This window comes from Furipterus horrens, unplaced genomic scaffold (genome assembly GCF_987537825.1).
Source record: "Furipterus horrens unplaced genomic scaffold, mFurHor1.1.pri manual_scaffold_2, whole genome shotgun sequence".
In the NCBI taxonomy this organism is placed as follows: domain Eukaryota; kingdom Metazoa; phylum Chordata; class Mammalia; order Chiroptera; family Furipteridae; genus Furipterus; species Furipterus horrens.
Window position 1 is genome coordinate 70,752,842 of NW_028327172.1, and position 288,358 is coordinate 71,041,199.

A 288,358-nucleotide genomic window follows, 5' to 3' on the forward strand; every position below is an offset into this window, starting at 1 on the left:
CATTGTTATGAATATATCACACTTTATCTGTTCATCAGCTGACAGCATTTGGGTATGTTTCGGCCTTTTTCCATTATGAGTAATTGTTATAAACATTCATGTACAATCTATGTGGGATTATATGGTTCTATTTTTCTTGGGTAGATACCTAGGAGTGAAATTACTCGGTCATATGGTAACTTGATGCTCAGTATTTTGAGAAACTGCTACATTGTTTTTCCAAAGTGCCTACAGCATTTTAAATTTCCATCAGCAATGTATGAGGATTCCTATTTCTCCACATCCTCACCAACATGTTATTGCCTTTCTTTTTTTAAAATAGCATTTTTAGTTGGTGTGAAGTTGGATCTTGTGGCTTTTAATGACTAATGATGTTCAGCATTTTTTCTATGCCTATTGGCCATTCATGTATCATTTTTGGAGAAATTCCTATTGAAATTCTTTGCTCATTTTTTTCAATTATTTGTCTCATTGAGCTGAAAGACGTCATTATGTGTCCTAGTTGTAAGTCCCTTGTTGAATATATGATTTTCAAATATTTTCTCCCAGCCAATGGTTATATTTTCACTTTCTTATGTCTTTAGAAGTGCACAACTTCTGAAATTTAGTGAGATACAATGTATCAATTTTCTTCATTGCTTCTGCTTTTGGTGTTGTATCTAAGAAATTGCCTAGTTTAAGGTAATGTCATGGTTTTAGCTCACATTTTAGGTCTGATAAATTCTGACTTAATTTCTGAGTCCGGTAGGATATAGGGATCCAAATTCATTTTTTTGTTTGTGGGTATCCACTGTTCCAGCAACATCTGTTGAAAGACTATTCTTCCACTGTTGAGTTGAAACCTTTGATGAAATCAATTGACAGTAAATGTAAGGGTTTACTTTGAACTCTCAATTCTATTCCATCGAACTGTCTAGCTGTTCTTATACCAATATCTGATTATTATAGCTTTGTAGTAAATTTTGAAATAGTAAAGTGTGAGTCCTCCAAATCTTTTGTTCTTTTTCAAGATTGTTTGACTATTCTGGGTTCTTTGTGTTCATATATCAATTTTAGGATCAACTTTTAATTGATCCTAAATTGTGGGAAAAGTCAGCAGGAATTATAACAGGGATCTCACTGAATTCACAGTTCAATTTTGAGAATATTGACATCTTCACAGTATTAAATCTTCCGATGCATGAATATGTAGTCTTTCCATTTATTTATCTCTTCTTTAACAATGTTCCATGGTTTCCAGTGTAGAAATCTTTCACTTCTTTTGTTAAATTTATTCCTAGGCATTTGATTGTTTTTGATGCTATTGTAAATAGAATTGTCTTATTTCATTTTTAGAGTCTTCATTGCTCGTGTATAGAAATCAATTGGTTTTTGTATACTGATCTTGTATCCTGCAATCTTGTTGGACTCGTTTATTAGTTCTAGTATTTTTTAGTGTTTTTTTCTCCATAAGATCATGTCATCTGTCAATAAAGATAATATTATTTCTTCCTTTCCTATTTGGATGCCTCTCATTTCTTTTTCTTGTTTAACTGCACTGACTAGAATCTCCGGTACGATATTGAATATAAGAAGTGATAACAGATATCTGAAGGTCTTATTCCTGCCTCAAGTACTTTTAAAAAGAAGAAATACTTCATATGAAGTAGAAGTCCCTTTCAGATCCAAACCCTAAATCTTAACTTCTTGTTTTCCCAGCCCCATAAGCAACAACTATCACGAATTTGATGCATTTTCTGTGGATAGCTTTTCATTTTTGTGTGTCGTGTATCCACTAATAATATGGAGTACTGTTTTGTGTATCAGCTATTTTTTATTCTATATAAATGATTTTATGCCAAATATGCTAATTTTTTGCAATTCTTAAACTCAACATTTTCAGAATATATTCATATATACATACATACATACATACAATCTATTATAATAATGTATTTATTAGTGCATTTCTCTATTGGTGGCCATTTAGATTATTTCCAGTTTTTAAAATTATAAACAATGCTGCATTAAAAAGCTTTTACATGTGTTGTAATTATATGTGGGAAATTATCTGGGGTAGATTTTTTGAAGTGTTATTTTTAGGTGACATAAAAATATGTTGTATTTTATTAGGCAATATCAAGTTGTTTTACCTAGTAATTTTTCCTCATTAATACACTAACAAACTAGAAAAGTTTTCTCCATACCCCTAGAAACATTTGATGTCAAAGTTTTAGTTATTGGTGATATGGTGGGCAGAAAAATTTATCTCCTATTTACTGGTGAGGTGACTTTTTTTTTTTTTGAGGAAACATGTATTTTATTGATTTATTGCCCTTTTGGGGGTTTCAGTTTTGTGAATTAACAGTTATATCCTTTACTCATTTTTCCAGCTAGATTGTTTTTTTTTTAATTATTTATTTATTTATTTCGTTTTGTTTATTTATTTTTAGAGAGAGGGGAAAGGAGAACGAGAGGCAGAGAAACATCACTGTGTGGTTGCCTCTCACTCGCGCCCCGAATTGGGGACCTGACATGTAACCCAGTCATGTGCCCTGACTGGGAATCGAACCAGTGACACTTGGTTCGCAGGTGCTTTTCTTTATCTACTGACTGATAGAAGTTCTTTAAATGTTTGGGATACTAATTCTATATCTACTGTATTGCTGTAAATATCTTAACCCAGCCTACCACCTCCATTTAATTTTATGGTGTCATTTTTAGGTATTTTGAAAAATTAAACATAATCAAACCTATTAGTCTTTTCCATTATACTTTGTTCCCTTATGTCTGGTTTTATTAATCCACTCTTCCTTGAAATCAAAGATTTTACTTTCTTTTAATTGCTTTAATTTCTTTAGTTTTCATCTTTGTTGCACACATTTAGAACACTGTGTCACTGTTGTTGAGAGGTAATGATCTATATTGTTGGTGGGTTTTTTTTGGTAGAAATCCAATTGTCTACCACCATTTTCTCCACTGAGTTGGAATCTTCCAAGCCTCCTAATCCAAGTTCCAATGTAAGCATAGATTTCCTCCCAAACTCTTCAAAGTACATTGATTTATTTGTCCATTTCTATGTTGAAACTATACTGCTTTAATTACTATAGCTTTACACTTAGTATTGATAATTCATAAGGCAAGTCCCATGTCCTTAGTTCATCTTTTTCAAAATTAATTTGGCTAGATTAATAGTTAAACTTCAGTATTCAGAATATATTTGTCAAGTTCTATAAAAACCCTATTGGTTTACATTGAAATTGCATGAAGTTAAAGAAAAATTTGGGGTGGACATAGCTCCCATATTAAGCATTGTCAACCATTAATTGGTCTTTCATTTATTCAAGTCTTGTATGTTGAAACTTAAAACAAAGTTTCAGAATTTTATCATAAAGATAATGTATTTATTTCCTTAGATATAGTTTTAGGAACTTTATAATTTTTTGAGTGCTATGTGAATAGGCACGTTTTTCTATTATTTTTTATTATTTATTGATCCTCTATGTCTTTTCAAACTTTGTATCTCTTGTTATTAGTTCTACCAGCTTGACCATTAATTCTAGAGTTTTCTATGTAGATAACCAAAATTTTGGGGAAAAAAATACAAAAATTATATTTATTCCAGTACTTGTAGCTCTTATTCTTTTATTTATTTATTTTTTTGAGCTGGGCAGGAATGGAAGTCTTATATATAATTAAATGCAATCTCCAGTAAAATGTTACTGAGCTTTTCTAAACTTTAATACTATTACATCCTATCATTTATCACCTAATCTGAGATATTTTGAGAATGATAGGGATTCCAGGAAGACAGGCATAAACCAGGACCCTACTAATTGAGCAAGCAGTTAAAAAACAATATTGAATATTTGAGCAATGCAAAAAAAAAAAAACATTGACCTAATGAGCACATATTAAACCTCATAGTCCCAAACTGCAGAATATAATTTTTTCAAGTACTACAGAAATGCTACAAAATTGGCTGTAAAACTATGGCCATAAAACAAGTTTTAACAGATGTCAAAAGGCTAAAAGCAAGCATAACATGTCTTTTCAACCTAATAATAATAATAAAGGGAAATTAATATTAAAAATATAACTAGAAAACTCCCAATTTTTTTAAAAAGGAAAAACACATTTCTAAATAAACTTTCAATCATAAAGAAAGAAAAATAAAAATTAGAAGATACTTTAAACTAGATCAGAGTAAATATTCTATGTTTTAAATCCTGTAGGATGCTGTTAAACAGTGAGTTGCAGGCTTAATAGCTAAGAAATGAAAGGCTGAAAAATTATATGAGTTAAGCATCCATCTCAAGAATTTAGGAAAAAAGTACAGCAAAGAAAGTAAAAGAAAGAAAATAATAAAAATAATACCAGAAATTGAAGAAACAGAAAACCAATATAAAATAGAGAGGAAGAATAAAAGTAAAAGTTGGTGTTTTGAAAACTCTAAAAACTGACAAACCCTCTGATGCAAATGGTAAAGACCAAATTAGAAGGCACAAGTAACCAATGCCAGGAAAGATAAGAGTTCACAACTATAGATGCTGCAGACATAAAAACTAAAATATGGTATAAACAACTTTAAGCCAATATATTTTAAAATTTAGATGAAATAAATTCTCAGGAAAACATAATTGCAAAATTGACATAAGAAGAAAAAGAATGAGTATATCTATAACTGTCAAAGAAACTGAAGTAGTCAAAACTCTTTTCACAAAGAAAACTCTAGGCCCAGATGGCTACACCAGCAAATTTAAACCTAATCTTAGACAAATTTTCCCAGGGAACAAAAAGAAAATATATTTCCCACATATTTAATGCTACAAAGTTTATGATACATCTCCAAAAAGAACACTATGAAAAAGGAAAGTAATAGGACAATCTCATTTATGAACATGGATGAAAAGTCTTAAATAGAATTTAGGCAAAGTGATTTCTGCATTATAATTATCATGATTAAGATGAGTTTATTCCAGAAATTAAAGGTCAGGTGAGAGTTAAACAAATAAATTAATATATCACACATTGACAGACTAAAGAGTATCTCATTAGATGAAGAAAAGTGTTTGATAAAATTCACCATCCACTTAGCAAACTAAAAATTGTAGGAATATTTTAAATTGAATAAAGTGCATCTATCCAAAACTTTCAGTAAACATCATACTTAATAGTGAAAAGGTAAAAGCTTTCCCTTTCAAATAAAAAGCAAAACAAAACAAAAAACAAGAATGCCTGTGATCACCTCTTTTATTCAAAATTGTCCTGGAAGTTATATGCAACATCTGAAGGCAAAGCAAAAAAGGGAGAAGGGAAAAAACACTGGAAAGGAAGAGACAAAGCTGTTACTATTCATAGGTATGATTGTATGTGTGAAATTTCAAAAGATCTATGAATAAACTATTTTAATTAATAAGAGGGTTTAGCAAGGTATCTGAATTTAAAATAGCAATATATAAAAACAATTATATTTATATGTATCAGCAAAAAAACAAACCGTGTAGTAGCATTAAAAATTAAGTAGCACCTAAAGCTAAAGTTCTTTGAAGACAACAATTTATATTGAGCGGCAATTAAGGAAGACTAAATAAATGGAATGACATAACATCAATAAATTTGAGTCAATATTATAGAAATGTCAATTAAAAAAAAGTAGACCTATATATTCAACATTATCCCAATAAAAATCTCAAAAGTATTTTTGTAGCACATGACACTTTAAATTTTATACTGAAGTGTAAAGGGCCAAGAATAGCAAAGTATTCATAAAAGAAAGACAAGGTAAGAAGACTTGCTTTACCATATTTCAGGACCCACCCCCCCCCCATTACACTGTGTGCAAAAATGAATTCCTGGTGGAACTGTGAAAGGCATATCTATAAAATCTTCAGAAGATAATACCTGAGAATATCAACATAACCTCAAAGTAAGGAAAAACTTCTTAATCAAGAAATCCCATGTATTAAGCAAAAAGGGCAAGACTGAAAAATTGAACTTCTCTAATAGTAAAGATTTTTGGATATCAAGATATACCAAAAACAGAAGCCAAGAAGTAGAAAATTATGTGTGTAGCGCAAATAAGACAGAGAACTGACGCCCAAAGAATTAAGAACTCAGAGAGACCAATAAGAAAAAGACAATTTAATGAAAAGGCTTAAACAGACACCTCACAGAAGAAGTCCAAATGGACAATAAACATATGAAAGGTTATTAGTAATCAAGGAAATGTAAATTAAGACCTCAATGAGACATCACTATATACCCACCAGATGAGCTAAAATTGAAAAGTTGGACAATATCAAATGTGGTAAGATTATGAAATCAGGAGAACTCTTATCCTGCTGATAGGATATATATGTGAAATGCATTCAATACACATATTTACCTCTGCACATTTACAAGAATGTTCATAGTGGCATTATCTGGAATACCCCCCCCATACTGGAAACATGCTTATTAAAGTAAATTATACTGTGTATTTTTACACAATGAAATTCTATACAGTATACTACAGCTACACATAGAGAGAAAAAATCAAAACACAAAAAGTATGCATATATGATTCATTAAAAAAATTTATATAAAGTTCAAAGATTGGCAAGACTAAACATTATTATTTAGAAATGGTTACATAGGCATTTATTGAAATTTATTGGATGACTTTATGTCTTACTATAAATGTTCTATATTGAAAAGAATGTACATTGTCTTGTTTTGGTTGAAGGATTTTATAAACATATATAAGTACAATAGATAAATATATATGTATATATAAATGCAATAAGAATACATATCTATGCATACAATTCATCAATGTTAAGTTGTTGATCTATTAATCTGAGAGAAGTTTGTGTTAAAAAATCCCCACCAGGCCCTGGCTGCTGTGGCTCAGTGGACTGAGTGTCTGCCTGCGAGATAAGTGTTGCTGGTTCGATTCCCAGTCAGGGCACATAACTAGGTTGCACATCAGGTCCCCAGTTAGGGGCGTGAGTGAGAGGCAACCACACAGTGATGTTTCTCTCCCTTTCTCCTTTCCCCTCTCTCTAAATAAATAAACAAACAGAAACAAACAAACAAAAAATTCCCACCAGTCCAGGCTGTTGTGACGCAGTGGATTGAGTGCCAGCCTCCAAACCAAAAGCTCGCTGGTTCAATTCCCAGTCAGGGCACATTCCTGGGTTGTAAGCCAGGTCCCCAGTTGTGGGGGGGGTGAGAGGCAACCACACATTGATGTTTCTCTCCCTCTCTTTCTCCCTCCCTCTCCTCTATCAAAAAATAAATAAATAAAATCTTTTTAAAAAATTCCCACCATAATTGCAGATTTGTGTTTTTCCTTTTAATTATTTTTGCTTCATATTTTTCCAGACTATGTGGTTACGTAATTGCATACGTGTTTATTATAGTAATATTTTCCTAGTGGATCTTTCTTTGTGATACAATGAGTAGCCCTTATTAATGTTCTTATTAATGCTACTCTATCTAAAGAACACTTTTGATAATTGCTACATAAAGATTTTTGTTGTTGTTTAGAATTTGCCTAGAGTATCTTTTTCTATCCCTCTATCTTCTATATTTTAGTTGTTTAGTTTTAACTTTCTTAATGTTTATTTTTAATCATCTTAGTAATAATGAACTGGCTAGTTAGTGAGGTAGCCATGCCCTTATATTAGGTAAGAGACAGTTAGATTTTAACAGTAGCCAGTAATCTAGCCTGAACAATCACCAAATTTCATTTTGAGGCTATCTCCAGGAAATCATCTCTCTGGGCCCCAGAATGTTTAAATTTAAAATCAGCGCTTTGTTAGTAGAAAGCAAAGTGCTTTATTTTTCTATTCTTTTCACTTGTCAAAACAGATTAAAGCTCCATCTTTTTCTGTTAGAAAACTGGTCACTTTCAGATTAAAATTTTTTTTATTAATTTTTTATTTTATTTATTTATATTTTTTATCCATGTGTTCAGAACAAAACCATACAGACCAAAAGCCAAGTGGGGACAAAGGAGTTACTTTGTCCCTGGCTGACACGAGACAAATACCACCAAATCAGATGCCACTCTACCCATGTCAGGGATACAGGTTAAACATTTAAAACTGATGCGATTATTTACATTTCCTTATTTTTAAGTGTGATCTATGACTTGTGACCAAGGGTTTCTTCCTCCATTTTTTTAGTAAGAGCCTCAAAAAAACATTTTCACACAAAATTTTCACAATTTGTTGACTGGTAACTTTGTAAATGAAGTAATTCAGAATTAGGGGAAGTGATTCAACTGGAAGAGGAGGGAGATTGGATTAAATTGGAGTTATGACTGGATCGGGGGTGGGACTCATTGAATTAGAATCTTGAGAGACTTATAGAGCCTGATCATTACATGATTTTTCATTTAGAGATACTTTCCTTAAAAAAAAATCATTCTTCTGAGTCTCTGTTTATCTTTATTTCAAATCTAAACTTCAGACTAGCAGAATGTATATTATTTTTTTCTCCTTTAAAACAAAAAGATTAAGGCAATACTTTTTAGATCAAGATGTGATTTTTTTTTTTATGTCAAAAATTCATTTACCCATTCATTCATTTATTCAGTTATTCACTCATTTGGAAAACGTCTATGGGTGTCAGGCATTGTTTTAGACGCATGGCCTATGTGACTGGGCAAACCAAGATCCCTGCTCTTGCAGAATTTATATTCTGCATAGGCTAGGTAGAGAAATTAATAATAAACATAACTAAACTGTATACGATCATGGAAAATTATATGCGCTACATAAAAAAGAGAAGAAGAACAGGATAAGGGAGATAAGGACGGCAGAATGTTATAGGACAAAGTGGAAGGAGGATTGCAACTTTAAATACAGCTGCCATGGTTGATTTACCTCCTTTGAACAAAGACTTGAGTAATACAGGCAAGAGGTTCTTGGCCGAGAAATAGCTAATGCAAGGGCCCTAAGGCAGGACCTATACTCAAATAGCATTAGGAAAGCTTGTGACCCGGAGGGGTTGGATCAAGAGAGGTCAAGTAGGTTAAGGAGAGCCTTGTAGGTCACTGTGAACACTTATAACTTTTGCTGTGTGACTGGAACCCCTTTTCTCTCAACCCTATCTAACTGTACTATTAATTTTTAAAAATTGTTGCCAAGCTCATGCTACAATATGACAACTGTTAGGTTACTTTCATTTTCTCAGTGGGGAGGTTGAATGTCTTTCATGTTTGTTGTCCATTGGGAATTGCTTTTTCTGAATGGCTTATTTATATTCATCCCCTCAATTTTTTATTAGGCTGTTTGTATTTTTTATATTATGTGTATTAGCAGTAATAGTGATAGTTGTAACCCTTTATATGTTAGAGACATTACAGAATTTACCTGCCCTTCTGGCATTTATCTTTTGACTTTGTTTTTGGCATCATATGCTGTAAAATTAAATTTTTACATAGATGAATTTTGAAAATGACTTCTTTTATAGCTCTTAGGTGCTCTGCCTCCATCAAAAGTTCTTTACAAACCCTAGTTTGTATAAGCAGACTTAAATTTTCTTAAGATTTCTTTAGTTATTTGTTTTCCTTTTGGGTGTTTAATTCAACTGAATGTAGCTTTGAAGCTAGAATTCCTACATTACAACCTGTTATAAGAATAAATTGTTTTGCTGTCACAGTTATTATATAAAACATCCTTTTCACATTGAATTAAAATATTATCTTGCATATTAAAATGAAGGAGCAATTTCAAGGTTATGATATACTACACCATATCCAAAAGCTGGAAAGAATGATCTGAAAAGGATAGATTAATAAATTATGAGAAATAGGAAATATAGCAGGATGCCAGTGGGACCCAGAAGGATTGGGGCCCAGAGAACAAAGGAAAGGGTTTGGGTCATCCACTTGACTGACACATGTTAAGTTGAGGATATGGGTCTAGTCAAAGGCAGTCGGGTAGATCTGATGGACAGCAGATGAGGAGTCCCTGTTTAAGAACTTTTATTTTCCCAGAGAAGTCAGAATATCATCTGCTCCTGGGAAAGAGCCTGAGGAAAGGAAAGAGAGTGGAAGAGCCATGTAGATCTGAAGAGAGAGAGGAATGTGGGAAATCTTATTATAGCAGAGTAGGAAAATGAACAGTTAGGAGAGTAGAAGAGGACTGGGAGGAAGAATTAAGATTCCAACTAGATTTTCACAGCAATTGGTTTAAAATGAGAATTCTTCAGAGATTATATATGATAGAGTACATTTTAAATGTTAAACTTACTTTTCTTTTTCTAATACTTCCAAACCATTTAAGTCAACGGCTTTATAGTTTCATTTTCTTATTAGTTTTTCAAAATCATAAGTAAAAAAATGCTTAGTTTCTTTTTCTTACTAATACTTTCAGACCACTTAAGTCAAAGCTTTAAATTTTGTGGACTGATTGTATTGTATCTTGACGTTAATGAAATTACAGGAGTGGTTATTTAACTGCGGTTGATGATAAAAAAGATTAGGTGGTAGGCTAGTAGTTAAATGAACCAGGGTGATTGGCCCAGGGCAGTTGGAACATAAAGACCAAGGGTATTTTCTCTAATTGTGTCATCACCTTGCCATTGTTACTTCATCCCTCCACTTCATAGTGCATCAGTCATTCATTCATTCAACAAATACTTACTCAGCACCTATTATGTGCCAGGCACTGTTCTATATGCAGAGGATACACCAGTGAACAAGGCACACAAGGTTCTTGCTTTCCTGGAACTTATGTTCTAATATAGGAAGATAGACAATAATAATAAAAATAATATTAATTATAATAATAGCTAATATTTAACAAGTACTATTTAGTTTCTGAGACAGTTTTAAGCACTTTACAAGTATTAATTCACTAATCCTTATAATAACATTATGAAGTATGACTAGAATTATTACCATTTTACACACGAGGAAACTGAGGGCACAGAAAGGGAAAATAGTTTGCCTAGGTTACACAGCAAGGAAAGGGCATAACTGGAATTTAAAATCAAGCCAGTCAGGCTTTATCTCTCTCTTAATGACTTTTCTACATTGCCTCTCAGACTAGAAACAGGGCAATAAACAAATGATGATTAGAATACACCAGATGGGTTTAGTGCTATGGTATATGTGTGTTGGAGGATTTGGGATGCAAATTTAGATGCCAGGGAAAACCTCACTGAGGAAGTGACATTTGGACTGAGATCTGAGGGATGGTTATAGTTAGTCTGGGGCACAGGTGGCAGAGAAAAGCTAGTTTGTGACACAGAAATGCCATCTGGCTGTGGCTAGAACTTAACGTGTAAGTGAGTGACTGATCAGAAGTGAAGTCAGGGAGACAGGGAGACAGGCAGCCCAGGCCTGGCCTGATGGGTCCTCAGGTCCCATCAAGAAATGTAATTTTTATTCTAACTGCAGTGAATTTTCATGCAGGAGATAACACTACTTGATTCATAATTTTAAAAGATCACTCTCACTGCTCTCTGCAAAACTGAATGTAGAACAACAGAGGAAGCAGAAAGCTCCATCAGGAAGTAGTTACAATCCAGGTGGAAAACAATAGTGGCTTGGACTAGGGTAGTGACAGTGGAATAAAATTCAGGGTATATTTGTTAAGTTGAATTGGCAAGACTTGCAAAGGAACTGGATGTGAAGAGCGAATGAAAAGGAATTTAAGTAGAAACCTTGGGATTTGGGTTTAGGTAGCTAGTATGAGGGTAGTGTCCTTTACTGAGATGTGCAAGAGGAGGCGGGAAATACCTTCAGTAAGAAAAACATCAATATTTACATCTTGAACTTTATGGAGGAAGGGGCTTTTCCTACTTTTTTTCCATTTAAGTTTCAAAGAAAGAGTTCTGGGAAAAAAGCATTTTAATGTTCAATTAGATGAGCTCTTTACTTTAGAAACTTGAGGGAGGTGAATTTTCATTTAACAAGTAAGTTACTGAGCATCTACTCTGGCCAAGGGCTCTGTGAGGAGGTAGCAAGAAAAACTAGGCAAACAAGATCCCTGTTCCGACTGTTTTGGGGGGTGGGAGGGGTCGGGGAGGGACTGACGATTAATTTTTTCCTGTTCGTAGTCTTATTAAAACTTCACCTATGCACGAGTAGCCATCTTATAACTGCACCTCGTGCTCCTGGCAGTTGGGCCCACCGTTCTAAACGCTCGGTGTCAATTAGTAAATGAATGAATCTCTAATAGTGACATCTCCCCTCCCGCTACAACTTATTTTAAATAATAATTTTAACAAACAATACGAATACAACCTTTGCTTTGAAGACTAATATTTTTGCAGGAATGGTACCTTTATAAAGATCGTGGTTGCCCCCGTATATATTTGTTCTTTCTTCATATCCAATTAAATGAAAATACTAGTTTTTCCGTTGCCCAACTCTCTAGGTTTGTTGGGTCTAGCTCAGCAGAAATGAAGCCGGAGCCGTTGGATTTAAACAGTTTGGTGTAATCCTTTGCTACGCTTTCTCTCGCTAGCCGGGGACGTGGTGGCGGCTACCGGGGCTTTCCGTCCACGCAGTACCGGAATGAAGGAGTCTGGGAGGGGGTCGGGGAAGGAAAAGACGGAAGAGACATTAAGTAATTGGCTCTTGAGGGTATAAAATGATGTTTAGGATCAGCTCGAAGGCACCGATTTCAAACGCCCGCCCCCTGGGCCACTTCGGCTCCACCCCTCGCTGCCGTCACACCGACTTCTCCCTTGGCCTCTGCGGATTGGTCGCTGCCTCCGCCCCCAAAGTGCGGCGAAAGTGCTTGGCGTTTGCTTCCGGGTCTTGGGCTTTGGCCCCGCGTGCAGAGGATTCTGGGAAGCCACAGTCGTTATGGTGTCTGTGATCTCCGGAGGCTGCTGAATCGGACCTCGGCCAACGTGAGCTGCGGGAGAATAGCAGTTTGTCTTTCTTATCCGAGTGGGATGGGAAAGGGCGGTTGAGATCTGAGTTGCCGGCGGAGGAGGTACCAGAGCGGCGGGCGGGCGGGTGGCGGAGTCCAGCGCCTGCGGGCGCGTCTCGAGTCCCGGGCGCCGCGGAGAGCGCAGCGCCGAGGCAGCATTGCAGACTGCGTTGAGCAGAGCCGGTCCTCCTCACCCCTCCCCGGTCGGCAGGGCGAAGAGGCAGGGTTCCCGGTGACACCTCGAAGGCGAACTGCCAGGAGACGGGAATGATAATTATCCTGGGTTGTGTGAGAGGCAGCGGCGCCCCCAGCGGCAGGAAATTCTCTTTTTTCCCCTCTGGACACATCCCTTTCCCTTTTTTGAAAATCTAGACTCATGCTAGTTCCCCCAACATTCCCTGCACACTTGATTTTCGTACGCTTCACGGGGTTTTAGTAGCCACTGTTGCTGAGAGAGGCTATTTTGGCTGTCCATATCCAGAAGTAAAATAAGGAACGGTCTCTGATTTCCTCAGCGCCCTTTCGGGACAAAGTTCCGGTCTTTTTGAGCATTCCTTAAATTGTGACCTACAAAAGATAGGGTTTTTATTATGCTGGCTGCTGTAAGGGAAAGGTGGGTCATCAAAAGGTTGGAGAATTTTGCCCAGATAACTTACGGACTTTTAGCACATTTTAATCCAGGTCATTCAGTAATTGTGATTAGAATATCTTTTTTTTGTGATTTTTAAATGTTCTTTTTGTAGTTTTTTTAATCTCGTGTGAGGTTTAGATAAAGTGTAAACTGTAGAGAGTAGTGGAGTTTTAAAACTCAGTCATGGCAATACTGTTATTTTACAAGAGCTTCGCCATGTCTAATAATTCTATGAGGAATATCCCCATTCCGCAAATGACAAAAACTTAAGCTGATTGACTTACCCGAGGCCACAGAGCCAGAAGGACAACGGGAGCACAAACTCAGGTCTTGATGACTGAATAGGAGTCACCTAAGAAGCCATGTTCCTTGTACACCCTGAGCCTCATTCTTGACAACTTTTGTTTGAGATTAATTAAGTAGATTTGAGGGAATGAGTTGTGGAAATTACTTCACAAGGATGGATATTAATTACTGCATTAAGAAATGATAACTTGTCGTATGGGAAATAATTTGATACTATTTTTCTTTAAAGCATAAAAGATGACAACAGCAGCTCGGCCAACATTTGAGCCTGCGAGAGGTGGGCGAGGAAAAGGAGAAGGTGATTTGAGCCAGCTCTCAAAGCAGTATTCTAGTAGAGACCTGCCTTCTCATACAAAGATAAAATATAGGTAATAAAGACTTCCACTTTTTATTGTTCACAAAACAAGACCAAATCTGTTACACGACATGGTCATGAGATAGTAGCATGTTTTGGGTTATATCACGTAAGTTACTTATTTTTATATGAGTAGAATGGTACAGAATACCTAACAATAAAATTATACTCTATGATTGTGAAAAGCTACCCGGTATTTCTTATGTAGAAATTCCTGTTAATCAAGAATATCTGTAGATGGGAAAATAATACATTATTTCAGAAAGATAAAGCACTGTCAGTACTAATCAATATGAGAATAAAAGGGTTATTGTAATGTGCCCTGAGTTGACCTACTAACAAAAAGTAAAGACATTTTAATTGATCTGTAGCATTATTATGAGAATATATGTGATTTATTTTGGGATTCTTGAAATATTGGAAATATCACGAGGATGCCCGTTAGTACGCCACAGATTAGGGTAATAATCTTGTCCAGTTCCTCCTTTTGTACTTCAGGGATTCAATGACAAAGTTGCTTTTTGTGAGGTGTCCTCCATTGCTACAGCTGTGTGTTTTGTTACGAAACATTTTTGCCCTGGTTTGTCTCTCCTTTAGACAGGCCACTCAGGATGCCCCTGAAGAGGTTCGGAACCGTGACTTCAGAAGAGAGTTGGAGGAGAGAGAGAGAGCTGCTGCAAGGGAGAAAAATAGAGATCGTCCGACTCGAGGTACTGATACTACCCCAGATGTTTGTCTCATAAAATTGTTGACAATAGTTTTTCTTTCACTTGGTAATGAGAACAGATTACTGGTTTTTTTTTTGTTTGTTATTTGCTTTTAAATAAAGTCATGAGATGCAACACTTTGCTAAATGATATGATTAGGTTTGAGATGATAATAAGGTTGATTTCAGTTCCATCTTTTTATGGTTCTATATTAAAAGGAACAAAACAAGCTGGGGAAAGTTAGCAGTCATTCTTTCAGTTTTGATCAAGGAGTTTTTGACTATTACAAGAGCCAAACTCATCAAGGCCCCATGGTTTCTCTATGAAGTTCTCCCATTTTTGTCACCGGCTATTGGAAGGCATCTGGGGGCATATATTTCCAGCTTATATAACTATTCTCTAAATTTCCTGAGAGAGACTACAGTTCTCATGTTAAAATCAATACTTTCATTAATTTATTTAACAAATATCTATTACCAAGAGCTTATTTGCCAGGCACTGTGGTTTTGATCCCTGCTGTCATGATAGTTATAATCTAAGTTCTTTGTGCTCAGAGTTCCCTAAGATGTTATAAGAAATGCAGTATTTGTTTCAATAAGCCAAGTAAAGTTTGTTTTTCCCCAGAACATACAACCTCCTCTTCAGTGTCAAAGAAGCCGCGATTAGACCAGATTCCCGCTGCCAACCTTGATGCAGATGATCCTCTAACAGATGTATGTTTTGTTTCCTCCTTTTATCTCCATAGTAATTTATATTATGTTTTCTGAAATAATTTATTTTTTTGGCTTTAAGAAGTGCCCTTTATTTATTTTTACTTAACCATTATTCAAATGTTAAACTTTGTAGTTGATTTTATTAATTAAAACATTTTTAAAATCTATTTTTAGAGAGGGGAAGGGAGGAAGAAAGAGAGGGAATCTTTGATGTGAGAGAGAAACATCAATGCGTTGCCTTTCATATGTACCCCAGTTGGAGACAACTAGCAGCCCAGGCATGTGTCCTGACCAGGAATTGTACTGGCGATTTTTCACTTTGTGGGATAACGCCCAACCAACTGAGCCACTCTGGTCAGGACAAACTTTATAGTTGATTTTAAAACAAAAAGTGTTGCTATGTGGTTAATCAAACTTGAAGAACAAGTTTGATCTCTGGAAAACCAAATAAGGAAGTGATCTATTAAAGAATATGCTTCCCTAAGAAGTAGTTCCCTATATTAAACCATAGAGATTGGGCTCCCATGTTATAGACCTCCAGAAGGCACTCTTCAGACTGGGCCCTATCGATAGCAGCTCCTAGAGTTGAACGCAGTGGCCTTTCCACATATCAGTGATGCTCCAGATGTGCAGTGCACTTAAAGACTCCCTCTGTGCTTAGGGAGGGAGGTGATCTAAGTGGATCTAGGTGGTTTTTAAGGATTAGTGCTTTAGCTAACATTAAAATTTAATGGGACCCACAGTGTATAATTAATTTGCCATTTTCTACATACAGTGAAAAAATCTGAGTGACTTTTGTGAGTACCATCTAATTAAGCCCATATATCAGCAATTCTAGAGTGGACAGATTGAGTTAAATAATTCAGTAATTAAGTATGAGGAACTCAGGGACACTAATGATTATTCACTTGAAATTGGTTTCTCCTGAGAATTTAGCAACCTCTTTGTACTTTTGATTATCTTTACCTCCTAGTGTAAAGTTGTTGTGAGCTGTATAAAACTATTTTTGATTCTCAGGGTGATACACTAGGTACATATGGACTGTGCATCAGTATAAAGTGTTCCCATTCTAGTTTAAGAAATATTTTGGTATCTAAATTGCCTTTTGACACTGTAAATTTGAAAGGTACTTTGTTATACTATTTGTTGTTATAATCTCTAAAACACATCAGAGGTTGACATTTTAGTAAGTATTCATAAGCTTCCTTGTGGGTGTTTTTTTGTTGTTGTTGTTGATTTTAATCATATATCGGTGTGTTTTATCTTTTACACTAGAAAAGTTAATTCTGCTTCAAAGATCTAATAAGTGGAATTTTTATGGGGAAAAAGTGAATAATATGAATTTTCTCTCCCAATCTCTTGGGTCATCATATTCTTTTTTAGGAGGAAGATGAAGATGAAGATTTTGAAGAAGAGAGTGATGATGATGACACTGCAGCTCTTCTCGCAGAATTGGAAAAAATTAAAAAAGAAAGAGCTGAAGAGCAAGCCAGGAAGGTAAAACCAAAGTGTTAAATATTTACATCTTCTTACATAAACTAAGGTGGGAATATTTTTATTTTAGTAATATCTTATATTAGAAATCATCCTTGCTATGTCTAGATATTATAGTACCTGTAGACCTATAAATCTGAATTTTGTGACATTTTAAGTCTCTTGGTTATGTTAGAAATGCTTTCCAAATAGTTCAGACATGCTTAATAATACTCATCAGATTGCTCTTTATTGTTTGTTTGCTCAGCACACATTTAGTTAATGTCTGATAAGTATCAGAAGAATGAAAAATGATTACGATCTATAGTCATGGCTTACCAAGAACTCACTGATGGAATGAGGCCACATATGAACACATCTTCGTTTCTCCTGTTGTCTCCTATCTCAGTCTTCTCCCCAGGCACGTGTTGAAGCAGCCTGGAAATAGATATAACCCAGGGCAATTTGCCTAACTTCTCTGAATCCCCACAGTCTCTCAATTTACACAGTAGAAGAAAAGAATACCTAACTCAAAGATCCATAGTAATAAAAATAAGAGATGAAACTGAGGAGCAGGTCAAAAGCATTAAGAGTTTGTAAACAAGTGCCAAAGGAGATCGGACTCTTGTTCTGAAGGATATAAAAAGCTAGTCAATTTCAACAGGAGCTTGGTAAGATTGGATATGCATTTTTGAAAGATTACTCGGGCAGAAGTATTGTGGGTACATTGGGAAGAACTGATGTAGGAAGCTGTTCCAGTAGTCCTCACATGCAATTATGAGTGTTACGCATAGTAGAAGTTGGAATTGAAAGAAGTTAACAGATGCTGATAGAGCAATCAAGGAGGTAGAATTGACAAGGTAAAGTGACTGATCAGATGTGTCAGTAAAAATGACCCCCATTTTCTGGGTAGATATTGGTGCCACACACTAACACAGGGAATACAAAGGATGGGCATGTTTAAGTGGAGAGAAAAGAGATGATGAGTTCTATTTGGAACATGTTAAATTTGATGCATTGTGAGATGTTCAGGTCAAGATATCTGCCTCCACTTTCAACCAGAACCCAGCAGCTTTTTTATGGTATCTGTGTAAGATTTCATTTGAGCTGAGGATTGTTGTTTTAAAAAGGGGGCAGGGGTGCTTAGAGAAAAGACTGGTGTAGGTTAATTTAATACTTGGAATCTAGAGAGGTAGAGTTCATGTGGGTCAAAAAAGGGTCAGGGAAGAATTCAAAAAAGGGGTCAAATTTGGGATAGGCTTTGAAGACTGCTAGAAATCAGATTGGAAGAAGAAAAACATTTTAATATTCAGTTCTTATCAAAGTTTGGGATAGGCCAGCATAACTCCTATAATAGCTTATAATTTTTATATCTAATTGTAGAAATCAAAAATTTACAAACATTCTTAATATCACTTGCACTCCACTAGAGGGCAGTTGTTCTAGTCCAAATATTGTACTTCTGGTTTATCTAGCAGTTGTAAATGCATAAAAAGATGAGCAATTTAAATGCATTGGTTAACCTTTAAGGAGAATAAACATTTTAGACAGAAGATCTTGTAATTTTGTGAAGTTCATCTAATCTGTATAAAAATGTGTTGGTGTTTTTTGGGGTTGAATGAGTTTTAGTTTTTTTGTCCCTGTTTCTCGGGCGTTCTAGTGATTGATGTTTTTTATTTTTTATTTAAAAAGTTTTTTAAAGTATATTTTATTGGTTATGTTCTTACATTTGTCCCAATTTTTTTTCCCCTTTGCTCCCCTCTGCCCAGTACCCCCTTCCCTTCTAGCAATCCCACCCCTCCACCCCCCTTAGTTCATGTCCATGGGTCATGCATATAAGTTCTTTGGCTTCACCTTTCCCTATATTATTCTTAACTTCCCCCTGTCTATTTTGTACCAAACAATTATGCTTCCTAATCCCTGCACCATTTCCCCATTTCTCCCGCTTCTCCCACCCAGCTGATAACCCTCCAAATGATCCCCATACACTATGATTCTGTTCCTATTCTGGTTTGCTTAGTTGGATTTTGTTTTTATTTTTTAGATTCAGTTGTTGATAGTTGTGAGTTTGTTGTCATTTTAATGTTAATAGTTTTGATCTTTTTTTTCCCTTTAATAAGTCCCTTTAATATTTCATACAATAATGGCTTGGTGATGATGAACTCCTTTAGCTTTATTTTGTCTGGGAAGCACTTTATCTGCCCTTCCATGCTAAATGATAGCTTTGCTGGACAGAGTGATTTTCGTTGTTGATTGATTTTTGAGTGTCCCAAAATAACATTTCAAACAATTCTGCTTATGTCAGGGGCTGGGAAACTTCTTGTAAAGGACCGGATGGTAAATGTTTTAGGTTTATGGGCCACACAGCCCTTGTCACAACTATTCAGCTCTGCTTGTTGTATAGCACGAGCAGCCACAGACAGTACATAAATGAATAAACATAACTATATTCCAATAAAATGTTATTTACAAAACGAGGTGGTTTGGATTTGACACATAGGCTATACAGCCTTTAGCCTGTGTTCATAAAGCATAATATACCTGGCTCTTGAATATGGAAAGAGTTGGCACCTTTTTCCAGAGCTGTGTGGCAACCAACCAATAAGTCTAAAGGAAATATATTCAAAACATAGAATGGCCAGGACATTATTACATCACATGCATCATTATAAGTTTGGATACATTGTATACTTGAGCTCCTATTGTTCTAGCATCTCAGAGAGATGTCTAAATTTCAGCATCAATATTTGTTTAAAAAATAAATATATAGTTTTTAGAAAGCTATCTGGTGGATATTCCTGATTTTGTTAAAGGTCTGAGCAATGGCCTGAAATATTTTTCCCCCTGAAAAATGAATTTTCTCACCTTCCAGTTATTTGGTCTCATGAAGAAGAAAAAAAAGAAACCCAGTGTTTATATTTGGATGTTAAAATAAAGTATCATTAACCTGTATTGAAAATCAGGCTATTTTTCCAAGTGGTTTAACATAGATTTATTTTAAATGGACTTCCAGAAATTCTGTTTTTCCTTGATCTATTAAGTCATTAATTTCTATCATCCCCATCATACAGAATAATGGGATTTACCTTTGGTTTAAGATAGCATGAAATCAGGTAGATCTGGAAGCCATTGTTAAGGATTTTAGACATTTTATATTCCTAATTCTAAGAAACTGAGGGGGATTTGAATTTAAAGAGGTTATTGCTAAAATAAAAGTAAGGAAGGACATGCTTATAACAGATAAAGGTTTGAGAAGTACAAAAATAGAAAGTAACAGTAAATAAGAAGAAAATGGGTAAACCTTCAGTAACTTTATAGCGAGACATGTTAACAATATAATTTTGATATTTTGTCTTTATTTTAGGAGTTACTTCTTGGCTAATAATAACTTGTCATCAAGCCTAGAGATGCAAGTTTATGTTATTAGTAATTTAAAATAAAAAGTATTTATAATTCTAGTCAGTTATATATAGCCCTTTAAAAAAAGAAGGGCTATATGTGCCTGATGTTTAATATGTGCTTAAATTATTAGAATGTTTATTGGTTGTTTTCTTAAAGCAATTTTGTGTGTACTTCAAGAAAGAAAATAGATTTAAGTATGTGTCTGAAGAATTTTGGAGTCAGTAGAGACTAATGGGTGTATAATGGCATGCATGAAATACTCATAAAAATTTCAAATTATTTTATTTTTATAAGTGAGACTTTTCTGGCATGTTTTGAAAACAAATAAAAATACAACACTACCTTAATGCTTGCCCCTAACAGTCTTAAAATATGAGTTGTGTGAGAAGATTGGCCCTGGAGTTACCATAAGAAAATATGCATCTTCCCCTATTATTGACAGGAACAAGAACAGAAAGCTGAAGAAGAAAGGATTCGAATGGAAAACATTCTGAGTGGAAACCCTCTCCTTAATCTCACTGGCCCATCCCAGCCTCAGACCAACTTCAAAGTTAAAAGAAGGTACTATACAGACTATACAGTAATGAGTTGGAAATATATACACACAGATTATGAGTTTTATAGCAAATTGTATTATGTGAACCTTCTAAAATCCCACTTTGCACTGATACTCTTCTGTGTCATTTTTTGGAATAATGGAAGGAGGAGAATGTAAGAAACTATTTTCAGTAGATACTTAAGTAACCAGCTGTGCACCCGATATTGTTCTAAGCATTAGAGGCAGAGTGGTGTACGGAGCCTTTGACCCACAAAGTTTATATATTAGGTATATGTGTCAAGGGTCCCCAAGACCACATTTCACATTCAGAGACTCACTAGAAAGACTCAGGAGTTTGCAGATAGTTATATTCATGACAAACATAGTCAAGTTCCACAGCCAGATTGTAAGGGGAAGGTGCACCAGAGGAATCCAGGTGCACGCTTCCTTATGGCCTGTCCCTTCCATGGGGTGTCACACAGAGCACATCCTTTCCTGTCGCAGTGAAAATACAGTGTTGTGTGCAGTGTTTCTGCCCAGGGAGGCCCATTAGAGAGAGACTCGGTGCCTACAGTTTTTATTGGGGACTGGTCTTATAGGTAACATCTGCCTAGCACATAATAAAGTTCAGGCTCCCAGAAGGGAAACAGGTGTTCAGCGTAAACCACATTATTTGTATAAACAGTCTAGGCAGTGACAGAAGATTCCTGGAGTCAAAGTTTCCAAATGCCAGCCTAGGGCCACCCTTGCAAGTGGACCTTTCTAAGGATAGCAGCTCTAGGCCTGGCGTGTTAACTCTTCTGTACAGTGTGTGTTTGGAGGATGTGAAGTAGAAAGAGAAAAGGGGAGAGAATATAAACAATAAATACGGAATATAATAGTTCAGATAGTGACACTTAGGTAAATAAAACAGAACAGTTTATAGAAAGTGCTGAGTGGGAGAAAGGTTGGTGGTTATTTTGTATAAGGAGGTCAAGGAACCCTGTAGGCTTTACTTTTAGACCCTGTCTGTGATTTCTCCTCACCTCCACTGCTGCCATTTCCAGTCTGGAGCAACAGAGGGCCCCACACTGGTCGCTGGCATACATGCCCCTCTCTCCATCCCCGCCCCCAGTTTTTCTGTAACATAGCAGTGCTGTCCTTTTAAAATGAAAGATCAGAGTCTTCCTGTGTTAAGCCAACTCATTCATAGTAAACACTTGACTCCTTACAATGACAACAGCATGCTCAAGGAAAGGAATTGCCTGGCAGGTGACCGAGACTAGACTCAAAGGTACAATAACCTGAGCAGTTAAAGGATGGAGATGGGGAAGAACATAAACAAAGGTTGGAGTGGGCAGGTTGACAGATATAAAACATGTTAAGTTCAGAATGTTGTGTAAATCTATGTGGAAATGTTTCCTAGGAAGATTGATAAGTAGTTCTGGAGTTAATCCAGGCTAGAGATAATGAATTTATGAACTGTCAATTTACAGAAGTTTTCTAAAGCCATTAAGACTAGAGGAGGTTACCTAGAGAATGAGTACCGCTAGAGGGAGAAGTCAGAGGACTGCGCCTAGAATAATGTTTAGAGACTAGATAGGTGCCCAGTACGTGCTAGGTGCTCAATACATATTAATTGAATGAATTTTGAATGAAAAAACTTAGGCTAAGAAGGAGCAGCCAGTAGCCACGTGGAACAGCAGTGTTGGTGTTGAGAAGGAGGGGCTAAAAGCCTTCCGGGAGTGCATTGACAGAGTGGCTAGAGAAAAAAACTACATTGATTATATTCCTATTAAGCTATATCATTTGTTCTGCCTTGCTTGGATGCAGATGGAATTTTTTGGAGATTGGAACATGTCTTAGTATGCAGGTCACATTTGACCCAGTTCTGCTCAGCTTTTCCCTTACCTGCCTCCTGCACCATGATGATTTACTAACACTTTTCCAAAGATGCCAATGTTCTTAGCTTCGTTTTCACATGCAGTTTCTTCTGGCATGCATACATGTGTACACAAACACATTACATGGGTTTTTGTTTTATATGTATTTGTGAAAGTATATATTACATAATGGGTCTGTGTTTTATATGCGAGATATTTTGAAATTACATTCTTGATTTTCTGTAAAACATGCATTTTATAGTCCGTCCATTGGTGTTCTTTTTTAATGCTTGTGCATAATGAAACCCAACCAGAAGAATCCAGCCACAGTCTTGCCCTAAGCTCTTCAGCTGCTGTTTCTTCATGGTTAATGCAGATGTGTGCCAGTATGTGAGCCTTAATTGTTATATGCCAGTACTTTCTTCTTCTGTTGTCCTAAAATGTAAATGCTACAGCGGATGATTCCTAAATGTTAACTGATGAAAAAGGAGATAAAAGCCTTAAAACCACATAATCTGAATTTCAGTAAATTGGTCAGTTATCATCTAGAGTTGTCTGTATTATTTAGGGTGGTACCAGGTACTGCCTCTTTGTCATAGACCTGAAAACATTGAATATTTATGCAACTAAAATTTATGTATTTCTGCTTTCTGAGTTAATCAAAGCCTCTGGTACTGGGGAAGTAATAGGAACATTTCATATGTTCTAAATAAGCATTGCCCTTTCTGCTGTTACAGTGCAAAATTATAACCTATTCAGAATTACTTTATTCTTTTGGGTGTAATTGCTGCCTCTTTATATACATACAGTTCACACAGTGTTGTCCCTGATATAGGCATTTTAAGAAAATTCTATTTTCTTTATTTTTCCTTCAGGTGGGATGATGATGTTGTTTTCAAGAACTGTGCAAAAGGAGTAGATGATCAGAAGAAAGACAAAAGATTTGTCAATGATACGCTGCGATCTGAATTTCACAAAAAGTTTATGGAGAAATATATTAAATAGTACAGTTTTATGTGCTTAAAGACTATGAAATGTAAATAAACATTCTGACTTTATTTTGGTTAGGTTTTTTTTTCCCCCCAGTTTACATTGTGAATAGGCTTCCTTAATTTTAAGTTCCAAAACATCTTTTCCTTGATCAATACCTTATTTGATCAGGACTTGGGAATTGGTTTAACCCAGTTGCCAGTCTCTGAATGTTTCCATTCATGTTTCCTTTTTAATGTGAGAGAATCTTCTTGTAATAAATTTTTTTCATAATCGAAATAACCAAATTGCATCCTCCACTTTTTTGTTGAATTGTATGCAGCTTATAAAACACTGCATATTTTCTTTTGTGTGTGTATTATATTTCTTTGTGCATTAACCTTTTCTCGTTTCTCTTAACATTGATTGAAGGTCAGTTAATTCCTGATATCTTCTCTGTTTTTTAAAAGTATGATGAAAGATGAAAGGGATTCCTTTGTGGACCACATGATGCTATGAAAATGTGTCATCAACCAAGAAGCACCCCGATTGTGTGTCCGAGGGAGCATGGGGTGTCATACCTTTGCAGAAGCTCCTTTCTTGGCCTGAGACGAGCTCCTGAAGCATGCCCGAGAAGCCTGTGGCACTCACTGTTCTTCTGGATACTCAGCCGCCAGGTTTCTCTGGAATGAGAGTTTGCACAGTGACACACATTAGATGCGAAGACTAAGAAAGTTTTAAAATCAAACATGCATGAAATAAAACCTTTGGAAATTGGCTTTTGCTTATTTATTTGTTATCTTGGAAGGATGTGTATGTGGGAAGTGGGAGCGTCTCTACATAGCTGGGAAATGAAGTTTTCCTAAACCTGGGCTGTGATTTTAAGGATGTCACTTTGATAGAAAGTGTAGGACATCCCCGACTGGTGTGCCTTAGTGGGTTGGGTGTCGTCCTGTGAACCTAAAGGTCACAGGTTCGATTCCTAGTCAGGATACATGCCTGGGTTCTAGACCAGGTCTCTGGGACTTTCTCCCTTCCCCTTTCTTTAAAATAAATAAAATCTTTTAAAGTTTGGGACCAAAAATTGAACTTTTTACAGGTATAGATAGAGACCTTATCCACTAGTCCAGCATTTTCCCAGTGGAAGCTTGGACACAGGATGCGTGTAGCCTGAGTCAGGGGTAGCTCTGGACTCCACATTCATGCTCTGCATTTTATTTCCCAACTGAGCTATTGACCTAAAATTTGAATACTTTGACTAGTTTTTTTTTTTTAAAGCCTTTAGTAATATTAAAACATTTTTTATCTCTAAATTTACAGTTTATAAGGTGTCTTTACACCTTTAATTTTCTTCATAGCAATATTTAATAGAAAGTTCCAGATTATTCCAAGTTAAGAAAAATGTAATTCAGGCCAAGTGACTGGATCAAGGTTAATACATGATGGAACATGAATGAGTGCCTTAAAACTACGTGAAAAATGTGCTTACATTTGTGACATTAGATTTCCAAAACGGGTCTGATTTGGGTATACCATTACTCCAAGATCCACCCCAGATTCTCTACTTGAGCTTGACAGGTTCAGGAAGAATCAGAGTAAGGCTAATGGTGAGTTCTGCCTTTCCCTGACATTTTCCAGTGTAAAACGGTATTGTATAACCAGGCCGATCCAGGACACAAATGGTAAGGGTTGCAGCTCTCAGATTTATGGAGCAGGTAGCAGACTTAGCTAAAATGCCTTGCTTCCTTGCTGCCAAACTTGGCGTTGACTAGATTGAGGAATGTGTCCAATCCCTTCAAGGCTGAGGCAGGCCTTTGAAGCCAAGTGGACCTGACATGATGCCCATCAGCTCTGTCACTTCGGGCTTTACTGAAACATCAAGTGCGCTTGCACAGCAGTCATGGAATTTACACTGATTCCTGTAAGGATGGCACTTTTTTCCATGTTTCATAGACAAGGAAATGGAAGTTTGCAAGAAAATTTGAAAAAACAGAGTCAAAAATCCTTATAGGAATAGGGCCAGATTCAATCCTGGAACTGCCTTGATTCTAAAGCCCATGCTCTTAACTAGTGTGCTTTACTGCCTCTTTCTGCTCATTAGCCTTCTGATTTTTCTCACCTATGACACCTTAGTAATGACAATTGCAAGGAAGTTTGGTGGGAATTAATATGTAAGTGTGACAGGCACAGAGATTTCCCACATATTCTTTTTCCGCCTGCCTGTACTAGCAGAGCAGGGGCTGGATGAAAGTTTGAAAGCCTGCTTTGTTCTATCATAAAGGTCTGGTTTTGAATTCAGGTTCCCTAGCCCCTCAGCTGGGGTTGGGCAATAGGTATGGCCGGACAGGGATGCTTTTGCTTGGTTGCTAAGATGAGAAACCCAGTAACAGAAACTCAGTGAAACAGAGGTTTAGCTTAAGATACTTGAAGGCACCTCTGTCCAGTTCTTACTCTGCTTCTCACTCTTCATCTGTCCCACTTCTGCAAGACTAGATTTCTGCACCATAAAACTATAGGCCACTCATTCATGCTCCTGGCTTCCCTGGAAGGGAGACTGATAGCTCCACTGGCCCATAGAATGTCTGTGTTCTGAGGCAAAGCTGGTCCAGGGAGCAGCGACCGGGAACCAGGTAACATAGCACAGATGTGGGCAAGGGCAGGGAGATGTTTACAGTACAGTCTCTAGAACTGACAGCTTGAGATGCTCAGCTATTCACATGGTTGGCAAAAGCTGGAAACATCCCAGCTGCCACAGCAATCTTAGGGGAGTGCCTGAAGCTCCTGCCAGGATCTGGCACCATGCTGGGGACATTACAAGGGCTGCCCTCTGTGTTCCCCCCTGCCCCGTGCAGGCTGGGCACAGACACAGGGTCAGGTAGTCACCCAGGCACAGGAGGAAAAGCAGAGGCCTGAGAGCCTGACCAAGAGCAGGGCCTGCTGGGCCAGTTTCCTGCTGGACCCTGGAAGCACCAGCACCAGGGAGCACGGTGGTGCTTGTCGTGTCTTTGAGACACTTTAGAAATAGTTCTAATTGGATTGAACTATCCCTGGGAGGAAAGGGTGGAACAAGTGAAAGAGAGAGGAGGAGAGCTGGAGCTTCTGAGGGCTGGGATATTAGCTCCCATCCCTTCTTCTCTGGGCCAAGGTTTGCGGAACGTGGAAGACAAAGGACCAGCCTTGGAGTCACCTTGCAGTAAATGCTAAGTGTTATTTAATTGTGGTGGTGGCTGGCGTTGGGATGTAGCATTCACACCTTTCTCTAAATCACTCCCGGATGCCACGCATCCTAGCTCCAAGAGTCTACACAGAAGCTTTCTTAGGTGATTTTCATTTCCACTTTTTAAAATACCCTGTTCTTTCCTGGCCTAGTCCTCAGAGGCACTTGAGGAGGAGGAAGCGGAGAAGGAGGAAGAAATCAGTCATGTTCACACTTCTGAGAGAGGCATCTGCCAATTTTTCTCTCCAGGGTGATCTTTGCATCTCACCACATTTTCAAACAGTCTCCCTATTGAGAAAACGGAGAGAAATGGGTCCTAACAGCCCCGGACTGATTGGCAGAGGTTTCCTGGGAGCTCAGCCATCTCTGTGTGAGCTTGAGTCTGAAGACGGCGGAAAGGGGATGGAGTCTCAAATCACCTTTGGACTTTTCCATGGGGAAGGGAAAGGGTTCTAATGCCATCCTAGGATTTTCTCAACACCCACATCCTCTAATTCTTGGCCCCAGCGGCCTATTTCCAGAAAGTGTGTTAACAAACACTGGGAGTTGAGTCACCCTCTTGAAGTATCTAATTCAAAGAAGCCCCAAGGGAAGAAAAAGTTGCCGGTGAGGAGATGAGCTGGGATAACAGAAGTGGTGAGGCTCCCAGAGCATCAGAGTCAGTTGCCATAAGCATCAGGCCCTACAGACCCCGCAGTTCCTAACCAGGCCCCTGCCCCCTCCTCCTGCCATCCCTGGAGGAGCCACTAACATTCTCATTCATGAGAGCTATAGAAAATGTATGTCACAGTCATAAACCTAACAAGAAATGTGCAGGGCCTCTTTGAGGAAAACTCTAATACTCTACTGTAGGGCATTAATACAGGCTTTTTTTTTTTTTTTTAAGATTTTATTTAGTCATTTTTAGAGAGAGGAGAAGGGAGGGAGAAAGAGAGGGAGAGAAACATCAATGTGCAATAGATACATCCATCAGTTACCTCTCGCAAATGCCCGGCTGGGGACCTGGCCCACAACCCAGGCATGTGCCCTGTGACTGGGAATCGAACCAGCAACCTTTGGGTTTGCAGGCTGGCACTCAATCCACATCAGCCAGGGCTACATAGGTTTTAATAAATGTGAAGAAACACTTATTCCTGGATGGGAAGAATCAATCAAATAAAGATACCAGTTTTCCACTCAAAAGAAATTATTATGAAATTCCAGGTGCTGGGATTTTAAAAAATTGATGTTTTGACCAAATCATTTTAAAACTTTCTGTTAAAATAAATCTGGAGGAACATAAAAAAATCTGTCAAAGAAAAATAATAAGAAGGGTTTTCCCCACCAATTTTAAAATGGATTATAAATATACTGAGGGTGGGCAAAAAGTAGGTTTACAGTTGTGAGTGACATTCTTTTGAGTCAATAAAGCTCTTGTAATAATTATAACCTGTGTGTCTTTTTCCATATGCACAACTGTAAACCTACTTTTTCCCATCCTCGTATAAAAGAGATGAAATGAGGGATCATAATAAAAAGTCTAGAGACAAATGCAAATACATAAGATAACTTTGTACATAAGAAAAATTTCAAAACGGAAAAGAAACAAGAAAAAGGGAAATCAATGGGGAGGGGATGAACTATTCAGAAAATGGTGTCAGGAAAACTTACTAACCATTTGGTAGAAAATAAATTGGTACTGTCAAGGACAAGTGCAGGGTAAGTCAGATTCAGCCCATAAAGAAACTAAAGAAGCAAGCCCTTCTTAGACTCAACTAGTTCAGTATTTACATGAGAAAGGAAGTAACCAAGGGTGCTAGCTCACTGTGGTCCCTGTGCAGGGCAACCCGGAAACAAAAGGGACCACCAGGTGGCACTAATGACAGGACACCCTGGTGCAGAGAAGCTAATGTCATGTCATGTTGCCGCTAAGTTTCATAGTTTACAGCTGTACCCTAAAAGAGATAAGGGAGAAAGCTTCAAACTTTATCACAACCAGGTGGTCATGGGAAGCTGTCTCTGACAGCCGGGGAATAACCTTGTAGCCGCTCCTCACAAGCCTCCCACGTTCCCACATTTCAGGAGGATCCCAAGGCATCTGCCATGACTCAGATCAGCTGCGTTCAAGTCCTGCTCAAGAGACTATGGAGATACATTTGATTTTTTTCTCTTTTTATATAGTATATATTTTATTAGTTTGTTCTAACACATTTTCGTATTACAAAGGCTATTTAGTACAAGAATCTTTCAATATTTGAATCATCTGAAATAACACAGAACTGTACGTAAACAAACAAACAAACCTCATTGGGATAACAAAAAAAGACAAGTTAAATGACAAGCCCAGAGCTACCTTACAGCTGCCTCACCAGTTCTCCAGACAAATTTCATGTGGTTTAAAGATTTAAAGGAAAGAATAAATGTACTAGATAAAAATATAAATGTGTTTAATACTGAGCTGAAATGGTCTTTCTGAGCATGATATCAAGAGCAGGAAATAAAAGAACAAACATGAATTGATTATATAAAAAGATTTTTGTAGATCAAAGCATTTAAAACATCTTGCTTAGACAGTCTTTATTTTCTTAGAGATTCTGATTTTTTTCTTTTTTAATGTCTTCATTTATCTTAATTTTTAAAATGATTTTATTACATGAGATAAGCAATCAAGTTCTCTCTTTTCTAGAACATTCCAGATGGAACAGTGGTTCCAGCATGAGTGTAATTATAGGACTGCTTTTAATGCTTTCCCACATATGTTACCTCACATTCATCCTTCCCTAGGAAGTTACTTTAGGATGCATTCCATTAAAAGAAAGGAGCATACCAAGAAGGGGAAAGACATGGGCCACTAAAAATATGGGATTCTGTCAGAGCCCCTGTATGTCTACATCTAGCTTTAGTCCATCCCCCTCCCCCAACTTAATTGATAGTTTTCCTGAGTATGGTTTTAAAATAACTTTTTCATAGAATTTAAACGCTTTGATCCATTTTTTCTAAACCTAGTATTGCTCTTGAAAACTCTAACATCAATTCCCTTTATATTTCTCTGTATATATCCTACTATGTTGGTTTTAATCTCTGCAATCTTTTGATATGTTATTTATCTCTTTTTTCTGTTCTAAAAGTTTATAATGATGTACCTAGCTGTTATTACCAGTTATTAGGTTTGATTCTCAATGAGTCCTTTGCTGATTCATGGCCTTTGGTTCTAGTAAACAAATTCTCATTTCTTTGAAAATTTCTCCCCTCTATTCCTCTGTTCTTTCTATCCAGAACTCTAATTATGTGGTATATTAATCATCTATCTTTTTTTTTCCTATCAATATTTTGGTCTCTGTCTTTTTGTTCTGCTTTCTTAGGCATTTTCTACCCTTTCTACTCTCATATTGCAATTCTTTTGCTGATTTTTTTTTTTGTGTGTGTGTGTGTGTGTGTTTAATTTTGACAATCAAATTTTAAAATTTCAAGATCTTCTCTTTATTCTCTAAACCTCTCTCCTAGTATCTTAGTTGTTCTCAACCTTGGCTGCACATTAGAACCAACTGAGACCGTTTAAAAACCCTGATGCTCAGTCCACACCCCAACCAGTTAAATCAGAATCTTTGGGGATAAAGCCTAGGCATCCATACTTTTTAAAGCTCTCTAGTTGATACCAATCTTTACCCTAGTTTGAGAACCACTGCATTATTCCCTCCCTGTTTTAGACCTATAATACTTTTCCTTTAATATTATATTAATATTGAATATTTCATGTTATTTAAAGTGTGATAGAGGATAGATAGATAGACTATTTCCTTAAACATAATTCCTGCTCTATTTATAGCTGATATAATTCTCAGTCTACAGACTCTAGTATGCAAAAAAATAAGTATTTTTTGTTTTACCATATTCAATTTAATTTCTATTTCCAGTCCTATTTTCTCAGATAGAAGAAACTTAATCTTAGTCGGTTCAATTTTATTTCAGTTCTGGGTTTAGATATGTAATATCTTTTGAATCTCTTTTAGGTTACTTATCAGGGAGAAGAGAGAAATGTGCTTAGTCGTTATTTTTAAACCAGGGCACCTCTTGAATAAATTACTGGATGTCAAAATGAAGCGGGGCCATCAACATTTTGTTTTTCCTCTTAGCTTTCTTTATACTAAGAAAGAGGTGTCATTGGTTCAGACACAACACATGCATTCTGTCTCTTATTTTAAAATGTGAATTTGTGCCTTTGTCTTATCCAACCAGTAGACTGCATTTTTCCTCTAGAAATTCAGAACTGCATGCTATGTGTTTCAGGTTCCCAGCACTAGACAGTGCACATAGCAGTCATTTTGTCTATATTGAATTCTACGTGTTTTTGTCTATATATCAGGGCAGGTGTTCATGGATTAGTCTGGGTTCAAAGTAGTTGTAATGAAATGTTTTCACAGTTAAGCACACATGCATACTTGCTCTCTCTGTCTCTCTGTCTCACATGCACACACATACATACCCACACACATGTCTTTCTCAGCCTGTTCCTAATCGCAGTGCATGAAGCCTTTACCATCCCAGTTGCTTCTCTGTGATCTGGGAGGTTGCATGCTGTCACAGCTGCACTACCTGCTCCCTGAGAAAGGGATCTGGGAAGCGACTCCCCAGGTCCCAGGGCAAATGATGAGGTTGTCCTTGGGGAGGTTGTCCTTGGGAATGTAGGAAACCCAACTCAGCCCTCTGCCTTTCTCGCCTGGTAGTCAAGCAGCTCTGGTATTTAGAGCATATTTTAGGAACAGTAAGGATAAGGTGCCCTATCATGTTAGGAAACTGTTTAGGTTTTGAGGATATTTTTAATCTTCAAGCTGATTTATGGGTTAAAGCGCAGCATAGCTTGGCCAGAGCCAGACTAATTACTTCTTGTGTGGGAATTCTAGATTCACAGAGAAGCACAAAAGTCTTGGGAGATCTACGGTTCTGACCTTGGGAGAATGTTCCAATGTTAGGAAAATATTTTATTGCTACCGTGTTAAGGGATCTAAGTGATTCAGTCCCAAAAGTTCAAGTCTTGAGTTTAGTGATTCTCTGACTGTGGATTAAGTTTTCATATCCACAGGGGTATTTTTATATGTTATAGTTCATTTGAAAGTGCTATAAAAGTTATTTTCTGATAGTTTTAGATAGCTAGGGTGATAGGATCCCTCCTCTCTGTCCCAGGGTCAACTTTGTGGCCACCCATAGGGCAGAGTAAACTAGGGTTTCTCCAGGAGAGCAACCATCTGCATGTGGATCCCCCTCTAGCCTAGTGGTCCACTGTGAAATCAAGGTCAACACCCATCAGCTGATAAGCTTGCCCCTTTCAACCTTCCCTGCTTACCTTTCCCACATTTCCAAAACAGAATACACGTTGTCCCTCACGAGAATTTTTTAAATTTAATATATAATTTTATTGATGCATTATTTATTCTTCATCTTTAATAATTATTGTGTGAAAGCCTCACCATAAGTCACTTGATACATACTGCTCACCACTGTCCTTATTTAAATTGCTTTTGACTCGCTTTGCCTCTGTTTTTTAAATTTTGGATATATATTTAATTTTACATAAATAAATGTAATTATATCTCATGTACTATGTGTGCACTTAAAAAAATTATTTAAAAACCCAGTATTGCCCTGGCTGATGTTGCTCAGTGGACTGAGCACCAGCCTGAGAGCCAAAGGGTCGCCAGTTTTATTCCCAGTCAGGGCACATGCTTGGGTTGCAGGCCAGGTCCCTGGTTGGGGGCGTGCAAGAGGCAACCACACATTGATGTTTGTCTCCTCCCTCCCTTCCCCTCTCTAAAAATAAAAATCTTAAAAAAAAAAAAAAAAAAAAGAGACCCATCATTTCTCTTTTACTTGGCTTCTTGCTTTCTGTTTTCTCTCTTCTACCTCCTCCTCATTAGCACCCACCAGGTAACCCATATGTATCACCCATATTTTTCTCTTATTTCTCACACACACACACAAACATGCACACATTTGCTTGTTTTACATATATGAGGTCATATGACATAATTCTGTGACTATTATTGTTATTCAACAGAAGATTATAGAAATGTTTCCAAGGTAACTGGTTCTAATTTATTCTTTTTAATGGCTATGTGCAAGACTCAGTGATGTTCTGGAACCATCCGGTATTTAATAATTACTTCTTGCAAGGGCTACTTAGTAAATAGTCAGAAATTTGGTAAGCTAGTTATAAATCACAAGTAGCCTGAAATCATCTATGTTGGAAGAATTTACACCATGGACACTGTCAAACACTACAGATCAGGACATTTATGTTTTCAGAGAGCTAGCGCACCACTGGTGAACGATGACACCATTCTATACAAACAGTCACCTTTTGGCTGGCTGTTCATTTTATACCTCTTTTCCATTTCTTTTCTGAGTCCCCTCTCCTCCTTTCCCCATGAGTTGTAACAAACACAGAATATTTGAGCAGTGCTGTACTGAAGAGGTTTGGGCAGTTCCCCAACGTCATTCTGAGTCCAGGCTGGGCAGGATAACATCATGGGCAGGGGGAGGGCACCCAGTATCAGACTCCCACTGTGGTTACCTTTTTGTTCCCTCGCTGCCTCCATTTTTGAGAATGCCCTTTGTGGACACTCTCTATGGGGTTCTCTCATGGACTCAACCAGTCATGCTTCCTTCCAGTTCCTCTGTTTAAACCCTTCCCACCTGTTGCCCTTTTCCGCTCCTTCACCCTTAACATTCTGAGGAAGACCCACACAGAATAACGAAGTCACAGTCCCCTGGTTTGAAAACTCTGCACCTTGGGGGACTGTGGATGGTGTGGAGGTTGGGCAGCAATGGGTGAACTTCGCTCCTCTGGGTTAGGCTCTTTCAGTAAGCAGGGCACATCCTAATGTCGCTGAGCCCCATGACTGCATCTCCAGCCCTCTTCTAGCTGCAGAGCTTCTGCCCTTCCTTCCAGCTGTCCATTGAGCATCTCCACGCATGGGCCGCCGGCACCTCACACTCACCAAACATCTCCAAACTAGAACTCGCCCTCTCTCCATCTCTGCTTTTTACCAACACACCGACTTGGGACCGTGCCATGACTTCGTTGATATGTACCCTGAGAACAGCAAATTCTTGGGGATTTAAAGGATATTATACATTTATTATAAAAAGCCTAGGTGTTCAGCGATGTTGGTTCCCTTACCTTCTGTCCCTCTTGATTCCTTTTTTTCCTTCCTTTTCTTTTCCTGAGGGAGAAAATTCTCAGTTTAAGAAAAGGTAAAATCCATAGACTTGCCAAAGAAAATTTGCTTGCACTTGAAGGCAGAACATGTTCTTTAGACAGAGAAGCCAGGCATGAGAGTCTCAAAAGGAAAGTGATACGCAGAATTGATACGTTTTACCACTTCTTTATTGCCCAAGACTCACATGAGAGGCAGGATGAGGTGGGTGATGACAAGGGAGCAAACTGGATTCATCTTGGCTTTCTTGTCACCATACATAGGGGCCACAGTCCAGGGCCTACTGGAACTGATTACGTATCGAGGACCCTGGCCAGGCTTAGCAAGAGGGAGTTGTTTCACTGAGGCCAAATAAATCAGAAGAAAAACAAAGTTTCTCTTGAGTTCTTGTTTTAATTCCACTTGAAAATTACCAAAGGCTACAGACACATCCATCAGCCCCAGAAGAACATTACTGCATCCACCCTCCCATTATCTCCTGAGCCGTGTTATTGAAAAAAAAAAAGCTCATAAAACATATGAAGACAGAACATAATTATTTAATATGCTGTCAGAAGCCTGAGAGCACCAAAGCAGTTTACCAGGAAAAGGAAGAATTGCTCATGTGGAGAAGTCCGTGGTTCTGAGGCAGAAAAGAGGGGAGTGGGGGGAATGGAGGAAATACAGTTATGATGAGTTTTGATTATAATAGTCAGTGCTTTCAGAAGGTGGATCTGAAACATGCACTTTAAAACGAAGCACCTACTGTGTGCAAGACCTTGTTCTAAATATGGAGATCCAAAGGTATAAGTCGTCTAACACAGTGCTAGTCTTCTGACACAGCTGTCTCCCTGTCTGGAGTCAGACAGAGGTGGGTTTGAATCATAGCTGCACCGCTTACTTGACTTTGGTCCAGTCATTCATCTCCTGGAGCCTCTGTCTGGAGATCAGCAGAATGGGGATTATGATTCCATTTTGTAAGAATAAGACAAAACATGTGGAAAGCTCTTTGCATAATGCCTGATACATAATAAAAGACCAATAAACCTTAGTTTTTCTCCTGCCCCACCTACCTTCTCCCATTCTCATATCAATAAGCTGCCTATTTTCTTCTCTGCTGTGTTCCCGGTGCCTAGAGGGGGCACACTGGCACACGACGTCGGCGTGGGGCAGAGGGTGTGAGGTGTCAAAGTGCGAAAGCTGCGCTTTAGGAGAAATAAATGAACATGTTCAAAAGAGAACGTTCAAAGGAGAACAAGAAGAAACAAGAATGGTGAATGGGAACTGTTGAAGGAACTTCACGTTTAGCGCAGAAGAGGAAAGATTCAGGCTTGGAGGGGTCTGAGGCCGGTACTCATCTGGTTAGGAGGCTGTTGTGTGTACAGGGAAGGAGCTTTGATGGGTTTGACCCTAGACAGCGACTTCAGCTTCTGCCTGCAGAGCCTTGTGGTGCAGAGAGGCGCCCCCTGGCGGCGGTCAGGGCGAGAGTGACGGCTGAATGTTTGCCCCTGGAGTTGGGGGTGATGGGACTTAAGAACCGCATGCTAGCAAGAGGGAGAGACGACATCTACCAACTTTCAACACTGAAGGCTTTGATTCTGAGAATTCTGCGCTTTTATAAACAGTCAGCGACTAAGAAGGTCAATGGTTGTCACTTGTGACCATTTCAAACTTAACTTGGAATTTCCTCACTTCCTAAATAATGGCGCATACTTTGTTGTTCAAGTGTTCGTCTGCCTGTGAGTTCTCAAATATTCCAGCTCTCTCCCTGTGTCTTGTCTTCAGTCACATTGTTCCTTCTTCCTCGACTGCCATCTTCTCGTTACAAGCCAATCTTTCCCAAGTATGCCCATTCCTCGTGATTCAGCTTCAATCTATCACGACACTTCCCAGGTCCCCACTTGTGCAATCAGCCATTCCCCTTCTACAGTGCTTTCTTGTTAGGTTCATTAGAGAACTCAGGGGTATAACTCTCTCCCCCTGGATTAGGAGCTTCTGGCCTGTCATAGAAGCTTAGTGCTATTTATTCTCACTTCCTCGCACCCTCAAAAAAAAAAAATAGGGCTCAATATTTAATTTTTTGAAAGATTTTATTTATTTTTAGAGAAACATCAATGTATGGGTGCCTCTTGCACGCCCCCAACTGGAGATCTGGCCCACAACCCAGACATGTGCCCTGACTGGGAATCGAACTGGTGACCCTTTGGTTCACAGGCTGGTGCTCAGTCCACTAAGCTCCACCAGCTAGGGCTTGATATTTAATTTTTAACTGTTTGAATAGCACAAGCAACTACACATTATTCTCTCCCCTATAAAAACAAAGAAAACAAGCAAGCAAAATTGAAAGTCCCATTTACAATCATTTTCTCTTTCTCTACCATGTTTTTCTCTTCAGATGGGTCCATGAGAAAAAGAGCTGTGCAGCTATTTCTCACATTCTGATTGGCTGTGGGGCAATGCTTCATTCAGTCTCAGGACTTTAATATCACTTTTACTCCTTTGTTTGCTACAACCCCAACAGATCTCTAGTGGTGAGGACATCCTTTTTGTTTTGGGGTTCAAGTTCTAGCCCTCACAAACACTAATAGGATGACCTTCTGCAAGGTCATACATCTCAGGAATGTGGCCCAGGTTTCCTTGGCTGTCCCATGAGGTGGATGACAGCTTGCCCTCAGGATGATGTGGGAATCCAATAAAATGCAAATTTCTTTACAAGTGTTAGTGGCTAATATCATTAGTATTTGGTGCAGTAATACCTTCTTTGCTACCTTCTTTGTCAAGCCATTAATTCCATAGCAGTAGCTTCAAGAAGGGCAGGATGCTGCCTAACCCGCAGCACTCAGTAGAGCTAAATGTGAACTCTCAAGGGAACACGGAGGTTGCTTTGTATTTCTACAAAGAACATTTCCTCTCCTGGGGTTTCTTGCTCTGAAAAAGAGAGGCCTGTGTCCTGGAAAGCCAGGGCATCATTTAAACACCCTCTTTCATCTACTTTAGTCTCTGGAAAAAAGGAGTTGTCAGTTTCCCACTGCTAAAGCATGAAAGGAGATAGAGATAATGTTCCATGAAACCCCCCTCCATTCTACTTCTCTCAGTTCAGAGAAACAGGGCCTGAGAGGCAGCAGAATTGATATGATTATGAGTCATATCAAGGGAGAGAGACTGCAAGAACTGATTGCCCCAGAATCCCATCGCTTTCCTTACCTGACTTTTCCATGAAACTCGATTTGCTGTTCTCAGCTGAGGCCAAATGTTTAGTGGTGACTTAAGCTAGTCTGGAAATTTGAGCCCACAGCACAACAATATCTTTACTTAAAGTGATCAGTGCCTTGGTTTATCATTCAGATTAATGTAATGGAAGGACCATTGGTTGAGATATTGTCTCTGCCTCTTGGGGCTGGATGAGCCTGGAAAATGTGGCTTTTGCTATGCTATCATTTAAAACAATGGGGTAATAATGAGACCATGGTTGATTGTCTTTTCTTCACATTCCCTTTGAGTGCAAATTTAGTGAATATTTGGAGATCATCTCCCCTTATATCACTTCCAGGCACCTGTCCTGATTTGTTCCCTCCATTTTCTAAGGAGAAGCTTAAACCTGCCCTTGCCAGGTGATTGGAAGAGCACATGGATTTAACCCTTATAGCAACATGTAACTGTTACACCTCAGGTTCTACAAAAGGCTAACACGATGGACTCTTTCACGTTTCAGTCACTGTAATAGCCTGATTTATGAGCAATCATGTTTGTGGAGAGATGAATGAGAACACCTAGTTCCTTCATTCATCTGTGTGTTTTGAGTTTTATCATTAGATCAGCTAGACCATGCAATAGCTATGCTCTTGGACCAATGAATTTGACCCTCATGAGTCGGCTGCTGTTCTCCAGAGCATCATGAGAGGCAGCCCCAGGTGGTAGTTGCTTATAGCTTTTCTAGGGTATTATTTAGGATGTCCCCCGCACCTCATTACAATGGGGCTCCCCAATGAGAAGCTGGGGGAGGATTCTTCATGGCACTGGGTCCTGGCAGCTGGAGAAGCAGTGTATCTTCTGGAGGAACTGGATTGGTTTTGCCTCGCAGACTTGGTGAGTCCTATAAAGGCCAGGAGCTCCTCTGGGCCTGGTCTCTAGGAAGTTCTGAGGCAGATCTGTGCAGAATCCTCGTATTTTGCCTGTCTCCGTATTTCCTTTGCTAGTCACTCTGTAGTGCTCTTTCTCTTTTGCCTGAATTCCTTCCACCCTTATTTTTTTCTTTTGTCAATATATATGTTTGTAAGCACCACACAACCTTTCTAGAAAAAAGAGGGAATTATAAATATATTTTCAAAAACTATAGGATGTCTTGAATGATTTCCTAACAGTTTCTTGTACGTAATTTAATCTTCTTAAGTACAGTATAGTCAAAACCAGAGGAGGTTTCTATGGACTAAACGTGTTTGCCCCCAGAAGTCATACGTTGAAGACCTAACGCACAATGCAATGGTATTAGGAAGGAGGAGGAGGACTTTGGAAGGTAGGCAGATCATGAGAGCAGAGCTTAATAATAGGATTAATGCCCTCATAAGAAAAGACAGGGGAGAGATGACCTCTCAGCCACGTGAGGAGACAGCCAGAAGGTGGCCATTGCAAACCAGGAAGAGAGTTCCGACCAAACACCAAATCTGCTGGCACCTTCATCTCAGACTTCCCAGCTTCCAGAACTGTGAGAAGTAAATGTTTTTTAAGCCTCCTGGTTTATAGTATTTTGTTACAGCAGCCTGACCAGATTAATATTGAGTATAACTTTTTTTCACTTCTTTTATGCTTTCATTGTGTCAGTTTGGGTGCCAAGACAGAATTAGACATGGTGGCGGGGAGGAACATGTGCAGAGGACAAATGGGTGAGGGAGCAAGAGTAAGTCGGTGGGGCCTTTGGTCCCTCAAGTAGACCTGAAACCTGTGAAAGACGAGGTGGAGCAGGGAGCACTGGGTAAGAGGAGCGTCCAACGGCCTGAATTCTGGGAGAGTCTCAGCCAGGCCAGCTGGGAGCCCAGGGCCAAGCTTCCCACCAGAGGCATGTGCATTGCTCAGGGGTGGCCAGGCTGCCCTGCCTAGTCATCGGCCATTTGGCCGGTGGTGGGGGCGGGGATAGTGCAGCTTCAGCATGAATGCGGAGGCTGTGCCCCAAGTCCCCTTCTCACAGCAGTTTCTCTTGAAGGGAGATCTGAGTGGCACACCTCAGTGGCTGTGACATCCCCAGCACCTGGCTAACCATAGACCAGGTACTCAATATACTGCAACCCAGAAACATAGGCAGTCCCCGTTTCAAACCTTCCAGTTTCTCTTCATCATCAAAACTCAGCTGTTTTGCATGCTGTTCCCTTAAGATTCTGTGTCCCATTTTCTTAGGACCTTAATGCCCCCTCCAAGAAATGATTGTCACAGGAGAGTGGCTGAGAGTGTAGGTTCTGAGGCCACAATGCCTGGGGCCACCACCTGAAGCCACCACCTGCTAGCTGTGGGAAGTGGGACAAAGTACTGAACTTTGTGCCTCAGTTTTCTCATTTACAGAATGATGACAATAATAATTGCTATCTGGTGGGGTTATAAAAATGGCTGCATGTGAAGCACTTAGAACAAAGCTTTGGAAATAAGTTCTCAGACAATATCAATTAACAATTGTTATTGTCTGAATGTGTCCCTCTACAAGACCAAACATTAAGAGCAGAGAAGGTACAGGCATAAAAGTAATTATATAAAGGGTCAAAAATCATGTTAATTTTAGTAGAGGAGTGGATAAAGTGCTAAGAGAGTAGAGAAGAGGGGGAAATTGCTTCCAGACGAGCATCAAAGAAGACATTCTGGAAAATAGATCCTTCACCTAGTTTGTCAGTGTTGATTTACAATTTCAGTTCCTGTATTGAACTCTAACCACCGAGGTGAGGGTATTAGGAGGTGGGGCCTTTGGGAGGCCATTAGGTCGTGAAGGCAGAGCTCTCATGAATGGGATTAGGGCTGTTATAACAGAGACCCTAAAACACTCCCTTCCTTCCACCATGTAAAGATATAAGAAGTCTGCAGCCCTGAAGAGGCCCTCACCCGGACATGCTGGTACCCTGATCTTGGACTTTTAGCTTCTAGAACTATGAAAAATAAATTTCTAATGTTTATAAACTACCCACTCTATGGTATTTTGATAGACCAGCATGAACAGACTTGGACAATTAATTACAAATTAATACATTCTCAGTCTAAATTAATATTAATATGATGTGTCACCCATTAACAGGTTTGCCTTTGAGGTTGTGCATTTCAATTTATCCTACTTGAAAACTTCTAGCAGGCATTTCAGTCTGGCAGGAGGCTTTAAGGAACACTTCGTATCATTTCATGCAGGCTGGTCGCTATCTATTGTCTGGTTTTGGAATCAGACACAAAGTTGTTAGCTTCAAACCTAGTACATAGCAAAAATTCAAAATGGGAGGGTGATATCAGCATCGTGGTGATATGAGAAGACTCTTTTGTCCCTTTCCTTAAATTTATAACAAGTCAGACAACTACAACTCAACAAAGGATCTCCAGCTCAAAACACCAATAGGACCGAGAGATCAACACATTGAAATGGTAGCTGTTTCCACCTTGAGTGTTGTTAAACATGGTCTCTGCCTTAATATTTTTTCTTTCCATTTTTCATTTACTCAACATTTGTTGAGCATCTATGGGTGTCAGGCACTGTGGTAAATGCCAGGGATTCAAAGATTAATCAGACACAGTTCTTGCCCTCCACAAGACCAAACACTAAGAGCAGAGAAGGTACAGGCACAAAAGTAACTATATGAAGGGTAGAAAATAGTGATAATTTATTAGAGAATAGAGTGCTAAGAGAGCAGAGAAGAGGGAAAATTGCTTTCAGACAGGCACCTGGTTTGCAAATGTGAAGGTCTAGACCCATGGGACCTGGGAATGTACAGAGGAGCCCTTTGGAAAGGAAAGCATGTTTGGCGTTATATTTATCATCTGCTATTAGGTAAACTATGTGTGTTTTCAGGGAAATGTTGCTTTATAGGAACCAGCTGCCTCTCAAATTGTTTTATAAACATAATCAGAAATAATAACAATGATCGCTTCAGGCCTGTCATCTGTTTCTTTTAAGCATTTCATAAATAATACTCATCTCTGAATGCTTTTCTGGGATTCATGGGGGAATGCATCGGGGCCTGTTCTTTCTTTTGTTGCAGACCACTATCAGAATAATTGCATGAGGAGCAGGAACCCCATTACAGACCGTGACTCCATCCCTTCCTTGGAGGGAATTGCCACGTGTCTCCTGCTCAGCCTGAATGCCCTTCAAATTGTGTCACTCTTTTGATTTGTTCATATTCTGCCCTCACAACCTCCACATCATGTGTGTCCTCCATTAGGCTTCTCCTAAAAGGAATGCAACCTGCGGCTCATGTCGCTTTTGTTTCTGTTCCTCAAGCTCCTCTGGGAGAGAGCCATGGCTGAGGTGTCAAGTAAGATGGGCTGGTCCTTGGTCTTCTGTCAATTGTCCCTATTTGTGGAACAGTAGAAGACTCGGTTTCCTTTCCCCTGTTCACCTTTTATTACTGGGGGAGTTATGGGATGAGCCCGGTGACCTCTGGTTCTCTGATCTGATTCTAGCAGTCCTGGTTCTAACGTAGGAAAATTCAGGGAAGAAGCACTGCCATGTGATGCAAGAGAGGGCACTAGGCTCCTGGTATTGTGGACTGGCAGCCTTGGGGAGGGATTAGTTGGGGGAAGGGGAAAGCAGGGGGAATAAGAGTTCAGTTTTGGAAAGTTTCAGATCCCTTTTAAATCATCCCTGTAAAGATGTAGAGTAGGCAGTTAAATATCTACATATGGAATTCTGAAGAAACGTTAAGGTTAATGATATAATAGACACAAATAGAGAGAAATTTGGGGATCTTCTGGATATAGTTGTTATTTAAATCCAGGGGGCTAGATAATGTCACCAAGAAAGTGAACGTTTATAGAGAAGAGAAAAAGAGCCCTAGGACCTTCTGAAGTTTAGAAGTCAAGGAGAAGATGAGGACCCAGAAAAGAAGATAAGAAGCAGTCACTGAGTCAGGACAAATGCAGGAGAATTTGAAGTCACAGGGGCCATTATTTCGAGGATGAAAAATTATCAAATCGGCCAACTGGCTGGTAGGTCAAGTGAGGGGGAACTGAGAACTGACTGCTGGATTTAGCAACATGGAAGTTATGTGTGACTTTGACAAGAGCAACTTCAGGCAAGTTTGCTCTGGCTTCTGGGCCCGTGTTCCAGCCGCTGGGCCATCCTGGGCACTGCTTTCCCTTCCTGGACCCCACCTTCAGCTTTTCTATGCAGCAATGTCCTTGAAATCCTTTGCCGCTGCCTCGATCTCTGTCTCCAGGCATTACAGATATTCTTAACATTTTGGGGTCAGGGGCTCTTTGAGCAACCTATATAGATACCTGTTCTTTCTCCACATACATATACAATAATGTATTATAATCTGGGGGTTCACAGACTTTTTAATCCCTGATCTGAGGATAAGAAAGCATTACTCCAGGCTCACGTAATGAGGTTCCTTCAGCTCTGGGAACACAAATGTCTGACAATCCTTGTTTGCCCTTTTGAGACCCAAATGCCTCCTCAGGTCTTTGTTCAAATCAAAGACAATTAGAGCTAAGAGTAAATACTGTTTTTACAACAAGCCCTCAGGGAGGCAAATTTAGGACAAATGGAAGCAGACTTGGTAACTGATTCAACATTTGTTAAATGGAATGATTTCACCTGTATTCATACCTTCATAGCTCAACCTTAGATATGATCTCTTGTGCTAGTTAGCATAGATGGATAGACTAGGGGCAGCCAAACCTTCTGTGTCAGGGATCATGAGCTCAACATCTATGGGGACCAAGCACATAGTGAAATAGGTTCAAATGCCTGGAAAACACCCAAATGATATGGTTTGTAGTGAACAGGTTAAGTGGTGAGGACATATTTGGTTTTAAAAGAACAGCTGATATTCTGCTCTTGCAAATGTTGAGGTGCAAGAATGTCAGCTCACATTGCTAGAACTTTGGAGTTTTTTTTTGATAATCTGCAATCCAGATTCTCATGCAGGCTAAATAAAATACATAAGCAGCAGCCAGCATATACGGTCTATAGCGTACCAGCTTATGACCCCACAGCCAGGTCAAGTCAGAAAGAGGACTAAAGTATGTTTATAGATAATTTTGATACAGAGTCTGCTTCTTTTTTTAAAAAAGATATTTTATTTATTTTTAGAGAGCGGGGAAGGGAGGGAGAAAGAGAGGGAGAGAAACATCAATGTGTGGTTGTTTCTCACATGCCCCCAACTGGGGACCTGGCCCGAAACCCAGGCATGTGTCCTGACTGGGAATCAAACTGGCGACCCTTTGGTTTGCAGGCCGGTGCTCAATCCACTGAGCCAGGGCTAGGGTCTACTTCTTTCTGTACATCATGACAGACTATTTCCCCAAAATTACCAAAGTATTTCCAGTCCCGCATATTTTCTAGAACCTCATTATCTGTATCAAGTGAACCTGGATGCTGGGCTGGCCTTTGTAGCTGGCTTGACAAACAGACAGGATGCTATGAGACTTGTAAGACCAATCAAACAAAATGACATGTTTTCTACCTGGTTTTCTCTCTCTCTCGGGAGGCTCACCCTGGGAACCCAGACCCATGCTGTGAGGAAGCCTAAATGAGCCCAGCAGCCATCACAGAGAGATACTCCTATGGAGATGAAATGAGGGTGGTCAGTCAATATCAACCACCCTACTTGTACAAGAACAAATCTTTAAATGAGTTTAAGCCCTGAACCTCTGAGTCATCTGGCTGAGGCCATCAGAGAGCAAAGACAAGCTGTCCCTGCTATGCCTTGCCCAAATTCCTGACCCACCGACTCTGTGATCATAATAAACAGTTGCTTTCTGTCCCTAAGCTGGAGTGACTTATTATGCAGCCAGTAAATAAATTTCTGTTTACAAATATGGAAGTTCTTCAGCAAGTCCATCTGTGGAATACACCCTTTGGAAGCATCTTCTCTCTCTGGAGTATTTTCAAATTATGATTTTCTTTGGCTGATGCACCTATGACTCTGCATTCCAGGCTTTTTCAAGGTTGCAGCTTTCATTTTGGTTGTTCTTCAGGTGAGCACAGTTGTCCTTTGGCAAACTTCAACTCCTCTCCACTTTCCTAGGCATCTCATACATCATGCCCCGAAGTCACACCTGATTCCCAGCGCCTCTGTCTAGGCATCAAAGCTACATTTGCATTCTTGAAATTTTTCACTCTAAGAAAAATTGCAGTTTTCTTTAAGCAGACTTGAGTCTCAAACTCCAAACACTGTTTTTCTTGTTGGAGAGGCTTCCTCCACCTTGTCCATCAGGGTCATGGCTCAAGCAGTAGTACATCCACTAGCAGAGTCAATGTAACCACATTTTTCCCCAGACAAAATTGGAGGCCCTGCGCCCATAGCAGACATCTGGTTTAGCACAAACCAGTGGCAGAATCAGGACGGTAAAAAGCTTGGAATCTGCAGTCAGACAGATCTAGGCATGAATTTTGCTTTGCCATTTCATTGAGAGCTGTGAACTGTGGACAAGTTTGCCCCTACATCTATAAAGTAGGGATAATAATGCCTGTCTCTTGGTGTTGTTGGGGAGTAAGTGCTTACCCCTATGTCTGAAACATAGGTAGAGCCTGGCAGCGAAAGTTATTACTGGTACAACTACCGCCATCACCTCTACCAGGATCAGCACCACCACTAACAAAAACAACACCACCTCCGTCACCTGCAGCATCAGTCACCAATGCCACCGCCTCTACCACCACTGCCTCTGCTGCCACACTACATTGAATTTACTCATTCATTTGGCTCACCTGTATAGGGAGCATTTGGCTCAGCTACTCTAGGAAAGATGACTTTGTGTCTTTGTATCCACAGTGCCCTCCCATTGTGCTCTGAAAGTAGTAGACAAGTATTTTATGAAACAAGTCAATGAATGGACATGCATAACAAGATTTTGAAATCCCCTTTAGCTCTATATAATTTTACAGAAAGAATTTGGGACCTAACATAATTTGAGTTCCTACTATGTGAAAGATGCTAAGCAGGCACTTTCTATATACCACATGCCATCTTTATTCTCACCTCCAACCCCCAGTAATCCCCCTCTCTGCGAACCCCTCTTCTCATTCACCAGCTCGCTTTTGGCGCTCACCTTCAGCTGAGCAAAGTTACCACTCACTACTCAGTGTCACTCTTCCTTGAGTTCTTAAGTTTATCAGAGTTCTTGATACCTCAGGAATGATTTGTGCTGAGCTTAGATTGTTATTCCTCTAAACTAGCGGTTCTCAAAGTATATTCTGAGAACCAAACAGAGATGCAAATTCTGTGTCTCCCACTTCAGACCTAATGATCCAGAAACTGGGCCGGGTCATTGTGTGTATTAACAAGCCCACTAGGAGATTCTGATGCTCATTCAAGTTTGAGAACCATTGATGTAGAGCACCTGGAAGTAGGTAGTGATTGTTCCACAGACATGATGAGTGGGAAGTTCTCAACCTTAACCACTGTAGTGAGGCTGTGAGGCTATTTGGTACTGCTAAAATAAAGCATTGATAAGTAATAAGGAATCGGCAGGGGAGAGGGCATCACGGTGAGGAGAGGCAGAGAAGGGCGGGGCTCGAGACAAGAGTAAACCTCCCAAGCAGCCCTCAGCTCAGAAGTGGTTATTCTTCTGGCAAGCATCAGGGAGGCTTGAAAATTGTTCCCACTCCTCAGCAGCACTGATTTCTGGAAGTTTTATGTGGCAACTTACACCACCAGGAGGATAGAACAGGGCTGACTGAGGGGCGAGGAGCCGGGGGCGCCCTGCTCACTCCCAGGGTAGCCCCTGAGTTACTTGGAAAAGCCACATACTTCCTTGCAGCTGTGATTCTGTAGACATTGACGGAGCCATCCCTCACATCTTAGCCGTGAGCAAGAGCAAAGCCACTAAGCTGTCAGCAACAGATGGAACACGGAAAACAGCAAGGTGGCTCAGTGGAATCGGCGCTCTTGCCTGCAGGGGGCGCCATCACACAGGGTATAGGAACCCTGGTCACTCTAGGAAGCCAAGGCCAGGATCAAATTCCAGGATGCTCTCACAGGACTGCAATGCCCAGGTCAGTGGGGTGAGCCGGACGGCCAAGGCCACAGATGAGTCAAGTCCCCAAGAAGCAGGCGCTGAGAAGGAGACAACACTGGAATGATTATGGGCACTTGGGTTAACTTAGATGACTTCTCTTGGACAGCCTTCCTTTTAGGGAGGGTGTTTGGGGGAACATTTATAGTTTGTGATTATGTATATAGATGCAACACACACATTGTATAGAAAAGTATTATGGTTCTTGTTCCTAAGAGAGTTCAGTCACTCTCATCAAGTCACTTCGTTGCGTTTAGAAGATGTACCACAATAACATGCCATGATGTTATTTTCCTCTCTACCTCTGCTCTTTCTGAAATGCCTTTTCCTCTCTGAGCGGTTGCCTCCTCCTGGAAGTCTTCTCTTAGGCGCGTGCCTCTTTCTTCCCTTTGTTCCTGCTGCATGAATTTCTGCACTGTGTTGAATTGCTGGCAGACTTGCTGCCCTCTCTAGATATGAACCCTTGAGTACAGACTCCAGGCATTCAACTAACACCAGCCCAGTGCTACTACAGAACAGATGTTCAAGAAATCTTGGTGGAATGATGGAATCAATCATTGTGGGAAGGGAGGGGCATCTCACCTGGGTGAGCTCAGCATGGCAGCTCAGTTGGACATCACACCTGCTGGGGGCGGGGCACCCTTCACATCCCCAGTGGTCTCCTGGTTCTCTTCCCCTCTTGCTCTGAGAGAGCAGCTTGGGAGACAGGAAGGCACAAATTCCAGAGCCCAGGGAGGTGCAGTATCTGGTGGGTAATAAACTTTACTGCTAACACCACAAGAGAAGCAGAATTGAAGTAGGTCTCACTGGTACCCGGACTCAGAATATCAGCTCTCATTGGTTGCAAGTGTGCCACTGCCCAGTTGCTTTTTCTTGTGGCTCATTGGGGCCATGGCTCACTGCTCGGATTCTTAGAAGGAAGGGTGTTGAGGGGAAAATCAGCTTCATTCAACTAATATGACCAGGTTGTTTCCCTTTTGCCCTTCATTTCACATGAGAGTTTCCCTTCATAGGACAGATGTGTGTCTGACCTAAGACAGGACACTTTCTCTTTCAGCCATATACACATTAAGGACCTTGCTATGCATTTAAAAATGAATAAGTGACTACAATTGTTTTTTTTCCCCCCAAAGTTGGCAGTTTTAACACTTAGTAAAATGTTCTCTACGAAGTCCAAGTAATTGTGAAGTTTGGATGAAAGAAGACAAGTCTCCCATCCACACTTCACTCCCCAGCCTGGAAGGGCGAGGGCAGTTAAGGTCTAGTTACAGACTGAACGTTTGGGTCACCAGAACTCATATGTTGAATTTCTCTCTCTCTCTCTCTCTCTCTCTCTCTCTCTCTCTCTCTCTCTCTCTCTCTCTCTCTCTCTCTCTCTCTCTCATGTCCCAAGTGCATACACCGCCAATAGGCCATGTGAGGACACAGTAAGCGGGCCTTCTGCAAGCTAGGAGGATGGCCCTCACCAGGAACTAAACTGGCCAGCACCTTGATCTTGGCCTTCCCAGCGTCCAGAACTGTAAGGAAAGATATTTCTGTTGTTGAAGCCACCAGACTGTGGTATCCTGTTGTGGCAGCCTGAGTTGAGACAAGACAAAGATGGGAGTGAAACAGAGGGCTGGAGCCAGGGCCCAGCTCAGCAGCTGCCTTCCTCCTGGCCTGTGTAGAACCAGGCCTGGGTTTTCTTAGCAGCAGGAGGGACTGGTCACTATGGCAACAGCACTGCAGGCTCAGGCTGAGGCCTGGGTGCCAACTCCCCCAACCCAGCATGTGCTGCTGCTCCCTGGCTGTTCACATCAAGCTCAGCCCTCCCTTGCAAAATGCCTGAATTCCTTTCCTAGTCTCCTGTAGTGGGTTAAATGTGCCCCCCTACCCAAAAAATAATATGTCCACATTCTAACCCCTGCATAAAGGTCATAGATACAGCACTATAGTCAAAACCAACTCTGTGTAAAAATAGTACTCTAAAGAAATGATTTTTTACTTTGCAGTTTTCTGAAATACCAGCTGACATTAATAACATAATTTTGCCATAAAAAGGATAAGAAACACCTTCAGTCTCTATATGGTCTTTAGACTCTCTCTCTCTCTCACACACACACACACCAAGGGATTGCATCTGTTGAGGGGTCTTCCTCATCACGCCTGTCCTGCCATCACCAGGGAAGCTCAGTGTCTCTGTGGGCAGGCCCCCCACCCCCTGCTCACATCTCTGACAGCCATACCACAGTTCACCTCCACTTCACTTCAGCCCTTTACTCCATGGCCACACTTAGATCTTGTCATTACCTGGAACTCTGCTACAAAAGAAATGTGGCAGCTTCTAGCTGTTAAATACCACATCAGAATCTCTTACACCAATCTCCATCCTTCCTGAGTTTTCACTTTCTTGCCTGTACCTCACCTGTCCTTGGGCCTCATCCAAATGTCCCTGTCCTCTTCTCCTTCCTTCTTCTGCTCCCATCCGCCAGCCTGTCTTCACGTCGTCCACTCTGCAGCATTCATCCCACCGGCCATCCCTGACTTTCCTGTTACATTTTAAACTCTTGTGTCCCACTGATGTTATTTTTGCACTCACCTGCCAGTACTTTAACTCTGCATGACTTCAGCCCATCTGATTTCTCTCTCCTTATTCTTAGACTGCAAAAGAGTGGCAAGAGACCATACACTCATGTGCAGATTGAGGCCATTGCAAATGAATACAAGGTCTCCAACTTCAAAAGGGTCTCAATGCTTTGAAGGAAGCCTTTGACAGGTCTCTGGTCCACAGTTTGGTGCCAGGCCACAGCTGTCACACACAAACATCGGTGCAAATGGCAAGGCCATCCCTTCTTCTGGGTGATGCAGAACTCCGGGCTGGGTATAGGGCTGGGAGTGCTTTTGAGAAACGTCTTTGTAAAATTCAAAACTAGACACCTGCAATTGCTCTGCCTTTTTGGTTCCCTCCAGGAGCTGTTCTAGAACTATCCTCTGGTGATCATTCCCACTAGATGACCTTGCTTTTATTTGTTAGAGAAAGACTATCAAAGGGATCTCCATAAATTTCTGGTCCCCATCTTTAACAAACTTGTCTATTTATGCACAATGCCCCTTCTGTTTCCTCCACCCTCTGAGAAGTCTCTCTCCTATTCCTTAAGGCAAATCCTTCCCCTTGTGTTTGTGATTCCATTCACGCCTCTCTTTTCCTTTCTTAATAATCCTATTTTCTCTTCCTACCTATATCTTCTGATCAGAATTTAAATATATTCAAGCCTCTCTCATTAAAACAAAAAAACAACCCCTCTGCCCAATCTTATATTCAACTTACATCCTGCTATTTTTCTTTCCTTTCCTTCAGCCAATACAATAATATTTGTATTATGTATTTTTTCAAACAAGAATAACACATATTGTATTTATCCAGATTCAAGATATTGCCATGTTTTCCAGCCAGGTTTCTTGAATACATAATGGACTGACCTTCCACTCCATCTATAACCCTGAGGACCAGGTTTTCCCCTCAGCACCCCAGTGAAATTGCTCACAGGTATTCTGTTGACCTGATGGCTAAATCTAGTAGGTACTTTTCAGTTTGTACCTTCCCACTGACCACTTTGCTCCCTGGCTTATACTTCCCGTTTTCTCCTGGTTTTATTGTTATTGCTCAGTTTCCTCTTAGCTCTGCTTGTTCCTTAACTGTTCCATTTGGTCCTTTCTTTGGCTTCCTCTTTCTCACCCTTCACATAACCCTTTCTGGACACGTACCTCTATCCATCTGAAATGTGCTTGCCTGGCTAATTATCGGTATTCTCTGTAATAAACTATAAATTCCTTAAGGTAGGGAACTCTATTTTTATTTCTGTATTACCGGAACCCAGCTTAGTTCCTAGATCAAAGTAGGGCCCAATCAATGTACATGAATGAATGTACTCCAGTCCTTTAATACCAATGTCAAGAGAATAACCAACAAAGTCACATTACCAGCTTGCTTATTATGGGTGTCTCCAACTTGGCCATGAGGAGCTGCAACAGAAACAACTCCTTATTGTCCCTGCTAACTGGGGCATGAACAGGGAAAATTTCAGGAAGTTCTGGAGCCTCATGTAAACCCATTTTTCAAAGGCTCCCAAAATAGCAAAAGCCATTCATGCCAAAGGAGTGGCTCTGTATTTTAGACACTTGGCCTGCCCCTGTTCACCAAGTCACAGAAGCTAAAGAGCCACAATAAGAATGGCAGGCAGGGAGGAAAAAGGAGCATTGAAAACAGATTTTCTACAAATCCTGAGCAACTGAAAGGTATCGTTATTTCATCGTATGCATTTTGAGGTTAGGAGAACTCCCTTTGAACCCAGTTGACCAGGCCTCGGGTCAGTTGTCTCTCGGTAGGGTCAGAGGTGTGGATCGCTGCTCTACTGGCCTGTTAAATTGACAGTTTTCCTGCTGGCCTACACTGTGAGATCCAGACCAGTCTGGCTCCAGCTGATCATAAGGATCCTCAATTGGTCCTGGGGGCTTAAAACTGGAAACCAGATGTGAAGTTACTAAGCCACAGCACATAAAGAAAATAACTACCACCTACGGAGTACCTACTATGTGCCAGGCACTGAACCAGGCTCTCTGTGTACATTTAATCATCCAACTGGCCAGCAAAGTAGCTGTTACTATCAATACTAATATAGGGATCAACAATAACCCAAAGCATCCTCATCTCTTGATATAGCTAGTTCACCATATTTTGCAAGCACTCGCATTGGCATCATGCTGTTTAGTTTTTATAAAACTCCATGAGCTAGGTACAGGGTGTTATTCCCATTTCAGAAAGAGAAAGCTAAGCCTTAGAGCATCTTGTCTGGGGCCACACAGATTATGGAGTCAGCTATGACGCCCCTATACTGTCTGCCTCCCAAATTTGGGCTCCCTTTGTACTCTCGCTGCCCAGAAGGGTGCGTGTCCCCCACAGCCATGTGGCTCTGTAGGCCCAGGTCCTGTCCTATATAAAGGGAAAGAGCCCTGAAGTGACCTTGTTTCTGCCACTGACATGAACTCTCTGAGCTGCGGTTTCTTCATCTGTTCGCTGTAGCTGGTAATATCTGCCCCTGCTACTTGATAAGAGTTCTATGAGAATCCAAAGGCATTTTGAAAAGTACAACATGAAGACAAGTGCCCCGGAGCATTATTTGGGACACAGTGTTCAGAGAAAAGCTGAATTTCTTTGCCTGGAAAGATTTTAAAGTGATCTTTATACAAGGACTTTAGGGCTCTTAGTTCACAATAGTTTAGGACATTTTAATTCAGAGCTTCAAAAGCATAGATGGATCCAGAGAGAAATATTTGCAGGCACAGTTCCCAGAAATAGCCAAAGAGGAGGAACTGGAGCTCCCATGAGGGTCAGGAAGCTGGCCCAGATCTCCTTGGCCACCAACTTCTCATTCCCAAACTGAGGAAATCCTTGCCACTCCAGGGGCCCTTTCCCACATCCCCCATGGGGACAGGGGCTCTCCTTCAGCTTCTTGAATTGGGGTGGGGGAGAGATGGAAGAGGGTCTGTGTGCAGGAAGGCCCTGCCTATGGGGATGGGAGAGGGAAGCGAGGGACTCATCAGCTGCTCTTCTGCTGTGTCAGGCAGGGTGCTTTATGTACTTTATATCACATGTTATATAAGAGAGCCTTACGAAGGAGCTATACCTATTTCCGTTCCAGAAACAAGGAGACTGGGGTGCCAGGTGTAATTTGGAAACTATGACACAGCTCTGAAGTGGGGGAGTTGACGCCACCATCACGGCAACCCGCTTTCTCCCAAGGCTCTCCGTGCACGTCCTTCTGGAGGACATGCAAACCCAGAGCCGCACGTGCTGCGTGACACCCTCTCCTGGTACCACTCTGAACGTGAAGGCATACTCTCCACACCCCAAGTGCTGGAAGGCCCTCTTCAGTCCTGTCTTCTGTCTTACTTTTTTGCATGTAAGGCCCAGTCACACAATTCCCAAACACAGCAAGCATGCCTCCTTGTCTTTGCTCGTGAGGCTCCCTCTGCCTAGAATTCCCATCCATCTTCCCTCCCAGGGCTCATCATTCCACCTCAACCCTACATCCCAGTAGTCTGGCAACTGTCTCCTGTTAAAAGATGAACTGAGGTCTATTACATTTTTAAGAGTTCATTTGAGCGTGCATTGATTGGAATCCAGAAGTGGTTTGGAGTGCTCCACCGACAGGAAGTGGGGAGAGACTTTTATAGAGAAATGGTGGAAGCAAAGTGAGGAAATTATTGACTGACTATAGCTTAAAGCCAAATAGGCTGTTTATGATTTTATTTTATAACCTTAAGGCATTTGTAGGCTCAGGTTTTGGTTTGCTTACCTTGCTGCCACAACATTAGAGCCACCTCTGTCTAATGGCCTCCTGCCTTAGTTAATTGAACACTGCTCAGTTTTGGAGACTCAGCTCGAAGGATGCTACCTCTGTGATGCCTTTCCTTATCCCCACCATCTCCCCAAAGGTAGAATTTATTCTTTCCTCCTTTAAGCTCCCACTGTGACCTATACAGATTTTCATCAATTTAATTTTTTTTCTTTTTATAGATTTATCTCTCCCATCAGATTATAATCCCTTCAGGGCAGGGACTATGCATTACTCATTTTGGAATTTCCACAATTTTCACAGTGCCTGGGACTTAGTAAGTGCCATTTTAATTTTAAAATGTATGTTAGTGCACAAATGCTATGCTAATGCATTCTCACAGCAGAAATTCCAAGCGATAAAGATAATGAGAAAGTCCTCCTTGACCTTAGATCAATATCACTACCCTTTCCAGAGTAATCAATTTGCTATGCAGCCTTCCAGGCCTTCTTCTATGCCCCCACAGATCTATGAACATGGAGAAATATGTAATTTTGAAGAGGTAAATAAAAATAGGATTCTATTACCAATTGTTTTACAACTTGTGCTTTTTCAGTTAAGAATGTCTTCTAGACATCTTAACAAGTCAGTATGTATAAATCTACACAATCCATTTTAATTGTCAATATTCCATAGTACAAAGGCACCACAGTTGATTTAGCTAGTTGTCTGTTAATGGACACTGATGTGGTTTTCAATATATTGCTACTGTAAGCAATACTGTAATGAATATCCCTGGACATACCTCTCAGAATACATTGTTGAGTATTTCTCTGTCAGTGTCTCTCAACCAAACTGTATGTTGGGCTCACCTGGAGCTCTTAAAAAATGAAAATAGAGCCCTGGCTAGGTGGCTCAGTTGGTTGGAACATTGTCCTGTACACCAAAAGGTTGCAGGTTCAATCCTTGGTTGGGACATGTACAGGAAGTGGCCAAGCAATGTTTCTTTTTCACATCAATGTTTCTCTCTCTCTCAAAGTCAATAAACATATCATCAGGTGAGAGAAAAAAATAAACATAAATGCAAAAATCCCCAACAAAACATTAGCAAATGAAATCCAACAATGTATAAAAAATGATACACCACAACCAAGTGATATGCAAAGCCAGTTCACCATTCCAAAATCATTTGCTATAATTCATCACATCAACAAGCTCAAGGAGAAAATCATATAATCATATTAATAGATGCAGAAAAAAAACTGACAAAATCCAACACCCATTCATGATAAAAAGTCTTAGAAAACTAGGTAGAGAGGGGAGCCTCCTTAACTTGATAAAAACTATCTACCAAAAACCTACAGCTAACATTGTACTTAATAATGAGAAACTAGATGCTGTTCCCCTATGATCAGGAACAAGGCAAGAATGTTCCCTGTCACCACTCCTTTCAACATTGTATTGGAAGTTCTAGCTAATATAACAAAGCAGGAAAAAATAAAATAAAAGCTACATAGACTGTCTTTGTTCTCAGATGACATAATTGTCTATGTAGAAAATTCCAAAAAATCAACAACTAAACAGAACTCCTGAAACTAATGAGTGATAACAGCAAGCTTGCAGAATGCAACACCAATTGCTTCCCTATATACCAGCAATAAATGATTGGAATCTACAATTAAAAACACACCATTTACATTATCATCAGGAAAAGAAAACAGTTGTAAATCTAACAAAATTTGTATAAAGTCTATATGAGGGGAACTACAAAACACTGATGATAGAAATAAAAAAACTAAATAAATGAAAATATATTCCATGTTTATAGGTAGGAAGACTCAATAATATCAAAGGCTATCTCAGTACTTCCCAATTAGATCTATAGATTCAATGTATTCTCAATCAAATTTTTAGCAAGTTATTTGTGGATATCAGCAAACTGACTCTAAAGTTTACATGGAAAGAGAAAAGACTGAGAATAGTCAACACAATACTGAAGTACAAAGTTGAAGGACACGACCCTACTTTAAGACTTATATAGAGCTACAGTAATCAAGGCAATGTGGTATTGGTGAAAGAACTGATGACTAGATAAATGGATCAAAATAGAGAGTCCAGAAATACAGCAACATAAATATAGTTAACTAACCTATCAGTGCCTCAGGAAAAAAAATTTTTTAAAAAACCCATACGTATAAATATAAATAAATAAATAAAGTCAACCAAGCTCTGAAAAAAGAGCCAAAGCAAATCAATAGAGCAAAGATAGTCTTTTGAACAAATGGTGTTAAAACAACCAGATAACCACATGCAAAAAATAAATCTAGACATAGACTTTACATCTTTTACGTAAATTAATTCAGAATAGACTATAGAGCTAAATGTAAAATGCAAAACTATAAAACTTCTGGAAGATAACTTGGGAGAAAATCTAGGTGATCTTGGGTTTGGCAATGCTTTTTAGATACAACACCAGAAACATAATCCATGAAGAAAAAAATTGATAAATTAGACTTCATTGAAATTCAAAACCTCTGCTCTGCTAAAAACACCTTTAAGAAAATAAAAGCACAAGTACATACTGGGGAAAAATTCTCTGCAAAACACATATCTGGTAAAGGACCAATATCCAAGATACACAAAGAACTCTTAAAATTCAACAATAAGAAAATAATTTAATTTTAAAATGGCCAAAAATTCTAAACAGACTCCTCACCAAAAACCAAAAAGAAACTAAAAAACATACAGATAACAAATAAACATACAGAAAATGCTCAATATAATATGTCATTAGGGAATTGCAAATTAAAAGAAGATAGTAATATAGACCTATTAGAACAGCGAAAATCTTCCTTGACTAGTGTGGCTCGGTGGGTTGGGTGTTGTCTTGCAAACTGAAAGGTCGCTGGTTCGATTCCTGTTCAGGGCACATGCCTGGGTTGGGAGCCAGGCCCTAGGTTAGAGGTACGTGGGAAACAACAGATCAATGTTTCTCTCTGTCTCTTTCTCCCTCCCTTCCCCTCTCTCTAAAAATAAATAAATATAATCTTTTTCAAAAAAGGTTAATTTTATTAAGAATAAAAGAATGGCTAAAATCCAAAACGTTGACAGGGACAGATGCTTGTAAGGATGTGATAGAACAGAAGCTCCCGTTCATTGCTGGTAGTAAGGCAATATGGTACAGCCACTTTAGGAGATAATTTGGCAGTTTCCTACAAAGCTAAACATAAGCTTACCATATGATCTAGCAATCATCATGCCTGTAAATATTTACTCAAATGAGTTGAAAACTTATATCCACACAAATCCTGCACATGAATATTTATAGCAGCTTTAAGCCTGGAAGCAACCAAGATGCCCTTCAATAGGTAAATGGGTAAACAAAGTGTGATACGTCCATACAATGCTATGATTCCAATTTTATGACATTGTCATCATCATCATCATCATCATTATGTTTGTGGTCCCACACCGAGTTCACAATACACCTTCACACCAGTGATCTAATTGGTCCTCACAAGGATCCCATGAAGCAGACAGGGCAGTCTTGATCCCAGTTTACAGATGGGGAAGCTGTGATTGGGAGATTGTACTGCCTGAGGTCTCACAGATGGTGACAAAAGCACATATTCCAGCCTGGTTGGGTGGCTTAGTTGGTTGGAGCATTGTCCTGTACACCAAAACGTTGTGGGTTCGATCCATGGTTGGGGTGCGTATGTGAGGCAACCAATCGGTGCTTCTTTCTCACATTAATGTCTCTCTCCTATATTCTCTCTCGCTCTCTTCCCCTTACTCTCTCTCTAAACATATCCTTGGGTGAGGATTAAAATATTTTTTTAAAGCACATTTCATATTAAACTTCAACTTTATTAAAAACAAAACAAAAAAAACCCTACATCTTTCATCCTAGATCTTATACCTCACTGTCCTCAGTTCGGCCTCCTGGGCCTTGACTGGATCTCAGACCATGGTAGTGGGGGTCCGGGGGTATGTGATCATGTAACTTAGTGTGTCATCTGGAAAGCAGTGCAGCAGAGAGGGTCCAGCAAGTGGCTTCAGTGGCTCCTGTTCTCCCTGACCCTGCACCAGCACTGTCCTCCTGGGTCCCTCCTTCCATCTTTCCCTATTTCAGGCACTGACACTCACAGCATGCAGACAGGACAGCAGGATGCTTATCATTTATTCATTGAGAGCGCATCAGCCAGTGCTTCTTTGTTTGACTGGAGGAGGCAGGTCAAGATGTGCTAACTTGTGCCCTATCAGCCCTGGGGGCTGGACTTGCTTGCCACAGAGACGCTTACTCCCAGAAAGTGGAAAGAAGATTTTCTTCAGGTAGAAGAATGTCCGAGATATCCATATGTGAATGCAAAGGGGACTTGCTCAGGAAATGTACAGAGGGGTGGAAAATGAGAAAGAGGTGAGAAAATTGCTCTTGCTAACCTCTAGTCACCGTGACAACAGCATCTTAAAATAAGCATAACTGATCATTTTAAGTCAGAGGAATTTTTTTTTTTTAACTACATAATAATGATGGGGGATTCAGATGTTGGAAAATTTTAGTTTCAGGTAACAGTATTAAGCTCAGTAATCAATGTATGTAGAAAGCTATTGTTTCAGGAGCTAGAGGTATGGCACACCTGTGCCTCAGGAGGACTGTAAGCAATCAGGATGGTATCTGAGCTATTGTGCTCCAGGGTGAGATGATCACCGCCCAGGACACAAGAACCACCATCCAGGGCACAGATGAAAGAATGCTGCAGCTTTTATCCAATTAACCTTTTCCCTGAATTCCAAACCCCTTACCTACACTTTTCTTCTCCTTATAAAAAGGGTCTGTTTATAATGAAATTAAGACAGTCTGTTAGGGTACAAACTTGCTGTCCTCTCAGGGCACCGACCATCTGAATAAAGCGCCCATAAAGAATCAACCCTTGTCTCTGCTTATTGGGTCTGGTAGGTGACAGGCAGCACAAACACCGGCTTTTCTGGTTTCAATAAGACACAGATTCCAGCCTCTTCTTTAATTCTGGAATTTATAAACGGAAGGGCGAGTCTGCACCCCAGCTCAGCACCCTGCCATAGTCTTGGGGACAAAGGTGGACCTGAGCCTGGAACTGTGTTCTGAAAGCAGTTGAGCAATGTCGGTGGGAACTGCAAGAGCCACACCTGAGAGCTCATGCAGGGTGTGACCGCAGAGAGATGGGACTGGCCTTTCCAGATGAACAAAGTGGCCTTACCCAGGAGGTGGGGTGGGGGGGCGGTCCTCAGAGCAGTGGACGACGATGATGCAGCAATTGTGTGTGGGACCTGTGGTAGGCTGGATAATGTCCTCCCCACAAACATGCTCATGTCCTCATCCCTGGAGTTTATGAATGTTACCTTGGCCAAAGGTACTTTGCAGATGTGATTCAGTTAAGGATCTTGAGATAGGGGAGATTATCTTGCTGGCCCAATGTAATCACAAGGGTCCTTCTAAGACAGTGGTTCTCAACCTTCATAATGCCGCAACCCTTTAATACAGTTTCTCATGTTGTGGTGACTCCCAACCATAAAATTATTTTTGTTGCTACTTCATAACTGTAATTTTGCTACTGTTATTAATTGTAATGTAAATATCTGATACGCAGGATGTATTTTCATTGTTACAAATTGAACATAATTAAAGCATAGTGATTAATCAGAAAAACAATATGTAATATATATGTGTGTTTTCTGATGGTCTTAGGCGACCCCTGTGAAAGGGTCGTTCGACCCCCAAAGGGGTCGCTACCCACAGGTTGAGAACCACTGTTCTAAGAGGAAGGCAGGAGGGTGAGAGTCAGAGAGGTTATGTGACAATGGAAACAGAGGGAATTAAAGAGATATGACAACAAAAGCAGGGCCTTTGCACTGAGGTATTCAAGCAGCCTCTGTGAACTGGGAAGGGCAAGATAATGGATTCTTCCCTAGAAACCCCAGAGGAAGGCAGCCCTTTCAACACTTTGACTTTAGACCTCTGACCTCCATTATGGTAAGAGAATAAATAGGTGATGTTTGAAGCCACTAAGTTTGTGGTCATTTGTTACAGTGGCATTGGGACACTACTAAGGGACTGATTTTCAGGAATGGCACCAGCCATTATCACAAAAGCAAAGGGACCAGAACACAAGGGCCCACCAGTGAGTGATCAGTCTTTAAACCTCTGGGCATCTGGTGTTTAAAAGCAGGACAGACTCCTTGCCATGAGTAAGGCCAGTTGCAGCATGAAAGAAGGGTGCCTGGGGAGAGAGAACAGGCCTGGCCTTCAGGCTGGAACAGCACCCGCCAGAGTCAGTAGTCTCAAGTAGCTTTCCCAGCCCATGCGAACAGTCCCGTGACTCTGGGTAGTTCATGCCGCCTTTCTGGACCTCAGTTACTTTTGCTGTAAAATAAGGAGCTTGCACTAGAAGTGGCTTTTTCTAAACATCTAGGATGCTGTGCTTCAGAAAATAACAGCATGGAAACCACAGGGAATAGCAGACACTTAAGAAAAAATATTACAAAAAGAAACAGTCCATCAAGTTTGGGATCCTCTCAATGATCCTCTGCCATCCCTGCCTCAGAATATGTGCTGCTCTGACCTTATACTGCGGTGTTTACATCATGTTGGCTCCGCTGCAGGACTGTGAACCCCAATGGCAGGCACACGTGTGCATCTCTGGGTTGCCCAGAGACCGTCATGAGCAACAGACCCAGCAGGCGCTCACACAGCGCTCCCTCACAGGCAGAGCTCTGCATACTTAGAGTCCCTCAGTTAATCCTCATGCCAGTCCACAAGCTGGGAGCTATTATGATGTCCATTCTACAGTTGCAGAAACTGAGGCACAAAGAGCTTAAAGAACTTAACCAAATGTGCAGTTAGTCCAGTAGACCAGCCAGGAGTCCAGTCCAGGCAGACGAGCTTGTGTCCGCCTGCATTGCCTTGACTAGGCGTTCAGTATATGGTGACAAATTAATTGACTAACTGAATGAATCTGGAAGCCTCAGGACAGGCCCCAAACTCTGCCCAGAGCCAGAGAAAATACACTGCAGCACGCTGCAGGAGAAGCATCTAGGTAAAGGACTGGATGCTCCAAGAGGTATGTTTTTCAAATAGTGAAAAATAAGAGGCTTCCACTTTCACACCTGGTACCCCTACTTACACCCAGAGGTCAATGAACACAAAACTAGCTGTGCCTTAATTTCACCCCCAAACCCCCCTCTTCCAAAGCTTCATTCACACTCAGATTCAGGAGAAATGGCCAGGTGTTCATCGCAGTGATTTAAAAGACAAATTAAAAGACAGCACGCCTGGCTGGCTGCCCATTTGCCTGATCAGGGGCTGCCTCTCCAAATGGCACATATGGAAGTGACAGGCATCTGTTTCTCACCATGTGCAAAGGAAGCAGCCCCAGAGGCAGGGACTGGAATCAGTGTCCCAGTGCCACCGTGGGCCAGCTGTGCACTTGATTTTCTGAGTTTCGGCATATGCGGATGTCACACGAGTGACATCAACCTCATGAAGTCTTGGGAGGACAAAACCTATATGAGTGAGGAAATGAGCCCTGTTCAGAGTGGTTCTGGGGGGGGCACTATTCCCCTTGTCCATCCCTATCTTGGCCCTGGACTGGGGACTCCAGCTGTTGGTCTGTTCTGTCAGAAACCTTTTCCAAATAACACCCGAAAGAGCTCTTGAATTCAGGCCATAAGAACTGCAGAAGGATGAACAGAGCAGAAACAAACACTCTTAGTGGACTCAGCCTGGCCTGGTTTATTAAGTCTGGGTTGGCAATTGCACGGTGGCTCAGAGCCCAAGCCCGGGAGTCAGGGGCGTCTGAGCCAGTGTGGGCTCTGTCATCACACATCCTTGGGAAAGGGACTTACCTGTCTGGGTGGCAGTTCCCTGTTCTCTAAAATGGAGATCATAATAGTAGCTACTTCACAGGGTTGCTGTGAATATGAAATGTGATAGTGCTTGTATCGTTTTTTGAAATATTTACTTATTTAAATTCATTGGGGAAGCATTGATTAATAACATTAGATAATTTCCAGGTGTACAAGATTGTGATTCGACATCTGTGTACTCTATGGTGTGCTCACCATGAAGTCTAGGACTGTATATTTGACCCCCTTTACCCACTCTGCCTTTCCCAAACCCTTCACCTCTGGTAACCAGCATTCTGTTCTCTGGGTCTATGAGTTTGTTTTTGTTTGTTTTGGTAGTTCACTTGTTGGTTTTTGTTTTATGTTCCACATGAGTAAAATCATACAGTTTTTGTCCTTTTCCATCTGACTTATTTCACTTGGCATAATAATCTCAAGATCTATCCATGTTGAAAATGACAATAGTTCACTTATGTTTGTTTGTTTGTATAGTTTTTAAATTAAATTTATTGGGGTGACATTGGTTCATAAGATTACATAGGTGTCAAGTGTACATTTCTATGACACATGATCTGTCTATTGCATTGTATGTCCACCACCCAAGGTCAAATCATCTTCTGTCACCACATATTTGGCCCCCTTTACCCTTTACTACTTGTATAGTTCTTAAGGCCAACATACCCACTGTTACTGGAAAGTACAACCTGCTGCACCCAGTGCACAAGCAGCGCACCCAACACTGGGCCTTGGGAACAAGCTTCTCTACAACTTGTGAGGCACGTGGCTAGAGCTGTGCACATCCTAGTCCGCACTCTGTCCTTCATTTGCCACGTTTCTGGGTCACCCTCACGAGCCGTGATCCCATTCTGCTGTGTTTCAGTCCACAGCAGAGAGGACTTCCCTGACTCAGGGTGGATCTGCTCATGCAGTCTTGGGATAATCAAAGATTTCCTGTCAAAGCTATGCTGGTGCTTTTGACTTTACAAACTCTAATTGTTCAAAAATTTGTTCCTGTTTGCAACTGCACAGAGCTGAGCATTAAAAGGGAATATTGGAGATGTCTATAATCAGCCCAGTGCCTTGCCCAGTGCCTGGATCAAAACAGGTGCTCCACAGATATTTATTTATTTATTTATTTCCCCCCCCAGTTTCCATGAATATTTTTATTATTTATTTCACAGGTCTCCACCTTCATCTCCCTCGCTCCTCACCTCCAACTGGGGTTTCATCTTGTTTTCATGCCCAGTAGCAAAAACAATGACAGAGCTAATTGGAGTAAGCTACTCCAAGAACAGAATTAAGCTAAGAGTTTACTTCAACAGGCAAAATATAAATATCTGCACTCTAGAATGCACAACGGTTTAGCCACTAAGAAATTCAGATGGGATCCTGAAGAACGTAGTCAAATCCAGGCTGCAGGAAAGGTGAGCTGATACGCTGCTGGGCAACTGTGTTAAGTGTTCCTGGGCTGCATCTCTGGGCCACTGGCTGAATCTTGCTGTGGGGGAAGATGTGAGCTAAGACCAAGTACAGATACTAAGCTGAGTGAGGGGATGCGCACAGGAACCGAAAGGCAGGAAGGTACTAAACATTGCTGAGAGCGTCCACCCCCGGCAGGACTTTACCTTCCAGGAGCTCTAAGCTGGCACCACCCCCAGTGCTGACATGGCTGACTTTGTCCTCCGTGTTCCATTTGGCACAGCAAGTGGCAGTGTCCCCGCCACCTATGATGGTGATGTAGCCCCGGGAAGTGGCTTTCACCACCTCGTGCATGAGTGCTTTGGTCCCTCGGGCAAAGGCTTCCCACTCGAACATGCCCACCGGCCCGTTCCACATGATCTGCTTGGCCCTGGCGACAGCCTCGGCATACTTCTTGCTGCTGTCAGGCCCGCAGTCCAAGCCCATCCAGCCAGCAGGTATGCCGGAGGCCACAGTGGCTTGGCCAGTCTTGGCATTCTCATCAAACTTGTCAGCAGTGACAAAGTCCACCGGCAAGGTAATCTTCACACCGTTCTTCTCAGCTTTGGACATCAGATCTTTGACAATCTTGGTTCCCTCTTCATCAAACAGAGAGGTGCCAATCTCCATGTTGTTGAGCACCTTAAGGAAGGTAAAAGCCATTCCACCATCAATAATCATCTCGTTGACTTTGTCCAGCATGTTATTGATCAGCTGGATCTTGTCTGCAACTTTAGCTCTGCCCAGGATGGTGAGGAAGGGTCGCTCTGGGCTTTCCAAGGACTTGGCAAAGTAGTTCAGCTCCTTCTTCATCAGAAAGCCTCCAGCCTTCTGTGGCAGATTGACTCCCACCATAGAGCTGTGGGCTCGGTGAGCAGTGCCGAACGCGTCATTGACATAGACATCCCCTAGCTTGGAAAGCGAAGCTCAGAAAGCTTCTATTTTAGCTGGCTCGGCTTTAACCTTATTCCCGGAAGCATCTTTTCCCTTCCCTTTTCCTCCACATGAAAGCACAGGTTCTCCAGCAGGATGACAGACCCCGTGGCCGGGTCGGCACAGGCTTTCTCCACTTCAGGGCCCACGCAGTCCTTCAAGAACAAAACGTCCTTGCCCAGCAGAGATTTGAGCTCCACAGCAACGGGCTGCAAGGAGTACTTGTCAGGCATGGGGACACCGTCAGGCCGGCCCAGGTGGCTCATGAGAACAACGGACTTGGCTCCATTGTCCAAGCAGAACTTGATGCTTGGGATGGCGGCCTTGATCCTCTGGTTGTTTGTTATCTGGTTGTTCTTCATAGGAACATTGAAGTCCACTCTCATGACGACCCGCTTCCCCTTCACATCCAGCTTGTCCAGAGTCAGCTTGTTGGAAAGCGACATATTGGCAACAGAGCAGCGGAGAGAGACCGAAGGACTGCACAGCGACGGAGACCGCAGCGAATGTCTAGATATTTATTGAATGAATGGATAATACTTCTGAAAACCATCTTCTACAAAATGCTGACTCACCTTCTCACCAAAAGTGTCCGCTGCTGCTGTGGTGGAAGAAGTTTCCTAGACTTCTCCGCACCGCCCCTTTCCTTTTCCTTTTTGGGGCAGCAAATGTAGCAGCTGGAGCTAAAAAATTGGTTTCCTTTCAACAAAAGGTAGCTTTGTCCCCATTTTTCAGGTTAACTGTTTCATCTTCACTGCATGGGGATTTCAAATGCAGTTTGAAACTGCGAAGACCCTATAAAAGCATAACTGCTGCAGTTTCATGAGAATAAACAAGCTAGTGGAGGTTTAAATCAAAAGGAGCCTGTTATTCTCTAGTTCTCATTTCCCACAGATATAACTAGTTTAAGATGAGTTCAAGGTAGCAAAATTGTATTTGAAAGAAACAAAGAAAGCAGGGACACAGGATCAAGAATTCTTCTGAAGGAAGGAAATCATCAAGATCAGAGCAAAATTAAATGACATAGAGACCAAACAAACAATTCAAAAGATCAACAAAACTAGGAGCTGGTTCTTAGAAAAAATAAACAAAATCGACAAGCCTCTAGCCAGGCTCATCAAGAAAAAAAAGAGAGAAGACCCAATAAACAAAATCAGAAATGAAAGAGGAGAAATCATGACTGATACCACAGAAATACAAAGGATTGTAAGAAATTACTACAAACAACTGTATGGCAAGAAATTTGACAACCTAGAGGAAATGGACAAATTTCTAGAAACATATAACCTTCCAAAAATGAATCAAGAAGAAGCTGAAAGCCTGAACAGGCCAATAACAAAGAAGGAAATTGAAACAGTAATCAAAAATCTTCCGGCACACAAAAGCCCTGGACAGGATGGCTTCACAGGCGAATTTTACAAAACACTTAGGGAAGAACTAACTCCTACCCTCCTCAAACTATTCCAAAAAATCCAAGAAGAAGGAAGACTCCCAAACTCTTTATATGAAGCCAGTATTACCCTAATCCAAAACCAGGTCAAGACAAAACAAAGAAAGAAAACTACAGGCCAATATCACTGATGAACATCGATGCTAAAATCCTCAACAAAATATTGGCAAACAGGATCCAGCAATACATCAAAAAGATCATACACCACGATCAAGTGGGATTCATCCCAGGGATGCAAGGATGGTTTAATATTTGCAAATCAATGAATATAATACATCACCTTAACAAAATGAAAGACAAAAATCACATGATCATATCAATAGATGCAGAAAAAGCATTTGATAAAATACAACACCCATTTATGATGAAAACACTCAGTACAATGGGAATAGAGGGAGCATACCTTAACATAATTAAGGCTATATATAAGAAACCTGAAGCCAACATCATACTCAATGGACAAAAACTGAAAGCATTTCCCCTGAAATCAGGAACAAGACAAGGATGTCCACTCTCTCCACTCCTATTCATCATAGTGTTGGAAGTCCTAGCCACAGCAATCAGACAAGAAAAAGAAATAAAAGCCATCCAAATTGGGAAAGAAGAAGTAAAACTATCATTATATGCAGATGACATGATAGAATGCCTAGAAAACCCTATAAACTCCACTAAAAGACTATTCGATATAATAAGTGAATTTGGCAAAATAGCAGGGTACAAAATAAATATACAGAAATCTAAGGCATTTCTGTACACCAACAATAAAATATCAGAGACAGAGACAAAAAAGAAAATACCATTTACTATAGCAACAAGAAAAATAAAGTACCTAGGAATAAACTTAACCAAAGAGATAAAAGACCTGTACTCTGAAAATTACATAACATTGAAGAAAGAAATTAAGGAAGATACAAATAAATGGAAGCAAATACCATGTTCTTGGATGGGAAGAATCAACACCATCAAAATGGCCATACTACCCAAAGCAATTTATAGATTCAATGCAATTCCTATTTAAATACCAATGACATATTTCACAGACCTAGAACAAATACTTCAAAAATTCATATGGAACCAAAAAAGACCCCGAATAGCAAAAGCAATCTTGAGACAAGAACACAGCAGGAGGAATCATAATACCAGACATCAAACAATACTACAAAGCCACTGTGATCAAAACAGTCTGGTACTGGCATAAGAACAGACATACAGATCAGTGGAACAGAATAGAGAGTCCAGAAATAAATCCAGGAATATATGGTCAACTAATATTTGATAAAGGAGGAAGGAACATAAAATGGAGTGAGAAGAGCCTCTTTAAGCAATGGTGCTGGAAGAACTGGACAGGGATGTGCGAAAAAATGAAACTAGACCACAAACTTATACCACATACGAGAATAAACTCAAGATGGATCAAAGAGTTAAATGTAAGCTGTGACACCATAAAAGTCCTAGAGGAAAATATAGGCAAGAAAATTTCAGATATCCCACATAACAATATTTTCACGGATACATCTCCTAAGGCAAGAGAAATAAAGGAAGAAATAAACAAATGGGACTACATCAAACTAAAAAGTTTCTGCTCAGCAAAAGAAAACACCAGCAAGATGAAAAGGAAACCAACCATATGGGAAAACATATTTGGCAATGATATCTCAGACAGGGGACTGATCTCCAAAATATATAAAGAGCTTATATGACCCAACAGCAAGAAAACAGACAACCTAATTAAAAAATGGGCAAAGGAACTGAACAAACATTTCTCCGAAGAGGACATACAGAAGGTCCATAGACACATGAAAAAATGCTCAACATCACTAGCCATCAGAGAGATGCAAATAAAAACCACAATGAGATACCACTTTACACCAGTCAGAATGGCCATCATCAACAAATCAACAAACAACAAGTGCTGGCGAGGATGTGGAGAAATGGGAACACTACTGCACTGTTGTTGGGAATGCAGACTGGTACAGCCACTATGGAAAACAGTATGGAATTACCTCAAAAAACTAAAAATGGAACTGCCTTTTGAACTACCGATTCCACTGCTAGGATTATATCCGAAAAATCCTAAAACCCTAATTCAAAAGAACTTATGCACCCCTATGTTCATAGCAGCACTCTTTACAATAGCTAAGTGCTGGAAACAGCCTAAGTGCCCATCTGTAGATGAGTGGATCAAAAAACTGGTACATTTACACAATGGAATACTATGCAGCAGAAAGAAAGAAGGAACTCCTGCCATTTTGCGACAACATGGATGGAACTAGAGAGAATTATGCTTAGTGAAATAAGCCAGGCAACGAAAGAAAAATATCATATGATATCACCTAATACAGGAAACTAAAGAACAACACAAACAAATGAACTAAATAGGACAAAGAGCAGAATAGCAGTCAACAGGGGGGAGGGGGGAGGGAGAGAAGGGGTATAAGTAAGAAAAGGGTTTAGTCAAGGAACGTGTATAAATGACTCATGAACATGGACAACGGGGAGAGATATGATTGTGGGAGAAGGGGTGGGCTCGGTGGGGGGGAGCAATGGGGGAAAAATGGGACAACTGTAATTGAAAAACCAAAAAATAAAATTTAAAAAAAAAAAAAAAAAAGGAATTCTTCTGAGCAATCCCTACAAAGGAGTCTGAGAGCCAGGAGTCTCTTGCTCCTGGAGGCGGCAGACCTCTGCTGTGTGAAACAGTGAGCCAGAAGCGGGTCACAGAGGCTCAGGCTACATATTTGCTGTGGCTGAAGGACGTCAGTATCTAGAATATACAAAGCACACCTGACCCATCTCCCTGACTCTAATCATCCATCATACAAAGGCCACAGGGATCCTCCGAAAACACAGATCCAATTTTGTCTCCTGAAACACCACTTTCTTCTGGTTTTCCTTCTACCATTTTGATTCTTCCTTCTCTGTCTCCACTGAAGGCTCAACTTTCTCATTCAGTCCTTCCCATGGAGTCAGTCCCTCGAGGCCTCAGCCTAAGCCCTCTTTAATACTCCAGGTGCTCTCCCCCAGCTGTCTCAGGCACACCTAGAGTCTTCATTCCCGCCTACAAACAAATGGCCAACTTAGATCACTGGCCCAGATAGCTTCTCCGATTTCTAGACGTATTTCTTTGACTGCTTTTTTTATGTCTTTACTTAAAAGTATCAGTGGCATCTCAAACTCAACCTGTTCCAAATGAACACAGGATCCTGTGTTTTATTTTACTTTCTGCACTGTGACTTGTATTAGCTGATGCCCTGGCAACTGCCTACCTGCACATGCCAGACCCGACTGTTGTCTCCAGCACAGCCCTCTTCCTCCAGCGCCCTGTCCATCCGTCACCATGTTTTCTCTGCATCTCCATCCCTGCTGCTCTGGAGCAGGCACCCACAGTCTGTCGCCTGACCGCTGCAGCAGCCTTTCTGCAGATTTCCATGGTCCCTTGGGTTCTCCCTCCAGTTCACTTCTGTTGTTGTTCTTTTTTTGAGTTGCAGCTCTGATTATGTCACCTCTTCCTAACAACTTAAAAAAAAAAAAATCAATGGCTTTTTTTCAGGGATTCCAAACTCTTCTGAAGCTAAAGATCACCTGGAAAATAGTTTAAAACAGTCTCTGGGGATCCAATAGAGATCTATTGAATTAGATTTTCTAGGAGATGTGCTCAGTAATCTGTGTATTCAGTCAGCACCCCTGTGATTCTTACTGTCAGGCAAGTTTGAGAGACAGGGCTCTAACCCCTCCTCTGTGCCCAAGGCCCTGTGCCACGCCCGCCTCTTCGGAGAAGCCAGCGCCTGCCCTGGACTAAAACAGAACCAGACTTTCCCAGGTTCCCAGAACTCTCCAGAGAGCCTGTCCTCCCTCCCATACCCACACGCTCCTCTAATCAAGCTCAGGTAGGAAAACCAAATGAAAGGCAGAAATGATTGCCCCCCAATCTGGACAGCACCTTTCCCCCACCGCTGCTCCCACCAGCCCCTCTGGCTTATTGTCCCAGGGAGTTCAGTACCGATGCCCCTCTCCTTGCCTTTCTGGTCAGCTGAGCATTGAAGGGGGCCAGAGGGACTGCTAAATTGTTGACCAGCAGTTTTATACAAAAGCGATCCCATATCACTGGCTATTTTTTTGTAATTGAATATGAACATGAAACAATCTAAATAAACTTCAATATACTTTATTTATACATACTGTATTAAAATGAAACTGTATACATCTTCTACATAACTTTTAATAACTTTTGTTTTTTTGGTATGATAAACTGTATAGCAGCTTATCGTGCTTGAAAAACACGAATTTATTTGAGACTGGTCAACAATGTGTTAAGAGAGCTCTCTGGATTTTTCTTCTGTCCTGGGCACTGGTTATGTGAGGAAACATGAGAGGCCTTTCCTTTCTTGGGAGGAAAAGCTTCCCCCAGGCAACTGCCCAGTGCAATGAAGATGACTAGATGGAACTAGTTCTGGGGGCAGAGGGCTTACGCAAGAAGAAGGCAGCTTCTACTGGATGTTAAAAGGTGGTGAGATTCTGGCATCTTTGTAACTTCCCTGTGTTTCCGCTTCCAATATCTAGCACAGTGTATAATGCGTGATTAATCTCTGGATTCAGATCAGCTGGGTTTGAATCCCAGCTCTGCCATCTACTAGCAGCATGATGTTCCTTAACCCTTCTATACCTCTGTTTTCATATCTGTGAAATGGGAGTATTAGTGCATTTACCATCTAGAGTTGTTATGAGAATTAACCGTGTTACACTTAGAGCACATGAAGCAATGGTTGGCTCAGAGTAAGTGCTATTGAAGTTTCGTTATTACTACTATTACACTCTGTCTGTTTTTCCATGATTAGCAATCACCACCAAGGCACCAACAAAGAGGAGAAGCTAGGGTACACTGAGACTCAATAGAATTCACGCTGCCTGGGCGGGGAGGAGTGTGAAGAACAGAGCAGGTAGCCAGAGGACTGAAGAAGAAAAGTGAGTTCCTAATGGTCAAGAGGAAGGGGTGAGGCAGGCTGAGCGGGCTCAGAGCATGGGCCTTAGCCTCTGTCAGACTTGGATTTAAATGCCTAAGTGCATAGGTATTTCTGTGTGTCAGTTTTATTTCATATAAAATGAAAATAATATTAGTATACAACTCATTGGTAGCTATTATGGAAATAAGGCAACCCAGACTGGAACGTGCAGAGACCCTTTATTCAAGGGAGTCAGTCCCATCTGTTGAGTCCCGCAGAGACTCCAAGGCAGCAGGGAGAAGGCAAGCTCTGGAGTGGATGACAAGGAAGATCTCAGGTGTACTCTGATTGGAAGTTGTTGGGTTGGGGAAGCTGGAGATGGGCTAACTAGAAGCAGAGCATCCTCGGAGATTGATTAGGGAAGCATATTTGGCTTTCAATGGTTGGTCCTAAGTTGAGGTGAGGGCAAAAACTAGGGAGGCTGTCAGTTACTAAGCTCTGACTGTTTTGGGCTAATTGCTATAGAGGTTATGGTTTGGCTTCCTGGGCTGGTTGCTACTGGCTGTGGGTCAGAGTTCTATTTTTACATATGGTCTGGCCATTGTTGATTTGTATATTCAGTCTGTCATTATTAATATTAAATTATAACAGAAGTTAAGGTACATTTGTAATGATCAATGACAAACTCCACTGATATTAAATATTAATATAACTAAAGTGCTCAGCAGAATGCTTGGCACATTAGTGCTTAATACATCTTGGAAAAAGAAAAACAAGTGAAATAAGTTATTGAGAATATACAACTATGAACCACATAAATCAAACATTAATGAAATCGCAAATAATATCTTATACATTAGAGAGCGGGATAGACTAGACAAGATGAGTGTCTAGCTCTTAGATTCAAGGCTGCCAAAAGGAATGTGGTGCCTTTCCTTGCACGAGCATTTTATCAGATTGCCAACATTTCTCGGTGGGCAAAAGCCCATTCACATCTAAACTCACCCCTATAACAGCAGCCAGCACCGAGCAGATGCTCAGGGAGCACTGCCACTGTGCTCTGACCCCTGACCAGCATAGGCTACCCTCCATCCTGTCTTTTCACTCGCTGCAGCAGGCAGCAGGCCTGGTCCTTCCAATTTCAGCCTGAGTGACACTGGACAAGTCCTCTCTCTCTGAGTTTCCTTCTCTTTGGGATAAGGGTTCTGGCTCAGCCCACTTCCTGGGCTTTGTAGTGAGGATAAAGTAAATTAATGTGCCTGAAAGCACTTTGTAAACTGCCAACAAAGGCCGGGTGATTAAGGCACATTCCTTTATTTCACTTTGCTCTCTTACACTAAATGCCTAGCATGCTGTGAAATGAGGCCTTGGGCCAGGGAGGGCCAATTCTGAAATAACATGAAAGGTATAAATGAGGTCGGGGTCATGAGGGAAACTGGCCCAGGCACCAGCTAATTCCCCCAGGAATGGGACTTCAGCCAGGGACCAGCGTGGTGGAATCTGGGAACTTCAGAGACGGGCAGGACCTTACTTTCAAGCCTTCCAGGCCAGCCCCCACTCAGTGAGCCCTTTCTCTTTAAGGGGTGCTCTAGTGGTCAGAAAGGTCCTCCTTAGGGTGTAGCCAAATCTGTTTCTCTGTTACCCATGCTTGGGCCCCCAGAGCCCCTTCTGGAGTGCCACAGCTGGGCAGACCTTCACCACATGGCAGTCCTTCAAATGTCTCAGCATAGCAATTCTACGCTGGTGGCCATGTCCCCTGGGGAGGAGTGGTGGCGTGGTAGGCCTTGGAGCCATTGTGGGTGGCAGGTTGCCTAGTGAGGCTGTACCATGCTCCTCACAAGAGGGAACACATGCTAAGCTCACAGCTGGCCCAGGACAATTACACTTCCTGGCCTGAAGTGAGAACAGTCGTGGTGTAACCAGAGGACAGGTCGAGGGGGAGGCAGTATCTTGCAGTGAGCAGAAGTCAGGAGCTTTATGCAAAGAGGATCAGAGAGAAGCAAATCTCCTAAACAACACTGACGGCATTTGCTACGAAAAATAAGTTCTGTTCAATAACCAACACGGACTTTTCAATATTTAGTAACAAGAGCTGTTACCGGGAAATGGCTGCCCAGAGTGGGCAGTGGGGGCCAGACCAGGGAAGAACTCAGAAGAAAGAATTATAGCCATGTCCAAAAAATCAACACGCCCTGGAGCTGCTAATCAATGTGAGATGTTGACAGTATGCATTATTGTTCTGGAGATTGGTTTATGGAACCCCTGTACAGGACGTGAGCACATTGCAGCTTTAATTTTCTCCAGCCTCTACCTTCACCTGTGCCCTGTGGAATCTCTTTCCCCGCCTGTTAACAGCATTCTGGGCAAGTTCCACGGTGTGTTGTGAATTTGAGGTATTAAAAGTCCAGTCCGGCCTAGTCTTGTTGAAAGGCCATCTCATCAGATTCAAAACCTTCCTCATCATCTGGTGGTTGAGAGAAAGTTCAGAGGAACATGTTAACATACACTTTGGGAATACAATCAGAAAAATCGAGACTCCAAGGAAGCGATATTAAACAAATGACCTATTTTCTTCAAAAAATAAATAGCAGGAGTGGGGGTGGTTGGTGGGTGAAGGGGAGAAGGGACCCTGTAGATTAAGAGACTTAGAAAACATCTGCCAATCATAGTGAGCGGCACGTGCTTGGATCCTGATTCAAACCAACTGTAGGAAATGAACATGCATTACATTTTTGAGAGAAGTGGAAGTCTGAATGCTGCCCCTTTGATAATCAAGAAACCATGAAGTGTCTTTAGGTGATATTAGCATTGTGGCTGTATATCTTAAAAAAACTCTTATTCTTTAGGGATTTGGCCTCAAAGTGATATGAGAAAAGGGAAACTGACCGGGACAAAGCTGAAGTGAGATGCGTGGTGCCTTGATAAAGGTGCAGTAGTGAGACTTCCGCCAGCGTGCGCAGGTGGAAGCTGTCAGGTCGTCCTGAGCCACAGGCGTCCCTGCCCCCTGCAGGAGCACCGCTGTCTGCACTCCACGTGGAGGGAAGGTGCCGGCCTCGGAGGCACCCTTCATGGTGGCCTTCTCTGGAGGCCCAGGCTCTGCCGCAGGGCTCCTGTCCCCACGCCTCTGAGCTCCGCCCTGCCCTCACCTGCCCACCTCCTGTCCCACCTGCAGGCTGCCGCAGACATTCTACAACTTGCCTGCTAGTGTATCTTCTAGGCTCTTAGAATGAAGTCCAGACCCACTGATGTGGCTCACAGGCCCGTTTGTACTTTTCCAGTCTCCGCTCTACGTGAGGCACCTCCATCCCTCACGCGAGCTCTGCCCGTGGTTCCTCCACCAGTTTCCGCTCAGCCAAACTCCCCTTTTCCCCCGGCAGTTTGACCTTGGTTTAGATGTTACCTATTCTAGGAAGCTGCCCACTGAGCCAGACAGGACACTGGGTGACTGAGATGTCCCCTTCAAGGCAGGTCCTGCTGGCTGCCCTGTTGGGAGGGCACGTGTCAGCAGGGAGCGTCTGCTGGAAGCCCCACATTCAGCGCCTGAGCATGGGGGTGGGCAGAGAAGGCTCAGCTGTGTCAGCCTGTGACAGGCCATAACCTCTCCAGAGCTCCGTGCCTGCTTGGCTAAGGTTTTGTTGGGACTGCATTGCAGTCTGATTTCTTCTGAGGTTCAAGTCTGTCTCCCCCACCTTTCTTCCACAGGCATTCATCTAAACATCTCATACCCCAAACTCCATCTCAGCATCTGCTGAGCACTCAGCCTGCAACCCTGTCCTACCCCACACCTCCTTCTGTCCCCACTCTGGGTAAGTGGCCCTACTCGATAATCAGACAGCTCCCCTCTTCCATTCTTTCAAGCCATCTCCCTGCTCCATAATTGTCCATTTAAGAGTGTGAATGCTCACTGGGCCAGCGCCCCGTCTGGCAGGCTCACCCTGGTGTGCTTGGGACCTAGCACAGTTCCCCGCATGTGACTGGCATTCAGCTAGCAGAAATGCAATGGAGCAGGGATTGGAAAACATTACCGGAATCCCAGCATTCAACATATTCATAAGTGAATTAATGAGTGCCTCTACCCTTTCCTGAGACTTTCCAACATTTGGCCTAGAAAGCCATTGTTAATGAAGTGAAAGCATCAATGTTTCAGAAAATGAGAGACTTTATTATTTTCTTCTTCTTTATTGAATTTACTGGGGTGACATTGGTTAATAAAATTATATAGGTTTCAGGCGAGAAAGCACCACTTTTTAAAGTAGGCAGATTATTAAGAGGATCATGATAGAATGAGGAATGCAATGGGTGTAGCCATTCTTTGGATCAATTAATAAATAACTCTGTCACCTGGACATATGGGGACATTATCCTACAGATATGTTCGAAGAAAAGTTTTTAAAATATTCATAAAATCTGAATGCTGAATGGAAACTAGTGTTCCCTGGGGTACACAAGGCCTGAGCCTCCTAGCACTTACTTCCTGAAATAGCCAAGGGCCTCTCTGAGGACATTTTAGGCCCATTTCCCATAAGAAGTCTGCAGCCAGAAAGAGGCTGCCTGAATTCTCTTAGTAGCTGTGGGATAATCAGCACAGAGAGGAAAAACCTCCCCTTCCTCCTCCTACAAGCAGATTTGCCAAATCTCTACAGAGCAAAATTAGTAATGTAACCAAGTCCATATCACTCGCTACATGACAGCTAATAAGTTGCGTGGCAAGGAGTTGGATCAAGAAGAGCAACTTTATTCAGAAAGCCAGCAAGCCAAGAAGATGGCAGACTGGTGTCCTAAAGAACCATCTCATGGAAGTACAGAGTTCAGACTTCTTTTATGCTGAGGGGAGGGGAAAAGGTGAGGAGCAGGAGGTAATTGATGACCATAGACATTTAGGTACCAGCAGGGGTTCAAGGAAGAGTGTGAAATTTCTCTGTTCTTAGTGATTCTAGTTGAGCTGATCCTAGTTGATGTGAGTCTGGACATGAGGTCCTGTCAAATCTCTGATAAACAATCATTGTTTTTATACATACTTCCCTTACCTTCTAAGGAGAGGCATTTTCTGTTAAGAGGCTATTTTTGTAAAACTCAATCTGCTAGCAGAATTCCTCTAATGATTAGCATGTCTATATGCAAGGCTAAGCAGAAGCAACTAACCAGGAGGCTAGGGGAACAAAGCAGGCTTGAAAAAGACAGAGTCAGAGAGGCTGAGCACTTCACTCTGTTACAGTAATAATCACACCTGACATTTACTGAGTACTCAGTATGTACCAGGCCTTTACTGGGAACTTGATGTGGGTCATCTGAGTAATCAGGTTGCAGGTTGCCAGCAGCAACTCCAGGAAACAAATGTTATACTCAGACAGATGCATGAAGCTGAAACTGGAGAGATTAATTTGCTCAAAGCTTCTACGGACATCAAAATCAAGGTTTTGATTTTGCCCAGGTCTCTCTGAACCCATAGCCCATCCTCTGAGCTGCAAATGACAATACTTGACACAGATGGTGACTGAGGCTGCTCTCAGGGGCCATAGGGAGACACTGAGGGCAGCTGCTTCACAGGGACTATGCTCTGCTGTGTCAGCAAAGACCCAGTTATAAAGGTCAGGGAGCCTGCCTCCTATGATTTTCTGAAATATGCTAAATGCATGAAAAGTTCTAGGGCCAATTCCAATGTGGGTGTGTTCCAGGGGATAGGGGGGTGGTCTACACACCACCAAGCAATTCTTGGAACAGCAGCTGGGTGTCCTATAATTTAACTCAATTTTGACACTGCCTACCCAGAGTTAGCATCAGATGCTATCCAGTTTGAGAGTTCAGTCCAATAAGACTGCCTCCTGCAACCTGCCCCACCCCACTTCAGATGCCAGCCATAAGTCCAGGCTATTACTTGCATTCTGACCGACTGGCTATAAACTCGAGGTTCCCACAAACCCTTCCCTGGGTTTGACTTACTTATGAACAATTCACAAAACTCAGGACACTCGTCTAGTCATTAGATTACTGATTATAACAAAGGATATTAAAGGGTATGAATCAATAGCCAGATCAACTGAGATATAGGGCGAGGTCCCAAACAAAGGAGCTTCTGTCCTCATGAAGCTTGGGGCCTGGCCCTTAAAAGCATTCTTCTTCCGCAATGTGGAAGTTCTCGGAACCTCCTCCTCTTGGGCTTTTAAGGAGGCTTCGTTATGCAGGCATGATTAACTCATTGGCTGTTGGTGATCAAGTCAGACTTCAGCCCCTCTCCTCTATCCATGGTTGGTTTCCCTGGTGACCAGCCCCCATTCTTGGGAGCTTCCCAAGTCACAGCATTAACATAAACCCATCTGTGGGGAAAGAGGCTTGGTATGAATAACAAGACTCTCATTTCACCTTTATGGTTCTGATTTTAGGAATTGAGGAGAAGAGACCAAATATAACAAAAGGTGCTCCATAGCTCTGATCACTTAGGTAATTCCAAGGATTTTGGAAGCTGTGAATCAGGACCAGTGAATGAAAACCAAAATATATATATGAGAAATATATTTTGGTCATCTGAAATAGCAATATCAAATGCATATTTTAGGAGCACAAGTAGCTAGATGAGAGCAGCAGAGAGCTGGCACAACACAACAGGAAAGAGTGTAGGTTCTGGCACTAAACTTAGTTCAAATCATAGTTCAGCCAATTCTTGGCTGTGTGTCCTTAGGCAAGTGAACTAAGCACTCTGGTCTTGCCTCATAGCCTTACCTGTAAGTGGAAGATGGATTTATACTTAACACATGAGGCCAAGAGGTTTAAATCATTTAGGTTATTAATGCCTGTAAAGTACACCCAGGTGATTGTGATCTGGGCCTCTTCCTCTTGCTCAAGTAGTCTCTCCTTCAAGAAGCAGAGAAGAATTGGGAAATGTACAGCTAATTGTTCAAGTCAGTTTGCTAGATTTCAGGGCTGTCCAATAGAACTTTCTGTGATGCCAGATGTTCTAGAGCTTCGTTCTCTAACATGGTGGCCAATAGCCACACGCGACTACTGAGCACTTGAAATGTGGCTACTGTGGCTGAGGCACTGAGCTTTTTATTTTATTTAATTTTAATTGATTTAAATTTATATAGTCACATGTGGCTAGTGGCCTCTGTAGTGGGTAGCCTATCAGAACCATCACTATTTCTGGATGCAGTTTTCAAAGAGCTTTTGTTTCTCTTGTTTCTTACTGTCTCTTTGATACTGTGAGAGATAGGTACACCATTAATCTCATTTTATAGATAAGGAAACTGTGACTCAGAGAGGTGCCCAGCTAATGATCAAGCTGGATCTAGAGTCCTCAGCTCCTGAACAATCCAAGAAGCATGCCCTTCAGAGGTCATAGGATGATTTCTAGGCCCAAATCATGTGTCACCTCATTGTCATGACTGTATAAAGGCTTAGACAGACGCCAAGAGCTAGCTTTGGAGTAGCAGAATTTACAAGTTGGGATCCAAGAGAGAGCAGGGAGGCCATTCCCATGTTGGGCCACTAGAGGGGGGTGTTGCCAGAGCAGTGAGCCCTGGCACAGATCGTTTCCTTCAGGTAGATGCCTTTTAAAGGTCAAACAGATGGCCAACTTCTTGGTGATATTTTCATGTCATATAAAGGCACTGGTTCCAATATATCTTTCCCTGAGATCAGAATGCACTGATTAGATTCAATGGTTGTTTGTTTGTTTTTGACCTAGTTATTCAGAGGCAAATTTCCAAAGGTTTATTAAGCCTTACCAGTCATCTTCTGACAGTGGGCATGAGCAGGAGGAAGAAAGGACAGGTGAGCAATGTGAAGAGGAGGAAGGTGGGGTGGGGTGGGGTTTATGGAAGGACCATGTCACTGATAAGGGGAGCGCAGAGGGAACTGAAGCTAAGACTCAATCACTAAGCCAACTCTTCCTCTCCTGTGACAAGGAAAAACACACGAAGACTTTAAAAGGATTCCCATGATGCTACCTGGGGCTGTGGAGGGAGGCAGGAAGGGCTGCAAGTCATCCTGGGACCAGACCCTGGTCTCTGAGTGCTAACATGTCCATTGCATCCTAAAGAGGAAAATTTCTCCTCCTTGGTCTTAAGCAATATCTTTCCAACCTGAGAACAAGTTGGTCGGGGGACAATACTGCCTCCATTCTCTTGGGAACGGAGCCTCGGAGAGCCCAGTGACCTGCCCAAGATCACTCAGCTGGAGGACTCTGAAACGGCAGGACCAGTGGGGGGCCAGCGCTGAGACTCAGCTGAACAGCATGGTTGCACAGGTTACGCCCATGCCATTGCAGGAGGCAACACACATGTGGGCGTCTCCCTGGATGTGTATGTACATCTCTAATCAGAGTTTTTCAGCAGATGGCAAATGGTGATCAAATGTCTTGAGGGAGGGTTGCCTTTTTTGCAAAAGGTACCATTTGACCCTCAGAAGCCCTGGCATGACAGCAGTCACTCCTCTATTCTCAAGGAACTGGAGCCGTGATGGGCAGTTCAGGCTGCTCCTGCTCAGCTGGCCCACTTATGCACCTTTGCTCAGGCTAATTACAAACTCTACTGAGAACCTGCTAAATCCCTGCCGGAAATTAGGGAAGGGATAGAGGCTGGAGGTCAGAGGAAGATGCCCTTTAGTGAAGAAGAGTTTTTGGGGAAAAAAGACCGAGTTAAAATAAAAAAATTCATTCCCTATCGACCAGGAAAGGAACAGAAGCAACAGATAAAAAAAAAACATGGATTCTGGAGCCAGCCAGACTAGAGGTCAAGTCTGGGCTTCAGCACTTACTAGCTGGCTGACAGGCAGCAAGCTCCTTAGCTTCTCTGAGTCTCAGTTTCTTCCTCTGTAACTGGTGGTAGTGTTATACAAAACAGCACACAGAGAGGGCTTGGTGTGGTTCTAGACAGGGTACCACAAAGCTTACATACCGCCTTCGCTGTTGGATGTCGGGTCAGCAGTCAGACAGGGGGAGCCAGAGGGGCTAGGCTGGGAATGCGGAAGTCTTAGACCCTGAGCTGAGACACCCTTTGCAGTCCTGGCTGCAGCCCTAGGAAGGAGCCTGGGCCACCGGGGAACGTGAGCCATGTTCTCACCAAGGCCCACTCAGGCATCGCGGCCCCAAATTCTTAACAGACCCCAAATTCTTGAGGGAAACGATCTGTCCTGGGCACTGAGCATCCCAGCACAGTCCTATGAAATACGCCAAGAACAGAAGGCCCTGGTTGCTCGTTACCTGACTGTTTTTCAAGATGGTATTTGCAGTGAGCACCCTGGAGGGATGAAGTAATGTCTCAGTGACGAAGAGCAAGCTTGCTTGCCACTCTCTATAAAAGTGGTGGCTTCCTCAAGCTCAGTGATCCTCAGCCGTGGTGCAAAGAACTGCGTGGACAGCATTGCCCTGGGTGCCTCTGCGTTGCCCTGTGTGACACTGGGCAAGGGACACTGATGCCCACACGGTGCTCACTCTGCTTTCCCTGCCCTGAGTAACAAAGTCCTTCGGCTCTGACTGGGAGTGTCCTGTCTTCAGCCAGCGTCCATGAAACAGGACCAGGCTGGCTCATTACCTTGGAAGTAGGGTAAAACCCCAGACCCAGGCTTTGGGAGCCTTCTAGTTGGGTAGAGGAACCGTGGAGATTTATCATTTAGAAATTTTTTTGTTTCTGAAGCTACATCTGACTATCAGACACACGAGGGACCCGGTAGGAGAAAAAACACACACATCGAAATCTATCAATGCACCTGTCCCCTTGGGCATTAGTGCAGACTTGGAGGGCCTTATGAGTCAGGCAGCAGGTGGGCTGAACAAGGCGGCCATGGTGCCGCCAGCTGGGTCCTGGAGGAAGTGGGGGTGCCTGGGAGAGGGAGCGGATGAGGGGTGGGCCAGGGCCTGCAACACTTGATTGACTGTGGACTGTACAGCCTGTCCTACCCCACCGATCTCCAGCGTTGTTAAAGAAAAGTCAAAACCGGGAATTTAAAGTCACAACTTGCTTTTATTTTACTAACCATTCTGTTTGTGTACTTGGCTGTTAGCTGCACGGAGTCCTAGGGGGAAAGATAGATAAAAGACAACAGACAGGCATGCAGACAAATGTCAGAGAGGCAAAGAGCCCCTGCTCTGCTGGCCGCATTCAAAGGAGGTGAGAGAGGGAATGACAGAGATGTTCAGAGCTTGAACTGCACCGTGGGAAGTACGGGATAATTTCTTGTCATGGCATTCTTATAAGGAAGGCCGTGTTTTACATCGGGGCATATCTTTGGTATTTAATGCTGATTTTTGTTTTTCTAAAAGGAAAGAAACCAAAAGCAGATTTAGCTACAAGAGAGCCTGTGGAGTTGATAATACAGAAAGAGGGAAGGGGCATTCTCGAATCTGGACATGGGGAGGTTGCCTCAGCACAGAGGCACATTTAACAGTGGGCTCACCAGGCATACGCCCTAGGCCCCGACTTCTGAAGGGCCCTGCAAAACCCCAACTTTACACTTTTTTCTAATGACACCAAGTTTGGTTTCATATGTGCAATTTTAATTACATACAAGTTCACAATCAGTGGTAAAACCTGATAGCATGTTTATATTCGCTTATTTTCATTATTTCATTACTACACTGCATACTATACACATACCATGCTGCATAGGCCCCGCACAGCTGTACTACCGCTCCTTGGAGCAATACAATCGTATTTGCTACTTTGTACTAACAAAGGTTCTCCTGCAGTGCAGACTTAGGTTATATGCAAATATGCAGGGATGTAAACTAGTTTGTGGATATGTACTTGTTTCATTTATGGTTTTAAAAATAGTTTTCTGTGCATATAAATATTTTTATTTTCCCTGTTTCTCTCTCTTTTTTTAAAGAAGCCCAATATTTTCTTCTGCGCCCGGGGCCTTGACCAACCTTAATCCGCCTCTGCCTCAGCAGGTCTTACAGTAGAGTCCACCGTTACACATGATGGTCTGGTCTGGGACAGTCTGGAAGGAAGGTGTTAGGAAGCCTTCAGGATTAGGCCATGGCATGACTTTTCTAACTGTCCATACTGTGGGACATGGGAGGCAAGCTTGGCTGAGCCAGGAGTCTCTGGTGCTTGAGAACTCAGGACTCTGAGTAATGCGGGACCAGAAGAAACCAGATCTCCAGCTTCTGTTAGAGGAGAGACATTTTGGCTCACATAACCAAATTACCGAGTCACAAGCACAGGAGAGCCCCAGGGCCAGGGACGACAAGAACCCCAGGTAGGAACTCAGCCAGGATGTTCCCCATCGCTCCTCTCTGCTCCTTCTGCCTCAGCCCTGCTCTGGGCACCTGCCTACCAGACCCCAGCTCTACCAGCCTGGAGGATACCCAGAATGCCAGGGGACTTTGTGACTGAATGGTCCAACACAGACACCTGTGTCACCTGAGGTGGAGAGGACCACCCAAAGGAACAAGCCTGGGTCTGTTGGGGCACACAGGGGGTGAGGCTGTTATATGATGGCAGCTTCCATTTAACCATGTGGTTAGAGCCCCAGAAAAAGGGCGGGGGTTTGGAAGTTGCTGGACTCCCCTGGTGGTGGGACAGCGGGCATCTGCCACAGTATATAAACCGAAGAGCAGGTCTGTCCTGGAGCTCTGGGGTCTTGGCTCTCTCTTCATTCTTCCCAAAGTAGCTGTGCAAGCTTTGTGCAGCCTGCAAAGTCTGCCTGGGGAGCTCTGGCCCTCCCTTCATTCTGCTTGTGGGCTGAGTCTCTTGGTAGCTGGATGATTCCCCACCCAGGACACTTCTCTGTGTGACAGAAAACTCTGGGCAGGGCTGGGGAAAAATGGGCCTAATTCAAAGTGTAAGGCAGGTCCCGCCTATATTGTGCCTCCTTCTGTACAACAATGGGAGCTCCTTCCCTTTTTCCTTAAAGCAGAAGAGGGTTTGGCTAAGAATGATGGGGACAGTTACAGGGGGCTCCTTCTTCCTTGTCTGTAGCCAAGCCTCTCGCCCTCACCAGGGCACAGGTGTTTGGGCCCTGATGCGTGCATCAGCGCCACCCCTGGGCCTGCGGCCAGCTCTCCGCACTTTACAGCATCCATGAAGTTGCACAGGGTCTGCAAACTACCCCCTTTGCACCCCACCTCACTCCCCTTTCATTGGTTGGTTCATGCCTTGCTTGTGGCTGGGCAGATGACCCCCACCTCCACCACAACAAACAACAGGTAAACAAGCTGCTCCCTGGCCCTCTGTAGAAAGCAACGCCAATCCCTGGGCCGTGAGAACTCACGATCCGTGAGTTAGTCCCTAGGAGTCACAGGCACCAGCCTCATCTCCTAAGAGGCGCTGATGTCCATTGAGTGCTTCCCTGCGCCTGCACTGAACACTGCCCCTGCTGGGCTTGTGCTCCCGCTGGGGACATCTGCGTGAAAGGGGCTGTGTCCTCATGTGACAGATAAGGACACTGGGGCACTGAAGGGTTAAGTGACTGGCCCAAGCTCACACAGCTAGTAGACAGTGGAGCTCGTTTCCAATTATTATCAGTTTGACTCTGGAGAGGCCTTCTTAACTAGTCCATGGCCGGTGGAGCCGCTGAGAGTGGGGAGGTCAGTCATTCATCTGTTCATGCATCAAGGTGCTGGGTGGGAAAAGGATGTGTGGCAGGAGGGTGGGGATGCGGGAGGTCCTCTCTGTGCAGTATTAATGCTTTTAAGCCTAATAACAATAATAGCAACACCTGTCTCATAGGGTTAATGGGAATATCAAATGAAATAATGCACAGAGGGGACTGGTCAGTAATGGCCACCTCTAACTCCTTGGTGTTTGCAGTGACCACAGAAATGCTTGTCATATAGCATCTGTGACGTAGATACCACGTGGATTCAATTGGTCAGCGAGATCGGTTGATTTAGTCTCCTACTCAGCTCATAAATCACCAGCCCTTTTCAGTTGTGACAAATTCCAGGGCTGGCCTCCGTGCTTCCCTCCCCATGCTGAAGCAGAGGCGGGGAGAGGAAAGGAGGGTCATGGGCTTGCACAGGGAGTCCAGCTGAGTCTCTCTGTGTCACTGCAGGATGACCACTTAAGATCCCCAAGCCTCATTTCTCTGGCATGTAAAAGATGGGCCCAGTAATACCTACCTTATATGAAGTAGAGGGGAGAATAAAATAAAAAAACTATACATGAAACTTTGAATACTGGGTTTGGCATGTGCCTGGTGGGGCAGACTATTTTCCAAAGTGGTCACAGCACTAGCTATACTTCCAGTCTCATGCTCTTCTAGAAGTTTGTCATTTCCATTTGAAGAGATAAAGTCTGCTCCCCCCTGCTCCCCACCCACTTGAACCCCGAAGGGCCTTGTAATGTACCTTCTGCATGGTTCTAGTCTCTCCTACCTGTGTGAAAAAAGAAATCACAATAGGTCATACTAACAGCATAGAAGACACATGTAGGCTCTTTAGGAAAAACGCTTTATGCACAGGGTGGGGGATGTTGCTAAGTATAGATTTCACATTTATCAGCCACTCACTGAATGCCCGGAATTATTCTACAGGAAACATGTGGGCGGAGGTGTCTTTTGTTTGTTACCAGAAGCCCTAACGCACAGGCTTTCATCTCTCCCCTCAGAACACTGATGGTCTTGACTGGGAGGCACAAGTGGCTTGAGCAGAGGCTGCCTTTGTGTTTTCTGCCTCTTACCTCTGTTTAAGATCAATGCACAACATCAGCTGTGTGTGCCTGGCAAGCTGTGACGTGTGTCCAAGCCTGGGTTTGTGAATTCAGTGGTGAATGATGTGCAGAGGGAAAAAATGGGAAGGGAGATTTTTATTTACTAAGATATAAACTATTAACATCTAAAAATTTACATTAAAATTTTTAATTAAATTTAAAATAAATTTTCCAAGGAGAGGGAAAGGGTGAGGGGAGAGAGAGAGAGAGAGAGAGAGAGAAAGAGAGAGAGAGAGAGAGAGAGAGAGAGAAAGAGAGAGAGAGAGAGAGAGAGAGAGAGAGAGAGAGAGAGAGAGAGAGAAACATCTATGTGAAACATCCATCAATTGCCTCCGGTATGAACCCCAACCTGGGACAGAACTCACAACATAGGCATGTACCCTGACCAGGAATCGAATCTGTGACCTTTCAGTCTATGGGACAACACTCCAACCAACTGAACCACACTGGCCAGGGTGACATTTACATTAAAAAAAAAAAAAAAGATACTTATGGTTACTGCCTCCAACAACCTTCTTCCAGTGAAGTCATACTGAGACAGTAAATAGACTGCAAGAGAAGAGGGCAGGGAACTCCCCTGGGTCCTGTGTTCAGTGGCTCTTCTGGAAAGGCTGAGATAGGACAGCACATTGCCCCCTGAAGGTAGGGGAGAACCCTTAGATAGTGGGAGCAGGGAAATTCAGTCTGGGCTCTAAATGTGTCCCAGCTGCGAGGCTGCCGTGTGCAAACGTGGGTGGAGCCTCTGACTGTTCTCACCAGGACAGACTGTCCACATTGCTGCCTGGGGCTGGGGACGCCTGAGGTTGGTGGAGGCTTAACAGAGACCCTGGCGTACATGTCCCAATAACGACAAGCAAGGAGCAAACTGTTTCCTTTATATATCTTGTAACTTCAGTTAGACTTAAACATGGATGATGCATGATATAGAGGAAAAATGTTGATGTTTAGTCAGCTAAATGTAGACTCATATGCTACCCTGACACTTGGATAAGTGTGGACCTTGGACCATTTGCTTAATCTCTCTGCATCTCTGTTACTGTCCTGAGGACCAAATGCAGTGATTGATGTGAAATGGTAGGTGTTCAGTTCACCTCACTTCTTCCTCCCTTTCCTTCAGGGCAACAATGGCCGAGCAATCTGTACCCTCTGCTTCCCTCCAGCATCTGAAATGTGCTGGGCACATAATTATTAGTTACAGCCTGATGATGCACAAACTGGGCTTTTGTTTACAGGTTATTCCTGAAGCTAATTATTTGTAAACATTCAGTAGACACTGCAAAACGCAAGTGCTGGGGACCAGGATAGGACAAATGCCTTCACCAGCCTGGACACGGTCAGACTGGCGCCAGTTGGATTATGCCAGGAGAATGTGTTCCTCTCTAGACTGAACGCTAGGATGCTAGATGGAAAACCAGCCCCTCAGTTAGCTGACAGGTTTTCTGTATAGAAACAGAGCAGGGCAGGCCAGGCCGGGCCGGGCCTGAGCCATCAGCTGGGCCATGGCTCTGTCAAACCCTTGGGATCTCCACGTCATCATGCCATTAATTACCAATTTGTGCTTGGACAGGCAATTGGAAACATTATGATGCATTGGAGGGGGTTGGTGACAGCTTGGCCAAGCCCAACTATTGCAACATTTGGCCTCTTTCTTAGAGAAAAACTGAACACCTCCCAGGTCCTCCTGCTGTTAGCTCTCATCTCCTGGGAAGATGCTGTGGGGAAGCTGGGTGGCAGCAAAGGACCACAGTCTGGATTTCAATCAGTTCCCCTCTTCCATACAAAGGAACACTTACAGAACATAGTAAGAGATATGCTGGTAGAGAAATCTCCCTAGATCTATTGCTGAGTGGAAAAAGCAAGTTGTATGAAATAGCATGTCATATTTTTAAAATTAATATTTTAATATTAATATTAATATTTTAAAATTAATATCCATTCATATATATCTATATACCTAGCTATTTGGTTATATGCAATTGTTAACAATGGTTAACAATAGGGATTTAGAGGAGAGAGTAGCTTCTATTTTATACACTTTTATATCATTTGATTTTTTAATAACAAATGTGCACTACTTGCATATTTTAAAATAAGATTTTACTTTTAGTTTCCCTGAAAAGTCAGTGCATATACAATAAGAAGCTTGGGATAATTCACATTTAGCTCAAATTTTAATGAGCCTCTATTCTGGGTACAAGACAGTGTTCCTGCCACACAGATGAGCTGAGAGATATTCATGCATGTAGTCACTGTGACGGGGGCAGCCTGAGGCAGGGGCTGGAATAAGTGCCATGAGGTTCAATGCTGTCATTGGTGGAGGGCCTACTATGTGCAGACCCATTACAATTCTTCTCTCAGTCAGTCATCAAATACTACAGCACCTACGGTTATTATTTTTTCAATCAGCCATTTGCCTATCCATTCCTTTAGAACTATTAAAAAAAAAGAAAGCAAAGAAGCCATTAAACATAAAAACGAAGGGAAGTCAAAGGCCACAACAGAGCACAGATGGAATGGGGACTTAGAAATGAGCAGGCCTGGGTGCACGGCAGAGCCCAAGTGCACAATGCATTTCCCGTGAGCCTGCTCCCTCAACTGACAGTGGAGTGAGGATGTACATTCTAACACCCAGCTCAGGGGTTATTAAAGGGAAGTAATATTCCAAAACCAACTCAATGAATGTTAGGCCCTCCCTCCCTCCGACAGTCAGAAGGCAGAAACCAATCTGGATGTTAAGTTACCTAGTATGTTTGTAGTAATAGGACTATGGTTCACATCAAGACCTTAGGAAGAGCCACGCTGACAGAAACCCACACCACATGGCGAGGGCCATGTGGGAAGTTCAGGTGACAGACGGTCAAGGGTGCAGGCTCCCCTGGATGTGGTATTGATGTCTGCCAGCCAGGGACAGGGCCAGTGAAGGAAGAGCATTGGACACAACTGGTCATTCTTGATAAAAGGGTGACAGAAACAATAGAAGAGCAACATTCTTTAATGACAGGAATGTTATTTAGTCATAGGACTCTTTACTTTTTAAGAGAGGAATTTCAGAGATCCTGATTCACTTCTTTTTTTTTTTTTTACCAAGGTACCAGGCCTTTTTTCTCATGGGCTTTTATTACCTTCAAAAGTCAATCCCAGTTCTTCAGGGCTTTTGATAACCAGAGCCCAGGCATGCCTCCTTTAGGCACTTCTCATCTTTGACCTCACTCCCTATAAGAACCTAGGCAATCCAAAGGGCAATGTCAACTCCTGTAGTTCCTGGAGGTCCCATCCCAGAACCTTGGCACAGAGGCCTGCATCCCTTCAGGGTACAATGTGGTCACCTCCTGGAAGAACTACATAGGTCTGCTGGGGGTGTGATTTCTCCCCTGTGGTGTACAAGGGGCCAAGAGAAAGGCCCACACTTGGGGCGCCTCACACAGGCTGCAAGCTGGGCCAGGGCAGGGAGGTGGCAGAGGCGGACACCAGCTCCAAAGGGTCCTCAGCTGAGCCCTACAGGCAATTAGGTCTTCCAGCTGCCTTCCTGGAGCCGTCCCGGGAGGTGGAGGCTGGAGAGCTAGTCTGTCCTTTAGGCTATAGGAGTCATGTCCACATGCATGCAGAGATCTGGGGGTCCCTGCACAGAATTCCTTTGGATAGAAAGCAGGACAAAGAGGAACCCAAGCAGATAGGAGCTTGAGCTCTGCGGTCTCCCAGCACCTTCCTGCCTTTCATTGCAGTGCCCAGGCCCTGCATCCTGGGTGCCAATACCTCTTCGCCATATTTTGCACATTACTCTGCGTTGAAAGAGGCAGGATCAGAGAATGAAGAGAGGGCACCTCCTCCTCCCAACAGTGTCCTCTTGGGAGGAATATTTACTTGGTTGATTTTGTTCTGCTGCTTTAGTCACTGAGATCCCACCTGAATTTGACCACTTTACCATGTGACCCTTTTCTGCCAAAGCCCTCACCCACTTCTTGTGACCCTAAGACACTAAAAAGGGAGTTATGTCTTCTGTGTCCATCCTGGTGCTGCAGACACATCTGACTCCAGCCCAGACTCTGGGCCCAGGCTGCTTACGTGAATTTCTGAGTGACAGTGGTCACTGGCTGGCTCTGAACCCAGGAGCCCCAAAAGAGGACACTCAGAGGAGATCAAAGTGATACTGTGTCCCCAGCCCAGCCTCCTTCTTTGTGTGGAGGAGCTGGGAGTGGTGGACGGCAGGCCCAGTGGTCTGGATGTCGTCGGCAGCCTTCTGTCTCGAGAGACGATGGTGTAGCTTCTTAAGAGTCTATCTGCACCACCAAGAATGGTTGTGCAGTCCGACTCGGGAATGACACGGTACCTGTCTCCTCCCGTGTTGAATCGACATCTTGTGATGACGCTGGAGTGTCCTCTCCAGTGAAGCTGAAGCTACAGAGCCTGGGCGGGGTGATATGGAGGGTCTGCTGTTGCCCATGCAGCAGACCCCCCAGTGGTCTGGATGACTCATTTCCTTTTCGGAATCAAGAGCATGTGCTGGTGGAAGCCAGGCCCGTGAGGGGGGCATCGGCTGCCTCTGGAGAAAAGCAGCCAGTGAGGCTGCCTCCGCACAATAAAATGAAATGCAATTCCACAAACATTTATTGAGCACCCAGTACACAAGTTCTTCGGAAAAGCAAAGAGCAAGCGTGAGGGAAAGAAGAGCTATTTTATCCATTTATTATATACAATATTAAGGCACAAGTTTAAGCAGCAAAGAAGAGGAAAATCTTTGGCTGACCACCAGTATTGGCATTTCTGGGGGGACATACACAGTGTTCTTGGACTCCCCCGACTCTGTACACAGACCTGTCCACCTGTGCAGCTCTGTACACCTTTCCATACAGACCAGCAGACTCAGATGCCCTGATGTTACCCCAGAGTCCACTGGAAAGCACGCAGCAGCGGCCACCGGGCCCGGTGACACACACGGCAGGCAGCAGGAGTGCTGGCACCTGTGTGGTCTGGGTTCTGGCTGCGGTCACTGTAGGTACCTGCCCAGAATCCCACAGACTCTGTAAGTGCCTCGTGGAGGAGGAGGTCTCACTGTTACTCCTCAGGGGGAAACACACCTTAACTCAAGAAAAACCACTGTGGATCAATTGCTTACATTCTGTTTTGTAATAAATATGCACAGGGGTCTATATGTGAATAGAGTCCTAGGCAAAATCACATGTATACACACCACTGGGCATCAAAGCCTCTAGAGCTGATACAAGAACATGCCGTATATGTACTTCATTATATTGAGAACAGCATTTTAACTCTGCAACAAAGCCAAGTTTCATGACAAACACCTCACTCAGAGCAATAAAATGAAATGAAATTCCACGAACAGGACAATAACATGCACTAAGTATAACATGGCTTTACAGGGTACCTACTGGAGGCATACGCTAAAGAATATGCACCTACATCCGGGTGTAGGCAGAGATATGAATGCATACAAGGCATGGTGCGAGAACAGTTTTAAAATGAACCCACTAGAAGTTACATGTACTCATGAGGACCATCCTCCTTAGAAGGGGTCACTTTGAGAGACTCTTGGAGTCCAAAGACTCACTCCAAGGAACACCTTAGGGTTTTTGGTTTTTTTTTAAAGCTAAAATGGGGTGACTTAATCACACATCTTTATCCAACTGAGAGAATGACTTGGAATTATTTCCAAACTTAAGTCCATCTTCTAGGATGAAGATCTCTGAAGCCTAAGAATAATCAAACGTACAAGCTAGGACCCAAAGTCCCTTCCAATAGAGGTGCTTGCAAAATGTTTCTACTGGGGCAGCGTGGCAGTGACCAGTCTAGTCTCCCAAAGGGTCACCTCTTCTGGGGGAGGTGAGATGAAACACTTGGATCTTCTGGATACACAGAAAAGAAACGTGGCACACAACCTCATAGTCCCACCTCACGTGTATGCACCTACATATACATGTCTTTATATACCATTAAATTACTAAACAAGAGAAGGGTATGCTACTTCAAGGAAGAGAAAAAAATTGCTCACTAATTAGCTCCAGAAGAAATCCATTTACTGAAATGCTGTGCTTTTCATGCTCCCAGTTGATCAGCTTCTAGTAACGTCTTAATTACTCTGCCCATCTCCCATGGAGCTGCACATCAGAGCCAAACCCGCTCCACACTGCTCGCACTGAATGAAGACATCGTAAATACTGATGAATTAACCAGAAATGAGACAAGAAGACCAACGTTCATTGAGCACACACCATGGCAGGCTCACGGTTAGGGATGTAAAGAAGCCACCTGTGGGCTGGCTGCTCTCGTGACTAAAAGCCTTGGCCATTTAAGAACGTCCGTGGGCACCCGCTCACCACGACCACGGTACTCCTTTGCTCAGGAGAGCAAGGTCATTCGGAGCACACAGAAGCACGCTCCTCTGGCACCGTGAAGACACAGAGCAGGACTTTGGTTTGGGAAAGCACACCTCTCTGACCAGCACAGCACCCCACAGTACATGCATGAGCTCTCTGCCTGGAAACCTTTTAAACCCCAATCTATTCTTCACTCCTCCTGGGAACCCAACCTCGCCCGACACCTGTGCTCACCTGACTCCCGAACTCAGAAGGCTGACACAAAGCGACAACTCCTTGGTCCATCAGCCACTGCCTCCCGAGGACACAGGTGGCCGACGGCCAAGCCTGGAGCCAGGAGAACAAATAGCACTGATGGCCTACTCTGCAGGGGGCATCTGGCAGCCTCTTCTCTCAGCAACAAAACCACTGAATTGTTCAAGTTCACAGCTAATTTGGAGCGACTGTCTGGATATCCAGCCCAAGCCCCATGCAGTCAAGTTCACACAAGAACTCCAAAGAGCGAGCCCCACGGGACTGAAGAGAGGAGGCCCCCACCACTCTCTGCCCTTCAACCAGAGCCCTGGGAGGGATGTGGCTGCCCTGTCCCCTGTGCCTGCTTGGAACAGGCCGAGTTCAACACCATCCTTTGCTGCCAACTCTGGGAAGCAGAAGGAAAACTGAGAGGAAAATGCACAGCCCCTGAAATTAGGCAGCACACAGAAACTGCCAACAGCACATTTGAGAAGGAAGCAGAACTACTGTGATGGTTTTCACACAAAGCCAGAGCATTTACCCTTCATGCTGCTATGACCTGCAAGTTCCATAATCAGACACCACCAGGAACTTCAGAAGAAGTCCAGACCTCTGTTTGGTAGATGGATTTGTGGCCATGCTTATAAAGGAATTCAAAGATTTCCATCTATGCCTGGTGTTTAGGGGCAGTTCTAGGAGCTCTGGGCCTAGTCCCATCTCTTAGCTCCTGAGACTGGGGCAGCTGTGTGCATGTCACACACATCGCAGACTGGGGAGAGGGCAGGCCGAGGTGTGGCACCAGCAGAGAGATATTACCCGCATGTCAGAGGCAGTCCAGCTCCTCTTCAAACCTGCGGTTCAGATCCCGGCTTCTCCTGGCTGCAAGGCTTTGGGAAGAGCCCCGGTTTCCTCCTGTGAAATAGGAGAATAAACTTGCCCCTGCTCCCGGATGGCTTGAGGAGTCATTAAAAGGTGCTTACCATAGTGCTTGTGTAGGGTCAGCACTAAAAACTAGAGCTGCTATTATTTCTTCTGAAAATCAAATGAGATCATCTGTTGTAAACTGCCCAGAATGCAGAGTGGATGCTCAGGACTGACAGCCCCCTTATCCTACACACAAGCAATGAAGCGTCAGGGGCCCTGGCTTGGTGGGAAAACTCTCATAAAAGGATAGTTTTTAAAGCTACAGATCCCCTTTCTTATGGAAGAGTCTTAGCAGGCTAGAAGGAAAAAGATTGACAAAGACCATCGCACACCTGAAACATGGCGGTGTCCGTGCCTGCACTCCTGACAATTGACAAGCCTGGCATCTCAGGGGAATGGAGGAGAGCGCTGTGCCCAGTGCCGGAGGGTGAGGAGTGCTAGAGCATGATGGGGAGGTCTGGGGGAAGATGGGCTGTGGCTCTCAGTCTCAGCCACTTCTAGGAGAGACAGCCCAAGTTTGGGGTGGCCCAGACATGGGCAGGGGGTAGGGGGCTGGCAGAGGCAACTTGCCTTCCTGTCTAGATATTTTCCTTCCTGGTGCATCCCAACATTAATGCGGGGTGCCATCGACTGAACCTCATCACCCATAAAAAGTGATGAGAAGAGATTGGAATGGGGACCCTCGGTCCCATGCATAGCAACCCTTTCCTTGCCGCAGGGCCTCCGTGCCCTCTCCGCACACCCCGGGACATTTGGTAAGCCCCTCACCCCAGAGCTGCTCCGCTTTCCCAGGCTGCACAGTATTCGGTGACCCTGCAAAAACACCTCATTACCGGATCACTGCTCCTCTTTTCTGACCCAGTGCCTCCCAGATTTGTCAGGAAAGCCTCTCGTCTGAGGAGTCAGATGGGGTCTACGGCCTCACTCACTCCTGGCTCTTTAGCATGATATTTTCATCTTACTTTGGATAACTTGCCCCAGACTGAAATCTTGAAAAATCAGGTCAAACCATATATATCCTGGCCTATTAGGTTACAAAGCAAGTTCACAACAGAGAAAAACTTAACACGCATGCACTGACAGTCATGAAAGTCTGCGAGCTCATCGGCAGCGACCCAAGCAGTGTGACGGGGTAGGGGGAATGGGGAACGTGCTCAAGAACGACACAAGGAAGAGTACCAGGTGCCTGGTGGGATTCTGGATGCCACCAAGTCAAGTGTCATTCATGTCCTGAAAGTCTTACCCCAACAGAGCAACAGGGTGGAAATACCAAACCCTGTGCCAAAGAGCTCACGGGAGAGAGAAAAAAGCCAGGGCCATGATCTTAACGCAAGAGGTTACCCCGGCCATGGGTATCTGCCTCGTCAAGGCTTCCCTGGCACGTCAGAGTGGAGTGAACAGCTGCAGCCCAAGGGAGCAACCAGGAAGCCAGCCTCTGGGTTCGTCCCGATGGTCACTGTTAAACACAGCAAGAACGCTGACAGTCAGATGCTGCTCTTATAAATACCAGACCTTCCCTGCCATGTCTTATTTTAAAATAAAAAAAGGGACAGAAAGAGTGAAATTAAAGAAAATGAAGCAAAAACGGAGATGAAGTCTGGAAGGTAGGAAGGATGAGCACCAAGACCATCGTTCTGTTTAGAAAATACTGCCAAGTCCACAAAGCTAAGAAGTCCCATAAACTCCTGGAAAATCCAAACCAGGCACGTAATTAGATGAGGACCATATTTTAAACGCCCTGTCATCCCTCGACATTTCAGCTCATTGTCACACCCACACATATTCACAGGACACCCCGCAGATGGCAAAGGTGACATTACATTACATTACATTAATGCCCAGATGGGCTCTTAGGGATTTCTAGGGGGTTCTTCTGAAACAAAAGATGTTAACAGGCAAGGAGAATGGGCGTATTCCAAGGAAGATTCATGTTCAGGTTTATCTGTTTATAACCAGAAAATGGGTGTACACAGACCCTCCCCATGAAATACATTTTCTTCTGTACAATGAAAAATTCCATTTCCCGTTTCTTCTTTGTTTCCAAACCTCCATGCATCGTCTCTTCCACCATATGCAATAAAAACCCACAGCATTCTTTTCATCTTCATTCACGCAGGTCTCCTGTTTTTTTTAACATTTATAAAAAGTGTTCTCACTAATCTGACATCTTTATCAGTTCCGATCATCTCTGATATTCCATCAACAACCTTCCTGATCGTTCTGCTCCCTCTTTGCCACGTTTCTCATTTGTCAATATCTGTTATGAAATTCAACAGGGATGCCAGCGTTAGATGAGAACCTCCATCATCTCCCCCTCAGGGAACTCAGGCTTGTGGGGCAAGCTGCTGCCGCGGCCTCTGTGGTCAGGTGTCTTCCCGTGGCCAGGAGAGTTCTCTGCCAAACACAAGGGAAATATCAATATCCCGCTCCTGAGGAAGGACCCGGGTCTTATCAGGTCTCTCCAAAATGGAACCATTTCAAATACCACTGCTCACCAATGTATGTAGCAAAGGCCACATAATCTGGCCCATAATGGGGCCAGATACTTTTTACACATTCCCGTCTTCTTGGAAAAGGGCATTCCAGGAATTAAATTAAAAAAAAAAAAAAAAAAAAAAAGACAATGCTGCATATATTTGTCTATTTTGTAGGATGAAAATAAAGAACTCCCTTGAAATAGTTCATTTATGCCCCCCAAAACCCCACCTCCTCACAATTCCCAAAGGGAGCTATCTCCAGGACTAAGATGAGTCCCCAGGAGAAACCAAGTCTATGCTTTGCTCAGATGCTTCTAGACTCATCGCAAGCTCACACCTCCCAAACTGTCTTCTCTTAAATGTTTTCACGTGACCATAGTAGTGGCCTGAGGGTGGTGCCAGAAGTTCGCCTCCTCTGTGGTTAAACTTGCCTTCTCCTTCAGTCAGGAGGCGCTCCCGATTCCGAAGCCACATCTATGTACCCCACACCTCTGATGCCCCTGGGGTCTGCTGCTGGCTTCCCCACACCCCTTGGAGCCTGTCTATTTCCACCCCTCGTAGGGAAAGGCTGGGTACAAAGCATGCACTACGATGGCACACTCAATTGGTGTGCTCCTTTGAAGGGTAATAAATTATAAGGGCCTATGCATGTTTTATTCCCATAGCGTAACCATCATCATAAAAAAAACACCCCCTAAAGTGAAAGCTGACTGGTGGCTCCGCTCCCTCCCCAGCTCAACAGAAGGCTCACTCTGTCAGGAGAGAGAGCTACAGGTTTCCACATGTAGAAGGGGGTCAGAATCTCTTACCCAGTTTCTCTGTTGTCCCTTTGGCCACTGGGTGTTTCAGGACTGGGCTGTTGGAAGGGGTGGTGCCCAGCCGGCCGCGGTTGGGCAAGGAAGCCATGTTGGGCCAGAAGAGCTCAGTGCTCTTGTCGGTCTGGGTGCTGCTGTCCTTGCTGCCTGTCTTGGCGTGGGCGCTGCTGGCCGATGTGGGGGCCCCTGTGGGGGACAGCGCTGCGGCAGGCGGAGTGGGCAGCAGGGGAGTGGAAGTGTGTTCATGGTTCTCCTTCCCCAGCAGCAGCCCTGGGGGCAGAAAGCAGCTCTTTCAATGCCAGTCTTCAAAACAAAACAAAACAAAACAAAACAAAACAAAAATCCCCCAGTCTTGGAGATAATTTCCTCCTTGACTGAAGATTGCTGTATTCATTCATTGATTATTTCAACAAATGCATTTATAAGCCCCGATACATTGATAAGCACTGAGGAAATTTTTTAAAAAAGGAAAAGACCTAGTTTCCTCCCTAAAAGTTTGTAGGTTTTTTTTTTTTTTTTAAGGGAGGAATTGTAAAGTCAACTGGTTTATAATCTAATATGATAACTAGTTGGATAAAATTATTCCAAAGTGGTTCAAGGTGCCTAATAGCCAGTGCTGGGGTGTGTGTGTGCGTGTGTGTGCTGCAAGGCCTCTCAGAGCCGATGCTTGCTGCACCTAATGTGGCCTGGGAGGGTGGGCCTTGAGCAGTGTCTGTGTGCTTAAGGAAAACTGAAGGATTCCCTAGTCCTAGACATGGTCCCACCAGCCTGTCCTGCTTCTGAATGGCCCACAATTCCACCCCACCCTTGGTACTGGATGGTCTATGCAGTGCCAGATTCAAATACAAACTAGTTTCCAGGTCAGAACAACACTGAGTTGTGCACAGTACTACCCAGAAGAGACCCCTGCAGCTGACAGCCCTGGCCCCAAGAAGCAGGAAACCAGCTGGGCTCCTGAGAAGGGCCACTTAGCCTCTTCTTCCTCTGAGCTGCAGAGTAGGCGGGCTGGGGGCAGGGAGAGGAGGGTGTGCTGGCTTGGGAAAGAGGGGCATGATGGGCAGTGCTTTTCCTTTTCCTCAACATCTCCCAGCAGAGACAGACAGGAGAGTAACGTTTTTATTTCTAAATAATGAAATACAGCACACATTCAGGAAAGAGCCAGCGCTCCAGAACACTAGCCTGTAGAAACTGTGGTCAGCACAATCAACTATTTGTTCACCTATCTCAACTAGCCAGCAATTCATAAAGTACCCTCACCAGGGCTGTTTCAAGGTGCCCATTCATTACTCAACACAGAGCAATTCAGTTTGTCTACAGCCGCTGCTCCTCAAACGTAATGTGCCTATGAGTTACTCGGATATATTGTTAAATGAAGATTTGATTCAGTGGGCGGGACCAGAGACTCTGCTTCTCGAATAAGCTCCCAGGTGATGCTGATGACGCTGGCCCACTGACCACACTTTGAGTAGCCAGAGCCTTTAGCTAGGTGGTTCGCACACAGCATCTCACTTTGTATTTCACAACTGTCCTATGAGACAGGTCCTGTTGTTATCTTCTGTTTTGGAGATAAGCAAATAGGAAGCTCAGTGGCACGAATATCTCACAGCTAAGAAGTAGCAGAAATGGGATCCAATCCCAGATGTACCTGACTTTACACCAACTTGTATTCTGCCCACCTAATCGGCTCCTGTCAAAACGCAGCAGTCTGACAAGGATGTTCTTGTGGAAATAAGCCACTAGGCAGCCATCTCACCTGGGAGCCCCTGAGCCATCAGGAAGGTACACACTGTCACCTTTACCTCCTTCCAGAGCCCCTCTCTGTGTCTGTGACATATAGACACCAATTCTATGACAGTAATGGGAGGAATACCCATGCAGCGAACACAGCAATTCTCCCTGCAGACTGGGTCCGGCTCCCAGGCCGGTGTAGATGTGCCACATGTTAAGGGATATAGGCACAGACACCAGAGAGATGCCCGCCTGGCTGGGTGTCACAAACCGGCCTGAGCCCATTGTAGACTCTTTACCAGGCTTCTGAGCACCAACCCCTAGGCTCTCTAACTGGGGTGGGAGCTAAGTGTCCTTGGGAGGGTCTTTGATGATCCCAGCTGCTGACCACACACGTCTTCTTTGAAGTACATTTCCTTGGAGGGCAGGGGCTGCTGATGCGACCATGGAGGGACTTCAAACAGAGATTCTGGCTGGGTGCCTGTGATCCCCCAACTGTCAGGTTCATACTGGAAGCTCTTACCCCCTTTGGCACGAAGTAGTCAGGCCCCTGCTGACAAAAACTGGCTCTCAGCTCCACAGATAAACAAAACACACTCTGACCCAGGGAAATGCATCAACGGAGGGCCAGAGCCCAGAGTGGCCCGAGTGCAGGGGAAGGAGCGGAGGGCGCGTGCCTGGGAACGCGGCCCGCAGGCTCAGTGAGCCCTTCAGCAGGCCGGCCCTGGCCCCGGAAAACCCATTTGTGTCTAAAACCACATCTGCAGAATCCTCAAAATTCTGCCTGTATAACGATACAAAAAGAACAATGACCACCAACCTCTGATGCTCGAGCACACTTCTTCCAAAGTGCTTATTCCCCAGTATCTCAGCTCGCCCTCCCCACAGCCCCAGGGATAACAAGTCAGACAGACACTGCCCTGCTTTTCTAGGTGCAGAAGCAGAGGTGGAGCAGTCTTAGAACGGGTCTGGGGCAGAGCCGGGTTCAGAGGCCTGACTTCTAAGGGCTTTTCCTATCAGAACATTTTATGCTGTAAGGGTAGGTTACCTCAACTTTCAACAATAATGGTAATAATTACATGAGTCAACCCATGACTGACAGACAATCTGCTGGTAGAGCCTTTGCTTCCACAGAGTCCATTTAACTCCCACAACCAGAGTATGATTGATTTTCCTCCCCATTTCTAAGTCAACTGAGACTTGGAAATATTCAGTGGTATTTCTGTGTCTCATGAGGAACAGAGCCAGATACCACAGAAGTGTCAGGACTCTTCCCACCAGATGAGGTTGCCTCTCAGTGCTGGCATAGCTCTTGCTTTCCAGACGTGAGGCCGAAGGTAGTGTGGGGCTCACCTATGCTCCCCTTCCAGGTCCTCTCTTCCTTCTTCTCCTCAGCTAACTGGTTGCTGGTGAGAGAGGTCTGGCGGGAGTGTGTCCCGGTGGCCGCGGCAATGGAAGGGACGGAGCGGGCCGGCCGTAGGCTCGAGGAGTCGGTCTTCCCGGCATCTTTACGGGATCTCTGCTGAAGGACCTTAATCATGGCGTCCTTCTCTATGATTTTGGCGTGGAGGTTTTTAATGCTGTGTAACAAAACAAAACAGGTCATAATCAAAAGCCATTTGGCTAGAAAAACTCGAAGCATTGCTCTCAGGCTGCCCCAGGGAATTGAATTATAATTCAGGATGAAGAATGAATTGCAGTAGGCTCTTCAAACATTTATAATCTGCAAATTGTATAAGATGGATCTTTTGTAGTAGACTAAAAGGGTGCACCTTCTCCGGTCCCTTGGGAGACTCTGGGGCTTCCTGGGAACCGTGAACATAAGGTTAGACTGACCATGGCCTCCTAGCAGGGGTTTCTGGGACCATGGTGTGCTCAGGGGCCAGCCCAGGGGCCTGGCTGTAGGGGGAAGAGCAACAGGAAGCACAGAACTGTGAAACCTCGCACAGGGTCAGTTTCCCAAGGAAGCTAATTTCCCTGCTTTCTGAAAAAAAGCAATGAAAAGATGAACAGGTTTTCTGGGAGAAGATAATTTTTCCCAAGATGGGCAAAAAAAAAGAATCAGAAAACATTTGAGTTCTTCTCACAAGTTGGATAGTAACTCGCTGAGCCCCTTGGCTGTCCTGAGCAGGCAGGGGCTCGCCTGTGAGCAAAACGTTGGTCACTGGGGTCTTGCGGTGAGTGACCAGAGTGGAGCCCAGTGTCATGGCCGCACACACGGCTGTTCCTTACGTGTATTCCATGTCCTGGCACCTCCTGGTGGCCTGCACCACCTCCTCCTCCTCTTGCCAGAGGTGGGCCTCCAGCGAGCCCTCGCCGTAGCTGCCGTTCCTCGAGTGGTTGATGACTGTGGTGTCCCTGGCAACACAGGACACAGAGGATGATGCGAAAGCTCACGGGAGGCGTCCGAGGACACCGCACTACAAATAGCTCCCGCAAACTCCTTCGCTCCCTTTCCCTCTCCAAGATCCTGGCCAAGTCTCTCCCTCAACTTGACAGAATTAAGACAGTACCTAAGGAAAATGAAATAAAATCCAAAAGTAAAAACTCCCTGACCCTTCTACTAATGACATGGTGTATGAAGCTATGCTGCTTGCTATGAATCTGGACACTGCATCTACTGACGCATGGATGCTATTCTTATACTTGTTAGTGTTTCTCTTTCACTTACTTATCCTCTCTGACATTCTCAATCAGAGTTGAAGTCTTACTTCTACTCTTCATCCACAGAGCAGCTGTCTCAGTATTCTTACAATGAAATGGAGACTCAGTAAATGCTTAACACTTGTACTACTGGTCCTCTTGGACGGAGGTTGAAGCTGAAATCTTCCATCATGTTTGCTTTCTAGATCCTTCTTGTTTTACGAACCGGGCCCCTGCCTAGGACTCAGGTCCACTCGGCGTGATGGCCACGCTAGCAGCGCAGCAGACAGACGAAGGCACACACTCCGTCCTTGGGAAGTCCAGTCCAGGGGGTGGAGGAAAGTGAGGGACAGACCCAGGCAGACTGAAACGCCGTGGAGCTGGAAGCGGGTATCTGACAAAAACACTTGGTCAGAGAGAACTATCCCTGCCACCGGCTCCAGCAGCTTAATCCCTCCTAGTTAAGGATGGCTGGCGACAATGAGGTAACGGCGTCACCTATGTGATCTAAGTCTGCCTTAGCCTGAAAGGTACAATGACATCTCTGATCTGCGAACACTAAATTAATAAGAAATGATCTAGCGAAATAGTTCACATCTCTTAAATTTCATATTCCGGTGCTACAATCATATTTAAAATCTAATTAGCTCTTTTCTAGGACATTCAAAAGCAGCAAAATAAAAGCACCCCCGTGGACTCTTTTTTAACAACAGCCGTCGACGAATGAACATTTCCCTCAAGCCGGGACTGGGTAAAGCATGCTGCACTGGCATCTCCTTTGGTTCTTGCAGCAGCTTGTGCAGCAGGTATCATCCTCCTCACTTTACAGGTGACTTTGCAAGAACACCCAGTTAGCAGAGGTGGAAATGAATTCAAATCCAGATATGTATTAACTCCCCACTGTCCATGCCCTTGACCGTCACTGTACACTCCAGAAGTTGCCTGTGTTTTTATGAAGAAGGCCACGGCGAAGATGCACGCAGATAAAATAAACCCAGCAAGTGGACGCACGTGAAAATGTGGCTTAAGTGCAAACGGTGGCTCAAAATAAATCATAAAGCTCAATAATGTGGAAAAGAAGCAAAATGCCTTAAACATACTGGCAAAAATACAAATTCACTCTGTGGTGCACAAAAAACATCAATAAAGGAATTAGTGGCTGGAGAAACATTTTCAACCAATTTACTTTTGGAGAATTCATTCAGACCCAGAAACAAACTTAAAAATTTACATTTACTGCCAAGTAGGGACAGCAGGCACAATGAAACAAAAACAACTTAGAAGAAAAATACGTAAGACTCTCAAAAAAAATAATTACATTGCTTTGAAATCTGTAGTTTCAAAACCATAAAAAATAGGCCCAACCTCTCAAAATTCTGATCCACAGTGCCAAGACACAAAAATCAGTTGTTTAAAAATCATTACTTATTAACAGGAAGTACTCATTAGTGGCTGAAAAACACAAAACTAATGACTGGAAACACTAATTTTTATCAATGCATAAGTAGCCATTTAGAATTTAGACAAGAGCTCAGAATTTTGACCTTTCTCAAAAATCTTTCCTTCAACAAAAAAGCAATGCTAAAATTGCAGGTTTTCTTTGAAAAGAACATTACGATTGGAGCCAAAAACCTGATTTTTTTTCTCAGGACTGTGGGTGGTAGTGGTCAGTAAGGGGGAGGGTAGTTTTCAACAATATTATTAGGTGCTCAATACATGCAGAAGCAAAGAAGTGGCAGAGGCAGGAGTGGTGGAAAAGGTCTCATTCTATCTGCCCTGTTCTCTGAGGTCAACAGACATTTGCTCTTGCACGAAGCATGAACAGACTAGGCTAGCGTCGTGGGAGTGGCTGATGGCGTTTGGGTTGTCTCCTTCTATTCCCACCCCCGCCGCCCTGCTCCTGTGCCCCCGTAGAGGTCTCATGCTTCACACCTGTTCACTCCCCCTACTTCTAATTTTACATTCCAGTCCCATCCATTCTCAGATCCCAGATCCCAAACGTGCATCTAACTGGATAAATCGACAGTTGCTGAGACAACAATGACACATAGAGGTGCCCGGCGGTCGTGCTTCCAACATAACACATTGGCACTGCTATCGGGCTTTTGTGTTCTCAGTCAGTGGAACAGGGTCTGGTTCTCTGCTTGTAGCCAGCCAAGAATCATAATTTCCATTTCGGAACGAAGTAAGAGGCACTCAGAAAGGCTTCTGCAGAACCACACATCTCTGGTCAGCAACGGCTGGAGAAACCTCGCAGGCGGATGTCCTGCCTGCCTGCACAGGGTTCTCTCCGAGGTGCCACAGGGCAGCACTGGCAGCCGTGCCGTAGACCAAAGCTACAAAGGCCGAATGCCTTTGTAACTTTATGGTGGCTTGTTCTCTCCCTCAGGATGGAGAGGTGATTTACTTACGACCTTACAAAGCAAAAAGCTGAAGGTAAAAATATTCCAATTATGTAATAAATATCAAGAAATATTTCTAAGAGTTTCAATGTTCTCACCCATGTGGTACAAACACTGAACTGGAGGCGGCAACTTCCTCCAACTCTCACATCACAACTGCCGCTCTGACACACAATACAGTCTGTTCCCACTCCCAAAGGCTCACTCGGATGGCGTATTGTGGGGGCTTTCCCCACAAAGCATAGACATGCACAGACAACACGCAAGCACTGGAAAAGGATCCCCAAATGGCCACGAGTCTGCAGGTCTCCCCAGGTGTGAGTGTGCTGGGCACCCAAGTGGCTACATCTGTGCCCACGTGGGTTGTCTGCTCTCTCTCCAAGTTCCTGGAGGAAGTTCCTGAGATTATGGCTAGTGACTTTTCTCTACCTGAGTAATGAACATGAGAGCCCATGAATGGCTTACAAAGTATTTGCCCTCTACCCTAAAGAGCCTTCTCTTCCTCATTAAAGAAGAAAAAAACACATCCCAAGGCAACATGGGACTGGCTAGCCCAGTTTTATGGATGCGCCTTTGGAATTTGAAGATCTCCAAATGTACTGACCCTAAATTTTAGTGAATTCCAAACAACTCCAAATTAAATTCCCCATGTAACTTATGGACAAAAAGCAAACTGTGGGAGGTGAGGTTGGGGAAAGGCAGTGAGAGACTTGACTGGGAGAATGCATAGCCACTCAAGTAGTATAGCACCATGCATGCAGGTGAGTTCCGGAGGTGAGCTCTGGAGGTCATGCATGCAGTTGAGCTCTAGAGGTCAGCTCCAGCAGTCATGCATGCAGGTGAGCTCTGGAGGTGAGCTCTAGCAGTTATACATGTAGGTAAGCTCCAGAGGTCAGCTCTGGCAGTTATGCATGCAGGTGAGCTCTGGCAATCAAAGGGAGGTAGCTGTTCACTCAGACAAGAGGAGAGTTTCACAGAATTATTTTGTGAATTACTGAACATTTTGAGCTAATTTTGAAAGAAGAAATAAGGTTGTGCACCTACAAAAAGGAAAGAAAGCAACAGAGGTAATAACTGATAGCAGCAGAAAACAATTTCAAGCCAAGTGAAGTCAGACTTGAAGTCAGACAAATCTCACTTTGACGTGTGGTAGCACTGTGAATGGGAATAAACGGCTGCACCTCTCTAAGCCTCATTTCTTCACTGCAAAATGAAGATAGCTATAGTTGCTCCTCTCAGAGCTGTTATGAGGATTAACTATTCTGACACTCACCCATTGTTAAAGAAAGAACATGAAATAGACTTTCACAATACTCGAAGACCACATAGCATTCCACTCTGTGGACGTACTTTACATAGCTGAATGGAACCCCTTTGCTGGATTCTCTGCTCGTCTCACCTCTCAGCGGCAGCGGTGGCTGCAGCATTCATGGCAAAGTGCCGGATGGTGCTCTCCTCCAGGTACTTCTGCTCCCACTTGGTCATGTCGGCCTCCAGGGCCAGGATCCGCTCCTCCTTCTCCCTCACAAGTTCCATAAGGGCCGGGGCATTGTATTCCGGCATGCTGGCTGGTGGGCCGTTTCCATGTTTCTGGAGAAGCAGGAGAAATAACATCTCGATGCTGAAACGGAGCTATAAAGTAGACCACATAAACCATGCCTGCATAGTTTCCCACATGCAGCAGTCAGGGTTCATCCAGATCCTCAGCACATTCACACATGTTACCATCACACTCTTGCTTCCTCTCCAGTATGGTTGGCCAGACTGAGTAGATCCTAACAGCAGGATATCCCATCTGCCAACTTCTTCTACCTCTTTAATAGTCATGGAACTTTATAATAGAAATAGAAAGTATTATCCCAATTTTACAGATGAGAAAACTAAGCTTCTGACAGGTTAAACGAATTGCTCCATGTCTCTGAGCTAATCAGCAGTAGGGTCAGGATTCGAACCTGGATCTGTGTGTCCATACAGCTCTGCACAAGTGGCTTGTCCAATGTCCTGCAGTTAATTTATACAAAAGCAAGAAGAGGAACTAAGTCTTGGCCTCACCACGAAAGTGATTCCGATGTTTGTTTTCCCCAAGGCCACAGAACTGGAAGTGAGGTGCCCTAGCACATATGCTCTCCCGGCTGCAATGCTCTCATCTGGGAACCACAGACATTAATACCTGCCCCACTTAGAAGCCTGAAAATCAAGTAAGATAATGTATATGGAAGCATTTAAAAAACTTTAAAGGGCGAAACAAAGTAAAGTGCTACAAAAATCCTTTAATGCAAAGCCAGCCATTTCTCTTCATCATGTCTGTGAGACAGGAAATAAAGCGGTTCTGTTATCTGGGCTGCTCACAAGCTGAGGATGTTCACATTTCAGATTTGCTGCCTTTCAACTCAGGTATGCTATTTTCTCTAAACAGCATGACTTAGAGGACGATGGGGTTTTGATGAGGTTCTGACTTCAGGGGAGAATGATTTCACCCCTGCTAGTCTGTGACCCCTCATGTTTTTCAGTGATCACAGATTGAAAACGCAGAGCTGGCTGCAAGGTGAGAGGTACCTGAACGCTTTAGCCTGAACCACGTAAGTTATCTAGGGCAACAGCTGGGTGTGAGCTGCCCTAATGGAATCTAACCCTACCAGAGAAAAGAGAGCAAATGGGCCTATGGGCTTTTGTAACCATGTTTGCATTCAATTTTTTTAAGCTACAAATACAAATAATTCTAGGATCTTGCCAGTGACCAATATTTAAGCAAGAATAGACAGAAGGTACATGACTGTCCTCACCGATCTATGCAGGAAGTTACTGTATTCCACCTCCCCAGCCAGGCACCTGGCCTCAGGCAGGAGGACCTCAAGTCCATCAAGACAAGAAGCTCCCCTGCTCTTAGAAACGTTCCAAGGAAAAGATCCCACAGCCTTGCTAAGCTGCCATCTATGCCGGTCAGTGTCTATTTAAATCCTAATGTTGCCATCTTAGCTGGCTTATTTTTGCAGAATCCTTTTGACCTCACATGGGATCATGACAATTCTTCTTAGAGCACCTAATTCAGGTCATTAGGAGTTATTAAATAAATGTATGGATTTCAACACTCAAGCATACAGGCAGGAGTTCGAACAGATTTTATAGTATATGCCACATGGAACTAGTTAGAAACTCAAGGTTTTTGGGTGGATATATTTGTAATAAAATTTTACCTTTGGGAGTTATAGAATAATATATGCTCATTGGTAAAATGGTAGAATAAAGAGGCATTAAATTTAAAAAAAAAAGATAATACTTGTCTTCTTAATCAGTATGAAAGAAGGGTTAACAAGCTCTTTTAAAATAACCATAATATTATTTTCAAAGAAATGCTGAGTTAAACGAAGTTTTTTTAACTCTGAAGATTGTTTCCCTTCTCTTCAGTATCTTGTCAGCCACAAACAGCTAGGGGTCTGCTAACAGCCCCCAAAACCAAACTCAAAATGCAAGCCAAGCCATTTTGTTGGCGAGCCTTAATTCTGAAACTTCTGTTCTCTGCAGCAGCAGGTTAAGTCTGCATCTGCCAGCAGCCTTTACGCACAGCAGAGACGTTGTTTCTGCAGTCTGAGGAAATAATGGTGTAAGTGTGCATGGCCCTCTGTGGCCATAGAAATATTTTTCAAATAATTCTAACTTCACACTTCTTCTTGGTACACAGCAGGGGTAATGGACCTGCGTCTGGTTTCACTGACTCAGAATAGAAGGTCCAGAGATAAGTAATCCAGCTGAAGGGTGTGGGCAAGACAGTTACTGGAGACAAACGTCCTTTTTTGCCTGGAGTACTGAGATGCGCCCACTCTGCTAGCCGCAGGTCAGGCGTCGCTGCAGCCAGCACAGAGCCGGGCATCAGAGGAGCCTGCCCTCCAGGCGGGGAGGTTAGGGTCTCAGTGACGGCACAACGAAGCACAGCTGAAGGGCGACCACCGTGCCAGGGCCGGTGGCACAGGGTAGAAGGAACCGAAGTAGAGACAGGCTCACCCTTCCTTATGTGCCGTCAACTCAGCCAAGATGGTGGGAGGCCGGGTAGCTTCCTTAATGTTCTGGGCAATGTCACTAACACCTTCTCTAAGCACACACACCCAGAGGGAATTGTGGGCGCCTGCCACGAGCAAGGGCTGGTCTGGTCTGAGTGCACGCTTTCAAGTGCTCTCAAGTGTTCCAACCACAACCACTATGCCCTGTCTAGTAGATAATTCCATGGAGCCGTCGGCATTCCTGGGCTCCCAATGGAGGGCACGCCCTTCATCAGCTGCATGGAGGGCTTTGCCCACCACGCTGGCTGGGCTGCTCTCCGGAGTCAGGAGCCTGACCAGCCTGTATGGATCCCAGTCCAGCCACAGAGCTGTCCTGAAGGACTTGTCCCCTTACTGAGGCGCATGGACACTGGGCTGGGGTGTTTACTCTGTGCTTACTCACACTTGAGTTACATTAATAGCTGTTACAAGGATAAGGAAGGCGAGACAGAAGCATTAGGAGCTCATGGACAACATTATACTCTGGGGATAGTCCTGAACTTCTTCCTCTCTTTTACCTCTGCATATGCACTGATGATCTTGTCCTTCTAATCCCATCCCCTTATTGGCTCCCCTGTGGATTCCTGTTGCCACTACAGCCTGGGCAACACCAACGGCCTTAGGTGGGAGCCCCCTTCTTCACTATCGGTCCCTGCAGACCCTCCAGCCACCACCAGAGGGCTCTTTCCCCAACTGTTTGTACCATATTCCTCTCCAGCTTAAAACCTCCCAGTTGTTGGCTCTGTTGGTTATAGGAAAAAGTTCACTCTCTCAACTTGACCTTCCACAGACTGGCTTTCCCCTTCTCACCACATTCACAGGATTTTCTCCCCCAGCGAGCAGCACCCACCGTCCTGAACGTGCCTCACCACAGCATGTGTCTCTCCTTTCCACATAGTCTTCCTCTACCTCTGATGCTCTCCCCGGGGAACCCCCAACAAACTCATCTTTCAAAGCCCAACTAGAATGTCCTTTTCTGTGAAGCCATTTAAAGCCACAGTCCCCTATGCCCAGCCCCTGGGGGTCGCCACTTTCTGTATGGACATTCATCACCCCGTGGGTGGACTGCCTGGCTCCTCACTGGCCGCTGCGTTGGCTCACTAGGACAGGGAGTTCTCCTTCACCTTTGCATCCTCAGTGCCCAGGGCAGAGCCTGGCCCACAGCAGGTGCTCTGCCCCAGAACCCTTTGCCGCAGGGAAGTGCACATTCCGCGGTCTGTGGGCCCCTCCCCCACCCCCTCACCTGCTGGGTTCTCAGGGCATCCAGCTCCCTCTCCAGCCAGGTCCGAAGTCTCCGTTCCATCTGCTCTCGCTTCTCACACGCAGACTGCAGCTGGGTCAGGGCCTGCTGCAGCTTCTCAACTTTCTCCACATAGGCTTGCTTCTCTCGTAACTGAGCAGAGGCGAGAAGAAAGGAGCACAGCATTCAGACCAGTGATTCCCAACACTGGGGTGGAGGTGGGGGTCAGATTACCCAGTGACCTGACTTCAACCACCATGTCCCCTCCCCACGCCTATAACTCATGTGTGCTGGGACAGAAAAGGTTTAGACACGGCCACCAGTTACACCTAACGCGGCTGGGATGCTTGGAATTGAAGACCCTATGGGACACTTGCTTTCAATTACTTGCACAGCTCTGAGTTCAGTCCTTGGTTACTGCTTAGTAATTATAGCATTTGCTGGCATTGAAAATGAGGTTGAGTTTTTAATGTTGTACAGAAATGCCTACTCTATAACATTAAATTAAAAAATCTAGAATAAAAAATTATATACATTATCACAACTCTGTCTATCCATCTAGCTAGCTATGAAGAAAAAAAAGACTGAAATACTTAAAACCATTAACCATGTTTATCTATATGGCTGAATAGTAATTTCTCATCTTCTTTATTCTCTTCTGCATTTTTCAAATTTTCTACAATAATTATGTTATTATTATAATAGAGAATTGTGTGTATGTGTACATACTCATGTGTGCCCATGTGTATGTGTGAATAAAAATAAAAATTTATTTGTAAAGTAACTTTCTTTTAAAGATTTAAGAGTCTTTATAGATAAGCCACTGACAGCCCTGAAGAGACAGGAAGGGTGTAATGAACACTCAATACATGGAAATTAAGTAAAACTAATCTATGTACACGTCACATCCAGTATGGACTGAGAATCCTGATGAACAACTTCAAATTCTTACCCTCAGACTTTGTGTTTTTTACAATGAGAAGTTTGGGCCATGGTCATGAATCCCAGGTGTGTTTCTAACTTTTTGGGAATTGGCTAGAGCCAAAACCCAGGCCGAGGCACGTACTTACCTGGTCCCGAGTGCCAAGACATTAGATGCTATTTCCTGTCATTCTACATCTAGGCGTGCAAATGCCTTGCAGGTGACTCAGATCCTGAGTTCAACCATGATTGCCCTGGCGAGCTGGAACATGCGACTGACTGAGGGGTTTGCTATGAAGGGTGGTCCTGACTTAGCAGGCCCCAGTGCCATGCGCTATGCCTATATCCTAGCCAGAGCCGCTGTAATAAAATGGAGGCTCTTCTGATCTTTCATGGATGTGGGAAAAACAGCAATTTTATAGCTTTTTCACACCTGCTCTTGGGATCAATTTTCATCTGGCTCTTTCACTGTCTTTTGATAGCTTGATTTAATTTAATAGTCACTTGAGGACCTACTAATTGTAGGTTTTTATTCTAAAAGCCTCATCTGATCAAATATCTTGTGAGTACCATTCATATACCATTTACGCATCCTAGATTATATATAATTTTCTAAGGGTGTAGGCAATAGAATATAAAAGCCATGAGATTGGTCTGTTTTGGTCCCTGTTGGGCAGGGTACACAGTGTGTCCCCAATGCCTGAACAGTACCTGGGCATCCAGTAGGGTCTCAATAAATACTTGTTAAGTGAATGAATTAATATTATCTCTAATCAACTGCAAGATTCTTGAAGGCATGGCTCTCTCTCTTTTACCTTTAGATCAGCCTTAAGTTTAGCAAAGAGTATATTATGATGAAGATGATTAATCATAACAATAATTATATCAGCCAACATTTTTGAAGCACAACCATGCCAAGCTTTGTGCTTTATACGTAGTATCTCATTTAATCCTCCCAGTAAAAGGCAAGCTACCTTATTATCTCCATTTACGAGATGAGAAAACTGAGGACTAAAGAGCTTAAGTGATTGCTCAAGGTCAGAGAGCTGATGCATCCATCCTGGGGTCATGAATTTTAACACACAGTGGTCTGGCTCAGAGTCTAAGCTCTTAACCATCATGGGAGGTTATGGTGAGCACATCATACATGCCATCTGGACTGAGTAAGAACCTTCAGAAGGAATGTGAATAAGAACAAGGAGTGCTCTGGAGGTGAGACACATGAGACATTTTGGAAAGGCTACACACAGTCAAAGATCTTATATCAATATAATGACAGGAAAAGATCCATAATGGTAATTATAAAGAACCTGTCTTCAAGGAACTCACGACTTCTCCTCTCACAGAAATATTAAAACAAAAAGATTAGCGGTGACAAGAATGACACTCTGGGGCTGTTGCCCTGAGAGTCCTCACACTGTTCTAGCATTAAAACTGCAGTTTCTACATTAGACTTACAGGTTTTAAAAGGCTTCGAATGCACAAGACCCTTGTAGACTTAACGATTTTCCCCTTTAGTTGCTTTACCCTTGAAGTTTGCTGAGACTGAGCTACCTGGCATCATATTTTCTAAAGTAATAGCTTTTTATTTTCAACAACAGCAGCAACCGCTGAATTAATAACAATTCTGTGTTTACCGCCTATCAGGCACCAAGCAAAGCACTTAAGACTACCTGGGTCAGGCGCCTTCCAGACTCGGTGCTCCCACCTTCCAGAGTGGCTCCTGCCTACCTGGCTAGACCTCTCCTCCTTTTCTGACACTGTCTACGGCTTGACTCCCCTGGCTTTGACCTCAGAAGTCATCGTTCTACTTCCATAGTCAGGCTTAAAGGAAAAGTCTACTTCACAAAACAATTTAAAGAGTTAACTTTATCAGAAACTACTAATCCATAATGCTTAATTGGGACCAAACTTTTCTGGATTTGGGGGTGATGGGGTGGGTCATTGCATGGCTGAGCCAGCTTCTGAAAACTGGAGATAGCTGTGCCGAATGCCTCCCTACCCCAACCCCGTCAGAGGACTTTTGACTTTTTAATGCAATTGAGTGCAAAGACAGAGCAAATCGAATGATTAAAAAAAAAAATTGTTAGTCCATTTTCTCTAAGTTGTTCCACTTATTTCTAGCCCTGGACACTTGCCAACCAATGGGCTGCAGGCTGGGTGTGAGGAGAAGAGGGAGCTCTTTGCTGATGATATTCAGGTATGCCTTTCATACTTGCCTGGCTCGGGGCTGGAGCAACTCTGTTTTTGTTAATTTTCATTTGTGAAGTCCCCTACATCCCTCCCCCAAACTCAGCTCCTTGGAGTTGGCTCTGGTTAAAGAGGCTTGGTGAGGACTCTGCCTCCCCCTACCCCAAGCCCTCCCACTCCATCTCACCTCCTCTTCCAGTTTGATGACCCTGGCCTGGGCGTTGCTCAGAGCCTGGTCCAGGATTTCAATGTGTCTCCGGTGGTCCTCGCTTGCAGTCCTCACTGCCGCTAGCTCCATTTCTAACTTCTCCTTTTCCTTTAAGAATTCTTTGTCTAGAAGAGAGACAAGAACAAAACTACATCTATTAAGGTGTTCACCCTCTGGGCTCCCTGCCAATCTACATCTGGCAAAGATTAAAAATAAAAAGCATGAAAAGAGCAGAGGGTCGAATTACTGCTTTTTCTCCCTCTTAATAGTGGTGGTGTGTAAGGTAAGGACTTTTTCAAAAAGCACTGTTAACTGGATACATTCAGCTCCAGTGATGAATGGTACACAAAGAACCAGTGACCCCATATTCCCAATAACTCACTTCTGTACAGCCTTTACTTTAATGCTTCAAATTAGCTTTTTACCGAGGATTTCATTTTATCTTCACAACCTTCTGTCTCCATCTTCCAAACCAGGGATGAAAGGGCAGGCAACACTAACAACAGAACTGCTCTTCTCATTCACAGAAAAATAAACCAAGGTCCAGAAGTTTAAGCTCGTGGTCTGAGGCCAGACAGCAGAAGAGAGCTTCAACCCAGGTTCCCCACCTCTGGCTGGATCCTCCTCCTATAGGGCCTGGCCCCACATTTACTCCTACTTCTGTTCACGAAAGAAAAGGGACATTGCATTGGACTTAGGAAAGCAGCTCTCCTCTCACTCAGTGATGGTGTAACTGACGGGGATCACATCTCTGCACGTGGAAAGCAAAGGCTGCCCTGCACTCAGCACTCCACACACCTTCCTGTAGGCGTCCAATCACCATTTACTTAAGTAGGCAGGGCTGACAGAGTCATGGGATCAGTTTTACTTATCAAAACACATGTTCCCTGTTACAAAAGCAATACGTTTTATTTTTACAATAAATTATAATACAATAACATAAACTTGAGTGGACTAATGTGTAAAATGAAGCGTTTGGTTGAATAAACTACTGTAAGCCCTATAATAAAACAGGATGTCACCATTAAAATAAGTGAATATTAACATGAGAAAAATTTTCATTACTGAAAAGAGGTGATCACAAATCTCTACACACATTATTCCATGGTTTTAGGAAAGAGAGCATATAATTCTCACAGCAGCAGCAGCAGCAATAGTTAGATTATCAATTTCTCTATGCCCACGCTATTTGAATGCCTCAGACTGGTTCTCTCAATCCTCTTATCCACCCCACACTGAAACACAGGGAGTCAAAGTCTGGACCCAGGTGACGGTAATTTCATTCACTCATTATTTCCTGGTACAATCATTCATTAAAGTAACAAAAGACATCAACAGTAAGGATCAGCCCTATGGGCACTGAAGCAAAAGAAAGAACGCTGTGCTTATGGAGCAGAAAATGTGGTTTTAAAAACAGGACATAAGAATAAAAGGACACATTTGCAACCGCAAATACTCAGTTAACAAAAACAGGATTTTAGAGCCGGAAGAGATCACAGGAAACATCACCATCCAGTTCCACCCCCTTTGCTTTTGGGGTAAAGAAAGGAGAGCCCATGAGCGAAGGCACTTGTCCGAGACCCCCTGCCAGCTGGGGCAGAGCCAGGGCCAGAATCCGGGTCCTCTGCTGTCCCACTGCAACATCCTTCCCGCCTGACTGTACTGCCCTTGCCTTGTGAGGTTATGGCAATGGGATCAGAGTGCAGTGGGACGGCTTCGGAAACGACAGCCTGAGTAAGCAGCCTTGTAAAGCTAAGCAGTGTCTGTGCTGCCTAGAAACAGTAGTAGCCCCTGGAAACAACATGAGCCCACAGAGATCTTGACCCAGAACAGAGCACTATTCTTGGGCTCTCTATGCCCCACTGCCATGTCCAACTGCCCTCCCGCCTTCTCCTTTTCAGTGGCATTTGAAATGCTGCCTCCGAAACTTCCTTCCCAGTCCTTGGGGAACAGGCATGCAAAGGCCCGCTGGCTCTGGGCCCCAAAATCCACAGCCCTGAACAGATCAGTGCATTTCACTCCTTCTGTGCAGAGTCACTGACATTTGAGCACCAACTCCCTGGGCTTGGACAGCACCTCCATGGGCATGGTCCCAACTGGCCTTGCCCAGGCTCTGGAGGGCACCCAGAAGTTACCCAGCAGGCACGCCTGCGAATGATCCATGGGAACTCAGAGCTTCTACCTGCTTACCCACCTAAGCGTAATTGTTCTTCTCTCTGTTGAGGGCAGCCAAGGACACGCTGATTTTGACCAGAAGCAGTGAAATGATAGACTGAGCTCAAGATAAGAAGCCACAACCAGAGCTTCTTGTAGTTTGCAAACTGATCACAATTATTGCTGTCATGATGACAGCTACTTAGATTTCCGAATTAACAGCTACCCTCCAACACACATATGCGTGCGTGCACATGCACAGGATTCCAGCATTTGCTATTTCCTTGATAGGCAGTAGTATGACGTATGGCCGAAGAGTGGACTTCAGCATCAGGAAGAACTGGATTCACATCCTAGGTTCACCACTGGCAGCTCTGAGGTGCGGTGTTTAACCTCCCTCAGCCTCAGTTCCCTCATATATAAAATGGGGATGATAAGATCTACATTGCAGCACGTGCCTACTCTGTTGATAGAGATAAGGCATATGAAGTATAAAAAAACCTAAATATCTAGGACTTTATCTGTTTGGTCATTATTGATTCCCTGAGCCTAGAACATTGGCTAGTTCAATAAGTATTTTTGAATGAATAAATGACTTTCTACCATGTGTCAAGTTCATTGCCAACTGTACAATAAATGGCAACTCTCACTGGATGTTAGGTATTCGGTCTTTGTCACACTGCCTTTATTATACAGCTGTCCATTCCACCTGTGTGGCCAACACACATCAGAAGGCTGGTACAGAACCATGGGCAGCCCCGGTTTCCTTCTCTGCCCAGGCTACCAGAAACTCCAAGTGCAAACAATAGGACAAAGATGTGGGTAATGGATGAAGATTTCATTAGATCTGGAGTGCTTTGCAGGTCTCTGGAATTCATGGGTCAAAACACTGTCCAGAGTTTGGTGACTTTAGAGTTGAGACTGAAGCAGTATCCCTTAGTATCACCCTGGCTCAGAACTCCTTGTCCACTGATAGGAAGTAGTCCTCTCGATAATAAAGTTTTAAAAACAAACATTTGTGAAAACAGGGATAACAATAACTAAACCTGCTCATGTTTGTTGAATGACTATGTTCCAAAATGGTGACATATCATTATTGCCTTTATATTATTATTTCCTTTAAGTTTACTGCGTGAGGCAGGCACTGTTATCATTCCCATTTCCAGTTGAGGAAAATGACTCTTAAAAAAGAATGCGTAACGTGTCCACAGAAGTGAAGTTCATAAGTGATGTTCATCAGTGGTAGAGCCAGAACTTGCATTTTCATTTAAGCCATGTTCACAAGCATGGCTCTATAGTGCCTCCCTTGAGCAAGCATGCAGAGGTCAAGAGTTGCAGAACAGAAGCAGGAAGTATAGAAGATCTCCACTGTAACACAGCTCATTATTGCACAGATTTAAGTAGGTCATGGATCATATCACGTTTTTCAAAATACAGCAATTATACCCACGTGTACTTATTTGCAAATATCAATTAATTAAGCACCTATGACATGGGAACATCAGCGTATTGGTTAGAAGAATGGGTCTAGAATCATGCTGCCTGGGTTCAGATCTAGCTCTACTACTGATGGTTTTGTGACTTTAGAAATAAAGTACTTTTTTGGTGCTTCAGTTTCTTTGCCTTTAAAGTGAGGCTCACAACAGGACCTACTTAAAAATTCACATAGTAACTACCCTGTAAATGTCAACTATGATAATGCTGTGGTTACTGTTATGCTCTGAAAAGTGTGATAATTTCTGGGACTACAAGGTGAGTAGGACATAGCATTCTGCGCTCAACTGGGTGGGAAGAGAGGCAAGGACGTGGGCAAAGGGAATGTGACAAGTTGCTCTAACAGGTGCTTGCACAGGGTGCTACAGAGGACATCTAATTCAGGCAAGGGGGGAAGAAGGGGGCGTGTCAAAGCAGGGAGCCCACAAGGTGGGCTAGTTGTGGCCCTTGAACTCCTTGGAGACTTGGGGACTGAGGTATGTCAGAGCCATTTAAAAAAGTCATCTCTTGGGAGACGTCAAGGGTCCCATGAGTGGAAGCTCCTCATAGGAAGGTCCTTTCAGTTTATTATTAGCTAAGCCCCTTGGGAGGGATCTCAGGAACGATCAGCCTCACACTGAATTTTTGGTTGGGCTCCAATGTATACACTGAAAATTCCTAGAACAGGCAAGTTGACACAAGGGAACTCTTGCCCAGAACGGTCTGTTTACTTGGTGGATATGAATTACCCGGTACTGCGTAAAGCAGGGAGTTGTTTAGCCTGATGGCTCTGGTCCCACTGACACAGAGATGCCTGCTCAGACACTGTTGACTCTGGAAACCACAGCGATGGCACAGGCCTTGCAGTCCGGCTGGCCTGGTTTGATTCTGCCATCTTCACTCCTACTTCACCTTGGACATGTGGCCATGTGGCTTCACCTCTGTGCCCCATCTCCTCAGATAGATCTAACAAGATTGATTTTGCAGGACTGTTGTGAGGGTTCAAATGACTCTGTAAAATACCTACCACTGGGCTTGGCACACACAGATACTTTAAACAACAAGGGCAAACATATATTACTGGGGGCTTGGTACGTCCCAGGGCTGGGCCTTAAACTCTCATTTACCCCTCACAACTCCATTTGAAACTGAGAAAACTGAAGTGCAATGAGCTGCGGTACTTGTACAAGGTCAAACGGTGGTTGTGCGTCTGCCCATAGGTTAGTCTCTTTGCTTGAGGAAAGAGAAGTGCACAGAAACTAGAACTGGGCCCAGTAATTCCAAGATGCTCCCTTTGCATTTGACCCTCCCCTTCTCCAGTTTCTGTGGATCATCTGTTGAAACTATTTCTTTCTTTTTTTTTTTCCTCCTAAGCACTCAGGAACTGTTTATTGATTGGACACCTAGTCAAACAATGAAATCAGCATCACCCTTCCAAATTTCCTATGAATGAAAATGACCTGGTAGCCACTGTTCTGGCTCCATTCACCTCTCCCTCCAAATCATAAGTGCGCATGCTTCTGAAAAAAGATTGGCCATTTGCCTTTGTGATGACTTTGGGGGAAGAGAGAGTGAGAGGGGCGCAGGGCAGCCCACAGAAGGCTACCTAGTTTTGGTGTGCCTGCCGTGCGCTGGGGAAACCCAGTTTGCAGCCAGAATTTCCAGGGATTGTCATTTTCTGAACCTTCTGAAGAACATGCTTTTATAGCCCACGCTGTCCTCTCAGATGCTGACCTCTGACAGGTAACAAGAATGACAGTGGCAGTGAGTCGAGTGGCTTACTACTAACTACTGAGGCATGGGAGTGCCCACCCGTGCCTGGCTGCCCATGGCCTCCGTAGGCCCAAGCTCCAGGAGTGGTGTTGCCATGGTGGCTGCTTTTTGTGGTGGTTAACTTAGATAGACAACTATTAATCCCAGAGTGCTCAGGCAGAAAGAAGGTCAAGCAGTCATCAAAGCTCTGAGGGGAACTGAGGCAGTGAGGGCACTCTTCAGGGGAGCTTCTCGGTCAGAGTGACAGAAATAGCAGGAGGTCAAGGTGGTGCCTAGGGAACAAAGAGCTTCCTAAACAACTTCCTTGCCAGATGTCCCCTTCGCATCTTCTTCTCGCTTCCCCTCTCTTCCTGCTCCTGCTTTAAGTTCAGCAAATAAGGTCACACTCCATGGGACTTCTGCAAATCCTTTAATATAAGACTTCTCTTTAGGCAGTCTTCAGTTGGTCACTCAGGATGACTGTTCAATAGTTTAGTTGTAATTCCAGTCTGGTCTGGGAGGAGGTGAGTGTCCCTTCCACCTCCCTGAAACTGTTTCTGAATTACTATATAAGCACTAAGCCTAACTGCTGGCTGAACCATGGGATCATGGGTCCTAGTAACCTCTGCCAGACATACCGAGGGCTGTGCACACGTGTGGGTACTCAGTGAGGGTGTCCAGGCACCGCGTGCTGCACTACTAGTCTTTAATTCAGTGTTCCAACTTACAGCTGGAGCTCATGAGAAGCACAAAGCTTTACCCTGGCCCTTCTCATACAGGAATTAATTTCTAAGCCTTTCCTCATAGGGTTTTGATGAAGTTTTCCCTAAGCCCAATATAGCTGGAGGGATAGAGAAGTCCAGCTGCTGCCAGCTTGACCAGAGGGTGATTAATTCACTGGACTGCTTGAAAGCTAAAAATGGATAGGTCTTTCTCTCCCTTCTCTTTCAACTGAAACCAACACTTGACCCTTTAACTGGCTGGTTCTTTGCAGGTTTACACCTATCCTGGATTGTGTGTGTGTGTGTGTGTGTGTGCGTGAGTCTGTGTAGACATAAACACAAACTGAGTTACTTCTGTTCAAGCTCAAGATCCCATATGCTCACACAGCAATGCACAACTCGTCCATATGGGTGTCTGGTTCTGCTGTTATTTCTCTGGCACTTTTCAAAGAAAGTACTTGTTACTTGGAAGTGGATAGAGGGAGCGGTGGTGACAGAACTGAGGAAAGAGGAGGCTGGCATAGTCCAACAAACTTTTAAACTGCCGGTCCCATTAGACAGATGAGACTGATGTTAGGAGTACAATTTCTGGGCCCCTCTGAGTGAGCACAGCTTAAGGGACGTAACCAGAGAAGAGGCCGCAGACAAAGGAGAGGCTGAGGAGGACGTGGCTGACAGCGCCCAGGACACCTGTGTTCTACAGCAAGGGCCCCACATCAGCACTAGAGGTTCACTGGGAGAGGCCCTGTCAGGGGCAAGTGCTACCTAATCTGGAGATCTACATGGTGTAGACAAGCTTCACAATGTCTGCCCAGACAATACTCTGTTTTGAACAGATACCCATCACAGTCCTCCATCCACAGGCCTATGTTCTGGCAAGTATCCATGTCTGCATTACAAGCCCTTCTCATCTGCCCCTGCCCACACCTCCTGTTTGACAGGACCAAACCTGAAGGGCCATGTGACCCGAGATAGGCCAATCAGAGTCTATCGTCTGGGGACGTTCAAGAAGGAGCCTGGGAGAGGTGGTGACGCAACAGGCCACCCAGCTCCTGGGCTAGCAGCCATATCCCAGCATGTGTTTTGGAGAAACAGAGAAAGCTGTACCGAAGAAAGTGAAAAATCAAGCAGATGGATGAGAGTCCACGGTAAGAAAAAGAGAGGGAAACACAGACACACACACAAACAGACCCCTAAATACAAACTACACCTTGATTCTCAGACACACTAGCCCTGGCTCCTAGCCCTTGTGAGGCCTGCCTGCCCATCCTGCCTGGGGACTCCATCACACATCTATGTTCTTAAAAAGTAGTCCTTGTATTTGAGCATAAGCTAGCTCAAGCGAATTTTCCCTTTTGTAATGGAAAGATCATTAAGACACTTCTTTTTTCTTTACACTTCTACTCCCTTCTCCACCAAGAGGACTTGGTAGTTTGGTCAAGATTAAGACAATGCTAACCAACACTAATAGCATTAATTCTGGTTACTAGAAACTTCTCCACATGCTGATGAATGGATTCTCTTTTATGAAAAGATGTCCAAATACTTATTTGCTGCATTATCCCTCCCTGAAATTTCTCCTCCTGTTCCTTCTTCCTCAAGGATCCTTCAGCCCTAAGTTCCCTGGCACCGTATCCAGCAACTCGGAACAGATGCCGCAAAGAGTCTACTCTGTGGGTCGGCTACAATCTGTGCGGTACTTGAAGAGTCAGATTCATTGGACAATCTTATTGACACCAAAGGTAATTTCTTCTGAGGTTGTGGGAGCGGGAAGTCAATAGAAAGGTATTTCATTTACTTGACGCTTTACGAAACTATTTAGGTTCGTTCTGCCTCAAAGATATTCCACACTCAAGAGCCCACTCTTAACATATGTGGGAGTCAAACTGATGAACCCAGAAAGAGACCCTCAAAATATAATCCAAACAGAGCTCCGCTAATAATCATGTAAGACTGATCTGTTTATATGAGGCTCATTTGATGCAAAACAATATGAAACATGATCTACCTTTAAAAGCCACATTCATTAATTCCCCAGTGAAAAAGTAATATAATACAAAGCTAATCCCAATATGCCTCTGGCCTGGCTTTTTGTTGTCTTTTTAAAATGTGCTAATAAAGTCTCTCAGGTGAGGAGCCTAGTTATTTCCGGAAAGGGTCTTCAGCTTTGCATGGTCCCTGGACCCACTGCAGGTTGCCATGGTTCCACCAGGCAACTGGAGACACAGGCTGTGAGTGGGCCTGCGGCCAAAGAGTCTGCTAACCAACGCAGTAACGCTCCAGGGAGGGTTTGTCTCAGGTGGCAGAGAGAGTGAACTGTTTATAAATGAATTCTCTGACAAGGAAAACTCAGAACAGGAGTTCAAGCTTCTGCAGAGCCCCAGGTGAGGGAGAAGGAAGGGGAGGGGGAGAGATGCTGAGGCCAAGCAGGAAGGAGTGGGTGCTGAAAAATGCACCCCTGCTCAACCAAAAATGTTTTTCGGCTTTTGTGCATTTGACATTTTGTGCTTCCAAGTCGGCTTTCTTTTAAACAACCATTCTGAATTTCAAAACCACTGGTTCAGACATTACAAAAAGAAACAAAGATTAGTGGAAATGGCTGTTGTTCAAATGCAGGGAGGAAATCATTTGGAGAGATGAATCAATATGAGAAAGCAAGACAAAGCCTGAAGTGGAAGGATTCAGTCAAACTTTGTTGCCAAAATTTAAAAGGAAAATAGAATTTTCCCTTTTACATAGTGCAATGGCAGCAAAATTACTCTAAAGTACTCATTAGTTTTCAAGGCCTACACTAACGGCTACACACTCATGAGGTTTTCTTATTCCTTCAATAAGACAGATCTCTCCTGTATGGGAAAACCAGCACACATACTTTGGGGTTCGGTGAGTAATTCTCTAGCGAGTCTTGGCCATATTCTGCCTTGTATTCCAAGTACAGAGGCAGCTGTCTCTGTGCCTCATCCTTCCTTGCTGGCTTACTTCATAGTGTGTCTAAACCCTGCTATCTTCATATGATTTTAAGAAGCTGCGCTAGCAGAAGTATTTCATATATGAAGAGATATAACAAGTTTAGACAACAGCTTATTGAATAAGACGATGCTATTGATACATGATCAAATTCTAATTGTCTTAAAAATAATATTTTAAAATGACAGCTTTTAGATACTAATCACTGCAAAGGAGCTAAGCCTAACCACCAAATCTTCTGTTGGTCTAATGGAGGAAAACAATATATTCTGGTCTTCACTTACTTTTATTTTTGTTACTTAATATAATTTACCTATTGCCTTATAGTATCTAGGCCCCCAAAAGTAAAATATTTCAGGTATGATTTGATAAAATATGTACTTGAATCTTAGCACAAATTCTCTTGAATATAATTTTCTCAAGTCATTTTTCCTATTGCATTTTATGTCTAGAAACTGTACTTACACATTGAGGTATATAATTCATTTTTTTTTTTATATACCTTCAAATTTTTTTTACCTATGTGGCTTGCAAACTTGCCTGACTGAATATATACCCATTCATCCAGTTCAGCTTCCACATGTACTGTTCAACCTTCCACTTTATTTTTTTACTTAAAATAAAAATGTACTGCTACTTCCATATCAATGCTGACAGCTTAATAGCTAATTAGGCAATGGATTAATAATGCCACATAAATATAGGATGCACAGGGTATTTTGGTTTTGACTATACACATGTTTGTGAATCAATTAGAAACCAATGTGAAGACTTAAACTTTCTATAACCACCACAGAACAGACGTCCTTTTTTTTTTTTTGCCTTCTCTCTTCTTAATATAAAAAGATGTACAACATACACTTCTATTTCCAGAAAGGATAAAGTAAGACCCTACCAGACAATTTGGCAGAAAACCGTAAAACCTGGGCATAATACAAAGAGCAAAGATGTGAAGGTAGTAAAAAGCGAACTCGGGTGGTGGGAACGCCAGCTGACTTGGAGAGCAAAGGAAGAACTCCACAGGCTTGTAGGTGCTGTATCTTGATTGTGGCAGTTGTAATAGTTCATCACACTGTAATCTTAGAATATGTACATTTATTTCATTTTATGCAAATACAGGCATATATGTTATTTTAGGTATTTATATCTAAATCAATACCTAGATATTTATAGGTATATACTATTAGTTATAGATTATATACCTGTATTTGTTTTAATTAAGGCATTATTATAATATGTATATATAAGACTATGGTTTTTAAATGCACCCCTTGAATGGCTTAACATCAAAACCTGCCCCAAAGAGAAAAGTCCATGTTGGAGACTGTTACATGTGGGTAAAAAAGTGGCTCATTTGGGGTTCATCAGGGAGAAAGCAACGTGTTGCCTGCAATTATATTTTCTCCTTTCCCTTTACTTCTGCAGTCCTTCCCATTATTATTGTTGTAAGTTGCTTTGAACAGACCCTTTTCCCCCTCTTTTTTCTACCAAACCAGTCTTTGTAAGCAAAAAAGAAAATTAGTAGCAGATACAAGCTTATTTTTAATGGTCTAAGACCAGATTTTCTAGACTTAAAACGCTTTGTGCCCTCCAAGTTCTCGGATTCCATTAAGATATAGCTGTCTGCCCTCATTACAATTCATGAACCAAAAATAGTTTAAAAAACTAACTGTAAGAAACTACACCACAGATATTCATTGTATCTGCTTATTTTTTATTCATATCATCCAGAGAACAAAAGGTTTAATTTCAAAGGCATTTTGAGAAAACATTTTTTAAGACTCTAAACTCTATTCTGGTCTCAACAGGTTTGGTTTGTTTGTTTGTTTTGTTTTGTTTTTAGTTTTTTAAATATCTGAAGAGACACACTAGATTATCTAACAAGGCCTTTTCTTATAATTGCTTTTGGTTCAGAGAAAGATGTAGAAATCAGGACAAACTGTGAACTCCAGTAGTGAGAACTCACTTGAGAAGACCTAGATATGTTATTATTATGTCACAGTACTGGGCTAAGTAATTTGCACCCAAAGAAGAATTCTAGTATAGAATTATTTACATTTGCTTACTGCCCCAAATTCTTCTAGGGGTAAAAATGTGAAAAATTTTATCACCCCTCCCATCCCCAGAGCCAACAGAGATGACCTTTGGAGAAGGAAAGACAAAAATAAGAAAAAGGAGGCCCCAGTTGTCATTGTGGTTTACCCATTAAGCAACTAAGGGACTTTAGGCAAACCATTTGATCATTTTGGTTGCAATTTCTTCGTCAGTGAAACATGGAGGCCACACTCTGTGAGTTCTAAAACCGGTGGGAGTCCAATGCTGCCACCTCGCACGTGACCATGTCTCTCCACCTCCCTGGTACTCAGGAAGTGGCTCCCCAACAGCTCAGTATGAGCACGGGCTCAAGTCAGAATGACCTAGGTTCAAAACTGGTCTGCTCCGCTCACCAGTGTGTATGACCACGGGCAAGTGACTCGGCCTGCCTGTGCCTCACGTCCTCATCTATTAAATACCTGCCAGAGGCAATGTAGTTACAGAGGCTCACAGGAAGTCCGCAGTTAGTGTCGGCAGCCCTTACTGTTGTAATATGACCATGTCCAGACGGCCCTGAACCAGAACCTGAAGGGGAGCAAACCTGTAACCGCACCTGAGGATAAACTTTTAACCGTCAGATCAACAGCCTCCGGAGAAGCTGTCCTTCACAGTGGCAATCAAATGGCTTCTCAATGAGCTCCAGCTCAGAGGACACATGCATTGCTGGAGACCAGACCCGTGACCATTAAGGTCCTCTCCGACCCTGTTATTTCAGATCTGCAATAGGATGCTATGGTGACACTTGCGGCACTGCTGAGAGAGGCAGCCCCAAGACTCACTCTCCAGGTAGTTAACTACCACGGCTAACCCAGGGCTGGTCCTGCCAGCCCTATCTTCCATCATTGGCCAATTTTAGATCCCAACTGGGTAACTGAGGTTTGTGACTACATTTGTTTGTATCTCTTTATCTAAAGTGAAAATAGTCATGCTCATCTGATTAGGGCTTAAGTAAAAGATGACTGTAAAACTCTTCCAAGAAAGAAAATAACAGCTATATCCTAATTTATAAATTAGGGCGATTTACAAATAAGACCTAGAGAATACGTCTGAAGTTCTTTATTTCCCATTTTCCTTACATTGAAGTTCCTTCTTTTTCTCCCCTTCCATGATTGGAACAGAGGTCAGCAAACCATGGCCTGTGGGCTGAATCCAGTCCACAGCCTGATTTTGTAAATCAAGTTTCGCCAAAATTCAGCTGCTCCCATTTGTTTATAGATCATATAGGGCGGCTTTCAACTACAGGGACAGAGTTGAGTGGTTGCAGCCGAAAATTATTTACTATCTGGAGCTTTACAAAAAAAACTTTGCTTACCTGTAGCCTAGAACACAGCTAGCTCACGGGAGGTAGCCAACAACTATTTGAATAAATGATAATGACCATCAGGTCATTCAATGTCCAACAAATATTAATTAAGTACCTCTAAGTGCCAGGTGCTGTGCCAGGTTCTGGAAACACAAGGCCATGGGACTACAGGATGAGGGTGACAGACAGGGCCCCTGCCCTCATGGTGGCACAGTTCAGTCAGGGAAGACCAAACGTGAACATCCAGTTACTTATTTACTTATTTACAGTGTGACGAGTGTTTAAAAACAAACAAAAAAACAGGGTGATTATATAAAAGGAAGACCTGACTCTATCTCAAGACTTCCCTGAGCAGCTGCCATTTCACTTAGGCTGAGACCTGAACGTGGATTTCCTGGTTCTGAACTGTCAGGAAACGTGAGGTCTCCCTGATGCCACGTGAAATGCCAATAAATTTCAGTATGTTTTTCAGTCTGTGCTCCCTCCGTCCATCCAACTAGCTATGTAGTGCAAGGAACGGGGACTGTAATAAAATTTAAGACACTTAACTTTGCCATTCCCAAGTGGGAATGCCAAGCAAATAAATAAATCATAAGTCATGTTCAGTTGCTAGAGACCTGACATCAACACATGATCAGGAGACAGCGCTTGAATGAGCTCTGGTTCTTTAAGCACAGAAATGAGCCTAATTGAGTAATGTTAATGTTCACCCCTGGGGAGAAGATTTGATGGAACATAAACAGATGCCCTGAATCTTGGGTGCACTTCTGGTTGTCATATAGGTCTGAGGTTTTTCAGTGCTGCCTGACAGGACTGAATAAGTGGCTTGAGCATTCACATGTCTGCTTCCCAAATTCAGAAGGCTTGGTGAGCCATGCCGGCATTCTTTGGGAAAATGGACTGTTCCCCAACCCTGAGCACTGGCAGGTCCTTCCAGAGAAGGTGAGTGCTAAAATAGGTGGAGGAAGGATGTAAAGAGACAGGAAGAAGTGTTGCAGAATAAATGTATTTTATGATAAAGTCTTCTCCATTCTTCCTAGCACTGGTTCTTCCTCAGAGCTCTAGATGAACTGAGAGATTTAACCCTCTGTTTCTTTAGAGGAATGGAGGTACAGGGAGATGAGGCATCTACCTTTAGGTCACTGAACATGTTAGTGAAAGGCCAGGAACTAGTAGATGCAGCAATTGATCCAAAATCATTTGCTTGAGGCCGTGTCTACAAAACCCTTCATTATTTTTAGAACTGCACAGTCCTACTAAGTGTAGGGCTCATGTTTAAGGAGAATCAGTTAATTTAGGGCAAGAAAATTTTGTTAAATGATGCCACCATGGCAGGCTTCACAGATAGTTCCTTCCCTTTTGCTCAGGCAGGTCTGTGGTGTCTGGCACAGACTATGGTTTGGGCAGTGCAGGCATCTGGCCAGCTCCTACAAAACCCTTTACCTACCACAGCCAACTGCCACTTTCAATGTATCTCCATCAGAGTAAAAGAGAAGGAGTTAAGGGATCAGAAATCAACTATATTATACCACCTTTCATGAAAAAGACTACTGTTCCTAATAGTGAAAGAGTCTCCTTACCTGGATATCCTCCTATGTGGAAAGAAAAAAAAAAATAAAAGGAAAGAGGGAAGAAGTCAAAAAAGAATTTAAGCATTATTAATTTGTTTCTATTCTGATAGCAGCTTAAAAAAATTTTTTTTTTTTTTGCCTAATGCCTGGAAATAACTGAGAATAACCTGGGGCATCTCCCAACATGACTAGGAAACACTGAGCTCAAAAGAATATTTTTATACTGATGCTGCACGAGGAGAATTTCAAGCCAATTGTTACAAGGACGTTCACGTTTCCTCATCGCCTTAATAGTTATTGAGTGCTAGGTTCATAAAGATTCAAGGTGTTTCAGTGAGAGCTGGTGATGGATACTGGCAGAGAATGAATCTAGTGGAGGAGATCCATGCAACCAAATGATGCCCCTACAGTATGCACATGGAGTAGGAACTTTGCACTGAGTCAGGAAGAGCGGCAAGTGCCCTGAGAAGGAAAACCAGTGTGCTCACATGTGACAACACCTAACCTGTCCTTCCTAACAAAACCTACAGAACCCCACAGCACAATGTAATGAAACTCAATGAGAATTCAGCCTCTTTCTGCTCCATGTGGGTCAACAGAATTAATGTTCATGTCATTGTGATTTTTGCTTTGTGTTTCACATGAGCCCTTATGGAAATACAAAAGCCAGAGGGATTTTCTCTTAGAAAATCATTTTAGTCTCTTTTACATTCTATAAAAGACAAAAAAATCAAAGTACCTAAAATAAGATTAAAGGGTAAGATGATGATTACAAGACACACTGAAAATGGTAAATTACTATTATTTTTAAAACAAGGTGGTCCCACAGATTATTAAAACTTTTAAAACCATGGGAATTAGGAGGAAAATCAAAAGTATAAGTTCTGACTCATTTACACCCATTACTCATCAACTTAAATGACCAACTTAATGCTCAAAAATTTTTTTCTTAGAGAGAGATACCATTTAACAGTCAGAATCTAACTCACATAGAACTAGGTTTAACCAAATATGGTGGATCCATATGGCCCAAAGAACCCCAAAGGGGTGGAGGGGAGTTCTTTGGCGTCCTGGAACACAACCTGGTTTTATCCTGGAATAACACAAGCATGCCAGAGCTAATCAGCTTCATTCAACCCAGGAATGTAATAAGATCATCTCTACCCACCTAGTTTCCCCCAAGTCTAATATTTTATTTTTGGCTTTCTGGCCTAGTGATGATGGAAATTCTGCATACTTACCAGTTTTCAGAAAGGAACGATTAAAAAGTTTCACTTACTGAGAAGATGACAGACATTCCCAGGGCTCTGCCTTTACTGGACAGTGGTCCAACTTTACCGTGTGTGTGTGCATTCACATGTGTATCTGTGTGTGCATGCGTGTGACAAATGAATAGAAAAACCAGAAAGCTCAGTAAGTTAAAGAAGTTAAAGCACAAAGAAGCCCTAGTTTCACGCAGCCAGACCAAACAGGATGTGCTGTTTTTCAAGAGCAATTTGGCTGCAAAAATAGTTGAAAAAACAAACAAGTATAACCAGAAAATAAACATGCAAAACTCTGAATTCCTCCAATGAGAGTAATGCGACACCATGACGTGATGGAGAAAACAATTTGTCACAGTCATCCAAGTCCTAAGCAGTTAATTCAGGGAGACTGTTGACATGATTGAGAGGAGCACAATAATCACCCCATTTAATGTTCACCGTAACCTATACAGCTAAGTGGTAACTGCCCCGGCAGTCCCAGGCCTTCATCAGGCTCCAACGGAACAGCAGAGTTCAGTCTTTAGAGGAGAACTACCCTGGACAGCAGGGCCATTTAGAAATCAGGCCAGGAAGGACCTTCCCCTCCCATTAACTGGGAGAGCGTTACTGAAGTCCTACCGGTGGATCATGCTGCAAGAGTGCCTTGGGTGTTCTTGGACCTGACTTCTAGCTTCACCATGAATACCTAGCAAAAAAGCCAAACCGTGATTCTCTACTTTCACCTTCCCTCTAACTTTCCCACCGGCCAGGGGGGTTGCCAGAGGCTTCCCCTCTGAGCCTTAGCTCTTTGGTATGCATTATCCAGAGAAATCACCATTCTCTGCTTGGCAGTCTTACCCTTTTCTTGGCCAAATGCTAGACCTTCAAAGACTCACATGAAAGGGATGGCTCCTCTTGAGTGTGCAATGTTTATGATTATGATTTATAGGCATTTGAAGTATTCTAATAGTAGTAGATAATGGAACACATAAGTAACTATGAAGAGGTAGTAATTCATGCCTGCCATTCTGTGCCCACATGATAAAATGAAAGCCTGACAGAGAGTACGGCCCACTGCTAGCCTTCTGGGCAATGGGCACCTGTTGTTATTACACCTGCTGGCTCACCTATAGGCCGAACTGTGAGATGACTCAACATGTTCCAACTTTAATTCATTATCTAATCCCAACCTGTGCCTTCTGCTTTTTATTGGAAGGGTGACCATCCACCCAGTTATTCTTGTCACATTCCTTTCTCTTTTACTGCCATCATTCAATTGGTCACTTGCTTATTTTCAACTCCTCTCTATTATTACTTCTGTCTTAGTTCAGGACCCCTCTCTCTCTTGCTCAGATACTAAAATATCTGTTAACTAGTCTGCTTGCCTCCAGGTTAGTTCCTAATGAATTTCTCTTCTACCATTCCTCCCTAACTAGCTTCTAAAATATAAGGCTTGCAAACAATGATATCATAAACATATATGAAGAAAACATAGGTGAGTGTTTTCAGAATCTTGGAGCATGGAAAAGCATCTCTAAGCATGACATAAAACCTAGAAAGCATAGTTACTAAAAAATGTTATATAAAATAAAGGATGCTATAATCACAGGTAAGAGCAACAACTGGGGGAATATCTGCAACATATACGGCATGGGGCATGCTAATATCTTTACAACTCACTATGAAAAAAACCTATCTGTAAATTTGAAATGATATTTTGAGTACATCTCTTGGGCACAAGAGGAGAGAAAAAGCTAATGCAAACCATTATAAAGCTCAGGTGATGATGGCACAAAGTGTCCTGTAAAGACCAGGTATTGAAAAATTGGTTAGGTATCTCTGTTAGCAAGCCTGCTTCTAATGCCCTCCCTAGATGCAATTATGTCACACGTCAACACTGAGATACCTGTAAGTGGTTGAAAAATGGCCCTGGACTCTCTTGTTGATGCCTTTGGAACACAATGGAGTATGTCTGCGCAGAACAAATCAGTGACTGCATAAAGCTGCATTATTAATGTTTTAGCTCTGAGCCAGGTTAAAATCTTTAGGAACATTTCTGAACTCATACAACACCAAACCCCATTATTCCATCAGCACAGCCCGGGCTAGGAGGCTAGAACAAATGTCCATCAGGCGAAACTAACTGGCGTTCCCATTTTCACCTAAATTAAGTGAGAGAATAATATCCCCCGACAGAAAGGCAGTGTATCAGCAGAGTGACATTGCTGGCAAAACTGCCACAAAGACAGACTCTGCCTAAGCATCTGATCACTCAAAAGTAAGGTACCAGATGTAAAACTAAGGTACATGTGACTCACTTTCCAAAGGAAAACTCAGATGAGATGGTAAATCTACTGCACCCTTAGGAAAAGAGAAATTCTGTTAGGACAGTATATAATTCGAGATGCTGGCGTAGCTTTTTATGTGAATCTGGAGCACAGGCCAATTCACCTACTGCAAGACTACAGAGGATCTGATGCAAATGCCCTAGACAGTGTGAGTGCCCATTTGCCAAAACAGATTTTAAAAAATGAAGCTGAGAATAATAACTGGAGTGCAATCATGAGTAAATTTGGGGGCAACAAAGGAGCTTAACCCAGCCAAAGAGTACTGGAAATTTGAAAATTTAACCAATTATCTCCCAGCCTTGAAAACACAGGCCTGTACTGAAGGACCCAAGCGTCAGTATACCACCAGTATACAGTGGGTGGTCGGTGTCTTGACTGCTATTTTCTCAACTGTCTTTAGTTTGTAAGCACTTAACTCACAATGGTGTTGAGACCTATGACAGAGAAATGAATTCAATTTACTAAGCAGCTTTAAAAAAATAAAGTTGTACTTTTACATTTCTGACTTGTACAACGAATTTGCATAATAAGTTCTAACCCTGGTCAATGGTTTCTCAGAACACATTTGATTCTATCCCTTGCCTTTGGTGAAGTAATACACTACCCTGTCAATAAATCTGGAGGCTCAGGAAGCCATGGTTCGTTTTATCCTGGGCAGAAATGGGCTGAATGTTTTTTGGAAACGAGCATCACATATGGAGATTACATGAGGTGATCATTTAGGTGGTGCAGGTCAGGAGGTCAGAATAAACATTACTGAAATCATACCTAACAACTTCGGCTTTGTCTCTGGCAGACCTAGGAGGCCCAACAGCTTACATGCCAAATTAAAAAACAAAAGGCAGAGCCTAAAACCTACTTAAAGTGAACATGATTTTTTCTCAGTCCCAGTTTTATAAATACAAACTCTGGGATGGATAAATGTGGAGACTCACTCTGGGAAGCATAAAGGCCCTCCACAGCTCTGTCTTCGTGCCCGTCGTACTCCCTGCTGGACAGCTGCCTGTTGGCAGTCTCCAGTCGGTCTGTGCACAAAGAGAAAACGATTATGAAGAAATGCATAAGGACCTAAGTCATCATCCACCGAGAAATGACATGGAGCCAAGAGCTGGGTATGAAGAGATGCTCAGACAGGCGCTCCGAACTGAACAACTTTCAGGGAGAAGCAATACATCCCAAACTGTCAGAAGAAGTCTTCGGATTCCACACTGTGCTTTTATGCAATGGAATGCCAAGGCATGCACCAGCAGGAGCAGCTAAGAACAGATTCTGAGAAAAACCACTTTGCTGCCTATGAGCAAACCTCTGACTTGAAGTCCTTGCAAAGGGGTTGACTTTCCTTCGTCTCATACACAGCCCTAGCCTAACCTTGACCATGAGCCCTGTTTCAGTCCATGACTGATACCTTTATCTTGAAACCAAAGAATAAAAATAAAGACAACAGTTAAGTAAATGCAAAAAATAAAAAGTCAAAATGACCTAATGGCCAAAGATTCTACAGTTAGTTCTATGTTTACTCAAACCACTTGGTAAATAAATTTTCATTTATTCAATTAAATAATTCAGCTTAACAAGTTTTCATTGAATGTATATGATATGCAAGATAAAAATATTTGCAATAATAGAAAAGGTGGGATCTAGCTGCTAGAGACTACCAATACATCAAGTATTTTGACATATGAGGCAAGTGAAAAATGGCTTGGCTGACTGAAAGTGAAGTTAAATTTTATGGGTTAAACCATTCTGTCTGTTGGAGGTTGCCAAGACTCTGCAGCAGGTGGCTCCTAGCTTTCAGGGAGTATATATGTGTGAGCGAGTATATACACACATACACCCAACTGTGGGCCTTTAATTTCCCCAAGAGGGACACATGTCTAGCTCTGTCTTCTATACTATACCAAACAAGTGTTCAGTATTGGCTTTCAAAGCGTGCTACCAAATGATTCAGCTTGATGTGGGAAGAACTGTGCATCCAACACTTGTCTTTTCAAACTTTCCCATTCACATAGTCACGAGTCACTGTCAAGTACTTTTCAAGCAAGAAGAAGCTGTGCACATACTCCTTCGTATCTCACACAGGTTGTCACTGCTCAGGCTCAGTGCTGCAACCTATAGCCTACAAGGCAGAAAAGCACAGCTCTGCTCTTTGAGCACCCTATCCCCAGGTGGTTGGAATTTACAAGACTATCTAACACAATCTGGACTGGAAGCCAGGCTGTTGGCTACATGGGAGGTTTGGGGCAGAGAGAATAGGAATGGAACTTGACGTGCCTCGGAGGTCTCTGTTGAAATCATGAAGTCTTCGAATCTCGCCCTCCAGTTTGTTTCTCATCGCCTTGTCCAGTGACTCTCGCTTCGTGGTAGACTTGACCAGACTTTCATAGGCTTCCGAAATTCTCTGAAGTTCTTTTTCAAACTAAAAGAAAGAAGTGGCATGAAAGTGGGACTCTGACATTCACATCAGTGCATTAGTTACACTGATTCTTTGACATTTCAAATGTGAAGGTTGTATCTTCAACGCAGCCTTTTCTGCATCTCAAGTTTCATGTCTACCCAAACCGTGTAATTCAGTGATTTTCAACTGGTGTGTCCCAAGTGGCACCCTGGTGTGCTGCAGGAATTTTAAAAACATGCAACACCTGCCTATTTAGTCAGGAGCACTGATCTCTTTTCCCTTCGATTGTCAAATAAATTATGATAACAGCCAACACAATAGCTGACTAGCCTTGAATCATAAACATATAGGTCATATAACAGGGTTGTATCTTATTGGTCACGTCACATAATAAGGCTGCATCTGATTGGTTAATTCTTGATACCAGAAATCTTTATATACAAGTATAGGCACTTGTTGTATTAAAAAGTCACTTTGGAGCAAAAAGGGCAGGTAATTACTACTATTATTTTTTCTGTAAATCAATCAAAATTATACCTATGTTCTTGTCAGATCAACCAAATTACATTTTTTGGTGTGCTGCATAATTTTAGTAATTAGTTTATGTGTGTCACGAGATCAAAAAGATTAAAAATCACTAGTGCAATTGATTTCATCCCCACTCCTGTCTGCCCTCTAAGGGCTACATTAGGATCCTGTAAATAGCAGACTCACAAGTCTGGTTGGACCATCTGATGTCACCTTGGAAAAATCCCTCTGTACCAATATTAGGGAGGGGTGAATTTCAACATAATTAAGCCCCTCATATTTTGTATGGCAATTTATAACTATTATTATTATTACTCCCAGGTAACATAAGGGAAAATATTAAAATACAGAACAATTAAAGGGCCACAATTCAACTGGACCCTAAATTCCAAATTCCAAGTACAGTGCTCTTCCAGACACCTTCCTACCCATCCCCAAAGGAACATAAAACCCACTTGAGGAGATGCCTCCCTTTTATAGAACTATCTATATAAAGGACTAATGGATTTGTATCTAACTATAAACAAATATACCACAGAAAACTCTTTGTATGAAGGAATTGGAAAATACGGTATTAACACAATTCTTTGTTGTTCTTTTTGTATTTCACCATATCACGAGATATAACTGGGAGAGCATTTAATCTATGGCATATATAAACCTGTAATAAGTAATTATAACTGTCATAACAGTAGTGTAACATAACAGTGTCTTTCTGAAGTAGCTATCAATAAATCCCACTTTACTGCTGTGCAATGAAAGTGCAGGAGAAAGGATGAAGAGCGCCTACAAACAGGGAACCTTCCTTGATGAACTGCTCAAAGTTGGGATCAGAGGCAAAGCGAGCAGGGTTGAAAGCACCAGCGCCCCTCACTGGGCACCAAGAAACCTGCACCATGTTTCTGGTCTCTGCAGGGGAATTATGTCACCATGAGCCAGGCATCCCAACTGCCCAGAGCAGAAGGTCCTTACTGAGACTTCTGTACATAAAATATATCCTAACAGGTATCTACTGTATACTTACTACATGTCTGGGTGCCAAGGATACAGAGATAAGTAAAATAATTCAGGTCTTTAGGAACTCAATGTCTAGAGCTGGCCTGCACCCAGACACACACGCTTGTACAATGCCATGTGATAAAGACTGTGGCGGTGAAACATTCATGCTTCAAGCCCAGGACAGCTAGGAGGCCTTCCTCAACTACACCACCCACAGAAACTTTCTTTCATATGATTTCACTGTGGGCTCATTAGCCATAGTCACCTGACTGGAATCCAGATGTGCATATGCATTTTGTGTTTCTGATTGGACCGCCAATTTCTTAAGGGCAGAAATAGTCCTTACGGCCCTACATCTGTGCCCTGCCAGTGACAAAAGTACTGATTGATTAATTAACTTATAAACTTATAGCTCCTAAAAGCAGTCTTGGATTCTTTCCTTTCATTAAAAGAATTTCGGCCCTGGCCAGGTAGCTCAGTTGGTTAGAGCACTGATTGGCCTGATATGTCAAGGTTGCAGGTTCAATCCCAGGTCAGAGCACATAAAAAAATCAACCAATGAACGCATAAATAAGTAGAATATTAAATCAATGTTCCTCTCTCTCTTCTCGCTCCTCCTTTCTTCTCTTTCTCAACTCAGTAAACATATAATGAAAAAAAAAAGAACTTCCCTCTGCACACTACAAAAGGAAATTACAGGATCCCTTTGACAGCAAAGTTTACAATCTCAAATACTAAACAATCAAGAATTTGAATATGGTTATGCTTGTAGCTACCCAGACAGAAAGGGCAAGAGTCTTAGTTCAGGATAAGGTATTTCCTGTGAGGAATGACAGCTGTCACAAAGAAGGCAGACTGGTTTCCTTTATTGTGGCTATAGAAGACAGAGAACGATGACTAAATGTAGAAAAAGTTAAAAAGTTAAAAAGATGCAGATTTTGATTCAACATAAGAATTTCCTGCCCTGGCTGGTGTGGCTCAGTGTATTGAGTGCCAGCCTGTGAACCAAAGGGGTACTGGTTTGATTCCCAGTCAGGGCACATGCCTGGGTTGCAGGCCTGGTCCCCAATTGGGGGCACATGAGAGGCAACCACACATTGATGTTTCTCTCCCTCTCTTTCTCCCTCCCTTCCCCTGTCTCTAAAAATAAATAAATTAAAATCTTAAAACAAAAAAAAAAGGGGGGGGGGTTTCCTAACTACATTTTCCTGAAGTGCACCATGCCAAGTAGTGAGCTTCTCATCTCTGGAAGCATTCAAGTAAAAAATGAATGACCTTTCAGGACCTGAAGTAAGAATTCCTAAGGGGTGAGATATTGGACTAGAATCATTTTAAGAATTTTAAGTCCAAAGCTCTATGATTTCTAATTGCGCAGTCCTTCAGAACAAGAACCACACCCTCTTCAAATCCCTCCTCTCCAGAGCATCTGAAGTTTTCTCTGATGTTTATTAAAAATGAAGAGAAGGTTGGACAGACTGGCCTTAACATAAAAACCAACTGGGACAGTTCAGAGTCTGAGTGTGATCTTAGGAAGCACTCACTTACCCAGAGTAGAAATGCCTGCCGCCATGAAGCAAATACGCAGGGCACAACCCTGAAAAATCTCAGCCATTCCAAGCTCCTTCCCTGAGCACCTTCTCAGGGACTCACAGGACCAAAGACAGGTCTGCTGTCCAAGTCACAGACTGCCCAATCAGAGCCACCACTGTTGTGCTGACAAAGAGGGTCTCCACTAAAGCAAGCCTTCTAATGCCTTCAAGACCTTTCCCTTCAAATGTCCATCTATGCCCTGATGTCTTCTGAGGCCAACCCACTCAACAGTCCACAGCCTGGTCCGGCTGGAAGTTCTGTCTATTAATTATGTTTCAGTGAAACTGGGAAGAAAGAGAAGCAAATGACTGACCAAAAGGAAATACTGAAAAACAACCTCTCTTTCCGAGGGTTCTCGAACCACATTCCACGTCCAACAGTGATAATCACCATTTTGTGCCTCTGGAAACGGGGTCTTCCCATGTAGGCTGTGCCGTCTCTGAGTTTACTCATTCTTTCCTGCTATGCTCCTGGCACGGGGTGCAGAGACTAAGCCCTGCAATTAAACAGTCTTCTATTTTTAGTTCTGCCCTTACAATGAATGTCTCCGAGTGCCTCAGTGTGCGAGGATCCCAGAACGGATGTTACTGATGGCACAAGGCACCTCATTTTATGATGCAATACAGTGGCTCCCCCAAAGTGGGGTCCTCATCACTTAGAAGGGAAGTTGTCACCTCATCCCACAGCCCTCTCCCCAGACCTCGGGCTTAAGCAGCTGCTGAGAGGCAACTGAGCAGAGAGGCTGGTGCTGAGGGGAGGCCCGGGATGAGGATGACCTCGGGAACACAAGAAATGCTAGGCCACAGAGTTCATGCCGCTCCTCTGTCTTGTGGTCTTAGTTGCTGAGAACAGCTGTGGAACTGCTGATGAGTAAGGCCAGTGTTTGTCAAAATCTGAGGTTTTACACGGAAAGTTCCAGTTTGACACATGACAGACCAATGCAATGAAATATGATATTCAAGGTACTGAAGGAGTTTTGGGTTCCAGAAGTCAAAGAGCTTTTGATTTTTTCTTCTTTTTCAGAAGTCATCAAAACCCTTTTGGCCACAAAGTTTAAGAACCATCCTCTGTGCAGAGAAACTGAGTCACTGGGAGATGAACTTTTGCTTTTCAAAATAGAAATGTGCATCAAAATCAAGAAAGAGATGTATGTTACAGGTCAATAAAGTATATACTAATAAACAAAGTCAACAAAGAATAACAAAACCTCCCAATTTCTGCACCCTCCATGTAACTTTCAAAACTCTGCCCTCAGGTGGGTCTGCATAACTCCTGGACAGGTCCGCCTCCGAGCTCCGTTGGCGAGGAGAAAGAACTCCTTATTTCCCAGAAATGCTGAGTCAGCCCTTTCCAATTTTTAGACTGTACCTGGAAAGCAGCTGCCCGGGGAGGGGTCAGAGGCAAGCGTGGGCCTGAGCGGTGACTTACAGCCAAGGCCAGGAGACACAGGCTTGTTCCCACCTTCTCAGGGTGTGGCTGGGGTCAGGGTGAGGCAGCAATACTTGGGCCCATTTGTCTCTGGCTCATTTCCCTCCCAATGAAGGAAGCCAAAGCCCTCTAAGCCAGACTTCATCTTGACCCCAGGAAGCTCCACACCATTCCGGTGGAAGCTCTGCACAAACGTGCTCGGGCAGATTCTGTCTGTGAACATTTGTGTCTTCCCATCCACGGCTGCCAGCCCACAAAAAACCAGAGGCGCTCACTGTTCTGAAACCCTGAGCAGCAAAAACTGCAGGCTTTACCTGAGAGATCAATACTAAATGGCCAGTCAGGAGCATTAACTGTCACTAGAAACAAACAACAATGCTCCTGTAGTCAGACAGGGTTTGTATTCCTACCCTTTCTCTTTACAAAAGGCCCTAATTATCCAGAACAGAGCCAGGCACTTAGTTTCTTATAAGATGGCTTCCATCACACATGCCTCCTCACCTGCAGGGAGGAAACTCAAGCGCCCCGTGGCTCTGCTGCCTTAACACACCTACTACCTTTGCCCCCTCACCTCTTCTGTTCTACCTGCAGCATTTCAGGTGCAGACATGTAGCTCATCATGAAATCACTGCCCGCCACAGTTCACTCCTCCTGGATGTTTTCTTACTGACTCTGGCTTTCAGCGTGAAGCCTGAAAATGAAGGCTGCCATGCATTCTAATGTTCCCACGGCAACTGCACAGGCCGGATTTACACAGCACCTTCCCACCAGACAAGTCACAAGCATAAGGAGAGTGCGCGGTAACTCACACTCTCCCCTCGGGGCTGAGACAATGATGCTTTTGCAGAGACCAGCTAATAAAACAAGCACAGCAACCCCCAGGCTACCGTGTGAGATGCCCAGATTTAAAGGAAAAGCTGTCTCTCTCCATTCATTGCTCTTGTTGTTCCCTATTGCACATTGTCCACCTGGGAAACCGCTACTTAGCCTGAGTCTCAGGTCCAGGGCCCCCTCCAATGTACCTACGGTAGCCCCCTGAGGTTCTATCGCAGGTGTTAGCTCAGGCAGCTCTCCCCTTTTGGACTGCAAGCTCCTCAAGGCAGGCACCGCGTCATATTTATTTTGTCTCCTTAGAGTCTTGCACAGTACCTGGCAGTAAAATGGATCTAGTTAATAAGTGCGTCAGTGAATCAACTCTCCATGAGCAGGTAAAGAATTGTGCACCTTTTAATTTATTTATTTAAAGATTTTATTTTTAGAGAAAGGGGATGGGGGATGGGAGTGAAGCATCAATGTGTGGTTGCCGCTTGCAGTCCCCCCCCCCCCCCCCCCCGGGGACCTGGCTCACAACCCAGGCATGTGCCCTGACTGGGAATTGAACCCGCGACTCTTTGGTTTACAGGCCGGTGCTCATATCCACTGAGCCACACCAGCCAGGGAAACTGTGTTCCTTTTAGAGAACCTGCTCCCTCCACTTCCCTCACATACCTTATGGAGTTTGTCAGCATTGTCATAGTAACCCTGAAGTTCCTGGTGAAGGGCCTGATTCTCCTCTGTTAGTATCTCTACCATCTGCTGAGCTCGCTCCACAATCGCAAAGGCATCTGGACCAAGCTGCTGGCTGGGGGAGGCGGCAGGCGGGGGCTGGGGCGCTGCCAGGGTCACCGGAAGTGGGAGCGGCAAGGAGGTGGAGTGCAGAGGCCCACTGACGGAGTTCTGGGAGGACATCGGGCTGTGCTGCTGCACTGTTGATGGGAAAGGAAGTTGGCATGGGCGGCTGCAAGGGAACAGAAGACCAGTGATCAGACCCAGGAAATCAATGGACGAGGAAGGAAGGCCCCGCTACCGGAGGCCATCAATGAACTTTGCAATGCTAGGCTGAAAACAGCAGGTTCAGTCCTTCATTCCACAGATATTTAATGTCTCCCTCCGAGTCAGCACTGTTCTGGGCACTGGGTATAGTGAACAAGACAGATAAGGCCCCTGCTCTCATGACACTTACATTCTCAGGGAGAGAGACAGGCATGCCATCAAACAATAAACAAACAAAGCCGGGTAGTGGAAAGCAGTGAGTTCTCCCCAAAACTAAAGCAGAGCAGTGTGACTGAATGACTGAGTGGCTAGCTCACACAGCAATCAGGGAAGGAGTCTGTGCAAAGCGGATGCTTGAGGAGAAGTCTGAATATCAGGCTAGCGGTTGGGGTGGGGGTAGTAGAGGAGGGAAAGGAGTATTCCAGGTCAGGGGATTGGCTAGTGCTCTGGGCCTAAAGCAGGACTTAGTGTGGGCAAGATCAAGGAGGAGAAAGCAATCTGACACAAGCAGAGCCAGCAAAAGCAATACAAGCTGAGATCAGAGGGCTGGACAAGGGCTTTTGCAAACCAAGGCCAGCCCTTCCCTTAGAGTGTAAACAGAGGCCAGCGGAGGAGTTGCCTTTACTCTGACTTCTGTATAGATAGTACATACGGTGGCAAGAATGAGCAAAAGACCACTGAGGAGGTCTAGGGGTGGTCTAGCTGGGAACTGATGAAGGCTCACAGGGTAGTAGAGAAAGAGAAATAATGGGTGGATTTGCAATATGTTTTATATATATATATATATATATATATATATATATATAAACAAGGTGGCGGGAAAAAAAAGAGGAAAGTTTTAAAACTACTCCTAGATTTTGGACTCCACACAAATGGACAGGGGTATTATTATGAAATAGGGAAGTTCTAGGGAAGGAACTACCGTATTTTTCACACTATAAAACGCACCTGACCATAAGACGCATCTAGGTTTAAAGAAGGAAAACAAGGAAAAAAATATTCTGAACCAAATGGTATACTAAAATATTTAGTAAAATATAACAGAATAATATTTCAACCATGTAAAGTGAAGAGCAGTCAAGAGCAGTATTAAGAACATCATCACTGTAATTAACAAATGAGGGGAGACTTTAAGGTTCAAGTACTCTTCTAGTTTTCTGGGAACCCCCCCCCAGAATCATCATTGCTAGTGTCAGAATTTATGAAGCCCAGTTGCTCACAATCACTGATATCACTTTCTTGGCTATCTTCATACTGACCAGACGCCCTGAGATTCAGCAGTAAAGTGGGACATTTAAGCATCCCCAGGGGTTTTGCGTGGGCCCACTGCTTCCTCTTCTAACAGCTGTCGCCACCACTGACAGGTCAGGTAATACACATCATGGTCTGTGACACAATATTCACTTCATAAGACACATAGACACCCCCCCCCGGCCCCCAACTTTTTTGGGGAAAAAAAAGGTGCATCTTATGGAGCAAAAAATACGATAATTTATTGTGTTTTGATTTGCTGGGGTGAGGATGTCTGGAAATCAAAAGTCTAATTTTAGCCATATTAAGAGGAACAATTAAGAAGTGTCCCTTAATTGTTCAGATTCCGGGAACTAGCTCTTACATTTAAATCATGAATTTCCATCTCCTGTCTCCACTCCTGAACAATCCCCCTCCTCACTCTTGTTAATCTGTTTCATAAGAACCATCGTATTTTCATTCAGCCTAAGCGAAAGCCTCCTAGCAACAACCTCTATAGGTATAAACAGCAAAGGTAGTCTCAATATCCAGTTCTCCAACCGCAGCTGTCTCTCTTCTGCAGAGACTTGGGAAAACGAGATTTCTTGTTGATCCCCCTCAACCTTTAGGTCCCAATCTTGGAACTGGGGCACTAGGAATTATCAGCAGCCCCAAAGTCATCAACATCCTATTTCAGAGTCCTCAGGAGATCCAGCTACTTCTAATCCCTAACACTTAACCTGTGTCACCTCCTGTTACTTACTTGTGAAAATCCAGAGCCAAAGCCCTCATGTTTCCCAGGAGGCCACCTGGCCTTATATATATTCTAAGTATAGTTGCTGGAATGTGTTTGGATCCTGTCAGCTTCAAAATCTCTCATTTTATAAGCATTTCTTATAGCCAGGATTCCTCTAAAGGCTGAGTCCTGGCAGCTAAATGTCAAACTTTAGAAGACAATTTCACAAGTCACCGCTGCCCTCCCTACACGGACAGGCAGACATTCATGAAGATGACCACAGAATAAAACCAGCAGATCTAACAGAGTAACTAACCACAGGCCTTGCTTAGGTAGCTAACACACCTGAGCTCGAGATATCGCCCAACTAGATTTCCTCATGCCTTCTACCCAGGAGCCCATCCATTTCCTGTGAAAATAGTTAGCATCTAAGTTCCCCAAGGCAAGGCAAACCATGGAGCTCAAAGTGATTCTTTATTCTGTAAGTGAGCTTCACCTCCAGCCATCCTGAGACTTCAGAAAGAAATGCGCTAAGTGGGGAGATGTAAAGCGCCCCACCCCCCCACCTATTACATGAGATGTGGTCGTCTCTTTAGAAATAGAACGTTGCTGCATTTTGATGATTTTGAGCCGCTTCCACACTGCAGTGTGTGACTTTGTCAGCCCATGTGTACGAGAAGGTCTGTGCGTATGAGGTCCAACCCCCTCCCAAGAGCAAAATGCCCCTGAGTGCCATTCACAATGCCCAGCTTTCACCCTAGATTACAGGTTTTCCTATCAGCCGTGAGCCCAAAAAACCCCACAGATCTGTTACTAAGTGCGTTCCTGAAAGCTGGTTAAATCCTACTGCACGTGGAAATCCTATTGTTCATGGAAAGAGGTTACCTTGGCATAAGGCAGAATAACCACAAATTACACAGCCTCGATTCAAAGGCAGGCGCCCATTCCCATGTCCTCTGTGCTCCCTTTGCACTGCAGCCATAAACGCGGTGGTCTCCTGGGAGCTGAGGGGCCCAGACGAGCCTACAGTCCTGTGTTCTGAAGCAGCAGGGCTTCCCTCGAACCCATGGAGCTTCAGGCTGGGGTTTATCTTTTAACATGTATTGAACTCTGAGCTTTGGAACTCACTGATGGTCGATGATGGGCTTGTTTTCTCAGTTATCTTTCTCTGTTATATAACAAAAAGGAAGTTCTCTCTTAATGCCAGCCTAGGTCAACCATGACGGTGACTAGTTAGTTACCTGAGGGGCAATGCAGGAGAAGGGTGTTTGCCAAGCTTAAGGGCCAGGAAAGAACAGGCCTCATAAATAACTCGGCTACCCATTCAATAAACTCCACATCACAATGGATGACAGGCAGGCAAGAGAGCAAACCTCTATTCCTTGGCTCCACCACTCAGCCATCTGGGGCAGGTTTGAGCTTTGTGTAAGAGGGGGAGAGTGTTGGGAGCGAACAGGAAAATTTCACACAAGGTCATACCAGTGCTATGACCTTGGGGACACAGAGAAAAGGGAAAAAGAAGGAATGGAACCATCATTTACTGAAAAGCTACCAGCGGATAGCCCATGCTGTTAACTTTCTATTGGTGAGCTTATTTCCCCTGTTAGATTGTGAACTCTCAGAGAGCTAGTTTATTTGATATCACGTGTCTCAGTTTCCTGGGGCTATATGCCATTTAGCTCATTTGTTAAAGGACTTAAGGAGTTAATATGTATAAAGCCAAAATAAACACTGGACAAATGTTAGCTATTAATTACCATTACTATAATTATAAATGGCATCCCACAGCCCCAATACAGAGCCTAGCACTGAGTGTAGCATTCATGAGAAGTGCAATAAAAATTCTGTTGTGGTTAACATTTTGGGGCACTTATTACATTCTAGCCACTGTGGTACCCACTGCTATATGCATCATCTGATACTGACCTAAATAACCCCCTTACAAAGTAAGTATCATTGTCAGTCTATTTAGATGAGAAAAACAAGGCATGAGATGGTAACTTGTAAGAAACATGGGTGGCAAAAGTAGGTTTACAGTTGTGAATACACGAAACAGGCTAGTTCTTGTATTATTTTCCATGCAAACAACTGTAAACCTACTTTTGCCCACCCCTGTGTAACAGAGACATTAGGAACATAAAGGAGATAAAAGCCCAGGCTTTTTGATTCCAGGGTCTATGCTGTTCCCCATTTCCCTGCACCAGTGAAAGCACAGAGGGCAGGCAGCCCCCTGTGGTCCTCGCTCTGGGGTTCCTGTGGCCCAGTCCGAGCCTCCACCATGTCCATGATTCACACCCCAACATAAAAGCATCAGAGCTCTTTGGAGGCTCCAGCAGCCTCAGGGGAAACATGCGGGCTAGAAACCTGCCCGAGTTGTTCTCTTCGCCTCTTACTTACATTCAACATTATCTTTTACAGAAGGTCTTCTCAACAGAGAGCTTTCAACTCACATTTACTGAGGGTCTGTATTATCTGCCAGGCCCCACATTTCATCACCTTGCTTAATCCTTTTAACAACTGAGGCAGAGGCTGGTACCACCAGCACGTCTTGCTCCTTTTCTCAAGGAACCCAATGAGCTTTGGGAACACCACAGAAAGTGAACTTTTTTGTAACTATGCAGTTATTTAAATGCGTCCTGAGAAGGGCTGAAGAAGCCTCAAGTCCACAGTGACATATTAAAAACGAGAATCATAGCATTTAAAGAGCCACATCTAAGAGACAAAACAGAGGTCATCCAGGGCTGGTGCTCCACTGTCAGCAACCTGGACTGAGTTGTGCAAAGCCCAGCCCCAGAGTCTTGCCCATTTCTTTCCTCCGAACTTAGAACCTTGCCTGAATCACACTCCTGACAACCTACCCTCACTGATGAAGGTCATGTTTTTTGTTCTCTTGAATTTTTATTTAAATGTAATATTACTTAATTTTTCAAACATGTGTCTTTTCTCCCTATTAGCATGACTGTTGAGGGTAGACCATTATGACTTATACTAAATTGATATTCATCAAATTGTTGATTCAGCCCCAAGCCCAAAGCAAGTTAGGAGACCATATATGCCTGATGCACTTTCAAAGAACAGTGAAACCTTCAACATTGTATTATGAAGGAAGAGACTTCTGGTATTTAGATTTGTTCTGGATAACATAGGGTAGAATCTCAAATCATATGCTGCCAATATAACAAGGCTCCATGCCACTGTCCTTCTCATGTATTTGGGGTCACAAAATGCAGCTCAAAACTAGAGTGATGATGTTATTTAGATTAGGAAAACAAGGTCATTGGTGACATCTAATCACCAGTCCATTAGCTCCTCTCTGCATACAACAGCCCTTCATACACAAGCTTATTTAAATTTATGTATTTACATTATGCCTGTATGTAAGAGTTCCATGCATAACACTGCACATCCACTGTCTCATTCTCACAAGCTTGGGCATTTACTACTCTCCTGTCATATATTATTGTCCTACTTATAAAGTCTACAAACTAAGGCTCAGAAGATTCACAAACCAGAGAGCCCACAGTCTTTACAAAGCAAGAAAAAATGGGCTTTAAACTAGAGGTCTTGAACCCACTACACTGCAGACACCAGGGCTTTCTCCCCACGTTGGTTCAGGACAGCACTGTTTCTTAACAGGAGGTCTCTTTTTTTCTGGCTCTGCTCTTTCTAACCATGTCACCACACTAGCATCTACTTCTCAGAGCTGTAAGCATTCAATGAGATAATGTATATAAAGCATTGCACATGGTGTCTATCTTTAGAAAGATTTTAAAAACTGTTAGCCTCTGCTGTTTTATCACACATTGCTAATGGGTATTAAGAGAAAGGCAAGAAGCACCTCCTTGGGTTATCCCTTCCCCGTCACAGCCCCAAATCCTAAAGCCTCAAAGACGAATTACTGTGTGCTTGAGCACCTTAGAATCTTCCACTTCTATAGTTTCTCGCAATGCAATACAACGAGGGTGAGCTGCGAGGTGATGTCCATACACTCTCTCCCGGACACAGATCCTCACCTCCTTCTAGACCCATGCCATCCACACAGCAGCCACAAGCCACACGTGGCTCCCAAACACCAGAAACGTGGCTGGTCTGAATCGAGATGTGCAGGAAGTATAAAATACATATTAATATGTAAATATAGTAAAAAAACGTAAAATATCTCATTAATAGGTTTTTTATGTTTTACTGAAGTAATAATATTTTGGATATAATGGGTTAACAAAAACACGTTTTAAAAATGTTTTATATGGGTGAACGAAATATGTTTTAAAATTAATTTCACCTGTTCCTTTTAACTATTTTAAAATGTGGTTGTCAGAAAAATTTTAATTACACATGTGGCTCACATTATATTTCTATCAGACAGCACTGCTCTAACCATGCTGCCCGTACACCAAAAGGCCTCGTTTTGGAGAGAGGATCCCAGAATTCAGGGAGCATTGGAGCGTTTCACGCAAACAGAGCAGTAGTCCCCACTCTCGTCCCCAGATCCCCAGGCATCAGTGGTGATCAATATAGTAAACTCGATGTTCATCTACAATTAGGCCATTACACTAATGTTTAAGAAATATGGCATCTGTGATTAACAAACATTTTTCAAAACATGACAGAAAAAGAAACATCAGTGAATAAACAGATGGAGGATGCGATCAAATAATTCGAAAGAAAAACACAAGCAGCTAAATACATTTTCCAAAGGGAAGTTAATAGAGAAATAGAATCAAAATGACTTTTTTCAGTGTGTCAACATTAACAACTCAGTTCAACAAGCTTTTACCGAACCCCTAGGCAAAGATTTCTTTTTAAATTCTCAAGATATAATACATAAGAGCAAAAACAGAGAGAGACAGAGAGACAGAGAGAGAGAGAGAGAATCTCATAGACATGGACAAGAGTGTGGTGATGGCTGGGGAATAAATGTGGGTGGCCAGAGAATTGACTTGGGGTGATGAACACACAATACAGTGTACAGATGATGTGTTGTAGATCTGGGCACCTGAAACCTTTATAATTTTGATGAGTGTCACCCCAATAAATTCAGTAAAAAGGAAAAAATATGACACATGTTAGGATTTCATCTGTGTAAAAAGCAATGCATAGAAAAATGACTAGAAGGAACCATGACAGAAGTTCAGAATGACCTTCTCCAGGTGATGGGATTATGGGTTTCCTTTTGGCTTTTCATATTTTTCTATTCTTTATATAACTTATACAGTGAACATGTATGGCTCTTTGAGAAAACATTTCATAATCTAAGTAATATTGTACATTATAGAAAAATTAAAAAATAAAGTAAAAACAGCATCGTTATTTTAATAATCAGAGAAAAGTAAACAAAGTAAGATTTAAAATTTTTAAATGAGATGAAATAATAAAAATCTTCTTAATTGTGAAGAGGTTCACATTTTAAGACTTCTCACTCAGTAAAAATACTTGGTTGGCCAAGAAGTTTGTTTTTTTCTGTAAGATGGTCCTAGTTGCATTTATTTGTCTTTAACTTCATTCAAAACAATTTTGTTAAATTGTATTGTGACAGCTGTCACTTCAGTGTGCATTAAAAAAACTTATCAAAATTGGTGAATTTTTGTGTAGTCATTTTAATATTGAAGATGGAAGAAAATATGTAACATTTTTGGCATATTATGCTCTATTATTTCAAGAAAGGTAAAAATGCAATGAAAACATACAAAAAATGGGGGGGGGCGCAGTGTATTGAGAAGGTGCTGTGACTGATTGAACGTGTCAAAAGTGGTTTGCGAAGTTTCATGCTGGCGATTTCTCACTGGATGATGCTCCAAGGTCAGGTAGATCAGTTAAAGTTGATGGTAATCAAATTGAGACATTAATTGAGAACAATCAACGTTCTAACCACATGGGAGATAGCAGACATAGTCAAAATATCCAAATCAATGACATTATTGGTGAAAATAAAAAATGTGTCTTTTACTTTATAGGAAAAACTAAACAGACTTTTTGGCCAGCCCAATACCTCATATCTACATACAGCTTTCCAACTTAAGAGTACTTCTTATACTTTTCTGACCCTCAAAGTAACATAATAGGCAGAGTGTTTAACAGTGGTTATCTTTGCATAATGGGACTGTGGGCAATTTTTATTTTCCTTCTTTTGCTTTTTGGTGGGGGGAGAGGAGTAGAAAGTACATATACCTCTAAATTTTCAACGATGAACAAGCTTTATTTATGTAGGGAAGAAAAGCAATTAGTTTTAGGAAAATTCAGCTGTAACAAGGTACAGATAAGGAAACTGAGGCTCAGAGAACTTATGCAATTTGTTACAAAGTGGAAGAGGCATAACTCAAACCCCCTTGAATTTTATTTTCCCAAACCCATAGCATCCCAAGTTGTTCCCTTTGGTTGTGCAGACACCGTAAGACTGACAAATGTTCATATTAAGACAGGACTCTTGGGTAAACTAAGTTTATAATTATTGTTATGCAGGATGGATATAGATAATCCTCTTGTCTGGAGAAGTCACTCATTTAATTCATTATAGCTGAGAGTGTGTTAGGTTTCCTGAGAAAGTAACCTGAACTTGACCCTAGCCTTTTGAAATTCCCATACTGCAGAGATGTTTCTCAGGATAAACAGGGCATTTTACTTGGCTCACCCAGCTATAATTCAGCTTAAAAATTGGAGAAACTCGTGAGTTTTTATGCTGGTATTCAAAACACATGTTTAGCTGGTGGAATTTAAACAAGGCTTCACGGCCTCATTCTTGCTAAGGGCAATGCGTAGTTTTTAATCCAACAGCCGTGGGTCTGGCTTACCTTCTGGTCTCACACAGCAATTGATTTTCACAACTATTTAAACTGCAGATCACAATTCACTATGCTGCAAACATACACTAACTCCAAAAATTCTCCTTCCTCTTCCAGCTATTTCCGACTCAAAGAAGGTGGGACCACCAAACATTCTTTCTGGCACTACAGCACACTCTAAACCTCTAGCCCACCGATAGTATGGCCTGCTCTTTAGCACATGTCTTCATGCTTGTTCATGGGTTAATCTACATTCGGGCTGCACTGTGGGACTTGGGGAAAGGTGTTCTCTCTAGTTTGCCACATGTCCTCCCAGGCTCTGTCCCCTTCTGCTCACTCCCCTTCCCTGCATTGTCATTTGGCATGTTCTCAAGAGAATGTCTAACTTTGACTCCATCTTAAATAAAACCAAACCACGAGCTTTTCTGGGTAGAAATGTACAGTGTTTTTGTGTTTTTGTTTTGTTTTTTTTAAGAAAAATACCAGCGATTTGGGAGACTGGTCGCACCATAGGTTCCCTCCATTAAGGCAGCACAGCAAGCCCCCTGCACTGATGGGAAGAATGGGGTGTGATGAAGAGAACGGAGCAAGCTCACTCTGCAGAGGGAAAGCCACAGCACCTCTGCCTCCAACATCATCTTACAAGATGTTTTTATCAGCTTAGGACAGAGAAGCATTTTGTACTTTTATCAGGTATCTATCTACATGCTAAAAATCAAATTCATATATTAATAGATGAATAAAATATTCATAATGACAGTTACCACTCTTTTCTCTGCTTCCAGGCAGTTAGTTAACTCCAACCAGTACACTGAATGAGCATGATTTGGCCCAGATAAAGCGCAAAAAAGGCAATGGAGAGGCTCAAGAGGGTGGAAAATGCTCTTTTTACCAACAGGAGTGACTTTTTCCAAACTCAGACTGCCTGAAACATAAAAATTAATCATTAAAATAGTGCTTATCTTCCATAACTGAAACATTCTGCTAAAAGCAGGACAGGACAAAAACAGTCGAAGGCAAGAAACAAGATTCTCCCAAGTCCCCGCTTCCAAATGAAAGCAAACTCAAGACAGAATAAAGCTCTCAGTTTTGCTGTCAGCAAGGTCAAGTCTGATATCTGGAGGACTTTCCTCCCAGAGTCTGGACTATTTAATTGGTATTCTGGTCCTCCTGAAAAGAGCCAGAAGTGTAGGCGGAAGCTGGATGACAGATGTGATATATAAACCTGATTAGAAATCCACCAGATGAGTGACACCGAGTGGAAACGTAAATCTTTGCCTCCACATTCAGGAGACAACACACATATATGGTATGAACTCATGGGAGGTGCAGTGTGTGACAAACAGACCCAGGTTTACACCTGGCTCCTGTGCACTTCCGAGCCGATGCCCGTGACTAAATTACTTGAATCTCTCTCTCTAAGCCTAAGTTTTATCATCTGTAAAAATACGAATATTACTAGTATGCACCCCTTACGGCTGTGGTGAAGATTAGGGACAACCCACACAAAGTGCCTGGCCCACAGCAGGCATGTGAAGGTTTAGTCCTCCTCCCACCACCACCTCTGCCCTGCTAAGGGCGGAAAGGAATTCTACAAACTGGAAAATCAGAGCAAGTGTCAGAGAACACAGGTTTTAGTTTACTCTGAATCCATTAAATATGTATAATAAACCAAATGAACACAAACATAAAGAACCATTTTTCAAGATCAAATAAATCTAACTACTAATATATACCCTCCCAGAATTTAACCTAGCTGATAACTGCAAATTAAAATAAGGAGTTAGCACTAGTTAGCAAAGCTTTTCTAATCATAATGACCTAAATGTTGGTCAAAGTACAGTGAAACAAGCATTGTGATATTTTTACAAAGTTATCCAGTATCAGAAATCATTAAATGTTCATTTCAATTTTACCCAATGATTTCACTTCTAAATAATGATTCTTAAAGAATGAAATCAAAATGTGGAAAACTTGATATGCAGGATGATATTCACAACATTATTTATAAAGTGATGTAAATTAAGTATTTTGTGAAATACAGCTATAAAGGATGGAAACAAGGGCTGTGAAAACGTGATAAAATACTCTCTAAAAAAAGCTAAGATACTAAACTGAGTGGAATCTATGATTATAACATGCAAAAAAATTAATTTGTATAGGAAAAATGTGAACAGTGGTTATATTAAGAAAGTAGGATATTTTAAGTAATTTTTTATCATCTTCAGTTTCTACTTTGGAAATATGGACAGATTTTTTTGAAAAATAAACAGGTATTTGACTAACGTACTCCAAACTGCCTTGATAAAAATCAGATCATCCACCAATAGTCATTTCATGCATTCTCTTGTGTTAACAGTACAGATGGCACAAGCCACATCATAGTCTCTGGAAGTGCTCTGTTTTCACAAAGTGAGTCAGATTAACACCAAAACGCTTGCTTTTTTTTTTTTTAAAGGCATAATTCTCCATAGAACATCATGTCCCATCCTCATCCTGTCTTCATTTCTACCCATTTCCACTTCCAAGCTGAAGGAAAAGGAAGATGGAACAGAACAAACCAGAGCCTTTATCCACAGCCAGCTCTGGTTCCCTGCAGGTCCCTACCCGCTACCTCGGTAAGGTGAGGTGAGCTCACCTTAGTCCCTCCGCCTCCAGCAGCCTCACTAGCTTTCCCCACAACAAATGCCAAGGTAGTGGGTGCACTAGTGGCCTTGCATGGTGTTTCCCACGAAAGGAGCCTGAAGTGCTTTACAATAATCCACCCATATCTCCTGTTTAGCAGATCAGTGCAGGTGACCGAATAAATAGTCGCAAAACACTGAGCCCATTTTCGCAGCACAGGCATGGACTGACTCACTGAGCTCACTCAGAGGCTCTCCTCCTTGTCCAGGAGTCTCTGACGTATTGACCCAGCAGCTTGCAGCTTCCTAAACCATCACCATTTACGGCAGGTAACCCTTTAAGCAGAAGGGAATGTGTCACTGACATTCGAAAGAATCCTGCTCATCTTTTGGGGCAAAGATAACTCGAGCATCACTCACTGCTGAGTTTCAGATCCAATCCCTGGCGTTCAGGCCACAATGAACGCATCTGAAGCAGAACTGGTGTGGATGCAACTTCGTTTACCCCGTCAGCCAAGGGCTGTGCTGCCGGAGCCATGCCGGCTGGCCAGGGCCAGGATCACAAAGGGGCCTTGTAGTTCTGAGGCCCAGCCTCAATGGCCTGTCTGTTACGTCTCCCGGGACATTCTGATGTCATGTCCATCCAGCTGCCAAGCCTGGTGAGTGGCTCAAGCCCTTCATACATGTCCTTCTCTTTTTGACGTCACAAATTTGAGACAAATGATGCTCTCCACAAATAAAGGGGTAGATCTCTAAGAAGTGCTTCTCTCTTCCCCTTACTATGCCTCCCACCTTATGTCACATCCACTGCGGAGTGACAAAAAGCAAACCTTAAAAAAAAAAAAAAAAGAAAAATGACTTAAAAATGGAAAAAATAAATAACCTCCTTTAAGAAAAGCAAAGAAAAAAGCAGCAAACCAATCGACGTTGTGCACTGCCAAAGAGTAAAGCCACAGGGAAGGAAGGAGACTTCATTTGGGGATATTTTCACCTTCTGTCAAGCTCTAGAGGTTGAGTTAAACATTCAGGAAAAAAATGTAAAATATCACAAACCAAACTCTGATACCATCCTGGGATAAACATGGATTGTTTATACTATGGTAAACCAATGTGGTACAAATAGCAGAGATTTGAAGACTATTCGTTTTCCCTCTTCAAACCTGAGAGTTTTTGAGTTTAAATTTCTCCGCTGGCTTAAGGAACTGTAAAAGGATAAGAACAGGAGCCCCCAGACCCCCACCATGGACTCCCCAGTGGGGTCAGACTGTGCCCACTTTAGGACGAAGGAGTTCTGCTGCCCGTCAGAAGTCTAAATGTTGGTGTACTGCCTCAAAGCTGGCGTCCCCCACCTAGCAGGGGCAAACGTGCCGGCAGCTGGGAAGCACGTGGATGATAGGCCAGCTCTCTGTCTGCCAAGGCCCAGCCCAGGCACCCCCTTCTCAGAGGATGTACGGCAATGGTACACCCTGCACACAACCGCTGGGGTCACATGAAGAAGCCTCAGCATATTTGATTTAGAAACAGATCAACGAAGCCCTTTGTGAGAACGAAGACATATCCAATAAGTAGGCAGTGGCCACCTGTCTTCTCATGCTCCATGCTCTCCGCAGGCAAATTTAGCAGCATCTAAATGCTGGCAGATCCCCAATTTGTATCTTCAGACCCAGTTTCTCTCCTCAGAGCTTGATTTCCAGTTGCCTTATTTGCAATCGCCCTATTCAACTTTCACATCTAGACAATCGATAAATCCTGTCAATTCTGTTTCCCTACCTCTCTTAGCATATAATGCTCCCCTATACCATGGCCTCAAACCTAAGTCACCCTAGCAATTCTCATCTGGACTATTGAGACTGTCCTGGAAAGTCCTCACGGCCCCCATTCTCCCTTGCCTCTAATTCATCCTTACTGTCATCGAAGTCAGCCTTTCTATCAAACACCAACATAGTCTCTACTTAAAAACAGTTGTTTCTGGATAAATTCTAAACTCCTTAGTACAGCACTTACAGACTTTCACCCATGGGTCTCAACTTCCCTGTCCAAACACATCCTCTGCCACTTCTTGCCACGCCGCATCCCACAGGGCCCCACATTGCTGCAGCATACTGCAGACAAAACCTGCTGAAGGTTGTCTGATTGTCTGAAGAGATGACATTCCCCCTGCATAATATATTCATCCTGCCACTTCACCTCTACCCCACAACTCTTACTAATCCTTGAAGACCCAACTCAAATGTCACTTCCTCTGTGCAGCTGCCCCCGCTCCTTCCAGCTGTGAGTCACGCTATCCTCACAGGTCCCCTACTGCTCCCTGCACACTCCTACCCTAAAACAGCACGTGGCGCGGCAATGACGTGCTCAGGTGCCCATTTCCCTGAGACCGTATCTTCATCCCTGAACCTGAGACAGGGCTGCACAGGGTACGCACTCAGTCTGTGCTGTCAAACCTATCAATCAGTCAGGAGAGGAATTAGGGCAATGGAGGGAAAAGATTTTGACAATCAGGATACTTGAGCCAAGCTCCAGCTGCCTCAGAGTGAGTATTGCGGCAATTTATTAATCTCCCCAGGCTTTAGCTTGTCATCTGTTTAGTAAGGAGGAGGGACTGTATGATTTCTATGGTCCCTTTAAGTCCTCAGTTCTAGCATTCAGACCACATTTTCCTTTAAAATCTACGATGAAGAAAGACTCCATAAAACCCCATAATAATATGTTCCAGGAGTTTGGATGCTCTCCACAAAGCCAGCCAGGAAAATTCCTGCTTTGCCTGGCCACCAGGCAGAGCTCCCAAGGATGGCCAACAACTGAGGCTCCTCCCTAAACTCCTAAGTCCCCAGCCGCCCTCTGTTCTGTTCCACGCTACATATTTTGGCCAAAAAGTGGCTTATTAAATATTATGCACAAGAAAACAACCTAATGACAAAAACCTAACATGCCTTGAAAATAACAAACGCTAAAAACACACTGCTGGATTTTGAAAAGCCTAGTGAAATATCTAGGCTTGACAATCACCTCGTTACCCCATACTCTGGGGGTGGCTGGTACCTCAGGACGGCCACTTCTGTTCTCGCAGGCTGAGGGGCAGGGTAAGGCTTGACCATCTCGTGGAGCATCCCAGGGTGCTGGTCGCTGTAGAAAAGTCCATGCTCCTGGGTCTTGTTGACCGGGGACATCATTTGCTTGGTCTTGAAGGGGTACTCGGGTGGAGGACCCCGGGGGTCCAGCACTTTACCTGCAGGCTGGGCCGGGGAGGGGCCCCCTCCTGCCTTGAACCCCTTGCCATTCCCTGAGCCAGGGAGGTGTTGCTTAGCACCATTCCTCTCCAGTGACAACTGCATGATTCTCTCACTGAGAGAGCGAACGTGGCCCTGCTTCAGTTCCTTCAGCGCCTCGTCCTTGTGCGCCTGTCCGCTGTTGGCACGGTTCACCGTGGGCCTCCCCTCAGTCCGGGACTTCTGACTGGGGCCCCCAGCCATGTAGTAGCCATGGCCTCCGGCCCCCTGCTGCTGCTGCTGCTGCTGCTGCCCCCTGAAGAACTGGGACTGTGCTTTGGCCTCCTCGTAAGTGGGCAGCTCCTCGTTGTTCTGCTGAGGCTGCGTGGACCGGACCTGTTTCTCCATCACCGTATTGTCCACCTGGTGTTCTTGACCCTGCGGTTCCTGGCGTGCCGACTGGTAGACCATTTGTGGGTCTTCTTGAGTGAGGTTTTCCGTGGAAGAAAAGTTGTTTGTGGGGTGGGCTGGTCCTGCACTCCCTGTGGCCTGGTGCTGAATGGCCAGCAAGTTCATGTTCTCGGTCGGGGTGCCATACCGCAGTTGTTCCTGGATCAGCCGCTGCAATACTGTTCCAGCTGCCGCATCCTCGGAACCTCTCATTTCCACCTCTGAGATCCTCAGGAAGTTTGGGGAGTGGAAGTTACAAAGAGGATCCTCAACTAAAAGATAAACAGAGGAATAAAGGTATCAGGTTGTTCCACAGGAATATAGGTCTGAAAGTAAGTGGTAAATAATTAACATTCTAATCACAGTAGCAAGGAACAAGATTTCAAATCCACCACCGCCTCCTGGTAGCCTGGTTTCTTATGGAAGCGTTTCGCCAGTTCACACTGTCTCTGATACTCTCCTGTCCCTCGCCTCCTGCTTCCTCGTAGGCCTAGCTCCATTCTTCAGCCCCTCTCTTTCCTTTAATCAACCCACGGGCCCTTTCCCTTCTTCATATAAACACGCCAAGTCCTTCCTATCTTAAAAAAAAAAATGCACACAAAAAACAAAACCAAACAAAGAGAAACCACCTTTTCACAGCCCTACATATCCCTCCAATTGCCACCCCACCCCCCTCCTTCCCTTTTCTCTTAACTGTCCACAGTAAACTGCTACACTTGCTGAGTCCACGCAGGGCCCTCCCTACTGCTCAGATTAGTAACCAAGCCCAGTGAGAATTTTCCAGCGCTCATATTACACAACTAGCCCTTCTGAAGCATCTGGCACATTGATCACCCACTTCTTGAAATGCTCTCCTGTTTCGGCAACCAGGTCCTGGCTCCTGCTTCTCTGTCCACTCCTCTGCCTCCCTTTTCCTCACCTGCCCCTTAAATTTTGGTGTTTCCTGCAGCTCTTCCCTGAGTGCTCTTCCACCCCCACTCAACACAATCTCCTGGGTCATCACATCCGCTGCTCACCTTCAGCGACTGACCCATGACCCATGTATCCACAGCCACCAGCCGATGGCCCATGAGTCCTTCAAACTCAACATGCATTCTTCACCCAGAAAAGCTTACCCATCAAACCAACCCCATATCGCTGCCTTGTCTAATTTTTGCCTAGCCGGAAACCTGGAAGTTTTCCAAAATCCCTTCCGCTTCCTTAGCCACAACATCTAGTCAGTGACTGTCTGTCAATTCTACCGCCAAAATATCTCTCGCAATTCTTTTTATTCCCACGCTGATCTCTAAATTGATTACTAATAACCACAGCACAACTACAAGAACCATTTTAAAAGTGAATATGATATGCCACTGTACTCCATTCTCTCCATATATAGTCATTTGCTCCATATGAGATCATGAGGTACATATTAATTACCCCAATCTCACAGATTAGGAGAGAGGTTTAGAAAAGGTAAATCACAGAGGTCACAGAGGTAGGCAGAGACAGAGCCAAGATCTGACTCATTGCACAACAAAATCTGTGTTCATTCCATACCATTGTAAGCCCTCAGCGTCTCATACCCAAACCATTCATTACAACAGCCTGCTCATCTATTTCTCTGACAGTAGTCTCATTTCTATTTCCAAACCCGCCCCCTGGACCCCAACCTATCTTCCACACTACCTTACCAGATTATTCAAGCAGGAAAACCTAATCATATCAGTCCTCTGCACAAAAATCCTCAATAATTAATTAGAGGATGAAACTGACTTTCTATGCCACAGTGCAGCAGGTACTGCCTTAACTACCCAGCAATATTTCCTGCCACCACCCCACTCTCACTGGAGTTTAAGCTCCGACAATACCTCAGAACATATATAGTTCCCGGAATGCTGGCTCTCCCCAGCCTCTAGGCCTTTGCTCACATTGTCCCTCTGCCTAGAAAGATGTATCTCACCACATCCTCCTGAGAACTCCCTACACGTGATTGGTGTGATAGCGCCAAAGCTATCTTCTGAGGAAATCCCTCCTTGGGGCGGCCCAGCAGGCTTGAGCCCTCTTCCACTGCCCCCACTCCACTTGTATATATCTCAGTAGAGCAATTATCACAGTAGATGGCAATTATTTGTTTACACAAGACTCTAAACTCCTTGAAGGTAAAGATCATGCCTTCTTATCTGAGTCTCCCTAGCACACAATCCAGCGAGGGGGATCAAACGTTTAACCAGGAAAAGAACATGTACATGAGGTCCAGGAAATATAAAATTTACCCCATTTCACAACAGTACTAGTAATTGAGGATATCATACAGCATTATGATAGTAGCCATTCTACCACTCACTACTGGCATGACCCTGAGCAAATCATTTACTCTCTTCTAGCTCAACAGCCTCACCTGTAAATTGAGAAGATGAACTAGATCATCTTTAAGCAGCCTTCATTTCTACAATGCCAGGCAATGATGTGTCTGTGTTTCCATATATACATAGAACACGTCATTTCCCCCCAAATCATCTTTCTTCCCCAAGGTTGCCTTTTTTTTTTTTTTAAATCTATAAATGGCATCCTCATATGAGTCATCCTGATAGAAATTTCAGATTTTCTTTTGACCCTTTGTCTCTATTGCTCCCTACATTTAATCAACTGCCAAACTAGGTTTTCGTAGTCCACACTGAAATGAGAAAAAATAAAAGTAGTATAATATGCTTACAAGATGTATAAATATATGTATACTCATATATACACATGAATATGTACAGACACATCATTAGGTTTATGGTCTTTTATTGGCAAGGTCTGTCAAGGATTATATACCACTTATTCTTTTTGGCATTACAATATGAGAAAAAGCGACAGTAGATGACATTTTTAGTGTCCCGTCAATTACAAAGACTGCAACCCTAGCTTCCATGCCCTCAGCTGCTCCCCAGTTCTGGCTGTCCTTACTGGTAGCTTAGTTAGATGTCCTGAATACCCTCCTAATATCTCTTGCTTCTGGCCTCTTCTCTTTTCAGTCCACACTGTATTTATTATGCTTTCCTCTACTGGAATTCAAGCACCAGAAGGTGAAGAGTTTTATCTCCAGCACCACATGCAGCATCCCCAGTGCCTAGAATAACTACTCTGATCCACTGAAGGCCTTCAGGAAATAACTGTTGAATAAATTAAAGAACTTTACAGACCAGTTCCTGAAACTCAACTCTGATCATCTCTCTCTCTCTATCTCCCCCAAATCACACCTCTGTGACCTCAGGCAAATTATTCAGTTTCTCTGAACCTCTCTCCTCTATAAAATGAGCTGACTTCATATCTTCCTCACAGGACTGCATGTGAAATAAACTCAAACTTATTCCTTACCTTCAAAGAATTACACTGTAAATGAAATATAAACTCAAAGTTCAACAGTAAAAAATTTTAAAGAGTAAAAACAGACAACTGAATTGCCAAATAACTGTAATAAATGATGAACAACCCAAGGAAAAAGTGATCAATGTGGACTGAACTGGATCATTATTCACTCAGCAAAGACGTACTAAAAACCTGTTCTATTCAGGCATCCTGACAGATACTGAGGGCAGGATAACTGATCTGAAAGACTTAATGAAACAAGCAAATTCAAATAAAAATCAATATTTTTAATAAAACAAATAACCATTAAAATAAAAATATATTTCCAGAGGAAAATGATATTTTTGGAGGAATAATAAAAGGAATGGGGGCGCTGACCAATATGGCTCAGTTGGTTGGGTGTCATCCCACAAAGTGAAAGGCTCACTGGTTTGATTCACAGTCAGGGCACTACCTAGGCTGTGAGGCATTGATGTTTCTCTCCTTTTCTTTCTCCCTCCCTTCCCCTCTCTCTAAAAAATATATGAATGTTTTTTAAAAAAGGCATAGGGTCTCATCAAGCATGAAAACTATTCTTTTTTCATAAGCACATTTGGACCCTGAGATCCTTCCCTAAAGTGGTTTTTAAATTTTCCTCAGAGTTTTACCAATCCCAAAAGCCTTCAAAAATAGGCAGGAAGTTTTTACAAAGGTGGCAGTTCCCTCCCTACTAAAGTTTTGAATTGCTTCTGAATTTCTGAATCATTTGCCAAAAGATTAAAATGAAGTACAGAAGAAAAAAAAAAAAAAGAGAGAGAAAGATTCTGGGAAAGAGTACAATAATATATTTAGGAATTAGGAGAAAAGTTAAGGAGGAAATGGCATAATTCTGAATTTCCTATATACCTAGGAACTCTCTGTTGAGAGAATCACAAATTATAGCAAAATAGTCTATTAACACCATAGCACAAATATTAAAAATAAGGCATCTGCCAATAAAGACAACCAATAATCCCATATGATGATTTTTTTAATGAGCATAGAGAAAAAACTTATACAAAAGAGCTAAAAATTGGACACATAAGATCATCTGTTTCCAACACAAGTGCCAGTGAAAGAACTTACCAACTTTTTCCCTGATGGTACCGTTTGGCTCCACCGTTAATGCAGACACTTCATGCCTCCCGGAATAAAGGGGAAAGTCTGGGAAACAGTAGTTGGGGTCTTCTAGAATCTGGACAGGACTATTGGGGCTGTAACAAGCAGGAGGGGGACCTGTGGGGCAAAAGAAAAGCAAGTATCTATTAGCGCCAATAAAGCTCTCCTCTCACTCCTCCCTGTGTGACTCAAAAGAGCGCATGAGGCATTCTCCCACGTTTCAACTTGCAGTGGGAGCTCTGTCTTTTTGATTCATAGAATTTCAAAGTTACTATTCAGAATGATCATCAGACCAACCACACACCAAAATGACCCAAGAATTCAAAACAACAATCTTCAAGAGCAGAGGCACGGACACTTGCACACAATCCAGTGTTAAGGGCAGCGGCACCACCAAAAAAGTCAAGTTCTCTGCAACTCTGGACAAGTCACAAAGTTCCGAACGGGCAAGGCGGGGGCAGAAAACGGATGTGAAGCGACCAGAGAAGCAACACTAGGATGGGAGGAGTAGAATATATAAAAAGTACAGAGAGGGGTGGTCATTCCACCAGGATGCGTGTTAGCAGGAGCGCGTCCCAGCACAGGACAGAGCACTCAGCCCTACTCTGAGGATTCTGGAGCCTCACGTGGCAGCATGGAGCTTGGGGTCTGGGTTCTGGCCCTTTGCCAACCACCGAACTCCCAGCTCCAGCTTATCTACTCCGCGCACAAACCAAAGTGTGCTTCCTGCTCCAATTAAATGTGACACTGTACTCAATCCAGGTCACTGAATGTGAGATACCGCTACCAGAACACCGATACTGCACATACAACATCGTGGGAACTCTCAGCAGCCTGGGTCCGCTATCTCAGTTCTCTGTGTGGGCACCCTGTTTAAGGCTCTTTTTGGCAAAGTAACTTGATTTTACTCTGGGGGAAAGAGCCAAACTATTTTTTTAACTTAAAGTCCTTGCCTAAAAGATAATTCCATTACAAGAAAAATAATGTTTTTCGTTAATCACTTCAAACTGGTCATTTGAAATTTCCTGCCAGGTTTCTTATTTACCTATTTCCTATAAGACCAAAGCTCATGGTAAATAACTAACTATTCTGAGGCCATAAGATGGGGATTTTACCCATCATCTTTCTGAGTTTCTTTACCTCATGAAATATTTTTATTAATATGTGTGCTCTTGTGTATCAGGCAGGCATGTTTGGACTAGAGAAAAAAGATTCTGACAACTGGAATATTTATCTGATAAAGTTAAAAATAAATAATGTAGTTCTGACTTTCATCTTAAAGATGAATAAACCAAGTAAGAATGAAACAGTATATGAAGATCAGCCTAAAATGACAGTTCCACTGCATATAGCAACTACCTGTCAGCATTCTCTTTTCAGCCAACCTGCAAGGACTGCCCTGGAAAGAAACTCAGTCTCTTTCTGGGCCTCACCCTCTACATCGATACATCAAAAAGTCTAGGGCAAAAATTAGGAGTCACAATGGCCTAGATCCAAAGGCTGGACCTGGCCCGGCTTCTACTTTAGGCAGGTGGAAAATGTTGGTGGAAAATGGGAGAGGGGCAAGGTACAACCTGGGCCATACGTTAGAATTGCCTGAATTTAAAAAATCCCAGTACCCAGGCCTCACCCAGACCTCTTCAATCAGATCTCTGGGGATGGGGCCCACGCACTTACATTTTATATTGCTCCTCAAATGACTCCAACGTGCAGCCAAAGTGAGAAGCCTTATGCTAGTGGAGAACAGGGCGCACAGGCAAAAAAACAAAAGGCACAAAAACACATTCTGGCACCCTGAGTCCCACTCCCCACCCACTCAGAGTCAGAGAGGTGCTGAGAACCTACCCATACACTTCAAGAAGAGAAAGTGTGATTTTTATTTATTTATTTTTTTAAAGTAGATCTGGGTCAGGAATAGCATGGGCCAGAGTGTTACAGCTTTAGGAGATACTAGTCACACAACTAAGAATTCTATATGGTAACAGAGAGCAGATTGCTAACCAAACTGAGGCCTAACTAAGGACATATGTGTCTGTGCACATGCATATAAAGGAGTGTGTGTGTGTGTGTGTGTGTGTGTGTGTGTGTGGATATACACTTCCAATATGAAGCCCAGGGAAGAACTTTGTGCTAAGTCATTTCTAGTCACCACAACATACCTGGGAGCCAGAGCCAGGGGGTCTCAGGACACCACTCCCACCAGTAGCCCCTTCCAGCCTGGCTCAGGCCCAGAGCCTAAGCAATGGTAAGATTTTTAAGGGATTCCGCACACTCAGGGACTCCGCTGGCTCAATAAGTGTATAATACAGACATGTGTTGCCTCTGGGGGCTTCATAAAGGCTTTTATCGTTTAAGGTCCTCTGAACTTACTAACTTGCAGTTGCCAGTTTCCTTCAAACCAGTACCTTGTCTAAGGATTGTCACTCATGTGGCTTTAGTCTGCATGGAGAGGGGGGCGAGAGCAATGGAAAACGAGCTCAAGTCAGTGTAAAGGAGTCAGACCCCTGGGGAGGGGCAAGTGCAGCTCTTGGGGTCCAGCCCTGCAGGGAAAGCGCGAGATCTGTTTGTACCACATTTGACAAAGGGTGAAATTCGAAATTCTAGTTAGAGGGTTCAATAGTTCTGCCCTGTATTGACTTTATCCCATTCACCAAGAACGGTTCCTTTTTCTTTACAAAGTCTCTGCATGTCATTTGTCAACCAGAAGAATCTTTGCTTTTCTCTCTCTGAGTGCGATTGCTTTTGGCTTGCTTCTCAAACACTAAAAGCTTCCTTTCCATTACGGTTTTATGTTGTTACTTTCTTTGTAAGTGTCCAGAGGCCTTTAGGTAATGTGACCCTGAACAAGACTTTTTCTTGCTTACTCAATAGGGGCAATAACAAAGAGCATCATTGTTGAAGGAAAAACGAATTAAGGCAAAATGAAGCAAGTTTTCTGGGGGAACCTGGTGACCTGCTCAACTGCTTCACCTCCACCATAACTAGTTAATTCCCTATGATCAGATCCGGAATCATGACCAGGCCAATGTAACAGGCTCAGAAGTTGCCTTTAGGTGTAAACACTGTAGGACAGGGGCCCCCAACTCCTGGGTCGCAGACCAGTACCAGTCCTCGGCCTGCTAGACACAGGGCCCCAAGCAAAGCTTGCCTGAACTCCGCCTCCTGTCTCCCCCCACCATCCACAGAGAGAGGAGTGAAGCTCCCCTGAGTTCTGCCAAAAAGGTTGGGCACCACCACTGTAGGGCAAACTGTCACCTCACTATCATCCAACACTCACACAACTGGGACATCACCTGTTCTTACATTCTACTTCCAGCAAGCCACTCTCATGCACAGAACTATCTTGGGTATAACTTCAAGTTCCAATTTTGTTTGGCTTTCAAGGCTGTCTACCATCAGAGCCCTCCTTTAGACATCATCAATCTCACTGGTCCTCCAGCATCCCGGCAACGTGTCAGCCTTATCCTCCAGCCTCAACAGTCCCCTCCACAGCTACCATAACATTCTCTCTGGTCAGTTTACCTCCACACCTTGGCCCTACACTGTACTTCCTTCCCTCAACTGCCACAGCAATCATGATAAAAAACATGCAACTTAGCATGTAAACATAAATTGCCAAGTATTTTGCAGTAGTCCTTTAATATAGGCTGGAGCTACTGCCCTGGGAAAGCCTGCAGACAGGCACCACACAGGCACTTGCTACTTTCTGCAAGTGGGATACAGGTATCCCCTGTATAACACGGTACTTCTATAACATGGTTTCGCTCTAACACAGTTAGAGAATTGGGGGAACCCCCCATATAACACGGTACTTCTATAACATGGTTTCACTCTAACACGGTATGACTGTAGAAGATATCCAAGAATTGCTGGTAGAAGAAGAAACTGATGAAACAATTTTGGTGGAAATGACATCTGGAATGTGGCAGGGTAACTTAGGGGATGATAGCACTGATGAAAATGAAGAAGTTAAACAGTTTACTCTAAAAAGTGTAAAAAAAAGGCCTAGACTTAGCCAAACAGTTAGAGTCATGTTTCTTAAATGAAGATCCTTGCACTGAAAGGAGCACAAAGTTTAAGAGAGAACTTCAAAAGTGCTTTAGCACCATATGACAAAATTTATAAATACCTCTCAGCTAAAAGCAAGCAATCCAAAATAATAGATCTTTTTTGAAAAAAGCAGAGCACAGAAATCAAGATAATGCTGAAGAAAGTTCAGGGGATGAGGATATCTTGTCAAAAAGAAAATGCATTCGGTTAATGGAGCTTAGTAGTGATGACGAAGAAAACATTACTTAATTCGTATTAATATATAATACTTTTGATGACAATTGCTTTAATAAAGATATTTCTCTTAATTATAAAAATATAATAGTATGTTTTTTATATTTTTGGAACCTAAGCCCCTTTTTGTACTAGTTCTTTGTTTCATATAACACAGATTCACATAACATGGCATATGTTAGTTAGGAACCTAACAACCATGTTATAAGGGGGTTACCTGTATATGGTATATGCTCTCTTGCTATTTGCTGACTGATGGAGAACGTGTCATTGTCACTACCAAGTAAGTTTAAAGACAAGGTCAAAGATCCCTCCAAAGCCTGTGAGAGCTCTCAATGATTCATTGCACCATGGAGTTCCCTGAAATGAGGGAGCCTTTGTTCTCCCCTTCACAGCCAAGAGAGGTGCTCTGAGGTCTGCAGGCCAGAGGCTCATTCCTCAAAGCCCCAATGAACTGCAAACCAACCCCCAGGTGTTACTTCACCAATGTGCACAACCTTCGGCCAGCTCCACGTGATCCCAAACCTCCTAACAAATTTAAAAACAATTTTACTCTTTAGATTGGAATAATCTCCTAGAGATTTCAACCATAGCAACAAACAATTCTGCAGCTTCTACCTTCCCTTTCAAAGAGCTCAAGAATTTGCTGAGTGTGCCGGTGGCCTCAAAGTCAAAGATAAGCAACCAAGCATTTTGATTCTGGCAGGTTTTCCAGGGACTGGAATACTCTGCTTGAAGAGACAGATGCCCTCCAAACAAGGTTCTGAAAGGGCTGGAGAATCCATGACTGGTTCCTGTAAAATAAGGGCTAGTCTGTTCCTGAGCCCTCGTGTGAAACCAAGCTAGCTCTTGTGTGCCAGTCAATTCACACTCCAGAAAGCTGAGGCCTGAGTGAAGCACAGAAAGATCAGGTCATGGCACCCTCCTCCATGAGCACCTGCACGCAACACACACACTTCACAAAAGGACACAGGAAGCTCCACCACTAAACTGAGAGCACACCCAGGAATATGCTTTCTCACTCTCTTGCCCCAAGGAACCAAAGTTTGAAACCCAAGATGGCGGTGGGAGGGGGGAAGGTTTCCAAGTTCCCACCCCCCACATGGAATGGTCTTCCTGGGCACCAAACTTGAATTCTAATTTCTGGACCAATCCATCTAGTGTAGAAAACAAGTAAAATAAATGCACTAATACCTATTTAATTTAGGCTCTCTCAAAGTGGGATGCTGACTCTCTCAATGATTTGTGGGGAATAGCTTTATTTAAGTTGTATGATGTTCAACTTTGTAATGCTTATTTAGACATCGTCGTCGGCAGCCGTCCGTCTCGAGAGACGATGGTGTAGCTTCTTAAGAGTCTGTCTGCACCGCCGAGAATGGCTGTGCAGTCCGACTCGGGAGTGACATGGTATCTGTCTCCTCCCGTGTTGAATCGACATCTTGCGATGACGCTGGAGTGTCCTCTCCAGTGAAGCTGAAGCTACAGAGCCTGGGCAGGGTGATATGGAGGGTCTGCTGTTGCCCATGCAGCAGAACCCCCCTCTCTTCGCAGCTGAAGGATCCAAGGGAAAGACGGAGTCAATACAGCTTGGCTTCAGGTGCGCCGCAGGAGTTGCCGGTGTTGACTACAACGTCAAACCGCCTTAGGGACTCCGGCTCCGGATTTTCTGTCAGGGTTTACTCCCTTAGCCTTTCCCCTGAAGAGGTATGCCGCAAGGCAGCGGAGGTTTTTTGGAGTCAGAGTTTTCCTTCTCTGATGTGCCCTGACTGGAAGATCGAACCAGCGACACTTAGCTCGCAGGCCGACGCTCAATCCACTGAGCCAAACCAGCCAGGGATATTTAGACATATCTCTGAGATATTATCAGTGTGAACCAAAATGTAGAATGTATGCTTAACCTTTAAAGTAACAAGTGAGTTCCACAAGGCACTGTACCAGGAGTTACAAACACAAAGGAATGAGTAAGACCGTCCTTCGCTTTTGCATGTTATGATTTGGTCGTGGCAGGCCACGTATACCCAAACTTCAATGCAGAGCAAGTGCTCTATGAAAGGGACACAATGCTTTGGAGACCTAGGGGTAATTCATTACTGTCTATTGATTGAGGGAGGTGATGTGGAGCCAAAATGACAAGGAAAAAGAGACATGTGAGCTGAACTGGAAAAAACTATGAGGATGTATGTTAATTTGCTGCTGGGGAGGGGACACTGTGGTGAGGACACATCAGGCCCGCAAGGTGAAGGAGAAGCTCAGCTCCTGGGCCATGAGAGTGCTGTATCTCTCGAAGCGTGGAACAGTTTGGTGTAGCTTGGATGTGGGTGAGGAAGAGGATGAAGCTCTATCTACAGATCCAGAATCCACTATTTGACATCCTCGGTTCCCATGCCCCCCCCCTTTCCTCTTGCCTGCAGCTGCCTGGGAGATAACAGGGTGCTTCAAACTGAACTGCGTTCTGCTTTGATCAGCCCGTCGCACCTGCAACTGCCAGATAACCAAACGGCCGACTAAGCTCAAAAATCCCTTTTTTCTTCCCTCTATAAAGCAACCACCCTCTCCCTTAGGAGCCTGGAGTCCTGACCACCCATGGCAGGGCTCCCTCCCTGCTTGCTGATTCTCCCCCAAAATTTCTTTTTACCTGCTCACCACATCTTAATGGCCTTCTGAGTGACTATGTTCTTACACTATTTAAGGGTGCCTTTTAGAAGCATTAGTAGGACATTATTTTCATAACACTACAAAAATGGAAAATAATTTAGAACTTAAGATGGTTCAGCTTCCAACTGCTACCAACCATATCCCTTGATAGTCAATCAGTGTTAAATATTTTTGGTGTTAGAGTACCTTGCACTCACTGTGTAAGCCTTGGGGGTAAGGTTCTGCCTCCCACTATAGAAGCCAAATCTCCCTCGCTACTCTAGCAGTTAGAACACCTAAGCTCAGTCAACTGGGTGTTCCACCTGAAGACCCTGAATCTTGAGGAAATGTCACAAAGACAAAGGGTGTTGATAAATCATCTGCAGGAACACTATCGCCAGGAGTCCAGGAAGAGCAGTGGTGTCCAGGGCAGGCTCCATTCCCACAACACAAGCAGCTGGGTTCCCAGGGTATCTTCACAGAAGTTCCTGTTCATTTTCTGAGCCTTCCCGTTAACTTATGAGCTGCTCAATATACTCCCAACAAGTTCCTATTTTGCTTAAGTTAACCAGTCAAGAACTTCTGACTGATATAAAGACTTATATTTAAAAAATACTACTTTTCCTGATTCTCATTCTAAGAACACAGCATTGTTTTTATGTTAAGCACTACATGACTCTGCACAATCTGCCTTGAATTATAGTAACTCGTGTCTACAAACCCTAGAGAAACACTGGCAGTTTTCCCAGCTTCCTCCAGCTGGAGGGCCTTCCTCCCTGTGAGTCAGGGGAACTCTTGCTTTGGCACACACTAAATGCTGAAGCACGCATGTCGAGTCTCTGGACGCCTTCTGAAGTCTGCTTTAGTGCCACTTCCTCCAGGAAGTCATCTACCTTCCTCCCCTAATATATATGCCACTTCCCTTCTCATGTGCCATTCATTGGTGCTCCCATCTCATTCCATGCACATTTATGCCATGAAATGTTAAATTCCCTATGTCTTTAGGCTTTTTCTTCCCCAGTCTTGAGTAGAAATAAGATCATTGAATTTTTCCAACTGTTGGCCAGAAACTTTTCGGGCCCTCCTTCACAGTTGATTTGAATGCAGTCAGGTTTGGGAAGCTTGTACTCCTCTACCATGAGCTCTTGTACTGCACAGGCACTCCTGAAAAGCTGTGGTAAACTGTTTTGTAAATAGATCACATTTTACACCAAAATGTGTTCATTTGACGAACTGAAATAATGGTGAATAAGTAAAGGAGACATTTTCTAAAACAAACCAACCAATTTGCACTGGCTCCTTTGATAAAGTGAAGAATCCTATGTGTAAATTTGTTCCTTTGTAATAAATTCAGATTTGAAGTCAATAGTTTTAGTGCCCTGTATTTCATAATTGCTAACCTGCATGGCTGGTAAGGGAATACAGCTATTTCAGTTACAAGTAAAGTACGTTGTATAACTACAAAACAAAGCAAGTATACCAAAAACTACATCTAATGCAACATGAGAAAAAAGCCCCTGAAGCTGCCTACAATGTATGATAAACGCTTGCTAGGTCTAAAACGCAAAAATCACATGGCCAGCCACCCCAGTCATGTAAGATAAGCAGCTATCAAATCACAGTGAAGGAGGACAGAGAAAGTAATGTTCCTGCACAGGACATGATATAAATACTCTCTCAGGAAATCCTCATAACTCTGTGAGTTGGGTTTCACTATCTCCTTTTTACCTAAACAAAAGCAAAAATGACATGATCTGGGCCACACAGCTCATAGCTATAAGATGAAGAGGCAAACTCAATTCTGAATATACTAAAGCATTCCATGGAATTTTAGTGATATTTTTTAAAACACCTAGATATCTGTGATAGTATTTGGATTCCTTATAACTCCTATGAGTTACAAAAGGTAATAGGTCTGTGAATCTGATCAGTAGCAAAATGCAGAATTACAAACTCATTCATCCATTCATTCATTCCACAAAGATATAGGACAAGGAGCATCTGCCATGGGCCTGGTATGGGGACCCAAGTCCAACAGGCTAGTGAGGGAGACAGACATATAGAGCAGACAACAGCCGAACAGTGCGGAAATGCAGTGACACAGGAGGCTCAAGGTCGCGTGGGGTGGCAAGCTAACACACCAGCGTGGGTATCCATCCCAGAACACACACACTGGGGATGCTGTGGGGGATGGGTGAGGAGGGAGAGTATTAACACGTTAAGCACCCAGACTGTTTTGTCGTCCTTTGTGGAAAGTATAGTGTCAGTCACTGGTGACTGACATGCACTTAATGTGTTAAGAAGTACAAGTAGGTAGTTACAGAATAGCCATGGGATATACAGTATAGGAAATGGGGTAGCCAAAGAACTTACACATGACCTATGGACATGAACAATGGTGTGGGGATTGCCTGAGGGAGTGGGGGGTGTTGGCTGGAGGGGGAAAAGAGGGAAAAATTGAGACAACTGTTATAGCATAATCAATAAAATAAAATTTTTTAAAAAAGTTAAGCTCACCACTCCGTCACAGAAATACTCTTCCTATTTGCAGAAGTACTTTAGGTGTACTTTCCATTTCCTTACACAGGCATTAAAAAGCTGCACTTGAGGTCTGACATTTATTAAAATTAATTATTTGCACTGCTTCAACAAGAGCATGAATGAAACGGGCTTGTGACATTGCATGCTGGTGAGGCGCGGACTGACCATTGCCTTGATTCACACAAAGGTCCCAGCAGTTCTGCCCAGCATTGCTTGGGGCCATCAGTACAAATGTCTACAGAGTGAAAAAGGCACATATGTAGTATTATTACAAAGATAGTTTTTGGGTCTCAGTAACCTTCAGGGTTCTACTGACCACACTTTGAGAAACATTGCTCTATGTTATATAGTCTCTTCCACAGGAAAACTTTAAGATGAAAAAGGCTGTAAACTAGTTAGATCTGAGTTACCTCCCCGCCTAGGGAAAGGAGGATGCCCACAACACCACCCCCACCCCCAAAATTAGTGAACTAGAGGGAGGCACACAGGCCCTTTGTTGCAGAGCACAGCTTAAACACTTTTGTCAGATGAATGGACCCTGTTGCTTGAAGACAATGCATCTGAAGAGAAAAAGCAGCCCCTCCAGAAAACACCTGCACATGAATGAATCTTCTTGCCCTCCAGGAATTTCTATAAAAAGCAATACAAACCTACAAGGACATTTCACTAGCAAAAAGTTTCCATGAGATTACTTTTAGGAAGTGGGGAGAAAAGGAACTGTAATAACTTGCCCAGCAGGAAGTCGGGCGATCCTTGGCCAAAGGGAAGGATGTTAAGACAGGATGGCTTTAGAGAAAAGAGAATGATGCTGTCAAGCCAAAAGACTGGAGTATTAGAAAGACTTAAAGAATAAAAAAGATAGAGAAAATATCTCTAAATGGAAAAAAATAAAAAATAAAAAAGAAGACATGCCATGCTTTTTTTTTTTTTGGTGGCAAATCTACTCCTCAAACAATGTAAGAATCCAGGGTCTACCATTTATGAGCTTTGTGAACTTGTGCAAATGAGTGAACTCTTGGTGCCCATTCCCTTCTCAGTAAATGGAGGTAGGAGCAGGGCCTGCTAAGTAGGGCTCTTTAGAAGATTAAATGAGACAGCAGAAAGGGCTATAAATAGTGTTCTAGCATATAATAAGTGCTTAGTAAACCTAGCTTCTTTTTAGGAGGACGAGGAAATGGAACAGGATCGCTATTATAAAATTCACTTCCAAGAGATGACCAAATCAGTGAGCTTTAAAAAAAAAATAGTAAGATGCTCAAACAGATCAGAAATGAAAGCTTTTAGAGGTTTTTAGGTCAGACTGTTCAGCTGACTGACAAACTAGACTAAAATGACATTTTCAATTTTCCAAGAATTCAAAATGAGGGAAGTGTTAAATACACAATTTCTCTAAAAATAAGCTTAATGCTGTGGTCCTGCTATCAAAAAACAAACAAACAAAATAAAACTCCTGACTTGTCTGGCCGCCTTGGCACTCAGGTTCAGGGTTAGGTGGGCCCAGAGGAAGCTGCAGGACTCTAACCTAAACACCTTCAGCTGCCAGGAGGCTCCATCTTCAAACAGAAGGATAACAGGGTAGTTACCGGGAGTAGGAGGAGAGGTTCTCTGTACTAAATATTACAAATAAGAAAAACCTCTCCTCTCCTAGGCGCCTTCGTTCCATAACTTTTATTCTGTCTGTGGTGTAACAGCAGAAGGGCAAGGTGTGAACTCTAAATCTCTTCTCTGCATCTACTGTGGTGAGTCTATCCCTTTCATTGACCCTGGAGGAGAAACTGACCCTTTACTACCAAAAGTGGGAGAAATCCTAGTGCTTCAGGATCATAACATATGTGTCCATTTAAAAACTATTTTCATCCTCCGAATAGTGAGTCTTATAATGGCCTGGCCAATAAGATGAAAAATAACAGACTAAAAACAGCTAACCTCACTTTAGGATACAGAGCTTATTAGTTGCTAGAAGACCTATTACAAGAACATTTATATGGTATGCAGTACAACAGATAACTGAATAATTCTCTGAAAAAAAAAAAACAAAAAACGTCTGAATCCATGTAATAAGAACATAAAGTAACATTTCTAGAGATTTTTAATCTTAGGTCTGAATCAGTAAGAAAATCATCAACACAAGCATCAATTTCAGTGCTGTATCGATGAGCATGAAGTTTGTTTTTTTCTTTCAATGGAGATCTATGTGGATAAAGAAAATGACTAACCCTGATACTGTGAGGAAGCCAAGCCACGTGGAAAGGCTACTTGCAGGCGCTCAGTCTGCAGACCTAGCTTTCCAGTCATCCCTGCTCTGGTGCCAGATATGTGAATAAAGAAGCCTCCAGATGACCCAATCCTAAATCATCGGCTCAACTCCATCCAGCCTCCTTCCCACCAGAAGTCCCATGGACAAGGGAGCAGAAACAAGCTGCCTCTACGGTGCCTGGCGTGAAATCCAGGCCCACAGACTCTGTAAGCATAATCAAATGGCCATCTGAAGCTATGAGGATTTGAGACCATTTGTTACACAGCAATGGGAACAATGATGATAGTTAACACATAACTCTTCCAATGTGTCAGATATTGTTCTTAGCATTTTACATGTTTTCATTCACATAGTACATGGCATCCTTACCATGATCTTTTGAGGTAGGTATTTCTATTAATCTATTTAGGAGATGAGGAAGCTACTGGACAGAAAAGTAAAGTAATTTTCCCAAGAATATAAAGCCAGTGAGTGGCACAGGTGGGAAGTGAATCTAGGTTTCCAGCTCTGGGGTCTTAACCATTACACTCCACAGAAGAACACATCACAACTAGCCCATTTGGCCCATGTTCCCCAACCAGACAGGACATTAAGTCATACTTAGTCAATTTACACTTCTGGTAATTCTTTGATTGCATCTGTATCTTCCTAAGCTCGCTGGTGGTGGACACTTCCATACGCTAGATGTCATGGTACCTGTAATTTAAACCCATCTCCTTTCAATACCTGAAAGGCAGTTATAAATAATTTCTTGGCCTTTCTCAGAGTGGAATCAACCAGTTCATCTGCCTTCTGTTTTCTAACGTCTTACTTCATGACATCCCTTTAAAATATAAATTCCACGGGAGCAAAGAGCATAGACCCCACATTTAATGCAGTGCCAGGCATACGACAGACCTTTAAAGGTCAGATGGAGGGGAAAGATCAGAGACTGTGTCCTTTTTTTTTTTTTTGCATTCTCACCAAATTCTCCCTTCAGTACTGACTTGTACAATCCAGAGTTACTCTTCAACAGATACTTAAGTGAGACGTGACTGCTTCTGTATCCAAATTTTTGCCTGAGTTATGTTCTATCCAAAAATAAGAAATGTCATGCTCCCTAATATTCAAACATGTACCTTCCTTAAGAGGAAGTGAAAATGTTTCAAATAAATTCAGTTAGAATATTTGTGATTGCTGCCTAAAAAACTATTAAATTTAATTTTACAAAATCTGTTCACTTCATGACCAAGCTTAATTACATATAACCCATTTGAAGTTCCTAAACTAATAAAGCAATCTTAGTTACTTAATGAATGCTATTAAAATATAAATATTTATATTTATTTCATTCTTTTCCCCCTCCAAGTTCCTAGACTTTATTTTGGAGAAATTTGAAGGTAGAAAAGTTCAAATTTCAGAAAATTTTTTCTCTAAGTCCAGAACTAAAATAATTCCTATGTTGGAATAGATTTTTTGATTCTACATTCTTAATTTTATAAAAATTTGTTTTATTAATTTTTTTTGAGAGAGACACAGAAATATCTATTTTGCTGTTCCACTCATTTATGAATGCATTAGTTGATTCTTGCATGTGCCCTGACCGGGGATCAAATCCACAACCTTAGCTAGTACATGGGGACAATGTTCTAACCAACTGAGCTACCTGGCCAGAGCCTTTAATTTTTTTGATAAGTATTGCAAAGGACCAAGTATAAAAGTAAGCTAAAGTAAATTTATTCACTTTCATGCCATCATCACTCATTTTGGGTCTACCAGGCCAGTCACTATGATGGATGGGAAGTCTGACAGGATTATGTCTTTTAACAAACTTCCTGCTTATTATTTGATACCCCCCATTATCTTCAAGGTTTGTGTAATTGGTTTTGTGATGCTGTTTACATTACTACTTTCTCAGGTGTCTTAATTTAAATTTATTGTGATTTCAGAATGCTGTTCCAGATAAAGAAGCATTAGACCATCTCTCTTTTCAGAAGCTAGACTGGTGCTACCTGTGTTCTGCAGTGAACTTACTGCTTTCCCGTAGGTACTGCATCCACTCATTTCCTTCATTCTGAAAAAGCAGGTTTCCTAGTCTTGTTTTCTATTTTTCCTCATCTTTCTCCCCCATTCCTCAAAAAAGATCCCAGACAGGCGACCTTGTCTGCCCTTCTATCTATCAACCTTTTCCCATGAACAGGAAAGGATGAGTAATGATATTTAGGGTCTAGTACCCCTTAGGACCAAAGGCCTTAACAGAGAATTTCATATTCTCTTTTCCCCCCCAAACCTCCCAGGTAGAGGGGGCTCATCCATAAGAAACTTGGTTCTCAGAGCCCTTCACAATATAACTCATGTTAGGATGGACCTGCCTCTCCCCTGCCTTCAGGGGTCACAGCATCCAGAGTAGTTCTTACAGCTGAGAAGCAGCAGCTGAAGAATGTGAGAGGCCTTCCATCCTACCGGGCACAGGACCACAGGATGTGTGCAAAGCCCACCTCAGCCAGGAAGCCAAGTGAGCCTGGAGGACAAGATATCTATATCATCCTTGACTTGCTCTGCCTGTTCTGAAAAGGCAGAGGAAAAGGTGGAGGAAAGGAGGGAAAAAAGGACAGAGTAGATCAGAAGAGGTGTGAGAGAACAGAAGTAGGAAGACCTGTTTGTGGCTATCATGGTCCAGGAGATAGGCTGGGTCATAGAGACAGGCCAAAGAAGGGAAAGTATGCAAGAAATGCTTTGCAAGTCAGCTGCAAGGACCTGATGACTGACTGGATGTGGGGTAAGTAAGGAAAAGAACTTTACAGTTTACAGAAAACTTTCAAAGGATGACGCAGTGTGGAAAGGTATCTGAGCAAGCCCAGACTGGCGAGATGAACAAGGCCTGCCCCTGCCTCTCCTTGACAGAGGCTGGTCCAGCAGTGGAAGAGACCGAGGCGCAGGAGTGCAGGCGGCCTCAGAGCCTCTCCAGGAGAAGGGGCTCTTGCTGCTAAATCTACCCTAGAATTTCCATTTGCTCTCTCAAGCACTAGATCCCTGGGAGAATCCCATGAACTATAAACCAAAGCCTCAGACATCACTAAACTTTAATAGCAGCCTGCTAACCCACTGAACTCCACCCCCAGCCAGCATAACTCAAACGCCTCACTGATCCACCTTCCAAATGAAAGGATCCTCCAAAGACAGAATTGGCAAAATGAGGTTCACGCTGATAGAGCAGTCACCCTTTGGTATTCCCCCCAATCAGGTCCACACCAGACTTCCAAGGGAGAGAGAAGGGATATATTTCACTCAAAAATGTGCTCCTGTCCCATCACATGAAACCCAGTGCTGCTGCCACCAGACAAACAGGGCTGGTGTCTCTCTAGAACAGCACTAGCCAACAGCTTGCTGGATGATGGAAATGGTTACTAAGTACTTGAATTGTGGCTGGTATGATGAAGGACCTGAGTTTTTAGTTTTAATTTTAATTAACTTAAATAGCTATATCTGGCTAGTGGCTACTGTGGACAGAATAGGCTTAGACATCTGCCCTAAGCCACCAGAAAAATAATTTGATAGAATTATATTTCTCAACTACAAGTAAGCTGAATGTCTTGATAGTCCAGCACCTGCTCCCACTATTTTCCAGCACTGAGCTCTTCTTTCTTTGCTCATTGCTACAACTACACATCAACGTGCCTCAACACATGTTTGGGAGGCACTCTGAGCCCCCAGCCCAGTGGCCCATTCAGGAACCTTCTCCACAACATTGCTGTACCCATGTAATCTTTACCAAGTCTCCCCAGAAGCAACAGAACTCGGTATCAGAAGAGGCAAGTCCATCCCCAAATCCCTTTGGACACTATTCCAAAGGCAAACAGAGACCTCACGAAATAATAAAAAACGAATTTTGTACCACGCTTTACCTCTTACATAGCTCTTTCACATGCAGTATCTCATGTAAGCCTCACAATAACCTCAGGATATAAGCATTTAGTAAACATATTTATTTTATAGGGGTTAAGTGACTAGCTAAGGCAACATGGTTTGTATCTGAGAGCCATATACCCTAACTTGGCATGTCAAAAGACAATTGAAAAAAGAAAGACTTGGGGTTGGGAAGGGGGAAGGCACAAAAGAGTGATTAAAAGAGAGAACACAGTTAACGTGCATCAACTAGTAACCTTAGAAATCAATCTGTTTCGATCTCAGTCATTAACATGAATAGATTCAATTTCAAAGGGTTAAGCACCTTAGTCTGGATCCAATTTAAAGAGGACTACACTCCAAAATAATGGTTCTTAAAGTGTGATCCCCAGAGCAGCAGCAGCAGATCACTTGAAAACTTGTTAGAAATGCAAAGTCTCAGGCCCCATGCAAGACCTACTGAAACAGAAAGTCTGGGGTGGAGCTCAGCAGCCCGTGTTTAAATAAGCCCTCCCAATAATTCTGATGCTCACCCATGGTGGGGAGCCACTGCTTCAGTGCGAATTGTACATCTAAGGCCTAATCTGTTTCCTCTGGGAAACAAACGATGTGGTCAACACAGGAAAGGAAACAGAGCTGCAGGTTGTGAAGTTGGGGCCATCTCCTTGCAACAGGAGTCCTGACTCACCTGCGCCTCAGATAATAAACTCTGAACTAGCTCACAACAGCAGATGCACCTCCTGCCACCTCCTGTGGTCGGGCAGAGAGGGAATTGTTCTTTATTTAGAAAAGCCTTGGTTTATAGGCGGGGAAAAGGTGTATTTTATAGGCAGTACTAGCTTGTGAATAGAGTGTCCTAGCTTCTAACCTTATTCAACAGATAATACTTGGTACATGGTACAGTGTTCCCAACTGTGAAAAGGTAAGCTTCCATGAGTAAGAAGTGGGATTCCAGTTTCTCAGAGAAAGGAGACATGTGAAAATACACATAACATTATTATAAAACCATTTGTCTCTCTGCTACTCTAATGGTACTATTATGGTAGCAGGCATTTATTGAATGCTTTCAATGTGCCCAGCTCTGTGCTAAGTGCCATATATGCATTATTTCATCTCACCCTCAATGCAACTTCATGAGGTAAGAACTATTATTGTCTCCATTTTATCCATGAGCTCAGCAAGTCAAATTCCCTGAGGTGACATGGCAAGAAAGAGGCAGGACCAGGAAGCAAACCAGGTCTATTTGTTCCTAAACAATCCAATATACTAGCTCCTTTTTAAAATACATATCCAAACTTCAAATCTATGTAACCTTATTCATACTCTTTAGGTTATTGAGTTTTAACTACAGCATTTTCATTTTTTTAGTTATTATGCTACATGCCATTTTTTTTAAAGTCATCAACCACCCACATTACCTCAAGTCCTTCAGCATTTGCTCAAGAACCAGGGTAAGCCACACTGAAGAATCTACGGCAATAAAGATATCCAAAAACTGGATCAGAGGCAAGAACCCATTTCACTCCCACTGTGCTCCGGCAGTATGCCCAGGGAAGCCCGCCCCAACCACCTGGACTAAAGCAAGCCCTCTCTGCTCAGTGCTCATCCCTCGGTCTCCATTATGGCAATTAACACATGTGAAAGTCCACACACACACCCACTAATCAATGAGTTCTTGAGAGTAGAAACCCTGCCTGATTTATCTGTGAGCTTCCAAAGCAATAAATACATAATAAACACCTACTAGATCAGTAGCAAGACATACAAATATTTAAGATAGTAAAAATGAACTACAATTTGGAAAGAGAGTCGTGGAGGGGTCCCCAAAGTGCCCAGAGCCTGTGGTTCAGGGATGGGAGAAGGAAATTATATAGCTTTTAAGTTACTCTGCATATCTATGGCAAGCTGATAGATAATAGCTGTGCTACTGCCCTGGGGCAAAAGGTGTACTCAACTTTCAGGATTTAAAAGGAAGGGCCAGCAGCCTTGAGAAGGAGCATGCTGGGAAGAAGCCTGATGGAGGGGTGCCATGATGTAGGAGGATGTTGTAGCAGCCATGATGTAGGAGGATGTTCTAGCAGACACGTGGGAAGCAGCAAGCAGTTAGTCAGGATCCGGCCATGCAGCCCGGGCTAGTAGGAAAGCAGGCATGCTGCTGCTGTGACTGTGCCAGCTCCGGCTGACTCTGAAGCCACCAAGGACTCTGCCTGGCAGACCCGGACTCTATCTGGACTCTTGGTACTCGGGACATATGGAGAGGACACTGTCTTAGGACTTGTGCCTTTCCTGGACTTCACCATGATCCAGTGTAACACAGTATATGCTTTTCTGGACTATTATAACAGAGGCTGAGGACACCTCTGAAGGAGACACCTGACAGATAAGGGACGGGGAACTACTGGGCTTGGTTTTGGTTTATACCTTTTGGGGAGGCAAGGGAAGTGCTGGGTGTCGTGGGAGAACATAGGAGAAAATCTTTGGAATATAGGCCTAGGCAAGCAAAACGTTCTTAGGTGTGACACCAAAGCACAACCCACAAAAGGAAAACAGAATCAATAAATTGGACTTCATCAAAATTAAAAAACCTTTTTCCTGCACAATATCCTATTAAAAGGACAAAGAGACAAACTACATACTGAAAAGAAAAATGTGGAAGCGACACATCTGACAAAGGATTAGTATCTACAATATATAAAGAACTCTCAAAGCTCAATACTGAAAAAAATAACAATCCAGTTAGAACATGGACAGAAGACAGCAGACATTCTACCAAAGAGGAAATACAGATGGCAAATCAGCACATGAAAAGATTTTCAACATCATTAACCATCATGGAAAACAAATTAAAGCTACACTAAGACTAGAACACTTATTGGAGCAGCTAGAATAATGAACAAACATAGGTGAGGATGCAGAGGAACTAGGCCTCTCATACATTGCTCGTGGAAATGTAAAATAATACAGGTAACTGGATAAGAATCTGGCAATTTCTTTAAAAACTAAAACCTACACTTACCATACAAGATCAAGCAATCATGCTCCTGGGCGTTTATCTCATATTAAGAGCCAAACACTGGAAACAATTTGAATGTCCGGAATGTCCATACCATGAAATATTCACCAGCAATAAAAAGGAATGGACTATTGAAAATGCAACAGCTTGGTTGGATCTCAAGGGTATTATGCTGAGAGAAAAAGCCAATCTCAAAAGGTCACATACCACGTTATTTTATTTATATAACATTCTCAAAATTATAGATGAAGAACAGCTGAGGTTACCAGGGTTTAGAGATGTGGGCGGGGAAGACGGATGTTACTATAAAGGGATGGCACCAGAGAGACCCTGGAGGTGATGAAACAGTCCTGTATCTTGATTGTGGAGGTGGCTACAGGAATCCACCTGTGTGAAAAAACTGCACAGAAGTATACACACATGAACACAAATGTGTGCATGTTAAACTGGGGAAATCTGAATATGCTCTGAGGATTGTACCAATGTCCTGGGTCCACTATTATACTATGCTTATATGAGACATCACTAATGGGGAGAACTGAGTGAAGAGCACCGAGGACCTCTTTACTGTTTCTGCAACTTCCTATAAATTTAAACTCATTTCAAAATAAAGTTTTTTAAAAAATGAACTGAGCCCTGACTGGTATGGCTCAGTGGAGTGAGTGCCAGCCTGTGAACAAAAATGTCAACGGTTTGATTCCCAGTCAGGGCACATGCCTAGGTTGTGGGCCAGGTCCCTAGTTGGGGGCGTACAAGAGGCAACAGATGGATGTATCTCTTGCACACTGATGTTTTACTCCCTCTCTTTCCCCCTCCCTTCCCCTCTTTCTAAAAATAAATAAATAAGTAAAAGTGAATTATACGCATTTTACTTAAAAGCAAAACAACATACAAAAGAGATGTATATACCTACACTAATGGCTAGTGAGGTCCCAAACACAGGTTTAAACACACACAGTAGGATTTTGGGATTTCATTTTTCAAAAAGTTAAATCCAATTCTCCAGAGTCTCAACAGGGATATATTTCCTAACACCTTAGAGCTATTTCCCTACTCCCTTCATAAAAGCAAAAGCAATGCCTGATGTGTGAGCTGCTCTGGGAGTCCAGGACTCCTGTCCTAAGTGCTTGGAATGAATATACCCTAAGGTTTCACAAGAAGGGAGGTGGAGAGCCTCTCCAGTTAGAGAACTCAGCACGCTGCCAGCACACAAACAAGCCCAGGCGTAGCTTCCTGCCAGCAAAAGTAGTGTTCTCACCTACCCACATGGCCAAGATTTAAATTTTGTCTTTCCTCCAAAACAAAACAAAATCAAATCAACAAAATAATTTTTTTAATTGCTAAGCAAACAAACAAAAACTTCAACCACCTCAGGCTATTTCCAACAAACCTTATAATCAAATATGTCCTCCAAACTACTCTTTGCTTTTCAAGTATTCACTTGCCTCATGATTCTAGGATATAAAAACCTACCAAAATTAATGAAAAAAAACAGGAGAAAAATTATTCAAAACACTAGAGAATTTCTTGGCCTGAACTTCTACATGCACTTAAAATGCAAACAGCCACAGTGGAAGGGAGAGGAGCTACTGCTTTGGGTAATTTTGCATATCAAAATACTAACAGGTATTACAAAGTTACTTCCTTTTAATTATGGGCTTGGACAATCTTTCAGATTTTTACAATTTTCACTAGCAATTCCCTTGTTTTGTAGTCATTATTTTTCTTTTTAAAACCTCACATTATACACAGTAGTCCATGGTTTTGCTTTCCGAGATATCCCCAGTCAGCCTCAGTCTGAAAATATTCAACAGAAAATCCAAAAACAAACAATTTATAAGTTTAAAATTTTGCGCTGTTCTGAGCAGCATTGTAAAAAGCTCATCGCACCATCCCACTCCATCCTGCCCAGGATGTGAATCATTCCTTTCTCCAGTGTATTTATCCACTACCTGCTCATTAGTCACTTAGCTGGCTCAGTTATCAGATGGACTGTCCTGGCATTGCAGTGCTTATGTTTGGGTAACCCTTATTTTACTTGATAATGGCCCCAAAGCCATTCATATAACTTTTATTATAGCATATTGTTATAACAGTTATATTTTATTATTAGTTATTGTTAATCTCTTACTGTGCCTAATTTGTAAATTAAACTTTATCATAGATATGTATATATAAGAAAAAACACAGTATGTATAGGGTTCAGTACTATGTGCAATTTCAGGCATATCCACTAGGGGAGAATGGGAGGGAGTACTATAGCACTTTATCATTTTCAAAGCACTTTCACAAATTGCTATGAAAAACACAGCACTGGTATCTAGGAGCTGTACTTTTCAACAGAACTCTCACCAGCCAGACTGCCATCTAATTTCAATCAGTTCAGCCATCTTTCCCCAGGCTATGGGTCCACACTTCCCCACAAGGGGAAACATCAAAATAAAAAAAAGAACAGAAAGCAGAGCTCTAACCACAGAGGCCTCCAGACTAACTGACAGTACAGACACTCACAAGTCTAATCAGCAGTGTGCCTGCCCATCAAATTGCTCACATTTCTGCATTCATGTTCTTTTCTTAACAACAGCACTTTAAAATCTCATTTAAACTGAAAGTCCTCCAGTAGCTTCCATGAAAATATGCATTTTTAAATGCTTTGACCTCCACATGCCCCTCCATATGTTAGTATTCTTCACCCTCCATCTGCACAGTGGAAACCTAAAAGACCAAGACTTCTGTCCATTTTTAAAAGAAGGGTGGGGGTGGACTTTTTAAGTGCAGCACCTCCTCTCCCTCTTATCCACTTGCAGAGGTAACGAGGGCTTCCTTATTTATCTTGAAATTATAACTCTCCAAGCCCTGACCAGTGTGGCTCAGTTGGCTGGATGTCCTTTGGCAACAGAAAGGTTGCTGATTCGTTTCCTGGTCAGGGCACATGCCTAGGTTGCAGACCCCGTCCCTGGTTGCCCATGCGAGAGGCAACTGATGGATCGATGTTTCTCTCTCTTTCTCCTTCCCTTCCCCTCTCTCTAAAGATAAATAAATAAAACCTTTTTTAAAAAAGGAAAGAAAACTCAAAAAAACTCTCAAAACTCTCAAAAAAACTAAACACACCTCCACCACACTTCACCAGGAAGAGTAGAGACATCTTTAAAGCCTTCCACTCTATGTCCTACTCCTTTTCGTTCCAGTCAAATCAGTAGCTTTCAATCCTTTACTCCTCTGTAAAACAGTTCAAAGTGCATTTAAGTATTGTTCCCATAGAATTCCCACAAAGAACAATCATACTAAAGGCACTATAATGCTCAGAGCGATGTGATGGGAAATAAATTTCACATTCGTCTAGATTCTGCAAGAACCTTTAATCTGGAGAGACTCCCTAATTGTTAACTGGATTCTGACCAACACAGGGAGCTTACAAGACCCAGAAGTGGTGGGTGCCCGGGGTGGTGGGCAGTCAGGTATAGCGGGTGCCGGGAGTGGTGGGCAGCCAAGAGTAGTGGGTGCCAGGTGTGGTGGGCAGCCGGGAATAGTGGGTACCAGGTGTGGTGGTAGGCAGCCAGAGGACATCTTAGTTTGGCAGGGACCCATGGGGCAGTTTTAGAAAGAGAGAGCCATGACTGTTCAACATTTCAAGCCCTGACTTTTCACTTCCCGAAAAGGAAGGAAATTCTTTGGAACAGTAGCTATTAATATCCCTCCATTCTGGTTTTACTCGCTTATGGCAAGTAGCATTGTTTGTAGTAGTTAAAAGCATCTCCTGATATCAGAAATGACTCTCAACCCACCCCTACCCCACCACCACAACCCAGGACTTTAGAAGCAACACATGCCCTGGCTGGTGTGGCTCAGTGGATTGAGTGCTGGCCTGTGAACCAAGTGTTGTTGGTTAGATTCCCAGTCAGGGCACATGCCTGGGTTGCAGGCCAGGTCCCCAGTTGGGGGCGTGCAAGAGGCAACCACACATTCATGTTTCTCTCCCTCACTTTCTCCCTCCCTCCCTCTCTCGAAAAATAAATAAATAAAATCTTAAAAAATAAATAAATATAGAAGAAATACAAAAACTCGACCCTCATAATATGCCTGGGAAGATCATGGGCAACCGTGTCCGCACTGTATCCAGATGGCAAGGGACTGTATCAGGATGGCAAGGGAGCTTAGGGACCAAGGGCCCAAAATGTTGGTCCAAACCACAAAGCCTCTGGAGGCCTCATGATCAGAGCCCCTGTCTACTGAAGCCCCAGTCCAGGTTATCGACATGCAAGCCGGGCATTTTTCAAAGCATTTGCTACTTGGAGACAGTAAACCAACACTAAGGCAAAAAAAAGCAAAAGCCTTCAAACAAAAATGGAAGGGGAAGTCTTCCATGCCACCAAGCAAGATACTAGTAAGCAGGGCGTGGCGAAGCACGGGTACTGCGCGCGAGTAGTCGGGATTCTCAGTCTGGGTTTCGAAGGGGGTAAACTTGGCTTCGTCGCCGCGACCTCAGTCCAGGCAGCGGAGGCCCTCGAGGGGGGTGCGCGTCGGGGCTCGTCAGTTCTACCGCCTTGTTTTCCAACCTGGATGAGTACGGAGTACGTTCGGCCCCTACCCAAGCGCAGGGCCTCGGCTCCACTCGGCTGTCATCGGCCGACGTGCCAACTTCCCTCCTGCCACAAATGTCACATTCCAAGAAAAAACGGCTCATCTTGGAAAATTTGATTTCTCCCCCTCTGAAATCAGATTCTTTTAAAAAGCACTAACGGCAAGGGAGAACTGATGTAACCCCTCTGTTTCTGTCAAAGAAACTTGTCTGGGGAGAACAAAGACGGAGTAGTAGCTAACGCGAATCAAGCCTCGACTCGGGCGCGATCCCTCCGTCGCTCCCATTTGCCAGGCCGAGACTCCCCCGACTGCAGAAAGGGTCCGGCCCGGAGCGCCTCAGCCCCTCTGGCGGGCGGGTATGCGCGCCTTTGTCTGGCGCAAAGGGAAGCAGCCAGCCACCACCCCTTTTTCACCTCCTCGGCGGCAGCCGGGAGACCCGCGCGGGGGCGCTTCTCAGAGAGTGCAGCCATATGGCAGGGCCCCTCCAGAAAGGCCAGCCCCCGCCTCGGGGGCGCGCCCGCATCCCGGGGTCCGGGCCCCGGCGAGCAGACACAACTTCCCAGTCTTCGATGGGGAGCGGAACAATGCGGTTCTGTGACCCGGCTCGCCTGCACTGGGGGCCTACAGGGTGGCGCGGAAACGGAGTTCTGCACTTAAAAAAAAAGAGGGAGGGGGATCTGGGTAAGAGAGCAAGATTCCGGTGGCGCTCGCTCATTCCAGGCCCCTGGCGCTGAATCATGTCTAAATCTCTCCGACCCCAGCCTATCTCAGCCCGGAGTCCCCGAAGAGGGGCTTCCAGCCCCGAGCAGTGTGGGGCGGGGAACACTGGACGGCTGGTCCCTCTCGTGGGAGCTCCGGAAGACTCGGAGGCACATCCCGAGCGGGGACTGGTTACCTTTCACTGCAGACTCGCAAGTTCCCCGGCGCAACTTTGCCCTCCACATGAGGCGATCATGGCTAGTTCACTGCCGTGGTTGGAAAGGGCGGCCGCCAGGCAGCACGCTGAGCATGGCGTGGGGCAGCGCGGGGAACCGGCGCCCGACAATCAGCCTCATTCACACAGGAAGAGGGAAAAGGCCAGGGCTTCATCTCCAGCCCCAAACCGGACAACCACTTCTGGGTCCTAGAGCGACCCGTGCGCTCCCGACTCCGCCCGCGCTCCTTGCTCCTGGCGCGCGGGTTGGGGAGGGTCGTCAGGCCTGTCGGTGTAACCCTACACTCCACCCCCGCCCCGGCGCCCGGCCGCTGGGCCCTAGAGCCCGTCTGCAGCCTCCCGCCACTCGTCCTCAGGTCCACGAGATGGCCTGCTGAAAACTGCCCGGAGCTCAAGCTGACGTTGTCCCCCAGAGTTTGGAAGGCGAGAGCCTCCCTCGTTGTCCCCTGCCGCGATTTCTGTCAGACCAACCAGTTCCCCTTCCTTCCTCTTGCTCTTCCTTCGCACCAGGCCAACTCTGGCAAAAATCGGTTTCCTGATCTGTCCTCTAAAACCAGATTAGGTTCTGTTTAGGATTTTTTTAAAGTGGAATTTCCAGATGAAAAGTGGCCACACACTTTTCTCTTTGCATTCCCCAGGCCTCAATGCTTCTGTCGCACGCTGACTGAGCCACATGCTGCTAAGATGTGTTCTGTTGACTCAGATCTTACAGCCTTGACTATTAAATGTATAGGGAATAGCTGTACATCCTGTGGCCACAAATCCCCAAGCCGTTGTTATCTGCCCGAGTGGAGGCAAAGAAAGTGACTCTGGGAAAATGTTGCTGATTCTCTCCTACTCTTAGATCAGACCTGACTAAGTAACACTAGGATGGCTAGTTCAGGAACCTTACCTCTCAAGATAACACCCAAATGCAGTAATTTAACAATTATTTACCAAATACCTACTCTATTTAAAGTCAGCTATCCTAGAAATTGATGGTTCACAAAAACAACAGCTAAGCTCTTCGAAGATTTATTATCTATTTAAGAAGACAAGCTATGCAAACAAAACAAGAAGGCAACAACACAAGGCCTGGAGATGCCTGCAAAAGGTGGAGAGAAGGTCTCTCTGCAGGAGAAAGGAGTGTTGAAGGGTGGCGGAGTTCAGATGCAGCTAGTATTTTAGTATAGACTGGGAAAGAGGGAATGGACAGAAAAAGGAGGGCAAGAAGGAAGGAGTGTTTATTAATTGACCTCTATTCAATACTATATCCTAGGAGGCAACAGAATTTATCAATTTTGAGCATCCATGGAAACAAAACTGGTGCAGACTGGGTCACAGTGCAACCACTCACTGTGTAACCTTGGGCAGGTCACCTAACTTCTCTAAACCTCAGTTTGCACAATGATGAAAATAGCACCAAGCCTCACAGGGTGATTATAACAACTGAATAAAGTAATAAACATGGAATAGTTATCACAATGCATGTAATTGCTCAACATACACTTACTGTTATTATTTCAACCCACCTTCCAATAGCCCTGTAAGGCACAGAAAATCTGGGAAATAGTTGCAGGGAGCAATAACTTGTGAGGTTTGGGCAAAGGAGATGGAAAGGAAGAGATACTGCATGGATACTAAATCTTTGAAGGTACCAAATACAATGAAAAAAGATAACATATCTCTGAAGCAAGATTATACTCTTTTCATGGACTAGATGGCTATCCTGGGAGAAAGAACAAAGCAATCAAGTTAATCCATATTTTGAACCTGGGTCATAGAAAGAATGGACCATTCTTAGAAAAATGGATCATTGGACCAATGATGAAAGAAGCAGAGCTGAGAGAGGAAACTTGGCTGAGAAAGATGTTAAGAGGCTTACTGTCCTCTGGGCGGGAGGAAATAAGGAAGAAGACTCTGAGTGAGAAGCTGAGAACAGAGTATAGGAAAAAAAAAAAAAAAAAGAAGAAGTTGTGAACATAGGTTTACCTGGAGAATGCCCACAACAACAACAAAAAAAAAAAATTAGAGAAAGGAGGAAGAAGAGGAAGAGGCTGGAGAAGTAGAGAGCTGGGCAGGTTTAAAGTCATGGAAGAGTGAGCAAGTTTTAGGAATTTGGTCCCTCTCTCAAAAGGTACGGATTCCTAGACTTCTAATTAAGTGGCAGGCACAGCTTGTGGGCTCAACAATCTTCTGATTCAACTAGGTGGACCTAGCCTAGACCCAAGCGATAACACGAGAGTCAAATGCATGGCAGCACAGGCAGCAAGACCTGCTGGAGGCCAGTTTCCACCTCCATATGCCTTAATTTCTTCAACTATTAATAATTACTACATCAAATATAGAAAATGAGTAATCCTCTACATCAAATACATCTTAATCTATTGTTCAGGAACTAAGGCCTGAGAAAAAGACTTTGGATCAGACTAGCAAGAGATCATCAGTAAGGCTTCACAGTATGTTTGGTTGGAGATTCCAACGTATGGTAGGGGCCAAACAGACGGAAGCTATGTTTATAATAAAAACTGAATGCTGTTTTACTAGCAGTCAGGTGAACCAGTCAGCATGTGTTTTCTTTCTTTAAAAATTTTTTTAAAATTTATTTTTAGAGAGAAAGAAAGAGAAGGAGAAAGAGAGGAAGAGAAACATCTATGTGAGAGAGAAACATCCCTTCCCTTTGCAGAATGACACCCAACCAAATGAGCCACACAGGTCAGGGCAGCATCTGTGCTTTCTTTGGATCTGCACATTCACTCCAAAGGTCAGCATCTTTTCTAAAGTGACGCAGGTTGTCTTTTACTCACTCCTAGCAAAGTTAGGGAGGTGATGGAATAATTTCAGCACTCTTAGGGACAGTTTAGAGAACTGTCTCCAAACAAGGCAGGTAGTGGATGCACCAGAAAAGTACAGATGCCGGAATAAGAGTGAAGTAACAGGCACCCATGTAGAGGAGAACGAGCCTGGTCTTTAGAGTAAATCTGTGTCCTAGTCCTGGTTTCATCTATTTCCAACTCTGTAAAGGAACCCAACAAGAGACTCAGCTTCCTCCTCCGTGACTTGGGAATGATACTCACCTCAGTGGCATATTAAATTAGATAATATATGTCAAGTCGTCGTCGGCAGCCGTCCGTCTCGAGAGACGATGGTGTAGCTTCTTAAGAGTCTATCTGCACCGCCGAGAATGGCTGTGCAGTCCGACTCGGGAGTGACACGGTATCTGTCTCCTCCCGTGTTGAATCGACATCTTGCGATGACGCTGGAGTGTCCTCTCCAGTGAAGCTGAAGCTACAGAGCCTGGGCAGGGTGATATGGAGGGTCTGCTGTTGCCCATGCAGCAGACCCCCCCCTCTCTTCGCAGCTAAAGGGTCCAAGGGAAAGACGAGTCAATACAGCTTGGCTTCAGGTGCGCCGCAGGAGTTGCCGGTGTTGACTACAACGTCAAACCGCCTTAGGGACTCCGGCTCCGGATTTTCTGTCGGGGTTTACTCCCTTAGACTTTCCCCTGAAGAGGTATGCCGCAAGGCAGCGGAGGTTTTTTGGAGTCAGAGTTTTCCTTCTCTGATGTGCCCTGACTGGAAGATCGAACCAGCGACACTTAGCTCGCAGGCCGACGCTCAATCCACTGAGCCAAACCAGCCAGGGTGATATGTCAAGTGCACAGCCCATAATAGAAATTCAGCAAACGGAACCCTTCCCTTCTCCTCCAGTGATTTGAAATACCAAGAAATTTTATTTTGTTAAAATGCAAATCTCTTTCCCCTCCTCACTTTTCTTCTCTGCAACAACCAAATATACCTTGAAGTCCTTTTCAGCTGCTACTTTGACTGAACTAGGCCCTAAGAATGGGTCTGAGCTTGCTCGGAGAAGACAGCAAGTAGAAAGGCATGACCACATATGAGACAGCCCCAGAAGGGCACAGCATCACCCAGACAGGGCACACTACAATTAGCAGTTCCTGATTAATACCTGTTGAATGAACAAACCAATCAAAATGCTGTTTGGTTCTGGAACATGTAAGAATATTTTTAAAGCCCAAGTTCTGTAGTGCGTCATAGAGTATGATTTATGAACCAAAACATGTAAAATTTAAAATTCTTGATGCCCCCACCTCCAAATTCTAGAGGTTCAGAATCTCTAAGGCTGGAGTCCTAGAACCCACTCTAAGTGCCTCCTGGCACATTGAAGTTTGAGCGCCACAGACTGAGTTCTCCAACAGGCTCGTTGGAGTTATGGTGCTCTTGTAATTCTCCTTCAGCAGCGTTATTACATCAGAGCTTCATATGATAAAGGTAAAGGCTGATGGCTGACATATTAGAGGTTAAAACAAAGCATATGGGAGCACAAAGAAGTAATTGATTTTGCGGGGAAAGGTGTGGGGGGGTGTTCCAAGAAATCTAAGCGCTGAGAGAAGGATATTACTAGCAAAGGCATGGGCATAAGGAAGAAAAGTACACATTGCCATGTTTCTCAGCACTTTTATCTTTGAATCTCTTCTTATCATAAACACAAATGGTCACACCAACCCCAGATTTGATAAACCCCTGTATTATCTCTGTTTTACAAAGACAATAATTGTATATTTTTTTCCTGCTTGTTCCAAATGTAAAATCATGTTCTCAAATAAGCTTTTTTATATGGCACAGGCCTCCTCTGGAGATTCCGACACATGCCCTACCCTCATCTTGCAAACTGTTGACAGGAACACAATTCAAGGAATACTGGGAGCACCTAAAGTAGAGGGCACTGGGAGAACATTGCTGTGATGAGAGGGAAGAGCACAGGGATGAGCCTTTGCCAGGCCAGGCTGACTATGAATGGAAGAGTGACAAATGAAGAGAAAGAAACTGTGAAAGGCAAGTGGAAGATACACAGGAGAGATACCTCTGCAGGTGTGCTCCTGGAGGGTTTAAATGTATTATAACAGAACGGATGATCTGGAAACCCTGTTCCTTCCGTAACTCATCAAAGAACTCTTTGATTATGAAAAACTTCCCAACAAATATTCATTAAGTACTTACTAAGGGCCAGGCTCTGTGCTACAACCTACACAGGTGTTTGGCTCAATTAGTAAGTTATGGATTTGGCCTGTTTGGCTGTTTTTAGCATCACACCCATAGTTACACACTAGTCCCTTCTTGCCTCATGGCTTTCTCCTGTGAGCATATGTCCTATATGTACTATGCACATAATTCGATCTATATAAAACATAAGAAACAGAGGGTAGATATGCTCTTGTCCAGGGAAAATGTACCTGCACCAAATAGCTAAAGAAGAAGAGTAGAGATATTGGCCCCAAACAAACCTGAGGTCAGATCCTGACTGAAACACTGAGTAGCTACAAATATAAAGAGCCTGGCATATAACAGGTGTTTAATCAATGATAATCATTCTAATTATTATTTGTCACTATTCCTACAAAAACCTTGAAACTACTGAAAGCTCATACTTTTTGGTTGATTATTTCAGGATTTCTCAGTCTTGGCACTACTAACATTTGGGGTTAATAATATTTTGTTGTGAAGGATTGCCCTGTGTATGCTGGAAAGTTTAACAACATCCCTGGCCTCTACCCACTAGAGGCCAATCACAATACCCCCCCCTCAGCCCAAGTTGTGGCAACTAATAACACCTCCACAGATATTGCCAAATATCTCTTATGGGGCAAATTTGCCCCTGGATAAGAACCACTGAATTAGTTGAGTAACTGACTTTCCTACTTTACAGATCTCCAAGCTTCTGACCGTACTGATGATTCCACTGATGTGGTAGGTGAATCCAACTGCATACTAATAGGAAGTAGCCTCAGCTTCATTTATCCTACAGTATATCATGTTACAATAGTTTCTTCCTTTTCCTTTATTCGTGAACAAAATACTAATCATGATTTATGCTCTTATTTCCCATGATGATATAGACACCTTTTTCTTCCTAAAACTGGGATCATACTGAGTTCCTAAAATAACAGCAGCATAATATCACTAATAAAAACAAGGATTGCCCTGGCTGGTGTGGCTCAGTGGATTGAGCGCCAGTCTGCAAAATGAAAGGTTGCCATTTGGGTTCCCAGTCAGGGCACATGCCCAGGATGCAGGGCCAGGTCCCCAGCTGGGGGCATGCAAGAGGCAACCACACATTGATGTTTGTCTCTCTCTCTCTCTTTCTCCCTCCCTTCCCCTAGCTAAAAATAAATAAATAAATAATCTTTGAAAAAAGAACAAGGTTGTCACAATAACTGGACGTACCTTAGATCAGAATGTTCATCCTTAAGATCCCTTGTAGTTGCCATTCTGAAAAGGATGCTTGGGTGTTTTATTCTAAAAAAATGTCATTTCTGTGCATAGCCAGAAAGAATAGTGAGAAGAATGGCCCATCCATAACCTATACAACAGTTTTAGTTCTCCTCTTTCTAAAATATGCGCTAAACATCAGCATGTCTTGTACTTTCAAAGACAGGGAAATGAGGAAGTTCTCACCATTCCTAATGGCTTCAGCTCCTCTGTGTGGCTCAATTCAGGAGAAAAAATTGTTTTACAGCATAAGTGGGGCAAGGTGTTGAAATTCATGTCTTAAATGATGTTATTCATCCAGAAATCAGAAAGTATTTGTGTGTCAGTGACAGAGCCAGTATCACATAATGCAGAACAGGCTCCAGAGAAGTCCAAGGTAGAGGGTGAAATAATTAGAAATAACTAGAAAAAATTAAATCCTAAATAGAAGGGTTAACTGAAAGAATTAACTAAAAGCACAATACATTACAGTTTAGAAGGCAGCTATGTGAGATCTGCAATGGTTCATTCATTCAAAAAATATTATCAATTATATTGAACAAGACACTCCACTAGTAGCCCAAATACACTGGTATGGGCTCTGTTTGACTAAAATGTGTATAACTAAATCTATAATAACATGTTTGTCAATGTTTGATGAAGGAAAGGAGCAGGGTGCAACAACAGACTGATGAAAGAGAATGGTGGCTACTTAGAGCGCGTGGAAAAGGAAGGCTTCTCCAAGGCAACGAAGAAGAAAGGAAGTGTTTCAGCAAACTAAACAGCATGTGCAAAGATCTTGAGGCAGAAAAGAGGTCAATCAATGAGTGTGAGAAACTTAAAGGAGGCAAAGGGAGAAAGGACCTGCAGATATCTGGTGCTGAGGGCCCAGGGATGGTCCCAGGAAGAATTCCTTAGCAACGTTACCAGTCTGCTTTATCCAGTGTCTGGGAACGGTTCCTTTCTATTCAACCTTTATGACATAAAGTATGTACAAATGAGTTTCAAACTAAGTGCAAGAGAGAAAGGAAACATCAGAAAATGACCAATCTGGGGCAAAAAATAGTTAAAAGGATTAAATGTAAAGAACCTGAAAGTAAAGTCCACAGTCTATGTATTTGATCATAATATTTACACAAAAGAGACAATCTCTCTGGAGGCTTCGACTGAGCCCTGTTGAAAACAAGGGAGCCCTGGCCGGTGTGGCTCAGTTGGTTGGAGTGCCATCCTGTAACCCAAAAGTTTGTGGGTTTGATCCTCTCCACCCCCTGTCAAGGCACATGCAGGAGGCAACCAATTGACATTTCTCCCTTTCTCTCCCTCTCTCCCTTCCTATCTGTCTAAAAGCAATAAATAAATGCCTTCAGGTAAGATGGTGAGGGGAGGGAAGACCCAGGATAAGATCCTCAGTGCAGGTAGGGCAGTGGTTCTTAAACTTTAGCTGCATCCATCATCTGAAGAGCTTGTTAGAAACAAAAACAAAACAAAACAAACAAACAAACAAAAACAGACTGTTGGGTCCCATCCCACAGTTTCTGATTCTGTAGGTCAGGGAAGGGCCCGAGATTCGCATTTCTAACAAGTTCCCAGATGATGACAATGGGGCTCATCCATGGATCACACTTTGAGAACCACTGTTGTAGCACATTTGGGGAACCTACATTTCATGAACTCAGGATCCCAACCTAAATAAGGGAATTGGCAAGAGATACTGTAGGAAAAAATGAGCAAAGCCTAGTTTTCAGTTTTGAACTGGCATGTACAGAGTAGTATCTCCTCTGTGCCCAGAGATTTCACACATTACCTCATTTTACCGATGTATAACACTCTGAAAGGTAGGCATTATCATCCATGTTTTACACATGAGGAAGAGTCTAGGTAAGGTTATGTGAATTTACTGAGATGAGGTGGCTCATGAGTGACGGAGCTAGAGTTCAAACCTGTTTTAACCACTGCATTACTTTGCCTCTCAAGCAAGCAGTTCCTTTTCCCAATTTGCCAGGACAAGAGACACTTGTCCCGACTCCAGCCTAGAGTGCCCCATGGATGAGCACTCTGAGGCCTGATCCTAGTGTAGTTAGTGAGGGGTGAAGAGAGCTTTCACAGGTCCCCACAGGCTGCTAGGAACCTGAACTTTTACTAAGTTTTTCCTTCTTATGGAAGGGAGAAAGATCTATGAAACCTCCACAAAAGCACTGTGCTAAGCATGTCACACACATTCTCTCTGTCTAAACCACAGAGGTGGTTTCCAATCTGTGGGGCGCAGTGAAGTATTTTAAAACACAGGCTGAGATGTCAGATGGACCTGTGATCAACTCCCCTTCTGCCACTTACTAGCTAACTTACTTGACTTTACTAAAGCTTGGTTTTCCTTAAGTAGTAGTTAACAATACTATCCACCTTAAAGAGTTGTGAGAAATTAATGAGTCAATTGCGTGGTAAAGCTCTCAGCACAGTGCTTAGCATGCAGCACATACACTATAATTATTAGCTATTATTACTAAGTTGTTATCCATTTTATTTCAAAATATGGTCATGCTAGAGGACTTTTAATTATTGCTGTGCTAGACTGTGCTAGACACACAGTTTCTGTTTGCATATCTTGAGCTTTGGAATATATAATTGGTAGATCCAGGAAATTTGAACAATGGGCATCTTGATTTCACATACCCTCACCCCAATTCAGAAAAATATCTCCAGATACCATTATAGACAAAACAGAGAGAAAATGGGCTTGATTGTGTTTTTCAGGCAAATTTAAAATAATTAAATAACCAGAGCTAATGGGTATTGATTCATGGGTGAAGGGTTGATATCAAGAGGTCTGATGACCCCACTGTGCCAAATATTGGTCAGGTTACATTGTGAGGCTGCATGCTCAGGTCTCAGTGCCAGCTTAAAGGGCAACTTTCCTCAACTATAAAGCAATCAGTCGATGTTGAGCAAGACGGGAATGGATGAATAAACCAGAGCATATTAGAATGATAACTAGCATGGAGAAGAGATTAAGATATAATTGGATACCCATCTTCAAATATTTTGGCAACTTTTATAAAGAAAGGAGAAACAGACAGACTTATTCTACGTTTGCTGCATAACACCTAGAGCAATAGTTGGTAACCTATTAGTTGACATCAGTTGAATGGGTTAACCAGCATTTTAAAATAAATAAAATAAAACATAACAAAAAATACCCACCTAAAAGGGTATAATTGTTATTCGTTATTTAGTTTTAGTTGTATTATATTAAAATGTGTACTGTACATGTGAGTCTACATATAAAATGTGTACTTAATGTTGGGTCACAGTAAAAAAATTATTTTTATTTATTTTTTCTATTTTTTTAGAGAGAGTAGAAGGGAGGGAAAAAGAGAGGGAGAGAAACATCCATGTGAGAGAGAAACACCTATTGGTTGCAAGCACCCTGACTAGGGGCCAAAGGGACTCAAACTGGCGACTCTTCGCTTTGTAGGAGGACATCCAACTGAGTCATACCAGTCAGGGCTAAAAATATTTTCTTAAAGCTCTAGAATGCAAAACATGGAGAACCGCATTCAAGAACAATAAGTCAGGTTTCAGCTTCCTGTAAAGAAAGCATTATAAGAATGATTACAGCATAACACTAAGCCAGGTTTTCTCAGGAGCAGGACGCCCGCCCCAATACATATAACACGCCCTCTGGCGAGGATCTAGCCCAGGCTGTGTGGCCATGCATTAAGGAAGGAAGGCACTGGGCGTTCATTGGAATGAGGACACTAAGATGCTCTGACTCTTCAAAACGGAGTGGATCAGACCTCAGCTTCTGTTACAAGAGAGGAGAGAGGAAATCAAAACCTTGATATCCAGACTCCAGAAGTCATGTAGTCAATCCAGGAGAAGGGATTGATCCATGTTATGTATTGTATAAAATAAAGCACACATCAAATCCCTGAAGTTGCTTAGGATTTCTGCTGTAAGAAGGGTTAATTTCCAGCATCCATTTTCTGACTGAGGCAATAAAAGAAGATATCCATCAGCAGGGATATCTCATTGATGTGAGCATCTAAATGTAGTCCAGTGGGGACTGAATACCTGATGATAGGAACTGAGTCGTCTTTTCCACCTCCTAACAAAGCAAGCTAAAATCCAAGCAGAGCTGAGCATGCCCAGATGCTGCTCCTACACTCGGGGCTGCCAGATAAAACACCCAGCTGGATCTGAATTTCAGATAAGCAACAACATTTTTTAGTATAACATAACCCAAATGTTGCAGGGGACACCAATATACTAAAAGCAATAAGTGTCGTTTACCTGAAATTCAAATTTAACTGGTATCCTGTATTTTTGTTTGCTAATTCTGACAATATCTCCTACATCAGGTTATGTCCCTATACCTGCTTTAAAGGATTCCGCAGTCTCATTTGGTAAACAGTGTGGGATGTCAGTTCCAAGGAGCTGATGGTAGTACAAACAATAATGATGATTCTAATTGAAAAGGAGTGAAATCACATGAGCTTTATCTTATTGAACCCCACTGAGCCAAATGTAAGGGCCTTTTACTGGAGGGACAGACTCCTTGAGCCATGTGGACATGGCACAGCATTGGATGAAGGAGTTATCGAGGTTACAGTCCCACTTTGTAGTTTCCACGCTAAACCCAGACTTGTATGAGAGAGAAGTTCAGTTTCATTCACAGGCACTCCATTATTCAGCTCTCAGTTGCCCAGAACCCAGAAGAGGAGCTGACTGTGGCTGCAGCCTGCTGTTCTAAGGCAGATGTGATGCTGTTCACGCCCTGGGCCTTTGTTCTTGCAGGTCACACTGTGAAGAATTGCTCTCCTCCAGGCCTCCATGGACCTCCATGATTGAGCCCCCCTCTTCCCCGTGGCCTCATGGCCCCCTTGCAGGTTTCCCTTATAGCACTCACCGTAAGAACTGCAACCGCTCCAGGGGTGGTGAAGGCAGCAGGTGTCTGTCAAGGACATCATCCACAGCAAATGTTCAGAATCTGAAATTCCTCTTTTGAGTTTGGGGGGGAAATGGCTTTTAGAGCCAAAAATATGTCTATTTTTTTTTTTAGTAATTTATTTATTTATTTGTTTATTTATTTACTTATTTTGGAGAGAGAGGAAAGGAGAAAGAGAGGGAGAGAAACATCACTGTGTGGTTGCTTCTCACTCGCGCCCCCAACCGGGGACCTGACATGCAATTTAGTCATGTGCCCTGACTGGGAATCGAACCAGCAACACTTGGTTCGTGGGCCGACGCTCAATCCACTGAGCCACACCAGCCAGGGTTAAAAAAATGTCTTTTAAATGATGAGATGTTCTATATTCTCTAGCTGGTCAACAACAAGTGGCCACAATAGTGGACTTCTCTTTTTGGTCAGTGGTCAGTAAATAGCAAACCTCTGGGGCCAGAAAGAAAGAAGCCCTGGCAGGTTACATACCCCAGCAGTGGACCCTCCTCATTCAGCCTCCTTCAACCCTAACTTTGCATACATAGGGTTCATTTCAGATAAGGTTCTGCACCCACAGGTCCTTTCTCTATTTTCTTAAGAACCTGAAGTTTCCATAAATACTGACTGTAAAACAGTGACCTGAAAGCAGCTACCGTGTCTGTCCACTCTTCCCAGTAGTCTTTTAAAAACCTTCTGAGAAGACGTTAAAAATAAATCTTGCCAACTCTGCATTTGGGGGTACAAAGGTTACAGGGAGAAGAGAATTAAGTAGCGACACATATATGTACGTATTTGACATGAAAATAACCACACATGTGTGCCCTGATGAGGAGTGTCTGTATCTAGCAATCCAGTAAAAAAGTGCATTTCAGCAGGCCGCAGACAGGCTAGAGGCAGCAAAACCACCCTGAACATCTGTTTCCCCATTTTGCCAAAAAGTATTCTCTTTTAAAATCCTTTTTCATAATCTGACATGTTCCATTTGCTGGCAGAGAGCCCCAGGAAGGCAAGCACTGTTCCAACCTAGGATGGGAAAGGAAGGAGGGGGCTAGAGAAGAAAGGGGCGGGAGACCGATGTGGGGAAACAGAGGCAGAAATGGGGTGGGGAAAGAGAAGTGGGAGAGAAGAGGGGAGAAAAGAGGAAAGGGTAACAGGGAGAGAGGGAGAGAGAAACAAATGATAGCAAGTCATTTTAGTGTGCCCACCCTGAGCAAAAGTAATTTGAGAGAAACAAAAACGAATAGGACATATTCCAGAATGATCATGCAGTAAGAATTTTGTGCAGGAACCAAATTCATAGTACTCTTGAGAAGATTGAGCTGGTTACTTAATACTCTTTAGACTCCAGGAGTCCGTAACAAGTGATGAAATACCATCATTCCTATGTAGTCATGATTATGTTTAATGTTCAGGAATAACTGGAAACAGTATTATATATTTCTAGTAAAAACATCTCTTTGGCAAGGATAATGCCCATTCCATTTTCGTGTGTGTGTGTGTGTGTGTGTGTGTGTATTCCTTATGTTTCTTGTTTTGTTTTTTTTTGGCAATATAGATAAGTGTTTATGTCTCCGAATTTATTGTCACTTTCCCTTTCCTACTCCAGTCTCTCCCTGAAATAAAACTCCACCTCCTGGGCAATGTGTAGTATCAACAAACATCTGGGGAGTGGTGATGAATTTTACACCTGAGCCTGAGTTCACCTGCCCTTAGTTATGCATTCAAATCTCTCTCTAGGCTTCCATCGATGCCCCAAATTATGCTGCTGCAAAGGCTTATATTCCTTTAGAAATAGCATCTGTTCCATCAGAAACCATGAGAGGTTTCCTGTCCCCAGGTACCTTACACTGTAATACAGAGCAGGGAAAGCAGGAAGTGAGTAAAGGAAGCTGAAAGAAGTTCTTCTGGTTGTTGCTTCAAATCCCATTAAAGAAAATTCCTTTCGAACATATTGATCACTATATGATGGTCTAATAAAAATACATATCTTTGAGTACCTACCATTCATCTATTCAACAAGAATGTACTGAACAGCCACATACTATACTGCCAGGCTCTGTGCTAGTTACTTTCACATGTTATTTTATTTAACCCACAACCAAAGCTCCCGGGGAGGAGGGCAATTTATCTGTTCTCCTCCCCAGGAAACTGAGATTGGCTCTGGAGCCAGAGATTATATTTTGAATCTAAACTTTCCCTCTAACTAGATGTGTGACATCGGAAAGATTATTCAACTTCTCTGAGCCCATTTCCTCCTCTGGAAAGTGCAAATAATTTCTTCTGCTTCACTGAGTTGTTCTGAGGATGAAATGAGCAGTATACCCAACAAGATCAACAATGGAAGACACTGAGTTGCCCAGATTTAGGGAACTATAACAATGGTCAACAATCCTGTGAATGTTTTGTTGCAGCCAGGTCAGACCACACCCCTGCAGTTGGGTGAGGTTTCCTGTGAAGAGAATTGAATTTTCCACTGTCAATCATCCTGAGAAAAATTAAACCAGGATGAAAACTCCCTCCCTCTCGGAAGCCATGCTCTGGGCTGCAGGAGGAGGAAGGCATGAGAAATAGGCTTCCAAGGGCAGTGAGATCTGGGGTGGACCCAGGCGCATGGCCCTGGCTCTTTGGAGGCTGGCTCAGAGCCGCCATGTAGCCAACCGGATCCCAGACTCTCAGTGGGGCTAGGTTAATGTAGGAATTAGAGGGACCTGGCTCCATTCTGAGGCTGAAAGAGAATAGAAGAGAGTAGTGTCCTCATGCCTGAGGCCAACAGAGAGTAAGGCAACAGGAAACCAGTCAGACTTCCAGCAAGCAAATGCCAAACCTCTGAGTTCTGGTGTGAGCAAGGGCGGCAGCAGGGATGGCCGGAGACATGTGGTCACTGGTTTCTGAAGAAGAGAGGACTTGGAGCAGATATCACAGTGTCCACTAGCATCAGTAAGCTGTATCTGAATTCCAGCTCCCCTGGCGAAAGACTATAGAGTAGCCAGACCTGACTGTGGATGCAAACAAGCACCCCTGAGTATGCCTGGATACAAAATTGGGGGATAGCCTTAGAGAAAGACTTGATTTCTTGGTAATACGGGCAAGCACATGCTCAGAAATCATTATATTTTGGGGTACTAATGTGGCAGACATGATTTAAAGCCCAGGCTGGGAAGCTGAGTAGACTATTTATGCATGTTATGTGCCCGGCATCAAGTAGGTGAATATTAAGGCTTGGACCCTTCTCCTTATTCATTCCCATGTAATGGGAGTTAAGAAACTTTGGATACAGGATATATTGACTTGAAACAGGTTTTTCATAACTCTTGAGTCTTGATACATCTTCCCAACATGTCGTGGGGAAGAGGAAATGAATGGTGACATTTTTAAACTTATATGTTAAAAATTAAATCTCCCAGAAGGTTTTGACCATGGCTGAAGGTGTCAGAGCACTTGCCGAGGGACATGAAAATATAGTAAATGTTTAATGACGGCTATTTCTTTTGAGCATTCCTCCTAGAATGCATTTACTCCTCACAACCAAGCTCTGAGGCTGGTACTGTTATCATCCTCATTGTATCAGTCAGGGTCTTATCAAAGAATGGATGGTATGCCCAGAAGTCTGATGGAAGAGCTATTGACAAAAATGTGATGGGTAGGGTTAAGGGAAAACAAGTGATGAAGAAGCCCCTGGGGTTAGGCACAGTGGGGAACTGCTACTTTCCCTAAGTCAGAGGTTCTCAACCCACCAAGAATTGATGCTGTAAGACAGCATTGCTCTAGAGAGTTGTGGCTAGAATAATACAGCCATCTCATCCTACAGCCTAAAGGGGAGACATCTTTCTTCCCACCCTCCCTATCCTGCCAGTGCCTCTCACTGGCCAAATCCAACTAGAAGCCAGATAACCCATTCCAAAAGGTAAATTTTCCAGGGCACGAAGCAGTGTGCTGAGGGGGGCGAATGGGGCTAGAAGAGTACTCGAAAATAGTCGGCACATGATGTTACAGGTTAGGAAACAGAGGCAGGGATTAAGGGACAGACAGGCCTATGGTTGTAAAGCAAATACGTGGTGGAGCAAAAATCAAACCCACATGCTCTTAATCACTAAAAATGGCTTTAACACTTCAATTTTTAGGAATAATGGAAAATAAAGTGGATAAGCCGAAGAAATGAACAAAGGAGGGAGAGAGATAGGACACAGGTGAAAGGATTCAGTCCCCAAGACATCATCGCGACAAGCAGAGAAGCCAATCTTAGAGATTTATAACTATAAAAAGACAAAGTATCCAGGATGACTCTCTCAGTCACTTGTAATACAAGCATTTATTGAAGATTTACGTGTATTGAGTACTGTCTTGGTTGCTAGATTGATCAAGAAGAATGAGGAGGCCACAATCAAGGGTAGTAGCTCACAACTCCAGCTGCACATTGGAATCATTTGAGAGATAAGTTAAAACACACAAACACACACACACATGCTGATAAAACATTGATGGTTGGGTCTATACTCCAAGGATTCTAATACATCAGTCAGAATTACGACCTTGTCTCAGGACTTTTAATAGCTCCCCCAATTCTAATGTGTAGGCTTGAGGATCACTAGCAGGACATGACCCCTGGACTTAGTGTCAAGGGAAAGTAGGAGCCAGCCATTGGAGGAAGGGAGAAGGGGGACGAAAGGTACGCAGACAAAGGGAACAGATCTGAATTTAGAGGACTTCCCTATAGTTCAATATAAGCAGATGGTTATCGCGAGTGGGGGTAATGCAGATAGTGGAGGTTGTCCTATGCCAAACCAGTCCTCTAAGTAGTGGGGAGTTGATCAAGGTTATTAGACAGTGGCAGACATGGTCATACCTGGGTTCACCCCAACTCTCCATGCATTCTCTCTTATCTCTTAGGTGTGATCACTTCTATCTATGGATGGGACTACAAAGGCTTTGAAGAGGTGTAGACTTTGCCTCCTTAGAAAAGGAACTGCCATAGGATGGAGAGTATATTTCTGGACTTTCCATCACACGCAGCCTTTAATATGGCATTCATCCAGGGATACACTCCTTTCCTCTACTACTGTTTAAAAAAAACACACACACACACACACACACAAAAAAAAAACACCCAAACCCCTTCTTTGGTAACTGAATTTCATTATATAATCTTGCTACAACACTGAGAATTAGTTCTGCAAGGAGCTAGTTATAGTTCATTTGGAGACTGATATGTAAAATTTGGAGGTGAAACAGACTACTGATTATGCCACAAGAAAGTAGCAGGACTGTCACCAAAGACCTCAAATGGAAAACTACCCATATGCTGCTCCAGGGACAAATCACTAAATAATTCAATTGACCTGATCACCATGCCTGAGCACCAGTTTTTGCAAATTAGGTATATTGCAGAGAAATCTGTAGGAATAAAGATGGTTTTGGTTACCAGGTGGGACAATTGATAAGAACTATTCTATCCTTCATCCATGGGAAATAAATATTTTTCAAATTGATAACAATAATAATAATAATAATAAAATAACAGTAACAAATACTTCTTGAATCCCTGCATATAAACACACGGTGCTTTACATGCACCGTTACAACATCCAGGAGAGCCTCTAAGTGGATTGATGAGATAACTGAGGCTGAGAGTAATTTGGTCACCTGCCCAAGTTCACAGGTGAGTGCAGTGATAGAATTCAAGCTAAGTTCTTATGACTTACCTCTACTTCTACCCTTATATTCTAGCCAGGGGGCAAATCTGTGCTCCCCTGTGCTCCAGAAGGGCTGACTACTTGACAAACTCATCAACTGCTATAAGAGGCATTTTTCCTGCTGTGCCTAACCAAAGCACTAAAACCTATCATGATTCTTTCCAAGTGAGAAATGCCATCTCCCTCTCTGACCTAAATAGCATGGAAACAATGCAGTGTCATCCAGTGGCCTACTCTGTCAGAGAGAGAATAACCCTCTGGAGACATCATGCACCCAAACAGCATGGCACTTGGATGTAAATAATCAATACCCATTAGCTATGGGCATCCTCTGGCTTTAGGCCCCTCATAGCATGTGAGGAGGCTAGGAGTGGACAACACCTTAGAGGTCACCAGGCACAACCCCAGCTTTTGGGCAATGAGAAAACAGGCTAGTTAACATATCTACTAATGAAGATAGAGCAGAGTGAGGGCTAAACCCTGGTCTCAGACTCTCAGACTTGTGTTTTATATTCCCTATCCCCATGGTTCCTATAACATTCTCATTTCCTCATGAGACACTAGACTTTTCCCACAAGGAAGTTGTAGAGAAAAAAGGTTGTTTTCTTATTCTCTACAGCTAATTTGAAGGGCTCCCCCTATTTACTGGTGACCCAGTTAAGCAGTCCTGTCAGTCCCAGAGAGAGAGATGGGGATGCAAAAGGGTCAAACACCCGAGCTCTTCTGGTACAGTACATAAATCATCCTGTGAATGCAAACGATTGAGTAGTTAGGCAGGAAGTTTTTCAGCACACGGAATGTGAATTCTGCCACTGCTTATGCTTATCTGTAATTTAAAAGGCCCAAATAGCTTCTGTCACACTGTGGAGCTCCAATGCTGGTGTCATTACTACACAACTATACACATGTGAGCAGATCACTAAGATTTTGCTTTCTTAAATTGCCTTATGCAAAGCTATAGTTTTTATGTCGCTTTCACTGCATAAAAGGATTCACCACAGTGTGTCTTTAAAAGCTAGCTTGGCTCATGCATTTAATTTGTGATTCCATTTACATAGATGTGATTGCCTCACAATTTGTCAGACACACATCTTTGGAATAAAACAAGGTACTCTTCTCTGCCTCTGAATACCATCCTCGACCCAGACCTGGGTCCTAGAAATCAGTGAGAGTCTTTGCTGAGGTGGAATTTTATTTTAGGTGGTGTGAAACTTGATGAGGAGTTACATCCCAGGATTACAGCCTTGGGTACTTTGTTTCTTGGGTACCAGAAACAAAGTACCCAAGGCTGAGAAGGGTACTATGGATAAACATTTTTAAACAGCCATTATTCATGGTAGGAAGGCAAGATTTTTTAAGCTGGTGATAAGAGAACAGCAAGGACAGGCTTGACAGCCCAGATTGTTAGTAGCTAAACTAAACCTGAGTGAGAAAAAGAAAAGAAGGAGGAGGAGGGAGGGGGGCAAAGGGGGAAAAGAAGGGGAAGGGGTCTAGTCAAGAAACTAGTATAAATGACCCATGGACATAGACAACAGGGTGGGGATTGTCTGTGGGAGAAGGGGTGGGTGGGGTACAGGGGAGCAATGGGGGAAAATGGGACAACTGTAATAGATAAAATTTTTTAAAAAGGAATAAGAAGCAGAGGAAGGAAGAGGAGGCCAAAGAAGAGAAGAAGAAAAAGCAGAAAGAAAACACAACCATTCAGCCACTAAGCGAGACTGGGGGGTCAGAAATAGAGTGATCCTGACAAGGCAAACTGTCTTCTTTTCATATAAGGAAGTCTTTGACAAGTGTCGCGGTTCACCCACCACAGGTCTTATAAGGACAGCCATAGGAGGATGAAATGTCCTATTTCCAGACACCTACAGGCTAAATGAGGAATAGAAACCAGGAAGGGATGCAGCTCCCAGGTCTTGGAATTTAATTACTGGATCGCCGTTTTTGGTCCTCGACTTCATTAAATTCAGGTTAAGGACTACCCACGCGAAGTCCTTCTCGTGCAAGGTACGTGGCTGGACACAAACGGCCCCGCTGCGTCCTGCCAGCCAGTGTGAGCCTGAATGCTTACAGAGGCCTCAGGTCGGGAGTTCGCTGTGCTGAGCTCCTCAGAGCAGCACCACTCACCTGGCCCCCGGCCCACGGCGCATGTGACACTATCCCCGCCACCCCAGAGCACAGGCGCCTAGAAAAAGCCAGTTCTCACCTCGGAGGGAACGCGCAGCCCGGGAAGTGTCCCCTATAGTCCCTTCCCTCCGCCCCTTCCACTGATTTCCTCTTGGCGCCCCCCAAACTCGCGGTTTTCGAGAGGAATTCCAGAAGCAAGCAAAGGGGCAGACTTACCTAACTCCTCCGGGTTGTAGGGTGCAGGTGAGGCTTCCACAAAGTCACTGTCTGGGGGAAGAAGAAAAACAAAACAAAAATAGAACCACAACCATTCAGAGCGAATGGATTAAGCATCAGTTACCGCGCAGGTGCCTAAGAAAAGCGCGGTTTCTCCCTCCCAGCGATCAGAATCCGAGAGAACCCGGGGCCACGCGGGGTTCCGGATGCTAGATCCACAGAGGATAAGAAATTGCCGAAGAAGCTCCAGGGGACCGAGCATTTCCAGGCGCGGGCAGGTGCGCGCCAACTTTCCGTGGGTACGACCCTGCGGCTCCCCGGACCGAGCGCTCCGGCCGCAACCTCATCCTCTGCCCTTAGCCCGCGGGTCCCATCGCTGCCTCTGCCGAGCTTCGCGTCAACGCCCCAGTGCCGAGAAGCCCTAAAGTTTCCCGAAGGATCTCGAAGGCCGGAAGGCGCTCGGTGGCTGCGGCGGCGGCGTCTGGACTCCGCGCCCACCGGCCGGGCGCCCCCAGCGCATCCCCGCCGCCTGTTGCTAGGCGACTGCGGCCGTCACGCTCAGCAGCGGCGCGCGCGCTTCCTCCCAACTCCCGGTTGGAGGGTGTCCTCTCTCACCGCCACCCCCACCCCCAGCTCACCCCCTTCGACCATTTATTAAAAATTAGAAGATACCCAGTTCTAAAATGATTCCCGCTCTTTTCCATTGCGTCTGCCCTACTCTGATCATTGGGAAAATGGTTTGTTCTGTGCTTTTCATGGGGAGATGAAAGATTCCTAGAGCAACGGAGAGGAGTTTCAAATACCCTGCAACCCCCTCCTCCTTCATGTACCTGAATTCTAAATTGGGTCCAGAAAAGTAATGTCTCCATTTCACAGGCAGAGAAATAGAGCCTCGGAAGTTAAGCAACTTCTGGATGGGGTCTGTCTGAGGGGAGCAAAACAGTGTTTCTTCTACTCTATAAAGAGTTGAGCTCTTTCGAATACATAATAAAGAAACAGAAGTTATGGTTTGAGAGTTGGAGTTATAGGTCCTGAAGTAATGGATGTCCGATTGTGGGAATCTGCCTCTCTGGGTCAGTGCCCTGAAAAACTGAGGATGTTGCATTACGTGTTTTCCCCCAAGACTAACTGACTACTCTGCCTTGGAGGTCCCTGGGCTTTTGGGAAGTGCTCCAGAGAGAGCCCGCACTGATGCAGAAGAAGTTAAGAGGAAGTTAGAAGCAAACATGGACAATGGTTTCCTCTCTGTGTCCTTGTCATTGTAGACTGACAGTTGGAGGCAACAGTACGAGCAAACTCTTGGGGGTCTTCTATAATCTCAAAATGATCAGATCACCAGTTACTGCAGCCTGAGGTCCCCCTGCCCCGACCTGTGCCAATGTGCTCTAATCCTGCTAACACCCAACCACCTATGGCTTTTCCACTGTTGGCATTGGGTTCACAAATTACCTTGGAGGGCAGAAAGCAGCCACTTTAGCCAGCGTTGCTCATGGCGGACCAGCCATTCTTGAGCTGCCTAGCCTACCTTTCCACTCCTGACCCATCTGAGCTCCCAACTCCAAGAAGTGAATGTGTTTGGGTGAATTTTGCACACATCACTCTCCCCTCCCACCTCCTAGAATTCTTCCATTTGTCCCCACAGGTTTATCACCAGCAAAATTTCCAATATAGTCAGCCTCTTATCTAAATATTTCTTTCGATTTCTTACTGTGATCAAAACCGGGCTCTACTTGAAAATAACAGACAACATTACCCACATTACCCTGCTTACTGTAGTCAACTACAAACCCTTGTGTTATTCTACCTCATTCCTTGACGTTATTAGCATCCCACTCACTGTCAATTTCCCCAATACAATTCCCATGAAAATTCTTATTTCCAAGCCTACCTAATGGATTCTTCTTACACCCTGGTCTCTCAACTCTTCAACATTCTCTTCCATCCTTGATCTCCAACTGTCTCAGCTCTCTGTTCTCATTGTGGCACTATCCAAAAATCTCAATATCAAGCATTCCACTCCCCAACCACCATTTCCTACCTTTCCAGTTTATTCTCTTAATTCAATGTCTCCTTGACCTTAACAGCTCCAATAATTTACTTTTACCATGACCTTTTTTCGTTCCTTACTCTCCTGATGATGACCTTCCTTCCTTCTATATCTACCTTAGTTTCCAGGTTTATTATTATCATTTCTCTTTTAAATATATACTCAAATCCATGTCCCTCTCTCTCCATATTACTTCCTTGGAAAAACCATAACCCTGATAAAGCCTAATTCTTCTCTCTGCCAGCACCCAGATAAACATAATTGGAGAAGCATATCAGCATGCACCCTGGGCTTATTTTCAACTTCAGTTATTTAAATTTTCTAATCAACAAAAGGTTAATGAGAAAAGATTTTTCTTGTTTCAGTATTTGGTCTTGAAAATTTTTCTAAAATACATGATCCCAACTTTCTATTGGAAGAAACAAAGCAAACAATATTTCCTGTTAATCAAAATGAACACTTATGTGGAATTTACTATGATTCTAGAACTGTGGTAGGCACTGCAGATACAAAGGTGATTATAACAGGGTCCTGCCCTCAAATCGCTCACCTTTTAATAAGGGAGTCCATGACAGAGGACCTTGCTGAACCTCAGGGAATATCCAAAGTGCCTAGCCACACTTGACTGTAACAGGCCTCTTATAAAGGAATGGTTCTGATGGAGGATCATGGAATTATAAAGGACAGTGCATAAGTTCTTAGGTTATAATCTCAGCCCTGTCGATTATTAAGGGACATTTCAGTTTCCCAACAATAATACTTATTTCATTGGATTGTCAGGAGAAGCAACACAGGTAAAGTATGAGACAAACCAAGCACAGTGCCTGGCACACAGTGGATGCTCAGTATATGTTCCTTTCTCCCCCACATAGCAAGCTTGAGTCCCTCTTTTGACTGTCCTAGGAGGAAAGTGAGCCTCTTGCTGCCATGGACCCTGTAGACAGAAAGACGGTCCTTCCTCTTATTTCTAGAGTAGTAGTTATTAGCCAGTGGCACATGTGGGGAGAAAGTAGCAAGAAAGAAATATTCCTGGGACTCAGGTTTTCCATATAAACAGGTAACACAGGGGGGTGATGTCTAATGTCCACTCTTACTATTGCCCTGCTACACCATAAGTTGAAGAGGTTTTGGGGATCTAGATTAGGCACCCAACCCTTAGCTTTAATGTTCATATATATAATATATAAAAGTATATACATGTTATAATCTATAATAACATATAATTCTAAATTTTCTTTACATAAGCAAATAATATATGTCCAAGGTAAAAGAAAAAATATTGAGTACAGATGGCAATAAACTGAAAAGTCAAAGTTCTCTTTCTCCTCCTACCCTAGGCTTCCATCCCCAAACTGAAACACCATCTACAGCTTCTTATGTGTCCTGGTACAGTTTTCTTAGTATATTTAAATGTGTATATGAATTTTTTAAAAGTTGGACATCATATTACAGATTCCAAATTAGATAATATACTTCTAAATGAAAAATTGATCCAACGTCAATCATAAGCTGGCGTGTGACTATTTTCTGTTTAGTAGGGCAAGAAAGTATATAAAACACCAGAGGAAAAAAGTCTTATCAACTATTAGAAAACAGTCAAGTTTGGAACAAATTTTAGGCATTTAAAGGGCTATGCTTCAGTTACCTGGAAAACTCAATTGGAAGCTTTATTCCTCTGTAAATGAAATATGGTCATAGAGCAATATTGGATATAATTCTAGGATTCTAGAATCAAAGGAATTCTTAGTTTTATATCTAGAGCCAAGGGCATACCCCAAATGATTTTGGGGGTGGAAGAGTCATTCTCAGTACATGGCCCATCACTGATATCCTACTTAGTGTGCAGGGACTGCATTGTGGGCCTGGACCCTGCCCCACAGAGCCTGGGAGGGCCATCGTCCCCTGCTGGCCTCTGCTGCAAAGGTGGCAGGCACTGCCTTAACTGCAGGCTCTGCTTGGAGGAAAGACCACAGAGAAGGACCCTGCTGCTCTGGCCTTTCTGAGCTGCTTTGGCCGTGGGGTCCTCAGGGGCATCACAGTTCCTTGGTCAGTGGAAAAGAGGAGGAGCTGAGTCCTACACAGATATGGTTTTCTCCTCCAAGAGACAGTAAAGGGATCAATGCCGAAGAAGGGGGTTTTTCAGCCAAGGTATATCATCAGTACCCTTTACAAATGCCATAGCAACACGTTAGGATCTGTACACAACCTTGCCGTGAAAGACTGAGAGAAGTGGGCGGAGCCTTCCCTCTGCCTTCCTCTTCTCCCTGACGTCACCCTTTGCCCATCTTCTCCTCAGAGAACCTCCTGTGTCCTGGACATCCTTGCCAGTTAGCGGCAGGGCAAGTAAAGTAGCCATGCTCCCCCTCCCGCCCTCCTCTCCCCAGGGAGTGTGGGCAGGGCTGACGTGGGAGGGAAGAGAGGGCATGGCTGCCTGAGCACAGCATGACGACCTTCTGTTACCCAGTCTCTTATCTGCATCCTCTTAGGACAAGCCAACAGAAGACACCTAGGACAAATGTATGTCTACCCATAAGGTTCCCTCCAAAAGAAATTTGTACTTAATTGGTCATAGCATTAGCTCCAGGGCTAAATTAGCCAAAAGGACACTTCTTCTTTTAGGGTTCAATATTCTTTTCTTTTAGCACAATCCCACATTTTTATAAGACTTGATGAAAGGGAAAAAAATCATAGTTGTTTGATTTTTCTTAAAGAAAAACCAAGCTTCAGATAACTGCTTTAAGTGCTTGATAACTTCTAGAACAGGTAACTATATCTCACCTGAAAAAAAAAAAATCACTCTCTTCAGCAGAAACAGTACAGGCCAAGAGATGATATGATATTAAGTCTGACAGGAAGACAAAAATTCATTTTAGTAAAATTGTTAAATATGTTCTCTGAAAAATTCAAATACCAATGCAGTAGATGTTATTAATGAAAGCAGGGTGTTTTGTGAAATATACAAACAAACTGGATCCATCTAGCACCTTAGGATTCCTGTTACCAACTATGGAATAGAGATGAAGATTTAAAAGATTCTTCACTCAACATCATATTAAAGAAAATAAACTCTGGCTGAGCCAAGAAGTTTCTGGAAGATGTATGTGGACATGAATCAGAATAAAGAGCCATTTCAAAAATACACACAGAAAAAGGTCCCTGAAGAGGAAAATCATACCCTTCCAATTCACACTCAGTTAGATCTACTGAGTGAAATAAAACAAAATAACCTATGTTAAGATTAAGTGAAAAAGCATCTGCCGCAGTTGAAATCTATGACTAAGCCATTAAAAAAAAGAAATCCATAGGATGACTGTGAGTTTCTGCTGAGATGCAGAGACCACCCTGATCTCACATTTTTTATTCTATCATTCTGGACAGAGACCTGACAGGGAATCGCTTCTTCCGGGGACTGCAAATAGAGTCTTCTTGGCTGCACAGGGGCCTCTCTTCTTTCATATTAAAATAGTTTTCCAAGAAGCTAAGATCTTAGCGATCAGCATAGTACAGGTGCTGGAGGGAGAAGCAGAGGCCTGGATTCCAGCCTGAATTCTGCCACTGATCTTCAATAAGTCTCTAAACCTGCCTGGACTGGGATTCGCTCTGTAAAATGAACAGACTTCTATGAAACTTGCTTAAAACAAATGCCAGTCGGAGATCATAGATAAGAGATTCCATTGTACTAGTCCTTTTACCATACCTTATGCAAAAGAATTAGACAAAAAGGATCAAACATCACAGAAGGGTGGAGATGCCCCAGTAGTGTTGCTCTTTGAAACTGACAGAGAACTGAAATGGACAGAGCGTAGCTCTGGGCTATGAAGACCTGAGTTGGTGAGCTCTGCTGGCCTTTGCTGGATGAGCTGGAATTAGTGATCTTGCCATATTCCAAGACTCAGTTTCCTCATCTGCAAAATGGAGATAATACCTACTTGGCAAGATTTCAGTGAGGATTTGAATAACGTGAAATAGTATCCATGGCAGTGCTTGGCATACAGACTGCTCTCAGAAAAAGTTCCTTCCTTCCTTCCTGATGTGTTAAAACTCGCCCTGACCTTAAGAGGCACCAGAAGGGAAATCTGCTACCTCCCGGTTTTATAACAGTAACAGGAACAGCACCACTGACTTTCCAGATGCACCTGGCCCCTATTACCAGGTTATGTTTCCCAGATTTCCTGCCTCTCCCAAATGAGGAGCTTATGCAGGGTGAGTCCCCCAGGAAGAATGGATGACAGCAGGAATCCCAAACAGTTGAGTGAGCACATCTATAACAATAAAAGTGCTTTACAGATTCACTGAGAAGGGCTGTGGAGGACTCCCCATCTGCCCCAATCCCCACACTTATGATGTGGCAGATGGCAAATCGAAGAAGCAGCCGCATTATCTTGTGATGCGAACAATGAGAAACAGGGCTCTGGCCCAACAAGGGCTCCCTTCTGTTTTGTGTGTCAGGCACTGCTTTTGATTTCATTTGGAAAATGTCTTCCAGGCCTTTAAAGTAAGTTTGCAAAACCACTGGCTCATGTCCTTGAGGGTACTTTTAGGAATGCAGGAAGCAGGAGTGGCAGAGGGACTTCCCTCCAGAAACTTCGCATCACCCCCAGACCTCCTGGACTCTCCCCAGGTAGTTTCCTGGAGGCTGTCCCACTTCATGGCAGCCTGAGATGCTCTGAGGATAACACAAAAGCAGATGTCGCGTGGATTCGGTCCAGCTCAAGGCCTGTGACTCACCAGGATAACTGAGCCTCCCTGGCAGACCACACCATTCTCAGAGGACTCTGTGAAGCCAAGAAAAAACCCCAAGGCCTGGATACTTCCAGGACTTTCCCTGAAACTTCACGAGAAATGTCAACCTCATTAGCCCACATTGGGCCTCAGAGACAGAGGAGCTGGAATAAGCCAGTACTGGGAGAGATGGGGCAGGGGTGTGGGTGTGGAGGAGAGATGCTCTGAGCAGGAAGGTCAAGGCCTTGGCAGGGCATTAGCTGAGGCGGCCTAGGAGGATCTTGGATGATAATTGCCACCACACATTTATTTTCCAAGCCTGCTCAGAGCTAGTTCTCTTTTCTAATGTGATGATAAAATAACCAACAATAAAAATCTGTAACTGGACCTCCAGAGCCTGAAATTGAGAAGGCAGAGTAGGGAGCATTAGAGGGTGGATTGAGGTTAGGCAGATCCAGGTTTAAATCCCCGCTCTGCCATTGACCAGCTAGGTGACCTTGCATAAGTTCCTCAGCCTCCTCTGGCTCAGTTTCTCCATTCATAACATGAAAACAAAATTGTGAGAATGAATTGAGATTGTGTATATGTATACAAAAAATGGCTTAGCATAATGTCTGGTATAATGTATCTACCTAATAAATGATTACAATTTTTTTTTTTTTTTTTTTGTAATTTGCCCAATTCTGACTTAGGTCAGGCACAGCAGGGCTTCCACTTTTTTCCTGAGTGTGGATTTCCTTATTCCACTTCAACTTCTCACCAGGTTCCCATTTGGGCACTCTACCTCTGAGCCCTTTCCCTGAACCCCAGCCCACTCCTCTGAGAAACACCCCACCACCAGCTGCCCACAAGGATTTTCAAATTTCAGCCACATTGATTCCTTGTTACGGTGCTTCACCCACCCACGGCAATACTACCTACTCATCCTTGGACACCTCCATCACCACTGACTGATTATCTCAGCAGGGGCCGGATATCCCAGGATCTCTTGCCCACAAGAGCTAAGCTTCTCCATCAACTAAGAAGCTCATTGCTTACCCGGGAGCAATGCCTCCCCATTACGCAGATCCAGGCACAGACCTGGTTCCCCTTTTTACAAGCCAGCCAAGCCCCGAAGATTGTAAACGTGTGGCAGGGTGAGCTCGCGGAGGGACCTGGCAGTGCTTGGAACTGGTTACAAGAAGCAGTTTCCAGCCATCCTTTGTCCTAGTGATCCCTAAGGCCTCTTTCAGTTCTAAAACTCTGTGATGGATGATTCCATTACCAAATTACAAAAGCATTGGCAGACAAACCACACCTGCTTCCTTTCTCTCCTCTGCCTCCCAGCTTTGGTGAACAAGCCTGCGGTCAGGGACTGAAATGCTATAGGTGTGCTGAAAGTAAGGTGGAGTGAGGCAGTGGTGCCAGAAGTAGTTGGGCAACCACTGGGATTGCCACGGTCAAAAAAGGCTCTCGGTGAAAGCAGAGATATGCAGAGGATGTGGTGCTACCCTTCATTCGTTCATTAAGCCACTAGTCATCAAATATACATCAAGTATTTGACAGGCTACTTGTGAAAAGAATGCAAAGGAGAATAAAACCAGACGTCTGTCCCATCCAGCTCACATGCTGTCTAGAATACAGACAATCACAATGCAGTGTGGTAAGCACCGTGACACAGGAATATGCAAGTTCTGTGGCAACACTGGAGACCTTTTATTCAAACCAGGATGGGGTGGGTATGTGGCAGCAGCAGGAAGAAGTCCCGGAATAGACGACTTAAGCTGAAGCTTCAAAGATGAGTAGGAGCGGGCCAAGTAGAAGGCAAATGGTAATGGCTGCCTTTGAAAAGGCTCACAGGTATGTGACAGCTTGAAGTACTTAAGGATCCACAGGTAGGCTGGTACTATGCTGAGAAAGGGATTTGTTTTTAGTGATGAGCAACAGGAGGCAGGCAGAGGTCAGATCAGGAGGAGGTTCATCTTTATTCCATGGGCTGATTGGAGATACTGGCTTAAGAACCTCTAGGAAACATGGCTGGGTGGCAGTGTGACAGGGCAGAGGAGTGGACAGCTGTTCATTTTTGGCTGGGCTGTATCCAAACTTTCTGTCACAGAGGATCAACCTTCCCCTTGGGGGATCACCCATCGTGTGCGGTAGTCTTGGTTGAAAGATGTACCCAGGTGCAGTGCAGAAGCTTAGTAAGTGCCCATTGCACTATGTTACCCTATTTTAGAAATGGGGCACAGCAGAAAGAGTAAGCTCGTGATCTCTACTTCTACCTTGCCCTCTCTCTTGTATTCCCAGTGCTTAACACATGGTAAATATTCAATATTTTTGAGTGAATGAACAAACAAACAAATGGGAGGCATATCCTTACTAAAGACATCATATGAAGGTCTTAACCTCAGTGGGCTTTGCTCTCCCAACCCATAGACTGGCTCCTACAACCAAAGTAGATTTCCCTTAATCTGGGGGTGAGGGTGGGGTGAAGGAGGGGAAGGTTGACTTCTTAGACTTGACAGAGGACCACAGGCCCATCAATTAATGTTGAATTGCATTAATCAGATGCTAGGACAGAGAAAAAGAAGGGAAGGTGAGCTGACCTATTTTGTTTATATTGGTTGCATGATCCTCAATCTTAGTCCTCACAGGGCTGGGGAGAAGAAAAGAGAGGAGAGGAGGGGAGGGGAGGGAAGAAGAGACAAGCAGGAACACAATACCTGACACATATTAGGAGCTCAAAGATATGTGGCTAACTTCCCACCTAGCTAGGGCTCAGTAAATGACAGCTTACATTACTCATGGTTCTTATCACAACCCTACAAAGTAGGCACTCTTACTCTTGTGTTTGAGCTGAGGACACGATAGATTGTTCTCAAGGCCACATCACTTGTAAGTAGAATATTTAGGATCTGAACCCAGGTCTGCCTGACTCCAAAGTCCAGGCCCTCTCCCCTCTACTGGCTGTTTTTGACATGACCAATGGCACTGGGAACCTACTGAGTACAGCTGGGTTGACACAATGAGGGCAGGAGTTGGAGCGTACCTTGAGTATTAGGAACATCAAAAGCAGCCATAGCCCCTCTGGTGTTGGCAAAATGATGAATTTCAGCATGAGACAACCAGGTTCCTTCCTCCAAAGGCCATGTTTCACTGAGGTCCATGTTTCCAGAAAGTATGGGCAGCTCTCACATCAAATGAAATCTCCTAAAAATAAATAATGAGCACACACACACAAAAAAGGGAGATGAATTACTACTGATGCTTTCTTGGGAAGGGGAGGCTTTCTTGAAGGGAAGTAGCTGGTTTCTAGTTTATTGTGTTTCTTTAACATGCAAACATTGGTGTCAAGATTTGGGCATGACTTGAGTGTGCCATCTTCCAGTGAGGCTCCTCAAGGCCAGGTACCATGGTTTCTCTCTCCATCAGTTAACTAATGTTTATTGCTAACTGAGCAACTATTACATGCCAGGTTTTCAACAAGGAACTTACTGTTTAGTTCTGCATATTTTGTAGACTTTTAGAATTTCAGGATCAGATACAATGGGGTCTCAATATCATAAAAATAAATAGGCATATACTATATATACCTGGAAAACAGACTGGAAAAAAATTTGAATTAAAAAATTGAAAGTAGCTACCACTGTATTGGAAATATGAGTGCTTTTTATTGTCTTTGTAAGTTTCTACATTTTTTATAATAAACATGCATTCTTTTTATAGTCTGGAAATATCTATAATAAATACTATTCTAAAGAAAAAATTCAGGGCCGAGAAAGACCATAGAGACCAATTTTGCATTTCCTCTTGAAACCTATGAAAAAAAGTCACAGGTCATGAGGGCCCTTGGCTCTCCTAAAAATGACACCTCACTGGCTGCCCCCAATAAATCCAACCTCTGGAATGTCTACCTATAAACTGCAGTTGGGAAAATTATAACTCATGGCCAAACTATTCCCACATTACGGAGAGATCTCCATAATGTGCTGTGGGTAGCAGGTCATTAAATGGACATGACTGAATAATTGAACATGACTGATTGACACAATTAGCGAAAGCAGCAAGTGGAACATCCACATGGCAGAAATCCTGTTGGCCTAATTACGAGGGGCAGCCATTATCATTTATTGTAATCAGAGAACCTGGCTTGACTTGGCCTCCAGAATGCTGTTCAAAGTTGCTCTGCAGACTCCTGCACAGCCTCCTGACTGCAGACCTGGCAGTCTGACATGTTGCTTTTCGGTCATCTGCCTAGAAAAGTGTAGTACTCTTGGGAGTTGTAATAAACAACCAGAGGGACCAAAGATTGTACTGCACTTTATTCGGTACTAGCTCACCAGGGATTTGTGTTCAATCGCAATAGCCAAGGTTTTAGAAGGGAATCCTAGATCAGAATGGACATGACACAATACCATGGTGAAAACATTAGACTTTTCAATAAATACAGATTTTAGTCTTGACTCTGGCACTAACTGGGTGACTTTGGGCAAACCACTTACTCTCTGGATTTAATTTCCTCAACTTTAAATGAACAAATTAGGGCTAGGTGCCATCAAAGGCCTGTTTAGTCTTTCAAGACTTGCAGCCTATAATAATATGTTTCTACATACAAAGGCAACCTCTCCTCCCACATGGAGAAACATGCATTATTTTTCTATTAGCAAACCACTCAGCAGTAAGAGGGGGCTGCCTTTGGAAGAGAACATGTTCTCTGTGTGAAAGTGAAAACATGTCTAGAATAGAAATCCAATCTCAAGCCATGATCACACTGCAGTCTTCATTTAATCAAAGGAACTAACTATTAATATCTTGTATATTCATCAACTATGAAATGACATTAACAATTGTACCACATCCTTAAAAAACAACATTTATTTGTAATAGCCTGGTCATTCAAAACCATTTCATTAATTCCTGCAGTATCCTTGAAAAGTGAGATTCTAAGAGTTTTGTTTGACAAAACAGAGCTTTACTGATGAAGCGGAGAGTGGTTTTCAAAGTAGATTTTCTATCCTTCTCGGCCCAGTGGTCACTGGAAACAGATTTGCAAGACGGTATCTCCTGGATGTGTGAGGTTAGGCTCTCACATCCACGCATTTTCTTTTATTAATCTGAACTACACAGGTTCATGTTGAGTGTTGTATTAACTTCAACCTGCAAACCCTGCTGATTTCTCTGATACCTGAATTTCACACCTCAGCTTGGGAAAGCCAAGCACAAAGTGAAATGAAACTTGCAGCAAATACAAGTATTTTCAGGAAGACTTTGATCAATTGTATCTCTTACTGAAACTAGAGCACCGTCACTTCAGTCATAGGAAGCCCCAGACTTGCTCATGAACCTCTGGAGCCTAGGAAATATTTTCCAGGCCTCTGGCCAATATAAAACAAGTTGTCCTGGGTTTTTTATAATGTGTTTAAACTTCTTAAGTCAAAGCTCTATTAATGATGAAGTCCATGAAGAAAAAAAACTAAAGAGAGAAAAAATTAATCCAACCATGGAAATAGGAAGTGAGGAGATACTTTACTTCTGAAGCAGCGCATAGCAGCTCAAACAATAGCATGTATGATAAGGTGGGGTGGCATGAGTGGGAAAGCCTATTGAAAACTTAGAGTCGTAATTCTGACTTAGAGAAGCGCTTTTCTAAAGAGATGTCTGTACTTTCATGTTCACTGCAGCATTATTTCCAGTAGCCAACATATGAAAACAACCTAAGTGTCTTGTTAACAGATGAGGGGCTACGATACTACATTGACAAACACATACACACATGTGCGATGGAATATTGTTCAGTCATGAGAAAGAAGGAAATCCTACTATTTGGGAGAACACAAATGGACCTGGAGGACATTACTCTGAGTGAAATAAGCTAGACAGAAAAGGACAAATACTACATTGTATCACTTATATGTGAATTCGAAAAAGAAAAAGAAAAAAAAAACTGGTAGAAACAGAGTAGAAAAGTGGTTATAGGGCTATGGAGGTAGGGGAAATAGGGAGAGGGTGGTAAAAGTCTATGAACTTTTGATTATAAAATAAATAAGTTGCGAGGAGCTAGTGTATAATGTGGGGACTATAGCTGATTACCTTGTATTGTATAACTGAAATTTGTTAGAGTGTGGAACTTAAATGTTTTTATAAAAAAAAGATAAATAAGTGAGGTGATGGCTGTATTGAGTAGATGGGAGGAATTATCTCACAATGTAGACATATATCAACTCATCGTGATGGATACTTCAAATATCTTAAAATATTATTTGTCAAGTATACCTCAATAAAGCTGAAAAATAAAATAAATAGCAGAAAGCGGGGACAGAGAGGGAGAGAGAAGAACTAAGACACCTACATAGTTGGACACTGGGATCCATGGAATACTGGAATATTACAAATACATAATTGGTATATAATAAACACTGGTTGTTTGAATGGATGAATAAATGATAACAACCAGTGGATAAGGACCTGAGTCAGATATTAGATACCGTTAAGTTACCAAAAGAGTCTTGTCAACTCTGAGAGAGTGATGTGAACCCAGTTGGGTCATTGAACTTAAGGAAGTTTAGCCCTATGGCTCTCTGATGACCTAAACTCTCAAACTAACTCATCTTCCTCTCTTTTCAGAGCTGCCTCTAGAGCGAGCCACCCACCCAGCTGCCTGACTGATTACAACTCACATCCAATCAATGACCAAGTATTGTCTTTTCTAACTTCCAAATGTCTCAAGAATGCACCTGCTTCTCTCTGTTTTCATTGCTTCAGCCTTAGTTCAGCCGCCGTCATCTCTGACTGAGATCCTACAAAGATTTCAGGGGGCTTTGGTCTCCCTTTCTTCCAACTCATTCTCCACACTTTGTTGCAATAATATTTTTAAAGCACGAATATGATCATATCACTTCTTTTCTTGTAATAGTTTTATTTATTTCTTTTTAGAGAGAGGGGAAGGGAGGGAGAAAGAGAGAAACATCAGTGTGTGAGAGATATATTGATCAGTTGCCTCTTGCACGCCCTTAACTCGGGACCTGGCCTGCAACCCAGTCATGTGCCCTGACTTGGAATCGAACCAGTGGCTTTTAGGTTTGGTTCGCAAGGCAGCACTCAATCCACTGAGCCCCACCAGCCAGGACAATCACATCACTTCTTGATTAAAATACTCCAATGATTCATCATACCCAGGAGATAATCTGGACCACTAAACATGGCATCTAAAGTCCAATGATAGCAAAGTATTTGCAATCCCTGAATAAGTTCCCCTGTTTGGTCTTTTGTATATTCAGCAATTGCTGGGGCTCTGGCGAGATTGTTCTTCCTGCCTCACAGTGCCAACTGCAACTTGCCATTCACATCTCCTCCTAGATTTGGTCATGTGTTTCTCTCAGACTTCCCTGTGCTCACGCCATTACAGCAGGCATCACGTTGTACTGTGATTGTCTATGAATATGTCTTTAGAGTTTAGTCCATAATTTATGTACTTGAGAGCAGGAATTCTACTTATTTGTATCCCTAGCATTTATACAGTAGTTGTCACAAGGTAATCACTCAATGTATATTTGTTGAATAAATGCATATATGAACATATCTTAGTTTAACATGTCCATTTGGAAAGTATCCTTTTTGCAACCTCACCCTCCTCCTCTGCTTCTTTGGAAATTTCTCCACCTAAAACCACACCCTATCTGCCTGTGCTTCCTGACCTCATTCTGACCTTCTCAGCTGGTATAACTTGCTGAGATTCTCCCACTTATGCTCCCACTTCAGTTTGCATGCCTGCTCCTTTGCCCAGCATGCCATTAGAACCTCCTCAGACACTTGCCTTGCTCCCCAAGCTTGGGATGAGACTACACAGAACACACCTGCCCACCTAATGCAGTCAAATCCCTCCTCAACCTCTAAACAACAGACCCAGGGTCATTTTTGAGAGAGGGAGCTTGGTTTAGGAACACAAATGCAGAAAAACCCTGGCCATACTTTGACTCTGCCTCAACTGCCATAATAAAGCTCCATCTGCATAGAAGGAATTAATTAAGTAGGAGTGGCATGTTTGGGGAATCGCAAGGCATATGCCCTCATTCAGGCATGCAAACAGCCATGGGTTCTAAGGACTATGAACACCTCACAGCAAGCAAGTCCATTTGCTGATAACTTATACTGTAAATCAAGACATACATAAACATAGAGAGTTATACAAAATGAATTCATTCATTCATTTGATAAATATTTACTTAGTGTCTCCTATATACTAGTCACTGTGCTAAATGCTTGGGATATAAAAGGATATATATTGCCCCTCCTTCAAGGAGTTTTCAGACTTGCAGGGGAGACAGATATCTGGACATAACATTACAGAACAATGCAGTATTTGCAAGCATGAGGCATACACAAGATAACCCAAGGACATGCAAATAACAGAATCTGGAAGTTGGATGGGTGCTTAGGGCCTGTTAGTCCAGTCCTTGAATTATGCATGAATCCCCTACATACCCAGCCAGCCTACACTTAAATACTGATAGTACAGTGAGAAGGACCCCACCTTCTCCACAGACAGCCTAATATATTTGTGAATACTTCTGTCAAGTAATTCATTTTTAAATTCTCAACAAAATATGGATATTCACCAACAATCCTCGGTGCTGCTGAGCTGTTCTAGGACCTCCTGCCCCTTGTTCTGTTCACCAAAGGCTGCTTGAAGGTGGGATACTCCTTCAGGAATATGAAGATTTGACCCCAGTTCTGATGCTCTCCCAGCCTTCCAGACCTGGACCTTCTGAGGTGAGTCAGGGATCAGAATGAAGATTCCATCTTGGTTATGAGCACAGGGCGTAAATATATCTTGTCATACCCAGAAAACAAACGAAACACCTAAATTGAAGCACAAGAGGTAAGAGGCCACATGATGGAATCTTCCTTCTCAACTGGGAATTTCTAGATAAGATCTACATTATTAAGGCGCTACGTGTCTTAGTCCATTGGGAGTGCTATAAAAAAGTGCCATAGATTGGGTGGCTTATAAACAACAGAAACTTATTTCTCACAGTTCTTGCAGCTATGAAGTCCAAGATTAGGGTGCTCGCATGGTCAAGTTCTGGCCAGAACACTCTTTGGGTTGAAGACTACTGGCTTCTCCTTGCAGCCTTACATCAAAGAAGGAGAGCCTGAGAGCTCTCTGGGGTCCCTTTTACAAAGGCACTAATTCCATTCATGAGCCACCCCCAACCCATGACCTTATTGCCTGCTAAAGGTCTCACCTCCTACTACCACACATTAGGAGTTAGGAGTTCAGCTTATGGATTTTGAGGAGACACACATATTCAGTCCATTGTACGAGGTGTAGCTGGGTACCAGCTAGGAGAAAAACCCAATCATTGTGACCAAGTGGACCACAGTAGAATAGAGGGCAGTCTCTTCTTGGGCTGCCCCAAGGGTTAGGCTCTGATAAGCTTCATTTTCTAAACTTGGAGGGTCCTTTTCATTCCAGCTCCAAATAGTCCAAACATGTCGAAATATACATCTGGGCTCTTAATAATCAAGTGATAAAATTCAGCGACACTTACAATATGAAACTCTTAAGCTTGGTTGGAAGAGAAAAGTAGAATGCTCTAAATATCCACTCTGAAAAAAAAATCTCTTTACACAGATAAAAGGTCATGAAATGCTAGAGCCAAAGGGTCTTTTTCTGTCTGAAATGCCTGATGTTTAGAAAGTTGACATGATTATTCCAGGCTTCTTATTTGTTTTGAAGAATTTTTAGCAGCTTTGTAGAATTGGAAAGTTTGAGTAACTTGAAAACCATTATTTCAAATTCACTTATCCAACTGGCAGAGTCCATGTGAACCTACTTGTGGGATTTATTGATGTTAATATTTTAAGTATTCCAGTAAATAATTTATGCTATAACTCTCTAAGAAGTTGTGGCATATTTTTAGGAAATGTAATGAAGTTATAAAATTATGAGGTTCTTTGCAGAATTCTCAGTGATGCAGGCTTTTCATTTCAAAGTTAGTCCATGGAGACCAAGCTCAGAAGTTACCTCCACCATAAAAGTTTTCCAGGCAGAGTCACTTCCTTCTCCTTTTGTGCTTCTGAGAACTTTTTATATTCCATTAAGACAGCTGTTTCCCATTGGATAGTGATTGCCATGTCCATTAGAAGTTGGCCTCATTGGGAGAAAGTCATGGCTTATCCACCCTTTTCTTTCCACACAATGCTTGGCCAGACTTGGCATCAGGCAATGCTTGTTGAATGAATGAAACTGACATTCCTACAGCTGAGAAACTGAAATGAGTTGTACCTGCAAACTCTTTGCATAATTCAGGGTTAAATCAGCAATTCTAACAAAAGTTTTGTCACCATATTCTGCCATCCAGGCAGCACAACGCCTTAGTATACATGGGTGAGGAAGAAAAAAAAGGAATAATAAATATGTGTTTTTTAAAAACCGGGTTATTACCTGCCATGGGATCATTTCTTAACTTAGTAACCGTGAGAAAATTACTTCATCTCCCTGAAGTTCAGCTTTCTAAAAAGTGTGTGAAATAGAACTCATAAAGGTCTCTATTCCATCTGTAACAGAGTTTTGTGTCAAATGTCAACTGGAGAATCATCAAAACAGAGCACAATTCATAGCGCTGTTATCATTCAGCAAATTTGCTTATAGATATTATTTGCTACACAGTATTGCATTGCAGCTTGGAGCTGCCCAAATTGGGAGGTGACGTAGCATGTGGGAGGCAGTATAAATGTAGTGGGTAAGAGCGAGGACTTTGGGGACAGATCTAGATCTACATCCCAGGTCCACCATTTTCTAGCGGTGATCTGTGAGAAAGATATATAATGTTTCAGAGCCTATCTGTAATAGGGGACCATAATATATACACTTTCGTGGGGTTGGTGTCAGGATTAAATGCAAAGATTATAATGTACCTACTGTAGACCCTGGCCAGTAATAAAAGTCAATAAATGGCAATAGCAGTTATTTTTATTATCATCATTATTAACTCTTAAAGTAGATACAGTCCTGGAAGGGACAGTCCCATCTGCAAACATCAACCCATGGGGAAACAGAATGAACTGTGCCTAGGCATTAGGAAGAAGCCATTTGTCCCCAAAGGAAGGCTGCTGGCTCGAACACATTTCCCTGGAAAAAGACCTATGAAAAGTGGGTAAGAGTGAAACATGAAAAATTTGCTGTGTGCCAGTCCTAAAAAGGAAGAGAGAAAACTAGGCAGGAAAGAGTAGCAGAGGCGAAGAGGCAGCGAAAAGTTCTATGAGGACTTGCTGAGGCATAGCCATAAACAAGGCAGGGGACACTGGGAAGCCGCAGGAATGGATTAAGTGGTTCTATTTGAGAAAAGGAATCAGGCTGCAGCCTCTGAGGCAAAGAGCCAAAGAGCCAAAATAAGATAAACTGCCACAGCTCTGATTATGAACCAAGAATAGGATATTGACATGGGCCCCACAGCAAAGGACTGTTGTTCACACAGATCTTCACAGCCACACCTGTGCAGGGGGATATATCAGTGACACTGTGTAACCCAGCTGTCCATTAGAAAGATAATATGAGCCCCAAGAATAATTTAAAACATTTTTTAAATTAAAAAAAAAAGGTAATACAGGTGAAAGTAATTTTTTAAATTTATTTTATTTTAATAATATATATTATTTAAGCTGTTATATCCAAAATAGTATTTTGACATTTAATCAATATACAATAAAAATTAGTAATGAGAATGTTAGATTTTCTTTTCCACACCAATGATTTATTTACTTATTTTATTGATTGATTTTAGAGAGAAAAGAAGAGAGAGAGAGAGAGACACATCAACTTGTTTCATTTACTGATGCATTCATTGGTTGCTTCTTGCATGTGCCCTGACCAGAGATGGAACCTGCAACCTTGGTATTTGGGGATGATGCTTTAAGCAACTGGGCTAACCAGCCAGGGCCACACCAATGCTTTAAAAATCCAGTGTGTATTTTCACTCACAGCACGTCATTTTCTAGTTGGCATACCTCAAGTGCTCTACAGCCACTTGGCACAGATCTAATCCCAAGTAAAAATGAAGTCCATTCTCCTGACCTCCTACGCTATTAACACTGTTTAAAAGCCCACATTCATAGAGCCAGAAAAGACCTCTGGAGATGTTCAACGTACAAGGGCCATCTATACATTCCTTGCAGGTTTCCCCGCAGCATCTTTGCTTGAATTTAGGCAGTTTCACACCCCATTGCAAACCATCCTCCAATTTAACACTCACGGAGCACTGACTTGTGGTTGGCTAGACACCTTAATCGTGGTACATGTACTGTCCACTGTCATTCTAAGGGAAGCTGCCTTACACACATCTTCCTCCTGCAATCCCAAGGTAGTTTGATGCACCCGCTTCTCCCACTACCTCTGGCCCAGCTAACCAACAGTAAGCACGTGACTCTGTGAACCATTCCATCCATTCATGTAGTCACCTGGTGTAGAAAATCCCACCCACCCAGGGACAGACCATGGGGACCAGCCAGTCAAACCCTCTGTCAGGAATATAGAGGCCAAGTCAGTTCACTGACAGGGAGAAGTGACCAAAGAAGACGCAACAGAAGCAGAAAGAGCAATAATCATATGGGTTTCCAGTCAACCCTCAAGCTTCTGCAGGTTCCTCTTCAACCTGTTTTCCAGATCAGCCTTCCGAAAGCCACTTGATTTTAACAAAGCACTTCTCCAGATGAAAGAATTGTAAAGGGCTCCCCTGGGAAGGTATCTAAATAACCCTGGTTCCTGGAGCTCTGTTGGAGCCTTCCAATACCAATCACATTTCTGGGCTCCCAAGGAACAGATTTTTTGCTGTTTCTGGTTTTTCATGAGATTCCTTTATTCTTATGGTCATGACTAGTTTACAAGAATCCCTTCCGTTCTGAGGGAGCCTGTGCCTTTCAACAGAAAGGCCTACCACAGAGATGGCAGCTTGCACACACATTGGAGCAAAGGTCTTCTCCACCACTCCCCTTGGGATTTGGTTTGCATTCAGTCTCAGGCCTGTACTTAGCCTGACAGGAAAGTGATGGATTACTTTGGGTTGCATTCCTAAATAATTATTCTGAAAAGACCTCATAACAGTGGCCCTCTTGGGATTCTTTTAAGCCTCACATCGTCTATAGCAGTGGTTCTCAGCCATGACTGCACATTAGAGCTACCTGGGGTCCTTTTAAAACCTGCTGGTGCCCAGTTTCTCTCCCAGACCTCTGAAATCAGAATCTCTAAGGGCAGGGCCCTGGGCATCTGCACTTCTTAAAAGCTCACCCAAATAAATTGAATGTGTAGCCACAACTGAAATTCAGACACACTGACATACAGGACATACCCTTGTTACAGGCTTGGGTTGCTAGCAGAAAATTTTATATATTACTTTTTTAATCACATAAGAATTGTATTTTTTTTTAAAGAATACATACAACATAGGGCATGATCCACAGTAAAAAGTCTCACTCATCAGTATACATATGTGTGTATATGCACATATGTATTTGCATAAGCATAGACAATTTTGGAAAAGAACACAAGAAACCCAATAGTTACATCTAGGGAATGAAGTTGTTGGGATTTCTACTGATGAGTGTTTATTAATCAAAATGTTTTATTAATCTAAATGTTTCAAAACATTGATTAATATCAAGAGATAGTGATTTTTGAAGAAATGTGTTTCCTCACACTCTGGTATGAAAATCAATTGATATAACTTTTAAAGTGGTAATTTGGCATATTCTCTAATATGTCCTTTGATCCAACAATTTCACATCTAAGTGTCTATTATACAGAATACAACTGAAAAACAAGTGAGTAGAAAGATGTATCATATATAAAAAAGCATTTCTTGTAACAAAAAAGGGAAACACTTGAATGCTCCTCAATAAATAGTTAGATAAAACATAGTTACTTTGAAAATCCTGTGCAACCATTAAAACAAATAAGGGGACTATAAGAAATGATATGAAAAGTTGTGATAAGAATATGAATCATCAAAAAGAGCCAGGTGCAAAATGATCTACAAACATAATCCAATTTATGTTAAAAAAAAAAGTTTACACACACACACACACACACACACACACTTCTAATCACAGAGAAAGGGTTGGAAAGAATAACAAGTTTTTAATACAGCTATTTGCAGATGACATGATGGTCTATGTAAAAAATTCCAATGACTATGAGAAAACTAGAACACAGAAATGAGTTCAGCACAATTGAAGGATTTAATATCACTACACAAAAAGTTAATTGTATTTGGGGGAGATATTCATCAAAGTGTACAAATTTTCAGTTACAAGATAAATAAATTCTGGAGAGCTAATGTATAGCATGGGACTATAGTTAATAATAGTGTATCATATACCTGGAATTTGCTAAAAGAGTGAGATCTTGAGTAAGCTCTCTCAGATGTTCTCAACATACACATGCACACACATGATAACTGTGTGAGTTAATGGGTATGTTAATTAGCTTATGATAACGATTTCATAATATACACGTATATCAAAACAGCATGCCGTACAGTTTAAATATACACAATGCTTACTTTTCAATCATACCTCAATAAAGCTGGGGAATAAATTAAAGAAAAAAAATTGTATTCTTGTATACTAAATGTGTACATGATAAATGAAATTTAACAATGCAATCTCATTTTCAATTGTACCAAAGAAAATAAAGTACTTAACTGTAAACCTAACAAAATATGTACAGGAACCTCATGATAAACACAAAATACTAATGTAAGAGACCAAAGATCTGAATAACAGCAGAAATTTTCATGTTTGAACACTAGAAGACTTCATATAGTAAAGATGTCACTTCTCTTCAAATTAACCTACATGTTTAACAGGATTCCTATTGAAATCCCAACAAAATTTTTGTAGGCATAGACAAACATTTTATAACATTTATATGGAAAGTGAAAAGCCTGAGGATAGCCAAAGCAATTTTGAGAAAGAACACCAAAATGAGAAGAATCACTCTGCCTGATGTATGGTTTATTATATAACTTCTGTATAGCATAGGCACATGGATCAATGGAATAGAGTGGAAAATCCAGAAACGGAGTCGTATAAATACACCCAATTTATTTTTGACAAAGTCTAAAAACCAATTCAGTGAAGGAGAGGTAGACTTTTAAAAAAATGTTGTCAAAGCAACTGAACATACATAGGTAAAAACTGAATTTTGACCTAATCCTGCCACCTCATATAAAAATTATCTCAAAGTGGATTACAGATATAAATGTAGAACTAATGTAGAAAAAATAGAAAATCTTTGAGAATGAGGACTAGACACAACGTTCTTATACTTTACACTAAAAGAATAATCCATAAAAAGAAAAACTGATAAATCAAACTTTATCAAAATTTAAAACTCTTGCACTGTAAAAGATTCTATGTAGAGAATGAAGTAAAAATTTACACAGTGGGAGGAAATGTTTATAAACTACACATCTGAAAAAGGATGTGTATCTAGAAATATGTTTAAAGAACTCCCAAAACTCAACAGTAAAACACACACATGCGCACACAAATAATCTAATTAGAAAATGTCGAAACACATTAACAGACATTTCCCTGAAGAAGATATATAGATGGTGCCATGACCAGGTAGCTCAGTTGGTTAGAGCATCATCCCAATACACCAACGTTGTGGGTTGAATCCCTAGTGGGGGCACATACAAGAATCAACCAATGAAGGCATAAATAAGTGGAACAACAAATTGATGTTTCTCTCTCTCTCCCTCCCTTCCCCTCTCTCTCCCTTCCTCACTCTGTCTACAAAATTAATTGATTAATTAATTAAAAAGAAGATATATAACTGGCAAATAAATATATGAAAAGATGGTCAGCATCATAATTTAATAAGGAAATGCAAATTAAAATCGCAAGGTATCACTACCCAGTTGTCAGAATGGCTAAAATTTTTTAAATAGTGATAACACCAAATTCTGACAAGAATTCAGAGAACCTCCTTTACTCATGCATTGCTGGAGATAATGCAAAAGGTAATGGCCACTCTGGAAAATAGTTTGGCATTTCATTTTAAGACTAGAAATTGATTTAATAAGACCCACATACTGTACTCTTGGGAATTTATCCCAGAGCAATGACAATTTATGCTCATGAAGAAACTTGCACAAAAATAAATGCTCAAGCAGCTTTACTTGTAATAGCCCCAAAATGGAAGCTACCTAAATGTTCTCCCATGGGTAAGTGTGTGAATAACTAAACTGTAGTACATGCATACCTGTTGAATTCAACTCAGCAATTAAAAAAACCAACTATTGATGCACACTTGGGGATTTCAAAAAACTAATGCTAAGTGGAAAAAGTCAATCTCATGCATGTAAATACTGCATTATTCCATTTATAAAACACTCCTGAAATAAAATTATACAGATGGACAACAGATTAATGGTTTCAAAGGGTCAGGGATGGGGTGGATACAAAATGTAGTAAAGAGAACCACTGATGTATGCATAGTTTTGTATCTTTTTTAAAAAATTATATTTCATTGATTATGTTGTTACAGTAGTCCCAATTTTTTCTTCCCTTTGTTCCCCTCTGCTCAGTACCCTCCTTCCCTCCAGCAATCCCATCCCCCTTAGTTCATGTCCACGGGTCATGCATATAAGTTCTTTGGCTTCACCCTTTCCTATATTATTCTTAACTTCCCCCTGTCTATTTTGTACCAACCAATTTTGCTTCTTAATCCCTGTACCATTTCCACATTTCTCTCCCTTCCCCCTCCCAGCTGACAACCCTCCAAATGATCCCCACACCTATGATTCCGTTCCTATTCTGGTTTGCTTAGCTGGGTTTTGTTTTTATTTTTTAGATTCAGTTGTTGATAGTTGTGTTTGTTGTCATTTTAGTGTTCATAATTTTGATCTTTTTCTAAATTAAGTCCCTTTGACATTTCATATAATAATAGCTTGGTGATGATGAACTCCTTTAGCTTTACCTTGTCTGGGAAGCACTTTATCTGTCCTTCCATTCTAAATGATAGCTTTGCTGGATAGAGTAATATTGGTTGTAAGTCCTTGCTTTTCATCACCTTGAATGCTTCTTGCTAGTCCCTTCTCGTCTGTAAAGTTCCTTTTGAGAAATCAGCTGATAGTCTTATAGGCACCCCTTTGTAGGTAACTCTCTTCTTTTCTCTTGCTGCTTTTAAGATTCTCTCTTTATCGTGAAACTTTGACATTTTAATCATGATGTGTCTTGGTGTGGTTCTCTTTGGTCTAGCTTACCTGGAACTCTCTGTGTTTCCTGGACTTGTATGTCTATTTTCTTCCCCAAATTTGGAGAGTTTTCCTTCATTATTTTCTCACATAAGCTTTCAATTTTTTGCGCTTCCTCTTCTCCTTCAGGCACCCCAATGGTTTGGATGTTGGCGTGTTTAAAGTTGTCCCTGAGATTCCTAAGCCTCTCCTCAGTATTTTCAATTCTTGTTTCCTCATTCTGTACTGGTTGACTGTTTTTTTTCTTTCTTATGTTCCAATCATTGATTTGAACCCCGGTTTCCTTCCCTTCACCACTGGTTTTGTGTGGATTTTCTTTTGTTTCATTTAACATAGCCTTCACTTCTTCCCTTATGTGTTTGTCATACTTAAGCATATCTATCAAGCCTGTGATCATCTTTATCACCAGTGTTTTGAACTCTGCATCTGTTAGGTTGGCTATCTCCTCGTCGCTTAGTCCTCCCACTAGAACCTTGATCCATTCCCTCTTTTGGGCCATACCTCCCTATCTCCTCATCTTGACAGTCTCCTGTGTTTTTTTGCTCTGTGTCTTAAGTAGAGCTGTCACACTTGTTAGATTGTAAGGGGTGAAGCCTTAGGTATTTGTCAGTAGAGGGCAACCTGTTTCATCACGTTGTGGTGCTGTTTGTGGGGGAGGGGTCTCAGAGGGAACAATGCCACTTGCTCAGCCCTCGCCCCTTTTCCAGGCACTTCTCTCACTTTGTATTGGACTGGTGCCTCTCTAGCTGTTGCCCTGGCTGTCGTTCCCAGAGTGGGTGGGTCTGCAGATGTTCTAGGACTGTGGGACCCTTTAAACAAGTGGACTCTGCTGAGAGACCAGTAGTTTCTTCCTCTGCCCCAACCCCCACTGGTTTGCACAGTCAGAAGCAATGAGGTTTTATTTTCCCTGGCGCTGGGATCATGAGCTGCACAGTCTGGTCTGGTGCTGGGAGTGCTCCCCAGGTATCCTTCCCTACTTTTAAAAATGCGTTACTGCACTTTCTGCTGGCCTGCCACTGCCACCATCACACCTCATCTTCTCTGCCCGGCTCCACCCCTCCTACCTGTCTGGATGAGTATTTCTTCTTTATATCTTTGTTTGTTGGACTTCCATGCAGCTCGATTTTCTGGAACTTCTGGTTGTTTCTAGTTTTAAGGTAGTTGTATTCCTTCTTAGTTGTGGAGGGAGTTGCGGCATGTCTATCTAGGTCTCCATCTTGGCCAGAAGTCCTAGTTTTGTATCTTGATTGCAGTTCTCAATCAGGGGCTCTCATACAGTTGAAGTCAGTGGCTGGGCCTGGAGTTCTCTGAAGGCTTCTTCCCTAGAGCCTAAATGTGAATGGCTGGAAAATCTGTGGTAGATTGGGCTTCTCTGCATGGAGCCTCTCCACCTAGCTAGCCTGGGGTTTCTCACAGTATGGTGGTCTCAGAGAAATTAGCAGTCATGCACTGGGGCTGGCTTGTACCAACATGTAAGAGCTTATTCTGTATTTTTCTTTCCACCCCTGCATTTAGTGCTATTGCTTTGGTAGCTTGAAATTGGTCATGGTGGGAGCGCATATTTTTACCATGAAAACAGGCAAACACTGCAAATTAGGATTTTTCCCTTTTGCCCCAGAGAAGCAGGTTGCCAGCATACGAGTTTACATGGTGGTTGGCTTCCCCTAGAGCGAATGGACCAAGAAACTCAAGAGAAAGCTGCAAAGCTTCTTAGAACCTAGCTACAGGTTTCCACAAATGTCACTTCCTTCTTATCCCCTTGGTCAGTCAAGACCTTAAAGCTAGCCCCAATTCAAAAGGAAGAGAACTATTATTCATGGCCTGTGGAAGGGTAGCAAAGAAATTGTATAATATCGGACATGGTACAGAGTGGGCACTCAATAAATACTTGGTGAACGAATGAGTGAGTAAACTCACTTAAGCACTAATCTGCATGTCCTTAAATCACTCTAAAAGTATAAAGCTTTCTGGGAAGTATTATTTCAACATTAGAGAAGTCAATAAATTTTAAGCCCTCAAAAACCCTAAATCTGAAAATTGCTTGATATAGATCTATTTACACTCTGTCTGCGGGTATTTCACAGATCTGTTTAAATAAGCCCTCCCTGCTTATGTACTCAACTGGTACTGTACACATGACAATTGCAGAATTCTTGTGTTATAGATGTTTTATACTATTTAGATTTGCTTTACTTCCCTAAGTGAACTGCAAGTTCCTTACGAGAGTTCTCATGTATTGGGTTGGCCGAGAAGTTCAGTTAGTTTTTTTCCATGCGATGGCTCTGGTAGTGCTTAGCTGTCTTTAACTTCATTCAAAACAATTTTGTTAGATCGTATTTGAGACAGCTGTCATATCCGTGTGCATTTAAAAAATAAACTTATCAAAATTGGTAAATTTTTGTGCAGCCATTTTAATATTGAAGATGGAAGAAAATAAGCAAAATTTTTAGTGTATTATGCTTTGTTCTTTCAAGAAAGGTAAAAACACAACTGAAACTAAAAAAAAAATTTGTGTAGTGTATGGAGAAGGTGCTGTGACTGATGGAACGTGTCAAAAGTGGTTTGCGAAGTTTCTTGATACTATTGACATTTGAGCCAAATAATCCTTTTGGGGGGCTGTCTTGTGCATTGGAAGATGTTTAGCAGCACCCCTGGCCTCTACCCACTAGAAGCCAATAGCAGGAGATAGCCTACATACTCAAAATATCCAGATCAATAAATTTATTGGTGAAAAAATGTGTCTTTTATTTTATGAAAAAACTAAATGGACTTTTTAAGAAACCTAATATTTCTTTGCCACTCATTCTTCCTACCATATCAAAAACAGATAATTATACATACACATACACACAGATGCTTACAAGATATATGATGGTTAGATATTATGAGCCTTAAGTGCGAAGGAAAGAAGAAAAGGAACTACAAATTCTTTATTTTTTAAAGATTTTATTTATCTTTTAGAGAGAGGGTAAAGCAGGGAGAAAGAAAGGGAGAGAAACATCGCTGTGTGAGAGAAACACCAATTGGTTGCCTCTCATACATGCCCCAACCTGGTCTGCAACCCAGGCATATGCTCTGACGGGGAATTGAACTAGCAACCTTTGACTTTTTGGGATGATGCTCAACCAAATAAGCCACACCAGTCAGGCAGGAACTAAAAATTCTTAATTGCTATGTTTCAGAGCATTCCCTAAATGTTCTCATTTAACTCTTATATTCACACAGTGAAGTAGGCACTAGTATTTCTACCTCACAGTTCAGAAAAATGTCTCAAGAAGGTTCAGCTGCCTGGTCAAGGCCACACTAGAAGTGGAGGAGCTGGGATTCAAATGTAGACCTGCATGGTTCCAAGGCCTGGGTTTTATGCATTCTTCAGGCCATCTTCCCACTGCAACACGCACACCCCTCTTCTTCCATTCTCTCTGCTCCATCACTGAAGTATTTATAAGAATCATAACAATGCTGATGCTTCTAAACCCCAGACAGGGGAACAACTATTTCAAGTTCTGCTCTTGTAAAACAAAAATTGCCCTTTAAAAGGTTGAGAAGAAGTTTAAAATATTTTAGGAAAGGAGTGAGCCTGGTAGCAAGAAGGTCAGTTTTGCAATAACTAAGGTAAAGGGCATTGGTGGTTTGGTCCAAGGTGGTGGTCGTGAAATGGGAAAATGTGAAAAATTTTGAGGAGTATCAAGAAGACAGAATCACCAGACTAGTGAATGACTGGATTGTGCAGGTGCTGATCCTTCACTGTAGAATCAACGGGCTGTACAAAAAAGGTAAGACTAGAGAGAGGAAGACTGTATGGGAGGTTTCCATAATCCTGGAATAAGATGGTAAGGGCTTTTTAAATCAGGAAGATAGCCATGGAAGTGGGAGAATGGATGCATTTGAGACATAATATGGAGGCAGAATCTGCTGGATGTGTTGCCAAACTAGATGGGGGAATGTGAGGGCAAAAGAGGGGTCAAGGGCAAAGCCCAGAAACCTGTTATGGACAACCAGATGCTTTTCACTGAGCTAGGGACACAGCAGGGGGAGCAGGTTTCGGGTAAGGATGAATTCCGAATGAACCAAGTTTGAGGTGAATGTGTCAGCAGGCGCTGGCAGACAGCGTGCAGTTACATGTATAACAAAACAAGCATCTCTTATCTAATGAGATCCTTGCTCTCCTCAGAGATTAAGGATGAAGGTACTGAATATTATGTGCAGTAGGGTTCTGTATCAAGTAATAAAAGGATTTTGCAGTTCTCAGTATTTTCACTTCACAGTGGTTAAACTCTCCCCAAAAGCCATTTCTCACTCTGTAGGCGCCTCTGTCATAACCAAGATGTCTTTATTGAGTCTTCCAAAGCTAGTAAGACATATATGATTCAATCAGTGACAGTGACTCATACAACCCATTGAAAGTGTTGCAGGGAAAGTTCAGTGGCTCCTAGCACCATGTGTCTGCCTGCACACCAACACAAACATACCCCACAACTCATGCTCATTTTCTTAGAACTTAGGACAGGCGCAAAGGCATGTTTGCACACTTCTGCTCCACACAGCAGGACTGCCATTACTTACACAATGTGCCTGCCTGCATGTCTGGACAGGAAGCTTGGGCCCCTTTGTCTCTTGCTATACTCTGAGGCAGAGGGGAAGCATTCATGCCAGTGAATGAGCAAATACAGGCTCTCAGGAGTGCTGCTGCTTTTCTGCACATCGACTTTTGTCATGAGACCTTATAAGAGTTCTACCCAAAACACAAGGCCAGTCGTTAGGAAGGCAGAGGGGGTAAGAGAGTCTCAACCCAAAGGAAACCACCCGTAGGTGCTTTACCTATGTGCTTGTTACACAACTCTCAGAATAGGCACCAGAACCAAGCTTGGGTTAGATTCCCAGCCCTCTGTGAGAACCTGCCACTCTCACACCCAGCTGAGTGAGGCTCTTTTCATCCAGCCCAGGGCCTGCCAGCCCGCCAGGCAGACACCAGATACCTGGGAACCAACCCACCTCCTCACCAAACCGGGTGTCCCTTAACCTGACTCCAACTTTACCCAGAGAGGCCCTAAAAAGTCCCCCTCAAATCAAGCTTTCCTGAATGGAAACCCACCAAATAAGAGCTTCCTTACCTGAGAGAAGGTCCTGGTGACCAGCAGGAAAAAAACCCCACCAACTTCTAACAGCAGTGACAGGGACGCACAGGACAAATCTGTTGGTTTTAAAAGAAGAAAGGTGACTTCATCCTGAGTGCCGTGGAGTTGAAAAGAGCAGCAACGAGTGCTCTCTGGCTGAGCCAACTCTGCCTCACCAGTGATGACTCCATCCAAATTATGCAGCCACTGCCCAGACATGCTCAGCCTCCAGAAGGCAAATCTCTGGAATCTGACTCGCCCTGTTTTCAAAGAGCTTCAGAAAGTCCTGAAACACCAATCACCTTAATCAGCCCCAGGGAGAGAAAAACTAGGCACTATTTCCCTGAATCGTATCATTGTCTCCCAAGAATCCAACAGTCTGGAAAACAGCTTCTAGGGAAGGAAACAGGTATTTAAATTCCTGAGAGGTAAAAACTTTTCAGGAAGGAGGGTAGAAAAGAAACAAAGATATTTCAATCAGGATGCATGGTATTAAGGAGCTGGAAATTATCAGTTTGCTAAGATTTCAGAGCTGGTGGATTTGTAAGCATACAAAGGTGACAAATAAGCGACAGCCTGTACTTTGCAGAGGGTCAGGGGGTGGCATTCAATTATGCAAAGGGGACGAGTCACTTTATGGAAAGGAAGAGCAATAGCTTTTCTAATGAAGGCGACCAATTTTTATATGATTTTCATTGACTATGATACCACTCTACCAAATTAGGGTCATTAGTAACATTAATATATCAGCTCAAAACATGCTCGCATTTTACCAAGAAGATATGGGAAAAGAGAGGGTTAAGGAATTTTCTTTTTTTGTTTGTTAAAGTGAGGCTGGAGCAATCAAATTTGTAACATGGGATTCAAGGTTAGATCAAGCCATGCAGTAGGCCACACACTGCTCCTTGATGCTGTGTGCTTGGGCTAAACTTTGGGCAGGATTTCCAACTGTGGTGTCAGAGCAAGAAATGATAATGGTGTGACCTCTGTTGGAAGTGGGGCAGAAGGTTGAGCTCAGCAGCCCAGTACCCTTTCCTTCACATGCCTACTTCAGGAGACTATAAGGGGACTTTGGGTCACTAGGCATGTATTTTCTTTCTGAGCTATTTTAAGGCATTGGGATCTTCTTATGTCAACTTCATTCCAGAGAAAGTGAAATAAGAAAATCTCTCTTTCTGTTTAGATAGAGATGTTCAGGTCCAACATTAGGAGTTTTTGAACTCAGAGATTTAAGAAATGTCAATATGGCTTGTAAAAGGAACTTGCAAGTCTTCTGGTCAGGGTGTAAATAATGAGAGAAGTAGAAGAGGGCAAGAATTTCTTCACTGGTATGATCAATAAAAAGGCAGGAGCCATTTTTTTTTTTTTTTTTTTTTGCTTCATTACAGTCTCCTCAAAGCCTAGTCAGAGAGTAACACATAGTAGGTGCTCAGTAGGTAGAGAGTAAATAATGTCACAGCCCCCTTCCAATTTCAGATTTCTGGAACAGATGTGTTGAGTCACGATCTGGTAAACCAGGCAATTGCAGAGAACCTGAGCCACTGGGTCTTATGGAATGCAAGAGGAACTTGGCCATTTGCTTTGTCCCAACCCCCAAGTTCATTGCCTATGTTAGGACAGGGCAAAGAAAGCCAATTTCTGGACCCTGAAGCCTCCTTTGCCTACCCTGTTCTCCTATACATCATCTAGACTCTAATCTCTAATTTTCTTTTGTTCTCAACATTCTATCATAAAAATTTCAAACTTAGAGATATGTTGAATGAATTTTGCAGTAAACATCCATATTCTCATCATGTAGTTTCTTCAACTGATGTTTTACTATATTTGCTTTATTATATATTGATTCTCTGTCCATTCCTCTATTCATCGAGCAACTCATTTAATTATTTTTGTTATTGTATTTCAAAGTAAGTTGTAGATATTAAAGATTCCCCAAATGCTTCAATGTTATTAACCAGAGTTCAATATTTATTTACAATTATTTTTCCAATGTTCTCATATCATTTCCCCCTCCTACCATATTATTTCTCCCTCCTACCAACAACGTATAAGAGTTTTAGTTGTTTTATATCTTTCTGATAACATTTGGTGTACAAGTTATTTCAACATCATTTGTCGAAAAGACTTTCCTTTCCCAGTTGGACTGCTTTGACATCTTTGTCAAAATAAAATAAATGTGTAGGTGTGGGTCTATTTCTGGGTTCTTTACTCTGTTCTATCAATCTGTTTATTGATTCTGGGGTCAATACCACACTGTCTTGATTACTGTAGCTTTAGGGTAAACCTTAAAGTCAAGTAGTGTAAGTCTATAACCTTCACTTCTTTTTTTTAAGACTTCTTGAATATTATAAGTTCTTTGCATTTCTATAGAAATTTTAGAATCAGTTTTTCAATTGCCATCTTAACAATACTGAGTCTTCTAATCAATTAACTTAGTATATCTCTCCATTTACTCACATCTGTAATTTCTTTCAGCATTGTTTTGTTGATTTTCACTTTGTCATTGATTTTCAGCACATTGACTATGATATGCCTAAGTATTTTTATTTCTGCTTTGTTTGTTTTTTATATTAATCTTTCTTGGTGTTTATTGAGGTTTTAGAGTGTGTAATATGTTTTTTACCAAATTTATGAACTTTTCACCCATTATTTATTCAAATACATTTCTGTGTCACTCTTTCTCTCCTCTTCTTCTGATATATACGAGAGAGAGAAAGAGAGAGAGAGAGAGAGAGAATAGAGAGAGAGAAACTCCCTTTTGGTGTTGTAAATATCGGTAGGTCTGTACATTTATTAAATCTCTGTTTCTCAGTTTGAATCATTTCTGCTGATCTACTAATTTACTGATTTTTCTTCTTTGATCTCCTTTGTGCTTCTAAGTATATCCATTGAACTTTTATTTCAGCTATTTATTTTTTAGCTCTTATATTTTTATTTGGTTCTTTTTATAGATTCTATTCATCTGGCATAATTTTCTATATTTTCATTCATTATGAACATATTTCCCTTTAAAAACTTGAGCATAGATATAATAACTTATTTAAAATTCTTGTCTGCTAATTCCATCACTTAGGTCAGAGTACTGTATTTGCTTATTTAATTGTTAATTTTCTCTATTAAATGTAAACTTCATGAGAGCTGGGGTTACGCTTGTGACATTCCCACTTGTGTGTCCAGTGTATCTCATGTGGAACACAGGAGGCCCTCAATAAATGCTGGTATTTGGTAACTGAATGAGAAAACTATCTGATCGGGACCCATCCCAACTTGCTACAAGATATCATCGGTGATCAATCCCTGAAAAACTAGACAATTTAGGAGTATCTAATCCAGCTTAATTTTTGTTTTAGAGTAATGTTTTAAAATTATATAACCAAAGTAGAGAGACAAATAGAACACAGATTAGCAAAAATAAAATAAATCAAATCACCCCACTTTTTTCTCTCAGATATAAACATTATTGCAATTTTTCATTTACCTTTTTGTTATTCTTCAAATTTTTATTCTTGACCTTTAATGTATATTAGACTTATCTGCACAGCTTTGAAAAGTTGTGATGTTCATGCCACACCCAAGACCAATTAAATTACATTCTCAGGGACTGAGACCCAGGTATTAGTTAGTTTGTTTTTTAATTCCCAAGGTAATGCCAACACAGTTGACCTTTGAACAATAGGGGCTTGAACTGCTCTGGTCCATTTTTATACAGATTTTTTTCAATAAATACACTCAGCCTTTTCGTATCCACAGGTTTCATATTCACAGATTCAACCAACCATGGATCGAAAACACTATTTTCAGTTTTCCAACCTCAGATTACCAACCTCGAATCAAAAACACTACTTTCATATTCTCAGCCACATATCAAAATATTCTTTTGAGCCTGTGGTTGGTTGAATCTGCCAAGGCAAAGGGCCCACTATAGTCAAAAGTTACATGCAGAACCTATATAATTTTATTAACCATTGTCACCCCAATAAATTCAATAAAAAAGAAGAAAAAGTTATATGTGGATTTTCCACTGTGTGGGGTAGGAGCCCCTAACTCACAAGTTGTTGCAGGGTCAGCTAACTGTATACAGTCCAGAGGATCTGAAAGGTATCCCAGCCAGGACTATAAGATTTTTCTGATGTCATTTTTGGTTTCCTATGTGAAACAGCCCTTGCCCTCCAGGAGAATTCAGAAAAGACAGAATTGGACGCAATTAAACATAAAACAATTAGAAATTAAAAACAAAAAACAAACAAACAAAAAAACCCCACCAAACATGCATAACCAAGTACTAATCTGCTTGGAAGCTGCAAGTTAAGTGTGCCAGGATAGACGCACTGGGATGCAATCAGAGGCGGACTCACCCAGACCGCTTGCTCCTTGGCGGAGCCCTGGCAACTGCATTGAGTCTCCTCCCTCTAGAAAGGTGTTCTGTATCAGGTTGGAGAAAGGGGCACAGTGACACCTTAGAATGATAGATGATGCTGATTCTATCCCTTCCTATTTTGGAAAATTTCTGCTTTATTGAGCCCCCAGGTTCCTGGCCTCTGTTGTCTCTTTGTGGTTTTAATGCTGCTTTTTAATTCTATACCTGACTGCAGAATTTGAGAAGACCACCCTCAACCAGAGAACTGCTGCAGAACTGTTCAATTGCTGCCCAGGTGGGCCACCTGGCTAGGGTGGAACCGAAGTGAGTTGGGCATAAACATCTGTCTGTTTCTCCAGCTTGTCCCAGGGGAACCAATCAGCAACAAAGTACTGGGCCTAGTTTTTCACCCAGGTGATACAACAGAAGCTCCCAGGATACTGTAAAACCTATTCTTAGGCCCTGCCCTAGGACAGTTAACTTAGAACCTCTGGGTGATGTTGTACAAGCATTGGTATTTTTGTCAAAGTTCCCAAGGAGATTAGTGAGGCAACTTGATGGTCTGTCCTCCTGGGCTGTGGGTGAATTTGAAATCTCCCTTCCTGCTATTCGTGAAGGCTGCATAGAGCAAAGTGCCAGATGTTATGACAAATAAGCTATGGTTTGAATCCCTGCTTTGCCATTTACTGGTTGTGTGATATTTGCTAAGTTACTAGACATCTCTGACATTTCATTTAGGTAATACTAAAAGAAGCGAAATAATAGAACCTACCACTGAGACTCAGTGAGACACAAAGCCACTGGCACACAGTGCGAATCTAATAAACACTCTCTCCCTTCCCTCCCTGCACCCCCCATTCCCACCCTACCTTAGCTTGCGGTAAGAGCTACGGGCAGCTCCAGTGTGGTTTTGTGCTTGTTCTCCTTGATCTGCCCCTGACCATGATGTCAGTCTGGATTTGCTGCCCTGGTCCCTGATCTGGCATTCTGATCTCAGCTTCTGAACTTGATCTGGCTCTTCTTTCCTGTCTTGCAGGTTCTGGGCCCAGTTTCCATCACCTGTTTCTGTTGCTCAGCTCTAAGTCCCACTGGGCCAGTTTCTAAAAGTAACTGCCCCCCCACCCCCTGTTGTTGTAGTCCCAGCTAAGTTTTAGCACCAGGAGGGGGTGGGGCTAATTTTAGATTCATCCTGGACTAACATCTGAGAACAGGCTTTCTCAAACACCCTCAGAGGCCAGCCCCAAATGGGTCCTTAAGAAGGGATCACGTTATAGTCTTTCCTATAAGTCAGCTGGGTGATGGCTCCACGAGCTGCCTACGGAGAAACTCTGCACCAGAGAATAAACGAGTCACACGAGGTAACTATGCTATTCACTCAGCTTTTATTGAATGCAGGTCCACTCAAGGTAGACATCAACATACATTAATATCCTACCCACAGTCTAACAGTCTAGGAGTAATATAAAAACAGCAACCAATGGGGGATAACGAATCAGAATCCCAGAGTCTCAGTCAGCAGGTCCAGGAGACAGCACGATAGGCAGGGGAGCCATCAGCATCTTGCAAGGCAGAATCTAACTGAGCCAAATGAACAGTGGAGCAAAAAAAGTCCTTGATCCAGCAGGGCAGAGCCTCTGGCAGCACAGCCATCAGGAGATCAGCTCGACATGGAGCAGCTCCCTGGTGTGTGGAGCTCAACTGTCTTGGCAGTGGTGTGAGGTTCCCTCTTCTTATACCCTTCAGGGCCAGGTACTCCACTCTTGTGAGTCTCTCAATAAATATCTTGAGGCCCTTGATAAGTCATTGGGGAATTCCTGGTGGGCTTATCCTGGGGTACTCCGCCTCCACAGACGTGTCTGTTCAGGTCCCATGTGCAAGTATCTTGAATACACACTCCACCTTGCCAGACATGTCTGGCATGACTTAGGTAGTTTCCTTCTTGAACCAGACTCTCTGCGCATGCTCTGAACATGGTTTCTTAGTTGACCAGACTGATGCCATTGTAGTTCAGTCTTGTTTGCCACATAGGCAAGGCCAGGCAAGGCCAATCTACTCCCTTTGTATGTGGGTCGGAGTTAACAGAGAAAGGTTGAGGAGATTTTGCCACAGGGCTTGTGTGTCTGTATCATGCCAGACACCTTATATGGAAACATAATACATGAAACCATAAGCCTCAAAATCTATTTGGATTTGAGCCTCGGGTGTTGTGCTGCATGGGAGTAATACAATGTAAATCAGAGTTTTTGATATGCTAATACCTGTACTAAACTGGGATGGGTTGTTAGCTAGCATCTATCCCAGGGACAGGACCAGGCATTTGTGAGCAGAGCCCGGGGCCTGAGATCCTGCAGGGAAGAGGCTAATGAAGAGAAAAGATAGGAGAGGTTATTGATTTATTCATGATTCAGAGAAACAGAGGAAATAAGATGGAGCAGTGCAGGGACAGGCAGCACTACCTGAGAGCAGCAGGGATGACACAGCAGCCCCGAGGACAGCCTGGCCCCCAGTGGGGGCTGAGCGACTGTTTGCTGCCTGAGTGTGGAATGAAAAGCTTCTATGGTGGGTGGGATGGCCTGCGAGTATCCTGTGCTTTGGCAGGAAGAGCAGCCAGCTCAGAGCAAATTAGGCATCACAGCCTGTCCAGGGGCCCGCAGCATCAGAGGAAATCTTTGGCTCCCGGGTAGAGGGAAATTAACACTTATGTGGTGAGGCCTACAGAGATAAACAAGATGAAGAGAAAGAGTGAAAAGAGTAGGGCTATCCGGTGAGTCAAACTAGTTTCCCCATTCCACCAGTTAATGCTGTGTGATCTTATGCAAATTACTCAACTACTCTGAGCCACAGTTTTGCCATATATTTATTCAGCATTCACTAACATATTTATTAAGCATTCACCAACAATTTATTGGACATCTATTTTATGTGCCAGACACTTGGATAGTGTAGCAAACAATTTTCTTGCCCATGTGTATAAAAAAGGGACCACATACTAAATCTGACAAGCTACATGGAGGGCCTAACAAACTCAGAGGCTGGAAGTAAACACAAAGGATAGTCTGAAATTAAAACTTCTTAACTAAAGGTGAGCCGTGGTGGGTAGTCATGTTCTAGCCTGGTACTTCCTTGACAAAGGTCAATCTTTACCTTAACTGAGCTTGTCTATTGTCTTTTCTGCATCTACAATAACAGATAACATACCTGTGCAATGTCAGGATAATCCACTTTCACCAAATCCTTCAGGGCCCAGTCTCCCACCAGACCAGGAGACCACAGAGACTCTTACTGTTACCTAGTTCTCCCACACACCATCTCTGTGCTATAAACGTTAACTGTAACTGTCCGGTACCCACCAATGCAAAAGAAGGATGTGTCTCTCCACTTTTCTTCTCATCCAATAGCAGAGATTTCCTGCTTTGCTTTTTCTCGCCTCCCTATCACCAATGGATTTCACACCCCCCCCCATATATTCTCCTTTGATTCTAACATATAAAATAAAGTGCTAAACTGCCATTTTCCAGGGCATTTTCTCAATCCATTGAGATTTTTGCTTCCCAGCAATTGTCATTGGTTTGGCTCAAACAAATTCATAAAAATTCTCTATAGGTTTGGGTATTTCTTATGTTGACACCCAAATGTATCTAACAATCTGGTAGGAGACACAGACAAGAGAAAAGAATAAGATAAAGGAAGGTGGTGGTGGGGGAGTTCGCAGAATGAAATGACAGAGGGGTATTTGGACAGGAAAAGCTTCTGTGAGGTGGTATCATTAGAACAGAGCTCTGAATGGTGAGGAGAAAGCTCTGTAGATGAACAGTCTAAGCCGAGGTAAAGTGCAAAGACTTCCAAATAACAAAGAGCTTGACAGGTTTGAAGAACAGAAGGGTGGCCAGTGTGGATGGAGGATGGTGAGTCAGAGGTGTAACAGCGGAAAATTGTGATGGTAGGAAAGTGTAACCTGCCCCACCACTCTTTTGACATTGTTTCTATAAGTTCTAACTCTTGACTAATATGTAGCTAGTAGATGAACAGTATGTTTGTATAAGAATCCTAGGAACAAACTTCAAAAGATACAGACACCAACCTGCAGGCACCCCAGGTCCAGGAGATTCGCTGACCTTCACCCCTGAAGCCAGGATGACCTGAAGCCTGAATGACTAAACCAGGATGACGCACACTGGACCATCGCTTGACTTATCAGAATGGACTGTGCTTGTCTGCAGGTAGAGAACTTTTCAACCACCTTCCTTATCTCTTCATTCTGTTCCCCTCCCCTTCCTTATAAAAACCTCTGCCTCCTCTGAGAGGTGGACATGGGCTATGAGACACGAGTCCCCCATCTTTCCAGATGGCTGTCATCTGCAAATAAACCACTTTTCTTTATATCAGCACCTGCCTCTCAAGTATTGGCTTTCGCAGTGGCAGGCAGCCAGACCTGCGTTTCAGTTACAGAGGGAGATGGACTGAGGGGAGAGCAGAGAGTGAGAGGCAGGAATGCACAGGGCCTTGAGGAGGAGTCTGAATTTTGTAAGAGGAGGCAACTCCCATCCCTTGGAGTGTGAGTACAGGCTGGGCAGGAGCTGCTGCCATGAAGGACATAAGCCAGGAGGGGACTCTGAGGGCAGTGGAGGTGAAGTGCCTGTGAAACAGGGGCCACTGGGATGCAGAATCCTTAGAGGGCCACCCAGATGTTCAGTGGGGCCAGACAGGTTAGAACCCCTATGAGGGAAAAAACATTTTCAATCTGCCCTAGGACCAAACCTCTCTGATTGATGTACAGTGATCCCTCACTTATCGCGGGTATTACATTCTAAACCCACTCGCCCACGATAGGTGAAAATCCGTGAAGTAGGAACCTTACATTTATTTTAGTATTTATATATATTTTAAGGCTTTATAAACCCTTCCCACACACTTATAAACTGTTCCCAGTCCCTTATTAACCTTTCCCACTTCCTTATTAACCTTTTCCACACTTTTATAAACACTACTTATGTTCTTAAACATATTCTACACTCTTAAACCTAAAGTAACTTTAACAACATACATATATAGTACCGCAAAATCCCGTGAGATAGTGAAAAATCTGGGATAAATAATTAAATATAATATTTTTAAAAATCCCGTGATACAGTGAGGCCGTGATAAGTAAACCACAATATAGAGAGGGACTACTGTAATTCTAAATTTACTTCTAAAGAGAAGTGATAAAATGCTTAATTTAATCAATTTTCTGATCAGTTCAATGAATCAAGCTTTGTTCTGGGAATCTAATCACCCAACCCCCTACCTGCTGACTGTCAGTCAATCAGTTGTCTTCGTGTTCAGTCAGTTGTTTAATTAAATAGTCTTTTTTCTCTTTTCTTTTTTTGTATCTTATCCTAATAATGATCTAACCATTCTCTTTTCCTATAAAATGCCTCTACCAGGAGCAAATCTTTGAATTGGCTTAGCAGAGGCCTTTTTACTTGCAGCGAGATTGTAATAAAACATTGACATGTGCTTTCAACTGGATTTTCTGAAAAGTTGTCTGTGGCACCCAGAGTGGGGGGCCAGTGGACATGAGAAGCCTCCCTTGATTTGCTGTGAGTCCACGGCCCCCCGCACCCCTGTGACCGTACTGCCTCTGGTTGCACAGGAACCTGGCTGTGGGAGTTCTGCTAAGATCCAGGCTCTGTGGGTGATTAAGTGAGGAGGAAGAGGAAGGCTGTTATGGGTTGAATTGTGTCTCCACTCTCACTCCCCCCAGAAGAGATGCTGGAGTCCTAACCCCCTCATCATAGATCTCACTTAGAGATGGGTTCTTTACAAAGGTAATCAAGTTAAAACGAGGTCATTAGGGTGGGCTCTAATCTAATAGAACTAGTGTCCTTACAGAAGGGGGAAGTTTGGAGGCAGACCCACACACAAGAATGCCATGTGAACATGAAGGCAGAGATTAGGGTGATGCTTCTACAAGCCAAGAGATGCAAAGACTTTCTGCAAATTATCAGAAGCTGGGGAGAAGCATGACAGAATCTTCCTCACAGTCCTCAGGAGGAACAACCCTACTGATACCTCAGTCTCAGACTTCCAGCCTCCAGAACTGAGAGACAATACATTTCTGCGGTTTGAGCCACCCAGTTTGTGGTGCTTTGTTACACAGCCCCAGCAACTAATACAAGGACTTTAAATCATAAAACATGATTCTTAAAGCTCCTTCAATATCCCATCATGAAGCAGCACGGAATCTCCTAGTCACCTGGTCCCAGCTCCTCCTCCTTGCTGGCTCTTTTCCCCTGTCTCCTCTACCCATGCCCCCCCCCCATTTATTCCCCCACCTCCCTCTCAGAGAAAAGCAAACTTCGTATCCTGCCTCATGCATAAGGGTCTCACTTTCACCTGAAACAGCTTATCCAATTTTATTTTTTAAGTAAATTTATATACAATTATACTATATGTCCACAAACCTTAAGGAAAAACTTGCTGAAGCCCAGGCTTTCTGCTGGGGCTTCATCCCCACCCCCCCTCCCATACTGGGACCCAGACACTCAGACTGCAACTTCCCAGCCCTTGAGGTTCTCCTTCCATCCAGAGAGGCCTTTTTTATTTTAATCTCCTGAGGAAATGATGCTGAAGATATCAAAAAGATAAACATGGGGAATTAAAGATTACGGTGTCTTTCAGTGGCTTGTTTTCAGGTCCAGACTCCATAGTGACATGGGAAGCAGGAGTGCCTCTGGATTTTGTTGCTGTTCTTCCTGATGGTGGGTCCCACCTCATAAACTTCTAGAAGGGCATGATGACCCTTCTCCCATAAAGGTTGTTTTCCTCAGCACTGGGCCCGTGAGTTAATGAGAGCAGAAAAATGGGGGCCCCATGGGCTGAGTTAAACTTGACACAGAGATAGACCTTGAGAGTTAATGGGCAAGGTGAAAATTGCATAGAATTTAAAATAGCATAGGAAGTCTCGTATAAAGATATCATTGTGGAGGCTGAAATACTACTTTTCAAAGTCCAACATGACAGTTGCAATCCATACAGAAGTAAACCATCATTTATTCAGCTGAGGTAGCTGGCTTTTAGACAAACATTGTGCTCTCTCTTTTCTTCTAGAATCACATTCAGTATGGCAAGTAGCTTGTGCTGGAGCTGCTGAGGGAAGACGAGGTTCATGTTCCCCATTCCCCATTCATTCTGGAGCACGCCATTGTTAAGTGAGATGGTTTATTAAGCAGAATTGTCCACAATATTCAAATGGTTGTCTTCTCGCTCTAATCCCAAGTGCTTATTAGTTGAATTTGATTCATAATGAACCTTTATTATTATATAACAATTTAGATGAATTTTTATCATCTTAAAACTCACTCAGAATTTCTTTTTTTTAAAATAGGCTTTATTGATTATGCTGTTACAGTTGTCCCAATTTCTTTTCCCTCTGTTCCCCTCTACCCAGTGACATCCCTCCCTCCAATTGTCCCCCAACTCAGTCCATGCCCATTGGTTGTACATATAGTTCTTCTCAACATCTTTCTGTCTACTCCACTCCCTCCTACTATGCTTCTTAATTCCTGTACCATCTCCCTCCTTTTACCCTCTTCCCCCTCCCTACTGACCTCCCTTCATAATATTCCCCATACCTATAATTCTTTTCCCACTCTAGTTGCCTACTTAGTTTGCCTTTGTTTCAGTTCCTTAGCTTCTGTTGTTGGTTGTTGTGATACAGTTTTCATTTTAATGTTCATAGTTTTGATCCTCTTTCTCCTAAACAAGTCCTTTTAACATTTCATATAACAGTGGTTTGGATCTGATGAACTCCTTCAGTTTTACTTTGTCCTGGAAGCACGTTCTCTGCCCTTCTATTCTGAATGACAGCTTTTAGAAAGAGAGAGGAAGGGAGAGAGAGAAAAAAAATAATTTGTTTTTCCATTTATTGATGCATTCATTGATTGATTCTTATATTTGCCCTGAACAGGGACCAAACCTGCAACCTTGGCATAGCAGGACCATTCTCTACCCAACTGAGCTACCTGTCCAGGGTTGGAATTTTTTATTTTTATTTTTTAAAGGAGAAACAACTGACTTTACTTTCAGCAGTGTCAGCTGCATCAGATTAATTTGCAGCAGGCCAAACCTCCCACTGACAAACAAACAAACAACACAACACAAAAGCTAGACTCTAAACTTAGTGATACCATCATAGTGCTATCAGGGAAGCCAGGGATTGAGGGGCCAATGTCTCTGAGAGAAGAGGGTACTGACATTCAGGGTTGCTTTTCCCCTCAAGGAATTTGCCAGCTCAGTCTGTTTAGGATGAGAGAGAAGGGAGGCAGGAATAAAGGGCTCAAGAGAAAGGGGAGCACAGGAAAGCGAATGTGGCCATCTGAGATGCTCCTCTTCTCAAAGCATTTGTCTGTGCATAAGTAGCATGGAGTCATGCTGAGCAGCCAAAGGGAAAGCCACTGATAGGAAGCTGAGAACTTAAGCAGACTTCACCAGTCTCATTGTGCTGAGAAGGGAACCTGGGACACTTCTCAGGCTTCCATTTGCCATTTCTAGAGATATGCCCCAGAAACATGGGTAAATTCAAAGTAAACCTAGCATTACAAAGACTGAAATACAGCCTCAAGTCAGTCCAATATGATTGGACTGTGTTGGAGAAGGGTTTTGGGCTGTCAACTCACACCAGGGCACCATTGTCCACTGACCTCTGGTTATAAAATAAGCAGAGGCTCTACGGCAGCTCAAGAAGGCAGCTCTGTGCAGAAATTCTAGAACTAATACACTCTTCCCCAAGATTAGAGATATCATGAGACACGGCCAGCAGCTCCTGTCCCTGCATTAGGCATCACTCTGAGTGCAGTATGCAAAAAGGCATTAAGATGTATTCTTGTTCTCAAGGAGCTAACCATCTACAGAGGAAACCAATAAGCAAAGAAGTTGATGGCCACTGAGTTACAAGTGCTATGAAAGAATTCAAAGATGTCCTGGGAGCTTGGGGAAGGGGCACTTAATCTATCTTTGAGGTGTGTGTGTGGCATGGTAGGTAAAGCTGTTGGGGGTAGGCTTCCCAGAGGAAGTAAAATCTCAGTTGAGTCCAAAGGACTAGTAAGATTTTCCCAGGTGAAGAAGCTGAAAGGCAGTAAAAGCAGTTGTTAGGAGAATAGATCCTAATAGTTCTCAACACAAGGGGAAAAAGTTGTTTTGTACCTATATGAGATGATGGATTTTGACTGAAGTGATTGTGGTAATTATTTCATAATATGTGTATGTCAAATCATTATGCTGTACACCTTAAACTTATACAGTGCTGTATATCAATTATATCTCAATGAAACAAACAATAAAAAGCAGAGGGAATAGTATGTGCAAAGAGAGGCATGGAGCATGGCTTGTCCAGCAAACAGCAAATAGTTCTGTTTGATGAGCATGCAAAGTACCATGTGGGGGAGAATCAAAAAGGAAAACTGGACAGAGAGGCAGGAACCAGAGTATGAAGGGCCGCTTATACCAAGAGATAAGGGGATCCTCAAGTTGCATTCAGCAATTACAATAGTCTTTAAATAGTACATAGAAGGGTAGTGCTACCAAGAACCACATCATTTTGTTTCTTCTGGGAACATGGTTATCTCATAGATGAGCTCTAACTATCTAATGGGGCACATGTCTTTGATGAGTAAATTGATCAACAAAGACGCTAAATTTGCAATATAGGGGGCATATCAGAATGTCTTGGATTGATAAAGTGGGCTTAAAAGGGAACATATATGAAAGATATTTGGCAGTCAGACCTGGTTGATTGGTCTTGGTGAATGAGGATGAGGGAGGACTCAAGGATGATACCTAGGTTTCTAGTTTGGGCAACAGAAGTAATTGTCTTATGACAAACAATTATAATCTTGTACCTTATCTACATTCTAGAATAAAAGCATCTTAGATCAAGAAATTCAGAGTCACAAGAATTTGTTGAATATTGGCTACTTGTCAGTCATCTTCATATCCATTCATTCCTCACAATAATCCAAAGATGTTAGTACTATTCCTTTTTGCTATTTTGCAAATAAGACAACTTTTTTAGATTTTCCCAATCTAGTATGCTGGGATATGGCCTAACATGTTTGGAGTGGCTGGATGACTTAGAATTAGAGTCTAAGTATATCTTACCCTAGAACCTTAACTCTTAATATTAACCTTTTCCAGGAGATTGTGCTTAGATTTGAACATAAAGTTGCTTTGAATTGGTTCTCAAATCCACCCAATTCAGTGTCTCATAAAGCTGGTCCCACAAACTATGGAATCAGTTGGCATTTCTAGGTCCTCTTACATTGGGAACCTCATAAGCTGTATGGATGGAACCTGTTCTAGTGGTTAAGGTGGGCCCAGCCCAGGGAATGGAACTCCATGGACACAGGGACTAGGTTCTTAGCCTCTCCACTTTGTGGGTCCCATCCTGGGAGGCTCAGAAATAGGAGCTCTTCCCAGCCATTTAGTACTTCTGCTGAACAGCCCAGCTTGTGATGAGAACCAATTAGTGTCAGCCAGGAGCACCAGGGCTGTTCCCAGGAATGAGAGCTGCACATAGCAACACGGGGTGGCAGGGACCTAATGATAGCAGAGCATCGTTACATCTCTCTCCCTCCAGAAAGAGCACAGGGAAATGCTGTATTGCACACCTCTCTGAGAATACAGCAGGCCCCTTCTCTTTCTGTCCCTAAAATGGCAGTCTGGGACATTTTAATCACACATTTCCATGACCTTTGTGGCTTATTTCCAGCAAATCATCTCCAGGCTGCACCTGGATTTGTTCCCTGGGCCTCTGGGCCCAAACTGGTCAGTGAACATAATACTGATAATCATCAGCATAATCACAGCTCAGATCTTGCAAAAGACTTTCACTTCGATGGCCTCATTTCATCTTCACAACAGGCACCTGAGATGGGCAGCGTGGGTTTTATAATTCCCTTTAGTTTACAGTTATGGAAACTGAGGCTAGAGGTGTGAAGTGAGGCTGGTAGGTGGCTGCTCTAGGGCTAGTGCCACCATCATTGGATCCCTTTAGAACCAAGTGGAAATTAGGGTGGTGACTCGTAGCCAAGGGGACCAGCTAAGTAGGAGGATTCTCAAGGGCTGCAGGGGGTTGGGTGTGTTACGAGGGAGCTGTGCTGAGAGGAGGTGCTATGGGAGATTCCTTGGAAACGGACAACTTCTGAGGCCCCCCCCTGGGTATCTAGGGCTCATAATAGGAGCTGCATGGGGCCTGCCTGAATCTGTCTGCACAAGCCTACCACAGCCTCTTCTGCAGGTTGGAGGGCTGAGAGTCTTCACCTGCAGCTGCTGAGACAGGTCTGCTTCCCATCCCCCCCACCCCCCTCAGTGTGCCTAATAGAGGAATGCCAGTCATACGCTAAGGCAGTGCTGACAAGCCACTCTTGAAAAATGACCTCAACAGAAAAGACTGGAAGTAGGTACCTGCCCATCTTTCTCACCTCTTCCCCCCAAGGAGCTTTTTACATTGAGTCTAAGGCATGGTGGGCAAAGTGAAGCACGTTTTCCTTTATAGATGATGATTGCTCTCCTCTCCTCCCCATGTATGTTTATTTGGATAAAACTTATATGTCCATTTGAAGGGTGCATGTTTCTGTCTTCAGGCACAGTGGCATGCCACCTCCCTGCTCTGGGCCCCCAAGGCTCTTTGTGAAGTCTGTGTCTCTATCAAAGACAGTTCTCATCACTTTGGACTAAGTTCCATGCCCCTGAGCCTGTCTCTTTGTGTTCTTAGCATTCCAATAAATGGAAGGAAGAAAGGGAAGCAATGAAAGGAGTGAGGAACCTAGTCAATTATATTACCTCGTCCACAAAAGGCAGCAATACAATTTTCAGTTAAAGAAACCTAGCACTGAATCCTGGTTCTGCCAGTTAGTTCTGTGATCATGAATGGGTATTTCCAAAAATTTTGGGTTGGTTTTCTTAGTTATATAATGATGATATTGACATGTGCTCTGCCTGACTCAGAAAGGCATTATGAAGATCACATAAGATAAAACAAAGCAGATTCCCAGTCATGATGGAGGCACAGCTATAGAAAAAAATACAACTAGACTACAAAACAAATATCACCCAGAATTGTCAGAAAACTGAGTTGTGTGGAAGTCCTACAACCAAGGATTTCAAGAAGCCACATTCATTCAGACTGGCTACACTACAGAAACAGGGAGTCAAAGCAGCTCTACCTAATACACAGAAACAAACACAGAGAGGCTGCCAAAGTGAGGAGACAAAGAAATATGGCCCAAATGAAAGAACAGAACAAAATTCCAGAAAAAGAACTAAATGAAATGGAGATGAGCAATGCATCAGATGCACAATTCAAAACACTGATTATCAGGGTGCTCCAGCAACTCATTGGGTACTTCAACAGCATAAAAAAGACCCAGGCAGAAATGAAGGTTACATTAGCAAAATAAAGAAAAATCTACAGGGAACCAACAGTGGAGGGGATGAAGCTGAGAATCAAATCAATGATTTGAAATACAAGGAAGGAAAAAGCATTCAATCAGAACAGCAGGAAGAAAAAATAATTTTTAAAAAATGAGGATATGCTTAGGAACCTCTGGGACATCTTTAAATGTACAAACATCTGAGTCATAGGGGTGCCAGAAGGAGAAGAGAAAGAGCAAGAAATTGAAAACTTATTTGAAAAAATAATGAAGGAAAACTTCCCTAATTTGGTGAAGGAAATGGACACACAAGTCCAGGAAGCACAGAGAGTCTCAAACAAGTTGGATGCAAAGAGGACCCCACCAAGACCCATCAAAATTAAAATGCCAAAGGTTAAAGATAAAGAGAGAATCTTAAAAACAGCAAGAGAAAAAGATAGTTATCTACAAAGGAGTTCCCATAAGGCTATCAGCTGATTTATCAAAAGAAACTTTGCAGGCAAGAAGGGACTGGCAAGAAGTATTCAAACTGATGAAAGCAAGGACCTACAACCTAGATTACTCTGTCCAGCAAAGCTATCATTAAGAATGAAAGGGCAAATAAAGTGCTTCCCAGACAAGGTAAAACTAAAGGAGTTCACAATCACCATTATATGAAATGCTAAAGGGAATTATATAAGAAAAAGGAAATCAAAACTATAAACATTAAAATGGGAATAAATTCACAACCACCAATAATTGAATCCAAATAACAAACTAAGCAAACAAGCAGAACAGGAACAGAATAATAGATATGGAGATTATTTGGAGGGTTATCAGCTGGGAGGGGAAAGAGGGAAAATAGGGGAAATGGTGTAGGGATTAAGAAGCACACACTGGCAGGAACAAAATAGACAGGGGGATGTTAAGAACAGTATAGGCAATGGAGGAACCAAAGAACTATATGCATGACCCATGGATATGCATGGGATTGCTGGAGGAAATGGGGTTACTGGGTGGAGGAGGGCAAAGGGGGAAAATTGAGATGCATAATCAATAAATTATACTTTGTAAAAAAGATAAAACAAGGCAAAGTGCCTTAGTGGAACCCTAGGACAGCCTTGTTGGTAGAACTTGCTCTATCACCAGTTCTGATCGGGAGGGCTACCTTAACAATCCCAGTTTTGGCATGAAAATGGGAAAAGCAGAAAAGAAGCAGTGGATTTATGGTCTTCAATTCACTAAGAAAGGCAGGCCTGGAGCATCAGTTAGAAGAAAGCCTTGCTCTGAAATGAATCCCCTTTTCTCTGGGCCTTAAGCTTTTACATAATGGGCAATCTGCTACATTTATGAAGGAGCAACCGTCAGCTGATGAGCTACACAGCAGTTAGGGAACAAGGCTGGGATTAAATCCCAGGCCTCTTGTGACCAACGCCTGCACCCTTTCTCTGGATCAGCCACCTGGATGGGGAGGGAAATTTTGATTTTTGAGTAGAGAAAGGAAGGCTGAGATTATTTTGAAGAATGGGCTATTTTAGGGAGATTAGGCCTAGAAAAGGGGAGCTGTAGCAGTACATATCTAAAAACCACAGCATAGGATGAGGGTGTCTGAGTAGGAAAAAGTGCAGAAATTTACTCATTCATGCATTAATTCACTCCCTCATTCATTCTGATAGCCCTTCCAGTCAAGTGGAAGCTGAAATGATCAGAACAAAACTGGCAACTCAGGAGTGGCAGCAGCTTGCAGAGGGGTGGGGATGAAGGTAGGAGTGGGGAGATCATTGGACCAACCCACACAAGTTGTTAGAGGCATCAGGGTGAGTCTGAAGTAATAACCAAAGCCAAACAGATGTGCAGCCAGTTTATCAACCCAGAAGGACTGGTTAGAGCAGTGGTTCTCAACCTGTGGGTCGCAACCCCTTTAGGGGTCAAACGACCCTTTTACAGGGGTCACCTAAGACTGTCGGAAAACACATATATAATTACATATTATTTTCGTGATTAATCACTATGCTTTAATTATGTTCAATTTGTAACAATGAAAATACATCCTGCATATCAGATATTTACATTACGATTCATAACAGTAGCAAAATTACAGTTATGAAGTAGCAACGAAAATAATTTTATGGTTGGGGGTCACCACAACATGTGGAACTATATTAAAGGGTCCTGGCATTAGGAAGGTTGAGAACCACTGGGTTAGAGAATGATCCTGTTTCACGGCCTCAGGACAAAAGCCTGGGTCAGCAGAGCAGAGGGAGAAGTGTTGAAAGACTGGAGATGGGCATAAGGAAGGCACCCTGGGAATCTCCCTGAGTCTGTGGGTTCAGTGGTGAGGAGCTGGGAGGTGAGGAGTCAGATGAAAAAGACATTTAGTTAAAGCATGAGATTTATTCCTGGGACTCTGGGAAACATGGGGAAAGGTTTCAGTGAGGGAAAGGACATGGTTGGGTTTGCCTTTTAGAGAGAGCAATTGGCTGTGGTTGGAGGATCAACAGCAGGGGTCATCAAGGTGGCAGATGAGTAGTTCAAAGGCTGCAGAGGGCCTCAATGCACTGGCAATGGCCATAGAAATGAAAGGTATTAAAGAAGCAGAATCCATTGGATTTAGTGATAACTGAACACGGAATGATGCATAAAGGGGAAGGAGCCTTCATGAATGACTTCCAGATTTACTGACCTGGAGACCAGAGAACTGAATGCACCCTTCCACTTTGCCATTATTTTCAAACTCTCACATCCTAGGTCAGCCTACCCCTCCTTTTAGGCCTCAGTTTCTACTTCTTAGAACAGGAAGGTTGATCTAGAGGAGTGTTTTTTTAACTAGAGTTCTCAGGGCTGTCCTGCTGGGTGTGGCTGGGCCTCAGGAAAAGAGCCCTGGGCTGGAGTCAGGGATTTGGCTCCTTCCTGTGCCTCCGACAGAAGGCAAGACACAGTATTTCTGAACCTGGGTCTTCTACTGTATAGATGGAGATAATTATTCACTTATTCAAGAAATAAACATTCTAGACAAAAGATGATAGAAAGAATGAGATTGGCCTGTGCCTCATGGAGCTCACAGTCTAGGAGGAGAAAGATATATAAACAAATAATTACAAAGGAGTTTGGTAAGTGTCATCATGATATGAACTGTATACAGGGGGGCGGGGGGGGAGGGACCGACAAGTGCATGGGCTGCATCCAGAGAAAGGACAAGGGACAGCTGGGTAGATCAAAGGAAAAGGTGCTATGGATTGAGGAAATTAGGCTCAGCCCTCCCTTGTCCATCCTCTCTCATCCCTACCCCTCATTCTTTTTGTTCTTCCTGGATCCTTCTCTCCCTTTTACCTTCTAAATAGCAATTCTCTTCCTCACCTGCAGGTGGGGCCCTGAGGGAATCTTCAATAAGTAAATCTTGGGATCAATTTCACATTATCAACATCCAGACAACAAAGAAATCAGCTAGCCCAATAGCAAGGGGTAAGTGCATCCTGGCACCAGAGACAGGCCTTCCTCCACCTTCTGTAAGCTAATATAGACATATGTAGACTATGTGTTGCAAGTTTTGGAAAACAGCTACTGTATTTAGTTCATAACTGTATCCCCAATGCCTTACACCATGCCTGGCACATGGTAGGTGGCTAGTAATTGTGTGTCAAATGAATAAAACTCCATAGAATCTTTCAATCTCAAAGGGTCATTGCCTCATTTATGTCCCAGCCTCTCAACCAACGTACCTGGAGGTTGTTCAGACTCTTTCACAGACTTCATGGCACCCACCCAACCAAGAAAGAGGTAGAGAGGTAGCAGCACCTCATATTTTTAAAACCTTTGTCTATTTAACAAGTACATATTGAGCACCTCTTCTGTGCCAGTCTCTGGACACAGAGATGAATATGACCTCAAAAATGCCACATACATTTGCAGGACAAATACTGCATTACTAAGTGCCATACAGTAGAGGCCCAGGGAGGCAGGGGTTGGCTCTACTGCAGGAATCTGTGTAGGAGATGTTTGATCTGCATCTTGATAAGTGAGTAGGTGCTCTCCAGCTGGGTAGGCTGCTGGGGCTAGGGAAGAGTAGGGTGGCTGGGGCAAGGGCATTTCGGAGGAGAGATGCCCATATGTACAGTGTTTACAGCCATGCTACTCCAAGTGCAGATCTACAATGAGATAAGGAACTCACCCCAGCATTGCTTCCTTCAACAAGGAAGGTTAGCTATAAACAGACTGTCCTCTTGACTAAACTATGTGTTTAGTGACCGCTGATTTACATTCTAGCACAAGCTCCTCTGTGGAATTAGCGACAAATGGTCTGTAGACAGGCAGCTGGTCTATAGACTGCACTTCAGCTTTATGGATTACCAAATGCTTTCACAGAAGTTCAAGGATTTTGTGCCCCTCAGAAAAATTTTGAGGTTGGCAGGGCAAGTATCATAATACTTATTTCACAGGGTAGAAGTTGAAACTGAGAGACGTTAAGGTTCGTATCACCCAGCAAGTAAGCAGTGAAGCAGGACTTGGCAGCCAGAACTGTCTTCCAGCCTCCTACATGTCCCGGCTGTGTGGGAGAGTGCCACTGATTCATGAGATGGCTCCACGGTCAGTGAATCCCCAGGGACAAGTTTCAGGGAGAGAGTCTGGAAGAAGTGCATCATGTGTGTGACCTCATATGGCATTTCTCATGTTCCTCTGTCTTATATTACTGTCCTTGCATACACAGAGGCAGGGTGTCTCTTCCTTTCCATCTGCCCACCCTGGAAACACCCCCACCTACCATCCCAGGAGGGCTTCCTCCCGCTTAGCTCTCTGCTTGACATTTCACTACCTGAAATGGTTTGACATTGACCCCACAGGGAGATTATCTCATAGATACAACAGGCTTCTACTCAAAATAGGCTTAACTGTCCACAAATGCCTTTCTGGGTGTGTTTTCTTACCGTGGCCAGGTGAACCTTGGCACTGTGGTAAGCTGCCCTGTGTCCCTTGGAACACAGTTCTTTGGGTACAGCCTGTTTTATTTTTCAAGTGAAGAAGCCAAGAGCAAGTTGAGACAGCAAGAGGAAAGGGCCAGGAGAGAAGGGAGCCTCCAGGCCTCAGGAACCTTCAATCTGCAGTTATGATCTGGCCATTCCTCCAACCAGCATGCTAGTGGGGGAAGTTCTAGGGCCCAGGTCTGTGTTCCCACAGTCATGTGACCATGGGAACATTCTTTGAAACTGGAGCAAATTTCCTGCAGAGGGTTAATGGCTCTAACGCCCAGCCTTCTGGAACAGTCCTATGTCCAGTTCTGGAACAGTCCTAATCCTGTTCTTGGAAAGGGCTCAGACAGGGCCACTGCAATCTTCAGACTCTCTGCTGGGGAGCAATCTGGGTCTTTAGCCTTTTAGACATTGAGAGGATACAGAAGGAAACAATTGGAGAGATTCTCGCTATATGCGTCCTTCCTTCACCTTGTCCTGGAGCCTTGTATTCTGAAATAGCACCGTAGTAGAGAAGGGGAAGGATGACATTCAAGAGATTGTCTGTCCTCATTCCAGTAGCAATTCTACTTTGATTGAGGGCAAATCCCTTAACCTTTCTGGGCCTCTCTTTTCTGCTGTATAAAGTGGGGATGCTATTAACTGTCATAACTGCCTCAGGAACAGGAGATCTCAACCAATGCCCAGAGTCTTTGGAGATGTATCAGACTTCAGCTGTCCCTCTCTCTGGCCACAGTGCCTGCTGTGTTATTTACCTTTCTATTCTGTTTACTTAGATCCATTGGCCAAATATGTTTTAATTTTTCTCTCTCCTTCTTGTCTTTAGAACAACCTTAAGTGGTTCTTCTTTACCAAGAAGTTTTTGTCTTTGTCCAACTGTGAGGATCTTGACGTTGGAGTCTTCACCTTATTTGTATTCACAGGAGTCACAGAATGATGGATATTTTCCCCCCATCAGAACCCTCATGACTCCAAAATATTTCTCTTATACTTAACAAGCACTTAAATTAAGTTTACTATGCAGCAGGCATTATTGCGAGCATTAAACATGTATCAACTCTTTTAGTACCTACTACAGTTACACCCTCTTTATATATACGATTTATACACACACACACACACACACACACACACACATGGATCTCCTATCAGCCTGTTTCTCCTGTCAGTTTTTCCCTTGGTTGTGATCCTTTTAGTTCTTGATTCCTGGGATGTCTGATGATTTGGGATTAAATGCAAGTAATTCTGAATGGAAAATGGAAGAGATATTTCAAGATTCTAGATGATGTTATCTTTCTCCACCGAGGGCTTCCGATTCTGAAGACAGTGAGGAGAGCAGATCAGGTTAAGTGATTCTGAGACTAAGCTGATTTGACGTGTGCCTCAGTCTACAATGACTGATGTTTCCAATTCCTCTTTGCTCCTAGGGTGTTGCCTTCCCATGTGTTTATCAATGTTCCTCCACCCTGCTGGGCCCTTTTCCAATTTTCATTTCTCCAGAAACCTGAGTGACTGCTTAGCTCTGCTCTGCTTCTCAGCTCTTTGATAACCATTTGCTGCTACCTTAAGGGGAAAACTGGCTCCAAATGTTAGGCTAACTACTCTTTTTATGTTTCTTTAGGATTTTGACCATTCAAGTTCTCGCTTTCTCATTCCTGACAATATATTTTAAGAATTATATATATGTAAATATATACACATATACTCTCAAAGTGTTATATTTATTATATATTAAGTATATACATGCATATTTCTGTTTTTTATAGTTCTGTTTTTATAGTTGTTCTTACTAAGAGAATTATCCTAATAAAGCCAGCTTACTGAAATTGGAAAATAAAATACTTATCCCCATTTAATGCATGAGGAAACTGAGGTAAAAGAATGTTAAATAATTCACCAAGGCACTATGTTTAAGTAAAACATTTACTCATTTATTTACAAAAATATTTACTAAGCACCCACTATGTATTAGACACTCTCTTGGGCATTGGGGATATGAAATTAACAGGCCAGTCCTTGTTTTTCAACATATCAATATTGCATGGATGTCACTTATAATTCAAGGGAGACAATGTCATTACTGAGGGAGGTGCAGGTGCTCCAGGAGCTCAAGGAAAGTTTTATCACGCTGACCTGTACTTCTTTCTCTGCAGAAATTTGTCCCCTAGCACACAGTGAACTTCCTTTTTTTAAAAGATTTTATTTATTTAATTTTAGAAAGAGGGGAAGAGAGGGAGAAAGAGAGGGAGAGAAACATTAATGTGTGGTTGCTTCTCACGTGCCCCCAACTGGGGACCTGGCCCCCAACACAGGCATGTACCCTGACTGGGAATCAAACTGTAGACCCTTTGGTTTGCAAGTCAGTGCTCAATCCACTGAGCCACACCAGTCAGGATGGCGCAGTGAACTTCTTGAGGTCAGGTCTGTGGCATAGTTACTTCCCTACCCCCCAGTACACAACACCATGCCCAGAACAAGGCAGGGGTTCCATAAACACTTGTTGATGAGTTTAATTAATTTTCAAACAGGGAAGAAGAAAACTAGGCGGGGGAGAAAGCCATAACATAATGGAGAGTAATTTAGCCTGAGAGTCAGGAATGCCTGGTCCACCAACTCTACCAGCAACTCTGTGTGAATTTAGCAAGTTAACTTCCCTTTCAGGCCTTAGTTTTCTCATCTGCAGATTGGAGATGATGGACTAAATAACACCTAAGAGTTTTCAGTGACATGTCCCTGTAGCTCAGTTTGACCCCATGGAGGATGAATGACCATAGCCCACCCACTGTGTGCTCACATGTTTTCTTGAGGCTGCGGTACCAGATGGCCTGTCAGACAACACCAGGGGGCTGTTCCTATGCCTGTCTCTCCTATTTTCTCCCATGTAAAATGTGAAGTGAAAAGTGTTCCTCCGGCAAATGCCAAAAGTCTTGTGCAGGACAGGCCAGCCAGAGACGGAAGAGTGAGAGAAGACATATTCTGGGTCCTCTTCCCCAACACGTGCGCCAGCCAGCCTGCTCTATGGCCCACTTCTCGAAGCATAGAATTTACTTTTCTATTTAAGAAAATAGTGTTATCTCTGTGGCCAGCACAGTGCTTGTCCCAGCTAGCTGGGAAGGAAGCCAGTTCCCTCACCTTCCTTGGCTAAGGGGGGGAGGGGGGAACCCCTCTCTCCATCCCCCTGGCATCTGGACTTTCTCACAGAAGCATCAGAGGAACAAGTGGACACAGATTCACACTCGGCTAATGAATGGGAGGGACCTGCACCCCCAGGGAGAGCATCTGCCTCCAAAAGGCTCTGAGGAAGCCGACTGAGGGCACAAGGCAACATGGGGCAGCGTAGACATCCAGCCAGCTCGCCTCCTTTTCCGGATGAAAGGCGGGCTCAGAAAGGGCAGGTGGTTCTCCTGAGGCCACATTATTGATTTTCAGGGTAGGGGAGAGGACTTAAGGTCACAGTGAGACAGGGGACCCCGTGGCTTGATTTCGTTATTGAATCACACAAGCAGCTCTCCAGGCTTTTCTCATCGCGTGTCCTGCGTGCAGAGCCCATGACCATCCAGCATTCCTGGGGCTGACTTTTCACCCAAAACACTGCAGTCAGCATGGGGAAGCGTTTGGGCCCAATTATGTATTTCCAAACATACAACTCCAGAGGTGGGAGGAGAGAGAGGAGGCGGCCAGCGTTGTTTCTGTGGATTATACAGTTACTGACCTAAATTTTATATTAGGGAAGAGGACAAAAAGAGAGAAAGAAGTGCCACAGGTTAACACTGACATGTTGGAGTAAATGCTGAGGAAATTCAGTGCCTGACTGGGGTCTCTGGAAATGTTGTCTGTTTTAATTGGATGTGTCTTTTCACAGCTAGCTGGTGGCAGGCCCATGGCAGGCTCCTTTTAATCAGCGGAATTCACATTTCCCCATTGTGTCTTCACACAGAGTAAAGTGCAGTGGGGCAGGGGCCACGGTGGGGGCGGGGAGTGGGGCAAGGATGTGATTCCAATTTGAAATATGATAATCGAGGAGAAGGATTGTATTTAAAATGGAATTGTCAGCTCCTTCTGCTTTATGCTTTAGTGAGCAGATTTCTTTAAGGAAAAAGAAACTGCTCTTTTCTTGGAGCAAAAGCCTAAGGTGATGTTCTGACCCATTTTCTTCTCTTTTTCCCCGAATGGCATGTGTGCATGGGTGTGTTTCTTTTCTGAGCTTTCCAACTGCAGAGCTCACTGTTTCTCAGCCTGAGGGGCAATACAGAGAAGGGATAGATGGGTGTTTGTGCCTAAGGGTGGAGGGGAGGAGACACAGGAGGGGAAGGGCCTTGTCACTGCAAGGACCAGGCAGGCGTGGAGCAGCCGTGGGCCTGGGACTCATACCAGGCCTGTGCCTTCCTTGTTTAACCTTGGGATTGAGAATCTGGCCAAAGAGGGGCCAGGGTGGTCCCTAGTGTTCACTCACTCACTCAGTAAATGCTGGCTGGGCTATGCTACTTATTGCTAAGCACTGGAACTCTCACCTTCTAAGAATTAAGAGCCCGTTTCTGGCCTTAGTCAGAGATCAGGCCCCCAGCTCATCCTGGCACCACCCAGAGCAGATCCAAACACTTGGGAAGATCTCAGGACCAGCAGAGGTACCAAGAGCCTACAAGATCCCAGCCACAGGGCACTATTAAAACCCTGTGGACCACCCCAGCGCTGTATCAAAGCTCTAGGTTAGATCCACATCCTCAGGATGGCCTCAGAGACATTTGAGATTGAGAAACAGAGAGAGAGAAAGATAAGAAGGGAGGGACGAGAGGTGGAGAGAGGACATGCGGTTAGGTGCAGTGCCCAAACTACTAGCAGAGAGGCTCTGTAAGTGGCAACTTGATCTGTAAGGGAGAATTGATGCACACCTCTATATTTCCCATTTCTGGTTCAAGAACACGCAAACCCTATTCATTCAGCAGTCACTTGCTGAGCACCCGTGGTGTTTCAGGACTGTACCGGACTTGGTAGCATCTGTCCTTAAGGGGCTCAAAATATAGTCAGGGAAACAGTCATTGTCCCAACACATTTTTATCAGTGCTTACTTGGAACCAGCTTATTCTGGGAGATAGGGATACAGTCAAATGTAAGACAGGGATTCTGCCATGAAGTCCTCTACATTTTATTATGGGAAAGGAAAGCTGACAATAAGTAAGTAAGTAAATAAATAAATAAATAACACCTGATAAGAAACGAGAGGACTTCCGGCCAAGATGGAGGCTTAGACGGACACGCTCGGTCTCCCTCTACAACTAGAGAGGAATACAACTACTTCAAAACAAAGGATAACTAGAAATTCCAGAAAATAAAACTACACGGAAGCCCAACGTATGAAGTTATAAACCAGCGGCGCCCTTTGGGCAGGTAGGGGGAGCGAAAGGGGACGGTGCTGTTTGGGTCGCACCAGGGACAGCGGCAGGGAGAACAATCCTGGCGGCAGGGAGGACAATCCCAGCGGCAGGGAGAACAATCCCGGCTGCAGTCTAACCCCGGCAGCTTGCGACCCCAACGCTGGGGAAAGCAGCCACCACATCACCTTGAACAGTGAGGCCCAGGGGGGCGGGAGGACGGATCCCGGTCTCCTAGCGGAATAACTGTGTGAATCCATCTTGGACCCCCGCCCCCACCCAAAGAAAGCGCCACAGGGCTGCGAAATAGGTCGCGGACGGGCGCCGGTCGCTGGGTTGTGACGACAAAGGGCCACGACGCAGCGAGAAAGGTTGCGGATCGGCGCCGGTCGCTGGGTTGTGACGCGTACACAGGCACTGCCCCATACAGCCGGCCCAAGAAAATAAAACGCATCTGTCAAAATGAGGCAGGCAACTATAGAAATCCTGGTGGCGCAGCTCACCAGGCAACAGATGAGGAATCTGACAGATGAACAAATAAGAAACCTGTCAGAGGCTCAGTTCAGGGCCATTGTTATCAGGTGGCTTACAGAATTCACAAAAGATCTGGAAAAAGATAAGAAAGAAGCGAAAAACACTCATAACGAAAGGAACAAAACCACATATGAGACAGATGGTGAGGAAAAAAAATCCAGAGTTCATTTCAACAAACTGGAATATGGAGAAGGAACAAGCAGTCAACCAATGCAGAGAGAGGAAACGGGAAGCAACGATGAGAGGATCAGAAACCTCTGGGACAGCTATAAAAGGCCCAACATAAGAATCATTGGTTTGCCAGAGAGCGAGGAAGATGAACTAGAACTTGAAAAATTGAGTGAAAATATAATAAAGGAGAACTTCCCAGACTTGGGGAAGGAAATAGACTTACAGGTCCAGGAAGCACAGAGAATTCCAAAAAAAACTGGACCCAGGGAGAACCACTCCAAGACACATTATAATCAAAATGTCAAAAATTAAAGATAAAGAGAGAATCTTAAAAGCAGCAAGAAAGAAGAAAAGAATTATGTACAAAGGGGTCCCAATTAGACTATCAGCTGACTTCTCAAGGGAGACCCTGCAGGCAAGAAGGGACTGGCAAGAAATATTCAAAGTAATGAAAATCCAAAACCTACAACCACGAATACTCTATCCAGCGAAATTGTCATTCAGAATAGAAGGGCAGAGAAAGTGTTTCCAGGACAAAATAAAACTGAAAGAGTTCATTAGATCCAAACCACTGTTATATGAGATGTTAAAGGGACTGGTTTAGAAAAAGGAGGATCAATACTATGAAATCTGAAATGAAAACTGCATCACAAGAAACAACAGAAGCTAGGGAATTGAAACAAAGGCAAACTAAACAGGCAATGAGAGTGGAAAAAGAACTATAGGTACGGGGAACATATTGGGGGGAGGTCAACAGGGAGGGGGAATGGGGAGAGGGAGGGAGATGATATAGGAATTAAGAAGCATAGTAGGAGGGAATGGAATAGACAGAGAGAGGTTGAGAAGAACTGTATGCACAACTAATGGACATGATCTAAAACGGGGGGACAACTGGAGGGAGGAGGGCCACCGGGTGGAGGGGAGCAGAGGGAAGGGAAATTGGGACAAATGTAATATTATAATCAATAAAACACATTAAAAAAAAAAGAAACGAGAGAATTTCAAGTATAAATTAATGTTAAGAAGAAAAATTAAGATAACATGTTTAAGAGAGAGCAACCAGAATAGGGACTGTTAGTTAAAAAGATGGAAGAAGACTGTCAGGAGTTGACAATAGAGGTCACACCTGAGTGAGGAGAAGGAGCCTACAGGAGGACACCAGTGGGATTAGGCTTGAGGAAGAACCAGGACAAAAGCCAAGCTGTTTGAGGGGGCAGCAAGAAGCTGGTGTGGTGGGAGCAAAGTGAATAAAGGGGTTGTGCAGAGATGATATCATAGTGAGAGGCAATGGCTGGCTCATGGAGAGCATTAATTTAAAAAAAATCCTCACCCAAGAATATGTTTATTGAGGGAGAGGGAAACATCGATCGGTGGTCTCCTGTACAGGTCCCAACCAGGATTGAACTCACAACCCTTCTGGTGCACAGGACGACAAAAGTGAAGATGATGATGGTTTGGCCTAGGGTTTTACTAGTAGCACTGGAATGATCTGATTAGGGATCTCTGTTCAAGGTGGCACTGATAGAATTACTGGGACAGCTAAGAAAATGACCAATGGGTCATTGCTTTGAGAGAATTCAGAGCAAAGACACTCAGTGTGAGGATCAGGGCAGGCTTCTTGGAAGAAGCAGCTGCTGAAGAGGGACTAGTCAGAGGAAGAGCTGGAAGAATTACCTTCCACACTGGCAAAGCAAAGTAGCTGTTCATGATGACTAAGCTTGGGGGGGTCAGGAGTACCAGAAACAAGAGATAATAGAGGGTAAAAACTCTGGAGAGTGGGCAGGGGCCAGAGCTTGAGGCCTAATAAAGGAAAAGGCCTGGACTTTGAGTCAACCTGACTTAGGTGCTAATCCCAGGACCTGACACTTACAAGCTAAGAAACATTGACAGCCTCTTTGAGCTTCCATTTGCTCCTGTGGGAATAAGAACACTTATTCTATGGACTTGTTGTGACAATAAACATTTTACAAATAAAGTGAGGACACAAATGTCAGACCTAAATGTTCTGACACCAAGTGGCATATGACAGGGGCTCAATAAATGTTTGATTAATTGAGAATCGGTCCACAATAAGCCTTCAAGTGGTGATTCTGTGGGAATTTTACTTTATCTATGTAATTGTGTTTCCACATTTCCAACCATGAGTATGAATTACTTTTATAATCAGAAAAAACTCAATAAATATTAGTAAATGAGTACAAGAAAAAGGGTAAGAATTACATATAAAATAGGAAACTGCAAGTAATTTAAAACCCTCCTTCATTAAACATGGAAAGGAACAAGTTCTTAGGATTTTTCTTCTGCTTGGCTATTTCCTCCCCCAAAGCGGAAGAAAGCCCTATAAGTCTACATATGTGATTAGGGCAGCGACTGTAAATGCAAGGGGACAGAGGAGAGGCCTGGACCTGGCCTGGAAGGTTATGGCCAGAAAAGGCCCCAAAGAACAATCAACGCTTAAGCTAAGCCTTGGTGAGTAACCACAAATTATCTAGGTGAAGAAGGCAGGGCACGTGCTCTGGGGACCGGGATGGCATATGCAGGACACTTGACTTTTTGATTCTGGGCAAGTCACTAACACCCCTGGGACTCAACATGCTCTTCTTGGACCAGCTCTCTGGTTCTCAATCCTGGCTACAGATTTAGAACCATCTGGGGCACTTAAAAAACTACCAGAGCCAAGCCCCCACCTGTACCAATTAAACCAGAATCATTAGGGGTGCAACTCAAATGATGGCATTTTTCAAAGGCTTCTGGCAATTGTGAAGTGCAGCCAGGATTGTCGTTGACTGGACCAGAAGGTCACCAAGTTGCTTTCTGAGTTTTTCCTCTGACAATATGTCTTTCAGGTTGAGATAAGCATTATACAGCTTTCCCATCAATTTTTTTCACTAATAAAAATTTAACATTGTAAAGCAAATCAAGTAACAACAAATTGCTTTTTTTAACCATTCATAATTGAAATAGAGAGTGGTGAGATGAAAAAAACAGCAAGAGCGTGGTTTCTGTGCTAGTAGTGAACCTCTCTCCACCTGCTTTCTTGGGAACATAAATGGATGGGACCTTTACTCTGACCATGCACTTAACGGTTAGATTGGTCATTGACCAGTCCTGTGTACTTGTGGCAGTTCATTTATCAAACCTGGAGAAATCAGTTATGGTCCCCATCACAGTGACCAGGCCTACTTCAAATGAGCCTGTGGGATAATTGGCTGCAATAGTTTCCCAGGGGTGCCACAAACTGGGGGGCTTAAAATAACAAAAATTTACTCTCTTATAGGGCCCTGGCTGGTTTGGCTCAGTGGATTGAGCGTCGGCCTGCGAGCTAAGTGTCGCTGGTTCGATCTTCCAGTCAGGGCACATCAGAGAAGGAAAACTCTGACTCCAAAAAACCTCCGCTGCCTTGCGGCATACCTCTTCAGGGGAAAGGCTAAGGGAGTAAACCCCGACAGAAAATCCGGAGCCGGAGTCCCTAAGGCGGTTTGACGTTGTAGTCGACACCGGCAACTCCTGCGGCGCACCTGAAGCCAAGCTGTATTGACTCCGTCTTTCCCTTGGACCCTTCAGCTGCGAAGAGAGGGGGGTTCTGCTGCATGGGCAACAGCAGACCCTCCATATCACCCTGCCCAGGCTCTGTAGCTTCAGCTCCACTGGAGAGGACACTCCAGCGTCATCGCAAGATGTCGATTCAACACGGGAGGAGACAGATACCGTGTCACTCCCGAGTCGGACTGCACAACCATTCTCGGCGGTGCAGATAGACTCTTAAGAAGCTACATCATCGTCTCTCGAGACGGACGGCTGCCGACTCTCTTATAGGTCTAGAGATTAGAAGCCCCAAGTCAAAGTGTCAGCAGAGCCATTTCTCTCTAAGGGACCTAGGAGACAACCTGTTCCATGCTTTTTTTAAAAAAAACTTCTCTTATTGCTGGTAATCCATGGTGTTCCATGGCTTGTAAACACAGAATCCCAGTCTTTGTGGTCACTTGGTCTTCCCTCTGTGCTTGTGTCTCTCCTCCTCTTCTAAGGGTACCAGCCATACGGTGTTAGGGCCCATAACTGATCTTAACTGGATTATATCTGTGAAGACCCTATTTCCAAATAAAGTTATATTCACAGGTACTGGGATTAAGATTTCAGTATATCTTTTTGGGGAGGCACAACTCAACCCATAAAACTAGTCAACTTGAACAACATGGTGAAGCCTGGTTCAGAACTTCATCAGTCTAAGCCGCTACTGACCTGTAACACTGGTTCTTTAAATAAACTGATCAAGCAAAATGATGACTGACTAGACATAATTTCAGTTTCCACACCTGAAATGGTGATAAAGGAATAAAAATTCAACAACCACAAAATATCTTACCCAGGTAGTATGTGAAATCCAGACTTATAAGGTAGATAAATTATGGGAGGAGCATTTTGATTTATGAAATGTTTCACTACTTAGACATAGACCAACACTTAACCATCACATTGTACTTTACAAATCATTTTTATATATACTATCTAGAATAATCTCCACAACCTGTGACTTAGATACTATTAACCCATTTTACTTTTTTATTTTGTATTTATTTTATTATATTTTATTAATTATACTATTACAGTTGCCCCAACTTTTCCCCTTTTGTCCCCCTCCACCCAGTAACCCCCACCCCCACAAGAACTCCCTCAGGCAGTCCCCACAGCATTGTTCATGTACATGGGTCATGCGTATAAATTCTTAGGCTATTCCATTTCCTATACTGAACATTATATCTCATGGCTATTCTGTGACTACTTATTTGTACTTCTTAATCCCCTCACCTCTTCACCCATTCCCCCATATCCCTGTCCCATCTGACAACCATTAAAACATTCTCCATATCCATGATTCTGTTTCTATTCTTCTTGCTTGCTTAGTTTGTTTTTTAGATTCAATTGTTGACAGGTATGCATTTATTGCCATTTTATTGTTCACAGTTTTGATATTCTTTTCTTAAATAAGTTCCTTTAACATTTCATATAATAATAGTTTGGTGATGATGAACTCCTTTGATTTGTTCTTGTTTGGGAAAATCTTTATCTGCACTTCAATTCTAAATAACTTTGCTGGGTAGAGCAATCTTGCCTGTAGGTCCCTTGTTTTCATGACCTTCAATATTGCTTGCTAGTCCTTCTTGCCTGCAAAGTTTCTTTTGAGAAATCAGCTGACAGTCTTATAGGAACTCCTTTGTAGATAATTATTTGCTTTTCTCGTGCAGCTTTTAAGATTCTCTCTTTATCTTTAACCCTTGGCATTTTAATTATGATGTGTTTTGGCATGAACTTCTTTTCATCCATTTTGTTTGGGACTCTCTGTGCTTCCTGGACTTGCATACTGATTTCATTCACCAAATTAGGGAAATCTTCTTTTATTATTTTTTTTCAAATAGATTTCCAATTTTTTGCTCTTTCTCTTCTCCTTTTGGCACCCCTTGATGTGAATGTTGGAACATTTGAAGTTGTCCCCAGGCTGCTTACACTATCCTCTTTTTTTTTTAAATATTTTTTCTTCTTGTTGTTCTGATTGGTCATTTTTTGCTTCCCTGTATTCCAAATCATTGATTTGATTCTTGGCTTCATTCACTCTACTGTTGTTACTCTGTAAATTGTTCTTTATTTCAATCAGTGTATCCTTCATTTCTGACTGGATCTTTTTTATGCTGCTGAGGTCCTCACTAAGTTCCCTGAGCATCTTTATAACCAGTGTTTTGAACTTTGCATCTGATAGATTGCTTATCTCCATTTCATTTGGTTCTTTTTATGCAGTTGTGATCTGTTCTTTCATTTGGGTCATGTTTCTTTGTCTCCTCATTTTGGCATCCTCCCTGTGTTTGTTTCTATATATTAGGTAGAGCTTCTTTGACTCTCTGTTTTGGTATCATGGCCTAATGCAGTAGGTGTCCTGTAGGGTCCAGTGGCACAGCCTCCCCTATCACACAAGCTGGGTACTTGAAGTGTGCCCTTCATGTGGGCTGAGTACGCCCTCTTCTTGTAATTGAGCCTTGGTTGCTGTTGTCAGGTCAATGGGAGGGATTTACCCAGGCCTGTCAGTTACAAGGACTGGCTGTGACCCTTGACCACCAACCTCCACCCTCCATGGAGGAACAGCTGTGTAGGGGTACGGTGATGGTGCTCCGATGTGGTCTGTAGCTGCCCACTGGGTGTGCTGGTCCTGGAGTTTCCCAACTAGTGCAGACTAAGGTCAGCCCCCATCTGTGTTTTGCCTGGGGCCACCCTGCCTGAGCTGTAGAGCAATCTGATATGGCTGCTGCTTGTGCTGGGCTTGGAGATTCCCAGGCAAAGCCAAGCTGTGAATTCTGTCTGGCTGCTGCTAGTGCTGTGCCTGGGGCCACTTAGCAAGAGATACAGGGGCTGGGAGCTCACTAAGGTCAGCTGTTGCTTGTTTGAAAGGATTTAGGAAGTTGTGAAACTTGACCTAAGACCAGCCATTCATACGGAAAAAGTACTGTTAACAGCTATAAATTGGATGAGACAGAGCCTCAGGGGATCTTCAGGGCAAGGAAAACAATGTTAGCCAGGTTGATGGAGTTTCAGATATGGCACCCATTTGCTGGCTCTGTGGCTCTGCCTGTCTTTCTGTCTGGGAGAAAGCTGTCCCCCAGCTCTCATCTTGATGCCAGCCACTTCAGTCCCCCCACCCCCGTATGCCACTGGTGACTTTCAAGCTGATGGAGCTCAGAAAGAGTGAATCTGAGTAAGTTTGTGTGGGTTTGTTTTAAGAGAAACTGCTTGGGAGTCCAGAAGTTTCTTCAACTGACTCACTCCCTGCTGGTTTTTGCAGCCAGAAGTTGTGAGGACTTATCTTCCTAGTATTGGTACCTCTCCTGACTTTTATCCACCACACATGGATGTGGGACCAGCCCATCCTGTGTCTGCACCCCTCCTACCAGTATGGATGGATTGTGGTTTCTTTTAATTCCGTAGTTGTCAGACTTCCATTCAACTCGATTTCTGGTGCTTCTGAGTGATGATTGTTCTATAGTTTAGTTGTAATTTTGATGTGGTTGAGTGAGGAGGTGAGCTGTGTTTACCTATGCCACCATTCTTGTTACAGAAACAGGGGTGTTCCAAAAAACCCCAGAGTTTGCAGCTGGGGGATGGGGAAAAGGAAGCAGCTTTTAGAATGCTTCCACATGCCTGAGGCTGGTGGCTAGTGTCTTTTTTATGCAAAATGGCTTAAATGCATTCAAAGCCTCAGGTAGATGGGAGGGGACTTGGACCAGGGGATGGTATGGAGAAAGCACACAGAGCCTGCGTGAGGTTCTGTGAATGGTCAGAACTGGTTACCGCACCCACTGCATCAGTCAGAGGACGTAGTCAGGGATTTAAAAATAAGCAGCAGACATTTTAGCCAGGCTGACTGTGTGGATTTGACTGAGGCTGAGGCTGACTATGTGCATTTAACTGGGGCTGAGGCTGACTGTGCGAATTTGACTAAGGCTAAGGCTGACTGTGCGGATTTGACTAAGATTAAGGCTGACTGTGCGGATTTGACTGAGGCTGAGGCTGACCATGTGGATTACAAAAGGACTAACTATGCAGTTTACAAGGAGGCTGAGAATCCACAAGGTTCTGGATTAAAAGCTGGTGAACCCCATAACACAGATGAGGTCTCCCCAATCAGGATTGAATGATTGGCAGCTACTGGTAAAGCTGAACTGTGTTTGGAAAGTAGGGAAACGGTTTCTCTAACTTTTCTAAAACTAGCCTGGTTTGGTAGGAGGGGAGGCAAGGATATGTGTTTATGGGTGTTTTAAAGAACATAAGACTTAACAATAGAAATCTGCAAATAACTAAATCTATATAACTGTTAAATAAACAATTCTTTTTCTTTTCACTAAACTCTGGTATTGAGAGTTATAATTTTGGCAGCGGGCAATCGGGCCCCTAACTAAAGAGCCCGTGGGTTTGTTTTCAATTGGAGCAGCCCAGGGGTTCTGTAACATTCTGACTATAAGTCTCTATTAACCCAGGGCTCCTCACAGGCCTTCAGACACCTAGAGCTGTCTTCACTGCCAAAGCCCCTGCCTGAGGTCTTATTAAGAGTGAGCTCTCCATATTTTACATAATTGAACTTATGGATTGTTGATTTGCAGCTTGTTAGGAACTTACCAACTGTTTAAAACCAGTTTATCTCTGCACTAAGTCACAACAAAGAAGAATCAGATTCCTTTGAGGGAAAAGTGAAAAAGAGCCTGGAAAAGCTCACTTAGAGCATGGTGAATTTAGTCTATGCTCTATCAATACTTTTGGTGACAGGCAATATCTGGGCAATTACTGACTGCTTGCTGTTTAAAACAGCAACTGGTGATTTCTTGTTGACAGTTGACAGTAAAATTGGCTTAAGTGAAGTAATTTTCCCACATTTACGCAGCTAGCAAGTGCAGTCAGGAATCAAACCCAGGTTCAAAACAAGAATAATGGAAAAGAGAACATACAAAGAGCACCAGTGATTTCTAAAGCTGGGAAAAGGGATAAAGTCTCTGAAGAAATTTAAGACTGGGATTATTCTTGGCTTTAAAAAAAGTTTTGAATGAATTAAATAGTCAAATAAATAGCTTTACATTCTCTGGACCATCTATTGAAGGTCAGTTTTTCATTTATGCCCCCACCCTCTTTCCACCAAATCTCAGGTATGTTCTGACTTTTTCATAATTAGACAAATGTATGGCCGTCTCCAGAGATACCTAAACCCAGCCTATAGACCCTTCAATGAGATGCTCTCTGAGGCTGCCTACATTGGCATTTCTTCGACATGATCAATCTTGCTGTGATTTGGGTTCTCTCAAGGCTTCTACCTCCCCCAAACTTCAATCTTAGGTTTCCACTAAGCGTCTTATGGAATGCTACCTCAATGACATGCTTTTCCTGTTCACGGAAACTTCCACACCATTATGGAGTAATTGAATTGCCAGATCCTTATATAGGTCCCTCTGTCCTCTCTGCCTCCAGGCAGGAGAGGGATACGACAAAGTATTTTGCCAAGAATAATAACACACACTATCTGGCAAATCACAAAATATGTATTTGCCTGGCAAGGAAAATGGCTTGGGAATTCACATAGTAACATAAACAATAGAGAGAGGCATGTAATCTCCTCTGAGAATCTGAGCCTAAGCCATAGGAGGAATTGGAGCACTATTTGCACATTTCCAGGTAAATTTAATTTTTAAAAAAGAAAGAGCAAGAAAGAAGACAGTGTTTTTCTTTGTCTTCTCAGAATGCTGTATCTGAAAGGAAGAAACAGATTGTAGCTGAAGGCCAACTTCTGGCTAATATTATGATTAGGTAACTCATCTTGATATTTTCCAGTGGTTCTTACTAATGTGTCCTAGGAAAATTAAATTGACAACAAATACAGTACATCTTTTAAAAAACCAGCAGCTTTGCAAATTTTCAAATAGGCAAGTGATTAGTAGTTGGCCTTCTGAGCGAAGGTTTTGAAGATCATGAGAGTGAGAGGGAGGGAGGAGCTGAACATAACAAGACGTTTAGTTTGGAACTCGGGCATTTCTAGCTTTTTAAAACTTCTTTTATAAAATTAATTTTTAGAGAGAGAGAGACATCGATTTGTTATTCCACTTAGTTATCCGTTCATTGGTTGCTTCTTATCTGTGCATCAGGACAACACTCTAACCAACTGAACTACCTGGCCAGGGCAAACCGTTAGAGAAAGCATGTGGAAGTCATCTTCACTCAAGTACAAATGAGCAGCAACAACCTAAAATGTGTCTATTTTCTGAACAAGGATCAAAACTTTATACTAAAAGTAGATGCAGTGAATAATGGTGAGCAGGAATTTGGGACAGAGTTGGCTCGGTGTCCTATAAATCAGAAAGCATGAAAGGTTGACCACGGCTTTATCCACATGTGAACTGGGTCAGCCCTGAAGTGAAGCCCATTTAGAGTTCCCAGCTGCTTACAATTCCCTGGCAGCCCTTTCATAGCTCCATGTTCCTCATCCTTCTGTTGAATCCTACTGTCTACCCTTGAACTTGCCCCAACATCTTCTACCCGCTCCTCAGACAGCACCCCTGCTCTGCATGACCTCTGAATCTAGAATACATCTCTGTGGCTGTACTCAGGATGCTGTTCATAACTTATTTGTTCACACAATTAATTTTGTTCACATGCCTGTCCCCTCCACTAGCCCATGAGATCTTCAACAGAGCATTGTACCCTATGGATCTGGCACAGAGTTGATGCTCAAAAAACACTTGTGACTTTAAGTTGAACTGAAAATTGGTGTGAGCCCTCAAATCCATCACGATGGGGTCTATTCCAGCTGAGTTTCTCTGACAGCTATTTCTAAAGCAGATTGTTGTTGTTGTTGAAAACTCATTGAGTTATACATTTTAGATACAGGACAAATGACTTTAGTTTTGCAAGTAAATATCAAAGCAGTAATCTTACACATCCTGAAGCTGTCATATTTTATCCTAACCTATTCCAAAACAACTCTTAATTGCTCAGAAAAAAACTTCTTCCTTATTTTTTTCTGAATTAGCAGTTAGGAATTGCATTCAGACATGGGGAGAGTGGGTCTTATCATGTAGATCCTGCCCTCCATTGTCCCAGTCAGATGGCAGTTTCACTTAGGAAACTCACTTGCAACTTAGTCAACCTAGACCTAATCGGGCTCCTTTCTAGGTCTTTATGCCTTACCCACTAGTCTGTACATCTGTGTCTTATACCTTGTTAGGTCTCCCACATCAACTTGCAAAATGATTAGCACATAGTAGATACTCAATAGTTTTTGATTTTTTGAAAATCAAGCTACTTCTTGGATGAGCCCTCAATTTCAAATTGAAATTACGTTTTCTATTTTTGCTAATAAGGGTGAAGAATTTTTTATTTAGTATCAGAGTCAAAATATACCAAAACAAAACAAAACAAAACATTGTTTCTTTTGAGTATAAGCGTACTGACAATATTATTGCTAACATTTATTGAATATTTACTCTGTGCCAGGTACTATGTTGGTTTTGAATGCATTGTCTTACTTTTCATCATAACCTGTGAAGTAGAGATTTCTGTCAGTTTTTATCATTTGTGATATAGAAAGGGTGACTCAGACACTCAACATCATGCAGCTAAGAAATGAAAGAAACAGTATTTGAACCCACCTCACATTCCAAAGCCCATGTATTTTCTAACACATCACTCTTCAAGACATCAGACATGAACTGAATGACACTTAATTCTTTTTTTTCCAGTCTGTCACTCTCAATAGCATCTTGGTTCTTTTTACTTACAAACTCTCCCTTTTTCAGAATTTTGAGGAAAAACTTAAGAACAGATTTTTTGTCTTTTTGTTTTTTAATTCTAAATAATTCTCTTATCATTGTCAAAAGCAGAGTCTTGGGCTTCAGAAACTGGTAAGACTAATGGGCTTAACCTCAACATAGTATTTTGAGCATTTTATGTAACATGACTGTATCCACTTGTGTTACCCAACAAGTGATTTATTTTTCTTCCCTGGGGAGAAGTTCAATGTCATCTTTAAAGAGCCTGATCAAACAGGTGAACATCACGTGGAAACATTTTGCCTGCTTTCCTGATCCTGTGGGAATCCCTAACAATGGGATATTTGAGGAGCTTTTAAAGTTGAGTTGAAAAAATAAATAAAAATAATAAAGTTGAGCTGATTGTAAGCTGGGCTTCCTTTATGTTCCAGCTGTGGTGTGGAAGGGCCGGGTTTTTCCTTTGTTCTGTGACATGGGAAGCAAGCAGAGGAAACCTCAGCCTGGGAGATAACACACACATGCAAAGAAGGACATCTCTGATACCAGTTTCTCCCCCACCATCACCACATCCAGTCATGAAGCCCATACCCTTGCCTGCATCCCCACTGCCATGGCATTTACTGTATCCTTTGCTTAGACTGTGGCAGTCACTCCTTGTTGGTCTTCCAGTTCCCACACCCCCTCCCTCTACCCCGACCTCTAGCCTATCTCCTACATGGCATGCAGAGTGATATTTTTAAAACACAAATCTGAATACGTGTATGTGACTCCACAGGCTAAACACCATCAAGGCTTCCCATTGCTCTTTTAATCACAGGAAAAATCTTTACCAGAACTTCAGAACACTCTGTGGTCTCACTCCTGCCTGCCTCCCCATCCCCATCCTACCTCACACCTCCCTGTTTCTACCCTGCAGCCATATTAACATATTTTTCTCTTCCATGGAGGTGCCAGGCTATTCCCTCTGGCTGGAATACTATTCCCACTGCCAGTCTTCTCCTGGTTAACAACTTTTTGGTTTTTAGACCTTAGCTTAACTGTTATTCCCTCAGAAAAAAAAGTTTCCAACTCTCCAAACTGAGTTAGAGATGCTTCTAATAAATTCTCAGAGAACCTTGAGCTGGTCCTTCAGTATCACATTTTAACTAATAATTCCTGTGGCAGTTTCTTTGATGGCCAAGTCTACCCTGGTCATTGCCACATCCCCAGAGTACAGCACAGTGCCCAGTGCTTGGACAACCCTGGGCACATCTTTATGGAAGGAAGGAATGAGTGAGGACTCACTGTGAGAAAGGACTTGGCATCCTGGCTCTGCCACTCAGCTCTGTGATCTTGAGCAGGTCATGTAACTTCTCTGGGTCTCAATTTCCTCATCTTTAAAGCAGGGTTAATGACAGCTGCCTTGCTTCTAGGCCTATTGAGAGAACCAAATGATAAATAGAGCTTAAAGCAATTTGGAAACTGTAAAATGTTGTGCAGATGTCATATATTATTACACTTTTACAACTGGGTTGTAAACAGCTACATATACACCCCAGTCATGAAATTTACATAGCATATCAATTATGATATAGAAAGTTTAAGACTGAGCAAGATAAGGGCATTTAGTATAAAAGTATAACTTCATTTATTTTCTTTCTGCCCAACCCTATAAAATGTTAACATCAATGTCTATATCACATATTCATTGCACAGTATTAATTGCAATATATACATGCGAGCTAAGTGTCGCTGGTTCGATCTTCCAGTCAGGGCACATCAGAGAAGGAAAACTCTGATTCCAAAAAACCTCCGCTGCCTTGCGGCATACCTCTTCAGGGGAAAGGCTAAGGGAGTAAACCCCGACAGAAAATCCGGAGCCGAGTCCCTAAGGCGGTTTGACGTTGTAGTCAACACCGGCAACTCCTGCGGCGCACCTGAAGCCAAGCTGTATTGACTCCGTCTTTCCCTTGGACCCTTCAGCTGCGAAGAGAGGGGGGGTCTGCTGCATGGGCAACAGCAGACCCCCCATATCACCCTGCCCAGGCTCTGTAGCTTCAGCTTCACTGGAGAGGACACTCCAGCGTCATCGCAAGATGTCGATTCAACACGGGAGGAGACAGATACCGTGTCACTCCCGAGTCGGACTGCACAGCCATTCTCGGCGGTGCAGATAGACTCTTAAGAAGCTACACCATCGTCTCTCGAGACAGACGGCTGCCGCCGCCGCCGCCGCCGCCGACAACTGGGTTGGTTACTAGAGGATTCAACAGCCCCAATACCGAAATCTCAAGCCTCTCAGCCTTCACTTTTTCCAGAAAAGTTCTGAATGGCCAAGGTCCTGCTGGAGCTACACCATGGAGACTAGCCAGTGGAGGAGTGAGTTGGATAAAGAGGTCTGGTGGTGACCGGGGGTTCTTCCCAACAAAGCAGAATATATATCTGGTTTCCCTAAAAAGCCCTGTCTATGAAGAGATGGGAAAAATCCTGTCAGTAAGACTTGTGTTTACATTCTGTAGAGGCTGATATAATTTCACATGAGTTTTAATCCTGCGACTAGGTACTCCTAAAAATCTCTCCCATCTTTCTCCTCACTGATTCCAGTGGCTGAGATATTCTTGATGACAAGCCACCAATCCCACGGCAAGCAGAACTGAGCAATGATTTTTGGAAGAGTTCATTGAAGTAAAAGACTGAGGTAGGAATATAGCTAACTGATCTCTTAGGGTCCATCTAGACAATTGGATTGGTGTCTTTACAGATGTGAGGGTTGTTGTTTAAAGGAGAAAGCTGGGAAGAGGGGCACTTGAATAAGAAACAACAACGCAGCCATTCATTCGCCTTCTCCATTCTTTTCTGTTTTGCTTTGTAACAAATTGTCACAAAACTAACAGCTTGAAAGATAATCAGAAATTCAGGCACAGTGTAACTGAGTTCGCTGCTCAGGGCCTCACGATGATGTAATCAACATGTAAGCCAGGCCTGAGGCTCATCTGAGGTTTGGGGTCCTCTTCCAAGTTCACATGGTTATTGGCAGAATTCAGTTCTTTGCAACTGCAGAACTCATGCATCTTATTTCTCCAAGGCCAATAGGAAAGAATGAGTTTCTGACCTCTAGACCCTTTTCAAGGGCTCACCTGATTAGGTCTGACCAGACCAGGATAATCTCTTCTTTGATTAATTTTGAATCATTGACTAGGTACTGCAAACTCCCTTCACTTTACCATATATTCTCTGGGTCAAAAACAAATTACAAGTCCCTCCCACAACTCCAGGGGAGAGGATTACACTAAAGCATGGATGTCAGACATAGGATTCAAGGAGGCATCTTGAAATTCTACCAAATATAGTTGTATGCTCCAACTCACCTAAGCAAACCTAGGGAAATTTGTTTTAAGAAAATGAAGATGTTCAAACCGAGGTTAATGATGCAACTGGCCTGAGGAAGGACAGGAGTTAAAATGCGGACTGCCCAGAGGCAGATTTAATAGCGGGCGCACCAGGTGCGCGCCCTTGGCTCCGACTTCTGAAGGGCTCCGCAAAATACCAACTTTACACTTTTTTCTAGTGAATCAAGTTTGGTTTCATTACTATGCTGCATAAAATATGGTTAATATGTATTTTTATTTTCCCTGTCTCTCTTTTTTTTAAGGGGCCCAATATTTTCTTCTGCGCCCAGGGCCTCAACTGACCTTAATCCACCTCTGGAACTGCCATAGGGAGAACTGTGTCTCTGTGCACATTTGCTTTTATCACTGTCTCTCTCTGTGGATCAACTTCATCTGCTCTACATTTATGCCCTCCAATTCCAGCCACATGCTGTCATATGTAGAATTAGTCTCTCTCTCTGTCTGTCTTTCCCTCCCACTTTCCTCACCCCCAGTTCTAAACACTCAGAGGAGGAATCTTGGACCAGGCGCTCATCTCTAGTGCAGTCATCTCTGGACACAGTGGGAAGGACTCAGGCTACAGCATAGCTTCCAGCCATGGTGACCATGCAGAGGGGAGAAGATGGGAGTCGGAGAGAGAGGCTGGGCTTCCCAAAGCTGTCCATTGCATGGTGTGAGGCATTGTCATCAGTGGCCAGTATATGCACCCTCCATATCGTCTTGTACATGATTCAGCAGCGAGGCCCTTCAGTTAGCAGTGGAGAGAGCAGACGGGATATGTTTAATGACATCCCACAGGTGGTGCCTGGGCTGCATAAGCCAGGGTCCTGTTTTCATCCAGAAATGACTGCTCCTATCAAAATAAGTTTCAAACTACCTCCCATGCCCTGACTGGTGTGTCTTAGTTGGTTGCAGGTCATACCACAAACCAAAAGGTTGCTGGTTCAATTCCTGGTCAGGGCACATGCCCCTGGTTGGAGTTATGCAAGAGGCGACTGATCAATGTTTCTCTTCCCCTCTTTCTCCCTTCCTTCCCCTTTCTCTAATAAATAAATAAATAAATACTAAAAAAAAAAACACAAAAATAGAATTCCTTGACTGTAATAGCTATCCTCCAAGAACATTTAGGAGAAAGAAGAAGAAAAAAAAACTACCTCCCATTGCCACAGCACTTAGAAGAAGGGTCCTCCCACAGAAAAAAATGCAGTGACAATAAAGAATGCAAGGACAGGCACAGAGGGCCCAAGTCAGAGGCACAGCCGCAGTGGCCTCTTATAATTCCTTTCCTAGAAAAGATTGATGCAGAGAATGCTTTGAGTAAGTGCAGAAACCAAAAAGGTGTGGGTAACCAAAAGCCCTGAAGGAGGAAGGGAATGTTCCAGCGCAGACTATATTGCTTATGTCCTGACAAGAACATAGCGAGACACAGAATATAATACAGACAGGCCAGTAGTTTAAACTCAGCTGTGCTGTTTAAGAGGGTTTACCAATTCTTATTTGAGAGGGAATGATATCAGAATCCCTTGGGTGTCTTCTAATTGCCTTATATAAATGTATATAGTAATGTGCAGACTAGGTGTGGTTCTCACCCTAGAGTATGGCTGCATTACCCTCAAATTCCTCTGTGGTCCTCAAATGGTTCAAAGTCAAAGAATCATTTCCAATATTGTCAAATTTGTGTTCATAGGTACACCTGGACAAGATGGTCTCTACTAATGATCACAGACAAGATTCTGATGCTCAAAGTGGCCAAACCAGCCCCATGTATTTAAAGACCTTGGTTTCAGGGAGGTTGATTTACATTTGAGTGTTTTACATGTTACAAAAACATTCTCAAAAAGGGGTATTTGACCTGGCTGGTGTTACAGCCACACTAGATTGGGGGCATCTTAGTGACAGGCGTCAAGACCTACTTATCTTCATATCACAGTGTCAGCACATATTAGGTCCTCAAAAAAAGTTAATTGAATGAAAAAATAGTTACTTATAATTGTCATGTCATATAATCTCTGTAATTATAATCTGCAATCTGTTCTAGTAGATACTGTACTGTCCAATATGGTTGCTATTAGCCACACACAGCTTTTTAAAAAAATATGCTTTATTGATTATGCTGTTACAGTTGTCCCAATTTGTTCCCCTACACCCAGTGCCCCCCCTCCCTCCACTTGTTCCCTTCCCCCTCAGTCCATGCCCATTGGTTGTGCATATAGTTCTTCTCAACATCTTCCTGTCTATTCCACTCCCTCCTACTATGCTTCTTAATTCCTGTACCATCTCCCTCCCTTTCCCCCCTTCCCCCTCCCTGCTGACCTCCCCCCAATATATTCCCCATACCTATAATTCTTTTCCCACTCTCATTGCCTACTTAGTTTGCCTTTGTTTTGGTTCCCTAGCTTCTGTTGTTGGTTTTTGTGATACAGTTTTTATTTTAATGTTCATAGTTTTGATCCTCTTTCTCCTAAACAAGTCCCTTTAACATTTCATATACAGTGGTTTGGATCTGATGAACTCCTTCAGTTTTACTTTGTCCTGGAAGCGCTTTCTCTGCCCTTCTATTCTGAATGACAGCTTCGCTGGATAGAGGAATAGTGGTTGGAGGTTTTTGCTTTTCATTACTTTGAATATTTCTTGCCATTCCCGTCTTGCCTGCAGAGTTCCTTTTGAGAAATCAGCTGATAGTCTTATTGGGACCCCTTTGTACATAATTCTCTTCTCTCTTGCTGCTTTTAAGATTCTCTCTTTATCCTTAATTTTTGACATTTTGATTATAATGTGTCTTGGTGTGGTTCTCCCTGGGTCCCGTTTTTTTGGAACTCTCTGTGCTTCCTGGACCTGTAAATCTACAGGTATTTCCTTCCCCAAGTTAGGAAAGTTCTGCTTCATTATTTTTTCACATAAGTTTTCAATTTCTAGTCCTTCTTCTTCACCTTCCGGCAACCGTATGATTTGGATGTTGGCCTGCTTATAGTTGTTCCATAGGTTTCTGAGCCTCTCCTCATTTTCCTCACTTTTCATTTCCTCTTGCTGCACTGACTGTTTGTTCCTTCCCTATGTTTCGATTTCTTGATTTGATCCCTGGTTTTCTTTCCCTCACCTCTAGTTTCATATTTGTTTTTGTTCATTTCAGCAGGACTAGCCTTCATTCCTTCCCCGTCTTGTTTAAGATCTGCTGTTAGGTCTGTAAGCATTCTTATAAGAAAAGCTCTGAACTGAGCCTCAGAAAGATTTCCTATCTGCTGCTTTGTTAGATTAGATATTTGCTGTCTGGTCAGCTGCATCACCGGGATCTCTTTCATGATATGTGTCATCATGACAGTTTTGTGTTTACCTTTGCTTCCTGGGCGGGGCTGTCAAACCTCCTGTGCTTTAGGGGTCGGAGTCCTGTTCACTCGTCACAAATGGATGACCCTTCTCACCACAGTGTGGCATTTTCTGTGGGGGTGGGGGTCCAAGATGGCTTCCTGCCGTTCACTCTCCACTGAGAGGCCAGGAGCCTCCTCCTCCATTCCCACCCTCTCCGGGCCTCACAGTCCAAGACAATGGAGGTCTGCCTTCCCCAGCATTTGAATCGCAAGCTGACGGGTCTGGTCTGCAGCTGGGCATGCTCCTCAAGGACTTCTTGCCTCCCCTTAATTACGGGTGTCTGTGCTTACCGCTGTCCTGCCACTGTCACGGCTGCTGTTGCCGCCAGCACAGCTTGACCTCTTCTCCCTGGCTTCACCCCTCCTACCTGTCTGGATGAACACCACTTCTTCATAACTTTGTATGTTGGACTTCCATTTATTTTCTGGAACTTCTGATTATTTCTGGTTTTGCGGTAGTTGTATTCCTTCTTAGTTGTGGAGGGAGATGGAGTGTGTCAGTCTAGGCCTCCATCTTGGCCAGAAGTCCCACACACAACTTTCAAAATTTAAAATTCACTTCCTTCATCACAATAGTCACATGTTGAATGCATAATAAGCACTTGTGACTAATGGTACCGAATAGAATTTTCCCATCATCACAGAAAGTATTAGGGCACAACACTGTTCTCAAAGGTGGAAACTTAATCTACATCCCTCACAGAACCTGTATCAGGATCATATAACATTGTGTTCAACAGTCATTTCTTGAACTAATGACAATTACACTCTCTGTGTAAATCTCAGCCTAGTCTCTATGTCTGCATGGAAGCCTTCAGTGAGTTTGACTCTATGCACCCTGGGACTAAGGCAAATCTCTGTCTTAGGTTCTAAGTCATCTTATACCATACACAAAAATCAACTCAAAATGAATTAAAAACTTAATTGTAAGACCTGAAACTATAAATTCCTAGAAGAAAACATAGGGGAAAAGCTTCCTGCCATTGGTCTTGCCAGTGATTTCATGGATATGAGACCAAAAATACAAGCAACAAAGACAAAACAAAACAAAATAAACGAACGACAACAAGTGGGACTACATCAAACTAAAGGTTCTGCACAGCAAAGGAAACAATCAACAGAGTAAAAAAGGCAATTTATGGAATGGGGGGGAATGTCTGCAACTTATATATCTGGCTTGAAACCATACATAATCTGATAAGGGGATAGTCTCCAAAATACATAAGGAAATTTTATAACTCAAGAGTAGAAAAAAAGAAGAAAGAAAGAAAAAAAAAAAAAAAGAAACCTAATAACCCAATTAAAAAAACAAGCTAAGGACTTGAATAGATATTTCTCTGAAGACATACAGCTGGCCAACATGTACATGAAAAAATGCTCAATGCCACTAATCATCAGGGAAATGCAAATCAAAACCACAATGAGATATCACCTTGGGCCTATCAGAATGGCTATTATCAAGAAAACACTGGGTAAAGAGGGTAAAGAGGGGGGAGAAATGGTGATGGAAGGAGACTTGATGGGGTGGTGAACACACAATACAATATACAGATGATGTGTGGTAAAATTGTACACTTTAAACCTACCTAATTTTATTAACCAATGTCACCCCAATAAATTCAATAAAAAATAAATTTAAAAATTAAAAAACAAACAAACATAAAAGCAAAAGGTAAGTGTTGGCAAGGATGTGAAAAAAATGGAACCCTTGTATACTGTTTATAGGATTTCAAAATGATGCACTTCTATGAAAAACATTATGGAGGTTCCTCAAAAAATTAAAAATAGTGCTATTATATGTTTCAACAGTTCCACTTTGTGGATACTTATCCAAAATAATTGAAATCAGGATCTGGAAGAGAAATATCTGTACTTCCACAATTTTCACAGCCTTATTCACAATAACCAAGATGCGGAAACAATCTAAATATTCATCAACAGGTGGATAAAGAAAATGTGATGCATACATACAATGGAAAACTATTCAGTCTTTTCTTTTTTAAAGGAAATTCTGTGATATGAGACAACATGGATGAACCTTGAGGAAATTATGCTAATTAAAGTTAAGCCAGTAACAAAAAGACAAATACTGCATGATTCCATTAACATGCATTATCTAAAATGGCCGTGTTCATAGAATCAAAGAGTGGAATGGTAATTGCTGGGGCTGGTGGGGGGAAGAGAAGTGGGGAGGTATGAATCAATAGGCATAAAGTTTCAATTAAGGAAAAAATAAGCTCTAGAGATCTGCTGTACAACATTGTACCTATAGTCAAAAATAATGTCTGTACACTTAAAAATTTGTTGAGAGTAAATCTCATGTTAAATGCTCTTACTGAAATAAAATAAAACAAAATAAAATAAATATTTCTGCTTCATATTTAAATGGCCGGTCCTTTGGGGCAACGTCCTGCCAGCAGGCTGTAAAGCCCTTCAGAGCAGCGATGGCTAGGACAGCTCTGGACCTCCAGCATTGGGCTCAGTGGTTGAGAGAGCAGAGGCGCTCAGTCATGTTTGTTACACAGAACCAAATAAGGAGAGTAAATGGCTGACTCACAGCAGTGTCTCTGCTATGTGTCAAGTTGATGATAGCGCAGGGGCGAATGTTCCAGGCCGTCTGTGAAGGAGAGCAGGACTACCGTGTGGCACCTCCATGGAGGGGTGAGTGTGAGACATGATTCCTATAAAACGCAAACACGAGGGTCTTTGTTTTTACCGAATGTCTAGTTCCTCACGGCATCCCAGGTCTTTAGGAAGCTTTTCATACTTTCTGGCTTCTTTTCTCTCAAATTTTTACATCTCTAATATCTTTTTTCTTTTGATATAGTTTTTTTGTTTGTTTTCCTATTCCTTTTATTATATTGTATAATTTTTTATGGTATAATTTTAAAAATACAAAAATTGCAGGGAAATGGCAAACACCTGAGATCCTTGTACGAAGAAGGGTCCTGGCAGGAAATACGGCAAAGGGAAGAGCAAGGTGTGAAAAATCAGGAGAGACAGTGCTGTGCCCCAAGGGATCCAGGAACCTGAGCATCTTAAAGGAGCAAGGTCTGGAGCTGTTACCAGAACCTGACAAGAGAGGGCTTCCTGAAAGGAGCCTGTATTTCCACAGAGAGGGAGGAAACTGGAGAGATAAGTACCCAGAGGCCCCCTCTTTACTCCCTCCCATCTATGCCCCGTCTCCCACTGGATGAACCCAGTGGCAGCCAGAGGGCTGAGCAGCTGAGCTGAGCGCCAGTCCCCTGGGGCACAGCAGGGTGGGGAAGGGTGAACAGTGGGTCTGGAGGGCAACAAAGAATAACCCGCCTAACCTCCCACCTGGAATTAACAAATGGTAACATCTCGATATCCTTACTTCTCATTTAAAAATAAGTAGATAGAACTCTTTACAAATAGAAGTCTCTTTTGTTCACCTCACCCTTCCATTCCTCTCCCTCATAGAGATCATTCATTTCATGAGTTTGGGGTGTGCCCTTTGTGTCTGTGTTTTGGTTTTGGTTTTACTTTTATTCCATATGTATAAATAAATACTGGATAGTATTATTTTGGCTTTTTAAGATATTTATATAAATGTTTTCATAATGTGACTTGCTTTTTTCATTCAATGGTGTGTTTTGGAGATATTTGCATGTTAGTATATATCAATATATTTCGTTCATCTTAACTGCTGAATAGTATTCCACTCTCTTTATAAATTCTTTTGCTGACGTATGTATATACTGTTTCCAATATTCACTGTTCAATGAGCAACCTTACATCTAGCTCATAGGGTCTGAACATTGTCAACTTTACTAGAAATTGCCAAATTACTCTCCAAAATAGTTCTACTAATTTATATCCTTACCAGCAACATAGCAGAGTTCGTCACTCCCAGTATTTCAGATTAGCCAACATAAGGGTGTGAAATGGTATTCTGTTGCTGGCATTTTCCTGATCACTAGTGAAAGTGAGGATATTGCTATGTGAGCATATTTTTCAGATATTTATTGCCTATTTAGGTTTTGTCTTCTGTGAATTGCTTGTCTATATCATTTGCCTATATTTTATTAAATGGTCTCTCTTTTTCTCCATGATTTGTATGTCTTTATGTGTATTCTAGGTGTTAAATTTTTGCATAAAATGTGATTTGTAAACTAGGACTCTTCTAAGTAGCTCAGGATAAAGTTTTATAAATGTCTGAATCAAGAACCTAACAGATACAATCATCCTCAAAGAAAAGAACCATCCCTGACCAGCGTGGCTCACTTGGTGGAGTGTCGGTTATCCCACAGAGCAAAGGGTCACCGGTTTGATTCCTTGTCAGAGCACATTCCTTGGTTGATGATTGGGTCACTCATTGGGGCATGTATGAGGGGCAACCAATTGATGTTTCTCTCACACATTGATGTTTCTCTCCCTCTCTTTCTCCCTCCCTTCCCCTATCTCTAAAAATAAAAAAAAAATTTAAAAAGGCCAACCAAAGGCAAGATAGTATTTGCTAACTTAAATTTTTTTCCCCAAAGTACTGGAGTATAACAGGTAAATCTATAAAATTCAAAGGCAACCTCTACATTAAATTAGGGCTGACTTGGCCACAGGGTTGCTGTCCCCGTCCCTCCTGGCTCCAGAGTCATTGCCTCATGAGATGAAATTGTTGCTGTGTTTCCAGGAAAGGTTTTTTTTTGTTGTTGTTTGTTTATTCTATTACAGTTTTCCCTCTTTTCCCCCCTCCACTCAGCCACCCCTTACTCCCTCAGTCAGTCCCCACTCTGTTGTCCAAGTCCATGGGTCATTCATGCATGTTCTTTGACTAACCCATTCCCCTTCTTTCTGCCATTCCTCTCATCCCCCTCCTTCTGGCAGATGTCAGTCTGTTTCATGTTTCCATGTCTCTGGTTCTATTTTGCTTGTTACTTTATTTTGTTCATTAGATTCCAGTTATAAGTGAAGTTAGATGCTGTTTGTCTTTCACCGACTGGCTTATTTCACTAGCATTATAGTCTCAAGTTCGATCTATGCTGTCACAAAGAGTAGGAGTTCCTTCTTTCTTCCTGCTGCATAATGTTCCATTGTGTAAATGTACCACAGTGTTTTATCCACTCATCTACTGTTCCCAACACTTGGCTATTGTAAACGGTGCTGCTATGAACATACGGGGGCATAAGTTCTTTTGAATTGGTGTTTCAGGATTCTTAGGGTATAATACCAGCAGTGGAATCACTGGTTCATAAAGCAGTTCCATTTTTTTTATTTTTTGAGGAAATTCCATACTGTTTTCCACAGTGGCTGCACCAGTCTGCAGTCCCACCAGCAGTGCACAAGGATTCCCTTTTCTCCACATCCTTGCCAGCACTTGTTTGTTGATTTATTGATGATGGCCATTCTCACTGGTGTGAGGTGGTATCTCACTGTGGTTTTAATTTGCATCTCTCTGATGACTCATGATATTGAGCTTATTTTCATGTCTATGGACCATCTGTATGTCCTCCATGAGAAGTGTCTATTCAGGTCCTTTGCCCATTTTTTAATTGGATTGCTTGTTTTCCTGGTGTTGAGGTGTATGAGTTCTTTATATTTTGGAGATCAAACCTTTGTCTGACGTATCATTGGCAAATATGTTTTCCCACATAATTGGGAAAAGTGTTGGTTCCCTTTTCACTTTGGTGATGATTTCTTTAGCCACGCAGAAGCTTTTTAATTTGATGTAGTCTCATTTGTTTATTTTTTTCCCTTATTTCCCTTGCCCTAGGAGATATATCAGTGAAAAAATTGCTACATGAGATATCTGAAATTTTACTGTTTGTGTTTTCTGCTAGGACTTTTATGGTATTATGACTTATAGTTAAGTCTTTTATCTACTTTGAGTTTATTCTGGTGTATGGTATAAGCTGATGATCTAGTTTCATTTTTTTGCATGTACCAGTCCAGTTCTCCAAACACTATTTATTGAAGAGACTCTTTTTACTCCATTTTAAGCTCCTGCCCTCTATGTCAAATATTAATTGACCATAGGGACATGGGATTATTTCTGGGCTCTCTATTCTGTTCCATTGATCTATGTGTCTGTTCCTATGCCAGTACCAGACTGTCTTGATTACAGGGGTCTTGTAATATAGTGTAATATTGTTACAGAAGGAGGGTGTCCAAAAACCCCCAGAGCTTGCAGGCTGGGGGATGGGGAAAAGGAAGCAGCTTTCAGGATGCCTTCGCATGCCTGAGGCTGGTGGCTGGTGTCTTTGTTACACAAATGGCTGAATGCTTCCAAGGCCTCAAGGAGATGGGAGGGGTCTTGGACTGGGGATGGTATGGAAAAAACACACAGAGCCTGCATGAGGTCCTGTGAATGGTCAGAACTGGGGACCATGCTCTCTACGTCACAGGATGCAGTGAGGGGTTTAAAAAATAAGTGGCAGCCATTTTAACTAGGTCTGACCATGCAGTTTTGAGGAGGGGATTGACCATGCTGCTTTGAAAAGAAAGGTTCTCCATGCAGTTTGCAAGGAGGGCAAAGGTGCTCTCCATGCGGATTAGAAACGGGGAACACCATGCAGCTTTGAGACACACCTTGTGACTTGGAGAAGGGGGAATACCTCTGTGGTTTTGGAAAGGAAAGGCTGGGAATTCATGTGGCTCTGGATTAAAAGCTGGAGAGCACCATAACACAAACAAGACCTCCCCCAATCAGAATCGAATGATACGCAGCTACCGGCAAAGCTGAACTGTGTCTAGGAATTAGGGAAACAGTTTCTCTAACTTTTCTGAAACTAGCCTGGTTTGGTAGGGGGAGGCAGAAATATTTGTTTGTGGGTGTTATAAGGAACATAAGACTTAATGGCAGAATTCTGCAAATAATCTAAATCTACATAACTATTAAATAAACAATTATTTTTCTTTTCACTAAACTCTGGTATTGAGAGTGATAATTCTGGCAGCGGGCAATCAGGCCCCTAACTAAACAGCCCGTGGGTTCTTTTTCAATTGGAACAGCCCAGGGGTTCTGTAACAATATCAGGTATTGTGATCCCTCCAATTGTAAGCTTTTGTTTTTCAGGATTGCTGAGGATTACTTCTTCTTTCTATTCGGAATGGAGTGGGACCATGACACAGATTTCCTTCCTAGTTCTTCACCAGAAAATTCCATGATGGTTGATTAAAATTATGTTCCTGGGAGAGGTTGAAACTACAATTAGATAGGGTATTAAATCTAGGTTTGGTATCATGGGCTTTAAGCATGGTGATGCCATTTTGGGCCTGTGGGTTTTTTTTTCCTTTAACAAAGGCAACAATCACAATTTCTTCATCTCTGAATTACTGGGGCCCAGGACATGCCTGGTACTGTGAACCAAACAGAGCTTCACTTGGAGGAATGAAGAAAGGCCTTATATTAGAGAAGTTGTCTGATTTGGATTTTGAATGATAAAGAGGAATAATCTATGTCTAGCTCTCCTATGGAATTTTTCATGATGATGGAAAATGTTCTATACATACACTTTCCAACACAGTAGCCATTACCACATGTGGCCTTTGAGTACTTGAAAATGTGTTAACAAGGAACTGAATTTTTATTTCATTTAGTTTTAATTACTTTAAATTAAAATTTCAAAGGACATCTGTGGCTAACGGCTGCCATATTAGAAAGCACAACTCTAAACATTGAATACCCTGCCCCACTGTGAACACTGCTCACCAAATGCAAGGTAGAATTTGAATAGTTTCCTAGATATTCAGAAACATATTTATGCTTCCAGTTTCTCTGACCTTTATCCAAGCTTAACACAATGTAATATGGAGTAAAATGAATATTACCATGCTTCTCTGTGTGCTACATGCTTTTGCATTGGCTCTGACTTCTGGCAACTCTATGAATGAGTAATGTTCACAATATTCTGTTCTTAACAACCCTGCTCATCTTCTGTAGACCTGTTTCCATGGCTTCTTCTATGCTTGACTCTACAGAGGTGATAAAGAGTCTGATCCCACCCATTGTAAAGCAACCAGGGATACAAGGGCTTAAAAGTAATGCTGGTGGACCTCTCAGTATCACCCAATTTATTTAAAAGCAGCCATCCACCTACCCATCCTTCCATTTATTTATCTAAATCATACATGTTGAGAGCCTACCATATGCACTCACTGAGATGACAAAATTATGCAAAGCAACCAGAGAAATAAATGTGTAAGTGATGCAGCAAGGGCACAATGAGGGGAGATCCTAAATGCCTGAGAAAGCTTGACAGCAGGGCTGAGGCTGAGCCTTAAAGTTTAAAAGAGGATGAGCTGAGTCAGTTTCCTAAACTAATCTGAAACACACACACACACACACACACACACGCACGCACAAACCCTGAAGGCTTGCTAATAAATTCTAAGTCTGCTTCTCTGGAAATCCCTAGTATAGAGCTTAGAGTTTATTTAGCAAACATCCCAGGCAAATCTAGGAAACAGGTGTTAGGAGGATGGAGCCAGTAATTCTCATGTGTTACAGGAACAAAGTCAGGCTTTGATGATGTTTCAATACATCATGCCTCCCATAGAATGGATGGCGGGAGTTTGAAAAAATACACTTTTTCTGACATCAAAACTAATTAGGAAGTGGAAAAATAAAGAGAAATAAGAGAACAAAAGAGAAAATGAAACCTATCCATAATTCTACCATCCAGACCTGATCGTTGTCTAATTTTTAAAGATTTTTTTATTGATTGATTTGAGAGAGAGAGAGTGGAAAAGACAGAGAGAAAAAGAGAGGGAGAGAAACACCAGTTTGTTGTTCCACTTATTTATGTCTTCATTGATTGCTTTGGGTATGTACCCTGACCAGGGATCAAACTCACAACCTTGGCAGAGCAGGACAATGCTCTAACCAACTGAGCTAGGCAGCCAGGGCCTTGTTGTCTGATATTTTTGGTACTTTACTGTCTTTTTCTTTGTACGCACACACACACACACACACACACACTTAGAATAATAATACTGTACGTATACCTATTTTATTTTTTAAATACAGTTTTTATGTTTTAGAATAATTTAAGGTTTAAAGAAAAGGTGGGCCCAGCTGGTGTGGCTCAGTTTGTTGGACATCATGCTGCAAACTGAAAGTTCGCCATTTGATTCCTGGTCAGGGCACATGCCTGGGCTGCAGGTTCAGTCCCCAGTTGGGGTACATATGGAAGGCAGCCAAATGATGTTTTTCACATTGATGTTTCTCTCCCTCTCTCCCTCCCTTCCCCTCTCTCTAAAATAAAAAATAAAGATTAAAAATTATAAAAAGAGAAAAGTTAGGAATATGGTACAAAGAGTTCTCATATATCTCACTCTCAGTGTCCCTCATTACTAATATCTTACATTAGTTTGGCACATTTGTCACAATTCATGTACCAATATGTATATGGTATTGTTAACAAAAATCCATACTTTTTCCAGATTTCCTTATTTATTTTTTAAAATAAATTTTATTGATTATGCTATTACAGTCATCCCAATTTTCCTCCCTTTCCCCCTCCACCCAGTACTCCCATTCCCTTCAGCAATCCCCGCCCCCCTTAATTCATGTCCATGGGTCATGCATATAAGTTCTTTGGCTATTCCATTTTTATACTGTTCTTAACATCCCCCTGTCTATTTTGCACCTACCAATGTGTGCTTCTTAATCCCTGCACCTTTTCCTCCATTTTCCCTCTTCCCCCTCCCATCTGATAACCTTCCAAATGATCTCCATATCTATGATTCTGTTCCTGTTCTGTTTGTTTGCTTAGTTTGTTTTTAGATTCAATTGTTGATAGTAGTGAATTTATTGCCATTTTAATGTTCATAGTTTTGATCTTTTTGTTTTTCTTAAATAATTCCCTTTAGTATTTCATGTAATAATGGTTTGGTGGTGATGACAACTTACTTTAGCTTTACCTTGCCTGGGAAGCACTTTATCTGTCCTTCCATTCTAAATGATAGTTTTGCTGGGTAGAGTAATCTAGGTTGTAGGTCCTTGCTTTTCATCAGTTTGAACACTTTTTGCCAGTCTCTTCTTGTCTGCAAACTTCGTTTGAGAAATCAGCTCACAGGCTTATGGGAATTCCTCTGTAGGTAACTATATGCTTTTCTGTTGCTGTTTTTAAGGTTCTCTCTTTATCTTTAAACTTAGATATTTTAATTATGAGGTGTCTTGGTGTGGTCCTCTTTGGGTCCAACTTGTTTGGGACTCTCTGTGCTTCCTGGACTTGTCTATCTATTTCCTTCTCCAAATCAGGGAAGTTTTATTTCATTATTTTTTCAAATAAGTTTTCAACTTCTTGCTCTTTCTTTTCTTCTTCTAACACCCTTATGATTCCAATGTTGGTACATTTGAAGTTGTCCCAGAAGCTCCTTAGCCTATCCTTGCTTTTTTTTTTTTTTTTTAATTCTTTTTTCTTCTTGCTGATTGAATTTTTTTCTTCCTTATGTTCCAAATATTTGATTTTATTCTTGACTCTATCCACTCTACTGTTGATTCCCTGTAAATTTTTCTTTATTTCACTTAGTGTAACCTTCATTTCTGCCTGTGTCCTTTTTATGCTGTTGAAGTATCTATCCAATGAATTCCTTGAGCATCTAATAAACAGTGTTTTGAACTTTGCATCTGACAGATTGCTTATCTCAATTTTGTTTAGTTCTTTTCCTGAAGTTTTGCTGTCTTTCATTTGGGCCATGTTTCTTTGTCTCCTCATTTTGACAGCATCCCAGTGTTTGTTTCTGTATATTAGGTAGAGCTGCTCTGACTCCCTGTTGTAGTAGTGTGGCCTATTGTAGAAAAGTGCACCTGTAAGTTGGATGGGGTGGAGCCTTAGGTAATCGCCAGGGTGAGGCAAACCCTGTTGCTCAGTGGCTCTGTGTGGGGGATGGCTCAGAGAAAGGACAATGCCCCTGCCTGGCCTCTGGCATTTTGTCTGGGAGGAAGCTGTCTCCTGGCACTCGCCCTGATGCCAGACACTTCAATTTCTCCCAGTATGCCACTGGTGCCTTTCCAACTGTTGCCCTGGTGCTTAATCCTAGAGGGAAATCCTAGGTCCATGTGGGCCTTTTAAGAGGAGACACCTCAGAGTCCCACAGTTGCTTTTGCTGTCCCAATCCCCACTGGTTTTTCCAATCTGAAATGATGGGGGCTTATCTTCCTGGAGCTAGAACCCTGAGCTGGGTGGTCTGTGTGGGCCTGGGATCCCTCACATCTGTTCTGATTTTTATCCTCCACATGGGAGTGTGGGACTACCCGTTTGGCATCTCTGCATCTCCGAGCCCCTCTGCATCTTCACCCTGCCTTCCTGTTGGATGAATGTGGCATCTTTAATTCCTTGGTTGTCAGACTTCCACACAGCTTGATTTTCTGACATTTCTGGGTGATATTTGTTTTGTAGTCTAGTTGTAATTTCTGCTATGGTTGTGCAAGGAGGTGAAACATGTTTACCTATGCTTCCATCTTGACCAGAAGGCTCTTCCTTAGTTAGTTCTTAATGTTCTTCTTCTGTTCCAGGATGAGATTCAGGATGCTATATTACATTTAGTTATCATGTCTCCTTAGGCTTTTCTTGGCTGTGACAGTTTTTCAACTTTTCTTGTTTTTGATGACTTGGACAATTTTGAGGAGTGTGGTCTGACATTTTGTAGAATGTTCTTCAATTGGGATTTATCTGATGTTTTTCTCATGCTTAGACTGGACTTTAAACATGCACATATCCTCAATCCAGAATTAATGGTTGTTATAATCTGTATAATATTTAATTAATTTTTTAAAATAAATAGAATTGAAATTAGAATCCCTGTATTCAGCAACCCTGTACACAGTCTCACAGCACTTCCTACCTCAGAAACTCAATCATCCAATTTAGTGTATAATGTTTTATTTTCACTTTTTCCTTTTATATGTGTATACATGCATGCCTATGCAACCAGGAAAATATATGGTATTATGTGTATATTAAACTTTTCCATGAATGGGATTATACACACATCATTTTGTAACTTGTTTTGTTTTTTTTTTCACTCAACATTGTTTTTGAAAACAATTCATATAGATCTAGGTAGGCCTAGCCAACTGATTTAACTGCTATATTCGATAGTATTGTTACTGGAGAAGCCCTGGTTATTCTTGGCAATGCAGTAAAGAATTACAGATCAGTGAGCCTGTTGACATGCATGCAGTTTATTAGTGAATGCGAGAGCAAAAGCAAGGGTGCCCAAAGGGTGACTAACACCCATGTGGCCAGAGCCCAGGTGGCCAGAGAAGAGAGAGAGTGGCCAGAGGCCAGGAGACCAGGAGCCTCCCACGTGGCCAAGGGAAAAGAGGGAGTCCTTTGTTTTGAGGACTTATATAGCTGGTGGGATGGGGGTGGGGGAGTTACATATTGATTGACAGGTAAAGATGGTGGCAGCTTTCCCGGGGAGACGTGACTACCCAAATGTAGACATAGTGTGGGGATCTGTTAGCCCAAATCCTTATCTTGCTCCAGATTATTTGTTCATTTTGCATACGTGACAGGAGGCAGGCAGTTAACCAAAGTTGTTTTAGGGGTTTTTCTTTGGGCACCTTAGTTCCCTCCCCTGCCCTGCTTCCAGGCCTTGGGATGAATGCACAGTCTCAAGGTTTTCCTTTTCCAGCTAGTGAAGATGACGCACACAGACTTTCAAGGGCTACCCCATCCTGCACTATCATAGTTGACTTGTGTTGTTCAGAATGCCTGGCAGCCATATTGGACCAGGCTCAGGATTACTGGGTCAATGGGTGGGACACATCTTCCTTTGCTTTTAGCCTCCTCTATTCTTTGTTAGATTGCAATGGTGAGGGCCCTGCCTTTATTTCCCTTCTGATACTCTTTGGATTGTAACAGTATGACATAAATATTCCATAGAATGGCTACAGTATATTTTATTCATTTCTTCCTTGTACAAGAGATTCTCTAAAGTATATATTCAAGGTAGACTTGCTGGTTTATAGGAATTGGGCCTTCTAATATGACTGTATCAGTTCATACTCCAGCATTATTTCCCTACATTCTCAGTATTAGGAGACTTTTACATTTTTTCCAAACCCATAAAAGCAAAATTAAATCTTGTTGGTATTTTATTTAGAATTTTCCTGATTACTAGTGAACTTGACCATGATACTCATGTATTCATTTGTCATTTGGTTCCCTTTACTGTGAATTGATTGTTCTTTTTTTGGCCCACTTTTCTACTGGGTATTTTGTCTTTTTCTTTTTTTAAATCAGTATAGAGGTTTGGTGGGTTCTTTTTTTTTTTTTTTTTTTTTTTTTTTAACACTTTTCATGCCATGAATACATAGGGAATTGGTTCAGCAGCTCAGGCATCTCTTGTGGGGGAGTAGGGCTACAGGCTGCTACTTCTGGTGAACTAGGTACCTTTCTCTTTGGTTGTCTTCTTTTCTGATCATTCTCCTTCACACATTTCAGGAAGCTCTCTCAGCTCTTAGAGAGCTTAATATGCCCAATGCATACATTATTCTCTTGGGGAGAATCTTGGCCTTAACTTGCTTGTTCACAATAATGCCCATAACCTGCTGGGTGACACTGTTAACTCTTGCAGTTTTGCCACGGGAACATTTGTGGGGCATTCCTTTATGAACAGTGCCCATTCCATTGATGTCTGCAACATCACCTTTCTCATAGAGTCTCATGTGTGTGGCCATATATGTAACATTTATATGTTACAAATATATTGTTCAAGTCTACTGTTTGTTACTTAGCATTACTATTCTCTCATTTGTCATTCAGAAGTTTACATCTTCTCAAAGTTATCAGTCTTTTTCTGTATAATTTATGTTTTTTTGTAATTGCTTAAGAAGGTTTTTCTGAGACTTCTGGCCAAGATGGAGGCCTAGACAGATATGCTGCATCTCCCTCCACAGCTAAGAAGGAACACAGCTACCTCAAAACTAGAAACAACCAGAAGTTCCAGAAAATCAAGCTGCATGGAAGTCCAACAAACAAAGATATAAAGAAGAAACACTCATCCAGACAGGTAGGAGGGGCAGAGCCAGCAGAGAGGACTAAGTGTGCTGGTGGCAGAAGCGGAGACAGGGCAGGCCAGCAGAAAACAGTCACACATTTAAAAAAGTCAAGAGGGACACCTGGGGAATACTTCCAGCACCAGACCAGACCTGCAGCTCACGGCCCCAGCGCCAGGAAAAATCAAGCCTCATTGCTTTTGACTGCGAAAACCAGTGGGGGTTGGGGTGGAGAAAGAAACTGCTGGTCTCTCAGCAGAGTCCACTTGTTTAAAGGGCCCTACAGTCCTAGAACATCTGCAGACCCACCCACCCTGGGAACAACAGCCAGGGCAACAGCTAGAGAGGTGCCAGTCCCATACAAAGTGGGAGAAGTGCCTGGAAAAGGGGAGAGTGCTGAGCAAGTGGCATTGTTCCCTCTCAGACCCCTTCCCCACATACAGCGCCACAACGTGGAGAAACAGTTCACTCTGTACTGATAAATATCTAAGGCTCCACCCCTTACAATGTAACAGGTGTGAGAGCTCTACTTAAGACATTTTGGCAAACAAACACAGGAACCTGTCAAGATGAGGAGATAGAGGAGTATGGCCCAAAAGGGGGAATGGATCAAAGTTCCAGTGGGACCACTAAGCAATGATGAGATAGCCAACCTAACAAACAAGGTGATAGCTAAACTAACAGATGCAGAGTTCAAAACACTGGTGATAAAGATGCTCACAGACTTGACAGATATGCTTAAGTACAGCAAATGCATAAGGGAAGTAATGAAGGCTATGCTAAATGAAACGAAGGAAAAAATTCACACAAAACCAATGATGAAGGGAAAGAAACTTGGGGTTCAAATCAATGATTTGGAACATAAGGAAGAAAAAAACAGTCAACCAGTATAGAATGAGGAAATGAGAATTGAAAAAAATGAGGAAAGGCTTAGGGACCTCTGGGACAAGTTTAAATGTGTCAATATCCAAACTATTGGGGTGCCAGAAGGAGAAGAGGAAGAGCAAGAAATTGAAAGCTTATGTAAAAAAGTAATGAAGGAA

General features: G+C 42.7%; 2 protein-coding genes and 2 pseudogenes across 6 annotated transcripts; 1 reads left to right on the top strand and 3 right to left on the bottom strand.

The window, feature by feature from the left end:
- Positions 1 to 7,930: 7,930 nt before the first annotated feature.
- On the bottom strand, positions 7,931 to 8,054 carry LOC150018768 (small nucleolar RNA SNORA48; annotated as a pseudogene).
- Positions 8,055 to 12,729: 4,675 nt separating this feature from the next.
- Positions 12,730 to 23,908, top strand: CWC15 (CWC15 spliceosome associated protein). Its single transcript, XM_090265837.1, has 7 exons — positions 12,730 to 12,840; positions 14,030 to 14,168; positions 14,753 to 14,865; positions 15,487 to 15,575; positions 16,959 to 17,072; positions 20,893 to 21,011; positions 23,726 to 23,908. Exons 2-7 carry the CDS (start codon positions 14,038 to 14,040, stop codon positions 23,853 to 23,855), a joined length of 696 nt encoding a protein of 231 aa, XP_090121963.1. The 5' UTR covers positions 12,730 to 12,840; positions 14,030 to 14,037; the 3' UTR covers positions 23,856 to 23,908.
- Positions 23,909 to 62,145: 38,237 nt separating this feature from the next.
- LOC150018770 (phosphoglycerate kinase 1 pseudogene) lies at positions 62,146 to 63,482 on the bottom strand (annotated as a pseudogene).
- A 24,222-nt stretch (positions 63,483 to 87,704) lies between these two features.
- On the bottom strand, positions 87,705 to 232,846 carry AMOTL1 (angiomotin like 1). Of its 5 annotated transcripts, none has more exons than XM_090265839.1 (18): positions 232,762 to 232,846; positions 231,891 to 231,957; positions 227,533 to 227,612; positions 213,773 to 214,016; positions 208,207 to 208,367; positions 198,410 to 198,460; positions 155,031 to 155,180; positions 149,944 to 150,865; positions 135,242 to 135,530; positions 129,085 to 129,229; positions 127,749 to 127,838; positions 109,165 to 109,310; positions 105,870 to 106,019; positions 101,992 to 102,182; positions 97,780 to 97,905; positions 96,901 to 97,127; positions 93,814 to 94,089; positions 87,705 to 92,921 (listed from the first exon to the last, which is right to left on the bottom strand). In XM_090265839.1, the coding sequence occupies exons 5-18, from the start codon at positions 208,322 to 208,324 to the stop codon at positions 92,815 to 92,817; spliced, it is 2,988 nt and encodes a 995-aa protein (XP_090121965.1). In that variant the 5' UTR covers positions 208,325 to 208,367; positions 213,773 to 214,016; positions 227,533 to 227,612; positions 231,891 to 231,957; positions 232,762 to 232,846; the 3' UTR covers positions 87,705 to 92,814. The 5 variants fall into 5 exon arrangements, with proteins under 5 accessions (XP_090121965.1, XP_090121966.1, XP_090121967.1 ...); XM_090265840.1 differs by lacking the exon at positions 213,773 to 214,016 and adding an exon at positions 223,483 to 223,660; XM_090265841.1 differs by lacking the exon at positions 213,773 to 214,016 and having other exon boundaries at positions 149,977 to 150,865.
- Between the last annotated feature and the right edge of the window lie 55,512 nt (positions 232,847 to 288,358).

Bases quoted from the DNA above. Each gene is read 5' to 3' on its own strand.
- CWC15 (XM_090265837.1), top strand. From the start codon at position 14,038: ATGACAACAGCAGCTCGGCCAACATTTGAGCCTGCGAGAGGTGGGCGA. The intron at 14,169-14,752 runs GTAATAAAGACT...TCTCTCCTTTAG, and splicing joins CATACAAAGATAAAATATAG to ACAGGCCACTCAGGATGCCC. The intron at 17,073-20,892 runs GTAAAACCAAAG...TATTATTGACAG, and splicing joins CTGAAGAGCAAGCCAGGAAG to GAACAAGAACAGAAAGCTGA.
- AMOTL1 (XM_090265838.1), bottom strand. From the start codon at position 208,324: ATGGACCTCAGTGAAACATGGCCTTTGGAGGAAGGAACCTGGTTGTCT. The intron at 155,181-198,409 runs GTAAGTCTGCCC...TTTGCCCCACAG, and splicing joins CTACAACCCGGAGGAGTTAG to GTCCCCCTCCTGCTTGTTAC. The intron at 92,922-93,813 runs GTAAGAGATTCT...TGTGTTTGGCAG, and splicing joins AGGGACAACAGAGAAACTGG to AGAACTCTCCTGGCCACGGG.